Raw genomic sequence first — 288,358 nt, 5'->3', positions numbered from 1 at the left:
TTTGCTAAATTTAGTCAAAGCTTCTGGTGTTCGGACCTTTAGATTCCAAGACTTACACCAGCTGCTCCCTCTTTTTGGGGCTTGGACTGAATTACATCACTGGTTTTCCTGGGTCTGCAGCTCTCAAACCCAGGAAACTTGGAACTTCTTGGCCTCCATAATCATGTGAACCAATTATCGTGATAAATCTCCTCTTACATCTATCTGTCTCTCTCTATATATCCCTTTGGTTCTGTTTTTCTGGAGAACCCTGACTAACACGACATGGTAGAGAACTCAGAAGTTTCTTTTTGCTCCTTTAAGCTATTTTGGCCTTCAAGAATACTCCATGAAAAAGAACATGAAGCCTCTGTAAAATTACATTAGACCATAGCAATATCTACAGATGCTTATTAAGGTAAGTAGCTGAACCTTCACTACTTAACCACTGAACATAAAAAACATCAGTATGTTCCATTTCTTGATAACTTCTTACAGTGTAAACCATTATGATCACCAGAACACCAAAAATCAGAAAATAACTTTACACTTTTGATACACACTTTGACAGCAAGTGAGGAACAGAACAAATAACTTTTGTGATGGGATCAGAAATAACTCACTATTTATCAAAGTATGACCCTTTGGAATTTGCATACCTTTTAAAATATTACTTTATACAATTTGAAAACCAAGAAGAATTTCTCACGTTCAGGCGTATTGTAACAAAACTCAATATATTATGCACATAAAACTTAACAAATGATATTTTGACATATTTTCAATTTAAAAAGAATGAATGATTCAGTGTAATGTTGGAAATAGTAAACATTATAAAGTAACACTAATCAGAGTTCAAATCGTGAAATTGAGCTGTATGACCTTGAGAAAGTTTTAAGAGTATTGGAACCTTCATAAGTTTATCTTGACTGGAATATAAAAAGTCCTGCTTTAAGGATTAAATTAGATACCCCCATTTGCAAATTGTCTAACTTAAAACAGCTATAGATATTACAAAAATTATTTTTATAAATGACAAGATTTAAAATTGCTATTCTTTTATTATTAGAACTAAAGATCAGAAGATGACCTACCTTGATTGAGATACCATTTGAACACTCCAATTTCTGATTTCTCAAGACGAGTTAGCCATATGATAAGAGATATTCCAAGGAAAGGAGACACACTCTAAAGACTCATTCAGGCACTACTGTATTAATTATTACTTGTCAATCTAGTACTATATCTAGTAATCATATGATGCCTCTAAATGTGCCTTTCTTTTCCATAATCAATAAGAAAGGAAAAGCACATTGAGAGGTAGCATGAGTGGTGTTATGCCATCATTGTATTCCATATAAAAATTTATTTATTTTCTCTTGAAAGAAATGTACATGTAACATTTGAAAGAAGGCATTCAAAATAACAATGTCAACATCATGGATTCTGTCTCAGAAGAGCAAAATGTTGTTTGGCGATATTCTAAACACAAAAAAGAAATAACACTGCAGTGTCTTCATTTATTTATGAGACTTAAAGATTTTTTAAATGGCTCTCAAAAATATCTGAGGAAATTACTCTTAATAATTTGCTAGTTAGCAAAGAGAAAATATCCCATTGTCTTTCTTTAACAGTTTACTTTGTGAAATAAAGTTTTTAACTTTCTGGATAAAAGATGAAAAACAATTTGAAAAGGACAACAATCTAAAACTTATGATTACTGAAGAAGGCATCAAGACACTTATGAAAATATGATGTTCCAATGTAATTATTGAGAAAATAAAAAATGTCATTGAAGATAACAGGTGCCATATCCTGGGGCACACTAGTAGGTAATAGATGCTGTGAGTCTGTTACTGATGGATAAAAAAAGCATTTTAGTAAGCCATATAATGGAATTCAACCCAAGGATCCAAATACAATTAAATAAAGTAATTTATAAGTAATTTATTTTTATACTACACTCCCAATAGTTTCTTAAAATAAAATTTTACAAGATATTTTCTCAAGACTATATATGAACTATACTAATAAATGTCTTCTGATGTTGATTATTTATCTTTTTAAATTCTAAAATCACATTGCTATTCTTACTGTAATATTCTTATACAGGGTTAGCAACATGGCATTAGTCTGCCATAAAAATTATTCAGTAGAGCATAATTTCAACATCATTTCAGAAATACAAATGTTCCGAATTAGAGACCTAAAAAGTATTAAAAGTTCTTAATCTAGTATTTATAAAGTGTTTTGGATTTGGAGAAATAATAAAGACACTAGAAGGTAACATTATTGTGTAAAATTTAATGAGACAATCACTTTTGATTTGAAGCAGAAAATCCATATTCTTGTGTTTCCCATTTGGAGGAAAAAAAAACATTCAAATTTATTTATTTAGTTTTGCATTCCAAATAGTTTAATGCTGTATCAAGTGTTCATGTCTTCAGATTATCTTTGGGCAGTGTATACCTTGAGTCTGGACACATTTATATTATCATAGGCATTTTTCATTTGACGAGTAGTCTATGCTTTTAATAAGCGTGTAGGTTGCATTTTGATTGAAACAATTAATATACGATAACAAACCACCCAAACACATTAAGGGCTAGATCAGGAACAATGACTGAAAATTTACATATCAGAAAGATGTGAAGTTTTTGCTAAAATTGTGAGTAGTTTCGATTTCTATACCTTAATGAGGTAATTTCTAGCTTTAAGCGTTTACAGTAACTTGTGTTTTTTGTCTTATTTTTCTCTGTAGAAGCTTTTAATTTTTACATTTTCAGCTTCACTAGCATATGATTCATAAATAAAAATTATCTATATTCGAGGTATATAACATGCTTTGATATATATACTTTGTAAAATGATTAGCACAGTCAAGCTAATTAACATATTCCTCACCTCACGTAGTTATCTGTGGTTATTTTTTTTTTAATGCGGTTGCTGTCAAAGTGAAAATAAAATTATTTTGCCATATATGCCATCGTCCACATAAAAGTTTGGCTAAAATGATATTAATATGAGAGTACAATGATCTACAATGTTCTCTTCTTGAAAGTAAAATATATAATTTAAAGTGCATTCTCTAAAACTTGAAGCACTTCAGATGATTGCATTTATCAGATATTTATATATTTGCTGCAAATGATTTTCATTACTTTATAATGATTTAATATTTTAAAAATATACTTTCCATTAGAAATAGAGGAAACAATGTAATAATATGTTTCACAATAAAAGACTGTTTTTCTTTAGACGCTGTTACTCTGACATTAAATTTGCCGGTGTTTTGGTCTGGCTACCTTATTATAAAACAATTAGCATTGATCTATTACTGGCAAGAACATTCATGTAACAGAGAAAGACTTTTAAAAAAAGAGAGAAAATATTTCTCTTTCAGTCATGTATTCGTTCAAATATATGTATCGGGTTCTCTTTTTGTGCCGTGAAAACTATAATACACTTGAGATGTAGTAGTGAGCGAATAAAGAAAAATCTATCCTAATTAGGAAGAATGTAATTTCAAAAATAGCGTTTTAAATTCTATATTTATAAAGAAAATAAATCAGAATTTTAAAAGTACTAAAATAAAGGGTTACTATTTTAAGAGAATGATCAGGGAGGTCCTTTAAAATAAGCTAACATGTGATAAGACACCTGAAGGATATGAGAACCTGAACTATGGGGGTATCAAGGAGAAGAATGTTTAAGGCTCAGGAATAATAGCAAGTCCAAAAAACTGCAGCTGTCATGTATTTGCCACGTTAGAAGAATACAAAGAAGGTTCAGGGGAGTAGATCAGAGCGGGCAAAGGAAGAAGTAGTAGAAAATAAAGTCAGATTCTTGGGAAGGAGAACAGAGTACCTGAAAACATTTTGTGAGGATTTTAACTTTAAACATTTCAATATGAAAAAAAAAAAAAGGAAGCCATTTGAGAGTTGAGAACAGAAGCATGACTCAATCCAATCTCTCTATCATGTTTGGAGTGGATTGGTCCAATCTCTCTATCATGTTTGGAGTGGATTGGTCCAATCTCTCTATCATGTTTGGAGTGGATTGGGAAGAGGAATCAAAAGCAGATGCATAAATAACAGCTTGCTGGCTATGAGATAATCTAGTAGAAAATATGTTGGCTTGACTGGGATTGATGGGATTGAAACTGATGTGTTGAGAGGCATTGGATTCCGGCATGTTCTGCAGGTAAAATAAACAAAATTTGCTATAGAATCTACTATGAGGCGTGTCTGAAGGAAAGCATTAAAAATTGACTTTAAGATGGTTGGTCCAAGAAACTTGGAAACAGTGGAATTGCTAATTCCTCAGGTAGAAAAGAAGGCAAGACAGTCAGTTTGGAACGGGTTAATTTTGAATTGCTAAATTTGATACACCCATTAGAAATCCAAGAAAATGTATAATTCATGTTTAGAAATATGAATCTGTACTCTGGTAGATAGACCTGCATTGTGTGTGTGTGTGTGTGTGTGTGTGTGTGTGTGTATGTATGTGTACACATACACACACATATTAGAGAAGCATAGCTTGATGGTATTTACATGTTATGGAAGCTATGAAACTAGAAGAGAAAAATGTAAGAAACGGGTCCAAATAATAAAAGAATCCTGAGGCTTGAGCCCTGAGGCAATTGAAATTTAAAATTTGAATAGATAAGGAGGAAATACTAATGAATTTTTTTTTTTTTAAAAAAAAGCTCATAGATAATAAAATTTCAAATCTATTAAGTTACAAAAAAAAATGTAGCCAGGATGCTTTGGGGAGAGAAATGGGAAGGTAGTTACTAGGAATGTGGGGTGCTTGAAACTGAGAATAAGCTATGGGTAAAATTCTTGGTAATAATAAAGTCACTGCAGAGGTGGTGTAGAGGAAAACTCCCTGAAAAGACTGAGGAACTCAGAGGCTTTGATATCCTCCCATTGTCAACATGAATATAAACATTACCAAATATTATGACAGGAATATTTTAACAAAAAGGTTAAATAACCTTGACATCTGTGGTTGATTGTAACCAACAAAGGTAATGAGAGGTGATAATCTGTTTGAAAAAGACTGAAACCTGGGCGTTTATAGTAAAAAACAAGTGAGAATGGAGAAAGTGAGACACCTATACCCCTCCAGAGAGGTGCTGATATTTGGAATGAAAAGCAAAATGCACATTCGGAGCACAACCAAGAGATGACAGAGCACTGTTACTTCGCGGATGTGATCGCTTTAGTGTCCTCAAGAGGATGGGACGCATGTAAATCTTAACAGAGACAACTGTATACGTAAATCAATACGTTTGCACTAAGAATCATTATTTTCAAGTGTTCTAGATACTTCAATAGGCTGAGATATTAGGAAAATAAAGCATTTTCTTAATATGTTGCATTCAAATCCTGTATTTTCAAAGGTTGAGAGTACTGTCAGACACCACAGTGATTTGTTTATTTGTGTGCTTATTTATTTGAACGATGATAGTTTCAAGTACGTATGTTGTCTGCTGAGACCTCAGAACTTTGAGAATCAAATGTTTTAAGCATGTTCTTATTTTTTTCCTGGTTTGCTTAGCCATATCTGAATAAATATGTTCCATATTTCTGACAATACATCCAGTTATGTCACGAGATCTTTGGGGTGTCACCTCACCAGCCGGAAACCTCTGAGGCTGGTGGTGCCTCCGCCCAAGTTTTTGCTCAGGCCCGCTGGGCTTGTTCTGTCTATCCGGTCAGGCAGGCTGCACTTGGCTTTTGCTACTGGCCCGGATCCCGCACCTGCCAAAAGCAAGCCAGGCACGACGTGGTGAAAAACACGTGGGCGAGCAAGTGCTGGGTCCATCCGCTGCACACAGCCAGGCTCGCCAGCTGCTGTGGCGGGTGGGCAGCTCCAGGAGCCAGCGCAGGTGCCAGCTCCGTGAAAGAATGAGGCTGGACCAGATGTACTGCATGCAGGCTGCGGGTACCGTGTCTGGACAAGGCGAACACGGTGGTGCCTGGAAGTCTGGTGATGCCAGGAGCCACAGAGCCCCAAAGAGGGAGTCACAAACCTGGCTCAGGGAGCCCCGAGATCTGGGCTCCCCAAAAGGCCGCAGCTCTTCTTTCTCTTCGCATAAACGTGGCAAGCAGGGGCGTGTATTTCAGCCCTGTTTGTGGTTACAGCTCTTTTAGTCCCACCATTTGCCAGGTCCCGAGTTCTTGTCCTGCATCCAGGAAGAACGAAGTACGTGGACAACTGGAGAGTGAGTGAGGCAGAGAGGAGCTCCACTGAGCAAGAGAACAGCTATCAGGAGACCTGCAGCGGGTAGCTCCTTTCCACAGGCAGGTCGGCCCAACAAGTCAGGAAGCTCTGAAGTGGGTAGCTTCTTACCGCAGCCGGCGGCCCCCACGGCTCTCTGAGGCTGACGGTGTCCAGGGATTTTAGGGGCTCAGACGAGAGAAAGTGCATGCTGATTGGTCCATGGGTGGCCATAGGCAGGTCTGGAGAAAGCGCCTTAAGTTGTCACTCCTGGCCTGGGCTGTAGCCAGAACTGGCAGCCCGGGCCCAGGGCCTGGGGCCATCCCTGGCTTGAAGTTGAGGTTTCACCAGGGACCCGCCCCTTTCCGCCCAGGAGCCTGTCTGCCTCCTGCTACCATGATATGCCATCCACAATGACAAGGCTGCTCCTGATGAGGAGCGCCTGCAGGCCCCTGCTGAGCCAACCTCAGCACCCCCTTGGCCTCCCTCCCATGCTCTTGAGTGCCCCAAGTCTGGAATGGGCCAACGCGGCAGGGGGCCGGCATGTCAGTGCCACTCCTAGGGCACACACATCAAACCAGGTTGCAACAGCACCCAGTCTGGGTCACAACTTCGCTCTGCCTCAAGCAGGCTTCAGGAGTGGGGAAACGCCAGGGAGTGGAGCAGGCACTTCTGAGCCGCAGGGCAGGGAGGCTTCCCAGGACCCTGAGAGCACAGGGACTCCCTGGTCTGGAGCCACGGCTGGATGGCTGCAGCTGTGTCCTGGAGAGTGGGGCTCCTGCCGGTTCCCTCTCTGGCTGACTCTGCAGAGCGCAGAGACGCAGCGGCACCTGCCCCCTGCTGTAGCCCGAGTCTTTGTAGCTGCTGCTCCAGATGGGCTGCTGCTGCCATCAGTTATATAAGAAAACTAAATTTTTCCGACTAAGGAGAAAACTATATTCTACAGAATATAGTTTTAATACATAATTAAAATTACACAATATAATTGGATATAGCTATAATATTTTGACTATTTTTACGCTTTAAAATAAAATCAAATATAACTATTTATGTATCATTTAATTTCTTAAGTTATATTTCACCAATACAAACCAATATTTGTACATTGATGCAGTATACATAATCTTTTCAGTTAAATAAATTGACCTGAAAATTCATGATAGCTATTCCTTATTGTGTTAGGTACCATGAAAACGGTTTTACATACGCAAACTCTATAAAGGTATTTAGTACTAAAAAAAAAACCACACACATATGACAGATATTTCGATTACTCCCCTCCCTTTTTTTTTTTTTTTTTTTTTTTTTTTTTTTGAGACAGTCTTGCTCTGTCATCTAGGCTGGAGTGAAGTGATGTGATCTTAGCTCACTGAAAACTGGGTTCAAGCGATTTTCGTGTCTCTGCATCCTGAGGATCTGGGCTACAGGGGCACCACCATACCGGGCTAATTTTTTTTTGTATTTTTTAGTAGAGATGGGGTTTGCCATGTTGCCCAGGGTGGTCTCAAACTCCTGAACTCAGACAATCCGCCCACCTCAGCCTCCCAAGGTGCTAGGATTGCAGGCGTGAGTCACCGTGCCTGGTCTGCATTTTTAAAAGGAGGGAACTGAGGCACAGAAAGTTTAAGCTACATGTCCAATGTTAGCAACTAAATAACAGAGCTGAGATTTGAACCTGAGCAATTTAGTTCCAGATGCTCTGCCGCTAATCATTACATTAATTTGTTTTTTAGGTTATCTATATGCTCCAAGTGAGATATATTAAAGTAATAACAAAGGAGAAATTGCTTCTCTGTCATCTAAAGCTTTTTGTTGTTGTTGTCGTTGAATCTTAATGATTTTGTGCTTAATTATTTTAGTGAATTATTTTCTTTTCTAACGCATAGACTATTGGAGAAAAGTAAAACAGAATTCAGCTTATCAGTAAGTTATATTCCTGTTAGTGTATTTCTGAGATTTTTTTTTGAATAATATACATGAAGATGCATGTCACTAATTTCGTTTCTGAGCATAAGCAACAACAATTATAAATAAAAATAAAACGTAGAAATAAAATCAATGACAAAAGTGACTTGAAAATCTGTTTCCACCAATATCTGGGAACATGGAAATAACTTGCAATTTAATAGCATAAATATCACTGTTCGAATTGTAGTTATTCCCATGTATTAGCTTTATAACACAGTCTGGGAAAGTGACTTATTTTCTGGACCACTATTTTCTCACTTGCTCAATGAAAATAATACTTCTTTGTAGTGTTATTTTGAAAGTTGGTATTTGGAATACTAACCCAGAGACTGATACATTCTGAACATTTAATAAATGTCAGCGACATTATGCTTCAATCTCATCTTTTAATAAAAAACCTTTCCTGGGGGTGAGGCAAAACCCTTGAATTTATGTTACACTAAGAGACTCTCCAAAAAAATCAGTCTATTGTTTTAATATTTGCACAAAATATTTAGAAACAGAACTACTCTGTTATGCTATCATCTGATACAGATATTTCAAAATAAAATATCATTCTAAGTGGTATAATCAATAAACATAGTACAGATAGAAACCTAAAATAAATTCCTAATCCTGGTTGTTACTCGTGTGTTAGTCCATTAATACTTAAATTATATTTAGAAAAGCCTTCCAAAAACTAAAAATCTTAGAATATCTACATTTTAATGTAAGTTAATTACATCATAAATGTAAGATATCATTAAAATTTAGAAAGAAAAACATAAAGACTACTAAGCAATGTGGCTTAGAATTCTCTCTAGCACTGCAAAATAAAAATAAAATGGGCTAAAGGAGTTTCTTTGATGTGAAGTGGCTTTCTTTGGAGAACATAAATTTGATAGCAGATCCCCAATTATATTATTATGGTCCACATTCATGCACAGGGCAGAAAATTATCACTAGTTTTCAAACAAACAGACAACAGGATCAAAATATTAGAAAGAAAACAGATCTTTAATGTTGCTTTCATAAATCTTTTATAACGCCAAAATCAGTAATGTTTGTTTAGTATCCAATTTTAAGGTGAATGAAAAAAATCCAAGCAGATTATTCTTTCATTGTTCAATAATTTGAAATGCTGCCATCCTATTCTAGACGTTTGGAAATCAATAGTAGAAATCAATCAAGTTGCAAGGGATTCATCTACTGTAAGCTCCTTCTGAATCTGGGCAAAATAAGAAGAGTTATGTTATATAGCACTGGAAAAGTGTCATGTAGCATTGATTTACTATGTTAGTGACAGCACTAAAAAAAAAAAACAAATCAAACTACCTCAGAAATAGCAAAAAGTGCAGTCTACAAATGTTTTCTTTTGGATAACATCATTAGCCCTGGGTTCAACCTGAAGCACAGACTTAGACTTGTATTGAAAGACAGCCATGAACCCCACTGAGTTCATGTGACCTCTTGTCTTTTAAAAGTATCTGTGAAAATTTCAGTTTACTTTAATATGCTTATCATGTTTATGTCACTATGGAATATAATGCTCTCTGTTATCTTTATTTTTTAAAAAAATGGTTGAATCAATGAATGTAACACAAACTAGTAGAAAGTGTATTATTTTGAAATAATGCAGCTCATTAATTTGAGCATCCAATTCTTTTTTTGTTAACTTTCATTTTAGGTTCAGGGATACATGTGCAGGTTTGTTATATAAATAAACTCTTGTCACAGGAGTTTTGTGTACATATTATTTTATCACCTAGATATTAAGCATAGTACCTAACAGTTATTTTTCCAGTTCTTCAGCAATATTTTGGGAGGTCAGAGGCAAGTTCTCTTTATCTAAGCAACAAATAAGATATTAAATACATATGATATTTTCATTTTATTTAATATTGAACAAATAATGATTTTTATATTAAAAGGTAAGATTTTTTTTTCACTTACCAATTAGAACAATGGCAGCACAGGTGTTTCACCAATGCCAGTCTAGCAGACATCCAATTATTCATGTTCCCTACTGCCATGTATCCATTTTAGATTAGTATTGCATTATCATTTAACGACACTCTTCTTCAAATAGTCATAGTAACTTTAATTTCATTCTATGATGATATTGAGGTTTCATATAATAGAGAACTTTCAGCTACCCATAAATTCAAAATACATAGTATAGTTAAAATTTAATTGGACTGTAGCCTAAGGGCATTTAATTCAAATAATGTAATACTATCTTATTTTATTTACAAATGAGGTAAAGTGGCCCACATGAATAAAAAATTGTATTTAATTAAATTATTTTAGTACGAAGGATATTTTCTATTATCATTGAAGAATTCATATGTAAGCCTAAGAAATTAATAATCAATTAAAAAATTAAAATTAAAAATCAGAAAGGCTCTTTTTAACTGCATTTGATAAATTTATCATCTCACCCAAGCATCAAATATTTATGACTAGAGGATGCTACCTCAGATTCAGGACTGTTATCATTTCTGAGGGAAGAGTCACAACTCCTGAAGAGTTACTGCTTAGGTTAACAATAGTTTGCTTCATGGAACATCAATTTCTAAGCTTTTGAAAGAGCAATTTCACAAGCCTGCATGAGAAGGCATGAATATTGGCCCCCTTACAGGGACTAGGACCATGTGAGCAGGTATGGTGCCCAGAGGAAACTGTGATTTATCATGCTACTGTCAATAAACTACAGAAGAGTTTGGGCCAAACAAATGGGAAGCCATGGTGGAGGGCTATGGTGCAAGGAAGCCAAGCGACAGGGGAGCCAAACGTGTGCTGGGCTAATTTAATTTTTTAAAGCTGTAACTCAGCCCACACCTTAGGGACACAATTTCTCTCTGGCAACATTTTCTGTGAAGCTAAAACAGCTGCTTCACCTATCTCAAATCAGATACTGTGCTGTTTCTGGCAAATGTTTACCAAAAATAACAATTGCTAGGCATGCTTTTCCAGAAAATGTAGATGGAACAAAATAGATTATCATGCCTCTAAAGTAAGGGTTGATACAAATAATGTTTGCTAAGAAAATTTTAATTTTGGTATTTCTAGTAACCCATAGAAAAATTATACAAATTACTAAAATGCTATGTAATAATATACAACCACATATTTTAACAATATATTTTCAAAATGATATGTCATGAAGGGGAACAGATTTAAGACATAAAAATACCATATAATTCTGAGCATTTTTAACTTTTTATAAGTAGAGAAAATTTCTCAAGTATTTAAAACAGTGACTAATATTAATTTAATTATTATATTTTATCTAACTCTCATTCACTTAATAAAAATGCAATTTCACAGGAATACTAGTCATAAAATCTTAAACATTCAGTGTATTTTCTATTTTCTTTTGGATTTTTTAGCACGTTGATTGCAATTGAAGAGACTGCTAACAAATTAGCATCATTTGAAAATAAACTTTCCCTTTAAGACACTGAAACCACATTTGTTTTCCATTCACTACAGGTTGTAGAATTCAAGACTATTCAGCTTAGTAGCCGAAGTAGTTGTTTTGTTTCTCAACTTTAAGTGCCTTATCTTTCGTAATCTGAGCTTTTGATCTCACAAATAGAGAATGAACATATTAACAGGATAAAGAATCTATGACTTATTATATTTCTGTATGTGTCATTTGGAATCAAAATTACTGAAGCACAAAGCAAATTCAACAGCACGATGTTAGGTGACCCTTACATGCCTCAGGAATAGAAAGTCTACAAGACCTCGGTAGTGAAGGTCACAATGTGAAGAAACCTATATCCAGGTCCAGGAGGTACATAAAAAATGCGAGAAAGCAATTTTTCTAGCTTCTGGCTAAATTCAGTGAGATGTCACAGTCCAGATGAATCAAGTTTCAGGAAGCAGGATGAATGTCAAATGGCTTATGCCAAAGAGCAGCTTGTTCTTGGAGGATGCCTAAGGCCATTTTGTTCAGAGATTTCATAGAGGAAAACAGTCTGCAATTGTAACTCTGAAAAGCCCGCTAAAAATCACATAAAAAATATTTCAGATACATTGAATTATAGGAAATGACTCACTAGGTCTGCAGCGTCCTGAAAAACTTTTTCGTTGTTAGTCGCAAATTGTTTCAAGAGTAGAATGACTAAGAATAAGTGCATGTAGCATTCCAAGCCAAAGTTAGCAGATGTTCTCTTATCTGAAATGCTACATGAACACCAAGGCAAACAGAATAAAACATTTGGACTTGAGAAAATTCAGAGTTGGGTCGAAATAGAAATATAGAGTGTCCAGTTTTAAAGTTTTGAATACACTTCTCTTTTGAATAATGGTATAACTGACAGTTATGTGCTTAGTCAGTCATAGCTGTAGATATGTGGGGAGTTATCATAGCACCTCTAGTCCTGCCATGATGACTTCTATAGTTTCAAACACCAATGCCACAGCTAGCACACTAGTGTCATGCTTGCAGTGCTCATATTACCCAGCATTAGCCACACCGATGTTCCATCTGTCAGAGACATATCTGACACCTAAATAGCAAATGATGCTGTATTAGCTTGAATTAACAGAACAACAATTAAAGCCCCATCTGTTTATCAAAAAAAAATTGTCTAAACCTTGGCAAAATCTTGCTATGCAAATAAATATTTTTGTTGGTGAGTTGTGTAAAAATATTACATCAAATTCTGCTTAAAGCCTTTTAGAACAAAATATACTTTAGCAAATAAGATGTTGCTTTACATTTTTAAAATGAAAATGTAAATAACTTTTAATTTTATTTAATGGGGAATTGCAAATGCACTTACATAGTAGGAAGACAAATGGCGACTGTAGACACAAAACTAGTTACACATTATGTAAACACGGGATATATACATTGAATATTTCACTAAAAAATGGTAAGAAATTGGAATTCCTTTGGGGCATAAAATATAATATTCCAATGGAAAATTAAAGAGCTTAAGTGAGCATAAAGATAACTTCCACCAAAACTGATTTCCCTAACACAACTATAACTCCCATTGTCATCCTTTTACCAAATTATTAATGTAAGAAAACACTGAAGGAAACCACAGTTCACAGGTGAATTAATGAGGTAAATGGAGATGGGAGGAAGTCAGATTTCTATGTGTACACAATTTAATAAACTAAACTTTTCACCATGCTTTTATGTATAGTATATGTAAAGGAAGTGTTCTGATTTATAAATACTATTATAAATTATCTACATATTTAGTTGCTATGTAATGTGACTGAAATGTCATTCCGCAGTAATGTAAAGGGGAAAAATTAACCTCTTCAATGATAGAAGGATTTTATATAGCTTTCATTCCACTTAAAGTTTGTTTTATAATTTCCACTTTTCAGAATGTAGGAACTTATTTTATTATTCTTGTTACCATTATTAAAATTATTAGATAAATTTAACACAAAATCAGGTTTCCAAGATTAATAATATTTGATTACCACATGAGGACATTTATAGCTTTCTCAACAAACCAGTTAGCTTTATATTTAATCTTCTCGATTTCAAATTTCATAAATAAGATACACCATGATATTAATACAATTTCCATTTATTAAACATACACTAAGTACAAAGGAATAGCTTATTTTTTGTATTATTCAGTTGAGCTTAATTCCCACAGCAGTCTCTTGAGATTAGCACTATTATTAGTTTAATTTTGTATATGGGGATCTCAGTGACAAAATCCCCAAAATGGTCTAGTGTCAAGCAGCTGTGAAGTAGCAAGGCTGAGTTCCAACCCCTGGCTGCAGAGCATAGGCTTTCTCTCTTAATGAGTACATATATTTTACCTGTTACATATTAAATACTGCCATAGATATAATCTAATAAATCACAATTATACTGGGATTATTCCCACTCAGCCAATAGCCCACCTACAGATTCCTACTTCCCGCAATCATGGGAAATGCACCAAGATTTGGATTCACTAAAATTCAGTAGAATTTTGTATTAATAATTCTTAAATCATGTCATTCAGTAGTGAGCTTAGGCTCAAGTAGGAGTCGCAGGCATATGCGATACAAGTCTTTTTCCAAACTGTTCTTCAGTTTGATAGTAATTGAAATAAATTTTAAACTTAAATGTTATAACCTATGTGTACTTTTAATACTCATCTTGAATGAGTATTTGTACTCATTGAATGAGTATAATTGTCTTTTCATAACTTAAAAATAAATTGAAATTCTAATTTTAGCAAATAACATATTAACTACTAGAGTGGACCTTTTATTCACTGTAAATTAAATAACCACACTTTCTTTATATTCTGCCAATATATTAAGAAGATGCTAAATGGTATAAAATCAATAATGAAATCCAGTGCCACAAACTCATGATACTCTCTGCAGGTTCATAGCAATCAACGTATTAACAGTAGGTACAATAATTTGATCAACAACTACTACTCATAAATTATCTATCACATTCCCTGGAATAAAATAATATTATGAAATGCTTAATCTAATTAACATGTAAATGAAATAAAGTCATCTTTACATTTTGTGAACTTAAATGTTGCTATTCAGCTTCTTTTTTCTTTTTTTTTTGAGACAGAGTCTCACCCTGTTGCCCAGGCTGGAGTGAGTAGCGCGATCTCGGCTCACTGCAAGCTCCGCCTCCCGGGTTCCCGCCATTCTCCTGCCTCAGCCTCCTGAGTAGCTGGGACTACAGGCGCCGCCACCACACCCTGTTAATTTTTTGAATTTTTGGTAGAGAGGGGGTTTCACCGTGTTAGCCAGGATGGTCTCGATCTCCTGACCTCGTGATCTGCCCGCCTCTGCCTCCCAAAGTGCTGGGATTACAGGTGTGAGCCACCGTGCCCGGCCTCAGCTTCTTAATGTTATCATTTTCCTTCCAAAGTGCTACCAGATAACCTATTATATTAGCTGTTCTAAAATTTTCTTAACAGTAAACACATAGATGATAAATCTGGAGGTTTTAACCTTTCCAACCTTTTTGCATACCATATATCATCTGTTGTGGTTTAGCTATTTTCCTTCAGCCTAAGCATAGTTGTCATGTAGCATTCAGTGGTCACTTTTAATTAACATCACAGAAAAATAATGACAGAAAACATCCATTCAATAGGAGTGACTCAAGAAATCTTTCCAGTATTTTATTTGGATTATAGGTGGGGATAAACATCTTTATCCAGGTCTTTATACAAATGCACAAACATAACTGCACAAGCCATCATCTTTCCCCACCTCTTGGAAATGATACAAATTTAAAATTGATGGGTAAAAAAACACAAATCACATATTCAGAACAGCAAGTTGTCAAATATTATTTAGGTTTTATATTTCAGGTAGCTTTTGCAAAACCAAATTGGACAGAATTACTTTTGAACTGAAATTGGGCAGAAGCTATGGAGAAAGATGAGGAAAAAAAAAAAAAAGCCAATATCAAGAAAGATCAGCCATCAACGTTCCCAGAAAACAACAACCAACATACTTGTGAATAGGAGCAATGGCTATTATGAAGTGCAAAATTATCTTTCATTTGCAAAAACACTTTACTGGAACAAAGGTTGGGAAGGTTGATGATTGAAGTCCTCTGGAATCATTTTCAATCAAAGAAGCAGAGTAGCTAGGGCTCCACAAACAAACCAACAGGAAAACAGTGTTTTCAGAAACAAAGATCCTTCTAAAAATATTTGACAATGAACCCTGACTCCATTTGAAGGGCACAAAAATCATACAGAACTGGCAGAAAAATTAATACTAAGGATAATAAATCATATTGAAAATAAAGGCAAATTTAAAAATTGGTGAAGATATTTATCAGAAAAATATTTGCACAGGTTTAGTAAGAAATTGTGCCTCACATACTGAATCAGGTTTTACTTCTATGTAGGACAGACACATGGTGGAAATCGAAGAGTACAGGAAGAAACACGAAGATAATAAAACGAGATGTGTCATTAACTGGAAGATTCAGGAAAGTAGTAGGAAAAAAATAATGAAAATAAAGACAAAATTAGAAAGTCATTGGGGAAATTAGCAACGGTAGGAAATAAAGCATGTAGGAGGAGTAAGGACAGAACAAGTAAAGCACGCAAAATGAAATGGAAACTAAAAAGGAGTTAATAAAGTTTGAGATCCAAAAGAAGAATATAGAATCAAAGAAAATATTTAAAGATGTAATGCAAGAAAACTTTCTAGAATCTACAAGGCTGAAATGCTGATGATAATAAATATCTGATTTATGATTAAGTAAAATAAAAGAAGGATTCAAGATTTATGTAAACTGTGAAGTATTTTTACAAAATTAATGGGATTTAAATACAAAGAAAAAAATTGGGATACTGACTGAAAATGATCATGCAAAACATTGAGCTACAGAATACTGGAAATGCTGTCACAAAATTTCAAGGAAATAAAATCTACTTGAAAATATTTTACTCAGTCATAGTAAACTTTAATTATTAAAAGTTACATAAAAGAGTTTTTAAAAAGAAAAACTCAGAAAATAATGTTCTTCAGGCCCTTTTATAGAAATTATTAAAAGATAAACTAACAAAATAAGAAGCTTTGAGAAAATTATAATAAATGATTGATATGCAACACTGAATGTATAATCATAGAATTAATAAAAACAACAACAACAAATGTGAGATGTAGAATGCAAGAACACAGCCTAAATATTTCAGCCCTACAATATAAAAATAATACCTGTAAGAAAAACAGTAGCTTAGGCCGGGCGCGGTGGCTCAGGCTTGTAATCCCAGCACTTTGGGAGGCTGAGGCGGGGGAATCACAATGTCAGGAGATCCAGACCATCCTGGCTAACACGATGAAACCCCGTCTCTACTAAAAATACAAAAAATTAGTCAGGCGTGGTGGCGGCGCCTGTAGTCCCAGCTCCTTGGGAGGCTGAGGCAGGAGAATGGCGGGAACCCGGGAGGTGGAGCTTGCAGTGAGCTGAGATCGCCCACTGCACTCCAGCCTGGGTGACAGAGCAAGATTCCATCTCAAAAAAAAAAAAAAAAAAGAAAGAAAAAGAAAAACAGTAGCTTATACTTTCATGAAGTTTAAAGATAAAAAAAATTGCTGATTATATACTTCTATGTAAAATATGTCTATAGGAATATTATTTTCAGCTGAAAAAAAATCTAACAAAAATTTTGATAGTATAAAAGTTAATAGACTTAACTATTGTTATTTGATAGAGAATTTTGCTGTGAGAAGAAGAGGAACACATTACTTTTTCTTCTTCATTTTCTCTTTGGTTGTCTTTTACTTTTGTGAAGAAATAGATATTATCTAAATAGATTAGTAAGGATATTTATATATAAATTTGTAATTTTTATAAAAGGTAAACAGTAGAAAATAGAAATTTTTCTAATATGAAAAATCTACACACAAAATTTTGAAGAAAATTTGTCACACTGAAGTTTTTTAATATTAAAATAGGAAAAATATAATATTACATAAATTGAAAAATAATATCCAAACATGTCACATCAATATATTAGTTATGTATGAATCACATAAAACAGCAAACGTTAAAAACAGAAGATACATAAATACAGTAAGAATACAATATCTTTTTGTTAACACCTTTACTGAGATATAACTGACATGCTATTCAATTGACCTATTTAGAATATACAGTTCCAGGCAGGCACAGTGGGTCACTTCTGTAATCCCAGTGATGAAAGCTGAGATTGGAGGATTGCTTCAGGCCAGAGTTTGAGACCAGCTTTAGCTGCTCTCTCTATATGGACATAATCATTATATATACAATACCACATGCCATGATGAATTGCATATGTGTTCAAAGATTTAAATTTAAAAACAAAACTATCCAAAAATATGTAAAAGATTGGGACATTTCCTTGAAAACACGAATAAAGAAAATATTTTTAAATTCTTATTTAAATACAAAATTAAATATAATATAATAACAGATTGATGAATTGACTTATTAAAAAGAAACTTCCTATATTAAAACATATATGCATGCAAGTACACACATATTCACACTTACACATGCCCCTTAATCAGTCAGAATATAAAAGACAAGCCAGGAAATTAATATTGTATCTCATACTTCAGATTAAGCGCTATACTTCCAAATATGTAAAGAATCCCCAAAAACAAAACTCAACAAAAAATGAGAATATATAAAAACAAAGAATTTATTTAAAAGGAAAAATAAATTAAACATGATCATTTAAATGCATGAAAAGATGCTTAACCTCACTCATAAAAAAGCACATTTTCATTGGTTTGGTTGGTAAGTGTGAGTACCTTTGATAACACTTTCTCTTGCAAAGCTGTGGAGAAGGAGCAACTCTTAGTTTTGCTCATAGATGTTATAATCTGGTACAAATCCTATCGGAAGCATTGTAGCAATATTTCATATAAACTTTGACCTACCAACTCCACTCTGGGTTTTTTTTCAAATGACATATTTGCAGATATACATAGAAATATGTTTATAATAGTATTTTACATTACTGATTTTAAAGCTAGTGATTATAGATGGTCTAAATATTAATTAAAATTTAGACAGTACCTCCATATACAAATACTACACAGCTCTGAGGAAGATTTTTATACTGTTATGGAATGCTCTCTAAGATGCATCTTTACAGTAAAAATGTATAGGGTAGAACAGTACGCCTGGTAACTTTTTTAATAGAAGGAAAGTAGAAAATATATCTGCATTTATTTAAACATGCATGAAAACTGTGCAGGGTAGAACAGTGTGCGTGGTAGCTTTTTAAATAGAAGGAAAGCAGAAAAATATGTTTGCATTTACTTAAACATGCATGAAAACTGTGCTGATACCCTAGAAATGTAAAAGTGTTTTCTCGTGCATGGTAACATGACAAGAGCAATCAGGATTGGGAGGCATATTTTTATTGTATCTTTTTATGTTCTCAGATTTCTAAGCTTTAGGAGTAATCTCTATTTATATATATTGCCTGCAGTTCTTTGCTTCCAGAAAGGACATAATTAAAAAAACTAAGAAAGACAAATAAAGTATGTTACAACAAATTTCATGGTTCAATTTGGATTTTTTTTTTTTTTAATCTCTATTTATATATCATCCTCCAGTCTGCTGCAGTTCTTTGCTTCCAGAAAGGACATAATTATCTTTTTTATTTCCCAAGACTCTACTAAGAAAGACAAATACAAGTGTTGAAATAAAAAGTTACAACAAATTTAGTTTATAACATATGTAATTGGCTTTTATCTTGTGATGGACATTTGGGTTGAATTTTCTTTGCTAGCATACGTGTGCATGTGTCTTTATAGCAGCATAATTTATAATCCTTTGGGTATATACCCAGTAATGGGATGGCTGGGTCATATGGTACCAAAACAGCATGGTACTGGTACCAAAAAAGAGATATAGACCAATGGAACAGAACAGAGTCCTCAGAAATAATATACCACACAAATATGCCATAAAATCTTTGACAAACCTGAGAGAAACAAAAAATGGGGAAAGGATTCCCTATTTAATAAATGGTGCTGGGAAAATTGGCTAGCCATAAGTAGAAAAAGCTGAAACTGGATCCTTTCCTTACTCCTTATACGAAAATTAATTCAAGATGGATTAGAGACTTAAATGTTAGACCTAATACCATAAAAATCCTAGAGGAAAACCTAGGTAGTACCATTCATTCTATTCATTCTAAAACACCAAAAAGCAACAGCAGCAAAAGCCAAAATTGACAAATGGGATCTAATTAAACTAAAGAGCTTTTGCAAAAAGAAACTACCATCAAGTGAAAGCAAACCTACAGAATGGGAGAAAATTTTTGGCAGCATTTTATTCTATAAAATATTATGAGTGCTCCCTTGGGCTGGGCAAAACAGGGGTTGATGAACATTCAGTTGCTTTTGTTGTAGGAGTTAAAGTAGAGGGGACTTCTTTGCCACAGTGAGTCAGGTTGACTGAGCCCTTTCCAATTAGTCAAGGTGAATTTCCTGTTTTCAGAAAAAAAAAAGAAAAAAAAAAGCGGGTTTGTTTGGAAATTTACCTGCTTCCTTAAAGTTTCAGTTTGATTATGCGGCACTTAGCATAAGGGATTCTATTTTAGTTTGGTCTGTTGGGGCCTAGTATTGGAGTTCAGTCCAAATCAATGGTCTCCCATGCGTTTTATTAAACATGAGTAAAGATCGTGTTTAACTCAAGCTTTAATAAACATGGGAGGGGATAAAGAAGATAGAGGACATCGGTCATGGTGAGAAAGAGGTGCAGTGTGCCTTAAAAGGAAGTAAAGGTGGCATATAAATTTAAAAAATAGGAAAGTAGTATTAGATTCTTAAAATTAGACTATTAGATTAAACAAACTTAGTATTGGGTTTTGGTTTTCTTTAACAGCTTGTACTTTCTGTTTCTTTCTTGTGTTGCAAGACTGATTCCTTATCCAATATCACTTTCTGGACTATCTAGAAGAAGTCCAACTATCACGCGTCAGTCTGATAATCTTATGCCCACCAAAAATACCTTTTTACTTTTTAATGCAAAGCAGCCCAGGTCCCTTTTATCTTAAATGTTTTATTACAGACAATGCCTTTCCTTTAATAACCAAAAGGTGATTAATGCGTTGTACTAAACAAAAGAACAATTTACCTTTAGTCTCTACCTGTAGAAACAGAAAAAAAACTGACGGAAACTTTGAAATAACAGGTTTCCTGTAATTTCTTCCAACACATTGTTTTAGTGCTATGGATTTATTTAGATGACTTACTATATTATACTTTAATAATCCCCTGCCTTTCTTTTCCTTTTGAAAACATTTTAAAAGAAATTCTAGCCAATGAAATATGCATACTTTCTGAACTTTTGTTAAAATTTTCTTTCATGATGTTAACACAGGGGGAAGCAATTTCCTCATTTCACAAGCAATAGTTCAGATGTTTTCTGCTAACATTAATGTATTGTTAATGCATACTTATTATATATCCACAATATGGTCTAGCTTCCCCATTTACTAATTGCATTACCTGGCGGAATTTATTTAATATTTCAGTTTCTCACCTCTTCACCACAAAATGAAGAAAATAATTCAACAGTTGCTATGGGGAGTAAATGTTACCTTATTGGTTCTAACAGCTTTCAGCTTTCACTAAGACATCATCTTGTTGGCTAGTCTGCTGGACCTACTTGACCACTCAGAGACTATCCTAATCTCCATCATGTGATACCTCTGAGAAGCAGCCATTTGACCCAGACACCTTTCTCATTTTGCTCAGGCTCCAACACCACAATCTGCCATGCAACTCTCTCCACAGTCTCCATCGTGGATACCCATCTTTTATTCAAACACTTAATGTATATTCAAACACTTAATTCTGTATGATAAGATTAGAGAGGTGAAAGACGAAGACTCATTCAACAGAATTTGATCTGTTGTGTTTTCACAATTATGCCATACATCATATTTTGTAGTATCTTTGTTACTTCTTTTTTTGACTCAGTTACATATAAATATTTTGCTTCATTTCCAAATATATGAGGATATTCCATACAATTTTGCTGTTGATTTTTAATCTCATTCCATTGATTTTAAAGATTGTTCTCTTTAAGACTGCAATTGGTTGAATTTGTTAGGGCATTCTATTGCCTAGCATGTGGTCACATTTGGTGAATTTTCAATGTGCTTTTGAGGGTAAAAAAGTGTATTCTAGAGTTGATTCGTTTAATGCAGTGTAAATAACATTATGTTACATGATTTTAATTTTTCTGAATACATAGTGATTTTTAAAAAACCGTCCATACCAAGGAGTATAAAAACTTCCACTAGTAATTTCAAATGTGCCTGTATCTGTTTTTAGTTCTCTCCAATTTTGATTTTTGTATCTTTAGTATGGAAAAATTAGCATTTTTATTTCTTTTTTAAAAAATAATTAATTATTATAAAATATCCCTTTTTATTAATGGCAAATATATTTGTCTTGATGTCTACTTTTGCTGATATTCAAAAAACCATCCTGGCTTCTTTATGCTTAATATTTCAAAATATACCTTTTCTACCCTTTTACTTTCATCCTCCCCGTGTCTTCATATGTAAAGAAATTAAAAAATAAGAAATATATATGTATATACATATAATACATATTTCCACTTATAGCAAACATTTCCTTTTGAAATATTTTCATTGCTTTGTTTTATTATTGTGTTTGTTTCTGCTGACTATATTTTTGTTTTGGTTGTGTGTCTCATTTATCTTCTTTTTTCCATATTTCAATTTTGTTCTTGTATGCTAGCATTAAAGGTTCTAAATTGTTGAGAGTCTGGATTTAATTTTATTTCTTCAGAGAGTTTTGAAATTTGTTCTAGAAGACACACAATTAATTTTAGTGGTGGATTACCTCTGTCTTGTGAAGGTTTATGTTTAGCTCTGACACTGCTGGTCTAAAGCACTGCACTTAAAATGAGACCTTCCTGGGACCACAATTGATTGTCTCGATAATGAGGGAGGTTGTTGTTCTCTGGCTGGTTTTAAGTATGATGCCTCTGATCACCATGAGACTCTAGAATCTTTACGTGCCTCACAACCTTTTAGTAGGCTGTTTGCCGAGCTGGTATCTGTTATCCACCGTATTTTATGGAGTTTCACTTGAATATTTTCAACTTAATAATGGGCCGAAGAGTCAAAAAGACCTGTTCAAACTTTTGGAGATTCTTTTTTTCATAGTTATCTCATCTCTGGTACTCTGCCCTGCAAATTCCAGCTACATCAGCAAATCAGCATGCAGTTCTTTTTTATATTGTTCTGTTTTAAATGTATTTCTCTGTACTGAAGTTTAGAAAATGACTCCACGTGGACAATCAGGGTAATTGTGGCACTCACCTAAAATGTTTCTCTTATTTCAACAACATTGATTTTATAATTTTGTTGTGTAATGTACAAAAAAAAGTTTAATGTCATCTACCATGTTTTATAAATGTATGTGATGTGAGAGTGAGGCCGACACCCTCTACTCCGTCCTTGATGGAGTGGAAGTCAACCATTAAAACTTAATTAAGCCTTTCTCTTCAGCTTCCTTGTCTTGCCTCCTTAGATTATCTCTCTATGCGATGTAATTCATTCAATAAATCACGTCTAAATCTAACTTTAGTCTTAATTACAGCCTTGAGTTATTGAACCCTATATCTAGGTTTTTACTGAAAATTTCTGCTTGCGTTGTCTACCAGAAAATCAAACATAACATGTTGATTCCAAAATTATTGCCTTTTCCACTCATTTCATTGTCCTAATAGTTCATTTTATTATTGCCTTCTCCATCAATCCAACTAAAATCTCTGAGATCAAAATATAATCCATCTCTCATAGTCCCTGATGACAACACATTTTCAAGTATTATTAATTTTTTTCTTTGTGATATATTTGACATTTGCTATTATAGTTGTTAGGAGATTTTAATTATGTGTAACAAACACACTGGCACTAATGTGGTGGAAATTTCCTCAAAGTTATAAGTTGTTTAATGTAATAATATACCAGGAATGCATTCATAGAAAAAGGGATAAAATATTGAAGGAGAATGTAGTCCAAACCCTTTACTTTCACATACACATACACACACACATACACACACACGCACACACACGTAAATATATATACACACAGACATATTTACTTTTCTTTGATTATCTGCTTCATTTCTTTTACTACATATGATCTCTCTTTACTCCACTCTTCAAGTGGAATAAAATGGCTATCCTGAAAACCAAAGTTTACATAGCAACGTTAAAGAGACAGAATTATAAACAAATGTGTTGGCCCAAGTCTAAATTCATCGGAAAGAATGCCACTATCCTAGATTATACAATATTACCTCTACAGGTAAAGGTCTGGAAGAAGGCCAATACTGCTCAGATTGGCTACCAAAAGTCATCTTTGGCAGTACATGCATAGCAGCGTCGGGTAGGATGCCATATTGCAATAGGCAGGAAATTAATAGGTATTTATGACATTTTACCCCTTAAATGCTCACAATATACATACAAACATTTTCCATATAGTCAAATAAATCTTCAACCAATTTTCTCATATAGAAGAAACTTCCATTGTAAAACTTGTTGCAATCTGTCAAGTGTTATAGTGACTGTAATCAAAAGTGATTTAAGAAAAACGAAGCTGAAGTGGAGTAAATTTTCACATGAAACGCCCTTCATTCATTACAGGCGTACTGTGGCAACAGTGTCAATACTGTAGTTTCAGTGCCAGACCACTTCAGTAAGGCGAATATGGAAATAAAATGAGCCAGGCAAATATTTTTATTTCCTAGTGCATATGAAAGTCATGCTTACACTATACTGTGGTTTATTAAGTGTGCAGTAACATGATATCTTAAAAAGTATACATATTAATAAAAACTACTTCATTGGTAAAAGATGCTGACACAGAGACACAAAATAAGCACAGGCTGTTGTAAAAATAATGCCAACAGACTTGCCCAATGCAGGATTGCTATAAACCTTCAATTTGTAAAAAGCACAATGTCAGCAAAATGCAATACAGTGAACCACAATAGAGTGAGGTATACCTATATCTTTGTGACTTCGGGAGAAGTATTTACTATTGCTAAGGTTAACATTTTTTAAAGTCTGGTTTATATAGTACTTATCTCATAAGCTTGTTATTAAAGTATACAATGAAGAAAGTGCTCAATACAATACCTATTATATGGTGTGATTCAAAAAATCTCAGCACTATTATACCTATTTCCTGCACTAGACTTTAAACATTTAGAAGTTAGGGAATAATTCTTAAGAATTTTAATGTTTCCTTACTTTTTTATATTGCCATTACTTATTATCTTAATTTCAAAATGAATTACTGCTTTAAAACAAAATTTTCTGGTGAAAATGCCTTGACATCCTCCTGATACTAAATCCAAAAGCCATTTTTATGCCCTATTATCCTGGTATTTCTTCAGTCTTTGTACTGAAAAAGACTACCACAATTTAAAAAAAAAATCCTCTCTTATTTTCTGTATATCCAGATTTCCAGTTTTTCTCTGAATTTTACAGCTTCTCTGCTTCCGTTGTTCCTATTCTTGTTTTGAAATCTTAAATACTGGTGGGAAGAACCACTTCAGGTTATGGTTCACAGTCTTCATTTCTCTTAGTCATCTGCTGGACCATATCATCAAAACCCCAGTTTATGTATTAACTCTACGCAGATTAATTTCAGATCTTCAGCTCTAGATCCTCTCCTAAGTTCCAGACTTTCAAATTCTATTACCTCCTAGAAATTGCTTTCCAAATACTTTGCTAGTTCTGCAAACCCAACTTTGTGAGACAATTTCAGCTGTTTCCAATATTTTGTCTCAATACTCATGTCTTTCAGCTTTTAGATTTTTATAAATACCACCATCATTCTATCAGCTACATAGGATTGAGCTCTAGCAATATAGTAAACTTTGGGATAGAACTAAACATTTGCAAAAAAAAAAAAGTGAATTAGGTCTATAGTAGAAAGAGGGATGCATCAAAATATAAACAGATATATAAAAATTTATTAGCTTGAAAATTAGACTTTTAAGAATTTATTAGTACACTGAACATACTTTTAGTGAGAAAGCACTAAATGGTAATATTGAGGATATACAACAGACATAGTCAAATATATGAAAATTAACCATAAAGGCTAGGAGAAACAAGCAAACAGGAAATTACAAAGCATATTGTTAAGTGCAAAGAAAATACTCTAGGAACACGTGTGATGGACGCTTAACAGTCTTGGAAACTTGGGCAATGCTTTCCAGATAAACCTAAGATATGCAAAGAACCATGAATTGGGTAGAAAAGAGAGAAAAAGATGCTCCTGGCAGAAGCAACAATATGATAAAAAAAAAGATCCACTAAATTGTGTCTCAGGATCAGAGACAGTTCAGTAAGATCGGTTCATCTTTCTCAAACGAGAGGGAGATATGGCAAGAGAACTCACACAGAGTATTTGCTTTTTATCTTATCTCTATAGTCACTATTATAGGCATTACATTTATCTATGATCCCATTATAATTTCACTCTCTATAACCCATAATTGATAAAATATTGTATTTCTGGTTCCATACATTGGTAAGCATTTTCAAAAATCTGAAGGAGATACAGTCTGATAAAAATATAAGTGACCATGTAACTTTTAGAAAAGTAAGTCTGCATAATTTTCTAAATCTCTTTTGAACTATGCATCTTTTTATAATGCAATTACTTGATGAAAGGAAGGTGACATTTTAAGCTCCTTTTCATAATTCTATGCAGCATTATAGGAAAGGTCTGTGGGGAAGATCAAAGGTGATCTTCAATGTAGGAAACTATTTTGTCATGCTAGAAAGCTTGTTTGTAGTTGTCGTGAAATGCCAATAGTGGCTTAGAATGCTATTTCATGCTCAGCAATTTTAAAGAAAATATTAAATTTGTCTCAGTTAAAAAATTGGGCTTTCACCAAAAGTTACAGCTAGTTCAAAATGAGGAAAATGTATTCTTGCAAACATTTTTTGCTGTATTTCAAGGCAGGCATTATTGTGTTACTACATATTAATTGATTAGATAGAATGAGAGGATGGTGCTTTACCTACAGCTACAAAGGCAAGCGGAGGGAGAGAGAGGGATAGAAGGCAAAAGATTTTTTTTGGGCATAATATTGTGTCAACAACAGCCTTGGGTGTCTCTCAGATTATTCCTAGACATTGTTTATACATGTTGATCATCTGTACCAAGATAAAATAATGATACTGAAATTATTTTCTAAATGGTAAAGGAAACCACAGCTAATGGGTGATAATGTGTTGCTACAAAAAGCAATTTCTTTACCAACTTATTTAGAACATTTTCTAGAAGCATGGTTACAAACAATCCATGAAAGTAACACATAATGATGTTTTAGTGGAAGCCCATGCTTATTAAAACACGAACTCTGCTTCTCTCCAAGCCTTGAAGCATTTTGCATATTTGCTTGGCTGTTACATTTAATTGTGAAACTATAGTTTTCCAATTTAATTACTTAGAAATATAACTGAGAATCACCAAAAAGTCCAGTCTAAACATGAAAATGCATTTATGCCTATAAAATTTTGATTCTGTATTTTAATTAACATAAATAATATAACTTACTAAATTATATTGGTAGATTTCAAGTTCTTACGAGATTAACTTGTTAGTTTTTATTGTGTACAATTCCATAAAGATAACTTAAAGTATGATGCCATTTGGTTAACCTAAACAAGAGCAGAATGACCGAAAGAAATATTATGGATTCAGAGTACTCTTTCAGAGGCTTATCTTTGCATTTAAAATGATATACTTTTGTTTAGCACAATGAACCCTTAAGAAAAAATATTTTAAAAATAGAAATTGCTCTGTCACTAATTTTACTAGAGCATTAGTAAATCTAATAAATTTTTATATGTAATGATTAATGTTCACCTCTCCATGTGCAGATATACCTGCAAAATGAAACTTATTTTAGAGTCATGACTTTAAATTTTATGCAAATAAAAAACAAATTAATTTATCCACAATACTGTAATGGGTTAAAACAATCTTATTATTGATTACTTATATGTACCCTGCACACACTGTAAGAAATTCTTCAAACTGTGTTCTAAAATGCACACTTGCATAGGATGGGTAAGAACTAATATTCTAAGTCTTGTATATTAGTTTAAATAGTAAAACTAAATATAATATATTTTATCTTAAATATAAGTTAAATTAACAATTAAAAACAGGATAAAGTTAAGAAATAGCAATTTGTTAAACTGATTAGCTAGGCTGAAAAATCAAGAAAAAATGAGAATAATTCAACTTGATCACATTATATGTGAATAACTTCTCATTTTCTCTTAAACTGTTACATTTGCTGTTTTACTAATTATAATGTGAAATATTTTATTTACATACTTATATTACTGATATTTAAAAATGATATTCCGCTTAAGTGGTCAAAGTTGCAAGGACAAATACTGAAATATGATTTTGCATTAGAATATGTAATCAGTTCCCTTAGGATAACCTTGATTCTGATTGTTGCATACAGTTGAAAAGGTATGTTGCAGTAGTTGTTGAAAGGTAAAAGTAGTATTGCTAGGTGAAGCTATGCTTAATTTATCGTGTACTCAGGGGGCTCTTTTAGGCTGACTTACTGCTTAGATATGCTCTTGTTTGACTGTATTTATTTTGCAATTAAAATTAATCCTTTTGTATTGGATGACTTTGTGATGGAAGAATGAGGGAATCAACACATTTTTTGGAACATTTGGATACATACGTGTGTATATGTCCACGCATATATAAATATGATGAAATGTTCTATTTGTTTTACTATATCAGAGATCATTTTATCCACCAGATTTCTAATTTCTTTAACATATTTGACTCATGGCTTTTAAATACCTAAACTAACATTACTGTGGAATTTATGCACAGAAAAAATATTAAGATGTGGGTGACTAAATTACCAACTGAACCAAAAAGAATAACAAAAATAAGCCAGCAAAATATCATTTATTGAGTCTTTGATATCAAATCTGCAAATCAATACATTTAGGTAAAGTGAATCAAATAATTGAGGTTTACTACAAAGGACAGCATTGTTTTCTACCACAGGTTAGCAAATATGTTTCCTCCTTGGGACTCCAAATTACACATAGTCATAAAGTGACCCCTTGAGTAACTATTCAGAACATAATGACATAATTAAAGACTTTCTATAATTTTCCATTCGTTTGACATTAAAATTAGTGTGTTCTTTTTTAAGTGTATACATGCACACAAAGAGATGTTACTACAAATTGAACAATTATTTACACTAAAACAATGAAATAAAAAGCATCTATATTTTTTCAGAAGAAAAGAACATTCAAGAGAGTTGCATTGTCTTTCAATGCTGTTTTAAAAATGTACTTTGCTCCTCTGAATATAGTGTTTGGAGTCGTGTCTTTTATACCTGTCAGTCGCTGCAGCTCCCAAATACAACTCCTAGAACCAGAGGTTCAATCACAAACACCTTATACAAGAGCTTCTTCCTGATATTACATATTCTTACTATTTGCATCCTGAGTTCCTTTCTCAAGTAAATTCTTCTCAATGGCATTCAAACATTTTCTCATCTTTAATAAAATGATGTCATTCAAACCAGTTGTCTATATTGCTGTCTCCACTTTTTCACTTCCCATTCTTCTTTTTTTCTGTATTTATATATTCTTGTGATTACTGAGACCATACACAAATTCTTAAAAATCACATAATGGACGTGTCTTTCTTCAGACTACTGTCTACAGACTACACAGTAACAGTGTAATAACATATTTGCTTCTCATCTTTTTCATTATGAAAACAAACTACAAATAAAGTTGAAATTTCATGCAGGTTTCCTTCCCAATTCCAGTGCCCGTGTAGTTCTCCAAAAACAACTACCATCATAAATCAACCATATAAACCATATAAACCAGGAAATATATATATATGTTTATATGTGGGTGAGTGTACGCGCTCACACCTATCCACCTATATATGCATACACATACACATGTGTGCGTACACGCATGCCTGCACGTGTACCCACACACAGAGACATATTTGAAAGATGAGGAAATTTGAACAAATAGAAACAGATTGTTTACAAAGCTTCCTGAAGGTCACAGAACTAGTTATTGATGGCGTCAAGATTCAAATACAGTCTCACTCAGGAGTTCGTGCACTAAACCAATACTTCATGTTAAATTAATATTTGAAACTACTTCTTGTGCATCTCTAATAGAACTTATTAGATGTATGTGATACACCATCAACTTTACCGGGAAATGACAAATATCTTCACTAGGAGATTGTGCTAATTAATATTTGAGAAAGCAATTATATACAAATTTCTCTTTTCCTACCACATTGGTGCACTCAGAATATAGATTTTAGATTTTAACCAATCCAAATGTGTGAAATAATTTTTGTTTTAACTGGACTTTCTTCAATAATTAGAGGTTGACACCTACTAACATTTTCAATTTCCTCTTCTCTGAATTGCATATGTATTACCTTTGATAATTATTTGTTTCTAGTTTTTTTCTAATTTTAGAAATGTATTTTATATGCTCTTACTTTTATTGCACTATTTTATATGCTGAAAATATCTCCATTCACTTTGTACCTTTTCTTTGAAAACAGACTTTATGTTTCCTTGGTCATAGTTTCTTCTATGATTTAATTTAATAAAATTACTATTTTGTTTTATGAATTCTGTCTTTTTATTGTATAAAAGAACACTGATAATTACTCAAATTGTTATTTTAGTTTTTAACTTCACTATTGTTCCTTACTTAATTAGCAAGTTATTTAATTGTAAATTGTAAGAAAGGTATCAATTTCTTTATCCTTTTCAATTTATCAAATATTTATATGTAGTTAGGTCCTAGAACAGATACATAGATTATAAAACAGAATGAATGTAGAGTTTACAATCTGGTCTAATAATATGAAGTAACTGGAAATTGGGGAGGAAGAAGGAGCAGTAATTACATTGCTGACTACAGATCAAGGAATGCACCAACCTTTATTAATTTTCTAAGTTATGTTACCATGCACTGATTTCTGAATTTTATTTTTTTCGACAACCATTTAAATAAACAGATGTTTTCTTTCTTTTCCTTAAATAGGTTAATACAGACAGAGTTTTCATACTGAGGTGTCTTTGCTTACCTGATTAAGTTATTCTTGGTTATTATGTTTTAAATATCTTACTATAGAGGTCAATTTATTTGTCAATACTTTATTTCAGGAGAGTTTAAAATATTTTAAGTGAAATTAATGTATCTCTTTCTTATAATGTACTATGTTATTTTGCTTTTAAGATTTTAATAGCAGGTACTGAGTTGAATGGCTTTCTCTCCTTTCCTATTTTCTGAAATAGTTTGTAGAAAATATGAATTATTTGCATATTCAAGTGTGATAAACTTACCTGCAATATTGTTTGAACTAACATTTCTTAGGGGAAAGACTTTTTAAACCTGTGATTTATCGTATTAACTGTTCTTTTTTTAATCTTTATACTTTTAAGTTCTAGGGCTCATGTGCACAACGTGCAGGTTTGTTACATATGTATACATGTACCATGTTGGTGTGCTGCACCCATTAACTCGTCATTCACATTAGGTATATCTCCTAATGCTATCCCCCCTCCCCACAATAGGCCCAGTGTGTGATGTTCCCCTCCCTGTGTCCAGGTGATCTCATTGTTCAGTTTCCACCTATGAGTGAGAACATGCGGTGTTTGGTTTTCTGTTCTTGTGATAGTTTGCTGAGAATGATGGTTTCCAGCTGCATCCATGTCCCTACAAAGGACACAAACTCATCCTTTTTTATGGCTGCATAGTATTCCATGGTGTATATGTGCCACATTTTCTTAATCCAGTCTGTCAGTGTTCTTAATATTAGTTGGTTTTCCACTTTGATTCTTTGATTTTTTCCTCTAAAATTCACAATTTTTCATCTGTTTTCAAGTATGTTTACATTATTTTCTATTTTTTAACTTAACAAATATTTTCTTAGAGTCTCATATGTGTCTAGCATTCACCTATATGTTCAGAGACTTTTTATGAACTTATGTTGCCCTTTTTCCTTATATTGTTATTATTGTCTCTCTCTACCTCTGAATTAACCAATCTTGCTTTAAGTTTGCCTACTAGTAAATGTTTATATGAATAAACATTTGATGTTCTTTACCATATGATGAATAAGACAAATAACGCACACAGCATGTCTCCAAAAATCAAGGTTTTTATTTAGGAAAGCAATATAGAGTAATAGATAAGTAGGAAGTTAGATGGGTGTATTTATCAATCAACCAACCAATATATAGATGATAGATAATATTAAAAACTCAGCAGAAGTAGTTTAGAAAATGATTCTTGGAGATGAAGAAATATAGGATAAGTTAACAACATAGAAAATATACCTATACTATAAAACTTTAATGACCTAGAGGAAACAAGCAAATTGATGCAAAAGAGATTTAGAGATTTAGAGAAACGCTTTATTTAAAAGAAAAGAGAAAAAGAGGTGCTGATTTCTGTGTATTCAACTTTTTTTTCCAGATTCCTTATATAAGTGAAATCATGTAGTATTTTTCTTTCTGTGTCTGACTTATTTTACTTTTCATAACGTCCTGAATAGAATGGTGGTTCTCAGGGTTGGGGACAGGAGAGGAAATGAGATGTAGATCAAAAGGTACAATCTTGTAGTTATGTAGAATTAAGTAAGTGTAGCAATCCAATGCATAGCAGAAGGGCTACAGTTAATAATATTGTTTTGTATACTGAAAAATTTCTGACAGTGGATGTTTTTAAGTGGATTTTTAAAAATTTTTAAGTGGATTATAAAAAAGAAGTAACTATGGAAGGTGATGAATATGTTAAATTGCTTACCTATGCTCATTATTTCACTATCGAGATATATATGTATATGCATATAAAATACATATATGTATATGCATATATACACACATATATATACATATGCATATGTATATATGCATATGTATAAGTACATATATGTGTATATATACACATATATATATATTACACCACATCATGTTGTACACCTTAAATTTATATAATAATGAAAGAGTTTCTGCTAAAAACAACAGTTTATTTTTCTAAATATTCCATGATTATCTAATGGTATGGAGGAATCATCTCAAAATTTTGTTGCAATAGAAATCTTTGACATTATAATATATTAATGATACACTAACAAGGGAACAAGCTTAGATTGAAACAGAAAAGGACAGTGTTCTCATAAACATATTGTGAAGAAAATAAGTCAGCATTTTCCTGAAATATACATAGATATATTCTTTATCTTTTTTTTAATTATACTTTAAGTTCTGGGGTACATGTGCAGAATGGACAGTTTTGTTGCATAGGTATACACGTACCCTGGTGGTTTGCTGCACCCATCAACCTGTCATCTACATTAGACATTACTCCTAATCTTATCCTTCCCCTAGGCCCTACCTCCCCACAGGCCCCAGTGTATGATGTTCCCCTCCCTGTGTCCATGTGTTCTCATTGTTCAACTCCCACTTATGAGTGAGAACATGCAGTGTTTGGTTTTCTGATCTTGTGATAATTTGCTGAGAATTATGGTTTCCAGCTTCATCCACGTCCCTGCAAAGGGCATGCACTCATCCTTTTTTATGGCTGCATAGTATTCCATGGTGTATATGTGCCACATGTTCTTTATCCATTCTGTCATTGATGGACATTGGGGTTGGTTTGAAGCCTTTGCAATTGTGAACAATGCCATAATAAACATATGTGTGCATGTGTTTTTATTGTAGATTGATTTATAATCCTCTGGGTTTATGCCCAGTAATGGAATTGCTGGGTCAAATGATATTTCTGGTTCTAGGTCCATGAGGAATAGCCACTCTGTCTTCCATTATGGTTGAACCAATTTACACTCCCACCAACAGTGTAAAAGCATTCCTATTATTCCACAACCTCTCCAGAATCCATTGTTTCCTGACTTTTTTTAATGACTGCCATTCTAACTGGCATGAGACGGTATCTCATTTTGGTTTTGATTTGCATTTCTCTAATGACCATTGATGATAAGCATTTTTTCATATGCCTGTTGGCTGCATAAATGCCTTCTTTTGAGAAGTGTCTGTTCATATCCTTTATCAGCTTAAGGAGATTTCAGGCTGAGATGATGGGGTTTTCATAATACACTATCATGTCATCTGCAAACAGAGACAATTTGACTTCATCTCTTCCTAGTTGAATACTCTTTATTGCTTTCTCTTGCCTGATTGCCCTGGCCAGAACTTCGAATACTATGCTGAAGAGGAGTGGTGAGAGAGGGCATCCTTGTCTTGTGCTGGTTTTCAAAGGGAATGCTTCCAGTTTTTGCCCATTCAGCAGGATATTGGCAGTGGGTTTGTTATAAATGGCCCTTATTATTTTGAGATATGTTCTATTGATATCTAGTTTGTTGAGAGTTTCTAACATGAAGGGGTGTTGAACTTTATCAAAGGCCTTTTCTGCATCTATTGAGATAATCATGTGGTTTTTAATATTAGTTCTGTTTATGTGATGGATTATGTTTATTGATTTGTGTATGTTGTACCAACCTTGCATCCCAGGTATGATCGTGGTGGATAAGCTTTTTGACGTGCTGGTGGATTTGGTTTGCCAGTATTTTATGGAGAATTTTCAGATCGATGTTCTTCAGGGATATGGGCCTGAAAATTTCTTTTTTTCTTGTCTCTTTGCCAGGTTTTGGTATCAGGATGATGCTGGCCTCATAAAATGAGTTTGGGAGGATTCCCTCTTTTTCTATTGCTTGCAATAGTTTCAGAAGGAATGGTATCAGCTTCTCTTTGTGCCTCTGGTAGAATTCAGCTGTGAATCCATCTGGTTCTGGACTTTTTTTTGGTTGGTTGCTATTAATTGCTGCCTCAGTTTCAGAACTTGTTATTGGCTTATTCAGAGATTTGACTTCTTATTGGCTTAGACTTGGGCGGGTGTATATGTCCAGGAAGTTATCTATTTCTTCTAGGTTTTCTAGTTTATTTGTGTAGAGGTGTTTACAGCATTCTCTGATGGTAGTTTGTATTTCTGTGGGATCAGTGGTAATATTCCCTATATCCATTTTTTATTGTGTCTATTTGATTCTTCTCTCTTTTCTTCTTTATTAATCTGGCTAGTGGTCTATCAATTTTGTTGATTTTTTCAAAAAAACCAGCTCCTGGTTTCATTGATTTTTTGAAGGGTTTTTTGTGTCCCTGTCTCCTTCAGTTCTGCTCTGATCTTAGTTATTTGACGTCTTCTGCTAGCTTTCGAATTTGTTTTTGTTGCTTCTCTAGTTCTTTTCATTTTGATGTTAGGGTATCAATTTTAGATCTTTCCTGCTTTCTCTTGTGGGCATCCAGTGCTATAAATTTCCCTCTAAACACTGCTTTAAATGTGTCCCAGAGATTCTGGTACATTATGTGTTTGTTCTCATTGGTTTCAAAGAACATCTTTATTTCTGCCTTCGTTTCGTTATTTACACAGTAGTCATTCAGGAGCAGTTGTTCAGTTTTGATATGGTTGTGTGGTTTTGAGTGAGTTTCTTAATCCTGAGTTCTAATTTGATTGCACTGTGGTCTGAGAAGGTGTTTGTTATGATTTCCGTTCTTTTGCATTTGCTGAGGAGTGTTTTACTTCCAATTATATGGTCAATTTAGAATAAGTGCGATGAAGTGCTGAGAAAAACATATATTCTGTTGATTTAGGGTGGAGAGTTCTGTAGAGATACAGAACTGGGCGCAGTGGCTCACGCCTGTAATCCCAGCACTTTGGGAGGCTGAGGTGGTGGGTCACGAGGTCAGGAGATCGAGACCATCCTGGCTAACAAGGTGAAACCCCGTCTCTGTTAAAAATACAAATATGAAATTCTCCCTCTGCAAAGATTCTAGACTTTAAATTATCCAATAGGTAAACACGATTACAGTGGACTAGCTTTCAGTTCAGTGAAAGCTATTGGTGTTGACCTAGATATATCTTTGTCCCAACCTAAGGTACCTGAAATTGAGGGTGTGTCTGGAGCAACTTATAAAGATAAGCACAGAATATATAATGCTGTAGGTAATCATGCTGCATATCTAACATTGCGCATGACAAGGATAATTGATTTTTCTTAAGAACTATTTGCAGGAAGGGTACTTGGGTTTGAACTTCTTAAGTGATAGGGTACATTTTTAAATATTTCACGTTTTAAAAATATTGATAAGGCAATGGTCCAGTAGGAATGGAACTAGCTGATACCTCATACCAATATTTAAGAAGTTAGTTAGTATCCACCCTGAAGCCATGCTGAGGAGGGATGTTTCACAGGGTGGCTTTGAGAGCAATTCTTCGGGAACAGAAGCCGAGACATATTTGACTTTAGTTCACGGGTTAGGCAAGCCTGAGGGTAAGATATGGGATTGTAATTGTATATTAGCTTTAGGTTTTCACTGAGTTGAACTGAACTGCTAAAAAGAAACCACTCTTACAGCTCAGAATAACTGAAAAGCCATGGAGTGTGCTCATAATATCATCAAGCGGAGATGAATGGATACTCAGTGGTGCATTTGTAAAGTCTGTGGAGACAAAAAACTAATTTTCTAATTTGTATTTCCGCGAGTAGAGATTATTTGTAAATTACTGTGTTCATACCTGGAGAAAGAGATTACTGGTTTAATTGCTGCATAGTTTTTCATTACATGATTCACTTGAAACTATAGAGGTTACAAACTGTGTTTTGCCTTTACACATATACAATAGTTTGTCAAGAAGAAGTATCATTGTGTTATTCAGATTTGTTTTATTATAATATAATAACAAATTCCAAATCTCAGTGTCTTTATTTTATTTCTTTTTTCTTTTTTTAGTTTTTGAGACAGTCTCGCTCTGTGGCCCAGACTGGAGTGCAATACTGTGATCTCAGCTCACTGCAACGTTTGCCTCCCAGGCTCAAGCAATTCTGGTGCCTCAGCCCCCTGAACAGCTGGAACTACAGGCCTGCGGCCACCACACCCAGCTAATTTTAGTATTTTTAACAGAGATGGGGTTTCATCATGTTGACCAGGCTTGTCTCAAATTCCTGACCTCAGGTGATCCACCAGCCTAAGCCTCCAAAAGTGCTGAGATTACAGCTGTGAGCCACTGTGCCCAGCCCTCATTGTCTTAAAACAACGTACATTTATACTAAGTCTAGTATGATTTCAGAGAATTCCGCAAGACACTAGAGTCAACATAGCCACTTGTGATTCAAGATGTTCCCATAGCTGAATCTTTGAGCTGGAACATGCAACTTATTTTATTTTATTTTATTTTATTTTTATTTATTTATTTATTTATTTATTTATTTATTTTGAGACGGAGTCTCGCTCTGTTGCCCAGGCTGGAGTGAGCGGCACCATCTTGGCTCACTGCAAGCTCCGCCCCCCCGGGTTCCCGCCATTCTCCTGCCTCAGCCTCCCCAGTAGCTGGGACCACAGGCGCCGCCACCACGCCCGGCTAATTTTTTGTATTTTTAGTAGAGACGGGGTTTCACCGTGTTAGCCAGGATGGTCTCTATCTCCTGACCTCGTGATCCGCCCGTCTTGGCCTCCCAAAGTGCTGGGATTACAGGCGTGAGCCACTGCGCCCGGCCAATGCAGCTTCTTTTGTGTACAGAGCAAGTACAGAGAGCACTGGATTTTCATTTATAAGCCATTAAATGCCATGGATTGAAATAGCACATGACATTTCTACCCACAAACACTTGACCAGAAAGTCATATGGCCCAAATTAAATACAAGGCAGGTAGAGAAGTACCATCCCCATGTGCTGGGAAGAATCTAAAAGTTGGATGAGATTTAGCACTAAAAGTCATTTTGTAGCCAGTTGTGAGCTACGGTAACCCCTTTGGGTCATATATATTTTAAAATGTAATGACATGACCTAATTATTTTTTAAAGTATTGTATCAGTTCATATTTACACCAGAGGCATGTGTTACTGTTAACTCAGTTTCACCAATCCTGTTGGCATTTAAACTTTCTGCTAGTCAGATCCATGTAATACGGTAATGTATCTGTAAGGCATCCTCATTTCCTCTTCTACGAATTTCCTATCCATGTCTTCCACAAATTTTCCAGTGGCATTTCATTTGTTTATGTTGGTATCAAGAACACTCTATACATTCTAACTACTAATGCTTTTTCTGTTGTGTATGTTTAAATGACTTCTATCATTTGGTGTCTTTGCTTTTAATTTTGTTTTAAATCCTATGACTTGTATAGAAATGTTAACTATTTTCTAGGGATATTTATGAAAAATCTCCTGGCTGGGTGCAGTGGCTCATGTCTATAATCCCAGGGTTTTGTGGGGCCGAGGCGAGAGGACTGCTTATGTCCAGGAGCTTGAGACCATCCTGGGTATCACAATGAGACCCTGTCTCTATAAGAAAATAATAAATAAATAAATAAATAATGTGCTGGGCATGGTGGTGCATGCCTGCAGGCTCAGCTACTGAGTGGGGAGTGGGGGAGGTTGGGTCGGGGGAGCATCGTAGGCGTGGGGACAGAGTAGAAGCTGAGGTGGAAGGATTGGTTGAGTCTGGGGTATGGACGCTTCAGCGATCCATCATCTTGCCACTGCACTCCAGCCTGGGCAACACAGCAAGATTGACTCAAAAAGAAAAGAATATCCTTCTTAAAGTGTAAGTTGTCCTGTTACTGACTGATCTGGACAGTTCTGTTACCAGCCATTCCCATGGCTTTTGTCAATCTTAATTGTCTTAACCAGAAACGTTATCAATAATTTCCGCCTTCTCAGACAGTGGAAGTTTAGTAACATTTTAAATGTATTTGAAGAGTTCTTTCGTATTTGAAGAGTTAAATAACCCAAGAAAACACCTTATTAAACAGGACTATACATATATGCCTCTGTTCTGATATCTGAAGAAGTTAGATGCTGGAATGATTTTATATTGTATAGTTCTTCCCACATCAACTTCAAAACTTAAAGTGTAAGAAGAAAGACAGAATTTTAGGAAAAAAAAATCACTAAGTGAAATTGAAGTAAAGTAGATAGAGAAAGTCATTTGGAAAAGTTGAGATACTCCTAAAATAACACTTATTTCAATAAATAATTTCGGTTTAAAATTTATAAAATTAAAACAAAATTTAAAAAAGTTTTAAAATGTATAGTCTAAGAAAGTACATTAGAAAAATTCAAGATATATTGTTCTCTATAAACAAAGTGATGAAATTTTTCAAAATAAAGTTTAAAAATAATCAAGGGTCGATACTTTATAAGAATACTGAGAGAAGAAAATGTTTGAATCATGTTGTTTGCCTAACTGGAATTTAATATTTTCTTTGAAGCACAATCCTTAAAAATATATCATCTTATATTGTAACGTTCAGTGATAAAAACAATTAATTATGATTATATACACAAACACATATTCAGTTATGCATTATATCATTCAAGGTCTCAATTAAATCAAGTAATATGGCCCTGAATCAATTAAATATTAATTCTTATCGTTTTAATTATTGCAGTGTTCATTCTCAAAGAGCACATAGTCTCTAACACACTGTTTATGAATTCTAGAGTTGTAAGAGGATATTTCACCACTGTTATTTTTTAGAATATCTTCTTTTCCTTAGTACACTGAATTAAGTGGTATCTGTGATGACTTCTGAATTTAGGACACTTTTTGCTAATTTACAAACTGAAAATGAATTCTTTTCTTTATTCTATAAAATAGAAACTTTAATTGCACTGTAAGAGCTGAGATTTATCATCACATTTAATTGAGTCATCAGATAATTATTATGTATGGTTTGTTATTTTTGTTTTTTGAAGCAATTTCAGACAAGATGTCAGAGATATGTACGAAAGTACTCTATAATTGAAGTTTCTATTGTTTCCATTAAAAGCAAGACTTCAGTTTCAATGTTCAGTACATGTTCAGGCTTCACTGGAGTTTAATAAACTATGCTTAAACCCAGAATAAAGAAAAATAAAACTTCAGAAAGCTGTCAATTTTGCTCTTTTTCTTTAGTTTCTTATTTTTCCTCATTCTTCATCCTGTCTTACTTCTCAGACTTAATGTATTTAAGTTTACTTCAATAGAAATCATATATAAAATTAAAAAGAAATGATGAGAATAAAATGCCAGTCTGTTAATTAATTATTTTAATCAATACAGATAAATTGATTTATTAGAACCAGTAAAAATGTCAAATGGCAAGAATAATTTTTCTGGTTAAACTTTATTATCAAAGTAGTCTATGGCAAGCATCTACATCATCGAAATATAATTCTTATTAGCCACTAATAAGTCTACTATTAGCATATTTTGGCATTTCAAAGTTCTACATTCCACTGATAATATTAAAACAAAATGCAAAGTAATATTTTATTTTTTCATTAGAATATAGAATTCAGAAATTTTCTAAAAGAAAAATTAAGAAACTACTGATTTGAATGTTAACAGTTGATAGAAATATGTAAAGTTGCTTTATTTAAATACTTCGGGAATGAAATATTTAATATTTAGTGACAAGATAATAAGTTGAAAAATAATGCCTTATCTATTTAAGAACCACCATTCAAACATTGATGACTCAAATGTAGAAAAAGAACTGTAGGCCGGTCGCGATGGCTCACGCCTGTAATCCCAGCACTTTGGGAGGCGGAAGCAGGCGGATCGCGAGGTCAGGAGATCGAGACCATCCTGGCTAACACAGTGAAACCCTGTCTCTACTAAAAAGAGAAATTAAAAATCAGCTGGGCGTGGTGGTGGCCCCTGTAGTCCCAGCTACTGGGGAGGCTGAGGCAGGAGAGTGGCGGGAACCCGGGAGGCGGAGCTTGCAGTGAGCCGAGATCACCCCACTGGGAGAGACAGCGAGACCAAAAACAAAAAACAAACAAACAAAAAAACCCCAGAAAACTATATCAAAGAACATCTTTAAATGACAGGATGGTCAAAAAAGTCACATACTTTTTCCAGTTTCAAAGTTAGGCTATATTTGTGAAAGTGTGTCTTGAAAAGCACCTAAAAACCAGTTGTCTAAAATTGGCCAGGCTAATGATAAGTATAAATAATCTTCATTTTTGAAGTTTTATTAGAAATTAACAATTAATTACAATATCTTAATATTTGCAATGAGTTACTTGTGAGATTTTACACATATTTTCTCTTTTACTATATGGATCTTAATCACACATTGTACTTAAAAATTGAAAGTTTAACTACATATTCATTCATGATGGTCATTTAAAAAATGGTTTTGACACTGAATACGCCTATTTGAAATGGGTTTGACACAGAATAAGCCTATTTGAATGTTTTCTATGATCTTATCTGTAAAAGAGCAAATGCAGTTTTCATCAATACTATTTGCAGTTTTATATAAAGTTAACAATAATGTCCTTTTTTAATCAAAAATAACTAGACATTTAAACTGTCATTCTCACTTCAACAATAAGCCATTTCCTTTCTCTGTGTTGTGTCTTTTTCTAAACTTAGTAAATTAACGACTGCTTTACATAGGAATGATTTGTAATTAAATTAAATTCTCAACAAAAAGTGTGTAAAATGCATTTAATCCGAAACAATAAACAAGTATATGATTAATTGCTTGCAATATGCCTGGCTTTAATGTGTGAAAATGAAGACGATACAGCAGCTCAATGCCTTCAAAACAATTCAATATCCACCTGGTATAGGAGCTCATTATTTACGGAATACTTAGCCAATCTTTTTGAAAGACTTTGCAAGATCTCTTATAGAAATAACATAATAGTCTTTTTTTCTAGTAAAGTTTATAATATTTCATCGTTATGTTTAGCATAATTACACAGAAGACATCCACAAAATATTAAACATTCTAATATATGTGAAAGTGACCATCGAGTAATTCAAAGATGCAACTAGCAATTAGGAAACGCCATTAGCAACCTTTATTGTCCTGGGAGGTATTGGACATAAAATAAAAACAAACTCACTTTATTCCCATTCATGAATATACATCTGAAAGCAGATTTTGTTCTTAAACTTAGTGTAAAAATGAATCCTTTGAAAGTTCTAAAATGTACCTTCTTTAGAAGAAACATGCACATTTTCAAACAATATCTATTTGCATATGGACATTCTGTCAGATTATTTTTCACTAAATGACAACAGCCTGATCTCACATTTTGAGAAGACTCTAAATGGAGTAGAAAAAAATGCTGTTCTTACGTATCCTCAACTCTCTGTGTTCTACGGTTTTTTTCAGATAAAGCAACTGCACAGCTTTCAGACAGGATATTCATTTTCTACATGGCAGTAAAAGCATTATTGTGCATACACAGAAACTTTAGTTTGCTTCCCTAATCTTTGTTTCATAGCATTCCTCTGTCTTTTATAATTTGTCAATAGAAATCTGGTTGTAGGTGGTATTCATATAAGCCAAAATACTGTCAGATCATATAAGCAAAAGAAAAGACTTGAGGAAAAAATTCTAATTTTACAGAGTACTGGGTACATTTATATATTCATATTAAGTCATTGGTGGTTTTTGAAGATATCTACCACTGCAAGGTTTCTGTAAGTTGATATTGATAAATTTTTTAATTGGAAATAATTTTACTTTGTATAAGACATGTTTGTAGATATGATTTACAGCCTTTGTAGCTTAACAATACAATGACAAACTGTTGACTGTTCGTGACATCCTCACTTTATTTCTGATGTTACTGAATTTTAAATTACATAAAACAAATATATCCTTTAATATTGAATAAAGTATCATCAAAAATACATCATGTTTAAAACGTTGTGTAATCCCAAAATGTAGACTCATCTTGCATTTAAAACAAGAGATGAATGAAAATTTGTTATATAATTCATAAAATCACTACTTTTACTATTATTTTGCTTTTACTTGTAACATTTAAAAACTTAAAACATTTTAATCCTCAGATACCTCTAAAAATTAAAGAAAAATCATTGATATATTTGGATATTTGGAAACGTAAAATACCATTTGCTAAATAAATAACCAGATGCTGATTTTGTTTACTATTTACACAAATAGGTTTTGTTACTGCCTCAAGTTTGAATTCGAAATGTTTATAAGGCTCCTGTCAAATATAAAACTCTGTAATACTCTTCCTATGGACTGTCTAAGAAATGTACAACCTACTGTAGTATAAAAAGACAATTGGAATTACTACCTATAATGTATTTTTCTTAAAAATATGCTACCACTTTGTTATGTATCAGAAAACAGTAACAAACATAAACAAATAATCTAAGATGAAAGATATGACTTACGTGTTTGGAAGTGCATCATATCCTAAGACTTGCTGAGGAAGTAAGGTCTCTGAATTTCCTAAGTACATTTCTATGTCCCCAGAGAAGACTGCCCAACTCCACCATTGATGACACCAATTGTACTGTGTTCAAAGTTGGTTTTTATAGATATTATCTTTTCTCCTAAAATATATCTTACACAAGTTATAAGTTTCATGTGGGATTTACACTTTGCAGTAAGAATTTTTAAGGCATGACTATCAAGTTACTCAATAGATCATGCCTAATAAAATGACAAACAATCCTGCCATAAATGAGAAAAAAATAAACAAACAATTAACTGCCATGACCTTGTTATGCATCAGAGAGCATATTGTCCAAGTTGCTGCTCACAGCCTCCTTATAATGGAGAAGAAATGTTCTGAACACATGAACTCTGGGTGGGACATAGACAAGGCAGAAAGAATCTGTGTACTGAACCAGTTGCAAAATGCCCAATCACTCTGGAATATGTAATACGATCTGATAAATCTCCTTCATTGTAAAAGTCAGTTGGAGGTCAGGGCTTTTTTTTTTTTTTTTTTTTTTTTTTTTTTTTTTTAAGCCAAAACCACCTTTATCTTCTTACCTTCTTAGAAATTTGCCCTTCTATGTGCTTGCCCTATGAAAACATCAGTACAAGTGCACAAAGCATGATATAAAAATATATTAATTACAGAAATATTTGTATGAGGAAATGTTAAAAATTGTTCTTATTTTATAGTATAATGTGCTAGTACTATGAAGTAGTTACATATCGGGTAAAAATGATAACATATATCTAAACTACTAATAGTGTAAATTAGTGTAATTAGTAAAATTTACTAACACTGTAAATTTTAGAAAATGATGCAGAAAGTGTTTAGAAAATAATTCCTTTTGTGTCAATTAAAAAAATGTGGCATAAGTATATATATATATATATATATATATATGACTTGAAAGATTTGTAGCTACACTCTTAACAGTGCTAAACTCTAGAGCAAACAATTGGTTGTAGAATACAGTGAGAGATATGAAACATATTTTATTTTAAAATACACTAATCGATTTTTAAGGTGTCCTTTATTTTTAAGTAGTCATGTATCTATGGGCTTTATATGCACCTGGAACAAAATTAAGTGGGTATCAAATCTTAGTAATTCATTGAAAGATAGTGTTATGCGTTGTCACAAAATTTTATTGACAATAGGCTCTGGATTCTAACATTGTTTAATCCTGTAATTCCCAGCAGCCAGATACTAGTAAAAGTTGAGGCATAATGAAAGCTTTCCTATCATGAGTTTGAAAGGTAATTTGCATGACTGTTGTCACAGAGAAGAAATAGTACAGGGGCTAGAAATAACTAGTAAGTGATAGTAGAGTAGATCTTATAAATACTAATATTTACAGAATAGATTTCAATCCCCAAATCCACATTTAGGAGCATTTGCATCCTGGTAAACAGAGATTCTAAATAGTTATTAAGTATCATATTTGCTCTTTGTAAATGAAAATATTTGTTTATAGCATACATATTCATGCATACAAAAAATATATATTTGATATCTACCTACTTTGTGTCAGACCATGTGGTAGGTTTACAAATAATTTACAGCATTATATGAATAGATTTACTATCAATATAAAATTGTATTATATACACAATTAACATGAAAAGAGAAAAAATTAGATATATCCTTTTAGATTAAGACATATTTAATCTTAAGTGTATATGTTAGAATTATTTCACTAGTAATATATGTGAGTTAAAGGATGCCATATCAGTTACAAGTAAAATACATAAGGAAATAGACATAATTGAGCTACATATCAATTTAAATTTAAAGAACATCAAGTATAACTATACTATTTTGTTTTGAGTCATTACTAGTTACTGATGCTATTTTCTTAAATTTTGTGATTTTTAGATTATATATATGATTATATACATTATCATAAATATGTATATCAGAGCACACACACATTTATACATATAAATATATTTGTATACATTTATATATATATATACACACACATCTTCAAAGTTCATTCACATGTCTAATTCGTGTGACTGTTTAAATTCCATACCATATTCTGATTATATTTTTAGAAATTTCTTAAGTATTTTGTAAGCATAGATACTGATTAGTACACCTATGCTAATAATAGTAATTTAGTAATTGTCATTTTTAAAGTCAACAAGAAATTTCCATGCTACATGATTATATACTTGAGAGTAAGTATATGCTTCCATTACCAACATTATAGATATTTCTATACTTCAGAAACTGTAATTAGAAAATCTGGATATTCCATTCCAGGGAATGCCAAGAAAAAGCATTAAAAATTAACATAAATGTAACCACAGCATTTATCTGAAAAATAAATCCCTAATATATAATCCTAACAATTTGAATACAATGAGTAAAAAATATTGCATTGCTAAAAATATAGGGTAAATAACTAAATCATATAAGCATGAGTAGTACAAACCATAATTTTACACTAAAATTAACATTTGGCTTTATTTTCCTCTTACAATGTAACAAATTATATTCAGAGTAGACATTTTTAAATCTTATTAAACTAAAATTCCATTTATTATAACAAACCAATAAAAATTATATATATTTTTTTATTTTGTTAAGTTTTACCTTAAAAATTTTTACTTAAAAAGCTTGCATTATTAGAATGATATATGTTTCTAAATCATGGAAGTCCAGTGTACCACAAAGTAGACTGAATTCAATTGGAACTGAATGGTTCATAAACCTGACTCGTCTCAACTCAAGCTCAAGCGTAACCACATTGGGAAATTGTACAGGATGAATGAATACAGTAAAGTTCACAGGGTTAGCCTAACTGAAATGAATTGTCTTCCACAAAGGTCAACAATTCTCCCAGTGGTTGCTGATAAACCTTCTGAAAAAAAAATAAATTTTCAAATCTATGCCTGTTACAGTTCTCCTCAAATAGTAAGACATACTAGTTACAAAGGTAAATTTAAAATATTTGATTATTGGTGATAACATTGTGATAATCTTATTATAATATCTTACTTTTTATCACACATGTTTTATATCGCTGTATATTTGTATCCATATATGTTCTGTTTATCTTTTCTACTAATCTGTAAATCATCTCAGAACACTCCTCACATTGAAGCATAATTACTGAAAAAAAAGAATACAGGGAATTTTAGCTTAATTTATCATGGTGAACAGATAAATAGTGTTACAAGAAATATACTGGGAAGGCATTGAATATTCATAGATTATTAAAGTGTATATATGTAGACAAAATTTTTTAGAAAGTATATAAAAAATACCTTAGGTTATGCTTAACTCTGAAACAAATAGACAAACAGCAGTTCCGTCTATGGAAACAATTCTTTCTGTTAAGTGATTTAATTTAATTAAAATGTAGAGTTATGGGTTACCGGTCAAATTTCAAAACAGTCTTCCAACAAAACTTTGCTGAAAACAACAGAGGAATATAAAAACAGAGAGAGAAATGCATCCCTAGGAGAAATAAGGGAAAGTCATTTGTCACCTAAGAGACAGTTTGAGATCTGTTGCTAGATATAATTTAAAAGGTAGACAGAAATTCTTCTTCTAGAGAAAAGAACTGATATATCCATGAAGTAAGCAGTAAAACCACGAGTTCTAGAATGAGGAGTGACTCTGAAATTTAACATTCCACTTGACAGCCCATCCACAAGCCTATTCAAAATATTCAGAGATGACTGGTGGGGCCAACCTCTCCATATAGAATAGAGGACATAGGCATGGGTAAAGACTTCATGTCTAAAACACCAAAAGCAACAGCAACAAAAGCCAAAATTGACAAATGGGATCTAATTAAACTAAAGAGCTTCTGCACAGCAAAAGAAACTACCACCAGAGTGAACAGGCAACCTACAGAATGGGAGAAAATTTTTGCAATCTACTTATCTGACAAAGGACTAATATCTAGAACCTACAAAGAACTCAAACAAATTTACAAGAAAAAAACAAACAATCCCATCAAAAAGTGGGTGAAGGATATGAACAGACACTTCTCAAAAGAAGACATTTATGCAGCCAACAGACACATGAAAAAATGTGCATCATCACTAGCCAACAGAGAAATGCAAATCAAAACCACAATGAGATACCATCTCACAGCAGTTAGAATGGCGAACATTAAAAAGTCAGGAAACAAAAGGTGCTGCAGAGGATGTGGAGAAATAGGAACACTTTTACACTGTTGGTGGGGCTGTAAACTAGACCAACCATTGTGGAAAACAGTGTGGTGATTCCTCAAGGATCTAGAACTAGAAATACCATTTGACCCAGCCATCCCATTACTGGGCATATACCCAAAGGATTATAAATCATGCTGCTATAAAGACACATGAACACGTATGTTTATTACGGCACTATTCACAATAGCAAAGACTTGGAACCAACCCAAATGTCCATCAATGGTAGACTGGATTAAGAAAATGTGGCACATATACACCATGGAATACTATGCAGCCATAAGAAGGATAAGTTCATGTCCTTACAGGGACATGGATGAAGCTGGAAACTATCATTCTAGGTAAACTATCACAAGGACAGAAAACCAAACACTGCATGTTCTCGCTCAGAGCTGGGAAGTGAACAATGAGATCACCTGGATACAGGGTGGGGAACATCACACACCGGGGCATGCCGGGGGGTGGGGGTTTGGCGGAAGGATAGCATTAGGAGATATACCTAATGTAAATGACGAGTTAACAGGTGCAGCACACCAACATGGCACATGTATACATATGCAAAAAACCTGCACGTTGTGCATATGCACCCTAGAATTTAAAGTAAAATTAAAAAAAAAAGAAAAAAAAAAGAAGGCACAAATAATTAAAAGCAGAAATAAAAAAGTGGGGCCACTACTACTGATCATAAAGAAGTAAAATAGATTATAACAGAATGCTAGGAGCTATTGTACTCTAACAAATTAGATGACCAAAAGGAATGTACAAACTCCTTGAAATACACAATTCACCTAAACCAACTCAAGAATTAGATAGATCAAATTAGCATTCCAAAACCTTACAACAAATAAAAGTCCAGAACCAGGTGGCTTCGTTGGTGAATTCTGCCAGATATTTAAAGACAAATTAACACTAGTATCTCTCAAACTCTTCAGAAAAAAAAATGAAGAAAGGAAATGCTTCCTAACTCACTCTGTGAGGAAAGACATCACAAGAAACTTATAGATCAACATTCCTTATAAGTGTAGTACAAAAATCCTCAACAAAATACTAGCAAACTGAATGTAAGCACATATAAAAGGCTTTTATACCATAACCAGGTGGAGTTTATTTCAGGAATGCAAGGATGGTTCAACATAAGAAAATCTAGCCATGCAATGCACTACATTAATAGAACAATTTTAAAAAATGGACAATCACCTCAGTTAACCCAGAAGAGCATTTGTCAACATTCAAAACACATTCCCAATAAAAAACACTCAGAAAACTAAGAATGGAAGGGAAATTCCTCAACATAAATAAGCTCATAACTAACATCATACTCAAAGATGAAATTTTCTAAATTGTTATTAAAATGACATTACGACAGTAAAGTCATTATAATTGTATTAGTTTGCCATGGATGCAATAATGGAGTACAACCAACTGGGTTGCTTAAGCAATAGAAATGTATTGCCTTGCATATCTGGCAATAGAATATCAATATTATGGTGTCAGCAGATTTGATTCCTTTTGAGGGTTGTGAAAGATAATCTGTTTCATGCTTCTAGCCCAGCTAATGGTAGTTTTATGGCAATCTTTTTTATTCCATGGCTTGCTGAAGCATCGTTTCCAACTCTGCCTTCATGCTTTTATAGCATTCTACTTGTGTGCATGTCTGTGTTCAGACTTTCCTTCTTATAAGGACACCAGTTATATAGAATTAGGAACTCTTTTGATTCCACTGGGATTCCAAATTAATTAATTGCATAAGTAATAATCCTGTGTTTAAGTAAGTTCACATTTTGAGGCACTGAAGTTAGGACTTCAACATATAGATTTTGAGGGGACACAATTTGTCCTATAAGAGTTTTCCCACTCTCCCCCACCAAATCCATGCCATTCTCCTTATGCAAAATATATTAACCTATGTCAATATCAATAAAAGTCTAACATGCCAGCATCAACTGTAAGTCCAAAATCTAAATATCATCAACCCAATAAAAGGCTCAAATCCCACCATGTAAATTACCCAAATATTTCATAAATTAGACTTGGAGTATGATTTATCCTAGGAGTGGAGTATTCATCCAAATTCGTTGAAATATTCCATCTCAAAACTTGTAAAACCAAAATTAAATGGTGCAACAAGTATAGAACATGCATTCCTATTCCAAAAGGGAGAAATCAGAAGAAAAAAAATCTCACATCCCAAAGAAGTCCAGAACCTATTAGGGTAAATTTTATTACATTTTAAATCTTTTGAAAAAAATACTTTTAGATTGGATTTTATATCCTCTGAGTTCATCTGAGTGGTGGACACACACATACACACACACACACACACACACACACACGTGCCACAGGGCTGCAGGCATACTAGCCCCACATGAGTCCTTGGTCATAGCCCTTCCTTCTGGAACTGAGTTGGTGAATTCACCATCAGGACCAAGGAGGCAGCCACACCCTTGTGGTGGTTCTTCCCTTTTTGTGAAAGATAACACATATTTGCAACCAAAAAGCTCTATGGGCCCAGTTCTTGGCTGTAGAATTACAAAAATCTAACAGATTTATTTCATGTATTTCTGCCTCTATCCCCTGCAGTCCAAGCTGGCAAACTTTCTGCTAAAATGGTTGATCAGATCTATAATTCAAGTGTTTAATCCCCTGTCCAGCAACACACTTAGTCATGTTTCAGGAGTAAACTATCAGGATAGGTTGAGAATCTTTCAATTCAAGTGCTGTTTTCTTTCTGCTGAGCACAATCTTTTTGAGTTTCTCCCTCCTCTCACATTTTATTGAAGGTAGCAAAAAAAAAAAAAAAAAAAAAAAAAAAGCTACTCAAATACTTTGCTTATAAAACATCTTCTCTAAATATCAGGTTCATCACTTACAAGTTCCACTTTCCACTCAACAGAACACAATTCTGCCAAGTCTACCACTTCATGACAAATATCACTGTTAGTTAGCTAGTGCTGCCTGAACAAACTACCACAAATTAAGTGGCTCAGGGGGAAACTTATAGTCTCAAATTTGGAGACTAAAGTCCAAAATAAGAATATTGACAGTGTTGATTTTTCCCTTTGTTTTTAAATTTTATTTTGGATTCAGAGGGTACATGTTTGTTACATGGATACATTGCATGATATTAAAGATCAGGATATAGATCTGTCACCCAGGTAGTGAGCAGAATGCCCAATAGGCAATTTGTCAGCCTATGTTCCTGTCCCTACTTCCCTCCACTGGTAGTCCCCAGTGTCTATTGCTTCTGTCATTAGGTTCATGTGTACTAAATTCTTAGCGCCTACTTATAAATGAGAACATGTGGTATTTTGTTTCCTGTTCTTAGAATACTTTGCTTAGGATAATGGACTCCAGCTGCAAAGGACACGATTTTGTTCTTTTTATGACTGAGTAGTATTCCACACTTTACATGTACTGCATTTTCTTTATCCAGTCCTCCATTGATGGGTACCTAGGTTGATTCCATGCCTTTGCTATTATGAATAGTGCTGCAATGAACATATGAATGTAAGTGCCTTTTTGGTCTAATAATCTTTAATCTCTTTTATATTTTATTTTATTTTACTTTACTTTATTTTATTTTTTGGAGACAGAGTCTTGCTTTGTCGCCCAGGTTGGAGTGCAGTGGCACTATATCAGCTCACTGCAAGCTCCGCCTCCCAGGTTCACGTCATTCTCCTGCCTCAGTCTCCCTAGTAGCTGGGACTACAAGCGTCCACCACCACGTCCGGCTAATTTTTTGTATTTTTAGTACAGACGGGGTTTCACCGTGTTAGCCAGGATGGTCTCGATCTCCTGACCTCGTGATCCACCCGCCTCGGCCTCCCAAAGTGCTGGGATTACAGGCGTGAGCCACCGCGCCGGCCTTGGTATGATCATCTTATTTCCTTTGCATATATACCCAGTTATGGGACGGCTGGGTCGAATGGTAGTACTGTTTTAAGTTCTGTTTTCTCCATTTTGTAGCTCTGTTTTAACTTTTAGAGAAATCTACAAACTGCTTTCCACAGTGGCTGAACTGATTTGCATTTCCACGAACAGTACAGAAGCATTCCCTTCTCTCTGTAGTCTCTGCAGTATCTATTGCTTTCTGACTTTTTAGTAATTGCCATTATGACAGCATAAGACGGCATCTCACTGTGGCTTAATCTGCATTCTCTAATGACTAGTGATGATGAGTATTACTGTGTATGTTTGTTGGCCACTTGTACGTCAGAAGTGTCTGTTCCTGTCTTCTGCCCATTTTAAAATTAGATTGTTTGATTTTTGCCTATTGATTTATTTAAGTCCTTTGTAGATTCTGGATGTTAGACCTTTGCCAGATGGATAGTTTGTGAATATTTTCTCCCATTCTCTAAGTTGTCTGTTTACTCTGTTGACTCTCTCTCTCTCTATATATATATAAATATATATATGTATGTATATATATATTTGCCATGCAGAATTTCTTTAGTTGAATTAGGTCCCAGTTATCAATTTTTGGTTTTGTTGCAATTGCATTGGGGGACATAGCAATAAATTCTTTTTTAAAGCCAATATCAAGAAGAATATTTCCCAGGTTTTTTCTAGGATTTTTATAGTTTGAGGTCTTACATTTAAATCTTTAGTCCATCTTGAGATAATTTTTGAACATAGTGAAAAATAGGGGTCCAGTTTCATTCTTTTGTATCTAACGAGCAAAGTTACCCCAGCACCTTATATTGAATAAAATTATCCTCTATTCATTTTTGTCAACTTTGTCAAAGATCAGGTGGTTGTAGACTTACAGCTTTATTTCCAGGTTCTCTATTCTGTTTCATCAGTCTATGTGCCCACTTTTGTACCAGTATCTTGCTGTTTCGGTTACTGTAGCCTTATAATATAGTTTGATGTTGGGTAACATGATGCATCCAGCTTTGTTCATTTTGCCTAGGATTGTTTTGCCTATTCAGTCTCATTTATGATTCAATAATATTTAAAATAGCTTTTTTCCCCTATTTCTGTGAAAAATGATGCTGGCATTTTCATAGGAATACCATATAATCTGTAAATTGCTTTGGGCAGTATGGTTATTTGAATAATATTGACTTTTCCAACCCACAAGCTTGGAATCTTTTTTTTATTTATTTGTGCCATCTCTGATATATCTCAGCAGTGTTTTCTAGTTCTTTCTTTAGAAATGTTTCGCCTTCTTATATGTATCCCTAGGCATTTCATCTTTTTTTTTTTCTTTTTGGCTATTGTAAATGGAATTGTGTTCTTGATTTGACTGCCAGCTGTAATGTTATTTATGTATAGAAATGTTACTGATGTTTGTACATTGATTGTTAACCTGAGATTTTACTGAAGTAATTTGTCAGTTCTAGGGACATTTTGGTAGAGTCTGTAAGGTTGTTTCTTCTGAGGGCTGTGAGAAAATAATCTAGGCATCTCTTTTCGGCTCAAAGATGACTATTTTCCCCTATATCTCTTCACACTGTCCTCCATTAATTTATATCTGTGTCCAAATTTCCTGTTCTTTCAGGGCCACTAGTCAGATTGAGGCCAATCCCAATGATCACACTTTAATTGATTACCTGTGTAAAGGCTTATCTCCCAATAAAGTCACATTCTGAGGTACTGGGGATTACAAGTTAAACATATAAATGTTAGGGAACACAGCTCAATTTACAACATCAATAAAAAATAGAGACAATAGTCACCGCGATTTTTATTTCTACTAATTTGACATCAACAGTACGTAGTAAGTATAAAGTGTGCCATGAAGCCAGACTGCCTTGGCATATCCCTGTCCCACTATGTCTTGAGATGTGACGTTTGGCAAGTAACTTTGTACTCTAGGAACTGTTCAACATAACAGATAAATAGTTTCTTTAACTGTTTTGTTATGTACCAAATGAAGTAATATTATGAAGTCTGTCAAGAAATGCTTGACACATAGTTAATGACATATATTAGTTTTTCATCATAAGGAGTTAGATAAAGAAATTATTACATATTTCTTTAAAAAACAATGCATGATATCTACCAGGTTTGTCTTTCCCACGGTAGCTCCTCTTTACCGCTGTTGCCTCTTGTTAATTTCAACAGAAAAGCTGACTATAGCACCATTCATTCACTACCAGAAAAAAAAAAATGGGAGATAATAATTTGGATCTTAAAAATTTGAGTCTTAAGACACATAAAATGATAATAGCTAGATTCTTGGGTAACTACAATGGTCATTGAAAATCTGCTGCTAAGAAACAGTGATATTTTCTACTTCTTTTCTTCTTGAAGCAGGTCTTACAAAAATTTCCTTAGTTTGGAGACCTGCCATTTTTAAAAATAAAGATCCAAAAAAGACCTGTAAGTTTAGCAAGCAGAACCCGTTTCAAGTTACATATTTAAGAATCTTTCATTCTTGACTAATTATAATTTGGTCCTTTAAGAAATTACGTTTCAGTACTCTTAAAAATGTATTATGTTGCTATGGTCTGAATATGTCACTTAAAATTGTTGCTGAATTTCTCAGTCTGTAGAACTGTGAGAAATAAATTTCTTTTGTTTGTGAGTCACTCAGTTTGTAGTATTTTGTAATAGCAGCCCAAACAGACTAAAACATATATTGTGACAATGCAAATGGATATAAACATGTCAATGATGTTCCAAGTCTCTCTTGAATGTTATGATCCCAGAGGAAGTTTGACATAACTTGTAATGCATGCTATTTAAGAATTATCTATGATTTCCAAAAAGCTGGATGACTGGGTTCAGGGCCAAAGTGGTAGAGGTGTGAGTGATGAACATTGCAACTGTTGCTAATAAACCACTTTCAAAATGTTAGCTTGGCATTACTGAAAACTCAGAGAATAATGTGAGAGACTGAAGTGGCCATATGGGACTCTTTATCCAGTTATGTTTAAAGACACAAAAGGGGGTTTTATATTTAGCTAAGTTGGTAAACTCTATGAAAAAGAAATATGTATGTTGCAGTAGAATAAGGACATAGAGAATCCTGAATGGAATTGTGGAAATCCCTGAATAGGTTAAATTTTTAGTGGTAAAAAATTCCAAAATTACTTCAATTTTATTTTTGAAAAATACCAGAAACACAAACCCATAAATTATTAATAGGTGGGTCAGTATTCTAGGCAAAAAAAAACCCTAAATGCTTTCTATCTGAAGTGCAAATGACAATAAGGCAATGACAAGATGGTTGATGAAAAACCTAAACAATAGTTACAACCTCTTGATCGGTTAAAAATAAGTGCTGTATATCTCTATAAATTTCCATCATCTTGTCCATATGTCTGTTTATCTAATTATTTATTTTCTCTTCTTTGCTCTAATATAATGTGAAATGTATACCTGTATATGAAAGCTTTTAGTTAAACTTTGCACTTGCTTAAGAATTTGTAGAACATAGGAAAGTTATTGGGACAGAACTAAGTAACATAATGAAATTATTCAGATATTCTAGTGCCCAGGTGTCTGACAGTATTCCCTTTGGATTTAATGGTTAGAAATTTCTAGTCTCCACTGGAAAGGATTATTGCTTCCAATCATATAGCTGTATTTTCTTAAGTAGTTTCTATTAACAGGAATAAATGGGTGCATACACTGAGCAAACAAAGGGAAGGATATAGTTATTGATTAACTTTGGCTATCTAATATCCTTTCCCTTGATGATTTGTGTGTTTTTTTGTTTTTGTTTTGTTTTGTTTTGTTTTTTGTTTTTTGAGATGGGGTCTTGCTCTGTTGCCCAGGCTGGAGTACAGTGGCCGGATCTCAGCTCACTGCAAGCTCTGCCCCCCGGGTTCACGCCATTCTCCTGCCTCAGCCTCCCGAGTAGCTGGGACCACAGGCACCGCCACCTCGCCCAGCTAGTTTTTTGTATTTTTAGTAGAGAGGGGGTTTCACCGGGTTAGCCAGGATGGTCTCCATCTCCTGACGTCGTGATCCGCCCATATCGGCCTCCCAAAGTGCTGGGATTACAGGCTTGAGCCACCGCGCCCTGCAGGTGATTTGTGTTTTATTCAGTATGTAGCTCTGATGAAACTGCCAATAAAAGGACCAAGCTTAACTGACCACAAGAGGTAATATGGAATCCACACTATCACATTCCAGTTTTCTGAAAACTTAACCGTGAGTTGGGGTTTCAAGGACAGGAGATATCTGACATTGGGTTATCTGATGGCACAACACCAAAGAGACATTCTACACTGGTCTGAGCTGTGAGCAATGGACCTGAGGCCATTCTTGAAACCAGGTGGTATCTGGGTAATCATTTGATTTTTTTTTTTTTTTTTTTTTTTTTTTGCTACTCAATGTCATTTTACTAAATCATTTATTCATGTTTAATTATGTAAGCAAATATTTCTATTGCTTATAATTGAAGAATTCTTAGGCTATAAACCTAAAAAGAAAATAATTTTAAAAAATAAAATATTGACTTTCAGAAAATTAAAAAACATAAAGATTTACAATTATATATTTATTTATCAATAAGAAAGAATGAACCATAATCATAGTAAAAGCTCAGAGATAATGGCTAATTTCTATAAGTAAGAGTTATTAACTAAAAATACAGGTGTATTTTATTGTAATTCACAATAAAATTAGATGTTTTTATTAATATATAATACTATATAACTGATTTCAAATTAAGCTCATAGTTCAAAAAGTGGCTAATGATTAATAAGCCATGATATGTATTATCAATATGCTATAATAATGTCAAAATATTGGTATAGCCTTAATCAAATATGTAAAGATTGTCTCATGAAATCAAATTTCTCAAATAATTTTAGTGTAGAATGCTTAATAAGAACATTGAAGATGATTTACAACTTGAATAGTTTCAATTTTTTTAACAGTTAGGTTTCTTAGCAAACATGGAAAGCGGAATGCATGAGTACGTAATATTGAGAATACATTTCAGACATAGAAACCCATTCTGAAGCAAGGAGCACTTTGTTGATCACAGGACAATTTATGTCAGATACAATGTTTGGAACGATGGCCATCATGACAGTGTTGAAATTACTACACATTTTTACAAGGTGCCTGGGCCTCTACTAAGTCATTGTATTAGTCTCTGTTTTCATGCTGCTGACAGGGACTTCCTTGAGACTGGGGAGGCGGGAAACGAGGTTTAGTTGGACTTACATTTCCACATGGCCGGAGAGCCCTCAGAATCGCCGCAGGAGATGAAAGGTACTTCTTTCATGGCGGCAGCAAGAGAACAATGAGGAAGAAAAAGCAGAAACCCCCGATAAACCCATCAGATCTTGTGGGACTTACTCACTTTCACGAGAATAACATGGGAAAGATCAACCCTCTGATTCAATTACCTCCCCCTGGGTGCCTCCCACAACACGTGGGAATTCTGGGGGATACAATTCAAGTTGAGATTTGAGTTGGGACACAGCAAAACAATACCAGCCATTTATGAGTTTACTCTTATTTAATTTTATTAAAACTCCTACTAGATGAGGATATATTTTTGGAGAACGTGTGTACAGAACAGAAAATCAGAAAGTATTTGCAAGACTTATTTTAACAGTACAGGGTAAAGATTTTCATTTTCATTCCCTAAAATTATGCTGCACGCCTTGGAAATTGGTCTTAGTTACATAGACAGAGCCATGAAGACTAACAATATTTATGGGCAAATAAACAAATCTGAATTTTATAGTTTTGCTTTAGTCAGATCCTTAAAGTTAAATGTGATTTTTTTTTTTTTTTTTTTTTTGAGGCAGAGTTTCACTCCTGTTGCCCAGGTTGGAGTGCAATGGTGCGATCTTGGCTCAACACAACCTCCACCACCTGGGTTCAAGCAATTCTCCTGCCTCAGCCTCCTGAGTAGCTGGGATTACAGGCATGCACCACCACGCTTGACTAATTTTGTATTTTTAGTAGAGATGAGGTTTCTCCATGTTGGTCAGGTTGGTCTCGAACTCCCGACCTCAGGTGATCCACCCGCCTTGGCCTCCCAAAGTGCTGGGATTACAGGCATGAGCCACCATGCCAGGCCAAGATTAATGATTTTCACTTGACTCAGAAATGTAACACAGTAGGCAAGCCGTTGAATTTTGCATAAATTAAAGCATATTTTTGCTCTTCTAAGCCATACCTGTGCATATAGTTAAGTTTTTCAGGTAATTACTTCCAGGTGCTTGCCTATAGGAATTCACTGCAATGCAATGAAATCACAGTAATAAACTCATCAGCAAAAATTAACCCATCGGCATGTTACATAGACACGTACATTTAAATGACATCAGTATTATAATTTGTGGATTTTAGATGTTTATGTTCATGATGAAGACAGTCTCCTCCTAGGTAATTAAGAAGATCTACATACAATTAGGTATATTTGACTTTATCCTAAGCTCATTGGACTATTTCATATGACCAATTTTTAAATGGGGCTTTTAGATTTTTACCATTAAACATACAGAAATCTTTATGATTTGATTGTCCCATCATTCTAGTTAAGTAAAATATAATGCAACTTCCTTTTTACTATCTGTTCATTTTGGTTTCAGGCTCTGTGAAGAAAATTTACATTGAATATTAAACATTAGCTTTGGTGAAAAGAATTGAAATATTTACTATTTTAGCATTTTATTTTTAAAAAGTATTGTCTTAAATTGCTGGGTTTACTTTAAATCGCATATAAGAATAATAAATTTCCGTCCATTTCAAGTTCTTATGTATGGTACTTAGAGTTGTTGCATAATATTTTGATGATTTTAAGAGTTGACAGAGACTCTATATTGCTATTTATGTTAGAACAAATACAAACATTTTATTTGAAGCAGCACACATTTCATTGAGTACCTATTGATATTTATTAAATTCCTATGGTATAAGTATTGTTAGTTGCAGGGAACACCACTCATAAAAACATGTAAGGTCTATGTAAATAAGTATAGAAATATAAGTAAATAAGACTAAAATTATATAACTATATATATTTACATATATATAGCCATTTAAAAAATATACTTTTTGCCATATATTTTGGGCTTGTGTTTTATTTTTGCTCAAATCATTATGTTATTCTTATAAAACAGTACTACTGAGCAACATTCAGGTAGAAAGTCAACTTTAGCAAGATTATTTATCTTCATTTTTTTTCAGCTCCTCTATTTTCACTTACATGTAGTTAGGAGCATTACAAGATATAAGGAATGCTTAGCTGAACAAAATCCCTCTAGAAAACTTGAAAATTGCAAATACATCCTAGAAACACAAATGATTCTTAAATTTATTCTATGTCAAAAAAAACTCTAAATTTAGATTTTAAAAATCCCAGAATAAAAGTAGAGTTTTTTAAATTTCAAAGACATGAGAAATTAGATGAAGTTACATATTGAATTACAGTAGATTTGGAGGGAATATTTAGATTCTACCTGTTATAGCATTAATGTATTTTAAGAAAAGCATGTGTTTAAAAGTTACTTACCAATGCAACAGTGTCGGAAGGTGGAGGCTAATCAGTTTTTCGATTCGACTATGAGGGCTCCACACTCATGCATGAATTGATCTCAGTTATAAAAGTGCTTGAGTCTATGAGTCCAACCCCTTTCTCTCACTCACTCTTTCTTCGCACTGACACCATCTGGTGAAACAGCAAGAAGGCACTCACCAGATGTGGGCCCATGATCTTGTACTTCCCAACATTCAGAACTGGGAGCCAAAGAAATTTCTGTTGATTTTTAAAGTCTGTGCTACTCTGTTAGAGCTGCATGAAACAGACTAAGACATCATCAGTGCATCACATATCAATGACCCTTACATGTAAATTTAGTGGATATTATTTTTGAAAAAAATGTTGAGATCACTATAGAGACAATATCAATTAGGTATTATGAATAATTAGACAATCTGAGAGACCCATCAATTCATAATCAACCCTTACATAAGGCAGCCTTTTTTAAGCATTATGGTATCACAAATATACGGAAATACTCTTGAAAGGACTCTCTGATAGAGAGTATTGGGAGTTGTTTTGTAGGAAGCTAACAACAACAATAAAAATCCAAAAGCAAATGGGACTGCAGTCCTGAGCACCTGGGAATGCGGTGGCCAAAAACTTGGATTTGTGCGTACTGTAATAGAAGAGGTAATACAAAAAACACAGAGGCATGGAATCAGGAAGCCAGTTTCAGAGAAGTAGGAAATGACAAGTGCAAGAAGACAGAGTAACAGCTCGATCTAAACTTGCAATTACAAGGGTTTGGTAGATGCTTTGAGCACAGATCTTTATAGCAACACTGAAGTTAATAATATCAATTATTGGTACATCAGCAAATGATTGAGCTGGCCTAAAATTGCTAAAAACTAAAATGTGTGAAGAGCAGTTTACAATTTCCTAGCTTAGTAGGGATTTCCACTACTTGGCTACAAGCAGCAAAATGTTTGGAAAAAAAATCTTCCACAAGTTAGGCTCTTTGACACTTATAGGTTAAAATAAACCATAATTTATCAGTTGCTAATCATGTAAAACAAAAGCAATCCAGAACTCAGCATAAAAATAGGTATTTGTTATGCTCACTGGAAAATACACCAACTGGGAAAGCTGTGTTTCATATTTTAGATTTACAGGTGCAATGACCTGGTTCTACTTTAAGCATCAGTTCTAAGAATAAGTTGGGGCATTGTTCTGGGTGACTTTTACTCTAGAATGAGGGCGCTACATGAGGAATGTTCTTATCACAGCAATGATAAACACAAGAAGGCAAATAGAAACATACGCTTCAAAAAGAATTAGAATAGATACACTCTCAGGTCATCTGTAAACAACTGGGCAAAACTAGTCAAAGGCCAAGGTATCTATAAAAGTAATGGGAATATATAGTATGTCTCTTATTAGTATCACTTCAGTTATGTAAGAAATGACCTACATATAGGCAAAGATTTAGAACAAAAATTCAATCAACCACCTACCACTTCCCAAATATTAACAAATTTTGTGACAATCAAGACATTGTAAGAAAATATCAGAAACTAATTCAAATAAAGTTAAACTTAAAAACTACAGAAGTTACGTTATAGTCAGAATGTTTTATCTCCCCAGATTCATATGTTGAAACTTAATATCCAATGTGGTAGCATTAAGAGGGACTTTGGGAGATTAGGTCATGTGGACAGAGACCTCATGAATGGGATTAGATTCCTTATAAAGGAGGCCCACAGGTGCTCATTCACTCCTTGCTCCATGTGAGGAAACATAGAAGGCACCACCATTGAGCAAAAAGCCTTCAGCAGATCTTGAGTCTTTTGGTGGCTTTTTCTTAAAAGTGCCAGCCTCTAGAATTGTAAGAAATAAATTTCTATTGTTTATAAACTGTCCAGTTCATGTCATTTTTGTTGCAGCAGCAAAAATAGACTAACATATGCTGTATTTGTTAAGTTCAGAAAACGAAATTATTCTGTATAAACATGTTTAAAGAAATTACAGATAAAATTACAAAGGCAAGTAAATGCTAAGAAACTGTCAGCAACGATGAGTTAGACTTTAAAAAATTAATAAAATATCTAGAAATACACCACATAACTTTTGCCAAAAGTCAATGGAGGAGTGAAAAACTAAAGAAAGAATTAATATGGAAGAAATATATAAGAAATGTATTTATAAGGCATTATTAAGAGATACGAATATGAAAAACAAAAAAAGAGAGGCTAATTATTAAAAGGAAAGAATCAGAAGTGTCATCACTTATCTGAAAGAAGAAAGTGAGAAAAGGAAGTGAAAAACTAAAGAGAAAATGCTTATGTATTATCCAAAATTGGTTAAAAATGTAAATTTACAGATCTAGTAAAAATATTGCCTCAAAGGTAGGATAAGATAAATAATAATCACTAATATCTGTATTATAAGTCTTCTGAAAATTAAAATAATTTGAGACAGAGATGATTTTGAAATCAGTCACAGGAAAAGACATAATTAAAAAAATTATAGTTACAATGTCATCATGTTTGGCAACAAAAACAACTAATGAGAGCCAAAAGGTAGTAAAATAATGTTTCAAAAGTGAAGGTAAAAGTAACTTTTATAATTGTATATACAGTAATATCATTCTTCAAAATTAAATGATATGAAAGTATTTTTAGATACATCAAGTTAGTCACTGAAATATTTATTCTAAATGAACTGCTAAAGGACAAGCATCAAGAAAAGAAGATATGACTAAAATTGTCTAATATAGAAGAACATATAATTTTTAAAAAGTTTTTGTTTTGTCGGGTTTTTTAATGTTTAATTTTTATTTTTAAGTTTGTATTAAGAAGGTTTAACTGTTGAAGGTGTAAAAAAAGAGATCAGAATCAAAAGATTCTACCAATATGTTTATATATGTCTCTGTGTATATGTTTAAAGGAAGGAAATCTTCTCATATGATACAATAACTAGAAATCTGTAGTTTTAATGTTTCCTTAACATGCATACACACAGACACATATAAACATATATGTGTTTAATTTGTCAATATTTTCTTTTATTTAAAGTATCACATGGGACGCTTCAAGTAAAATAAAATTTCTCAACAAATTAAATTAAACAGAATTAATAGGAGCAAAGAACAATTCATGAATTGTGAGAGCACTCACAACCGGAAGAGGTACAGAGAACTCTTCCCAGCCGTGTGAGTGGTGAGCTTTGATAGTTCAACACTGCAGCAAAGTGGAGAAACCATTGGATTGTCTGCAGCTAGGAATGTGGTTTATTTGGGCAGGATGTGATGAAGCATTTGTCTTATTTGGCCATCATGTGATCAGTTGGCTTCCTAGTATTGGTGGAAGCTCCATTGTTAATGACTGTATGAAAAGTGGGCTGTGTATTAGTGCATTTTGATGATGCTGGTAGAGACATACACGAGACTGGGAGGAAGAAAATATTTAATTGGACTTACACTTCCACGTGGCTGGGGAGGCCTCAGAATCATGGCAGGAGGCAAAAGGCACTTCTTATATGGAGGCAGCAAAAGAAAATGAGGAAGATGAAAACGTGGAAACCCCTGATAAACCCATCAGACCTCGTGAGACTTATTCACTACCACTAGAATAGTATGGGGGAAACTGCCTCCATAATTCAAATTATCTCCCACCGAGTCCCTCCCACAGCATGTGGGAATTATGGGAGTACTATTTAAGATGAGATTTGGGTGGGGAAACAGCTAAAATATATCGTTCCATCCCTGGCCCCTCCAAATCTCACGTCCTCACATTTCAAAATTAATCATGCCTTTCCAGCAGTCCCCCAAAGTCGTAACTCATTTCAGCATTAACCCAAAAGTCTATGGTTCAAAGTCTTGCCTGAGACAAGGCAAGTCCCTTCCGCCTATAAGCCTGTAAAATCAAAAACAAGCTAGTTACTTCCTAGATACAATGGGGGTACAGGTATTGGGTTCCAAATGGGAGAAATTGGCCAAAACAAAGTGGTTACAGGGCCCATGCAAGTTTGAAATCCAGTGGGGCAGGCAAATTTTAAAGCTCCAGAATGATCTCCTTTGACTCCAGGTCTCACATCCAGGTCACACTGATGCAAGATGCAGGTTCCCATGATCTTCAGCAGCTCCTCCTTCGTGGGTTTTTAGGGCATAATCTCCCTCCTGGATGCTTTCATGGGCTGTCATTGAGTGTCTATGACTTCCAGGTGAACGGTGTCCACTCTTGGTGGATCTAGCCACTAGTTGGTGCCCCAGTAGGGATTCTATTTGGGGACTCCAAACCCATATTTCTCTTCTGCACTGCCTTATCAAAGGTTCTCCATGAGGGCTCTGCCCCTACAGCAAACTTCTTCCTGGGCATAGAGGCATTTCCATACATCTTCTGAAATCTAGGAAGAGGTTCCTGAACCCCAACTCTTGACTTCTGTGCACGTGCATGCTCAACACCACGTGGGAGTTGCCAAGGCTTGGGGCTTCCACCCTCTGAAGCTATGGCCCCAGCTCTATGTTGTCCCCTTTCAGCCGCAGCTGAGGTGGATGGACGCAGGAAACCAAGTACCTAGGTTGCACACACACGGTGACCCTGTACCTGGTCCAAAAAACCATTTTCTCCTGGGCCTCCAGGCCTGTGGTGGAACGGGCTGCCATGAAGACCTCTGACATGTCCTGGAGACACTTTTCCCATTGTCAAGAGGATTAACATTAGGATCCTTGCAACTTATGCAGATTTATGCAGCTGGCTTGAATTTTTCCTCAGAAAATAGGTTTTTCTTTTCTATCACCTTGTCAGCCTACAAATTTTCCAAACTTTTATGTTCTGCTTCCCTTATAAAACTGAATGCCTTTAACATCACCCAAGCCACATCTTGAATGTTTTGCTGCTTAGAAATTTCTTTGACCAGATACCCTAAATCATCTCTCTCAAATTCAAAGTTCCACAAATTGCTAGGGCAGGGGTAAAATACTGCCAGTCTCTTTGAGTAACCTTTGCTCCAGTTCCCAACAAATTCCTCATCTCCATCCGAAACCATCTTGACCTGGAGTTTATTGTCCGTATTGCTATCAGACTTTTGGGCAGAGTCCATTCAACAAGTCTTCAGGAAGTTCCAAACTTTCCCACATTTTCCTGTCTTTTTCTGAGCCCTCCAAACTATCCCAACCTCTGCCAGTTATACAGTTCCAAAGTCCTTCCATATTTTCGTGTATATTTTCACAATGCACCAATCTACTGGTACCAATTTACTGCATTAGTCCATTTTCATGCTGCTGGTAAAGACATACCTGAGACTGGGAAGAAAAGGAGGTTTAATTGGACTTATAGTTCCATGTGGCTGGGGAGGCCTCAGAATCATGGTAGGAGGCAAAAGGCACTTCTTACATGGTGGCAGCAAGAGAAAATGAGAAAGATGTAAAAGTGGAAACCCTTGATAAAATCATCAGATCTCACGAGATTTATTTTGATTAACATAATGATTTCCAGTTCTATCCATTTTGATGCAAATTACAGAGTTTCATTCTTCTTTACGACTAAATAACATTTCATTGTGCATATATACTACATTTTTAAATCTGCTATCTATTGATAGGCACCTAGGTTGATTCCCTATTTTTGCTACCGCAAATAGTGCTGCAAAAAACATGGGAGTATAGATATCTCTTAGATATACTGGTTTCCTTTCTTGTGGATATATACTCAGTAGTGGAATTCCTGGATCATATGAGAGATCTATTTTTAGTTTTCTGAGGAACCTTCATACTGTTCTCCATAGTGTCTTTAGTTTTCTGAGGAACCTTCATGCTGTTCTCCATAGTGTCTTTCCCAGACACTCCATACTGTCTTTCCCAGACACTCCATACTGTCTTTTCCTAGACAGTAAATGTACCAGTAACAGTGTATGAGGGTACCCCTTTCTCCACATCTTTGCTGGCATTTATTATTGCCTATTTTTTGATATCAGCCATTTTAACTGGTGTGAGATAATATTGCATTGTGGTTTTGATTTGCATTTCTCTGATGTTTAGTGATGCTGAACATTTTTTTAAATACTTGATGGCCATTAGTGTGTTCGCTTTTGAGAAATTTCTGTTCAGACCTTTTGCCCATTCTTAAATTGGATTATTTATTTCTTGCTATTGAGTTGTCTAAGCTTCCTATATTTCCTGGTTATTAATCCCTGGTTAGATGTTTGTAAATATTTGCTCCCATTCTGTGGGTTGTCTATTCATTTTGTTGATTGCTTCCTTTTCAGTGCAGAAGAATTTCAGTTTTATATAATCTCAACTGTCTATTTTTTGTTTTGCTTGCCTGTGTCTTTGAGGTATGACACAAAAAAATTTTTGCCCAAAATATTGGAGCATTGTCTCCATTATTTTCTTCTAATAGTTTCATAGTTTCAGGTCTTAGATTCAAGACTTTAATTCATTTTAATTTGATAGTTGTGTATGATGAGAGGTAGCAGAGTAGTTCAATCTTCTGCACATAGTTGTCCAGTTTTCCCATCACCATTTATTGAAAAGACTGTCTTTTCTTCATTGTAACTTCTTGGTTCCATTGAAGACTATGAGTTGGTTGTAAATTTGTGGATTTATATCTGAGTTTTCTATTCTGTTATTTTGAACTATATATCTGCTTTTATGAGAATACCATACTGTTTTGTTTAGCATAGCTTTGTAATAAAATTTTTTCTTTTTGCTCAGGATTGCTTTCGCTATCTGGAGTCTTTTGTAGTTCCACATAAATTGTAGAAAAAATTTTTTTTCTATTTCTGTGAATATCACTTGTATTTTGGTAGGAATTGTATTGAATCTGTAGTTGGTTTTGGTTACTATTGTTATCAATATAAATTCATATCTTTTCTATGTTTTACTTCTATTTTTTTCATCACAGTTCTATGAAATTTTTTATATAGATCTTTCATTTATTTGATTGGATTGATTTCTAGGTATTTTATAACATATTTATTGCAGCTATTGTAAATGAGATTGTTTTCTTGATTTTTTTCGGATTGTTCACTGCTGGCATGTATAAAGGCGACTGATTTTTGTATGTTGATTTTTTATCCTGCAATTTTACTGAATTTGTTTAACAGTTCAAATAGTTTTTCTGGTGGAGTCTACTAAATTTCTTTACCTATTTATCCATTGATGGACATATATATTTATATTTTTGCTGCAGATAAAAGTGCAGTTTTTTAACATAATGATTTTTTTTTTTTTTTTTTTTGATAAATACCCAGCGGTGAAATTGCTGGATCATGTGATAATTTTATTTTTATTTTTTTGAAGAACCTTCATACTATTGGTACAACTATAATGGATGTACCAATTTATATTCCCAACAATAACATATAAGGGTTTCCTTTTCTCTACATTTGTTATTGCTCTGTACTTTGATAATAACCATCCTAATTGGGGTGAGACAATATTTCCTTGTGCTACCTCACCGTGATCTCATTTTATTTTGGTTTGCGTATACCTAATGATTAGTGATATATAAATTATTTAGCCACTAAAGCCTTTAGGGTAGAGTCAGCTCTAGCAGCTAATATTTGAGATAGGGTTCTAATTATAGTCTCATTTATATTTATGCTAAGCAACAGAAGGAACATTAAAACAAAGATGTCCTTTTAGAGGAGTTTATGCCTGCTGACAAATTACTCTTTATTCTATAGTTCAAATTATAAGGTATTGACCAATGTTGAGGTTCTATTTGAATGTGGAATAATCTAATTCAAATCTACATTGAGCTCTAAAATAAGAAAATACCACTGACTGAGACAGGATTTGCTTATCTGTATGTTACCATCCATAGATAGAAGAATATCGTGGAGGGCTATATCAGACAGTACCTGTGGGATGCTTTCTTGTATTTGGGGTCACGAATAGGGAAGTGGAAAGGCTGTATGATTATATCATTGTATGGTTAGAGGCTACTGACAGTTAAGGGATTAAGGTAATACATTTGTCCACAAATCGTCAAATTATCTTTCACTTTGGTTTACTTACTCAATTTATGGAATAATTTACCTGAAAAACTCTCACTATAGGTTTTTCCTACTGTTAGATTTAAAAAAGGAATCTTCATACATGGATCTAAAAGTCAAACCCTATAGAAAGGACTAGATGTTCAATTTGAACAAGCAGTTGCCCTTGGAGGATGAATTAAATTTGTTACAGGTGAACCAGAGGATCTTTAACTTATTGTAGGAATTTAGGTTTAGTTTGACATATTCAACATTCAGGTGAGTTTTCTGCACAAGCTACCAAACATGAAATCCTAATCATAGTATTATTTTGCCACACTAAACAAAAAGAAGGCATGGGGAAAAGAGGAGAAGGGAATACGGTTTTAGTATTGTTAGTGAAGTCTTGATCCATAATCTTGGGGAAGTTGTTTGTGTCTAGTATGGCATCTGCTTCTGGGAAGAAACCTCTCTTGCTGTCAATTTTACCTTGAGTTATCCAACAGGCACACAGTTGGTCTTAATCCCTTTGTGATGCTCTAACAAAATACCTTAAACTGGGTAATTTATAAAGAGCAGAAATATATTTTTTATAGTTATGGAAAATATAAAGTTCAAGGTCAATGTGCCAGCATTGGTGTTTTATAAGGACTGCTTTTTGATTCCAAGATGTTGCCTTGTTGTGTCTTCATGTGGCAGAAAGACAAGAGAGCTCTCCCTTTAACCACGAGCCTTTTTCAAAGGATGCTAATCCCATTTACAAGAGTAGAATCCTCATGAATCAATCACCTCATGAAGGCTACACCTCAATACTGTAGCACTGAGGATTAAGTTTCAACATGAATTTTAGAGGAGCACAATTATTGAAACTATTGCAGGTCTCAAAAGTATGGAGGGGCCCTATTGACTTAAGAAATGTGGACCCAAGACTTGAGGCCCTGCAGTTTTGTTGCAATATGGGTGCTGAGAAAAACTATATATGGTGCCTTCCAGTGTGGCTCAAGGGCAGCTTTTCTCTGGTATTATTTTGAGAAGCCCCAATTTCCAGGTTTGAGATTATTAAAGTCCTGGTTCTCTTCAATTGGTGGGTCATAAAAGGGCACACTTTACCTGGAAAAATATGCGTTGGCATAATGCCAGTAAAGCCCTGCAATACTGAGTCATATTAAACTTTATAAGAGCAGAACATCTGTAAGATTCTAATGTAAGTGGCACAGATTTTCCTATATTTAAAATCTATATAGGACCCATTTAACTATTTCATAATGGATCAAAGTGTGTTTTTCAGTGTGGGTAGACCTGATTGAGATAAAGTCCAATGGTAATGTCTTTGGCCAAGGAAGTTCCATCAATTCAGTGAACTTTGTCAATTTCAGTTTAAAAATATCATTTTCTCTATCGACCCTCTCAGAAGATTAAAGATGATAAAAACAATGATATTGCCACTGTTTGCATAATACTTTATTTAACTCTTTTATAACTTGTCCAGAGAAATGAGTGTCTTCATTATTGGAGATTTCTCCGAGAATATCTTATACAGAAAACATTTTTCTAATAACCTTTTAGCTACTGTTATAGCATTAGCCTTCCTGCAAGGGAAAGGTTTTGTCTAAGAACAAACAGAGTACTATGGGAACATTTTGATATGTCACTGAGGGTGCCAATTGAATAAAATGTATTTGTAGGTGTTCAAATGATCTAGCAGGTGGTGGTAATGTACCTCCTGCAGTCTTTATTATCATGCCAGGATTATGGGTTTGACAAATGGTTGTAGATTACTGTAGCAATTTTTAGAACAGTCACCATATCATTTAAAAAATATTTGCTATTCTATCTACACAATGATGAGTCATGGAGTGCAGAGCTTTTTAAAAAAATAATTGAAGCTATATGAGAACACAGAAAAGGCAAGACCATTTTCTGGGCCCTCCATGAGTCCATGCTTAATATTAAATTTCCATGCATTTGAATACTAGTTTTGTTTTTCAAATTAGGTATATAGCATTGTTTATTAAATAGGTTATCATCAGTGATTTGACTTAAATAAATCTTATGGATTTTGTTTCAATTACATATATTTAAAGTTTCAGTAGTAGCCAACTCAGCAGGTAAATGTGTCAGGAAATTTCCATGGAATTAAATTTTGTTCTGATTGATCCTCGGTTAGCAATTTTTTGACCCAATCAGTTTCTTCATAAGAGTTCTGGGAATTTTTACACAGTTCAATGATATTATCTTAAAGTTATCAGCAACTTGTATTTGTCAGTCTTTTCCATGAATCTCCTTTAATATGAAATACTTTGGTTTTATAGTTGTTTGAAATAGCTTTCAGGGAAGTACCAGAGTAAAACAATGAGTTAATTGTAGTTAATTATCTGTAGAAGAAAAGACTTAAAATGACTATGGTAAAAGATCAAATTAGAGTTTTAGAGTTCATTATAATGCAATTAAGAAGGAAATTTTGTTATTTCTATGGCACAAAATATTTCAGAGAAATGATTAAGATTGTGACTGCCAGAGTTATATCAGGACTATCAGATTTTTAGAAATTACATACGGTTTCTAAAACTCATATTAATAACATACTCATAGAATATGACTTTAGAAATTACATACGGTTTCTAAAACTCATATTAATAACATACTCATAGAATAGGACTTTAGAAATTACATACGGTTTCTAAAACTCATATTAATAACATACTCATAGAATAGGACTTTAGAAATTACATACGGTTTCTAAAACTCATATTAATAACATACTCATAGAATAGGACTTTAGAAATTACATACGGTTTCTAAAACTCATATTAATAACATACTCATAGAATAGGACTTTAGAAATTACATACGGTTTCTAAAACTCATATTAATAACATACTCATAGAATATGACTTTAGAAATTACATACGGTTTCTAAAACTCATATTAATAACATACTCATAGAATAGGACTTTGGAAAGTTTCAGCATTACTTATTATCTGACAGTCCTTCCCATGTGATTTAGCATATCAAATACACCTAATTACTTTAACATCTCTCTTTTCATAAAGAGAAAAAACAACTTCATTTGAGATACTCCAGGGGCCCATCTGTATATTCCCTAAGTTAGTTCAAGGTCAAAAGGTCTTAATTTAGAATTTTATTTTGGAAAGTTGTCAAAAATGTCAAAAGGTTTAAAACACTTGATTTCAATAGGATCACATGGCTCTGTGAAAGCATATGTATTCAATTAACTACAGTGGCAATTAAAAGACTTCAAAGGAAAATACAGAAAGTTTCATAGCTGTAGGAAATTCTTAGTTCTTTTAACAGAAAAAACTCAGTTTTCTTAAGTAAACAAAAACCTACTAAATACAAATGATGCAAAGAAAATTATCTCTATGAAACACAGAATCTTTCTTCCCTAGACCAATAATCTATAAAGTAAAAATAAAACTTTCACAATTTCCTATTAAGGGCAGAAAATTACTTCAACAAAACCTTGTTCTTTTAACAGAGTTGACCAAATTTTGTTTCGCATCTATGTACTTTTGATATTAATTTTCAATTTTGAAAGAAAAAAACAAATAAATAATTATTTTTATATCTTAACCAGCTTAATCACACATAAAATTACTTTTCCAAAATTTCTTCTAGTGAACAGAGAGGGGTGACTTGGAGTAGAATGGGAGGCAGGTTGGCCCTAAGCAGTTTCCAGCTTGACTTCTTCCTTTACTTATTTGGGGGTCCCAAGATTTATTTCTCTTTCACAGAGGCTTGCAGAGGAGAAATGTTGGATAAGTAATTTTATGTGTAATTAAGCTGGTTAAGATATAAAATAAATGCATATCAGATTGCCTCTTTTGGCGAGGCTAATAAGAAACTCAAAAGAATGCAAACATTTGTCTCTAATCTATCCATGACCTAGAAAGCCACTCCCCGCTTGGGTCTTTCCGCCTTTGCTTCAAGTTGTCCTGCCTTTCTAGACCAAACCAATGTTCATTTTACTTATGTTGATTGATGCCTTATGCCTCCCTAAAACGTATAAAACCAAACTGTTCTCTGACCACCTTGGTAGCATGTCATCAAAACCTCCTGAGTTCGCATCACCGGTAGGCATCCTCAACCTTGGGAAAATAAATGTTCTAAATTAACTGAGACCTGTCTCAGATTTTTTGGGTTCACATTTTGGTAACCACAAAGGTATTCTGAGGGGAAATGCCCCTGACCTTTGACAAATCTCCTATCAGTCTTTGTACCAGCATGAAACAACTTTATGGCTCAAATGAATAGGATGCTTTGCTGAGGTCTGGGAGCACCTCCTCCAGAAAATCCTTGAACTCTTAAAATTTTGTCAAGATCTAAAGTTTATTTTGCTGTCCAACTCCACTTCTACATCATTTTTATAACCACTCGATTTTCGTCTTACACTTTTTTACTTTTTCTTTGTACAGTAACCAGTCATTCCATTTAAAAACAAAGTTATTCTATTTTTTCTTTAAAAGGGGAAAAAACGTGATCTTGGTGGATAAGCTTTTTGATGTACTGCTAGATTCAGTTTGCCAGTATTTTATTGAGGATTTTCACATCGATGTTCATCAGGGATATTGGTCTAAAATTGTATTTTTGTTGTGTCTCTTCCAGGCTTTGGTATCAGGATGATCCTGGCCTCATAAAATGAGTTAGGGAAGATTCCCACTTTTTCTGTTGATTGGAATAGTTTCAGAAGGAATGGTACCAGCTCCTCTTTCCACCACTGGTAGAATTCGGCTGTGAATTCATCTGGTCCTGGGCTTTTTTTTTGGTTGGTAGACTATTAATTATTGCCTCAATTTCAGAGCCTGTTATTGGTCTATTCAGGGATTCAACTTCTTCCTGGTTTAGTCTTGGGAGGGTGTATGTGTCCAGGAATTTATCAGTTTCTACCAGATTTTCTAGTTTATTTGCGTAGAGGTGTTTACAGTATTCTCTAATGGTAGTTTCTATTTCTGTGGGATCTTTATCATTTTTTATTGCATCAGTTTAATTCTTCTCTTTTTGCTTATTAGTCTTGCTACCGGTCTATCAATTTTGTTGATCTTTTCAAAAATCCAGCTGCTGGATTCATTGATTTTTGAAGGGTTTTTTTGTGTCTCTATCTCCTTCAGTTCTGCTCTGATCTTAGTTATTTCTTGCCTTCTGCTAGCTTTTGAATGTGTTTGCTCTTGCTTCTCTAGTTTTATAAATTGTGATGTTCGTGTGTCAATTTTAGATCTTTCCTGCTTTCTCTTGTGGGCATTTAGTGCTATAAATTTCCCTCTACCCATTGCTTTAAATGTGTCCCAGATATTCTGGTATGTTGTGTTTTTGTTCTCATTGGTTTCAAAGAACATATTTTATTCCTGCCTTCATTTCATTATGTACCCAGTAGTCTTTCAGGAGCAGGTTGTTCAGTTTCCATGTAGTTGTGCGGTTTTGAATTAGTTTCTTAATCCTGAATTCTAATTTGATCGCACTGTGGGCTGAGAGACAGTTTGTTGTGATTTCTATTCTTTTACATTTGTTGAGGAGTGCTTTACTTCCAAATATGTGGTCAGTTTTGGAATAAGTGTGATGTGGTGATGAGAAAAATGTATATTCTGTTGATTTGGGGTGGAAGTTTCTGTAGACGTTTATTAGGTCTGCTTGGTGCAGAGCTGAGTTCAAGTCCTGGATATCCTTGTTAACCTTCTGTCTCATTGATCTGTCTAATATTGACAGTGGGATGTTAAAGTCTCCCATTATTATTGTGTGAGAGTCTAAGGGATGCAAGCCTGGTTCAACATATGCAAATCAATAAACATAATCCATCACATAAACAGAATCAAAGACAAAATCCCCATGGTTATCTCGACAGATGCAGAAAAAGCCTTCAACAAAATTCAACATCCCTTCATGCTAAAAACTCTCAACAAACTAGGTATTGATGGGACATATCTCAAAATAATAAGAGCTATGTATGACAGACCCACAGCCAATATCATACTGAATGGGCAAAAACTGGAAGCATTCCCTTTGAAAAGTGGCACAAGACAGGGATGCCCACTCTCATCACTCCTATTGAACAGTGTTGGAAGTTCCGGGCAGGGCAATCAGGCAACAGAAATAAAGCATATTCAATTGGGAAAAGAGGAAGTCAAATTGTCCCCATTTACAGATGACAAGATTGTATGTTTAGAAAACCCCATCATCTCAGCCCAAAATCTCTTTAAGTTGATAAGCAATTTCAGCAAAGTCTCAGGATACAAAATCAATGTGCAAAAATCACAAGCATTCTTATACACCAATAACAGACAAACAGAGAGCCAACTCATGAGTGAACTCACATTCACAATTACTACAAAGAGAATAAAATACTTAGGAATCCAACTTATAAGGGATGTGAAGGACCTTTTCAAGGAGAACTACAAACCACTGCTCAATGAAATAAAAGAGGACACAAACGAATGTAAGAACATCCCATGCTCATGGATAGAAAGAATCAATATTGTGAAAGTAGCCATACTGCCCAAAGTGATTTATAGATTCAATGCCATCCCCATCAAGGAGCAGTCTCGGCTCACTGCAACCTCCGCCTCCTGGGTTCACGCCATTCTCCTGCCTCAGCCTCCTGAGTAGCTGGGACTACAGGCGCCCACCACGCCTGGCTAATTTTTTGTATTTTTAGTAGAGACGGGGTTTCACCATGTTAACCAGAATGGTCTCGATCTCCTGACCTCGTGATCTGCCCACCTCGACATCCCAAAGTGTTGGGATTACAGGTGTGAGCCACCACACCCAGCCACAATTTCATTCTTTTTATGGCTGCATAGTATTCTGCGGTAGATATATACTACACCGTCTTTATACAACTCACCATTAATGAACACTTTGATTGATTTTATGTCTTTGTATTGTGAATAGTACTACAATAAACATGACTGCACGTGTCTTTTGGATATAATTGTTTCTTTGGGTAGATGCTCAGTAGTGGGATTGCTGGGTCTAATGATCATTCTATTTTTAGTTCCTTGAGAAATCTTCATACTGTTTTCCATAGATGTTATACTAATTTACATTCCCATCAACATTGTATAAAGGGTACCCTTTCCTCTGCATCTATGCTAATATCTGATGTTTACTGACTTTGTAATAATATTCTTTCTGACTGATGTAAGATGATATTGTGGCTTTAATTTACATTTCTCTGATGATTAGTGATATTGAGCATTTTTTTTTTCATTTTAATTGACCACTTGTGTGTCTTCTTTTGAAAAATGCCTGTTCATGTCCTTTGCCCAGTTTTTAATGGGATTGTTTTTTCTTGTTGAGTTTTTTTTAGTTCATTTAGTATTCTGTAGATTAATTTGTTGTCAGAGGCATAATTTGCAAATACTTTCTTTCATTATGTAGGTTGTCTATTTACTTTGTTGATTTTTTCTTTATTTGGCTGCAGAAAAATTTTTAAGTTTAACTCCCATTTGTCTGTTTATTTATTTATTTATTTTTGAGATGGCGTCTCACTTTGTTGTCCAGGCTGGAGTGCAGTGGCGTGATCTTGGCTCACTGCAACCTCCACCTCCTGTGTTCAAGCAATTCTCCTGCTTCAGCCTCCTGAGTAGCTGGGATTACAGGTGCGCACCACATGCACCACCACGCCCGACTAAGTTTTGTATTTTTAGTAGAGACGGGATTTCACCATGTTGGCCAGGCTGGTCTCGAAATCCTGACCTCGTGATCCGCCTGCCTCGGCCTCCCAAAGTCCTGGGATTACAGGCTTGAGCCACCACACCCAGCCCATTTTTGCTTTTGTTGTATTTGCTTTTGGGATCTTAGTCATAAATTTTTTCCTAGGCCAATAATAAGAGATTTTCCTGGGTTTTCTTCAGGGACTTACACAGTTTCAGGTCTTACACTGATGTCTTTAATCCTTTAATCCATATTGAGTTAGTTTTTGTATATGGCAAAAAATAGAGGCCCAGTGTCACTCTTCTCCTTATGGCTAGCCAATTTTCTCAGCACCTTTTATTGAATTTAGTATCTTTTTGCATTGTTTATTTATGTCAACTTTGCAAAAGATCAGTTGGTTGTACATAGGTGTCTTTATTTCTGAGTTCTCTAATCTTCCGTTCTTCCATGTGTTTATTTTTGTACCAGTACAATACTGTTTTAGTTACTATAGCTATAGTATAATTTGCAGTCAGAAAATGTGATGCTTTCAGCTTTGTTCTTTTTGCTTAGAATTGCTTTGGATATGTGGGCTCTTCATATCAACTTTAGAATTGTTTTCTCCAATTATCTGAATAATAACGTCGGTAATTTTTAATTCTTAGGGATCGTGTTTAATCTGCAGATCGATTTAGGAGGTGGGGTCATTTAAATGACATTGATTTTTACAATTCATGCACACAATTATTGTTTTCATTTGTCTGCACCATCTATATTTTTTTTTCATCAATGTTTTGTAGTTCTCCTTATAAAGACATTTTACCTCCTTTGTCAGATTTATTTCTAGATTTTTTTTGTGGCTGTTATAAATGGGATTGAGTACTTGATTTGATTCTCACCATGAATGTTTTTGGCATACAAAAATGCCACTGAATTTTGTATGTCGATTTTGTATTCTGGAACCGTTTTGAAGTAGTTTACCAAGTCTAGGACTTTCGGGAGACTCTTTAAGGTTTATAGGTATGAGATTATGTCATTAGTGAACAAAGATCATTTGACTTTCTCTTTTTCAATTTGAATGTTTTTTATTTCTTTCTCTTGCTAAAATGGTCTGGCTAGGACTTCTAGTACTATGTTGAATAGGAGTAGTGAGAGTGGGACATCCTTTTTTTGTTCCAGTTCTTAGGTGGGATGCTTTCAACCTTTCCCTACTCAGTATGAAGTTAGCTGTGGATTTGCCATAAATGGCTCTTATAATCTTCAGGTATGTTCCTTCTATGTCTACTTTGTTGAGGGTTTTTATCATAAAGGATTTTTAAAATTTATTAAGTATTTTTCTGCATCTAATGTGATCATATAGTTCTAATTTTTATTCTGTTTATTGAATCGCATTTAGTGATATGCTAATGTTGAACAATCTTTGCATCCCTGGAATAAAACCTAATTGATCTTAGTGAATTAAGTTTTTGATGTGCTGCTGGATTCAGTTTGCTAGTATTTTGTTGGGGATTTTCATCTATGTTGATCAGGGATACTCACCTATAGTTTGCTTTTATGTTACTGTGCTTTACCTGATTTTGGTAGCAGAATGATCCTAGTTTTATAGAATGAGTTAGAGAGGAATCCCTCCTCTTCTATTTTTTTAGAATAGTTTCAGTAAGATTGTTACTAGCTTGTTTTTGTATGTCTGGTAACATTTGGCTGTGAATCTGTTGATCTTCAAGGAGTATACGAGCAGGTGGGGTGAAAGATTTTTTATGACTGATTCAATTTCATACTCACCCGTCCAGAGTTTCTGTCTCTGTCCGGTTCAGTCAGAAGGTTGCATGTTTTCATGAATGTATGTATTTTCACTAGGTTGTACAGTTTATGCACATAGAAATATTCATAGATAATTACTTATGATCTTTTGTATTTCTGGGGTATCAGTTGTGATGTCATCTTTATCATTTTGATTGTACTTATTTGAATATCCTCTCTTGTTTCCTTGGTTAAAGTAGCTAATGGTCTATCAATTTGGTTATCCTTTCAAATAACTGGTTTTTCATTTTGTTAATTCTTTATATCATTTTTTTCTCAATGTCATTTAGTTCTACTCAATACCATTAGGTATTAGGAAGTTGCATATTAAATTCATGATAAAATATATTTCTTTACATATTGGAATGTTTAAAATGGAAAAGAGTAACTATTGTCAAGGAATTCAGAGTAATTATAACCCTCACTCACTGTTGCTATAAAGTGGTATAAACACTTAGCAAAACGGTTTTGTAATTTCTTAAAAAGTTAAACATGTATCTAGAGTATAATCTAGTTGTTACATAACCAGTTATTTACCCAGGAGAAATGGAAACAGATCTCTATAAATACTTCACATAAATATGCACAGCAGCTTTACTGACAGTAGGCAAAAATGATGGATAAGGGAAATGTTCAGTTACAGGTGAATAATAAACAAACCTGTATATCAACCCAATAGAATACTGCCTAACCATAAAACTGGATGCACTATTGACATACTCTACAGCATGAAAGTCACACAATAATTACGCTGAGTAAAAGAAATTAGGCTTAAGAAACAAGCAAGACAACAACAAAAAAGTACTGTATAATTCCTTTGATATAAAATTCTAGAAAATTCAAATTAATGTATATTAACAGAAAGCAGGCTAATGTTTGCCTGGGGGAAACTGGGAACATGGAGAGATGTAGTAAGGAATAATTGTATGGCCAGTGGGAAAATGTGTAAAATATTAGAAATGGTCTTTTTGATTTTGGTGATAGTTTCACAACTATCAAATTTATTTCAAAGTTATCAATTATGTGTATTTGTTATATCTCAATTATATTTGAATAAAACTGTTTAAAACATAGCCAGTATAGAAATTAAAATGGAATTCTATAAAAAATATAATTTAAAAAGCTGAAAGTAAGGAAAAAGAAAAGTAAGATAAGGCAACAAATAACCCACAAAATTAACTTAAAGCAAATAACATTTGATATTAATGGATTAAAATCCAATTAAGAGGCAGAGAATTGCATAATAAATAAAAAGTAAGACTCATCTTCATCCTGTTTCAAAGCGATGTTATTTTGTCTAATATATTTACATATTTACATTTGACGGAAGTAAGCTAAAATTAAAGGATTGAAAGATGCATTCAAACATTGATGTATTCATAAAGTTCAGAAAACATTTCAAATGTATGTTGTACAGTAACCAGTAAAGACCATAAGCTATAGGACAAGCCTCAAAAATTGTATGAAAATGGAATGTTTTCTTATGATGATGTAATATAAATAAATTAAAATCAATAAATATATCTAACAAAATCTCAAATGAACTTTATATTTAATAATTCATGGTTCAAATATAAAATAACAAGAAAATAAAAACATATCTAGAACTGAGTAATATTTAAAGCACACCATATCAAAACTTGTAAAAAGCACCTAAGTCAGTGAATAAAAGGAAGCATAATTACATATATTTAAATGGAGAATAATCTGAAATCTATTATCTTTGTTTTCCCCTAAGAATCTAGAAAATATTGAGCCTTAACATAAGTAGAAAAAAAATAAGATTAATTAATGAAACAGAGAATTTTAAAACAATAGAGAGACAAATTAGTTAAGTCAAATAGTTGTTTAGTTTAAAAGTACAGTGAAACTTATGTTTTTATTTGTTCTTTGACCACTGTAAAAATTCACCACTCAACTCCCCTTGTGCAGTAACATAATTTATCAATAACTCTACCTGCTGCGCACTGCAAAGATCACTGTTTTGCCCAGAAGTCACAGGCTGGCTCCAGTGAATGACAGCAGAGCAGGGATCCTGAAGGAAATTACAAGCTCAAGCACACTATTGTGAATATATAAGCAGTAATTGTCCAATATTAAAATGAAACGAATACAGTCAAATTAATTTTACTCAAAAACAAAAACACAGTTTAAAGCTAGGAAAGTTTTAAATATGTTTATTACATTAATTAAGGCAAAAACACATATGTTAATTACAGTTGTTATAGAAAGCACATATGATAAAATTCAGTATCTAGTCATAGTTTTAAAAACATATCATTTGGAATGAAAGATGCTGTCAAATGGAATGAAATAATAATCACTGGACATTAAAGAGATCCTAGAGGTAAAACCTTACCTCTAGGTAAGATTTTAGTAACATGATTATCTAGCCAATAATAAATATCAGGTTGATGTGAAGGAGTTTCTATTCAATAAATGGAGTTGTAAAAATTCAGTATTGACATGATACAAATGAAATAAAATCTCCTGATCTGATTTACTTCAGACAAAAAATGCAGCTGCAGATGAATAGAAACTCAAATGTCAAAAGGAAAAGGAAAAATAAAATGTACAAGAAAATCTAAGAGAGTATTTTTTAAACTTTGAAGTTAAGTAGATATTTTTAAATCACAAAAATTATTTCTTATAAAAGATTAATAAACATGGTTATATGTGAATGAAAAATCTCTGTTTAATTATTAGGCATCATAAAAGATGTGAAAAGACAAGCCACATTGCAAAACTAAACATACTCTTGCCATATGATCCAGCAATTGTGCTCCTTGGTATCTAGAGCAGTTGAGAACCCACATCCACACAAAAACCTGCACACAAAGGTTTATATTAGCTTTATGCATAATTGCCAAAACTTGTAATCCATGGAGACATACAGTGACAACTAACTGGATAAATAAACTGTGGTACATCAAAAAATGGAATATTATTTACTACTAAAAAATGAACTTTCAAACCATGAAAACACAGGACGAAACTTAAATCCATATTATTAAGTGATAGAAGCCAATCTGAAATGGCTACATACTGTATGATTCCAACACTACGACATTGTGGAAAAGACAAAATTATGGAACTAGTAAATACAACAGTGGTTTCCACAGGGTAGGTTGAGGGAAGGGTGAGTAGGTCAAACACAGAGGATATTTAGGGCAGTGAAAATGTTCTGTATGACACTGTAATGATACATGCCATCGTAGCTGGGTAATGGATACATGATATCGCATATCTGTCCAAACCTAATGTATAAGCCCAAGGGTGAACCTCAATTTAAACTATAAACTTTGATTGATAATGATATAGCAATGTGGGGTCATCAATTGCAAAAAGAGTGACTCTGGTGGGGGAAGTTGAAAATGGAAATGGCTATGCATGTGTGGGGGCAGAGAGTATTTGGGAAATATTTGTACCTTCCTTGATTTGACTGCTCTAAAAGAATAAAGTCTTTGAAAAAAGACAAGTCATGAATTGAAAAATTATATATATTAAATATATCTACGATAAAGGATTAGTCTCAAATACATAGAGACATCTATGTATTAATTGTAATCTAATTGAAACAACTAGCTATTTAATAAAATGAACAAAAGGCAAGACGAGACATACCATAAAAGAGAAAAAACAGCAATAGATTTATGATGAGAAGCTCAGCCATACTAGTCATCATGGAAGTGTGAAATCAAAACCAAACCGAAGTGTCATTTTTCAGCCACTTCCATTCATGCAATTATGATGTCTCACAACATGAAGTATTGAAGAGAATGTTGCTCAACATAATTCTTTTTGTATTATTAGTAATATAGTAAAAACCCGCTTTGGAAGACAATTTGCTATATCTAGACAACTTCAAGGTTTACATACCTTGAAACCCAGTTATTCTACTCCCAGTTAGATACCTGATACAAACTTGAATATCTAGATTCTTGGAAACAGACAAATTAATGTGCATGGCATTACTGTTCACAAACAACTCAAATGTTTATATGCATATCAGATAACTATACAACGTTCTGTCTTTATCTCTCTCTTTCCAAACACACATACACACACACACACACAGACGCGTATTACAAAGCAACACAAATGAATGCTTTATAGATGTGTACACTGGCTTATTGCTCTAATTTTTAATAACAATCAGTAATTATAATGTAAGGCATTATAGAATTATAATTATTTGGAAACAATTATAATTAAAATGTAAGGCACTATATGGCCACTAGAGTGGGTTTCTAGATTAGATTTCCAATCAAACTCAGTAGACACAATAGGCAAACTTAGCACTAAATTGCCTTTAGGAAAGGATATAGCATCATTCACCGCAGCAGGACTGCGGAAGTTTTAATCACCCAGATGTAACACCTAATGTACCCAAACATTGTATGGAATAAATTTGTTTTCGTGGATGATGACAAGAACTGACATATAAGTCTAGGTCTCTACTGATAAAGGGAACTGAAAATTTTAGGTTGACTAAGCTTAATTTACTCGAGTCACTATCACTTGGAGAGGCATATGCTGTGCTGCCATTTGTTAGTGCACTCAAAGTCCACAATTCCATAATAAATAATCCCAATAACAGCACTTCTAGAGGCATTCCAGTAAAGTCGTCCCCTTACCTGTGGGAAATACTTTTGAAGACCCCCTAGTAAATACCTGGTACTGCAGACAGTACAGAACTTTACCATATACCATGATTTATCCTATACCTATTTGTGATACCAATACCTCGTTCTGCGGACAGTACAGAACCCTATCATATACTGTGATTTTTCCTATACATACTTATGATAAAGTTTAATTTATAAATTAAATTAATTTAAAAGTTATGATGAAGTTTACTTTATAAGTTAATTTATAAATTAGACAAGGAAGAACTTACTTGCTTGCCTAACAATAAAAACTAATAGCAAAATAGCCATTACATATTATTAGGAATTATTTGTCTGATAATAATAACTAATAATAAAATAGAACAATTATGACAATATGCTATAAAATGTTATTTGAATGTGATCTCTCTCTTTCTCCCTCTTTCAAAACAGCTTATTGTACTGTAAAGTGGGTAGCTAAAACCATGGAAAGCAAAACTGTGGATAAGGGGGGACTACCGTATTCATTAATTAGTACATAGGTCACAGGTAGAGCCTCCTAATGAATATATACCTTTAGATGATTTTATAAAAACTGTGACTAAAGGTTAACTTTATTCAAGCATCCCTGAGGGGAAGAAAACAATTACAACATAATTAACTCTTTAAAAATAATTAAAAAAAAACAAATAAAAAATATAGCTTTAGAATCATGGGAAAAACAAACAAACAAACAAACAAAAAACATATCTAGTCCATAGTAGTTGTTAGCTTGGAAGAAAGGCAGTAGGATAAGATGGAGGGGGACATAGGAATGGGGAGCTGAGGAGTTTTAGTGATGTTCTAGATCTTTACAAGTGGTAAAGTTTATATGCGTAAGTTGCATTAAAAAATACAGAATTAATGGAAACAGAATAAATGTATATAAATGTGTTTAGGTCCAGGCACGTTGCTCATGCCTGTAATTCCAGCACATTGAGAGGCTAAGGCGGGTGGATCACTTGAGGTCAGGAGTTCGAGAACAGCCTGGCCAACATGGTGAAACCCCACCTCTACTAAAAATACAAAAATTAGCCAGGCATGGTGGTGGGCGCCTGTAATCCCAGCTACTCAGGAGGCTGAGGCAGGAGAATTGCTTGAACCCTGGAGTTAGAGGTTGCAGTGAGCTGAGATCATGCCACTGTACTCCAGCCTTGGCAACAGAGCCAGAATCTGTCTCAAAAAAATAAAAGAAAGAAAGAAAAAAAAAGTTTGTAAAGATTTAGACATAAATTAATGCTTAAGATGAATGAAAATTTGTATGCCTGAAAGTTTTAATATTTGGAAGCAGTCTTGTGTTTTTCCTTATGAAGCAAAATGTTTCAGGAAAAAGAAAAAAAAAAAAAAAACAAAAAACTAAAGACATTGCCCTACGTGAATATTACTTTGAAGACAGAGAAAGAGAGACGGAGACAGGAGACAGGGGAGGATATTTTATCACGTCAGCAAAATTCTGTTATAAATACTTGGAAAATTTGTTTTTTCCTTAGTTTTTTGTTCTCCCTAATGACTCAATTAGCTGAATTTTTAAATAATTGGTATATTTATTTATAGCAACTGTAAGATTTTTTCTTTTTTAGCCAAACTTTTAAATAATTCATGATTATAATACTACCATTATTATTTAATGAGTGATCACTTTACGCTAGGCACCATACTTTACATGGCTTATATTATCGTCACAATATACTAGATGGGTATGTAAATACACATTCTACTCATGAAAAAATCAAGGTTAAGTTGGGTAAATACTAAACTAAATATTTCAGGAAAACTCTCAAGCTGTGTTTCTTTGTTCTCACACCACTACAACAATCATTAACACAGAGGAAGACTTCTGTGACCAAATGGGTGGGACATTTTCCCCACACATCAAGCAGCGGACCCCAGCTGGGTTTCCTCCAATTGAATTCCAACAATATCTACCTGGAGATAGTGTTAGATCCCATGGGTTGAGGTCTCAGTCTTCAAGACTGCTCCCTACCCCGCCCACAGATAACAGTAGCAAGTCCAGGCCTCTGAAAATTCTAACTTCAATATGAATTCTCATGACCACCTCTTTATTTCACAGAAACGCTTACTTATATTTATCAGTTTGTTATAAAGGATGTTGCAAATGGTACTCATGAAGAGATGTGTAGAGTGAGGTATTGGCAAAGGGGCACTCAGCTTTCATGCTCTCCCTTGGTGATCCAGCCTTCAGGAACCTCCATGTGTTTATTTACCCAGAAGATCTCTCAACCCCGTCTTCTTGGGTTTTTATGGAAGTGTCATAAGGTCAACATTTCTTCCCCCAAGGTATAGAACGGGGACCCTCTCTGAGGAGGATCTATGACCCACAATCAGAAAGGCAAGGGAAGGTTAGAGTCCTGCCTTGGGGCAGGCAAGAGGCCAGGGGAAAATTGGAGATTCTGTTTCCTGAGCTCTGCTCTTGAGGCCTTCTACACCCAACATTATAAATGAGCCTCTCATTCAGACAGTGAGTTCCAAATCTGAAAACTCTTTAGGGTCCTAAAATTACACAAGTGGTAATAGCTAATTAATTGTGGTAATTGCCTTCAGCCTTCTGATATTCTACCCTTCATTAATTAATTATGCAAAGGACTTGCTGTCCATCAATATTGTTTCTTAAAACCCCATGTTTTGTTAATTGTCTGTGAAGATCTCAGAGTTACAGCCTTTTGACTACTATTTTGACTTTGCAGTTTGTTATAATAATTGCCTTATTTCTGACGGTTAAGTATTCCTGTTGGTTTTTATTATATTGGGGTCCTGTTATCTCCATTGATTAAGGGAAGTCCAGTTCTGTAACATTATCTTCTGTCAGCCCTAACCACTGCTAATTTTTTAACTGATACTGATATCTATTTTATTTATTATCATCTCTTTTATCAAGTTGTAAAGTGGAGGGCTTTTGAGGTCCTCTCACAGATTATAGTCAGGTGGTAGGTGTTTACCTGTTGAATTAAGTCCCCTTAAGATTCATATGTTGAAATCTTCACTCCCTGTACATACAAAAGTAATATTATTCAAAAATTACCACACACACACAATTTTTAAAAATAGGGTCATTTTCACATGTAGTTAGATAAGATGAGGTCATACTGGAATAGGGTGATCCTGTAATCAATATAAATGTTGCTCTTAAAAATAAGGAACATTTGAAAATAGACGTGCACACAGAGAGAAAGCTACGTGAAGATGAAGGCAGAGATCAGAGTGGTACTAAATTTTACAAGCCAAGAAATGTCAGATTTCCAGCAGACTACCCGAAACTTAGGTGAGATGGTGCAACAGATGCTCTCAGAGCCCTTAGGAGGAAACAAACCTGCTGATCTCTTATTATTGGACTTCAAATGCAAGAATCATGAGAACATCAATGTCTGCTGTGTAGGAAAACCAGTTTGTGGTTCTTTGTTACGGCAGTTCTGGAAAATGAATAGAGTCGATTTTCCGCATGGTATTTCAAGACTGACATGTTCATTTCTCTAAGTCTTTTGATCCCCTCCTCAATTGTCTGCAATGAAAGGTCTGGTCTTTCTACATACCTTCTTTGGACCATTATGTACTCAACTTTCTAAGAACCATTTCAGCAACATCTTAGCACTATTTCTGGGGTCCTTTTTAGGGTGTTATATCCTGTTTCACATATCAATGAACTCTCTCTTTGCAAATATTATTTTCTGCTCTTTTTTTCATACCACTCTGAGGACGCAGGCCCATTTTCTCTTCCGGATCTTCCGGTTGGGACCATTAGACGTTTTGGCTCCTTTGAGGAGTACTTCCTTTCCTCCTGTGACAGATCCAGGCTATGTGTGACCAGATTGCATTCTCAATTTACTCTGAGTATTGGTTTAGTGACCAGGAAAGAAGTTGGGATAGCTGTTGAGAAGCATGTTTTGTTTGGCAGTATGAAGGTGTTTTCATTATCTTCCAGCAATGAGGTAGTGCAATGACTGAGTCTCTGTTATGTTAGCAGGCACAGAATCTTCAGGGAATCTAAGGATTTAACATTTTTAAGAAGATGATAGCAATGTCCAGGGAAGGAGAGGTTCTTCCCTAACAATGTAGCATACTCGCTGAGCTTTAGAATTCAACTTTCTCTAGAGCTATGCTTCAATTCAAATTAAAAGTCATGAGCCTGATACTAGCATTATCACTCCTCCATCAGCTGGAGGTAAATCATTCTTTATATGCTACTAAGAAAATATTCTGTAGAGACGAGACCTTGCTATGTTAAAAGAAAAAAAAAAAAAACAGAAGAAGAAAGAAAGAAAAAAAAACATGGCAGTCATAACTAGAGTCTATTCTTCCATTCTCCTTCCTAAAAGTAACCAGTTATCACACAGATGTTATAACTCAGAGAAGGAAGGGTGGAAAGTGGGTGAGGAATAAAAAAACTACATATTGAGTACAGTGTACACTACTCAGGAGATGGGTGCACTAAAATCTCAGAATTCACCACTATAAAATTCATCCACGTAACCAAAATCCTCTAGTACCTTGAAAGTTACTAAAATTAAAAAAAAAAAAAAAAAAAAGTTATACATCAAAAAAAAAAAAGAAAATATTCTGGTTTCATTCTTTCCTGAAAATAAGTGTTAAATCTCCCTCAGCCTTTCGTTGTCTTTCTCCAATGGCTTGATAACCTTCAGAAATAGCTATTTAATTTCTTACTATTATGATTACTCCTTCCCCTAAACATCTCAAATGCCTGAGATATGGTACCTACCAGAGCATTCTGTTTCCTCAGTATGCTGCCCCATTTTACCACCAGCTAAACTACAGTTTAGCATTTGCACCATTAGAGCTTGCTATAGATTATTTGTGGTCCACCTTCTACCAATTATGAAGTCCTTCTCCATTGCTAGGCAGACAATAGGTAGTAAAGTTCCTGCATCCCATTTTTAGAACCTGCATCATAGGCACACTTTTGTTCCAACTGTCTTAGGTTAGGTTCCCTAGGAAACAGACTTACATCTAGATTTACATGCAAGAGTTTACTAGGAAATGCTTTGGGGAATAATATCTTTAAGGAGGTCAGAGTAGTAGGATTTGGCAGATGGAGAAGTTAAACTGCCATGAGTGGGTTGTAAATTTGATTAAGATAACACCCTTTAGCAGAGGGCAATTCTAGGAGAGTTGAATGTGAGTAGCCCACAACTAGAGAAATTAGTTCTTTAGTTTGACTTGAGTGGCATCTCACTGTGTCCGCTATGCATTATATCTGCTCCAGAGTTTATTGAAAAAGGAATTTACAGGAGAATTTTCATTTCATTGATTTATTTTCATTTTCCCAGTTGCTTTTTTTTTTATCTTTCTAAGGAAAAAGCATGGAAAAGATTGGTTATAAAACTATATTATCAGAAATATCCGTGACTTTCGAAAATTACATGTATACCTGCAAAAGATGAAGTTGTCCCTCATCTTCTCCTGTAAATCTTGTCAGTGTCTCATTACTAGGCAATGTGTGTTGAATTCATTTGGATGTTGAAATATTAATCAATTACTTCAAACTACATATGTTACATATATTGACCTATAAATAAGATCATTTTGAATAGAAACCTTAGAAAAAGATATGCAATAAGTTATTCCCTAATGATTTATGTAGAAAATTTTAAAACATCAAGTCAGTGTGAATTAAAAGAATCCTTTGTTCTATAAAGTGTTACACTGAAGTGGTTCTCAACCTTTTCAATAAATAAATAAATAAAAGAGAATGTTTGCACATCTATTGGAGATTTAACCTGTCCTAAAATGATCATTACATAACTCAAAACATCTTAGAAATCTCGTTTCAGATAAAACAATATTTATGACATTTTAAATTATACTTTATAAAGTAGCCTCATTTGTTCTAATATAAAAATGTGTAAAGATATGTAAGGACTCATCCTGTAGCCATCAGTCTTTTGTCCTAATTCACTTAGGCCAAAGTCCTTAGATTTACCCTAGCCACTTATCTTTCCCTTATACCCAGTCCACTTCCGGCCTACCATTAAATCCTGTTTTTCTGACTGTGAAACATATCTAAGCTCAAAATGTATCCAAACCACCCAGACCACGATGGCTTTGGTTTCATAGAGTTTTTCTAATCCCTCTCTCAGAACTGCTTATACTACTACTAAATTGTGGCCATCAAGTTGATACTATGTTACAGTACATAATCAAGGCATATTGGCCATTGATTCATTACTCTTCTACTTCATAAACTCCCCTGTTAGTAGAGAAGATACATATCTTCAATAAACTCAATAGAGGAAATGAAATGTTTCTCTTTTATCTTCGCACGTTATGAAACACCTAATAAGGAGCTCACATGTACTAAAAAGCAGGAAGAGTGAGCTAATGTTTGCCTCCTTTGGTCAGGTTTTCCCTGCTTTGCAGTTACCTACACACAAAGAGAGGGTGCAGATCTCTCTGCACATGTGGATTCGGATAACAGCTCACTGTACCTCAATATTATGCACATCCTAACTGAACATATTTTGTTCTGAATTACCAAAAAAAGTCCCTAAAGTAAATCAACTGCACTTTCCAGGCACTCCTGAAGCACAGCCCTCAGCGATATTATTTAATTATCCAGCCATATTGATGTCAAAAATTCTATCCAAGAAAGAAAATATAGAGTTTAAGAATCTTGGCCGGGCACGGTGGTTCACGCCTGTAATCCCAGCACTTTAGGAGGCCGAGACGGGCGGATCACGAGGTCAGGAGATCGAGACCATCCTGGCTAACACGGTGAAACCCCGTCTCTACTAAAATACAAAAAAACTAGCCGGGCGAGGTGGCGGCGCCTGTAGTCCCAGCTACTCGGGAGGCTGAGGCAGGAGAATGGCGGGAACCCGGGGGGCGGAGCTTGCAGTGAGCCAAGATGGCGCCGCTCACTCCAGCCTGGGCGACAGAGAGAGACTCCACCTCAAAAAAAAAAAAATTCTTATAATATGCCTGCAGGTTTTTGGAAGTGTATGATGATCATATATTATCATAAAAATCTACTAAAACCAAATATTAAAATACAGATTTTAATCTACATATATACAATATAAATAAGTATACATCATAGTTACGTGAGCACAGGCAAATCCTTTTCTAGGATAAGCGGGAGATATATGCCTTAATAAAGAAAGACTGCTTATCTGTTAATTTGTGTATATTTATATTAATACATTTATTATAGAACTAATATCCCAATTGGATATTTAAACAATGATAAACTATATGTGCATCAAAAATAAAGAATCTTTCAAAAACATCAATTGAAACAATCATGTCTTTGTTCTATGAAAGGTGAATAACTTTATATATTTTACCTAAAAATAATTTTTCACAATTCTAATTTGTAACCGAAGTTTTTATGCAAACCTTATTATGGCAGATGGATTTTCTTGATTCTATTTGTTTCTGTTGGAATTTTACCATAAGATCACTCTTTGATTGCAAAGTTTTCTCTTAGACTAGTCTAAGAGAACAAAAAAGACAATTCAATGATTATATATTTCATATTTATTTTAAAATACTGTAATTCAAAAATATTATTGCCTGTGTCCATTATATTGTCCTAGATTTCTGAAATATTATTCCTGCTGATCCATGTCATTCTGTTTTCTTACTGCAAGCTTCCCAAAGCAGCCTTTCTCTGTTTTTATCATACTTCTCTGAGATCTCTGGTTTTATGTTCTTTATCTTTTCCCTACTCTTTAAAGAAATAAAATAAAAAACCTTTTATTTTACTCAGTCAAATTTAATTAGTTTAATAAGCATAAAACTCAAATGTAGTTTTGTTTCATCACGTCGGTAACTAACAATGTAGAGCATTTTAATCATATATATATTTAAATCTATTTAGTAACTCACATTCTTTGTGCAAACTGCCTTTTCATCCCCTTCTTCTATTTTCTAAAGGGTATTTGTTTTCATTATATAGATTATTTATCCCTTCTGGATCTTATTTTTTATTTTATTATGCAAAACTTTAATTTATATTGCAAAAACTTGTATTATCAGTAACTTGTAAATGATATGCATGGAATCATATTACATCTTAGTTTACATTTTGATATAAATTTAAAAGCACTTTTCTTCATTTAGTGTGTCATTACATATCTTATATGGATTTCCATCTATAATATATTAAAGATATAAAGAGTGAAGTGATATATTTGTTTTACTTTTGTATATGCAAAAAGGACATTAAGAAGAGTCAATTGTTTTTCTATTTAAATTTAAGGCAACTCATTACGTTTGGCTCTATTTCTAAGTTACCACTCCAGATCAATAGTTTTACTTGTTTATCTCAGTTAATTTGTAATATTATGTTAAAACTTTCAAATAATTGTCATCAAGCATATTATAGATATCTTACAATAATCATAAATGAGACAGTTCATACTATATCATTAATGCTGCTATTGCCTGGGGCAAGAAAATGCTATTGAGTTTTATATAGGGATTTGTAGCCAGCTACTCTTTAGTTTAGTAGTTTGTCTAAAGAAGCTTATATGGTCATCAAGTAAAATTTTGTTTCTTAGTTTTCAATCATCCTGATGATTATTTATGTTACCTGTCTTTATGTATTGACTTGTAGTAATATGTTGATAAATAGTAGGAAAAATGAGGCAATATTTCTTTGTAATTCAATAAAAATGTTTCTATATTTTAAAATATGATATTTGCTGCTAGCTTGATAGATTTTCAAATTTAAAAAGAGTCTTGTCTCTTCTTACTTTGGCAAATAATAATTTTTAAATAAAATGAATGAATATCAAATTTTGTTAAAATTTTTTTGCCTTTATTGATTACATAATGACATGATGTTGAGCAGTTTCTAATGGCATTATCTGGATATCATACATCTTTTATGCTGAAGTGTTTACCCAAAATAATCCCCATATTCGAATTTTTCTAAATGAGTTTTTAGAGTTCTTTTAAGTTTATGGATGTATACCCTTAAACAGGTATATCATTTTAAAATACTTTCTCTCAGTCTGTGGATTGTTTTAATAATGTCTTTCATAGAGCAGTTCTTATATTTTGAAGTTCAATTTATCATTTTTAAAATTTTAAGGATTATGCCTTTAGTGTTTTATTTAAGCAATTTTTATTCCAGGACCATATGTCAAAAAGATAAGTTTTTCTCCAATAAAGTACTTTGCATATTTGTTGAAAATCAGGCAAGTATGTGTTTATATATTTATATGTATACTTATCTTCTATCCATCTATCTATCAATCATCTGTCTAGAGACCAATCTCTGAACTTTCTATTCTTTCTTAATACCAGATTACTTTTAAAATAAAATTTAAGACCATATGGTGAAAGTCTTCCAATTTTTATCAAAACTGTCTATTGAACTCTTTTTAATTTGCTAACTAATTTAATGGAAAAAAATTTGAGTTTGCATTAAATCTATATCTCAGCTATAAATACTTGAAATCCTAACAATTTTGGGGTCTCCAGTCCATGATTATGGTATGTTTTTCTATTTGTTTAAGCCTTCTTAATTTTCAGTAATTTCTTTTTGCAATTTTTAGTGTACAAGTCTTAAACATCTTTATGAGAGTTATCCTTAGTAGTTAATATTTTTGATAACATTGGAAATAGTATTGTTCGATTTCAATTTACAATATTTCATTGTAAGTGTATAAAAATAATTAATATGTGTATATTATATTGCATCTTGACTAAACTTATTTTCTAATAACAGAATCTTATAGATTCGGTAGAATTTTCTAATTAGATTATGTGGCTTATGAATAAGAAAAGGTTTATATCTTTCTTACCACTTTATATGACAAATGTTTTACTTGCCTGATTGCAGTGACTAAAACTTCTGTTACAATGCTCAATACAAGTAATGAGAAGGGACATAATTGCCTTCTGATTTTAGGATTTTCTTAGATGTTCTTTATATTACTGAAGAGTTTGCCTTTAATTTCTAATTTGTTGAAAATTTTTTTTATTTAAATCGGAAATCAATGTTGGATTTGTCGAATGATTTTTATGCATTTGTGGATAAAATTATATATTTATTAAAGACTGTTAATTTGGTAAATTATAGTAATTGCACCTTTAATGTGAAATCCACATCATGCCCTTGGGATAAATCCACTTACAATGGCATATTCTCTATTTTATATGTAGTTGAATCCAATATGCTATTAAAAAATAATTGGTCTGTATTTTACTTTTCTTGTAATAAGTTTATCTGGTCATGTTTTCAGACAATTCTGATCTCATGTAATGAGTACAAATTCTTATCTTCAATTTTTTAAAGTACTTTTGTTAACTTGATATTATTTCATTTTAAAATATTTAAGGGAATATATCAGTGAAGCTATCTGGGCCTAGATTTTCTTTATGAGATGGTTTTTACCTACAAATTCAATAAATGGAAATCAAAAGCAGGGCTATTCAGGTTATCTCTTTTTTATTTAATAAGCTCTATAATCTCGTGTCTTTGAAAGAATTTATGTCATCTGAATAGTCAAATTTATAATACAAGTAGTTTTTAATATGTTCAGATTTTTTAATTTTTAAAATATTCTTTTAATAACAATTTGTGCCCTACTTTTTCTTTTTGACTAGTCTTGCTAACAGCTTAATCAATTATATTGATCTATCCAAAAAATTAACTTTGTCTTTATTGACTTTTTTCTGTTGTGTTTTAGTTCCCAATTGAAACAATTTGTGAAATACCTCTAGTAATATACTTCACAATTGATGTTTGAAATATTTACTTTTAATCAGTTTCAAACATAATTTCCCATGGTTTTCCCTTATGAATATTATTTTATTTCAAAATATTTGAGAGTTTTTCAGATATCTTTGGAATTGATTTTTATGTTAATACTAATACAGTCAGAGGATATATTTTCATTACTTGAATATTTTTAATTTATGAAATCTTGTTTTAGGCCTCAGAATAATGTATACACGCTGGCAAATGTTAAATGTACACTTAAAATAATGTGAGAATGTGTATTCTGCTGTTGTCGGGGGAAACTTTACATAAAGGTCAATTAGGTCATTTTAGTTAATAGTATTGTCTTCCATATTCTTATTGATTTTATGTGCACCTATCCTGTAAATTATTATGAGGACAAAAATTAAAATCTCTGATAATAATTGTGGATTTTTCTATTTCTCTTTGAATTTTTATCAAGTTTGGCCATATATTTTTAAACAACTGTTGTTAGCTGCCTACATGTTTAGGATTATTATTTCTTTTCCTTTTTTTAAAAGAAAACAAAATTGAGAGATTTATTTCTCTCCCAGATTATGATATTGGAGATATTCCAAGATGGTAGGATGCCAGGGTAGTGGAAATTCAGTCTTCTATCTTGTTCCACCATCTATTATTTCTATTGCCAAAGTAATATCATTGTACATGATAGCTATTAAAACTCCAATCATTTTTCCCATGTTTCACCAAGAAGGAAGGAAGGAGGGACCAGGGAAGAAAGAGCTGTCTTAATGAAAAGATATTACCAAGGGGTTGCACACAGCTTTTCCACCATACCCCATTGGCAAAAATGTGTTTTATTTTTGGTGGCTCAGGTCTATATTAAAGAATAAAAGAATGGATACTAGATGGCAACTCTGCCATGGCAGCTATGTTTTCAAGAAGTTTTATTGTGAAAGAGAGATGAAACATATGAAAATAGCTGGATGGAAAGTGGAAAAGGAAAATAAACTATTTGTTTTTGAACGTCAAAGAGAAATGAGCATGCTTAAATATTAAGACTGATCCATTAGTGAAAAAGCTAAAAATGCAGAAAGAATATGCCTTTGGAAATCTTTGCTTAGATATTTAGAAATGAGGGAAAAATACATGCTTTTAAATGTGGTAAACTTGTAGTTACTTTTACAGGAAGTTGAGTAATTATTCTTGTGATAATAGGAGATAAAATCATGTGCTGAGGTTGATTTCAAGAATGGCAAGGTAAAGAACGTTTATATTCTCTGAGAAAAAGATGTCCATTTTGTGCAAGTCTACCTAAATGCAAATCAAAACCACAATGCAATGCCACCTTCCTCCTGCGAGAATGTCCATAACCAAAAATCAAAAAACGGTAGATGTTGGTGTGGATGCGGTGATCAGGGAACACTTCTACACGGCTGGTGGGGATCTAAACTAGTTTAGCCAGTGTGGAGATTCCTTAAAGAACTAAAAGTGGAACTACTATTTGATCCAGCGATCCCACTATGGGGTAACTACCCAGAGGAAGAGAAGTCGTTATACGAAAAACATACTTGCATACACATGTTTATCGCAGCAGAATTCACAACTGCAAAATCATGAAACCAACCCAAATGCCCATCAATCAATGAGTGGTTAAAGAAGCTGTGAGATATATATATATACACACACACACATATATACACACACATATGATGAATATATATGATGATATATATGATTATTATATATGATGAATATATATATATGAATGATGAAATACTACTCTGTCATAAAAAAGAATGAATTAACATCATTTGCGGTGACCTGGATGAGATTGGAGACTATTATTCTAAGTGAAGTAACTCAGGAATTGAATACCAAACATTGTATGTTCTCACGTGGAGCTAAGCTATAAGAATGCAAAGGCATAAGAATGATACAATGGAATTTGGGGACCTGGGGGGAAGAGTGGGAGTGGAGTGAGGGATAAAAGACTACAAATATGGTGCAGTGTATACTGCTCAGGTGATGGACGCACCAAAATCTCAAAAATCACCACTAAACAACTTATTCATGTAACCAAATACCACCTGTACCCCAATAACTTATGGAAAAATGATTAAAAACAGAAAAGAAATTAACAATTATTATTTCTTTTGGGAAACTGAGCCATTTAACATTATACAGTGTCTCTTTTTATTCCTGGTAATTGTTTTTTTGTGTGTGTGGAATTTTGACTTTAATATTAATTTAGCCACTCCAACTTTCTTAAGTTTCGTGTTTGCATGGTATAGCATTTTCTGTATCTTTTTAAAATTTTATTTTTATTTAACAAGTAATACTTTTATATATTTATAGGGTGCAATGCAATGTTTTAATACATGTATGCATTTTCATCTATTTTTAACTGATATTTGTCTTTATATTTAAGATGATTTTCTTGTATCCAATGTATAATTGTCTTTTTATTGAATTCGAAAATTTATGTTCTTTGAGTATTTAGACATTTACATTTAACATGATTGTTGATATGTTTAGCTATAAATATATTTTCTTGATATTTGTTTTGTATATAAGCCATCTGTCATTTTTACCTTTTACTAATTTGGGGGAGGGCTTTCTTTAAATATTGAGTTATCATAATTTAATTTTATCTACGTTGTTGGATCCTATGGTTTGAATGTGTCCCCAAAGTTTAAATCTTAACCTCCAATGCAGTGATGTTGAAAGGTGGAATCTTAATAAAGGTCATAAGAGCTGTGCCCTCAGGAATGGACTAATATCATTATCAAGGAAGGGGGTCCATTATCAAGAAAAAGTTTGTTAAGTAAAAGAAAGTTCAGCTCTTTCTGTCACTCTCACCCTTTCTTGCTCTTTCAGTTTCCACAGTGGGCTTATGCTATATGAAGGTCCTTGTCAGATGTCAGCATCATGGTTTTGGACTTCCTATTAATAATAATAAGCCAAATAAATTTACTTTCCTTATAAATTTCCCAGTATAAGGAATTCTGTTATAGCAACACAAACCAACTAAGACATTGATTTATATGATTCAACCCTTTGTTATTTTAGTAGTTGCTTTATGGTTTATACAAAGTAAATTAAAACTTTCACTGCCTACCATCATGTGATATTGTAGTAATTTACATGTACCATGAAATATTGACATAGTACGTTTTCATTTCTTTCCTTCTAGTCCTAGTGCTATCACCTTGTTGCACTCTTTTTAATACAGCTGACTTTTATTAGCTTTGTTGAGTTGTAAAATACACCAGAAAAAAATGGTACTTTGTTAGTGTACTGTTTAATGAGTTTTAACAAACTCATACAATCATGTAACCATCACCATAATACAGATGTATGTGTTTTATTACTCAAATGCTCATTTGCAGACAATAAATACCCTTCTCAACTCACATCTCATGTTAATAAAGGATCTGTATTCTTTCCATGCAGTTAATGTTCTTACGAAGTAATGTAAAAGGAAAACTATAAAATGTAATTGCCTGCATTTGACATTTTTTACTCAGGATAATGCATGTAAGAATTATTTATAGAGGCCGGACGTGGTGGCTCACGCCTGTAATCCCAGCACTTTGGGAGTCCGAGGCAGGCAGATCACGAGGTCAGGAGATGGAGACTATTCTGGCTAACACGATGAAACTCCGTCTCTACTAAAAATACAAACAATTAGCCGGGCGTGGTGGCGGGCATCTGTAGTGCCAGCTACTTGGGAGGCTGAGGCAGGAGAATGGCATGAACTTGGGAGGCGGAGGTTGCAGTGAGCCGAGACCATGCCACTGCACTCCAGTCCAGCATGGGCAACAGAGTGAGACTCCGTTTCAAAAAGAAAAAAAAAAAAAAAAAAAAAAGAACTATTTATAGAGTTGTATATATTATTAACTCTTTTATTTATTTATTTTTATTTATTTATTTTTTGTCTAGTAGCATTGCACTGTATGGATTGGCACTATAGAACATTTATTTATTTACCAGGAAAATAATATGTATTTTTCCAAATTTTGTTAATTATAAAAAGACCACTACAAATATTTACATACAGGTTTTGACTGTGAGCATGCATTTTCATTCCTGTTGATAAATATTTAGAAATGGAATTGCTGGGTCATATGGTAAGCATAGGCATAAACTCACAAGAAATTGGCAAACTATTGTGAAATGTGACTCTTCAAAACGTTTATTCCCACCAGAAATGTATGTATGTGAGTGTCATCTACATACTCACTGGCTTCTAGTTAGGTTTCTTTTATTTCTTGGCCCTATCCCTTTTAATTCAGGCATTCTAAAAGTTTTCAGTAATATTGCATAGTGGTTTTAATTTGTATTTTTTTTTTACAACTACCCACTTATTTTGTTGTTAAGCTCATAAAAATATGCATTTAAAGTATATATATTTTTAAATTTCAACTTTTATTTTAGATACATAAGATACATGTGCAAATATGTTACATGAGAATATTGTGTGGTATTGACTTTTGTAATGTGGATCTCATTACCCTGATAGTGAGCATAGTACCCAATAGGTAGTTTTTAAACACACTCCCCCTCCCTCCACTCTCTAGTCACCCAAGTGTCTATTGTTCCCAAATTTATATCAATGGGCAAGCAATGTTTAGCTCCCACTTATAAAAGAGAACATGAAGTATTATGTTTTCTGTTCCTGAAAGCTACAGAATAAGAGAAGTTATGCATCCAAGAAAGGCCCAACATCCAGAATGTATAGGAAGCTTAAACAAATCAACAAGCAAAAAACCCATGAAAATTGGGCAAAGGTCACAAAGGACATGAACAGACGCATCTCAAAAAAAGACATATGAATGGCCAGCAAACATGACAAAATGCTCAGCATCACTAGTCATCAGATGAATACAAATCAAACACAATGAGATACCATCTCACACCAGTCAGAATGGCTATTATTAAAAACCAAAAAACAATAGATCCTGATGAGGCTGCAGAGAAAAAGGAATGTTTACACAGTGTTGGCGGAAATGTAAATTAATACAGCCACTGTGGAAAAACATCAGGAAATTTATTGAAGAATTCGAGACAGAGCTACCATTCAACCTGGCAATTCCGTTACTGGGGATATATCCAGAAGAAAAATAAATAAATCATTCTACCACTCATGATCATTGCTGTGTTACTCAAAATAGTAAAGACATGATTCTAACTCAGGTGCTCATCAATGGTAGATTGGATAAGGAAAATATTGTACATATACACAAAAGGATACTATGCAGTCATTAAAAAGAATAAAATTATGTCCTTTGCAGCAAAACGGATGGAGCTGGAGGCCTTAGTTTGCATTTTCTAGTGACTAGTGGTTGGGTATATTTTGATTTCTTTATTTATCATGCTTATATCTTCTTTAATGATGCGTATGTTCAATCTTTCTCCACTTTTTAATAGGTTTAAAAACGGATAATTTTAATTTTGATTAGGAAAAAACTATGAATGTTTTCTGTGCTTTTTGCATGACATAAAGAAATCTTTGCCTAATCCAAGAACACAAATATTTAACATTTATTTGTTTTCTTTTATAATTTTTATGTTTTCTAAGTTTTATATTTATCTCATACACACACACACATACAGACACATATATGTTGTGACATGCATACACATATTTGAATATATTTGGACATATATTTGCATATATGATTTGCATATAAACATGTTCAAATGTGCACAATTTATTGAGTATCACAAAATCTCACAGTATTGTCCCAGAAACTTTTAGAAAATCAGTTCACCATATATGAGTGGGTTTATTTATGGGTGCTCTATTGTGTTTCACTGATTTGTCATTCTACTTTTACCAACAGCACATCGTTTGATTCTGTAGCTTGAGAGTACATCTTGAAATCAATTCATACAAGTCTCAAACTTTGTTATGTAAAAATCATTTTAAAAATTGTTTTCATTATTCTATTTTCTTTGTTTTCTTTGCATATTTTATAAACAACTTTTGGGTTTCTACAAAATATTTCTGCAAAGTTCTTTCTGGAGTTTTGACTGGGAGTATGTTAAATTTGTAAATCAATTTGGAGAGAATTGACATCTTAAAATGTGTACGTTTTGCAAAACATGAACATGGTCTTTTTCCATTAATTTATATCTTCTTTGATCTCTCATATCAGTTTTTTAGTTGATAGCACACTGATATTGCATATGTTTGTTAAAATTATACCTAGCTTGTAAATGATCTGAGGTGCTGAATCAGTGCTACTTCTCAAAATTTTAATTTCAATTATTTATTTTTAGTGTTGAGAAATAGAATTAATTTTCGTATAGTAGTCTTATATTATGTGACCTTACTAAATTAACCTATTAAACTTAGTTGCTTGCGGTGCAGATTTGTTCGAAAATCTACATATAGATATTTATTGTAATTTCTTTTTTTCTTTGTCTTTTTATTTTTTATTTTTAGATAGTGTCTCACTCCGTCGCCTAGGCTAGAGTACAGTGGTGCGATCTCAGCTCACTGCAAGCTCTGTCTCCCAGGTTCACGCCTTTCTCCTGCCTCACCTTCCCGAGTAGCAGGGACTACAGGTGCCCGCTACCACGCCCAGCTAATTTTTTTGTATTTTTTTAGTATTGACAGGGTTTCACCGTGTTAGCCAGGATGGTCTCCATCTCCTGACCTCGTGATGCACCCGCCTCGGCCTCCTAAAGTGCTGGGATTACAGGCGTGAGCCACCGCACAGGCCTGCAATTTCTATTGTTATGGTTTTTCTAATTTGGTCTTGAGGTCTCTCTGTCCAGAGTGAACATAAATTCTAGCCCTGCTCTGACAGGGCTCCAGAAGAGCTGGTCTTGAATGTTTACTTTGTTCCTTTCACTGAATACATCTTTGTCTTGGCGGACTGCCTAATGCTTAAGTGTCCAACCAGTGACCAGATGTCCCTCTCATAGGAAACTTTATACTGGTAGATGCCTTTGTGATTTCTGTCTCACCTGTGTCTATTCCTACAAAGACAGCCACTGTCTAAAAAGCCCTGAACAGGCGGAGAGTTTAGTTTGAGTGTGTTTTTCAGGTGGGACCCAGAAGAGTCAGCAAAACAAAACATAAAGTGACAGAAGCATTTTATTACCCACAGATCCACAAGAAAAGAGGGATACCCATTAGGGCCAGTGAGAAGTCTCGAGACAACAAGATGCTCAACCAGTAGGTGAGTATGAGGAGGAAGTGGATAGAAGAGAGAGAGCAAAAGAGAGATCACCTGTGAGTCTATGGATATACTTAGGTCTATGAGTGTTATCCCTTAGGCATTCCTGCTGAGATTGTGGATTGTCTTCTTTAAAGAAAACACCATTAGTCACTAGAAAATGCAACATGAAAGGGAGAGTTTGTTTGCATGACTCTCAGATTGACCATTATGTTTTATTATGGTCAGTAGCTGTGGTATGTGTTGGGATTTGTCTTAGCAGGATAAGAAGCAAGCAGGCTGTATTACAAACCAACACATAGGGAGAAGTTTCAACTAGGCCAAAGGAGGCAAGAAACAACTGGATTTCAGACACTATAGGCCAGGCTTAAAAACGAATGCTGAAGAAGCAGCCATATTAAACAAGTTTATGACAACAACAAGTATGTTGTTTCTATTTAAGCTTTATTTGTTCTTTCCTCATCTCTATGTCTTTTTTTTTAATTTTACTTATTGCACTGATAAGGATCTAGAATTGTTTAATTACAAGAATTGAGAGCAGATATTCTGATATGCTCCTAACTGTGGGAGCAAAGAATCAGTCTTTCACCATTAAGTGTAATGTTACCTGTAGACATGTTTTATTTGTTTGTAAATGCCTATTGTGTTAAAGAAGTTCTACTTAATTCTGAATTATCTGTGCCTTTTTAAAGATCTTGAATGAATGCTTAACCTTACAAGTACTTTTTCTGAATCTATTAGTTCTTTACATATATATCCCCAATTTTATTTTTTCATTATCATTTAATTGAATATGCATTCTCATTTCTCTTATAACTTTTTATTTAATCCATGGGATATTTAGAAGCATGGTGATTAATTTTCAACTAATTAAGATTATTGAGATATCTTTTTAGTGTTTTTCTAGTTTAATTCTACATGGTTAAAGAATGTTCTTTGTATAATTTCAAGTCTTTACTTTTTTGGCTTGTGTTTATGGCATAAAATATAATCTATCTTGGTGAATCATGCACACTTGAAAGGAATGTGTATTCTGCTATCATTGTGAGGACCAACCTCTGACTTTTTTTTTTCTTATCTTGCCCACATTCCTATCTAAGGGGTCTGGGGAGTCATGCCCTACAAACCATAAAGTCTCATCAGAGAGGCTTTATTTAACCCTCTGTAAAGTGGCCTGCTTTCCAACCTGGTTCTGTCATAACATCGCCTTACAAATAAGAAAAAAAATCAAAACACTTTTAACTCCAAATATATTTCCTTGTCTCTTATTAGAAAAAAAAATCTGCATTCTGTAGAGAAACCCCTTTCCCTTTTTATGTTTTTCTTCCTTTCCAGATCCAGGAGAAGATTAGCTAAGAGTCAGGCACCCTTTTAAGTACAATAAGAAAACATTTTACAACCTCTTCTCTCTGTAGCCTGCTTGCTAAAAGCTTCCTCTGAACAATAAAACTTTGGTCTCCACAATCCTTTATCTTAACCCAAACATATCTTTTCTATTGATCCTATGTCCTTAGACAAACCCAACCAATTGTCAACCAGAAAATTTTAAAATTTACCTATAGCCTGGAACCTCCACTTCGAGTTGCCCTGCCTTTCTGAGGCAAACCAATGTACATCTAAGTGCATTTGATTGATGTCTCATGTCTCCCAAAGTTGTATAATACCAGCCTGTGCTCTAACCACCTCAGGAACATGTTCTCAGGATCTCCTGAGGGCTGTGTCATGGGCCATGGTCATTCATATTTAGCTCAGAATAAATCTCTTGAAAATATTTTAAAGAGTTTGACTACAATTGTGTAGTGTTCTATAAAAGACAATTAAGTCTACTGATGAGCTTTTCTAAGGCATTATTTTCATTCCCCTGTTTTTATTTATTCTCCTAGCAATTCCATTTGAGTCTTTCTTATAGTTTATATTTCTTGTGTTAAATTCTTAAATTCTGGCAATTTATCTTCCTTACCTTTTCTGTTACGGCATTTAGTTGACTGGATTAATCACAGTCATGTTCCATCCCATGTTGGTAAAATCAGTAATCAACATCAGAGACATCACTGAGCCAGGTTAAAGGTCTGAGTATGATGATTGCTTTTACTCAGCATAAGGTTGTTGTGACTATGTCACAGAGATAATTGCACTATACACCCTTATTCCTCCTCTATCGTTGACCTGGTTTTGCAGTTACTTGGCACGTTCTAGGCTATTGATGAGGAGCAGGGACAGTTCTCTGTACTCCTGGTCCAATCTTCTAACCTGATCTTAAGACAGGGACATTCTCAGTGATCTTGCCTCTTTCCCCCATGGCAGGTAAAATTCAGTTTGTATCTTTGGTAGGCCTTATAAAGGAAAGCGTTTTCTGATTTCCCCTCAGTGGCAGGAGACTTGTAATGATACTGGTATAAAGTATCCAGTCCCACGTTTTCTCTTACCATACCTTAATGAGTAGAGGTTTATTTTCCTTTATCCTTCTCCCGGCTATAATTGCTCTACCTTTTTTTGCCTGGCAGTAACATCATTTCTCCATTTCTCCTGCTGACTCAACGGAAAAGGGTCTGTGTGAGGCTCCAGACGTTGATTCATTCTTTATGAACGTATCATGTAGTAAATCCTCCGCAGTCTGTATCCAGTCCTTTGTGTGATCACTTGTAGAGGTTTACAGAGAAGATGGATAACTTTATGCCTATGGTTCCAAGGGCTTCTGTATGCTTATGCTAGCCCACAACTAACCTTTAGCAAATGATAACAATTTTAGCTGGTGTCTTTGTGCCCACTTTTATGGAACACTTTTTTTTTCTATGCTACGCCATAGGTGAATAATTGCTTGGGTCCTGTCTCCTGCAGAGAGAACTGACATTCCTTAGATTTCAGACTACTTGGTTGCCTTGCATCCTTGGTGGGCTCAATAAAAATATACATAATTTAAATTATCCATATTTTTCTTATTATTATAGTAAGAATATTACTATTTTGAGTTTTATATATCCTACACAATAAAATAAACTCTGTAGGTGATTTTAAGATTTTCCCTCTGTCTTTAAGTATCAATTCATTACTATGATTTGCCTATGACTAATTTTCCTTGTATTTATTCCAGCTAGATAATATTGACATCCCTGAATTTGTGGCTTCACGTCTTTTACTATTTTTTATAAGATCTTGGATCTCAAATCCCTCTATATTGTGGTAGTTATAAACTTCAATTAATCTTTCTCCAGGCCATTGTAATTGCCCAAAATTCTAGACTGCTATTTTCTATTTAGTCATTGTGGCTTACACTACTAATCAGAGAAACCTTTAAAAAAATCAGCAGAAGCTAAAATTAACTAAGTGTTCTTTATAAATCAGCTTCTCAAGTTCTGTCTAACTTGATTGTTTTCCAATAACTCACAGAGGAATTTTTTTTTTTTTTTGGCAAATCATCATTGTTATCTAACTTTTAAGGTGTTCTAAGTAAAATATTTTTTTGATATGAAGTACCCTGTAATAGCCAAAAGTAGAAATCTGTAAATAAGTAAATAAAAAGTAGAAATCTGTAAATAAGTAAATAATTTATCTACTTGGAAATCACCATTTTTTTCTGTTGTTTTTACTAAACAACTCATGTCTTTCTTCAATTCTGGAAACTTGTGAATAATTATTATTTCCAGTATTTCTTATTTGCCATGTCATGTATTTTATTCCATTAGAACTATATCTACTTTGTAAGGCCAAAGCAGGAGGATTGCTTAGGGCAAGAGTTTCAGATGATCCTGGATAACATAGTGAGACCTTGTCTCCACAAAATAAAATAAATAAAATAAAATATGTTAGTCAGGCATGGTGGTACATGCTTATGGTCCTAGTCACTAGAGAGGCTGAGGCAAGAGGATAGCTAGAGCTCAGAAGTTTGAGGTTATTGTGTGTTCTGATCACACCACTGTACTCCAACCTGGCTGACAGAGTGAAACCCCAACTCAAAAAGAAAAAAGAAAGAAAAAACTCTATGTGGACCTACTCTAAAGTTTTTCTATCTTTTCATGCTTTTTATGTTATAATTAATAATTCTTATATAAAACACTACTGCCAATTGTGGATAAGAGTCTTCAAGACAGTGGTGTGTTTCTATTAAATATTTAAATATGTTGGCTAAAATGATTTTGTGTTCAATATATTAAAGTATGTAATATGCGTGCATATGTGTATGAACATAGACTATAATATTTAGCAGGAGAGTAAAACACTTTTAGCAAAGGAATGCAACTGATAGAAGTGCTTGCCATGTTTGGATACCACAAAAGAGACAAAGACAGTATCTACATAAAGACAACAGAAAAGTTTGGCAAGAAATGGAAAACCACAGATGGTTGTAGGTGGCAGTTTCTTAGCAGCAGAAACAGATTTTCCTGAGAAAACATTTCATCAAAACTTTGCTTTGAACAAGTCTGTTCTACCATATTGAGGACAATATTCAGAAAATTAAAAAAAATCTTTGCTAACATACAGGCAGCAAATGTTGAGACTATATATATGGTGGTTATACTCTAAGAAGGACAAATGTAAAGAAGTAATCTCATTTCCATGATTTGCTCTTGCACAGGGTCAAGTCCGACCAAAATAGTACACTAGGTAGAGTGACCTAGTGTACTCAAAGACTTCAGCTAGTCTCTCTTCCAGTGTCTAACATTTCTTCCATTGTTCCCACTTGTTTAGTCCCAGAAGAATTCAGTGTCTGCAAACCCTCATGAAAGATGAATAGCTTTCAAACAAGGAAATTTACATTGACAAGGTTTGATGTCTACTTCCTTCCTGAGGCCTTGCGTTTAAAACAAAATAAACACATGCTACTTAACTGAACCCCAGCAATGCACTTTCAAAAATCAGAAATAAGCCAAAAGAAATGTCTGTTCATATCCTTTGCCCACTTTTTGATGGGGTTGTTTGTTTTTTTCTTGTAAATTTGTTTGAGTTCTTTGTAGGTTCTGGATATTAGCCCTTTGTCAGATGAGTAGATTGCAAAAATTTTCTCCCATTCTGTAGGTTGCCTGTTCACTCTGATGGTAGTTTCTTTTGCTGTGCAGAAGCTCATTCATACAGCCAACAGACACATGAAAAAATGCTCATCATCACTGGCCATCAGAGAAATGCAAATCAAAACCACAATGAGATACCATCTCACACCAGTTAGAATGGCGATCATTAAAAAGTCAGGAAACAACAGGTGCTGGAGAGGATATGGAGAAATAGGAACACTTTTACACTGTTGGTGGGATTGTAAACTAGTTCAACCATTATGGAAAACAGTGTGGCGATTCCTCAAGGATCTAGAACTAGATGTACCATACGACCCAGCCATCCCATTACTGGGTATATACCCAAAGGATTGTAAATTATGCTGCTATAAAGACACATGCACACGTATGTTTATTGCAGCACTATTCACAGTAGCAAAGACTTGGAATCAACCCATATGTCCATCAGTGACAGATTGGATTAAGAAAATGTGGCACATATACACCATGGAATACTATGCAGCCATCAAAAAGGATGAGTTTGTGTCCTTTGTAGGGACATGGATGCAGCTGGAAACCATCATTCTTAGCAAACTATCACAAGAACAGAAAACCAAACACCGCATGTTCTCACTCATAGGTGGGAACTGAACAATGAGATCATTGGACTCAGGAAGGGGAACATCACACACAGGGGCCTATCATGGGGAGGGGGGAGGGGGGAGGGATTGCATTGGGAGTTATACCTGATGTAAATGACGAGTTGATGGGTGCAGCACACCAACATGGCACAAGTATACATATGTAACAAACCTGCACGTTATGCACATGTACCCTACAACTTAAAATATAATAATAATAAATAAATTTAAAAAAAAAAAAAGAAATAAGCCAAAAGAATTATTTATCTTAGAAATGCTGTATTTTTTATAATGTTTTATTATTTTTACTTCAGCACGTTAAATATGTCATGCCACTCTCTCCTGGTCTGTAAGGTTTCCAGTGAAAAGTCTGCTGCCAGATGTATTAGAGCTCCTTTATATGTTATTTATTCCTTTTCTCTTGCTGCTTTGAAGATCCTTTCTTTATCCTTGACCTTTGGGGGTTTGATTATGAAATTCCCTGAGCTAGTCTTGTTTGGGTTAAATCTGCTTTGTATTTTATGATCTTCTTGTACTGAATATTCTTTCTCTAGAGTAGAGAAATTCTTTGTTATTATTTCTTTGAATAAACTTTCTACACCAGTTTCTCTACCTCCTCTTTAAGGTCAGTAAGTGTTAGATTTGCCCCCTCAAGGCTATTTTCTGTATCTTATAAGCATGTTTCTTCTTTGTAATCTTTTTCCTTTCTTCTCTTCTACTGGATATTTTCAAATAGCCTGTCTTCAAGTTCACCAATTCTTTCTTCTGCTTGATCAGTTATGCTATTGAGAGACTCTGCTGCATTTTTCAGTTTGTCAATTGAATGTTTCAGCTCTAGAATGTCTGCTTGATTTTTTAAATTATTATTTCAGTCTCTTTGCTAAATTTCTCTACTAGAATTCTGAATTCCTTCTCCGTGTTTTATTGAAGCTTGTAGAGTTTTCTCAAAACAGTTATTTTTAATTATCTGTCTGAAAGGTCACAAATCTCTGTCACTGTGCGATTGATTACTGGTGCCTTATTTAGTTCGCTGGGTGAGGTCATGGTTTTTGGTATGTTCTTGGTGTTTGTGGATGTTTGTTGATGTCTGGGCATTGAAGAGTTAAGTATTTATTCTAATCTTTGCAGTCTTGGCCTATTTGTACCTGTCCTTCTTGAGAAGACATTCTACCATATTCGAAGAAATTTGAGTGTTGTCATCTAAGTCTTTGGTCCTGCAGACATCTCTACAATAGGGGATGCCCCAATCCCAGTGATGCGACAACTCTTGCAGATTCCCACTGCCTTGGTGGGTTTGAGTAAGACACAGAATTCCCTGAATTACCAGACAGAGTTTCTCTCTCTCTTCCCTCATTTCCAAAAACAAATGAGGCCTCTCTCTCTGTGCTGGGTTGACTGGAGTTGGAGGAGAGATGGCGCAAGCACCCCCATGGCCACCACATTTGGACTGTGCTGGGTCACACCTGAAGCCAGCGCAGTACTGGGTCTGGCCCAAGGCTCATGGTAACTACAGCCTGGCTACTACTGATGTTTATTCAAGGCCCACGGGCCTTTTTGTCAGTAGGTGGTCAATCATGTCGGGACTGGGTTCTTCTCTACCAAGCTCAGTTGGTTCCTTTCTGGCCCAAAGTAGGTCTAGAAATGCCCAGGAGCTAGGGCCTGGAATCAGCGGTATTGGCAATCTAATGCTTTCTTTTACTGTGGCTGAGCTGGTACCCAGGCTGCCAGACAAAGTCCTCTTTACTCTTCCTTCTTCTTTCCACAAGCGGAAGTTTCTCAGAGCTGCACTGCCTGGGGTTGGGGGAGGGTTGACTCTAGCACTCCCTTGCTTGCCCAAGCAGTGTCTTCCTGAGCTGTACGCACTCTACTGGATCTGAGCCCAGCAGAGCACTAGGTCTTGCCCAAGGACTGCAGTTCTTGTGGCCTAAGTTTCTTGCACATTTATTCAGAGCCCTAGGGTCCTTTAGTTGCCGGTGGTGGAGCTAGCCAGAATTTAGGTACCTGCTGTTAGGGTGGAGGATTCCCGTCTAGCCAGGGCTAGTTAAAATGCTCCTTCCGTGAACAACTGAAAGAATTATGCCCTAATTGTGTTCCCCTATGACAGGCAGCACTGAGTTCCAACGGAAAGCCCCACAGTCACCTCGCTCTCCTTCCCCCAAGCACACATATTCTCTCTCCGCATGCCGCTGGGGTGGATGGGAAGAAGTGGTGGAGGCAATGAATGACCATCTTTTCTACCCTCTTCACTGACCCTTTCCTTGAAATAATGTTAAAATCAGGTACTGTGATTGCTCATCTGATTTTTGGCTCTTATGAAGGTACTTGGTTGTGTGGATAGTTGTTCAATTTGCTGTCTAGGGAGACAACTGCTAGGGAGTTCTCTTCAGCCATCTTGTTCTGCTTCTGTTCTGCCAATGCTTGTTTTGACTCTAGACATGCTTTATGATTTATTTTTTAGCCATTATAGGAAACTGTGCAAAACATTATCAACAGTTGGTATATAAGAGTACAGTGATTGCTGCTCAGTACTACTTAGAATATTTACCACATCCATTAAGTGTGTGCTTTAATTAACAGAAGATTACTTCTAGCACTCTATCTAGCTTTGAACCTTACCTGATTTGGAGTATCCTATTTTCTGTTTAATTAAAGTAAAGGATCAGTGTAATGTAGCAGTTACGAGTCCATATTTCTTTCAAGGTGAACCTAGACGAGAAAATAAATCACAATTTCCTCATCTGTAAGATAAATACATATTTTTCATCTCATAAAATTTTATAAATTTTGGAAATATATAAAAACATTTAAAACAACTTCCAACCCTAATTAAATACTAAATATTAGCTATCATAGCCAATATTCTTAAATAAATGGACAAAATATTTTTAAATTTTTATATGTAGAATGATGGTATCACCAAACTCACATATTAAACTTGAATGTTTCAACAATTACTTTTATGATGAACTCTTAATTAGTGTTTTTAACATACATAAAACAGATAAGTTTTTTGCTTAATAAATTCTATTTATAAAGTGCATTTGTAATATTTTTATCTTGGAAGAAATTAATTTTCTTTTTCAAATATATTACTTAATATTAGACCAATTTAAAATGTTGTGTTTAAAGAAATCAGTCCTCATTTTGAAAAACTATGTCATGAAAAATTTGCATTTTCATTAAAATCTTAGGAAACAGCATACAACTTAAGTGAAATATGCCAATCATAATTCAAAAGCTATTAAAATGCATGTATATTTATCAAGTTGTTTTACATATGTTTGATAAATGTGGGATGTATAAAGAGCTACAAATTGATATTTATAGTCAGAGACTTTAGAATGATCAAAAACATTTGCTTTATACTGAATATTATAACTTTAAAACTATAACAACTTCAAATTATCGTCAACAACCAAATTTAACAACATCGAAAACAAAAAAAGCTTCAGACAACAGTTCTTAATAACTGAAAAAAGTGAGTCATGAAAAAGCACCAGCAAAGCCAGGTTAGTGGGCTTCAAGTAGAAGAGAGCTTTCACCAAGGGGAAGAATAGACAGAGACACTGGAAACAGCACTTCCCTTGGATATTAAGCTGACAAAGAGTAAGGCTGAATAGGCTGAGAGAAGGCAGTTCATAAACAGAAATTATGGGAGAGAAAACTAAGAAAGATTTTATTAGTTCTACTGTTACAAGGCAGTGTTATGAGAAAGCACTGAAAAAAGCATGCTACTTGAATGCTTTTGGATACAATTCTTTAAGTGGCAATGGGCAGATCACGTGAGGTCAGGAGTTCGAGATCAGCCTGGCCAACATGGTGAAACCCCACCTCTACTAAAAATACAAAATTTTTAAATATTATTAAATATTTATATTTATATTAAATATTACAGGCATATGCCTGTAATCCCAGCTACTTGGGAGGCTGAGACAAGAGAATGGCTTGAACTCCATAGGCAGAGGTTGCAGTAAGCCAAGGTCACGCCACTGAACTTCAGCCTGGGTGACAGAACAAGACTCCATCTCAAAAAGCAACACAACAAAGAAAACTAATTTTAAACAAGTTTTCACTTCAAAGAATTTAGATAGATATCATTTAAAAAATAAAAAATGATAATTTAGCTCAGAAAGTTTTAAGTGAACACTAAATATGTATATTTTATATATATATGTTTATCTTCCAACTCCTATTAAAAAAATTTTCATTCAGCACATACTATCTCAACAAAGTATGTTTTGTTTCATTTTCTTAGAAAAAGAAAGATTGGCTGCTCATATTGTACTTATATATAAACAGTTTTAAAATTATATTTTTATGTAGTTCTACTACCTTAGCATACTTTCAATATATTCTTGTAATATTGAAACTAGATTTTTCAACAGATGCTGTCAAGGCTGTGGAGAAATAGGAACCTTTTACACTGTTGGTGGGAGTGTAAATTAGTTCAACCATTGTGGAAGACATTGTGGCAATTCCTCAAGGATCTAGAATCTGAAATACCATTTGACCCAGCAATCCCATTACTGGGTATATACCCAAAGGATTATAAATCATGCTGCTATAAAGACACATGCACACATATGTTTATTGCGGCACTATTTACAATAGCAAAGACTTGGAACCAACACAAATGTCCATCAATGACAGACTGGATACAGAAAATGTGGCACATATACACCATGGAATACAATGCAGCCATAAAAAAGAATGAGTTCATGTCCTTTGTAGGGACATGGATGAAGCTGGAAACCATCATTCTCAGCAAACTAACACAGGGACACAAAACCAAACATTGCACGTTCTCACTCATAGGTGGGAGTTGAACAATGAGAACACATGGACACAGGGAGGGGAACATCACACACCGGGGCCTGTCGGGAGGGTGGGGTGCAGGGGGAGGGAGGGCATTAGGACAAACACCTAATGCACGCGGGACTTAAAACCTAGATGATGGGTTGATAGGTATACCTATGTAACAAACCTGCACGTTCTGCACATGTATCCCAGAACTTAAAGTAAAATAAAATAAAATAAAACTCTTTTTGTCTTTTTTAATAATATTCTTACAGGTTAAGTATAATTTTTTTCTAGTTGACTACTATAATGAGTAGCTAAAACACTAAACAAATAAAATATTTTAAACAATAATTCACATAACTAGGTGGCTTGAGAAGGGAATGAGATAAATAGGAAAACAAACATCAAACAAACTGTCCTAATAACAGTCACCCCAAGAAAGATAATTATGCTCAATTAGAGAATATATTAGTTTAAAATACGCTGGAGAACAGAGAGTTTATGGCTCCCTATAGAGATAGAATGAGCACCCAACTTCTGACACAAAACACCTAGTGGCAGCAATATACCAGAAGAATCTACTAAGAAATGGATGCACGATTACCACAGGTAGAAGGAACTCTGGGGAGCCAGTCACCAAACCCAAAGTTTTACAATGATTTAAGGCATTGTCAAGTTTCAAAGATTATCTGAGAGTAAGAAACTCCTTTTCCCCCAAACTTTCACATTACATGAATTTCGTGTATCCTTCTTATTATCCTGGGTATGGTATGAAATCACAAGTGAGGTTCAAGTTTAGGTTTTGCACCAGCTCAAAGGAATGGCAGCTCAAAATAAAAGTTTTAATAAAATGTTGAATTCTATCAAGTTATATTTCTGCCAGTCTAATGCATACAATAAGATTAATAATTACTAGAGGAAGACACAATATCTTAATTGATTCCCAGGTAATGAGGTGGAAGGCAGAATTTTCGGGGATTCTGCTTTTACATTTTTTGTCCTTGAAAACATCTGTGTTTAAACAGTGAGGGTAAAAAGGTATCTCGAATGCATGAATTCCAGTGCTGCTTCTCACACGGTATTGGACATCAGGTATGCATCTTAATCCTGCTGCTTATATGGAATTACCACATATATTTCTTGATTTATATATAATATTAAGTCCTATGTAAGCCTTTTTCTTTTTTGAAATGTGCACCGTCTAGCATGCTACAGTAGTAGTGTCACCATTATAAACTATTTTGATTAACATTTCACTCATCTATTAGGGAATATTCCATTAGGAAATATTTCCAGATTTTGTTAGAGATATGAAATGAATTATGATATTAATTTATATACAGCTTCCCTTTTTAGTCTAATTTTCTGTTAAGAATGTTTTTTATGTGAACTACACAGTAACTATCAGTCATTCTGAATTTCTGGAATTTATACATCAATCAGATAGTACCAACAATAACAAAGGTTAGTAGAAGCAGGGGAAAGAACAAAATAAAAATTTTCAGTGTTCCCTAGACCTAGGTACTATGTTGTACATTAAAACAAAAAAAGTATTCCATACTTTCTTGCACATTTAAACTCATATCCTCATAGAGAATTTGTACTTTACATTTTATCATTATGTTAAATATCTGTATGCCTACACATATTGTACTATAGATTTATATATCTTTACACATGCTATATACATGTTATAATTCTAATATATTGTCTTTTTATAAAAATAGGCCACTTTTGTCCATATTATCTTCATATATTAAAACGTCAAGTTAGGAGTTATGAAAAGTCTGGGGTTTTACCATAATTTTAAGCTTGCAAGTCAGTTAGTCCATCAAAATCTCATAGATTCTGGCAGACGACACAAAGGCTTGGAGTCAGAGACAACAGGGAAATAGCAACAGCCAAGCTCGGAAAGATCGTGTCTCAATTCCTTATGCTCCAGTTCTCCCAAGGTGACACACCGAAGACAATGAGATTTCTGTGTCATATGGTGGGCTGCATTACAAGAGGTGAACCCTGAGAGTAAGAAACCCTGATTTTATATGGAGACTGACCATGAACTTGCTTATTCTCCCCATCTGGAGAAGGACATTATCTTAATACCTTGGAATACAATTTAATCTTCTCTGAGAAAAGAGGGATATATGTACTTATAGAGAAATGTAAGTAAATTTACTTCAGTTGGGTCCACTGCCTCTATTTTCCCAAGGCCATGCCCTTAATACAAGGTCAAACATAAGAAAAGATATCTGAAGATAAATGGCTGGTAATACCAAATCACATAGAAACAACACACACACACACACACACACACACACACACACAGAGTTATACATATATCACACATATGTTTGACATAAATATTGACAAAATATAAGAGTACAAAAAAAAGCAAAGTAAATTCTCATTGTGCTCAAGGAGTTAAAATTGAAATTATTTTAAAATGGAAATCAAAGCCAAGAATATAGAGCACACATAAAGAGTAGTGTATTAAATAACTTTTAACACATGTTAATTATAAAATGCATTCATTAAGAAAAAATTTAAAACAATAATTGTTCTAATGGTTAGGAAAAACATATACACTCAATTATACTTTATATTTATATAAATAAGCTACCAAACTATGGGTACAAATAAACAATATATTTTATAAAGCAACCTTAGTTTTGATATTATAATTATGATAGAATATTTTGTTACATACATAACTTTATTAATATTTTAAGTGCAGATGAACAATTTTTAGTTTTATTATTGATTAGCAAACATTCTGATGCTTGTGGGTTGAATGTTTAGATTATAAATCTCAAATAAAAATAGCTGCTTTGAATGTGAAATTTGGAATTCTATGTATTGACAATTGTTTTCTTGGCCTCGTGCAATGGCTCACATCTGTAATCCCAGCACTTTGGGAGGCCAAAGCTAGCTGATCAATAAGCCTAGGAGTTCAAGACCAGCCGGGGCAACATAGCGAAACTCCATCTGTAAAAAAAAAAATACAAAAAAATTCTCTGGGCGTGATGGCGCAAGTGTGTAGTTCTAGCTACTTGGAAGGCTGAGGTGGGAGAATCATCTGAGCCTGGGAGAGGCTACAGTGAGCCAGGATTTTGCCACTTCATTCCAGTCTGAATGACAGATCAAGACACTGTCAAAAAAAATAAATTAAAAAATAAATAAAATGAGAATTGTTTTATTGTTGACATTGTTTTATCCCAGAAAAACAGATGCTTTCTTATTAAATATGAGCTTAATTCAGCATTGGTCTTGCTACTTATTCCTTACTGAGTATGTGGTCTACATAGTGTATTTTGGGGAAATTTAGAAATGCTAGTATAAAGAAGAAGTAAAATATTTATGAATAGGATGGAGAACAGATCTCAATTTAGTTAACTTTCGGCCTTGTTCTGAAGCTTTTCATCCTAATTGTTTTAGGAATAAGAAGAAAACAATATTAATGTTTGAGTGTATAATGATTATTTTCTAAGCAGACTAATTATTATATTAGAGATAGCGTAATAAAGATAATTTGTTGTACTTTAATATTTGACAATGGGAAATGCTCTTAATGAATTTATGTACTGTAATCAGATGGATTTAATCCTGTTTTATTCTTAAAGCTTGTGATCGGCAGGGATTCCATGCTATGCAAAGGACCCTCCTATAATATTCCTGAGAAATGAATGCCATTGTATTTGCCTGATTGAGCGATTCCAGTGGTAGAGATCGCTTTCATCCAGGAGTACAAATTCTTCACATTCTGCATAATTGTAAAATGATATATTTCTGTTGTTATATTTGGCATAATATAATATTTGGTACTAGTGTATTACTTCTAAAAAGAATTTTAATAACAGTAATATACTCCATTCTTTGCAAATAAGTAAGAAAGTATTCTAACATTATCTAGTTAGTTACAGTCCCAGACCAGAATTCGTATTTTTTGGTTTCAGTGATCATTTTCTTCAGTGTGTCAGCCAGTTAGACAAAAAATTCTAGTCTTATATCCCTTACTACTTTGCCATAGGACTGGCTAATACAGAATATCCAGGATAGATGTTGATTTAAAATATAAAGAAGAAACCTCTATAAAGTGAAGTGATGGATAAATCAAACTTTTATTTACCTTGAACTTGATTTACCAACTGAGGAACAAATTGAATATTTATTTAATTTGAACTTGATTTATTACTTAAAATAGAGGTGGGGAGCAATGTTTTTGAATCTATAATTGAAATATTTATGATGTGAAAACTTTACTGTTTGAAGATAAATAATGGTTTGGTACAATATAAAAGGGTGTTCCCGCTGGGCACAGTGGCCCACGCCTGTAATCCCAGCACTTTGGGACGCCAAGAAGGGTGAATCACTTGAGGCCAGGAACTCAAGACCAGCCTGGGCAACATGATGAAATCATATCTCTACTAAAAATACAAAAAATTAGTTGGGCATGGTGGTGCATCCCTGCAATCCTGGCTACTAGGGAGGCAGAGCAGGAGAATCACTTGAACCCAGGAGGCAGAGGTTGCAGTGAGTGGAGATTGTGCCATTGCACTCCAGCCTGGGTGGCACAGTGAAACTCCATCTCAAAAAAAAAAAAAAAAATTGTTCCAAAAGTTTAATACTGTCATCTTTCTCATAAATATTTTTTGAAAAGTCCAAAGATTAAAGTTAATATTAATATTTATTTTATTCTCATGTTCATTAACTGTCCATTTGTTTCAAATAAGTAATCACAATGTCTTCAAAACAGGCTACCATTAATCTATGAGATTAATTATATATATTCTTGATTCTCCACTGTTTCTTGCTCCAGTCAGAATTAACAGTATAAATTGCAATAACCTCAAGTGAGAATTTACATCTGAGAGCCTTTGATTGCACCTGAGCAGTGTAAACAGGCAGACTGGTTAGATGCTTTCTGTAGACCTGCTGTTCTCCATATGCTTCTTTGCTAGGATCTAATTCCTATTGCGGGGATTATCATCTGTTGCCAGGATATCATGAACGAGTAGATGATTCTAATCAACCCCCAAAACCACATAGTTACAACCTTGTCCACATCAGTAAAACTGATCAGAAAAAAAAAAAAAAAAAAAAGGTTTTATTGTAAAGCAGTGTTTAAAAAGTAAAATGTGTTTAAATGTATTTTGTGAATTCCTGTCAAAGGTCGCTCATGCCATTTGCTTAGAACTTACATAACTGTGGTGTTCAACTAAATCTTAATTATTTGTCATACTCTTAAAGAGTAGCACACAATTGCTTATTCCATCCAACATTATACTGCTAAATCTAAATTATTGGTTGTATAGATTATCAAGGTAATTGTAAACATTAATTTTGTACATTTGTCATAAGTCTATTTTAATGAATACATTTGTCCCTTTAAAATCCAGTGGTCTAAACCATTTTACAGGTCAGTTTAAGCACCTTACACAAAAACTACTCAAGAATAACTTTAAATCATGCCTTTAGTGTAAATGCACAAACTTGGAAAGGTCAAGGAACAGAGCTAAGCTTGGAAAGTGCTAAAATAAAGTGAGCTGGGAAAGCATTGGAGCAGAACAAGTTGATGCTGAGACAGAGTGAGTAAAGCTCATCTAGGTTAGAAATCCAGCCAAGCTAACGGAGAACGGTGTTGTGCTCAAAAGAAGAGTAGGAACTCTAGGGAAACTTAGAATCTGTTAACAAAATTCATTGTCAGTTCCTGTACCTATAAATGAACCCTAGCTATTTCAAACTCATTGGTGAACTCTCTGGATATTAAGAGAACCATTGCTGAAATATAAGAGTGATGGGTTAATTAGGAGAAAAAATCAGTGTGCTAGTTTTATCAGGCTATTGTTTTCCCCTTTCTTTTTTCAAAACTATGTTATGTAAATCTCCACTTCCAGCTGTAAAACATTAGAAATGACTTGTTCAGCCCTACTAATGTAAACAACACTTAAAATAGACAACACATATGAGGCAGGTCTTTTCAGGCATTGGGCAACAGGTAGTTTAAGTTTATAATCCATGATAGCAAGAAAATTCATGTGGTTAGCCAAATGATCAGCCTTGCTCCATGCTGCATTCAATTAGAATTCAAAAAAAAAAACCCATGGTGGTCCCCTGGGTAAAAGATCAGAAGTTAGATGCAGAGAAGCAGAAGCATCTGGAAACTTCAGGGTTGTCCTAGGGAGAGGGTAGCTTTGCAAGTGGGAAACCTCACAAATTATTTGGAGAGTTCCCCCATAAATCCAGGGATGACAGTTATATTGCATATGCACAAGGGAAATCTTAAGGTTTATCACAGAGGGTATCAATTTATCAAACCTACTAGAGGTTTGAGAGACAAGCAAATGTACTAGAGGTCAAACAGTGCTGACAGATTCTATGTTTTTTGGTTCATCCAGAATGAAATAGTATGTGTATGACAAAAGTCATCTAAGACCTGGTTTATATGTAAGGATCAAATAACCACAAGTAAAAATGCATCTATACCTGCTCTAAAAGGGCCTAACGCCGAAGCCTCACAAGATGTTCACCAAAGACAGAGATTGGAGTTTGAATCACATCAAGTTAGAAGGGCTTTGAAAATACTTTGGACTTTTTGTACAACTTCCCTAGCAAATCCTCAATTTAAGCACACAAAACATCAACATCATTAGCCAGTAATTCAACTACCTACGAGAACTAAAATCAACATAGGTCACAGGAAATTAGCACACTGCAGTTTCTACAATAGGTAATCGGTAACATAAAGCAGAGAATAAAAATCATTAAAACTACAAAGAAAGCTGAAAATGTGATTCAGACACAAAAACTAAAGCAGTAAAAAAAAAAGTTTCTGAAATGACATGGATTTTGAACCTAGCAGACAATGATTTAAAATCAGCTATTGATAAATATGTTCACAAACTTTAAAAATATAATCTTAATGAATAAACAGAAAAAGCAGTTCAGCATAGAAACAGACACTATAAATAAACAGCCAAAGAGAAATTCTTCAATTGAAGGATATCATAACTGAAATGAACAATTAACTGTGTGAGCATTGACAGAGTACAGACTCCGCGAACTTCAAAAGTCATCAGTGTGAAAGATTTTGTCTGAACATAAACAAAATTGAAGAAAATTAACAGAGACTCAAGGAATCTATGATATAAAGCCCAAAGCTTAACATACCTGTAACTGAAAGCCTAAAAGGAGAATAAAATGGGATTAGGGCAGAAAAAAGATTTGAAGATATACTAGCTGAAGTATTCCAAAATGTGAAGTAAAAACAAACAAACAAACAAACAAAAACCTTTTACAGAGTAAGGAAGCTTAGTGATCTCTTAGAAGAATACAGAGAACACCATACCTAGTTACATCTCAGTCAAATCCATAAAAACCAAAGACAAAAAGAAAAGACCAAATTGGCTTCAATTTGTTATATTAAAATTAAACATACAAGTAAAAAAGAGTAGCCTCTTCATCAGAAAAGGCTATCCATCAGTATTTAAATTATACTGAAAGTGGAAAAAAAAAAAAAACTTTTTTCCATCAACTCAAAAACAAACTCCGTACTGATTTTATCATATATTTAATTGGCTATTCCAGTACATTCTTCATGTTATAGCCAAGTGATGTTCTAATATGTGAATGAATTCATTTACATTTCTGCTACTAATTCTACATTAGCTGCCATTTGTCTTGGTGATAAAATCTAAACGTACCATTGCTTAGCATAGGAATGCAAAACACTCCAGTCTGAATTCTTAATCCCACCTTCATATTTTCTACTTAAGCCATAGTCAACTTCTCCCTTTCCCAGCCAAATGCCATTTGATTTCTCCTCCCTAACATTTAAAAACAAAGTTTTATTTTACACCAGTCTCCTCTGCACACTAGCCCTCACATTATGTTTGCCTCGTATATTATTCAGGGCATGCTAGGTTATACTCTAAGAAAAAGCCCCAAGTTAGAGTGGTTTAAATCACTGAAGGTTTAAATTTTGTACAAATTATGCTGCTGACTCAGAAAACTACCCAGTGTAGCCAACCTGCCTGTGATGATGGAGCCTTTACATCAAAAGGGGGAGAAAAGCATGCAGAGTTGAGTCCTAGCATTTGTATACTTGTATCAGAAAAATAAAATAAAATAAAATAAAATTTAAAAAAAGCAAAAGGTATAGTTATTTCACTCAAAATTCACTGGCCAAAAGACAGAAAAGTTTCGTCCTGCTATATGCCAGAAAAGAAGCCAATCAAATTACGAGATGCTGTAACATCCACCTCTAAATAACTCCTAATGATCCTACCACCTTTAATCTGAAATGTCAGTTTTTGGAAGTCTTTCTTATCTGCAACTCATTCACATTCCAGTTTTGATATCCCTCTTCTACATATATATTCTTTTCTTGGAGCATACCTTAGATCTCTCATGTCAACAATGATGCCATTGTCCTAGTCTGTGTTTAATTATATATTTCTCTCTGCTATAAGGAAAATTGCAGAAGGTCATTTTTGCAACAGACTGACTAGGTGTGATGGGCAAATGGTATGCTATTTATTAGTATCTCTTGAATGTACAAATAAAGGAGTGAATGAATTACACATAAAGCAAAAATGATCAACAGATTTTTAGAGAGAATTTAATATATTATCTATATTATCTTCATGGTACTGTATCTAAAATGAAAAGTTTAAAATACCTTACATTTTACAAAACTATTATGCAACAAATTCTTAAAGATAAATAAAATATCACCCAACAGAGTACAGGAATAATAATAGGCTAAAACCTATTGATTAAGTTGGAAAATTTAAAGAAAAATATGAAATAAATAAAAAATGTTGATGGTGTTGATCTGATTTTTGGATACTTAGTATGTCATTTGCAACTATTTTAAATCTGAAATTCTTAAAGATACTGCATGTACCTGATATTTTTTAACTTCACAGTTTTGAATTTCTGACATCTCTATCAAGCAAATTGTAAACCTAAAAAGATAGAAAAATTCCATAAAATGCATTCCAAGAAAACATGTAACATCATGAATGCTGGCTGGTAAATGTGACTTTAGTGTTCTCTTCCATTACCATTACTATCTCAACATTATGTTTGACCTGCTTATTTCAGATTCACTCTACTCATGTTATCAAAATATATAAAAAAGACAAGATAAATTGGAAACATCACGTATAATGCTTGGAAATCTCTTTTGTATATTCACATTCTGATAATATCCATCATGAAGTTTTTATTCATGTTTAAATATGTAAAAACCTGTTTATTCTCTTAGTTGAAAGACATAATTTGCACTAATGCTTATATAATTGAGGCATAGAGTTCTAACATAGTAAGCATAGAAATTCATATGAACCAAGAGAACTATCTGAATTCTTGATAGTAAATAATATTACTGTCAATGGCAAAAAATGCGATTACTTTTGCACCAATAGTTTGCAGAAACATTTATGACACAAATAAGAGAGAATTGCAAAGATGGTACTGCCAAACTACCTTTTACATCTATTCATGTATTTATTTATTTGACATAGAAAATAAAAATCTGGTATCAATATATAAATTTTAATGTATTTTTTAAAGTATACGTGCAGTATATAGACAATGTAGTATATGTCTATCCCTATACAACAGTATGTTCTGTATTTAATAAAGTTATATTGTTGAATAAGACTAGTAGAACTTTTCAAAACATAGTAAGTAAAATATTCATATAAAAGTCTATTTGAGGTATAATATGGTGGCTCATGCCTGTAATCCCAACATTTGGGGATGCTGAGGCAGGAGGATCTCTTGAGGCCGGAAGTTTGAGATCAGACTTGGCAACATAACAAAATCCCATCTTGACAAAAATACAGAAGGTAGCTGGGCATGGTGGTGGGCGCCTGTGGTCCCAGTAGCTTGGGAAGCTGAGGCGAGAATATCACTTTAACCCAGGAGTTCAAGGTTATAGTGAGCAATGATTCTGCCACTGCACCCTAGACTGGGTGACAGAGCGAGATCTTGTCTCAAAAAGACAAAAGCGGGTTCGAAATTTGTTTCAAATTTTATAAAAAATATTTACTCATGGTTAATAATGAAAATTACATAACTAATATTTGTTAAAATAATTTAAGTCAGCCACTTAGCTAAGTGATTATGCTATTTCATTTAAAAAGAATAAGATGCAAAATAAAATTAAATGAAAAAAGACATTTAATATTTAGTGTTTTATAAAGAAAAAATTACTTAAATCCTATTATGAATGAGTCATAGCGTTTAATTCTTAAAATTTCTTTATAATGTCTATTTTTCAAAACTGCACCAATAAATTATTATTAATTCTACAATAAAAAGAATAAATACCATGAACATTTAGTTTTTCTAAAGTTCTTTAAAATTATCAAAACATTAACATTAAAGACTATGTTTTAAAAAAGTGAAATTAGCAAAATCCATAAATTAAGAGTAAAATAGAACTCATATTAACCAGCAATCATATTAACAAAAAGAAATCTTTAATTTTAGATTATTCACAAACAAGGTAAATTTTGACTTCCTAGTAACAAAATATTTCTTCTTTCAGGAAAATGCACTTAACATATAGAACTATAAAATATGTTTTTCTTTGTACTGTCTTTCATCTGCGTAATCATGGAGGCATTTGCCATATGTATACTGTATGTAGGATAATTAAGTCAGTCATTAGAAAACAGTTAAGTTTTATAGTATTACAGTCACATATGGATTTAAAATCATTTTAACTTCTTTAGTAGATACTGTGAAGTAGGAAAACTAAGAGTTCAAATATTAGAAAAGATTCGGACTCAGTCTTTTCCTGGGTCTGGAAAGGATTATGAATGTCAGCATCCTTTTCCCTAGGGACCCTTGGAAATGTGCCAGGCAAGAACATGCTTTTACACAGAATATTTATTTAATTTTGTTCATCTTCATAAATACAGCCATTATATATTTGTTTATTTTTTAACAGAAGAAAATAGTGCTATAGAGGGGAAGTCCAAAGGGAAGTCTAATTCCAAATTGATAATCATAATCTTTTGTTTTTTCTTTCTTTTTTTTTTTTTTTGGAGACACAGTCTTGCTCTGTTGCCCAGGCTGGAGAGCAGTGGCATGATCTCTGCTCACTGCAACCTCCATACCCCAGGTTTGAGAGATTCTCTTGCCTCTGCCTCCTGAGTAGCTAGGATTACAGACGTGTGCCATCACACGCGGATAAATTTTTTGTATTTTTAGTAGAGATGGGGTTTTGCCGTGCTGGCCAGGCTGGTCTAGAACTTGGCCTCAAGAGATCTGCCTGTCTCACCTTCCCAAAGTGCTGGGATTACAAGTGTGAGCCACTGCACCCAGTCAGATAATCATAATCTTATTACTACCCAGGTCCTTTTCTCCTCATAAGGTAGTTTAGAAAACACCTATCCCTACTATAATTTGATGGAAAGAGTAGACAAGGAACGTGTGTGCCATGTAGACTTTGTACTTATATTAATACTACCATTTCAAATAGTTTTCAATGTATATCTTCATCTTCCTAAGTAGTTTTAGGTACATACACATTTTTTCACCTTGTCATGTTTGAAACGTTTGGCCTCGAGACATAGTAACCCTCATTACAGATAAGTACTGGACACTTGCTGTGATACCAATTTCCCTTAAGCCAACTGCAGTTTATGTGAGAGCAAACTCTAGAAAAGGAGAAAACCACTAATGCTAATGCAGATGCAGAAGAGCTACATCTAGGAGAAGAATTAGGGCTATGCTTCAAGGCAAACCTGTCAGGCACGAAGGGCAAAGCAGTTATTCCTAGATTCTCTGGGAGTCCAGAGTAGGTACGGAATGACCAAAATAGCAAGTGAGGCAAATGGAGAATATAGTCACCCAAGATATCTCTTTTTATCTAGAGAAACTTAGGAACAAGTATACTTAGCCGTATTGGCTGTGTTAACTAAATGTTAATACAGTTAATTAGCTGTTAACTAAATGTTTTACTGTAGCCTTCAGGTATACATATGTCTTCTAAATTTAGCAGGTTCCAAGCAATTTGCAAAATAAGGTAATCTGAAAATATTTCATAAAAGTAATTACCTGTAAAAATGTGCTGTAAAATGAGTTTAGTGTTATACTTACGTATTCACATTTGTATTTTTGTTAAATTGAATTAAAACCATTTCTTGACTGAAAACGCTTCAGAGTTCTAAATGGAGGAGTATAGAAACATGTTTTAGTTCTTTTGAGAATTTGTTCTTTTTTTAATTCTAACAAAGACACACAATTGCCTATTAAAAATAACTTTTAATTCAAAAAGAAGGAGAAGAAATGCTCTAATTAGCTGGTAGAGAGTGTATTTAGTTTCAGGTTGCTTAGAAGGGTTAATAAGAGACTGTAAAAAACATTTCATTACTATCCAATGTGAGACAACTCAAGTCACTATTTCCAGTAAAATTATACATGTTTCATATACCTCTATGTATGTGTATGTGAACACAAAGATGTACATATACACAAACACATTGCTAAAATATGTATGAGTGTTTATATGTTGTATATATAATCATGTTTTATATGAAATATTCACTATGTTAAAATTTGAAAGCAAGTTGACATAGTTATTAAAATTATGAAAATAAAAATTTAAAATAAGAAAAGACTTGGTAATGTTTGTCTTATTGTTTAAATAGGGCAAAAAATGATAAGCCAATTTAGTGGATAAACATTAAAAAAATTAAAGCTGCATCTATACAGCTTATATATTTACATATTTACATATATGTATGCAGAGTTTCACAAAGGATGGTGACTTCAGCAGAAGTTTTATCATAAAATGAAATGTCATAAAAGAAAGATAGAAAGATACCCATTTCCCAAAATAAAAAATGAAAATATGTCCTTTATGTTTTCAACATAAAAAATAAGCCTCAGTTTCTCACATCAAAACCTATAAATGCTGTAGTACATTGAAGCTGCTTGGGAATCTGTAAAAAAATAAAATAAAATAAAATAGATTACAGCCATTTTTAATGAAATGAGTTGCCAGACAGTCATGACACTTGATGGTGCTTACAAGGAAGAGATTTTCTTTACTATTTAAGCATAAAAAGGAAGGCAGGCAGGCTTAATGGCTTTTTAGGGTTGATAGTTTGTTTCAAATCTGCTCCACAAAATGTTGGCTTTGAAGATGATTTTTTTTTATCAGTCTCGGACTGAGATTTTGGAATTCTTATTTTTAGTACTATTTTTGCACAATCAAATAATTGCATAATAAAATTTGTAAAGAAATAAAGAAAAATTCCATTTGAAAACCAAAGTCTTAATAAAACAATACAAAACAAATATGATATCTTTGTTTAAAACATTATCTAGTACTAGCAGTATAAAGAATAAATGAAGTCAAATATTCAAAACTTTCTCTCGATCTACTGGATTTTAAATTTAAAACAGATATTTGCAATGCACAATGGTAGGATCTCAGAGTTATAAGAAACCTATCTTTGTCAGAGTTCTTTTTATACTCTTTGTGAATTTCCTTAAAGACAAAAAGCTTTAGCATTTTCCAAGAGCTTTAAGGAAAATAAAGTATCAGAATAAAGCAATTAACTGTGGACAACAAGACAAATGATCATGATTAACAAAATGATCATGGCTAAAAACACAATTGACAAGGAAATATGACTGTTTATGTGGCATACAACTATTTAACATAATTAGCCATAATTATGACTTATAACCTATATCAAGACATATTAGAATTTTAGGAATTTCATATAGTTCTGGAACACATATTAATAACATTCATGCAATTATACTACAAATAAAGTTTAAACATCATTTCTTATTTGATAATACTTCCTATATAATTTAACATATCAAATAAGTCTGTTCATTATTTCTTTTTCAGATATTTCAAGGACTTGGGACATCCCAAAGTTAGTTTCAGATTAAAAAGTCTAAATATAGAATTTGAAATTTGATTTTAAGAAGTCTCTCAAATATGTCAAGAGTTTAAAACACTTGTGTTAGCGGCAGCAAATCCACACGGGTCTGCAGCAACTCAATTCTTGGCTCCTCAAAGGAAATAATTTGCCCAAGGAGCATAAGGCAGAGTGAGAGATCAAGGAAAGTTTTTGAGCAGGAATGAAAGTTTATTAAAAAGTTATTAGGGCAGGAATGAAGGGAAGTAAAGTATACTTGGAAAAGGGCCGAGCAGGCAACTTGAGTGTTCCAAGTGTGTTATTTGACTTTTCACTTGTGTTTTTATGTATTGCCATGATACTGGGATTTCCTAGTTTCTTGTTCCCTGATTCTTCCCTTGGAGTGGGCTTTTTGAATGTGCCGTGATCTGCCTGCACTTGGGAGGGCCCACATGCACAGTGTGTTTACGTTTAAGTTGTAGATACACTCAAATGCATGCTCATTTGAGGTGATTTTCCCTTACCAGTCGAGTGTTCCTAGAGGATGATGATAAAGGAAAACTTCAGCCTAATTAAATTTAAAGGAGTTTAATTGAGAAAAGAATGATTCACCCATCAGGCTATCTTCCGAGCCAGAGTAGGCTCAGAGACTGCAGCACTGCCATGTGGTAGAAGAAAATGTATGGGCAGAAAAAGGAAAGTGACATATAAAAATCAGAAGTGAGGTACAGAAATATCTAGATTGGTTACAGCTCGGTGTTTGCCTTATTTGAACACAGTTCAAACAGTTGACTGCATACAATTGGCCTAAACTTGGTGATTGGCACATATGTAGGCAGTCTGTTTACACCTCCACTTGTTATAGTTCACAATGTGCAGAAAAACATTTAGGTCAAACTTAAAATATGTAAGGAGACAGCTTTGGGCTGAGCTTGATTTAACAATGGTCATATACCAGTTAAACTCCACCATTTTGCCTCTTAGTGCTCATGCTTCAGCCTGCTCACCCAACTCCTGAGATCTTATCAAGAAGCAGTTGATCACCAGCTTCACGTGTTTTCTATTGGAAGACGGCTGTACCCTGGTGCCACTTGGAACAGCTGTATTTATCCAATACTTGTACCCCCTTGTATCTAGGAAACAACTAGCTTGCTTTTGATTCTACAGGCTCAAAGGGACTTCTTTTTCTCCCCAGTCTTGAGTATGTCTTTATCAGCAGCATGAAAGTGGACTAATACATTCTTTGATACAGAGGAGAGTCAGTTTTCAAATAATTAAAAGATCTTAAAAAGACAGCATAAGGCACACTATTTTTTCTCTCTCTCCTCTTTTTTAGTTTACTCGAAAAATGAACAATAATTTCGTATTCTTTATTATCAGTATTACACAGAGATTTTATGCAAAAGAGAGAAACAAATATTACTTTTGTGTCAGTATACTATCGATTCTAAAGTTAATTTTGATAAAATCTAATAATTCCAACCTCAGTCAGATTTGGACACACAAGATATACATAGATTTTTTATAACCTCTAATAATTTTTTATTCTCATTTTACTACAACTCTTGAATAATCATTTAGTTTAATCTGTATCATTTTTTCTTCATTTATTTTGAAACATCCTTTAAATTATTTTTATCTAGACAAAACTATGTATTTTTTCAACACAATCATGTTCTCGTACCTTATAACATCATACTTTTCTTGTACACACTATAAAAATTGTCTCTTTTATATCTAATAGTTTTAACTACATATACTAATTCTAATTTTTATTGCTAGTAATCGTAATTTCTAGTCAAAAACCTAGGGAGTAAGCAATTTTCAATGCTATGTACCAAAACATTGTATGAATTCATATGTAATAATTTCTAGAAACTCAGGCTTTTTTAATAGAACAATTTATGAATATGGAACAGGATGTGTTTACTAACAAACCCAAATATCTTTTGTTTCTGTGAAATAAAAAGCCAAAAGCATATCAGCTTAAATTTATATTTAATAATTAATGTTTTAACATTATATCTTATTTGGTTATTATCTAGATTTTTTTAATGAATAGCCGTTATTGAATTTGACTTAGACATAGTGACCGAAGTGATTTGGACTAAAGTTACATAAACTTAAAAGGCATTTGGGCTTATTTGTTTAATTCATAAGTGCTCATTATTTTAATTTAATTTGGTACCATGAAGACAATATAAAAACATCAACATGTACAAATGTGTACATAAAAGGACAACCGATATAAATAAACAATTAATAGCTCTGATTTTAAAATTTTACCCATGAAACAAATAAAATTCACTAGCTTAAAAGGACAATTAAATTCAAATTACGTCTCTGTAAATGAAACAAGTAAGAGTTTATCTGTCTTACATGGCTAAAACCATCTGTCAAGTTCAATTTACATCTTAAAAGCACAGAGAAATAATGCAACTTTTTTTTTTCCTTAATAGAGAGTTAAGGGTGTGTCACTTAGATGAGACATAGAGGAAGATTAAAAATGGATAACAAGGTAACATAAAATCATAGTAATTTATTGCAGGATTATACACATGAGCCTCGGAAAAACAATTTCAGAAGCCCTTTCAAAATAACTGACTAAATGTCCAAAGGTTATATTTTGGAGACCAATTTTGTTATACAAGTTGCTTTTGAATTTAGTTTCTATTATACTTATTAACTGGATTACTGAGCGAAGGGTGAACTCACAAATGAATTGAGCATTTGCAGGTCACAAAGCCTAGCATTTATACATATGAAAGGCAGACACAGCTGGAAAGTGGAGCACCTAGAACTTGAGAAATAAAGAATCACATTCGTATACTAAATCCCAGGTCTCTCAGAACCAAGGTGAAAGCCCAAGATGGAAATGCTATGAGACTACTGAGCTGCACAACGCCCTCACAGTGCACCTCACTGTCAGGATATCCCCTTGGCTGGTGGAAGATCCAATACCAGCCTGCCCACTGTGTTACCAGCCTGTCCCACATGGGAGTTGAACGTTTTGGTGGTGAGTTCTCCCACAGCCTCCGAGTGTCCAAATTGTACCCAGTGTCAGCTCATGGTCCGAGCTCCGAGATTCCCCTGACCAACCTAGAAAACAACTTTTCTGTTACCAGTTTGCCATTTACTGTCATTTTTTGTTTGACTAAGTCAGAAATCTTAGGCTTTTCTTATCCTGATGTATGAAGAAATGAGTAGCCCCCTGCAATGATAACTCTTCACTGAAAGTTTTGTCACTTTTAAAGTTGCAGCCAGTAACTCATTAGTTATCACATGCCCAAAAGTTAATTAAGTGTTCTCTCACAATATGAAGTTACTCTTGGTACCCCAAATGTCAAAGAGATCAGGGTACCCAACGCAAAAAGAAAGCAGAGTTTCAGACTTAAGAGGAACTTGCCCACAACCCTTGGTATTCCATGAGGAAGACAGATGATCCCAAAAAAGGGAGATTAGTTGTGCCTTTTCAATGTTCTTCAAGGAGTCCCATGGCCACTAAAAGTCTCCTTCAGACCTGTTTATATGGCAGCTAGAACTCTTATGTTTCCTCTTACATTGAAAGGGTACATATCAAGGGAACTGGATAAAGGATTAATGGTGGTAAATGAAGGAGGAGAAAGAACGAGTTTCAGAGGATCTAGTTTCAGGAGATGTTAAGTTTTCTTAAAAACGCCAGTCAAGATCTTGAGGAAAAGCGATTCTGTAGACTGAGAAGTTTCTATAGAAAAAAGCAAAATCCAACAGAGAAAAATAGAGACATCTTAAATATACACGTACACATATAGAGCTTGAATATGACTTATGAACTAAGCCAACTTTTGATTATAGTGTTCTTTGAATAAATTATTTTTGCTTTAGCCAAGGGAACAGTGATGGCAGGAGCACCACTCTACCCGCTGCTGCCTTGGAAGGGCCCACTGTGCTTGCTCCCAGATCCCAAAAGCAGCAGGAAGCATATCTCTCCATCCCAGTAGAGAAAGCAAGATAAATAATAGAAAAAAAAAAAAAAGAAAAGAAAAAAATTTCTAGCATGCTTTAAATATAAACCTAAATTTTAACCAAAGGCATATCTTTAAATGCCTGAAAACCAAAACAAAAAAGCATGCATAAGAGCAAAACCAAGAAGCCATTGATTAACAAAAGCCTCAAAAAATAAAGCAAAAAGCTGCAACCCTTTCAAGATCCAGAAAACTCCCAATGACAGCTTAAAGAAAGGAAAGTTTCACGAGATGCAAATGGAGTGGAACCCACGTCTCTGCATGGCTGTATTCTGTATGGCCCTCACCTCTCAACTAGCCATCTGCACGCAAAAGCCCAACAATAACCTGTGTTGGCCCCAAATCCTAGCCACTAGATCATAGGCTGAAGTGCTTTTTTTGGTAAACCCCATAGCAGGCAGTTTGAGTGCTCAAAGGATTTGGACTTCGTTTTAAATAATGCTTTTAACTTCTTGCTGAGGGAGTTTCTAATTCTATGTTATTTTCATATCCTTTATAGGTATCAATTAGCTGTTTAAGACAGGGGCACTCTAAACACTTTTTTTGTTCTTTTTAACATAATCAATTTATGTATTTTAAAAGCAATTCCAGCCAATAAGCCTTTTTTTTTTTTCCAATGGAAAGCCCCAGAGGTAACTTTCTAGGTTTAGAATACATGGACATTTTAAAAATGAGTTCAGAAGATGCATCCACCATGATAAAAGCACACCAGAATCACTAAGCCTAAGACCTAGTCCTTACAAATGCTTTCATCCATTCATTTGAATTTAGAAAGGAAAAAAACATTGAACAATGATTCTTACCATCTGTTCTTCCAGATTTACAGACAGACACCTAGGAACTCTGGTAATTTTTTAAAAGAAACCTAAATAGGGTTTCCTTGACTGTGGCTTCCTAAAGATCAGAGAGATTTTGAGTTTTCCTGCTCACAACACAAAATTTGTAGGGGCCAAGGGAAAGCTTTACTCTAAAGGTTCCCTGAAAATAAGCTGATAATAAACAAATGAATACCAGTAAAGACATACAGATTTATTCAATACTCAAAGCACAAGGGAATCACAGAAGAATGGTTAGCTAATAATCCAGTGAAGTGTAGATCCCTATATACCCTTTTTTTACAGGGGAAGGGCAGATGAGGGTTGGAGGAGTCAATGATTTTCAGTAGAAATGAATGAACCCAAAGAATAATGACTTGGAATAAATTTTATCTGAGCTCTGGAAGAGGTGATGAAAAGATAAAGGGCAGACATTTACTGTGAATAACGATGGTGTTATTATGCAGATAAAGTCCCCCAGGTAATCTCTTGGGGCTGCCCTCAGAAGAATGAATAAAATGTCTATCTGGGTATACTGAGAACTCCCAGTCTCTTCTCTTTTTCAGTGGCTAATCTTTCCTGATTATTTGATGAAACTCATAAGAAAGAGGTCGTAAGACAATTGCGTTTCTTTTGGAAAGAAGTTTTCTTAGATAAGAAAATTCCAGAGAAAATCCCTACTGGTGTTTTGGGTAACACTATCAGGGAGACAGGGAAATCTGAATAGATCAAAGAGAGAGCTTGAGGCTGCATCTTTAGTACAATATGTCAAAGCATCCTATTCTAGGGTATTGTTTCCTGAATCCTAACAGTAAGAAAGATTTTGGTGAGTGTTAGAACCTGGTGACAGTGGTTCCTGCTTTAGCAAATGGATGCAAAAGCAAAAATAAATGTAAGCTGATGTCCCTGATAAAGTTTTCATAAAGCATAATATGGACATTTTTTAATGATTCAGAAGATAACATCAAATTGTCTAAAGTTTTCTTAAACTTTCTCTTTGTAATCCCCCAAAAAGTTACTATTCTAGATAGTGTGAGGAAAATATTGAAAGACATTTATATAAACCAGAACATCAGAGCTATAATTTATTGACTGTTGTAAAAAGAAATAAATGTATTGGCAAATGTTTAGATGACTGATTTCAAAATAATCCTGAGTTTTAAAATAATAAGAAATGACTAATGTAATTACTAAAATATTTTATTAATTAAAAATACAGCCAATAGTAGCTTTTATTTACTCTAAAGTGTACAACCTCGATAAGAAAAAGACACCATATTAAAATTATTGAGAAAAAGAGATAAAATAAATTTTCATCATCAAACTTTAATCCAAATCAAACTAATAATCTTTGTACTGCTTTATCCAGGTATTTAAAATCTATTTGCAACTTCCAAAAAGTAGAGCTCAGGAAATAGAACCTGAGAACCATGACCCAGTTCTCTGACATCTTTCTTTGTAAAATTCTCAGACATTAAGAAAGAAAGAGGGTCTTTAGAATGGTAGCACTTCCTCTTGATGTTATAGCTCTTGCCTTGCACCTCCTTGCATAGTACACACCTTTTAAAAGTAGTTAAATATTTAATAATTTGATTGTAGCAGCAAATTATTTGGTTAATTTGACATATATGTTGCTTTCTTCTCATCACTTTCTCTACTAGTGATCCACTCTATGTGTCTTTCTACACATCAAAAAACAAACTTTATTAACCCAGGCATTAAATACAGGCATCATTTCATTCTACACCACCAAATATATAATCACCTGTTCTGATGTGCATCTGTTATTGTGAACCTTTTTATTAAACTCCAGAAATAAGTAAATACTCAAAATATTGCCTTAGCATCATAAAAACATGAAACAAAACAAAAAACAAGAAAAAATAAATAGACTTCATGTTTTAGCTCAGAAGTGAAGACAGATGGAAGAAAATAATTCTCATTTATACAGGCAAAAGGAAGTAAAAGGGTACAAATTAATAACTGCTTATAGTCTAGGCATGGCGGCTCATGCCTGTAAGCCCAGCACTTTGGGAGGCTGGCCAGGAGGATTTATTGAAGCCAGAAGTTCAAGACAAGCCTAGCCAACATAGTGAGACCCTGTCTCTACAAAAACACAAAATAAAAAAATCATCCTGGCATGGTGGCACACACCTGTAGTCTTAGATACTTGGGAGGCTGAGGTGGGAGGATCCCCTAAACCCTGGAGGTGGAGGCTGCAGTGAGCTATGAGTACAAAGCAAGATACTGTCTCTAAGAATATAAAAATATTCTTTCCTAAATTCATTAGAAAATTCAGGTTCAAAGAAAAGCATAATACTGAAATATGGAGACATAGAATGTTAGCATTTACTTAACTTAAGCAAAGTCACCAGACAAGATACAATCTGATAGAACATTAGACCATTCACAGATTGAAAGTTTTTTCCACCCTAAATTCAAACGCTGAAATATAATTCTCAATATGATGGTATTTGGAGGTGGGTCTTTGAGAGGTTAGGTCATGATAATGTAGTCCTCATGAATGACATTAGTGCTCTTTCTGTCACATGTGTCCGTGTGAAGAGACCACAAAACAGGCTTTGTGTGAGCAACAGGCTGTTTATTTCACATGGGTACAGGCAGGCTGAGTCCGAAAAGAGAGTCAGTGAAGGGAGATAGGGGTGGGACCATTTTATAGGATTTGGGTAGGTAGTGGAACATTACAGTCAAAGGGTGTTGTTCTCTTGCAGGCAGAGGCAGGGGTAACAAGGTGCTCATGGGGGAGGTTCTGAGCCAGGAGAACAGATTTCACAAGGTTAATTGTTCAATTAAGGTGGGGCAGGAACAAATCACAATGGTGGAATGTCATCAGTTAAGGCAGGAACCAGCCATTTTCATTCTTTTGTGATTCTTCACTTGCATCAGGCCATCTGGATGTATACGTGCAAGTCACAGGGGATATGACGGCTTAGCTTGGACTCAGAGACCTGACATTCCTGTCTTCTTATATTAAGAAAAATAACATAAAATAGTGTTGAAGTGTTGGGGCAGTGAAAATTTTGGGGAGGTGCTATGGAGAGATAATGGGCAGTGTTTCTCAGGGCTGCTTTGAATGGGATTAGGTGCAGTGTGGGAAGCTAGAGTGGGAGAGATTACACTGAAGGAAAATTTTGTGGTAAGGGGTGATATTGTGGGGTTGTTAGAAGAAACACTTGTTGTAACAATGATTGGTGATGGCCTGGATGTGGTTTTGTATGAATTGAAAAACTAAACAGAAGACACAATGTCTGAATAAGAGAAAAAGAAAAACAGGTATTAAATGACTAAGAATTGGGAGGACCCAGGACATCCAATTAGAGAGTGCCCAAGGAGGTTCAGTATAGCCCTGCCAGGAAAGATTATTTATTTACTTTAAGTGGGAGTTAAGAGTGGCAGTTTGGGGATAGCACCAGGAGATATCAGCAGTGATGGCTTGGAGAAACAGTGTAAACCGGCAGTGTAAACAAGAGCAGGGCATTTATGAGTAGTTGAAAATGGTGAATAGGAGTATGACTAGACAGAAGATAGTAGGGATGACTAGCTTTTGGGGGTCAGTCCAAGTTGTTCTGGTGTCTGGAATAAGACTGGGGCCTAATAAAAAGGAAAGTCCATACAGGAGCTCAAATGGGCTGTACCCCGTAGCATTCCAAGGACAGGCCGGAATTCTGAGAAGGGCAAGGGGTAAAAGTATTGTCCAGTAATTTTTAAGTTGGTGGCTGAGCTTGGTGAGGTGTGTTTTTAAAAGACCGTTAGTCCATTCTACCTTTTCTGAAGATTGAGGATGGTAAGGGGTATGAAGGTTCCACTGAATATCAAGAGCCTGAATAACTGTTTGGTGATTTGACTAGTAAAGGCCAGTCCATTATAAAATTGTATAGAGGTGGGAAGGCCAAGCCAAGGAATTATACCTGACAGAATGGAAGAAATGACTGTGGTAGCCTTCTCAGACCCTGTGAGAGAGGCCTCTACCTGCCCAGTGAAAGTGTCTATCCAGAACAAGAGGTATTCTAGTTTCCTGACTCAGGGCATGTGAGTAAAGTCAATATGCCAGTCCTGGGCAGGGGCAAATCCCCAAGCTTCATGTGTAGGGAAGTGAGGGGGCCTGAACAATCCCTGAGGGGTAGTAGAATCACAGATGGAACACTGAGAAGTGATTTCCTTGAGGATAGATTTCCACAAAGGAAAGGAAATGAGAGGTCCTAAGAGGTGGGCTAGAGGCTTGTAACCTACATGGAAGAGGTTATGAAATGACGACAGAATAGAAGGGGCCTGTGAGGCTGGAAGGAGGTATCTTCCTTGGTCTAAGAACAATTTGCCTTGTGTGGGAAGAGATTGATAGGTGGAAGTTTCAGTGGGGGAGTAGGTGGGAGTGACCGATGAGAAGGAGGAAACCTCGTCAAGAGGAACAGAAGTTGGAAAGCTAGCTGCTTCTTTGGCTACCTTATCAGCACAAGCATTGTTCTGAGCCTTTTGATGGCTTTTGCAGCAAATGACTCCAGCTTCCTTTGGAAGTAAAGTGGCCTTGAGAAGAGTTTTTATTAAAGAAACATTAATGATGGAGGACCTTTGTGTAGTGAAGAAACCTCTTTCTGCCCACATAACAGCATGGTGGTGTAGGATGTGGAACACATATTTAGAATCAGTCTAAATATTGACACGTAGTCCCTTTGCAAGAGTGAGGGCTTGAGTTAAGGCAATGAGTTCAGCTGGCTGAGAGGTAGTGGAGGGGGACAGAAAGTATATGCATCAGGTGTGAGGAAGAAAATAGATTTTGGAATTTACAAGAACTGTAGAGAGTGAGTTGAGCACAGTTTGTGATTTTGAGGGCCTCTAAAAGTATTAAAGCAGTGGCAGCCAATGCATGCAGACACGAGGGCTGGGCTAAAACAGTAAGGTCAAGTTGTTTGGATAGAAAGGCTACAGGGTGCAGTAGCACCTCTTGTGTGAGAACTCTGACTGCACAGCCCTGCACTTCTTCTGTATGTAATGAAAAGGGAGTGATGAGTTAGGGAGAGCTAGTATAGGAGCTGTTTTTTAAGGAATGGAAAGGGGAGTGGGGAAAGGACTTAGGATCTATGGGGTCAGCTAGGTTTATCTAGAACAGAATAATGGGTTGTGGAGGGAGGTATTGAGGATCAGAGAGTATATGAGTTTGGCACCATGGGATGGATAGGAAAACAATTTGGTTAATAAGGTGCAGATCCTGAACTAACCTGTAAGGCTTGTCTGGCTTTTGGATAGGGAAAATGGGGGAATTGTAAGGAGAGTTTATAGGCTTTAAAAGGCCACGCTGTAACAGGCAAGTGATAACAGGCTTTAAGCCTTTTAACGTGTGCTGTGGGATGGGATATTGGCATTGAGTGGGGGTAAAGGTGATTAGGTTTTAATGGGATAGTAATGGGCATGTGATAGGTTGCCAGGGAGGGAGTAGAGGTAATGCCTGTAGATGAAGGTGGGAGATATAAGGGGAGGATGCAAGGGAGGCTTTGAACTGGGGAAAAGGGTGGCAATGAGATGTGTCTGTAGCCTAGGAATAGTCAGGGAAGCAGATAATTTAGTTAAAATATCTCAACCTAATAAGGGAACTGGGCAAGTGGGGATAACTAAAAAGGAGTGCAGAAAAGAATATTGTACAAGTTGGCACCAGAGTTGGGGAGTTTTAAGAGATTTAGAAGAATGGCTGTCAATACTCACAACAGTTATGGGGACAAGGGAAACAGGCCGTTGAAAAGAAGGTAATGTGGAGTGGATAGCCTCCATATTAATTAAGAAGGGGACTGACTTACGCTCCACTGTAAGAGATACCCAAAGCATCTGTGATGGTCCAGGCGGCTTCTGAGGTGATCAGGCAGTGTCAGTCTTCAGCTGCTAAGCCAAGAAGATCTGGGAAGGAATCAGTCAGAGCCTTGGGCCAGGGGGACAGTCTGATTTTGAGTGGGGTCCCACACAGATGGTACATGGCTCAGGAGGAATCCTGGGCTGCGGGTATTTCTTGGCCCAGTGGCCAGATTCCTGGCACTTGAAGCAAGATCCTGGTGGAGGAGGTCCTGAAGGAATGCCTGACCACTGTGGCTTAGGCATTTTGAAGTTCTTCTGTGCTGGAGATGTGGCTAGGGTTTCTCTCACAGCAGAGAAGTAATTGAAGCTCTTCTTTATTGTTGTACAACTTGAAGGCAAGGTTAAGTCCTATTGTGGGGTTTGAGGGCCAGAATTTAACTTTTGGAACTTTATTTAATATTGGGAGCGGACTGGGTAATAAAATGTATATTGAGAATGAGACAACCCTTCTGGCTCTACAGGGTCTAGGGCTGTAAAGAGTAGAAGGGTTGTTGCCAAATGGGCCATGAACTGAGCTGGGTTTTTATATTTGATGAAAAAGAGCCTAAACACTAACAGATTTGAGAGAGGTCAGATAAAGGAAAACATTAACCTTGACTATACCTTTAGCTCCAGTCATCTCTTTAAGAGGAAATTGTTGGGCAGGTGGGGGAGGGCTAGTCATGGAATGAAACTGTTAAGCCAGACTGGGTGTGGTGAGAGGAGGTGATAGAAAGATTATAGGGTGGAGGAGCAGAAGCTGAGGAAGAACTGGAGCCTGATTGAGCCTGGAGGGGAGTGACCTGGGGAGCAGTCGGGGGATGAGGAGAGAGGTCAGATGGGTCGGTAGGAAAGGAAGATTGAAAAGACTCAGCGATGTTTGGGGTTGGGACTGAGGGGACAGGCAGGAGGGAAAGAAGGAGGATTTGGGATGAGTCACATTGGGAACAGAGACTAGGGAGGGACCGATGTGTAAAAGAATTCCTGGACGTCAGGCACCTCAGACCTTTTGCCCATTTTACGACAAGAATTAGATGTGTAGGATGGAAAAATTGAAAGTGCCATTTTCTGGCTATTTGGAACCACTGTCAAGCTTGTATTGGAGTCAAGTGGCATTGTAGAAGAAAATTAGAAATTTAGGTTTTAGGTCACGTGTGAGTTGAAGAGGTTTTAAGTTCTTGAGAACACAGGCTAAGAGAAAAGAAGGAGGAACAGAGGGTGGAAGTTTGCCTATAGTGAAAGAGGCAAGCCCAGAGAAAAGAGAAGATAGAGACATGGAGAGAAGGGGTGGGGGGGTGCTTGTCCCCCAGGAAAGTGGTGTTTGCCACTAAGGGTGAAGGATCAAGGCAGGCATATGCGTGGAGATCAGACACCTCTGAAACATGGGTGAATAATCAAGCAAGCATCCCCGTAGTGATTAAACACCAAGGGAAGACTGTTTTCCAAAGTTCATGACCCACACCGGAGTTTCGGGTTCACGGATAAAACACGTCTCCTCTGTCTCTACCAGAAAAGGAAAGGAACTGAAATTAAGAGAAGGGAGAGATTGAAAGATGGCACCAAGATTGAAAGGAGAAAGAGGTTGAGGGATAGTCAGATAAGTTGGAGAAGACAGTAAAAAGAGGCCGCTTACCCGATATAAAATTGGTGAGATATTTCTTGTGTTCCTTGGGCTGGTTGGTCTGAGGACGAGAGTTCATAGGTCGAACTTTCTCATGGAGCAAAGAGCAGGACAGGGGATTGATCTCCCAAGGGAGGTACCCTGATCTGAGTCATGTTCATCTATGTGAAGAGACCACCAAACAGACTTTGTGTGAGCAATAAAGCTTTTTAATCACCTGGGTGCAGACAGGTGAGTCTGAAAAGACAGTCAGAGAAGGGAGATAGGGGTGGAGCCATTTTATAGGATTTGAGTAGGTAGTGGAACATTACAGTCAAAGGGGGTTGTTCTCTTGTGGGCAGAGGTGGGGATCACAAGGTGCTCAGTGGGGGGCCTTCTGAGCCAGGAGAAGGAATTTCACAAGGTTAATTGCTCAGTTAAGGTGTGGCAGAAACAAATCACAATGGTGGAAAGTCATCAGTTAAGACAGGAACTGGCCATTTTCACTTATTTTGTGATTCTTCACTTGCTTCAAGCCATCTGGATGTATACATGGAGGTCACAGGGGGATATGATGGCTTAGCTTGGGCTCAGAGGCCTCTTATCAGAAGATTCCAGAGAGCTAGCTCACTCTCTCTCTCTCTCTGTCATGTGAGGACAGACAGCTGTCTGCAACCAGGAAGCAGACCCTCACCAAACACTGTCCACTAGCTTTTTGGTCTTATACTTCCCAGCCTCCAGAACTGAGAAATGAAATTTTGTTTGTTTATAAGCCACCTAGTTCATGGTACTTTGCTATGGTTGCCCCATCAGACAAAGATAGGACAGCAATGTTGACAAATTGCCCAGCTCTCATGAGAACATGAAGCTCCTGAATATTGTCATAAAGAAATTTTCAACATATATAGACTTTCTCTAGGAACTCGATGACGCTTCTGCCAGAATTATTAGGGGGAATGTGAAGAAGGAACCTAATTTAGTGCAGAGTACTGGTAGAGTAAAGTAGCCATTGTGAACTCTTTCCAGAGTATTTGTTTTTCAGAACAAGAGTTAATCTGCAGGATAAAGGACACCAAGGCTTACACCTCACTACATTGTTGGCAGAGGGGCAGGAAGGATGCTACTGATACATCAGACCTACTTCCCTAAGTAGCAAAATACTTAAAATACACACAGAAGGCCATCACTATTGCAGCATAAAGATCCTTATGTTTATTTGTTGCACATAGTGGAAATAAATAAAGTGGAGGAGAGCTCCATAGTTGGATAAGAGTCAGGAACACTTGCAAAGGTGAAAAGTGATTTACAAATATATGGAAGCTTCCAAACATTAAGCTCAATCATAACAGGAGGAAAGTTCTGATCCACATCACCAGGCAAACAATCCTTGAGTAAAAATAATGGCAATGTATAATTATAAGAGATACCAGAAAATGGTTCTCTGGGAGCAGTCCCAGGCGAAGACCCCAAGTGAAGCAAGGAGAAAAAAATAAGATAGTCTCAGATGAATTTGAAGACACTTGTATAGATAGGAACAATAAATTTTAACTCTGATAAAAATATGTAAAATTGATGTTTCAACAATGGGGAATTTTGCCCTTTAGGGAAAATTTGACAATGTCTGAAGACACTTTTGGTCATCACAACTGGATTGTGTTACTGGAATAGTTGGTAGCTACAAATGCTAGATACCAAGGATGGTAAACAACTTACAATACACAGTACAGCCCAAAGACAGAGACTTATCTAATTCTAAATGTTAATAGTGTGAAAGATGATGTATTAGTCTTTTTTCATACATCTGTAAAGAACTGCCTGAGACTGGGTAATTTATATTTTTATAAAAAGGTTTAACTGACTCACAGTTCAGCATGGCTGGGGAGGCCTTGTAGAATTTACAATCATGGTAGAAGGCAAAGGGAAAGCAGGTACCTTCTTCACAAGGCAGCAAAAAGAAGAACAAGCAGGGGAAATGTCAGACACCTTTAAAACAATCAGATCTCTTGAGAAGTCACTCACTATCACAAGAACAGAATTAGAGAAACTGCCCCCCTGATCAAATTACCTCCACCTGGTCCCATCCTTGAGATATGGGGGTTATGGAGATTACAAGATGAGATTACTTTGTGGGGAAGACAGCCAAACTATAACATTGCAGCCCTGCCCCTCTCAAATCTCATGTCCTCACTTTTAATATGCAATCATGCCTTTCCAACAGTCCCCCAAAGTCTTACAACATTCCAGCATTAATGCAAAAGTCCAAGTCCAAAGTTGTATCTAAGACAAGGCATGTCCCTTGTCTTAGATACAAGGCCTATGAGCCTGTAAAATCCAAAACAAGTTAGTTGTTACCTAGATACCGTGGAGGTACAGGCATTGAGTAAATACACACATATCAAGTGGGAGAAATTGTCCAAAACAAAGGGGCTACAGGTCCTATGCAAGTCTGAAATCCAACGGGGCAGTAAAATCTTAAAGCTCCAAAATGATCTCCTTTGAGTCCATGTCTCATATCCAGGACACCCTGATGCAACAGATGGGTTCCCATGACCTTGGGAAGCTCCACCACTGTGGCGTTGCAGGATATAGCCCCCCTCCCAGCTGTTTCACAGGCTGGTGTTTAATGTCTGTGACTTTTCTGGGTGTGCAGTACAAGCTGTTGGTTGATCTACCATTGTGGTGTTTGGAGGATGGTGGCCCTCATCTCACAGCTTTACTAGGCAGCACCCCAGTGGTATATTTCCACATTTCTCTTTCACAGTACCCTAGTAGAGTTTATCCATGAGGGCTCCACCCTTGCAGCAAAATTCTGCCTGTACATCTAGGAATTTCCTTTGAAATCTTGGCAGATGTTCCCAAGCCCCAATTCTTGACTCCTGTGCACGTGCAGTCCCAACATCACGTGTAAGCCATGAAAGTTTGGGGCTTGCACCACGTGAAGCAAGCCTGAGCTGTATGGTGACCCCTTTTAGTCATTGCTGGAATATAGCACACCAAGTTCTGAGACTGAAAAAAAGCAGCAAGGCCTTGGATTCAGTCCATAAAACCATTTTTTCCTTATACTCCTTCAGGCCTCTAATGGGAGGGACTGCCATGAAAACCTCTGACATGCACTGGAAACACTTTCCCCCGTTGTTTTGGCAATTAACATTTGTCCCCTTGTTACTTATGCAAATCTCTGAAGCCAGCTTTCTCCCCAGAAAATGGGTTTTTCTTTTCTATCTCATTGTGAGGCTGCAAATTTTCTGAACTTTTATGCTCCACTTCCGTTTTGAACATAAGTTGCAATTCCAAATCATCTCTTTGTGAATGCATAAAACTGTATGATTTTAAGAGCACCCAAGTCACTTCTTGAATGTTTTGTTTCTTAGAAATTTCTTCCACCAGATACCCTAAATCATTTTTCTCAAGTTCAAAGTTTCACAGATCTCTAGGGCAGGGTAAAATGCCACAGGTCTCTTTGCTAAAGCATAGCAAGTGTCACCTTTATTCCAGTTCCCAACAAATTCCTCATCTCTATGTGAGACCACCTCGCCCTGGACTTCATTGTCAATATCACTACGAGCATTTTGGTCAAAGCCATCCAACAAGTCTCTAGGGAGTTCCAAACTTTTCCACGTTTTCCTGTCTTCTTCTGACCCCTCCAACCTGTTCCATCCTCTGCCTATAACCAGTTCCAAGTCAGTTCTACATTTTTGGGTATCTAAAGCAGCACCCCACTCTCTGTGGTACCAGTTTAATGTATTAGCTTGTTTTCATATTGCTCTAAAGAACTGCAGTATTTATAAAGGGAGGAAGTTTAATTGACTCACAGTTCAACATGACTGGGGGGGCATCAGGAAACTTATAATCATGGTGGAAGGCAAAGGGAAAGCAAGGCACCTTCTTCATAAGGTGGCAAAAAGGAGAACAATAAGCAGGAGAAATGCCACAGGTTTATAAAGACATCAGATTTCATGAGAACTCACTCACTATCATGAGAAAAGCATGAGGAAAACTACCTCCATGATCCAATTTTTTCCACCTGGTCCCACCTTTGACATTTGGGGACTATGGGAATTATGGAGATTAAAATTCAAGATGAGATTTGGAGTGGGGACACAGCCAAACCATATCAGATTAGAAACTCTAATTTAACAAAAGCCTAAATAATATACACAATATTCCTGGAACCACTAAGGAAATTTAGCAAGATTGTATGGTGTAAGGACAATATAGAAAAGCCCACTGTGTTTCTAAATACCAGCAATAAGCCATTGTAATCTTAAATGTAAGGAAATTACCAAGTAAAATGAAATCAAAATCAAAATATATAGTTACCAATCTTGGAAAACATATGCAGGATGTGTACATAGACAAATACAAAACACAAGTAAAACAACTCAAAGAAGATACAGATAAAGAATGAAATGACTAATGTGGTGTGATTTCAAAGGGCAATAATTCTTTTCTTCTAGATATTGGCAAGTGCATTCTAAAGTTTATGTAAAAAAAATGAATGGAAAAGAACAGTGACACCAGAAATAAACCTACAGAAACTTAATTATTGGACTTTTGACAAAAGAATAAAGGCAATTCAATGTAGAAAGTCTTGTTAACAAATGATATTAAAAAATTGAATGTCAATATACAAAAACAAAAATAAAAACATAAAGTTCAACAATACCTTACACAATATTATCAAACTGAACTCAAAATGTACCCTATACTTAAATGTGAGATGTTGAATTCTAAAATTTATAGGAGAAAATTCATATGGGCTTCGGTTTAACTGTGAGGTTTTAGGCATAACGACAATACTACTACCTATAAAAGGAAAATAATAAATTGAATGTTATTAAAAATTAATACTTTTGTATTACAAAGACACAGTTATGAGAATGAGAAGTCAAAAATGAGGAGAAAATAGTGAAAACTTTCATGTCTGATAAATAATTTATATCGAGGAAAAAGCACTTAAATCTTAATGCTGACCCTATAACAGCTAAAAATAAAGAAAAATAACCCAGTAAAAAATTTGATTAGGCTGGGCATGGTGACTCATGCCTGTGATCCCAGCACTTTGGGAGGCCGAAGCAGGCAGATCACCTGAGGTCAGGAGTTCAAGACCAGTGTCACCAACGTGGAGAAACCCCATCTCTACTAAGAACACAAAATTAGCCGGGCATGGTGGCACATGCCTATAAATAATCCCAACTACTCGGGACGCTGAGGCAGGAGAACCGCTTGAACCCAGGAGGCAGAGGTTGCGGTGAGCCAAGATTGCACCACTGCACTCCAGCCTGGGCAACAAAAGCAAAACTCTACCTTAAAAAAAAATAGATTAATGATTTGAACCAACAGAACATATAAAGATGGCTAATAAACACTTATAAATACGTCCAACATTATTTCTCATTAGAACAATGCAAATTAAAACCACAGTGAGTTTACACCATTACTCATTTTTTTTTAATTGGCTAAATTGCAAAACCTGAGAATACAAAATGCTAGGGAGGTTGCAAAGCAACACTAATTTTTACTGGTGGCATTGATAAATGTTGCAGACACTTTGGAAAACAGTTACCAGTTCCTTATAAAGTTAAACACAAACAGTACATGGCCCAGAAATAGCATTCCTAGGTATGTTCACACTAAATCCCATAACTGAATTATCATATAAGCTTTAATGACAACTGTGAAGAACTGTAAGCTACCAAGATGTATTTCAACAAGTGAACAGGCAAATCAACTGTGGTACAACTATAAAATGGAAAGCTGTTCAGCTAAAAGAGGATCATGATATTGATTCATGCAACAGCATGAGTGAAATTTCAGTACATATTGCTAAATGAATGAAGTTAGATCCCAAACTTCACATATCATAGGATTTCTTACATATTATATGTTGAAAAAGAAAGAAAAAGAAACTATAGGAACTGGAAACATAGTAACTGCCAAGGGTTGAAGAAAGAAAAGTATTTACTGTGAAGAGTAAACACTGGGGAAGCTTTAGGATGATGGAACTATTCTGGATGATACCGAGCTTGTGGAGGAATGATTTTATGCATTTATAAAACCCCTGAGAACTGAACATCACAAACAGTAAATTTTAATGTTTGTGAACTCCAGGAGATATCAGCTATGATGTTGAGCCATTTGTTTTGGAGTACAAACTGTAATGCAATTTCAATTATAACTTTTATTCTTCTATTTTTCTACAACTGAAATTTTTGAAAAGGTAGACCAATACTTCACATTGGGAGCAAACTTTCAGGCAAATAGAAAAATTAGACATGGAAATATGACTTGCTTAAACCAATAAAATGTGAGATGTAGGGGAATGTAGCACTTTTAAGTGAAAGCATTTAAGAATTGCTTTGTGATTTTCGTATCTATTCCTGCCATTATGATGTTGGAATTGAAGGCTGGTAGGAGGGTGCCATAACATCAAACCAGCCTGAAATGATTGACAATGTATTGATGAATGCCTTAAAAAATATTTGGATCTATAGAAGACTGTGAGTATACAAAGAAAAAAGTCATGTTACAAAGTCACTAATAACTCAAGGTTGTTTATTATTACAGCATAATCCAGTGTACTTTTACTGATATAAAAATTTGTATTTAATTTTGTAAATATCCAAGACCTGACATGAATTGGTTCTATTTTCAGCCCTCTATTAAAAATAGCATCTTGAATATTCTTATTAATATATTTCCTAGTGTCTTTTCCTGGTAGCATTTTTAATACCATTTTACATTGATAAACACTTTTATTTAAAATATTTCCAATATAATGCTTTCATCAGTATCTAAAATAGTAATAAAAATAATTATGAGGAATATAAAATAGTAAAGATTACAAAATACATACTAAACATAAATATGCTATATTCTCAAACCATTTGGAGATAGATTTACATGTTGCAAATTTTGGTATCTTTTCTTAAATGTAGTTTATAAACAGTTTATAAACAGTTGACCCTTGAACAATCCAAGTTTGAACTGCACATGTCCATTTATACTTGAGTTTTCTTCTACATGTACCACTCCTGAGACAGCAAGACCAGCTCCTCCTCTTCCTCTTTCCCCTCAGTCTAATTAACATGAAGGCAATGATTTACTCCACTTAATGCAGTGGATCCATATCATGATCCACTTTCACTTAAAAAATAGTAAATATACTTTATCTTTTTAATGATTTTCTTAACATCATTTTTGTTCCAGCTTAGTTTAATGTAAGTAAAATACATATACAAGATATGTGTTCATCTGCTATTTATGTTACTGATAAGGCTTTCAGACAACAATAGGCTATTAATAGTTAACTTTTGGGGGAGTCAAAATTGTATGTGGATTTTTCATTGTGCAGAGAGGGGGTGTCAGTGCCCCTAAACCCCATGTTATTCAAAGGTCAACTGTACATTCAATTTTTAAAAATGGGCTAATTTTTATACATATTATTTTGAAATATAGGGGTATGTGCACGTTTACCAAAACTAGATCATGAGAAATGAGAATTTTCTACACATTTCAACAGAACTTGCTTTTATTCAATATTATACTTCTTGTAAATGTAACAAATCTAAACATCAAATTCCTACAGGCCTTGCTTTTGACAGCTTTTCTTAATCGTCTAGGAAATAAATAATATATGTTAATAAAATAAATATCATTTTTTCTATCATCATATTCTTCCTCTATTTGCCATAGCATTACTGCACAGTCTCCTATTTAAGAGGATTCAACTTACAATTTTTCAACTTTATAATGGTACAAAAGCAATACACGTTCTGTAGACATTGTATTTCCATTTATTAATTTTGATCTTTTCAACACTTTATTATAAGATAAAGACTGTGTTAGGTTTTTTTTCCCCCAACTATAGGCTAATATAAGTGTTCTGAGCACATTTAAGGTGGGAGAGGCTAACTATGTACAGTAGCTTATTATAAAGTAGGTATATTAAATATATAGTAGGAATATTAAATACATTTTCAACTTACAATATTTTTACGTTATGATGAATTTATCAGGACATAACCCCACTGTAAAGCAAGCAGCATCTGCACCAAGTTTATTGTTTTTGCAAATAGTCCCAGAAAACAAATTCTTGATGGTCCAATTTCAATAATGCCCTTCCTTGACTACTTCTCTAATATATAACTCAGAATTAATCATGTATGATTCTATGTTTACAACCAATAAAACAAAGCAAAACCAACTAGAAAGTATTTATGGATTTTTATGACTTCTTAAATATATAACTAAAAAGAAAGCAGGGGGTCTCTTTACTTTCCAACTTTGCATCCAGTGTTTTCATTTTATATATCTTTAATAAAGATCTGGTTTACAAATTAATAACTGTTATTACTTTTACTTGGAATCAAATAAAAAGGAAAGTAACTTTCAAGACATTAGCAAATGTTTGGAAATTGATCTGCTTTGCTAATGCTTTTAGTCTAAATTAATTTTTCAGAAAAATAATGAGCTTCATATCTATTATAATTGAGAACAATTAAATAAAATATCATGCAAAGAGACTTTTAGCTACAATCCTTACAAGTACATCCGTTTAGCTCCTAGCCTTTTGCACTAGTCAGTTTGGGCTGACATAACAAAATACCATTGACCAGTAGACTAAACAACAGATGCAGGTGTGGAAGCTGGAAGTTCAAGTCAGGGTGCAATCGTGATTGGTTTCTTTCTGAGGCCTCGTCTTTTGACTTGTAGTCAGCTACCATCTCACCATGTGATCACATAATATCTTCTTTTTGTTCACACTGGGAGCAAGAAAGCAAGCTCTCCAGTGAATTTGTTTTTTTTTTTTTTTTTAATAAGGACACTAATTCCATCAAAAGGGCTCACCTTCATGACCTTACCTAATTCTAATTACCTTCCAAAAGTCCCATCTCCAAATATCATAAAATTGGAAGTTAAGGCTGCAATATATAAATTGTATGGGGGATATCAATTTTCAGCCCACATGCCTTTTTATAGTTGTACTTTAAATTATATGAGATGAAATATAAATGAAAGAAATTTGTATCTACAGTATTGTTGCTTTCTTGCTTGCTTGCTTTACTGCTTTTTTCTGGACAAAGTCTCACTCTTTTGCTCAGGCTGGAGTGCAGTGGTAGGCTCTTGGTTCACTGCAACCTCTGCCTCCCAGATTCAAGCCATTCTCCTGCCTCAGCCTCCCAAGTAGCTGGAATTACGGGTCATGTCATCATGCCTGGCTAATTTTTTGTATTTTTAGTGTATACAGGGTTTCACCACTATGGCCAGGCTGTTCTCAAACTCCTGACCTCAAGTGATCTGCCAGCTTCGGCCTCCCATGTTGTGGGAAGTCAGAGACCCTGAACAGAGAGACCAGCTGAAGTCATGACAGAAGAACATAAATTGTGAAGATTTCATGGACACTTATCACTTCCCCAATCAATCATCTTATGATTTCCTCTGCCTGTCTTTACTTTAATCTCTTAATCCCGTCATCTTCATAAGCCGAGGATGAATGTTGCTTCAGGCAGGACCCTGTGATGATTGTGTTAACTGCACAGATTGTTTAAACAATATGAAATCTGGGCACCTTGAAAAAAGAACAGGAGCAAGGGAGATAACCATTAGGTCTGGTTGCCTGAGAGCCATGTGGAAAAGAACCATATTTCTCTTCTTTCAAAAGCAAATAGGAGAAATATCGCTGAATTCTTTTTCTCAGCAAGGAACATTCCTGTGAAAGAGAATGTGTTCCCAACCGGAGGTCTCTAAAACGGCCGCACTGGGGACGTCTGTCTTTTACTGTTGTAGATAAGGGATGAAATAAGCCCTGGTCTCCTGTAGCACTCCCAGGCTTATTAGGACAAGGAAATTCCTGCCTAATAAATTTTGGTCAGACAGGTTGTATGCTCTCAAACCCTGTCTCCTGATAAGATGTTATCACTGTGTGCCCAAAACTTCATTAGCAATTTTAATTTCACCTTGGTCCTGTGATCTCGCCCTGCCTCCATTTGCCTTGTGATATTTTATTACCTTGTGAAGCTTGTGATCTCTGTGACACACGCCCTATTCATACACTCCCTCCCCTTTGAAAATCACTAATGAAAACTTGTTGGTTTTGCGGCTTGGGGGGCATCACAGAACCTACTGATACATGATGTCTCCCCTGGACACCCAACTTTAAAATTTCTCTCTTTTGTACTCTTTCCCTTTATTTCTCAGACCAGCCGACACCAGAGAAATAGAAAAGAACCTACATGAAATAACGCTGAATTATTGGGGGTTGGTTTCCCCCAATACTCCTAAAGTGCTCAGATTATAGTCATGAGCCACCATGCCCAGCCTGTTTCATATTTTTTTTTAAACTCCTGCCCCAAGTACTGACTTTCACAGTTTGCTCTTTTTATTTTCATTAGTCTCTCAACTTTATATATTTAAAATGTGAGTAGGTTTCAAATAAGTTATGACAAATATATTCAATATAAATATTTATATTTCATTTTAAAAGTTTGCAATTGCATCCCATTGTTTATGAATAATTGCTAGGCAAATATGGCTTCAGATATTATTTAGGCAATATGTCTTCACAGAAATACTGGAGTTAAGAGGCAATTAGAACAGCAAAACTAATGTATTAATTTAGTTTATTTAAAATGTACACATTGCCCAAAGCCACTGGAACAATGTACTTCCGGAATGTAAGTTACAATACTTAAACTAAATCTTCCACCAGAGTGGGAAAAAAAAGAATACCTACAAGATTAGCATATATGGAAATAGTAGACCAAAAATAAAAGTAAAAATCTATCCTGATATAATGTTCACTTTATCATAAAAGTGGTTGAATTTTAGAGATATTTTATATGCAAAAGATTATTATTAAAAGATGGATGTAGATTTTCAGCAAAAGACGTACAGGTAATCTTAATTTTTATTTATTTTACTTAAATATGGTAAAACATAAAATACTCATCTGTCAAATTATAAACTAACTGAAACTATTAATCCTCTCGAATGTACTAGAAATTAATTTAAGCAACTGATTAAATACAATTTAATAAATCACTTAGGCCGGGCGCGGTGGCTCAAGCCTGTAATCCCAGCACTTTGGGAGGCCGAGACGGGCGGATCATGAGGTCAGGAGATCGAGACCATCCTGGCTGACACGGTGAAACCCTGTCTCTACTAAAAATACAAAAAACTAGCCGGGCATGGTGGCGGCGCCTGTAGTCCCAGCTACTCAGGAGGCTGAGGTAGGTGAATGGCATAAACCCAGGAGACGGAGCTTGCAGTGAGCTGAGATCTGGCCACTGCATTCCAGCCTGGGCGACAGAGTGAGACTCTGTCTCAAAAAAAAAAAAAAAAAAAAAATTAATAAATCACTTAACCCCAAACAGGCCGGGCATTGTGCCTCATGTCTGTAATCCGAGCACTTTGGGTGGTTGAGGCAGGTTGATCACTGGAGGTCAGGAGTTTGAGACCAGCTTGGCCAACATGGTGAAACCCCCTTTCTACTAAAAAAAAAAAAAATGTATAAAAAATTAGCTGGGCATTGTGGTGGATGCCTCTAATCCCAACTACTTGGGAGTCTGAAGCAGGAGAATTGCTTGAACCTGAGAGGTGGAGTTTGCAGTGAACTGAGATCATGCCATTGCACACCAGCCTGGGCAACAAGAGTGAAACTCCATCCCCCCAAAAAACAAAAAACAAACAAAAAACAGATGGACTAATTTTAGAAAGAGAATGTCATAGAAAAATTGTCACTTTGTATTTCCCAGGGGATCTTTTTGTAACATTTCTGACTAGAGTTTAATCTACTTCATACTTCTGTGTAACTACTTCAGAAACGTTGCTTTTAAATTTCCTCTAACAGCAGGCTCTATGGCTTAATTAAAGAACATATCTAATAAATTTTCAATAATACAGTGACATAGAACGTTTTTTGACAAAAATAATGTTTTAATGAGTTTATGAAATAACTTTGTAATAGTTTGAATGATAAAAATACATACCAGTAGTAATGCGTGGGCCCAGTGCATGTTACCTTATTTGGAAAAAAGAGACTTTGTGTATGTAATTCATTAAGAATTCTAAGATAATGAGATGACTCTAGATTATCTGGGTGAGCCCTAACTTCAACAACATTTTTTTTATTAAGAGTGAATCAGAGGTAGACATACACACGAAAATGAAGACACATTCACAGAGCAGGAGCTAATATGAAACCAGAGACAAAGATCGGAGTGATGCAGTTCCCAGCAGAGAACCATCACTCACTGCCTATAGCAGCCAGAAGCTAGGAGAGAGACATAGAACAGATTCTCCTCCCAAGCCTCTGATGACAGCGTGGCTCTGCCGACACCTCGATTTTGAACTTCTCACACCTAGGATTTTGAGAGCATATTTCTATTGCTTTAAACCATCACATCTGTGGGGAGTTCATTTACAGCAGCCATCAACTCTTTTTACTTATCTAAGTTCTTCATGTGGATCAAACATTGGAAAGTGTTGCAATTTATTCTTAATTATATTCTGAAATCAGTAGAATGCTGATTACAAGTTTTAATTCATTAATTTGTATATTCCTGCTATCAATTCACACTCCCAGTGCTTATTAGAATGTTGCAACAAAATTAAATAGCATTCATTTTTATTTGGAGACATCTTCTCGTAGTAGATAAAAACAAAAAGGATTGAATGTAAAGAGATAAAAGTAAATTTTGGGGAATCAACAATAAAAACAAGTTTTAATCTATGTTAACATAATAAAAAGTAGATTGTAAGGCCAAAACGCTTTAATAATGATAAAGAAGTTAAAAATATAACAACAAAAAAGAAGAAGACTGAACTTGAATGCACCTAGAACAATATCCAAAAAATTATATTGATCAGAATTTCCAAAAAAAGACAGTAATACTCATATATTTTAGAATATTTCACTAAAAAATGTGACATGTAGCTTCTTCATCAAGTAGAAAATTGAAATGAACAGATTTGATAGAAAAGATTTGAACAGCATCATTAACAACCTAGACACAGTTGGGTACCAATATATCAACAATCTAAAACTTCAAGGATATAAGTTCTCTGAATACAATGCAATAATAATGAAATCAGTGTAAAAGTATTTTTTAAATAATTTATGATATAAATTAACAAGTATCTAGAACTGAGATGCAATGACAAATCAGTCATGCTACATAAAAATGCTCATACCCTATCACCTGAAAATTTTGCTTCTGGCTATACATCTGATATATCTTCTTCCATATGTCCATTGAGAAAGTGATATAAAGTAATTTCTACTTTAAAAATTGTTTTTGTTTAAAACATAAACTTCTGGTTCCACATGAAAGAAGTTTGGAAATCACCACTGTTCTAACAAAAAGTAAAAAGCTGAAAAAACTGAAAAATCAACAGCTTTCCTTAGCTGTATCAGAGAAATGAGGTCCCAGGGAAAAGCACTGCCCCTAACATTAGAGAGACAGGCAAGCAGATACAGAGACTCACAGTGCAACAGAGTAAAAACCTATGAGCATAAATATTTGTGGGAACCAGTGCCAGGGTAGAAATACCTGAACTATAATAGATTAATTGCTTGAGACTCAGTGTGGACAAATCTAAGTGTTAAAAATTCAACGGGACGAAATTATTAGAAGGGGCCCAGATATTTGTGAGATTTACCTCCAGGATGATGATCCAGTTCTCACAATAAATATCAAAGAAAATTGTCTCATGCTTCCAGCGGGGGAATGGAAAAGGAATCATTTCGAAATATGCCACAGCATTTTCTTATTTTTAGTAAGGTAACCAGAGCTTAACCCGATGGATTTTTACTTATTTGTTTGTTAGGGTATAATTGGCATGGGGAAAGAGAAACACTAAACTCTAGTCAGGTCTAGCCTTTCAAGTGGAGTGTAGACATATCCAACTTTAACCCACTTTAGCCATCCTATTTTAGCTAAGAGGGAGCAGAGACTGAGGGTCTCGGCCTAGAGCTGTAGTCTTCCTAAAACACTAAGATCTAATCACAGGACTGTAGAATGGTTCCTCCTCCCACACCTTACCAACACTTCACTAAAGGTCTATTTATAGCAATTCCTTTTGTTGAGCACATCATATCCAGTTATCAAAGAAAAGTACAAGGCATACTAAAAAGGGGAAAAATAAAGTTTGAAAAGACAGAAAGAGTATCAGAACTGGACATGGCAGGGAGTTTGGGATTACCAGACAGTAAATTTAAGACAAGCATGATGAATATTATAGGGCACTAATGAATAAAGTAGATCTTGAAGAACACACGAGAAATATGCGTGGAGATACAGAATTCCCAAAAAAGAACCAAAAAATGTTAATTATAAAAAATAACTATAACAGAAATGAAGAATGCCTTTGGTGAACTTACTAGTAGACTGAATATGGCTGCAGAAAGAATCCCTGACCAGGTGGCTACATCGTTAGAAATCTGAAACGTAGAAAAGTTAAAAAGAATAAAGACTGAAACAAAGAGAACAGATTATCAAAAAATATATATATATAGAACATTTACAAAAAGTGTAAACAATGTGTAATGGAAATACCAGAAGGAGAAGAGAGAAAAGAAGAAAATAAAAAATAATAAAACAGAATTTCTGCAATTTAATATCAGACATCAAATTACAGACCCACTTTTCTCAGTGAACATCAAGTAGGATAAATGCAAAAACCCCATATGTCTATGCATATAATATTCAAATGACAGAAGTGAAGATAAAGAAAAAATTCTGAAAGATAGAGGAAAATCGCCTTACCTATGGAGGAACAAAAATAATAATTACAGCTCTCTTCTCAGAAACCATGCAAGCAAGAAGAGAGTACAGTAAAGTAATTAAAGTGTTGAGACAAAAAAAAAAAAAAAAAAAAAAAAAAAACTACTAACCTAGAATTCTATATACTGAAAAAATATCTTCAAAAGTTAAATTGAAATAAAGATTTGCAAAAGTTGACAAACAAAACAAAACAAAAATTAAGATAATTTGTTGTAAGTAGACATGTGTTGCAAGAAATGTTAAAAGAAGTATTTTAGAGAGAAGGAAAAATAGTATATATCAGAAAATTTGATATACATAGAGAAAAAAGATCATGAAATAAGTAATAAGTGAAAGTAAAATAAAAATTTTACTTATTTAATTGATATAAAAGAGAACAGTTTATTCAATATATAATAGCAATGTATTGTATATGCTTTTGTATCTCTCATATACATGTCTACATAAGCATATATATAAATGAGGTAAATGACAGCAATGATACAAATGATGAAAAGAAGATATTCAAATTATTTTATTATAAGATACTCACAATTCCCATGATGTAGTATAGTATTATTTGAAAACACATTTGAAATAGTTTTAAATGTAAATTGCAAATTCTAGGGCAAAAATGTGAAATAAGTATAGCATAGACTAAGGTGAAAGAAAGGAAGATTATACAATTCTCAAAACAAAAGGCAGGTCAGGTGTGGTGGCTCATGCCTGTAATCCCAGCAGTTTGGGAGGCCAATATGGGCAAATTGCCTGAGGTTGGGAGTTTGAGAATAGCCTGGCTAACATGGTGAAAAACCATCTCTACTAAAAATATGAAAATCAGCTGGACATGGTGGTGCATGTCTGTAGTCCCAGCTGCTTGGGAGGCTGAGGCAGGAGAATAGCTTGAACCCAGGAGGCGGAGGTTGTAGTGAGCTGAGATTGTGCTACTGCACTCCAGCCTGGGTGGTGACAGAGCAAGACTTCATCTTAAAAAAAGGCAGAGAAAAAGTGGAAAAATAAAAATATGAACAATGAAAATAGACAACTAATAGAAACAGTAACAAATACAGAAGGTACTAAACCAATTATATCAATAATTACTTTTAATACCAATGGCCTGCATGCATCAATTACAAGACAGATTGTCACCATGGATAAAAAAGTAAGACTCAACTATATTGTCAATAAAAATACTCAATTAGACATATATTAAAAGCACGTCGACATAGACAAATATGCCATGCTAACATTTAAAACTAAAGTGGAAACAACTGTATTCATTTCAGACAGAGAAGACATAAAGCAAGAAAAGTTATCAGGAAGAAAAAGTGGCATTATTTAATGATAAAGGAATCAATTCTTCAAGAAGATAGAACCATCCTCAACATAGATGTAACTAACAACAGAGCATCAAAAAATACGAGACAAAAACTGATAGCAGAGCAAGGAGCTCTTAATAAATCAAATATTACAGTTGGATATTTCAGTGGTTCTCTCTGAGAAACAGAGAGGCCTAGCAGGCAGAAAATTAGTGAGTATTTTAACACAGTTGAACTCAACAGCACCATAAATTAGATATAATGGACATCTACAGACAACTTTATCCAACAGCAGTCAAATATGCATTCTTCTCAAGCTCACATGAAACATTCACCAACATAGATCACATTCTGAGGCATAAAATACTCTCTAATATAGCTAAAATAGTAGTCATTCAAGACCTTTTCTAAGACCACAATGGAATTTAACTAGAAATCAATAGTATAAAGATAACTCAAAAGTCCTCAAATGCATGGAGATTAAGCAACACATTTCTATATAACACATACATCAAAGAAAAAATTGAAAGAGAAATTAGAAAGTATTTTTAACTAAATAAAAAATATCAAAATTTGTGGGAGGAAGCAAAAGTAGTGCTTAGAGGGAAACATGATCTAAATTACCACCTTAGGAAACTAGAAAAAGACAAGCAAAGTAAATCTAAAATAAGCAGAAGAAAATAAATAAAAGTAGAGATATCAATTAAATGGAAAAGAGAAAGCCAATAAAGAAAATCAATGAAACTGACAGCTGCTTTTTTGAAAGGATCAATAAAATTGATAAGCTTCTTACAAGGTGAATTTAGGGGAAAAAGAGAGAGGACACAAATTACTAATATCAGAAATGAAAGAGTATACATCACTACAGATGCCATGAGTATTAAAAAAATAATTAAGCAATAGTATGGACAATTTTATGCCCACAAATGTGATAGCCTAGATGAAATGTATCAATTCCTTGAAAGGCACAATTTGCCAAAACTCACACTAGAGGAAATAAACAATCTGAACATATTTTACTACTATTGAAGAAATTTAATCAATAATTAATATTTCAGAACAGGAGACACAAGGCCCAGATGAGTTCACTGGTGAATTCTACAATACATTTAATATACAAATTTTACTCATCCTCTACAATGTATTTCAGAAGATAGAAGTGGGAGAAATAGCTCCTAATTCTATGAAGGCAGCATAACCCTAATACCAAAATAAGACATTAATAAGAAAATAAAATTAGGAATAAATATCTCTTATGAACACAGAAGCATAAATTCTCAACAAAATATTAGCAAATTTAATTGAACAATTTATAAAAATAATTATATGCCACGAACAAGGAAGAATTATGTCACATATACAAAGCTGGGTCAACATCCAAAGATCAATTGATGTAATCTATCACATCAAAAGGGTAATAAGAAAAATCACATGATTATGTCAATAGATACAGAAAAAGCATTTGAAAAAATTCAACAGGCATTCATAATTTAAAAAAAAAAAAACTCCCTGTAAACCAGGAATAGAAGTGAACTTTCTCAACTTGATAAGAAATATCTATGCCCCAAAATAGATACATATAGTTATTACATATAAATATATATTAAAAATGCATCCCTCATTATCAATGTTGTAGTGAAAGTCATAGCTAGATGCAAAAAGAAAAAAAAAGAAATTAAAAATATAGGGATTATTAGGGAAGAAATAAAACTTTCTTTGCAGATAACACCATTATCTATGAATAAAACCTGAAAAAATCATCAGAAAAATGCCTGGAATTAATGAGCAAGTACAGCAAGGAATCAAGTTACCGATTAATATGCACATCAATCTTGTTTCTATACACCAACAATGAATGAGTGTAATTTGAAAATTAAAACATACTACCATTTACATTACCTTCCCCCAATGTGAAAATTTTTGGTAAAAATCTAATAAGAAGATCTATATGAAGAAAACTACAAAACTCTGATAAAGTAAATTAAAGATAAACTAAACAGAGAGAAATTTCATATTTATGAATAGGAATGCTCAGTATTATCAAGATGTGAGTTTTTTCCACCTTAAACTATAGACTCAATGTAATTCCAATCAAATCCCAGCAAGTTATTTTGTGTATTTTGTCAAACTAATTTAATAGTTTTTATTAAGAAGCCAAAGAACCCCAGTAGCTAGAAGCTAAAACAATATTAAAGGAGAAGAACAAAGTCATGGGACTAATACTTCCTGAATTTAGTACTTATTGTAAAACTACAATAATCAAGACAGTGTGGTGTTTTTGAAAGAACAGACAAATTGATAAAGAGAATGGAAGGGAGAATCCAGAAATTGACCCACATACATATAGCTAACTGATCTTGTATTTAGGAGCAAAAGCAATACAATGGAACAAAGAAAAATAAAACACTGTTGGAACGGCTGGACATCCACAGACAAAAGAAATGAATCTAAGCAAAAACATTACACCATTCACAAAAATTAACTCAAAGTTGAGTCACTAACCTAAGTGTAAAGTGCAAAATTGTAAAATTTTTAGTAGATAATGTAGGAGAAAATTTAGACGACCTTGGGTTTGACAGCGACTTTTTGAATATAACCCCAAACAACAATTGGTGAAAGGAAAAAATTAATAAACTGGACTTCATCACAATTAAAATTTCTGCTCTGTGAAAGACAATGTCAAGAGAATGAGCTAGAAATTGAAGAAAAATATTTGCACAATACACATCTGATAAACGACTGTTATTTAATATATACAAAGAACTCTTAAAACTCAACAATAAGAAAGCAAACAACCTGACTAAAAAATAGGCCAAAGACCTTAACAGATACTTCACCAAAGAGTATATACACGTGGCAAATTGTTATGTAAAAAGATGCTCTACATTATATGTCATTAAATCCAAGTTAAATCAACAGTAAAATGCTGTTTCACCTATATCAGAATAACCCCAAACCAAAACACTAACATGAAATGCTGAGTGAGATGTGGTACAATAGAAATTATCATTCATTGCAAAAGGGAATAAAAAATGCTACAACCACCTTGGAAGCATTTATAAAACTAAACATACTCTTATTATAAAATACAGTAATCACCTTCCTTGATATTTATCTAAATGATTTCCACACAGAAACCTTTATGTCATACATATTTATGTCAGCTTTATTCAAAATTGCTAAACCTTGGAAACAACAAAATCATCTGTCAGTGGGTGAATAAAATAAACTGTGGTAGACCTAGATGATAGAATATTATTTGGTGCTAACAAGAAATGAGCTATGAATTCAAGAATAGAAATGGAGAACACTTAAATGCCTATCACTCGGCAGAAGAAGCCAATCTTAAAGGCTATGTACTATATAATGGTAACTACATGACACTGGAAAACTATGCAGACAATAAAAAGATCAATGGTTGTCAGTGATTAGGGGAGGGAGGGATAAATAGGTGGAACTTTGATGAGTTTTAAGGCAGTCAAAATACTTCTTATGGTACCATAATGGTGGATATTTTTTATTTTATACATTTCTGCAAAGACATAGATTGTACAATATCAAGAGTGAATCCTAATATAAACTATGAACTCTGGGTAATGATGTGTCAACGTAGGTTCATCGGTTGTAACAAATGTACCACTCTGGTGGGGATGTTGATAATGGCAGATGCTATGTATATGTGGGAACAGGGGATATTTAGGAAATATCTGTACTTTTTTGTTCAGTTTCTCTATGAACTGAAACTTCTCTCCAAAAATAAAATTGGACACAAAGCAAAGCAAAACAAAAAAATGTAAAAAGTTAAATTGCCCTTTCATAGAAAATGGATTAATCCCATGTTATACAGAATTAAAATTAACAAAATAGTTCTACATAATTAATCATAAACCTCAAAATGTGAAAAATATTCAAAGTTATGGAAATTGATAGGTGTCACATAAAATTTAAAAACATGCAAAACTTATTACTTAAATATTACATATAAGTTCAGTAGAATAACACAAAATAGGAGTGGTTTATATTTCTGGACAGTCAAGTTAGCTGAAAAATAGATTTGATGTTAGAATTTTAAATTGATTTCACAGTTTTTGTTCATATATATATATGCTAAGTGTCTAATGTCTGTTTTAAATAAAAAATGATTATTTCAATGTTTATACTATGGTTTTAAAATTTTTTGAATGTTAAATATTTATGTTAATTGATTTAAAATAAAAAACCAAAAATATTGACTTGTGATTTGTAAGTTCTTAATTTTTAAATTTTTAAAACTTTGAACAGGTCTGCCTTTCTTTCACATATAAAAACTGATAACTTGGCGTGGTCAAAATAATTGTTGCTTTTGGCTGGACATGGTAGCTCATACCTGTAATCCCAGCACTTTGGGATGTCAAGCTGGGCTGATCACCTGGGGTCAGGAGTTTAAGACCAGCCTGACCAACATGTTGAAAACCCATCTCTACTAAAAATACAAAAATTAGTCAGGTATGATGGTGAGCACCTATAATCCAAGCTATGTGGGAGGCTGAGGCATGACAATTGCTTAAACCCAGGAGGCAGAGGTTGCAGTGAGCCGAGATAGTGCCTTTGCACTCCAGCCTAGAGACAGAGCGAGACTCCATCTCAGGAAAAAAAAACAAAAAAAAAAAAAAGAAGAAAAAAATAATAATAATTGTCACTTTTTTTCCCTTCTCTAGACTCCGTATTGCTCAATTATATTAGTCACTTTTAGATTATAAAAATATGTGGACTCTCTTTGTGTCATGCACAGATCATCACCTATTTTATTGCCCCAATGAGTACAAAATTTATCATTTAAATTTAAATTTTACACACTTCACCTTGATATACATCAATGTCGATCACTCTTGCATGTTGCCTGGAACTTGGTGGGCCTTTTTCTTTTTCTTTTGAGACAGGGTCTCACTTTGTCACACAAGCTGGAATGCAGTGTCATGATCGTGGCTCATTGTAACCTCAACCTCCCTGGGCTCAGGTGATCCTCCCACCTCAGCCTCCCAAGTAGCTGGAAGTACAGCTGTGCGCCACCACACCCAGATAATTTTTCTATTTTTTGTAGAGATGGGGTTTCTCCATGTTGCTCAGGTGGGTCTTGAACTCCTGAGCTCAAGCAATACACTCACCTTAGTTTCCCAAAGTTCTGGGATTACAAAAATGAACCACCATGCTTAGACTGATGAGAACTTTTTATAAGCTGATTTAGATCTTTTTGGGTTTTTTTTTTCCTTCTCTTTTTCTTTTTTTTTTTTTGCCAGAAGATTTACATTAACTAACTCTTTTCCTGTTGCTGTTTTTCAGAGCCTCATTTTTCATTTTTTAACCAGAGTTTGTGTTGCTCTGAATGTTATTAATTGAAAAGTATTTATTTCTATAAATTTTTCATTTGTAAACTTCCTTAATTTCAACTACATTTTTTCTTAGCATCCATAGTATTATGATTATTATCTTTTGCACTAAAAAATGTCTGTATAACTGCCTTATGGTGATTTTTTTCATGTTTATTCATCTTTAATTAGAATATTAAACAATCCATTTCCTTTAAATGGGAGCTAGATGTAATTTAGATTGTTTTTGTTTTTATGGACTGGGCTCCTAATAGCTACCAGATTTCTATTTATTTTAAATCAAAAGTCTCACTGCTTTTTATTGCTTCTATATGTTCATTTGGTATATTTGCAGTTCTAACTTTTAAAGTCTATTGACTTAAAAGAGAATATCCTGGACACATTATCTATGAATATATTTATGAGAGTAAGAGTTTATGTATGAATACTCTGAGAATATTTAAAGCAATACTTTGTAAGGAACTTTGAATTAAAATTTATAGCCAGCAAGTCCTACCTATGACTTCTTGAGGTTTAACATTTTCTCCTTCAAACCTCTTTTCCTTGGAAATAAAAGCTTTCCTTAAATCATTTTTGTTATAATATTCATCGAATAGGTTGAAATACAGCCTAAAATTGTTTAAGTACAAATATATTAGTGGGTCTTATTCAGGAGTAAAATTCTTTACTGACTTGGAAAGCAGTTAGGAAGCTGGTTTCTTTTTCAGGTTTATCCTTTCTGAGGAGAGATATATGAATCAATCAAAATTGCATACTGATTTTTCCCCAATGACTTCACACATATTTCTATTTTTGATTCTAAAAATTTTTCATCTTGACATGCAGTTTATTAGACATTTGTTTTTTAATTTTTAGGGCATTGAAAGTTTGCATCACTAATATTCTTTTCCTCAATCCTTCAATGGGAAGATTTTGTAGAGTACATCATAACTTTTAGTCAATTTTACTTCAAATTGTAGAGATAACACTTAGTTTCACATTTATGTATCAACTTGTTCTTATATTTTAAACTATTCAAACCAGGGACCATTTCCTCTCACATTTGTTGCTTGGATTTTAGTACTTAGTGCAGTGCTTGCACATGGTAAACTCTCAATAATTTTTGTTTCTGAAAGTAAATATTAATTTCATGTTATCATAATCAGAATAAAACCAATAGGTAATTGAAATACGAAAAACAATTGACATTAAGTTTACATATCTGGTTAGTTCCCAGATCTCTGTCAGTATAATTGACCTCTATCTGACTGACAATCATGTAAAACAATAGTAGTATAATTCTATTTATTTATTATCTATAAATAGAATATGAAATATATTTAAAATAGGATATAAAATAGATTACATTCTAAAAAGAAACAAAATGTTACAATGCTTTAAGCCAACAAAACATATACAATTGTAATGATGTGTTATTCCATTTAGGACACCAATTCATTATCTAAGTTCTGTAATATTTTTATCAATCTTATAAAAACTGCAAAGGAGAGATTAGAAAAACAATTAATTTCACCTTCAAATTATCTAAAATGATAAAGACTAGAAATTCCGCTTTTATGATGTCCTAGAACAATCTAATAAAAATGGTCAAAGTTATTAGTCTGTATAACAATAAACCAAAAGAGTATGTGTACACTTGTGTATATTGAAAAATTCAGTGAAGGCAACTGAGGTGAATTTTCAGCAAAATAATATTGAAATCAAATTATAAATCAAGAAATGGTTTTGTACAGTGTAATACATCCTGTTAAAGTGGGATGATAAAACTGCTGAGAGAAAACACGGAGAAGCAGAATATACCTGTTTCTCACCAGTGCTGATCTGCAAGACAGTTGCACAAAGATTTTTAATATTTTCAGCAGCTCTCTGTAAATTGGAGATGGTTACATAAAGCTATTATAATTGTATACAACTAGACATTAATATTCAACTTATTTATCTTGATTTGATTATACATTTATTAACAAACCTCCTGTATTTGTCTGTTTTAATGCTGCTAATAAAACATATGTGAAAATGGGTTATTTATAAAGACGTTTAATTAACTCACAGTTCCACATGGCTGGAGAGGCCTCATAATCATGGCAGAAGGCAAATAAGAAGCAAAGGCATGTCTTACATGGTGGCAGGCAAGAGGGGAACTCCCATTTCTAAAACAATCAGATCTTGTTAGACTTATTTACTACCATGAGAAAAGTATGGAGGAAATCACTCCTATGATTAAATTGTCTCCACCTGGCCCCGCCCTTGACATGTGAGGATTATTACAATTCAAGGTGAGATTTGGGTGGGGACACAGCCAAACTATATCATTTCTCCCCTGGCCAGTACCAAATCTCATATCCTCACATTTCAAAACCAATGATGCCTTCCCAACAGTCCCCCAAAGTCTTAACTCATTTCGGCATTAACTCATAAATCCACAGTCCAAATTCTCATCAGAGACAAAGGAAGTCCCTTCTGCCTATGAACCTGCAAAATCAAAAGCAAGTTAGTTACTTCCTAGATACAATGGGGGTACAGGCATTGGTAAAAACACCCATTACAAATGGGAGAAACTGGCCAAAACAAAGAGTCTACAGGCCCCATGGAAGTCCAAGATCCAGAGGCGCAGTCATATAGTAAAGCTCCAAAATGATCTTCTTTGACTCCGTGTCTCACATCCAGATCACACTGATGAAAGAGGTGGGCTCCCATGACCTTTGGCAGCTCCGCCCCTGTGGCTTTGCAGGGTACAGGTTCCCTTCCAGCTGCTTTCATGGGCTGGCGCCAACTGTCTGTGGCTTTTACAGGTGCACAGTGCAAGCTGTTGATGAATCTACCATTCTGGGGTCTGGAGGATGGTGGCCCTCTCCTCCCTGCTCCACTAGGCAGTGCTCCAGTTGGGACTCTGTGTGGGGGCTCCAACCTCACATTTCCCTTCTGCACTGTCCCTTTTCTATTCATTTACTTATTAATGTTCCCATGCCAAATTTCAGAAGTTTCAAATTCTTCTTTCTTTCATCAAATCTTGTTTTAAATACATTTGTATGATTTTCTCCTGTTATCTGTCTTATGTAAATTTAATTCTCAGGCCTAGCCAAAAAAAACCTAGCCAAAAAACCTAGAGATAAAATATTTTCTCCCTGCAATATATAACAAAGAAAAACTCATTTTAAATTTTCAGTCCTAGAACGCCATGTTTTCTGTACTATACACTTAACAGTAACAAAGTTCTCTTCAATGCAGTAACAAAATCAAAGTCTTTATTGTTTAAAGAGCTAATATGATTTACAAGTATTATTACTTGTAGTCACTGTTTGTCCATGGAGGTGGGATCTCGTCCTGAGGCATTACTTTTGTGTGGAAACAGTTTCTGGTTCAGCTTTTTATAAATAAAAGAATCAGCATTGTGAGAAAAAAAATAGAAATAGTCATTTTTATACCTTTACCCATACTGAATAAAGTGATACTTATGCTGAAATGCTATCTATTCGTGTCTTGTAAAAGAGACATATTTAAAGCAAAGAAAATAGTCTTCACTCTGTCACATTTTTCCCTTCAATGAAATAATTGTAAATAATATAAATTTATACTTGGGAGGTGGTATGGTTTGGCTCTGTCCCCACTAAAATCTCACCTTCAATTGTAATAACCCCCATGCGTCAAGGGCAGGACCAGGTGGAAATAATTGAATCATAGGGTTGGATTCCCCCATACCATTCTCATGGTAGTGAATAAGTCTCACAAGATCTGATGGTTTTATATATGGAAGTTCCCCTGCATAAGCTCTCTTGCCCGCCACCATGTAAGACTTGTCTTTGCTTCTCCTTCACCTTCTGCCATAATTGTGAGGCCTCTACAGCCATGTGGAATTGCAAGTCTATTAAACCTGTTTTCTTTATAAAGTACCCAGTCTCGTGTATGTCTTGGTTAAGAACCAATATGAAGGTTAAGAACAGACTAACACAATAAATTGGTACTGCAGAGAGTGGAGTGCTCCTGTAAAGATACCCAAAAACATGGAAGCAACTTTGGAACTGGGTAACAGGCAGGGGTTGGAACAGTTTGGAGGGCTCAGAAGAAGACAGGAATATGTGGGAAAGTTTGGAACTTCCTAGAGACTTGTTCAATGACTTTGACCAAAATACTGGTAGTGATATGGACAACAAGGTCGAGGTTGAGGTGGTCTTAGATGAAGATGAGGAACTTGTTGGGAACTGGAGTAAAGGTCACTCTTGCTATGCAAAGGGACTGGTGACATTTTGCCCCTGTTCTAGACACCTGTGGAACTTTGCACTTAAGAGAGATGATTTCGGGTATCTGGCAGAAGTTTCCAAGCAGTAAAGAATTCAAGACGAAACAGACCATGAAAACTTGAAAAATTTGCAGCCTGACTATGTGATAGAAAAGAAACCCCATTTTCTTGGGAGAAATCCAAAGACAGATAGATTTGAGCACTTATATACACTTATATAGCAAATTGGACAAACAGTAGCAAATTTTGGAAAAAAGTCAACGGAGCTTGGGCTACCCTAGTTACATGGATAGAGAAACAATTACAAAGAGAAGAGTGAGTTCAACAAGTTTGGTTTGTACAGATTTCCCTCAGCCTCACCTTTCCAGCTTTTATAATAAGAATGATACTGATAATTTTCTATTGGTTTAGGGAGAACATCTTTCATATGGGAATTTCATTTCTTGCTTTTAAGAAGAAAGGTCAGAGTGATCTTGAAACTGCTGTTTGCCAACTACCTTTAACTTAAAATAGTCAGTATTCCAGAAAAGCATATCTTAGTGTAGTGTGTTCTAAATTCCTTCAATATCATGAAGTAAATTTAAGCGTATCTTCTGTCTGCTCTCTAATCTCTATGTCAATAATATCTTTTTAATTTATTTCAAAGTGATGTCAAGATATGCCAATTAAAAAAACAAATCTAACAAATTTTGAAATGTGCTAATGAAGTGAAGAAAACCAATGCATGAAAGTCCTAATGAATGGGCTTAATTCATTATTATTATTTTTTTAGATGGAGTCTCTTTCTGTTGCCCAGGCTGGAGTGCAGTAGCACGATCTTGGCTGACTGCAGCCTTGACCTCCCGGGCTCAAGCAATCCTACTGCCTATACTTCCCAAATAGACGGGACCACAGGTGGGCGCCACCACGCCCAGCTAATTTTTGTATTTTTAGTAGAGACAGGATTTCATCATGTTGCCCAGGCAGGTCTTGAACTCCTGACCTCAAGTGATCTGCCTGTCGTGGCCTCCCACAGTGCTGGGATTATAGGTGTGAGCCACTGTGTCTGGCATGGTTTAATCCATTTGATAAAAATTTATCCTCTCATTGTTTAAGATAGTCACCAATAATCTCCTCTTTAACTACTTTATTGAAGAATCATAAAATTAATAGAGCATACAAATTTTATTCAAGTCATTTAGTTTTCCTTTTTTATTTTTCTTACTACAGCGTTAAAACAGTTAACCAGAATACCATTAAGCACTAAGTTACTTTTATTGGTGATGAGACCAAAAGGAAATTTTATATATATATAAAATGTGTATATATATATATAAATATCTATATCTATAGATATAGATAGATAATATATATATCTCTCCGTTGATAGTGTCCAAATGACTTAAGAAAAATCTCGTAAAAACTTGGGTGAATGGTTGCTGGTGATTAGAAAGCAATTCTGATAGGTGTAGAGAAATAAATCCAGAACTCAGTAATCAATACTCAGGAACAGCCAGTTTCCATCCATAATTACGTTTGAGCAATTGTCAAAATGTAAACATGTTAAGTAATTAGAGCTTTTCTAAAACCTACAGTGTTTCTACGTATAGGCAGAGCACGTTGACATTTCTCCCTCTGATCTAATTAGCACCATGAAAATAAATTAAAAATATAATGGAACAAAGAAGAATTTGGAAATTCTGTTACTTTTTGAATGTACTTGGTCATTTAGAGGTGAGTTTATATTAAGACAAATTATTTTACAATAACAAAGGAACAAAGAAACAGAACTGGCTAAGGTAAAACATTTATAGTTAAGGGTATCTCAAAAAATGGAAGGTAAGAACTGCTTTTATTGAGAAACAAGATTTATTGGGCCATATAATAAATTAAAGGAATAAGTCTAACTTTATTTCATTATGAAATGTCATTGTGAGAATCAAATTCTATTTTTTATTCAAACTATAAATAATTAACATGTGTTGCTTTGCTTATTTAAAACATTAGTGAGTGAATTTTTGTGTTCTTTAACATTTTTATGTTACTGAACATTTTTATACAACTGAAACTTTAAAATGTATTGTGTCTAACTATATTTATCTACTTTCCACCGAAATTTTTCAGACATGTTTCTATTTAAGCAAACCATTCTAATGACACTGCAACTAAAAATCAAAGCAACATAGATGTTGTTCTGACATTTGTTCCTCCACATATATTTATCACTTCAGTAAAGATCTTCCCAATGTAAAAATCCTCACTTAATCAAATTCAACTAAACTATTAGAATCATATTTTAATCAATGATGCTTATCAAGAATGAAACTTACACATTTTGATCAAGGAAGTTAGAATATATTGGGAACCATACAGATAGTACATGTTAACACGAAAACCTGATGTAATATTCGTTTTAAAACACACACACATACACACACACAAACACACACGTACACACACACCCTTACCCCAAAGGTAAGAATTTGCCTTTTATTTTAGACTCGTAAAAATTAATTTTTAAGGATATTTTAAAATAAATGGAGATTTAGTACATAACTCTGCATTTTAAAATCTGTCTTCACATTCAGTAATCAGCCCACTTGCTTTTCAATTAGTTGAGGTTACACAGTTTCATTTAATATTTGAATTATTCAGTTTAATTAAAGTAACAAATTCAGACTTAAATGTGCTCAAAGGGGTAGAAAAATTAATTGCAATTTAGAACGTAACATTTATAAAAATATGTCCTCCAGCGGCCTGGAACTTAAAAATATTTGGGTTAAAATTTGAAAAGTTATTCATTTGAAGCTCCAAAAGTATGCCAAGTTTACAAATATTAAATAAACAATATTACTCATACATTACTTGATAATTTCCTAATTTTTATTTATTTACAAAGTGAGTGGCACAGGGACATAATAGGCATAACTTAAAAATATGTAATAATATTACAGCACTGTAAACCATTTTTATGAAAGCAATAATAAAATACTATTTGTATTTAGAAATGTATTTACAGATCAGCAGTCCAGTACATGAAAGTATTCAGCACTGAAAATCACAACAATAGTGCAAGCTTACATGTTTTAGAGTACTTACTATATGAGCCACTGTAATAGAAATTTTGCAATGTGCTAGAAAGAGGTACTGCCTCCTTTTTATGTTCAATAATGTGATGAAGTATGTACTTTTTTTTTTTTTAAATGGGTGGATGTTGATATCATAAATCATTGTTTGGATAAAAAATTATACATTGTAAAACATGCATGCCATTTATTATTTAAAATTGACAACAAACTCAGATACATTGCACAGACAGCATCAGACCACATTTGGAAATCAGGTAGATAAGAATTAAAAAATAAAAATGACTTCCTTATGTACACATATCAAACTCTCTAAAATTAAAAATTTAGCTTTATAATTTACATCCTGCTGTTATTACTGTCTAGAGCACATTTAGAATAGTATTTAGTGTTGATTAATACTAATAACAATAATTAATTGTGAAAAATATAACCAATAGTATTTACTAAAGGGAAACATGATTATTAATGTATCTATATGATCAATTCATATTTAATATATTGTTAAGTTTATACAAATATCTCCTTCAGTATTTTTCAATGAGAGATGGATTTTAAAAAATTATTATGCTGTGCCTTTACCTTTAGTTTACGGTAATACATTGCCTTTGATGCACTATTTTTTTCACCTATTAATCTCTGAAAAATTAGAAGACATTGTACAATCAATGTGTTTATTTAGTGATTTGTTGTGAGAGTGTAATGACCCCATACACCATTTTAATAGAGATAACAAAAAGTTATTATGAGATTACTAATAATACTCTGGTCTGTGGCATTTTAAAATTATAAAAATATAGCAATTCATGTAAGTAGTGTTTTGCTTGTTCTTTGTTCGTTTTCTATTGGTTGAATTTACACACTCTAGAAAATTATTTAAATAATCTACCAATTTATGACAATATCTGTTTTCTTTTTTTAATAAAATATGATATTAGTTTATACTAACATAATGACTCTGTTTCCCTTCAATTGACAGTGAGAATATAATTTATATTAGTAAAAGCTGTTCTTCCTATGCCCCCATATAATTATTCTTGGAACACTCTTGGCATGTATAAACGTCTCCAGAATTTGCCTTGACTAATGCACAACTCTAGAAAAAAATTATTTAAGGTAAGATGTGAATTTGTGTTTAACAATGCAAGTAGAGGAATTTAGAGGAACTATTCAGGTTGCAGATGGGAGCATAATTAGTTTGCCAAGTATGTTATAAACTATTGAGAACAATTGTCAATGGCTCTTATTGAGAGTGGCAGGAAAGCTAAAGTAGAGAAGTTTGATACAACTCTATCCCACTTTCGGTAATCTGTTGGGATTGCCTTATTACAGATAATGGTCTATCTAGGTACTTGTAATGCTGTGATACTATTTTCAAATAAGCAGAAATAATCTGTTTCTTACAAATATAAAAATCTAACAAATATGAGAATAATCTAATAGAAAGCACATTGCAAAAGTCTAGGATAAAGTTTCATGCTGCAAAAAACATATGTGTGCCTGTGTCTTTATATCTGCATGACTTATAATCCTTTGGATATATACCCAGTAACGGATGGCTGGATCAAATGGTATTTCTAGTTCTAGATCTTTGAGGAATCACCATGCTGTCTTCCACAATGGTTGAACTAGTTTACAGTCCCACCAATAGTGTAAAAGCGTTCCTATTTCTCCACATCTTCTCTAGCACCTGATGTTTCCTGATTTTTTAATGATTGCCATTCTAACTGGTGTGATATGGTATCTCACTGTGATTTTGATTTGCGTTTCTCTGATGGTGAGTGATGATGAGCATTTTTTCATGTGTCTGTTGGCTGCATAAATGTCTTCTTTTGAGAAGAGTCTGTTCATATCCTTTGCCCACTTTTTGATGGGATTGTTTTTTTCTTGTAAATTTGTTTGAGTTCTTTGTGGGTTCTGGATATTAGCCCTTTGTCAGATGAGTAGATTGCAAAAATTTTCTCACATTCTGTAGGCTGCCTGTTCACTCTGATGGTAGTTTCTTTTTTTGTGCAGAAGCTCTTTAGTTTAATTAGATCACATTTGTCAATTTTAGCTTTTGTTGTCATTGCTTTTGGTGTTTTAGACATGAAGTCCTTGCCCATGCCTATGTCCTGAATGATATTGCCTAGGTTTTCTTCTAGGGTTTTTATGGTTTTAGGTCTAACATTTAAATCTCTAATCCATCTTGAATTAATTTTCATATAAGGTGTAAGGAAAGAATCCAGTTTCAGCTTTCTACTTCTGGCTAGCCAGTTTTCCCAGAACCATTTATTGAATAGGGAATCCTTTCCCTCTTCTTCTTTTTGTCAGGTTTGTCAAAGACAAGATGGTTGTAGACGTGTGGTATTATTTCTGAGGACTCTGTTCTGTTCCATTGGTCTGTATCTCTGTTTTGGTACAAGTACCATGCTGTTTTGGTTACTATAGCCTTGTAGTACAGTTTGAAGTCAGGTAGTGTGATGCCTCCAGCTTTGTTCTTTTGACTTAGGATTGTCTTGGCAATTCAGGCTCTTTTTTGGTTCCATATGAACTTTAAAGTAGTTTTTTCCAATTCTGTGAAGAAAGTCATTGGTAGCTTAATGAGGATGGCATTGAATCTATAAGTTACCTTGGGCAGTATGGCCATTTTCACGATATTGATTCTTCCTATCCATGAGGATGGTATGTTCTTCCATTTGTTTATGTCCTCTTTTATTTTACTGAGCAGTGGTTTGTAGTTCTCCTTGAAGAGGTCCTTTACATCCCTTGTAATTTGGATTCCTAGGTATTCTATTCTCTTTGAAGCAATTGTGACTGGGAGTTCATCATTTGACTTGCTCTTTGTCTGTTATGGGTTTACAAGAATGCTTGTGATTTTTGCACTTTGATTTTGTATCCTGAGACTTTGCTGAAGTTGCTTATCAGCTTAAGGAGATTTTGGCCTGAGATGATGGGGTTTTCTTAATATACAATCATGTCATCTGCAAACAGGGACAATTTGACTTCTTCTTTTCCTAACTGAATACCCTTTATTTCTTTCTCTTGCCTGATTGCCCTGCCCAAAACTTCCACCACTGTGTTGAATAGGAGTGGTGAGAGAGGGCATCCCTGTCTTGTGCCAGTTTTCAAGGGGAATGCTTCCAGTTTTGGCCCATTCTGTATGATATTGGCTGTAGGTTTGTCATAAATAACTCTTATTATTTTTAGATACGTTCCATCAATACCGAATTTATTGAGAGTTTTTAGAATGAAGGGCTGTTGAATTTTGTCAAAGGCCTTTTCTTTAAAAAATCTGGTTTTGTAATCTCCACATTTTTATCGGAGTTTTTAATGCATTTATATTTATGTTATGATCAATGTGGGGCTTGTCTGCCACACTGTTATTTTCCATATGTCTCAGGTGTTTTTCCCTTTGTTTCTCCATTCTTTTGTGTTAAATATTTTCCAGAGCTCTTAAAAAAAAAAAAAAAAAAAAAAAAAAAAAAAAAAAAAAGCTTCATGCATTGCTACCTTAATTGTTAACATTCCAAGCATACTAATAAAAAAATTCTTCAGAAAATGTTCTTCGCTTTACATATAAAAATGTACAGAAGTTACATAATTTTATCCTTCTCTATTTCTCATTATTTTAGTGTCTTTTGGAATTAAATGCAAGCTAAAATACATATAACTAGAGCTTATTAAAACTACATCTTCAGAGTAATCCTGTTATCTAAAGTTTAAATTTAAGGGAGGCAGAATTTTACTTCTATTCATTTTAAATTTTCAGCTGGGGCTCTTTAACAAAAAGATTGATTAACAAGACAGAAATACGCACCATGCAGGAGAAATCTCAATGAATAGTAACTAAAAAAAGATGGCTTAGAACCCTAACTTGTACAACTACTTTAACAAAGAAGAATAAAGTTGTAGAGAAATGACAGGACAGAGAGAAACAGTTTTAGGCTTCCATAGCTGGAAACTTAAAACTCACCCATGTTTTCACATTGTTCTTTTTCCCCAGAGACTTTAGCAAGGATCTCTTTATTTCTGTTGTCTCTGAGTTACAGACCTGTGAAGGCAAATTTTAGGTGTCAACTTGTCTGGATGAAGGAATACCTAGAAAACTGGTAAAGTATTATTTCTGGCTGTAACTGTGAGGTTGTTTCCAGAGGACACTGGTGAACTGAGTGGGGGGGATCTGCCCTCAATGTGGTGTGGCAATATCCAATCGGCTGAGTCCAGATACAACAAATAAGGTAATGGAAAGGTAATCTTCTCTCTCTCTCTCCTCAAGCTGGGCAATATAGATTGGCTGTGTTCCCTTCCAAATATCATCTTGAATTCCCATAATCCCCACACGTCATGGGAGGGACCTGATGGGAGGTAATTGAATCACGGGGGTGGTTACCTCCATGCTGTTCTCCTGATGGTAAGTTCTCAAAAGGCCTGCTGGTTTTATAAGGGGCTTTTCCCCCTTTGCTTAGCACTTCTCCTTGCTGCCGCCAGGTGAAGAAGGACGTGCTTGCTTCCCTTTCTGCCATGATTGTTTCCTGAGGTCTCCCCAGCCCTGTGGAACTGTGAGTCAATTAAACTTTTTTCCTTTATAAACAACCCAGTCTGGGATATGACTTTATTAGCAGTGTGGAAATGGACTAATACAGTGGAAACTTCACAGCTGCAGGTTGTCTGTCCTTTGGGCTTCAGGACTTCTATCAGTGGTCCTCCAGATTCCCAGGCCTTCAGTATCAGACTGAGAGTCACACCACCAACTTCCCTGGTTCTGAGACTTTCAAAAATGGACTGCTGGATGACAGCAGCATCACTGGGTCTCCTGCTTGCTGATGACCTGTCATGGAAATTCTCAGTTTACATGAGCCAATTTCCCTAATATATATTACATATGTATATCCACATCTATATCCATATTTATATCCTATTGATTTTGTGAATGTGGAGAATTCTAATACAGTACCCATGCTAAACTTACAATATTGGAAAAGTTTTGGGATCTTTATAATTTAGGTTTCCCCACCCCCAGCTAGTTATTCCCAGAATCTTGCATACTTCTATGTATTTTGACTTTCCAAGAAGAGCATTTGTTACTCCCACTCAGAAAATTACTTTACCAGACCCCTCTAGTTTTTTCAGAAGAAGGTATGAACTTCTCAAGAATTTGGCAAAAGCAGTTTTCGTTAAAAAAAAAAAAAAAGGCCTGGACTGTGCATTTAGGGTGAAATATTGGCGTTTTCAGCAGGGAATAGATTTAAGAATATCTGTTTTTTAGGGGCAATAAGGTTGTGTGTGTGTGTGTGTGTGTGTGTGTGCGCGCGTGTGTAGTTTGGGAATAAACAAGTGGGGGATTATGAAATTGAGCAAGAGATGAATAAATACAAGGAGGAGAGAAGCGTTTTGTGAAGAAATGTTCCAGAATAGGTTGTCCGAGCATCCCAGGCTTTGATTTATCAGGCATACAACAATAAGGTTGTTGCTGTTGTCGTTCTAAGCCAATAGAAGAAGGACATATAAAGCTATGCTTTCAATACACTGTTGAATTTAAATAACAAATATATAATGCATGGTATGTTCATTAGAGAAATTAAACTATAATTTGCATGTCTATCTCTATATTTTTATTGGAATATTTGGATTTGAAATATTTAAAATTTTTCAAGTGATCAACAAGAATTCAGATAAAATGAGAATGTACTGCTGTGTAAAATGTTAAATAAGAATCTCAACACAGTCAATTAGAAACCTATGTATATTTATATATTTTTTAATCTACAGGTTAGTTCTACTTTAGGGGATACATTGTATAACTTATTTTACAAATATGTATGTTGTCCACTTAGAAAATGCATTGCTATAAAATCTTCATTTACATAAGATTTTAAAACAAAGGAACACTCTACCATATCTGGGCTTACCTTTTGGTGTTTCTACCTTAGCTCCTATTTCTATTCTGTCATCCAAAATAAGGTTGATCCATTGACACTAAAATTACTTTTCTTGATTTGGGTTTCTTTGTCTTACAAGGGCCAACATACCTTGCAACTCTTATCCCTCCAGATTAACGGGTTTTCTGGTTTTGCCAGGATGCCTTTTAAATTTATTTCTCTAGAAGGGAATTATTTCTGGATGATTCAATCTTACAAGTTTTTCCAAGTTGCTGCCATGACTTTGGCTCCCTCCCATAATTTTAGGGCTGATGTATGTGTGTTATTTTGCCCATCATTTGTATTTATCTTTATCCATTTTGTCAAATGTTTGAAAAAGATATTGGAAGTTTGTATTCATACTGCAAAAGTTTTTGGATAAATTTTAATGATAATTTAAAGAACAATGTTGAATATGTTATACATATATTCAGTAAGTTACAACGCAGCTGATTTATGAACAAAAAACTTGAAGGGGCTATTTTTTATGTCTTATATAATTAAATATTTCCAAACCATTTAAATTGTTTTTCTTTTGGTATGAGTTTTTCTTAATTTTATTTTCAGGTATGGAATTCTCTAAAATGTTATGTTAAAAGAATCTGAGATACAATGTATTGATTGAATATTTTATTTACATAGTTTTTCATAACATTTAAACACATAATATTGTCTAGATTTTATGAATGATGATTATTCTTTCCATATGCAGTCTATGCCATTTTCAGTTGTGAAATATTGTAATTTTCTCTCTACTGGAAATTCCTTTTACATGATTCTAGTATTGTATACGCAGTTCTGTTTATCACTTAAAGTGCTATTTTCATTCAACACTATTTGCAGACAACAACAGTCAAGTGTTCTTATTCTACTAACTAGATAATTATTACTTAACACTGACCTTTTTTTCATTAAACACCTACTCATTTCGTTAATGTAAATAGCATCGTGAAAATTAAAGATGCAAGTTTCTTCAAGAAACAGCTCAATGAATTAAGACTAAGACAACATAGTATGTACCATCGAATTATTAAAGTTAATATCTTCAAATTCATAAAATTTAGTATAAATATATTTTTTCAAATGTCACTTTTCCTTTTATTAACATATTATTTGTTTTTCTTACATATTAGTGAAGGTACGATTAAATAACAAGTCAAATCTCATTTGAGAAAGTAACAATTATTTTTTAATGTATGAATTTCCCAGTTTTTCACAATGGAGCAATTATATATAATGAAAAAGAGTTTAACTATTAATCCCCCATTTTTAAGTTGGTAGCTTTTTTTTTTTTCTTTTGAGACAGAGTCTCGCGGCTCTGTTGCCCAGGCTGTTGTGCATTGGTGCTATCTCGGCTCATTGCAAGCTCCGTCTCCTGTGTTCACGCCATTCTCCTGCCTTAGTCTCCCGAGTAGCTGGGACTACAGGCACCTGCCACCACGCCTGGCTAACTTTTTGTGTTTTTAGTAGAGACGGGGTTTCACCCTGTTCGCCAGGATGATCTCGATCTCCTGACCTCGTGATCTGCCTGCCTTGGTCTCCCAAAGTGCTGGGATTACAGGCGTGAGCCACCGCTCCCTGCCGGTTAGTTTTTAGCATATTGATTTATCTATCAATGACATGTTGTTTTCTGCACCAAAACATTTTGAACCAGATAATTTCTCCTGTTCTATTTTAATGATTACATACTTTAAAAGTCCTTAGATTCAGATAGTTTATATCCTGACAATGCTAGGTTTTATAAAACTTATGTATTATAATCAATTCCCATGTGTTAAATGATTTCTAATTTACATTTCTTGTAGTATGAATATTGAAAGAAAATGCATATGGACTTAAAGTTCACATTCAGTTTTCAAATGTAGTATCACAATTTCTTGTTAATCCCTTCTTTTGAATTTTTCAAGTAAGTGTATGTATGTATATACATCCACAGTATACCTATATGTGTACATACACACATACACACAGATAATATACATACACATACATACATAAATACATAACACACAGTTCTGGGTTGTTGTTTTTGTTTTTTTAGATCCATACTCTAGCTGCCACTAGCGACTTGCAAGCTGGTTTGTACTTCACAAAGCTTCTCACCCGGCAATCATTAAACCCCAATCACATTGGACAAGCTTCTATATTTGTTAGCATGGCAAGAAGATGTATCTGAACTTGTTTTTAAAGTGATCAGTATATTTTCTGGACAATTTCCATCTTCCTCAACATTTGTAGCTTGATTACAAATATTACTAGAATGATACAGAAATATTTTATGCTTAAACACAAGCAGTATTAAAAAGTTGCAATATTTCCCTTATTATAAAAAGGAATATAGGGGCATGCCCAAGATGGCCAAATAGGAACAGCTCCAGCCTCCAGCTCCCAGCGTGAGCGACACAGAAGACCGGTGATTTCTGCATTTTCAACTGAGGTACCGGGTTCATCTCACTGGGGTGTGTTGGACAGTTGGTGCTGGTCCAACCAGCAAGAGCTGAAGTAGGGTGAGGCATTGCCTCACCTGGGAAGGGCAAGAGGAAAGGGAATTCCTTTTCCTAGCCAAAGGAAATTGAGACACACAATACCTGGAAAATCGGGTAACTCCCACCCTAATGCTGCGCTTTACCAAGGGTCTTAGCAAATAGCACACCAGGAGATTATATCGCATCCCTGGCCCAGAGGGTCTCATGCCGACAGAGCCTCCCTCATTGCTAGCACAGCAGTCTGAAATCTAACTGCAAGGCAGCAGCGAGGCTGGGGGAGGGGCGCCTGCTATTGCTGAGGCTTAAGTAGGTAAACAAAGCCGCTGGGAAGCTCGAATTGGGTGGAGCCCACCACAGCTCAGGGAGGCCCGCCTGCCTCTGTAGACTTCACCTCTAGGGACAGGGCATAGCTAAACAAAAAACAGCAGAAACCTTGGCAGAGGTAAATGTCCCTGTCTGACAGTTTTGAAGAGAGCAGTGGATCTCCCAGCATGGAGGTTGCGATCTGAGAACGGACACACTGCCTGCTCAAGTGGGTCTCTGACCCCTGAGTAGCCTAACTGGGAGACATCCCCCACTAGGTGCAGACTGACACCTCACACCTCACACAGCTGGGTACACCCCTGAGACGAAGCTTCCAGAGCAAGAATCAGACAGCAACACTTGCTGCTCAGCAATATTCTATCTTCTGCAGCCTCTGCTGCAGATACCCAGGCAAACAGGGTCTGGAGTGGAACTCAAGCAAACTCCAACAGACCTGCAACTGAGGGTCCTGACTGTTACAAGGAAAACTAACAAACAGAAAGGACACCCACAACAAAACCCCATCAGTACGTCACCATCATCAAAGACCAAAGACAGATAAAACCACAAAGATGGGGAAAAAGCAGTGCAGAAAAGGTGGAAATTCAAAAAATCAGAACGCATCTCCCCCTCCAAAGGAACACAGCTCATTGCCAGCAATGGAACAAAGTTGGACGGAGAATGACTTTGATGAGCCAAGAGAAGAAGGCTTCAGTCGATCAAACTTCTCAGAGATAAAGGAGGAATTATGTAACGAGTGCAAAGAAACTAAAAACCTTGAAAAAAGATTTGACGAATGGCTAACTAGAATAACCAATGTAGAGAAGTCCTTAAAAGAACGGATAGAGATGAAAATCATAACACGAGAACTATGTGACAAATGCACAAGCTTCAGTAACTGACTCGATCCACTATAAAAAAGAGTATCAGTGATTGAAGATCAAATGAATGAAGTGAAGCAATAAGTGTAGAGAAAAAGGAGTAAAGAGAAATGAACAAAGCCTCCAAGAAATATGGGATTACGTGAAAAGACAAATCTACGTCTGACTGGTGTGCCTGAAAGTGACAGGGAGAATGGAACTAAGTTGGAAAACACTCTGCAGGATATCATCCAGGAGAACTTCCCCAACCTAGTAAGGCAGGCCAACATTCAAATTCAGGAAATACAGAGAATACCACAAAGATACTCCTCGAGAAGAGCAACTCCAAGACACATAATTGTCAGATTCACCAAAGTTGAAATGAAGGAAAAAATGTTAAGGGCAGCCAGAGAGAAAGGTCAGGTTACCCACAAAGGGAAGCCCATCAGACTTACAGCAGATCTCTCAGCAGAAACTCTCCAAGCCAGAAGAGAGTGGGGGCCAATATTCAACATTCTTAAAGAAAAGAATTTTCAACCCAGAATTTCATATCCAGCCAAACTAAGTTTCATAAGTGAAGGAGAAATAAAATCCTTTACAGACAAGCAAATGCTTAGACATTTTGTCACCACCAGGCCTGCCTTATAACAGATCCTGAAGGAAGCACTAAACATGGAAAGGAACAATGGGTATCAGCCATTGCAAAAACACGCCAAAATGTAAAGTCCATCGATGCTTGGAAGAAACTGCATCAACTAATGAGCAAAATAACCAGCTAATATCAGAATGACAGGATCAGGTTCACACATAACAATATTAACCTTAAATGTAAATGGACTAAATGGTCCAATTAAAAGATACAGACTGGCAAATGGGATAAAGAGTCAAGACCCATCAGTTTGCTGTATTCAGGAGACCCATCTCATATGCAGAGACACACATAGGCTCAAAATAAAGGGATGGAGGAAGATCTACCAAGCAAATGGAGAACAAAAAAAAAGAAGGGGTTGCAATCCTAGTCTCTGATAAAACAGACTTTAAACCATCAAAGATCAAAAGAGACAAAGAAGGCCATTACATAATGGTAAAGGAATCAATTCAACAGGAAGAGCTAACTATTCTAAATATCAATGAACCCAATACAGGAACACCCAGATTCATAAAGCATGTCCTTAGAGAATTACAAAGAGACTTAGACTCCCATACAATAATAATGGGAGACTTTAACACCCCACTGTCAACATTAGACAGATCAACAAGACAGAAAGTTAACAAGGATATCCAGGAATTGAACTCAACTCTGCACCAAGCGGACCTAATAGACATCTACAGAACTCTCCACCCCAAAGCAACAGAATATACATTCTTCTCAGCACTACATCACACTATTCAAAAATTGACCACATAGTTGGAAGTAAAACACTCCTCAGCAAATGTGAAAGAACAGAAATTTTAACAAACTGTCTCTCAGACCACAGTGCTATCAAACTAGAACTCAGGACTAAGAAACTCAATCAAAACTGCTCAACTACATGGAAACTGAACAACCTGCTCCTGAATGACTACTGGGTACATAACGAAATGAAGGCAGAAATAAAAATGTTTTTTGAAACCAATGAAAACAAAGATACAACATACCAGAATCTCTGGGACACATTTAAAGCAGTGTGTAGAGGCAAATTTATAGCACTAAATGCCCACAAGCGAAAGCAGGAAAGATCTAAAAGTGACACCCTAACATCACAATTAAAAGAACTACAGAAGCGAGAGCAAATACATTCAAAAGCTAGCAGAAGACAAGAAATAACTAAGATCAGAGCAGAACTGAAGGAGATAGAGACACAAAAACCCTCCAAAAAAATCGATGAATACAGGAGCTGGTTTTTTGAAAAGATCAACAAAATTGATAGACCGCTAGCAAGACTAATAAAGAAGAAAAGAGAGAAGAATCAAATAGATGTAATAAAAAATGATAAAGGGGATATCACCACTGACCCCACAGAAATACAAACTACCATCAGAGAATACTATAAACACCTCTATGCAAATAAACTAGAAAACCTAGAAGAAATGGATAATTTCCTGGACACTTACACTCTCCCAAGACTAAATCAGGAAGAAGTTGAATCCCTGAATAGACCAATAGCAGGCTCTGAAATTGAGGCAATAATTAATAGCCTACCAACCAAAAAAAGTCCAGGACCAGACAGATTCACAGTCGAATTCTACCAGAGGTACAAGGAGTTGGTGCCATTCCTTCTGAAACTATTCCAATCAACAGAAAAAGAAGGAATCCTTTCTAACTCATTTTACAAGGCCAACATCATCCTGATACCACAGCCTGGCAGAGACATAACCAAAAAAAGAGGATTTTAGACCAATATCCCTGATGAACATCAATGCAAAAATCCTCAATAAAATACTGGCCATCCGAATCCAGCAGCACATCAAAAAGCTTATCCACCATGATCAAGTGGGCTTCATCCCTGGGATGCAAGGCTGGTTCAACATACACAAATCAATAAACGTAATCCAGCATATAAACAGAACCAAAGACAAAAACTACATGATTACGTCAATAGATGCAGAAAAGGCCTTTGACAAAATTCAACAGCCCTTCATGCTAAAAACTCTCTGTGCTGAGAGAAATGCTGTGGTGAGAGAAACTATCTCACATAGTTCATATTATTCCCTTGCCACCCCCATCAGAGCAGGAGATGGTACATACTTCTGTGAGCCTTGAGGATAAGTCACATGACTGGCTCCCTTACAGACATTCCCCAGCATCAGCCTGCAGCTGAACCCAGAGGAGCAACAGCATTCACAGTCTGGTTTTCAGGAACTACTACTTTCAGGGGAAGAGGGAGTGTACTATATCAAGGGAACATCCCACTGGTGGGAAGTTTCTTTCAGCAGAAGCACAGTAGCAGTGCTGGATTCAATAAATAAATAAAGCCTGCAGCTTTATCTCAACACAGAGGCAGACCTGGTGCTTATCAAGGGTCTTGGAGAAGGGTACTCCTTTCCCCCCTCATTCCCCACTGCAAAAACAGCTGGGGCCTCTCCCATGGAAACTCAGTGTGGATGCACCTATAGACAGCCTTTCAGAAACACTTCAGGGTAACTACATCCTCATAGGTGGAGCAACCTGCAGGTTCAGGTTGGCACAAGAAGTAGAGTCATGGCTGGGCATGGTGGCTCATGCCTGTAATTCCAGCACTTAGGGAAGCCAAGGCAGGTGGACTGTCTGATGACAGGAGTTGGAGACCAGCCTGGCCAACATGGCAAAATCCTGCCTCTACTAAAAAAATATAAAAATTAGCCAGGTGTAGTGGTGGGTGCCTGTAGTCCCAGCTACTTGGGAGGTTGTGGCAGGAGAATTTCTTGAACCCAGGAGGCAGAGGTTGCAGTGAGCTGAGATCACACCAGTGCACACCAGCCTAGGTGACAGAGTAAGACACCATCTTAAAAAAAAAAAAAAAAAAGGTAGAATCACATTTCCTGTCTACTTGGAAGATCAACATTCCTGCAAGTGAATAAAGAAAACAAAAAGGGTCTCCATGATCTGAATAGCCAGAACGCTGTGTCAGGAATGCCATCTGAGAGGTAAACCATCTTCCTGCTAGCCTGACAGAGGAGCAGAGGTGGCTTTTACTCTTCCCCTGATAAGACCTCAGTGTGTTTCACCGAACGCTTCCAGCCGCCTCTGCTTTGTCAAGGCTGTGACCTCTGCCCACCAGTGGGCATTGCATTTACCTACCTACTTTAGCCACAACTGGTTTCTACCCCAGGACATTGTCCCTGCCGGCCTGAAGTCTGAAATATCCAACTCAGTCAATAAAAGGCTGAATAAATAAATAAATAAATAAATAAATAAATAAACAAACAAATAGCCCAACATGGGGGAATGAGGTAAGCTTCAGGAGACCTCTGCCATTCCAACCCCATAGGAGATAGTAAACTTCCTGACACACAGAGCACATTGCTACTACAACCAGTATCTGACAAAGTCATCATACAAAGACTCTCTATAACCAAAGACATCATATGAAGACTTCATCCTTGAAAGCACCAAGAGCTGAATTAGGCTACCATAAACTGTAAACTTTAAAGTCACATATTTAATGGGAAGAAGAAGAAATCTTTTAAAAAGTCAAATAAAAAATAAATTCAAGAATAATTAGAAGAAATAGTCTACCAAATGAGAAAAAACTGGAAAAATAATTTTGGTAATATGACAAAACAAGGTTATATAACACCCCCAAAAGATCAGATTAATCCTCTAGCAATGGATTCAAACCAAGATAAAACACTCAAAATACCAGATAAAAATTCAAAAGGTTGACTATTAAGCTACCAAATGAGATATCAGAGAAAGGGGAAAACCAAATAAATACATTTAAAAAACAATTCTCGATATGAATGAAAACACTTTTGAAAGACATAAATATTTTAAAGAAAAGCCACTAAGAACTTCTTAAATGAAAGACACATTTAGGAAATTACAAAATGCCATGAAAAGGTTTAACAGTAGACTAGAAAAAGTACAAGGAAGAATTTCTGAGCTCAGAGACAAGGCTTTTGAATCAACCCAATTAGACAAAAATAAAGAATAAAAAGAAACAAAGAAAGTCTACAAGAAACAAAGGATTATGTAAAGTGGCCAAACCTAAGAATAATTGATGTTCCTGAGGGAGAAGAAAAAGCAAAACGTTTTGAAAACTTATTTGAGGGAATAATTAAGTAAAACTTCCCTGGCCTTGCTAGACATTTACATATACAAATATAAGAAGCTCAATGTACTCCCGGGAGATTAATCACAAAAAAAATACTTTAGCAAGGAATATAGTCATCAGACTATCTAAAGTCAATGTGAAAAAAAGAATACTGAGAGGAGTGAGAAAAAAGCACCAGGTAATCTATAAAGGAAGACCTGTCAGACTAACAGCAGACTTGTTCAGTATTAATGCTGAATGTGAATGGCCTAAATGTTCCCGGTTAAAAGATAATTGGCAGAAATAAAAAAAAAAAAATACATCCTTCCCATCAGCATATGGAACATTCTCCAAGATAGACCATATGAAAGGCCACAATACAAGTCTCAATAAATCTAAAAATATCAAAATCATATCAAGTATCTTCTCAGACCACAGTGGAATGAAATGGGAATCAACTACAAAAGGAACCCTCAAACCTATAGAAGTACATGGAAATTAAGCAACTTGCTCCTGAATGATTTTTGGGTCAATGATAAATTCAGGATCGAAATTTAAAAATTCATTGAAATGAATAACAATAGAGATATAAGCTATCACAAATTTACAACTTAATGTCACATCTGAAGAAACTTGAGAAACAAGAACAAACTAAACCCAAAGCTAGCAGAAGGAAATTAATAACAAAGAGCAGAAATAAATGAAATTGAAACAAAAAAGTACAAAAACAATGAAACAAAAGTTGATTCTTTGAAAAGATAGACAAAATTGATAAACAATTAGCTAGATTAACCAAGAAAAGAAGGGAATATTGAAATAAATTCAATTATAAATGAAATTAGAGACATTACAATTTATGATACAGGAATGCAAAAGATCATTTGAGACTACTATGAACACCTCTATGCAAACAAATTAGAAAATCTAGAGGAAACGGATAAATTCCTGCAAACATGCAACCCTCCTGGATGAAGTCAGAAAGAAATAGAAACTATGAACAAATGAATAACACGCAGTGAGACTGAATCAGTAATTTAAAAATTGCCAAGGAAAACAAAAAGCCTAGGGCCAGATGGATTCAGAGGTGAATTCCACCCAAGATTAAAAGAAGAATTTGTGCTGTTTCTACTGAAACTATTTGAGAAGATTCAGAAAAAGGGAATCCTTCCCAACTCATTTGATAAAGCCAGTTTCACCCTGATACTAAAACCAGGAAAGGACATCATAACAACAACAAAAAACTACAGACCAATATCCCTGATGAACATAGATGCAAAATTCCTCAACAAAATTCTAGCAGCAGCTCAAAAAGATAATATATCATGATCAAGTGGGTTTTATCCAAGGACTGCAGGGATGGCTTAACATACGCAAATAAATAAATGTGTTAGATCACATAAAAAGTATTTAAAACAAAATCCATAGGAACACCTCAATAGATGCAGAAAAACATTCAATAAAATCCAGCATCCATGTATGATAAAAACACTCAATAAACTAGGAACAGAAAGGACTTACCTCAAAATAATAAAAGCCATATATGACAAACCCAAAGCCAAATTTTCCTCATATTACTGAATGGGAAAAAGTTCAAAGCATGTCCCCTTTAGAAACAGAACAAGACAAAGGAGAACTGAAAAACACTGCTGAAAGAAATCACAGATGACACAGACCATTGGAAACACATCCTATGCTCATGAATTGGAAGAATTAATATTATGAAAATTATTGTACTGCCCATAGCAATTTACAGATTCAATGCAATTCCTTTCAAGATACCAATATCATTTTTCACAAATAGCAAAAACAATTTTAAAATTCACATAGAAACAAAAGAGAGCCTGAATAGCCAAAGACATTCTACAAACAAACAAACAAACAAAAAACAAATCTGGAGGCATCACATTACTGGACTTCAAATTATAGTACAAAGATATAGTTATCCAAACAGCATGGTACTGGTATAAAAGCAGGGGCATAGACAAATGGAACAGAATAGAGAATCCAGAAATAAAGCCAAATACTCAAAACCAACTGACCTTTGATAAAGCATAGACAAACATAAATTGGGGAAATGACACCCTATTTAATAAAGGATGCTGGGAAAATTGACTAGTCACATGTAAAAGAATTAAACCAGATCCTTGCCTCTAACCATACATAAAAATCAGCTCAAGATGGATCAAATACTTAAATCTAAGACAGAAAACCATTGAAATTCTAGAAGATAACCTAAGAAAACTCTTCTAGATACTGCGCTAGGCAAAGAATTCATGACTAAGAACCCTTAAGCAAATGCAACAAATAGCAAAATAAATAAATAGGACCTAATTTAACTAGTATAGTAAAAGTAACAATCATCTGAGTAAACAGATAACCCACAAAATGGGAGAAAATATTCACAAACTATGCATCTAACAAAGAACTAATATCCAGAATCTAAAAGAAACTCAAACAAATTACAAAACAATTAATAATCTTATCTAAAGGTGGTCAATGATATGAACAAACAGTTCTCAAAAGATATACAAATGGCCAACAAATATGAAAAAATGCTCAACATCACTAATCACTGGGGAAATACAAATTTAAACTACAAAATGATATCATTTTACTTTTGCAAGAATGACCGTTATCAAAAAGTCAAAAAAGAATAGTTGTTGACATGGATGTGGTGAAACGGGATCACTTGTACACTGCTGGTGATAATGTCAGTTTGTACAACCTGTATGGAAAACAGTATAGAGACTTAAAAAAATTTTTTTTCCGAAACAGAGTCTTGCTCCATTGCCCAGGCTGGAGTGCAGTGATGATTACAGCTTACTGTAGCTTCAACCTCCTGGGGTCAAGCATTTCTCCTGCCTCAGTCTCCCAAGTAGCTGGGGCTAGAGACACATGCCACCACACCCAGCTAATTTGTTTGTGTGTTTTTAGAGATGTGGTTTCCCATGTTGTCCAGACTGGTCTAGAACTCCTGGGCTCAAGCAATCCAACCACCTTGGCCTCCCAAAGTGTTTGGATTACAGGCTTGAGCCACCATACCCAGCTGAGATTTCTTAAAAAATGAAAAGTAGATCTACCATTCAATGTAACTATCCCACTACTGAGTATATGGGGAAAAGAAAAATTAATCCAACTCCAGATGAGCATTCTATTCCTTGTGAAGAAGATAATTTTTACAAAAGATAAAACTTCACATTTTGAAAAAAAAATTTCGTATTTCTATTACATTATCAATAGAATATTATTTTTGCTTAAAAACCCTGATTTTTTTTTTCTGTTCTGTGGTAATATCTTTCATTATATAATTATATTATTAAATAGTTCAATATTTATCACAGGAGTACACTGCCTAACTTAACATGTAACATTTTCACTTTACAACTCTTCAGGTATTTATTTTAGGGGTATTAGGTACTTCCTTTTGTATACAACAGGGTACAAGGTAAAAATATTATTTTTGAAATGCTAATTTCCAAAAATAAATTAATTTGAAGTAAATTTATGATTTAGAATACTTTGGTACCATGATGGCTAACTTTTCTCCGATTTTCACATGGAACATACTTGTCTTAAATTCTAATTTTAGTACAAATAATTGAGACATCAACAGTAGGATGATTTTTAATCTAACTTCATATATATTCAAATACACAAAAATCCATTGATTATTTTAAAACATATTTTTGTCATATAAGCATTTTAGTGCTTAATATTCTGAAATGACACCAAAACTTTCAAAGTTTATGATGATAATTATATATTATAAAAATATTAAATTTACTATTTGAGCTTTTAAAATAAGATTTTTAATCTGACAGTGGTAAATTTCAAACTTAGATCTTACTGGTTATCTAATTTAGAAACATACACAGAAAATGACAGCTATGTGAGGTTACTGACATGTTAATTAGTTTCATTTGAATAATAATTTCACAATGTATACATATATCAAAATATCATGTTATAATCATTAATATATATAATTTTGTATATTATACTTTATTTATTTATTTATTATTTTTTTGAAACGGAGTCTCACTCTGTCTCCCAGGCTGGAGTGCAGTGGCATGATCTCGGCTCACTGCAAGCTACACCTCCTGGGTTCATGCCGTTCTCCTTCCTCAGCCTCCCCAGCAGCTGGGACTACAGGTGCCCGCCACCACACCCCGCTAATTTTTGTGTATTTTTAGTAGAGACAGGGTTTCACCGGTTAGCCAGGATGGTTTCGATCTCCTGACCTGTGATCCGCCCACCTCGGCCTCCCAAAGTGCTGGGATTACAGGCGTGAGCCATGGCACCTGGCCTATTATACTTCGTTAAGCTGAGAGAGAGTAAGAAGAAAATTAAGAGCTACAAAAATAAATAAATAAATAAATATAAAGTAAAATAGCCAAACAATGAACAAAGATATGCAGGATACATATTTAAGTTAAAACATAAGTAAACAACCCAACAAATATTAACAAATCATCTGTTATATTCCACATATGATACTCAGCACTTACATCATGCCTAATAATTGGGAAATATAATTTCTCTCATAAGTATCTTAAAATAAAGTTTCAAAAACATAGCTGGATACATAACACAGCAACATAAAGTGCTAAGGATTTTCAAAAGAAATTTTTCGGTAGAATAATACCAAACAAATAAGAGAAATGAGTTTATCTAATTATAGTTGATGGTTCATAATGAAGTGGAGACTGAGACATTAAAGATTTGTGATTTGTGTTTAACAAAAAATGAAAATAAGTAAAGCCAACAGATACAATTATTTTGGTTAACTTCATTATTATACATGCATGCAAATTTTTTTATGAAATGACACAAAGAAATTCTCTAAAATATTTTGTGTTACTATTGCTGGATTTTTATTGTCTGGTTCATTCATATTGCACAATGTGCAAATGCCCATGCTTCCTAAAGATTAAAGAAAGGAATGAACATTATAAGCTTACGGATATCACCAACTTGACTAGAGGAAGTTAGATCTGGTATCCATTATCCTTGAAATCAGCAATGGCAATAAAACTCCATTCAGTGGCCCATCAGGGTGCATAAACTGCAGGTTTGATTTGAATGTAATAGCTGAATGCTGCCACTCATGACTGGTTAGCTGAGAAAGTTTTCCCCAATTATTTTCAATAACCTGAAAGTAATGTCATCCTGCAATTTAAGTGAATGGATACTCTGTTTCTTACTTACCAAGTTATGGTAAAGTTTTATCTTATTGTGACATCTCCTCAGTACATCACTTGCAATTTCCCAGGGAATGAAACACTATTTTCTTTTAAGTAAAATGACTAAAATAATCTCAAAAATTTTAGGAGTTTAGCAATGTGAGAAAAAATATTGTCTGAAAATCATTTCATAGTAAAGCTTCTCCTACATTTGCAGATAACTTTATGTATATTAAATCAATAACATGCTTCTGAACACCAAGTGTTAAAATTATCACATATTTGATCAAACTGACTTCAAAATGTTCAAATTCTGTTAAGTCTAATCTTAGAAAAGTATTTTTATTTGTAAATGTTTTAAACAATCAGCACAAGATTCTACCTATTTTAAATTTAATTTGATGGAGGATTACTTTCTCTTTTATCTTCCTTTATAAAAATCACTTTCTAAAGTGACTATCGCCATGGTCACAGTTATATTCTGCAATATGAGCAAAAACATGTTTTAACTTAGAAGTATGTGTCCAGTACTATCTGTAAAGTAATTAAATATAGACAATCTTACTAGTAACTTGTTTGTACTCCCCAGGTTTTTCTCTAATGATGAACAACAGGGTGTGATTTCACTGGAATATGTTGATTTCAATATTCTCTTACCTGATAAACATGACATGCTATAAATTTAATTGTGTAAAGTTGGAATGGTTCTACACTTTGTCTCATTATTTCTTTTTCCTGTAGCTACTCTACTGAAATAAAACCTTCAGTTTTTATATGCCCAACTTTTCCATCACTCAAAATCAACTTAAAACTATAAATCTCCTATTTACCTTTGCAAGTTTGTGGAAGAGTCAGAAGCTGTTTACAACTAAGATAACCTTGAGTTAAACGTTTTTAAACATTTATCAAATTATTAAATTTTTACACAAAATTCCACACATATATACCTACACATACTGGACCTTTAGTAATTATTTAAATAGTTATTTGAAATAAAATATTAGAAAATGGATTATTCAAGTATACAAGTAAATTCCACAGAAGTTAATCATCTATGCATCAGGGTTATTACATAACTATAATTATGATTTTCCTAGAAAAAGTTTCAGGGTTAAAATAGCCAATATTTTGAAAAACATAATTTTTAAAAATCCTCAGAGTAATAAAACATCTATTGATCTTCTTTCTCTAAAAATTGAAATGCACTTAAATTACAGAATCTCATAATTCATGTACAAAAAATATTCTTAACTATGAAGATTAAATGTTTGTTAAGGGGAAGAATTGTTGGTGGTGGAATAACCACAATAATCTACTTACCTTAAATTACAGGCTTGAGAAGAGATGAAACAGCATCTCGTAAAAGGTAATTCATGTTCAAATATCCATTCTGGGCAAGCCCAGTGCTCATCTACTTTCCCAGCTGTGATTGTGATGTCACTGGCTGCTGCCATTGCGCTGACTGCTGCAGGGAGACGCGGTTGGGGCTGCACACTCCGTGGAGCCAGTGGAAGTCCCATCCCTTCTGAGCTGGGGCAGGAGCTCTCTGGATGCCTCTGAAGCCATCCAAACTATGGATATCGACCCAGGTCTCCTCCGCTATGGAGCAGGCAGGAGCCCCACCTTCCTGGACGGGGTTGCAGTTGCCCAAACTGTGCTTGTGTATCGGCGCCTCCCTAAGCTCTCAGTGGGGCGCCAGGAGAGGGCAGGGTCTGCCCTCCCAGGTGCAGCTGCAGCTGCCTCTCCTGGCTGTAGACCTGGGCCTCCAGCTCTAAGGAGCAGGCAGGAGCCCCGCCCAAACTGCTGCTGCGGATCTGAGCCTCCCTGTGCTCTTCAGGGGGGCTAAGAGCAGGCAGGATATTCCCTCTAGGGTGCAGCTGCAGACGGGGGCCTCCCACTCCACGGAGCAGGAAGGAGCCAGGGACAAACTGGAGACCCGTCCCTTCCAAGCTGACAGTGAGAGGTGACAATATGCTAGCAGCCCTCGCTCTCCGTGCCTCCTTGGCCTCGGCGTCCACTCTGGTGGGGTTTGAGGAGCCCTTCAGCCCACCACGGCACTGTGGGGGCCCCTCTCTGGGCTGGCTGAGGCCAGAGCCAGCTCCCTCTGCTTGCAGGGAGGTGTGGAGGGAGAGGCCCTGCACTGGGAGCGCCTGGCGGGTGCCACTGACCCCGGGCAGTGAGGAGCTTAGTATCCGGGCCAGCAGCTGCCGAGGTTGCGCCTGGTGCCGCAGCACTGCCGGCCCCCATGGAATTCTCTCCGGGCCTCAGCCGCCTCCCGGCGGGGCAGGGTTCCGGACCTGCAGCCCGCCATGTCCCAGCCCCGTCTCAGCGGTGGGCTCCTGCCCAGCGGAGCCTCCCTTATGAGCGCCACCCCCTGCTCCAGGGCGCTCATTCCCATCAACCGCCCACGGAGTGAGGAGTGCGGGTGCGGCGCTGGACTGGCAGGCAGCTCTGCCCTCTGCCCTGGGGCAGGATCCACTACGTGAAGCCGGCTGGGTTCCTGAGTCTAGTGGCGATTTGAAGAACTTTTATGTCTAGCTAAGGGATTGTAAATACACCAATCAGCACCCTGTGTCTAGCTCAGGGTTTGTAAATACACCAATCACTACTCTGTATCTAGCTAACCTAGTGGAGACTTGGAGAACTTTTCTGTCCCGCACTGTGTCTAGCTAAAGAATTGTAAACTCACCAATCAGCATTCTGAGTCTAGCTCAGGGATTGTAAACGCCCAATCAGCATGCTGTCAAAATGGACCAGTCACTGCTCTGTAAAACGGACCCATCAGCTCTCTGTAAAACGGACCAATCAGCAGGATGTGTGTAGGGTCAGATAAAGGTATAAAAGCAGACTGCCCCTGCCAGCCAAAGGGGACCCCTCCAGTTCTCCATCCACGCTGTGGAAGCTTTGTACTTTTGTGCTTTGCAGTGAGTTTTGCTGCTGTTCAGTCTTTGGGTCCAGGCAAACTTTATGAGCTGTAACACTTCCCGTGGAGGTCCGCAGCTTCACTCCTGAGGCCAGCAAGACTACGAACCCACCAGGAGGAATGAAGGACTACGGACTGGAAAGAAAAGCTCCAGACGCGCCGGCTTAATAGGGTAACACTCACTGCGAAGGTCAGTAGCTTCACTCCTGAGGCCAGCGAGACCATAAATCCACCAGAAGAAAGAAACTCCGAACACCAGAAGGAACAAATTTGAGACACACTATCTTTAAGAACTGGAACACTCACTGTGAGGGTCTGCGAGTTCATTCTTGAAGTCAGAAGGACCAAGAACCCACTGATTCCGGATGAAACAGGTGGGGAGCATCCCAGGTGCAGCTGCTCCTGCCCTACCAGGTGCAGGACCTGGGCGTCTCTGTAGCCTCCACTCTCAGGGTCGTGGAAGGCCCGGCTCCCTGCAGGCTTGAGGATGTCTGCTGTCCCTGCGTTGTCTCTCTCCGCTCCAGGAACCTGCTCCAACCTCAAAGTGGGATAGAGGCTGAGCTGCGGAGCCATGAATGGCAGCTAAAGGCAAACAGATTCCTGGGCAGAAGTGTGCAGGTTCCCAAGAAGTCCTCACTTTCAGGGCAGGGAGAACCTGGAGGCTGGGGACTCGGCTGCCTGTCGCCCAGACTGGAGTGGGGATTTGAGGGTGCCGCCTCTGGGCCCACACATGGCCGTCCATGGACCAATGGATGTACACTTCCTCCCCTTGAGGTTTATAAAATGCTGGGCTCAGGCAGAGCAGGGCAGAGGACAGCCAGAAGATGAAGACAGGAGCACCAGCTGCAGAGAGGAGCTACTCCCTCTACTGATAGCTGGAGATGACGGAACAACCAGCTAAAGAGAGGAGCGCAAAGACCACCTGTTGACAGAGAGGAGCCACCCTCTCATGGCCTCCTTTCTGCTGAGAAGTTGGGACAACCAGTTGCAGAGAGAAGCTACTCTCTCCGGGGTCTCCTCTCTGCTGAGAAATGAATACTTGATGGATGACCTACAGAGAGGAGCACTATGGGTCTCCTCTGAGTTGTTGTAACACTTGATAAACCTCATCTTCATTTTGTTCTCCCTTCACTTGTCTGCCTACTTCATTCTTCCTGGGTGTAGGTCAAGAATTGTGCAAAGGCACTGCGGCCACAGAAGTTTCTGGACAGGAAATTAATACCCCAAACATCCCATAAGAATTCCAGGAGCCAGACCTGTGCGCTGGAATAAAATAGGGGTAAGTAACTCATGGGCGGCAAACTGAGGAGCCGTTATAAACAGTAAACAGTCTGAAATGGAGATTTACATGCAGGAAGTTATTGGCAGGAGTGCTGTCTGAGAAAATAAAAATGTAAGGGGATTAGGATTAGGCAGAGGCAAAAATTTAAGTGAATACACTAAAAATGGAGGCCTCAGAAAATTCTTCAGGGAGTTTTGCTGAGTTATTTCAATTAGAGAGTCAGGTATGGGTCTTTGAGTTCCACATACATTGCCCTTTGGACACAGTCTGCCCTGCTTAGGAATGCAAGGTTAAGTGAGACGCAGTTTTCTTCAATGTGCAATATAAACTTCTACAGGTCTCTAATGTTTCTGTGAGTCTGTGAGTGAGACACTGATTTTAATTTGTTTTGGACTATCTTTCCAAGGATGTTACCATAGTAAACAACATTTTTGGAAGATAGAGATCGTATCTCCCTCTGGAGTAAAGAGCAAATATACTTACTGCCTAGTATAGTAAAGAGAATACTTCCAGCTAGAGCCAAAACCAAGCATGCTAATGGCTATTATAAAAGATTCAATTGTTAAGAGTCCTTTTATGCAATGTAACTCAATATATGGACATATATTATCTGTACTGCTTTATGTCACACTTTAAAAGTTGCTGTTGATACTTTGATTCCTGCTGTTACAATGAGTAATAATGTATCCTTTGTGTCTGAACGTCTGAACCAGGAATCTTATTCCTTCTATCATCAACTATGAAATTGTGGCAGGTTAACTTGCTAACTTGAAAATAGAGTACAATTTCATATTTTTCAGGGTTCTTGACGGTAGTTAGCAGCAAGGATATTTTTAGTAATTGAATGAAGAAGTGTGTTGATCCTGGAAGGAAGACCCATGCGGTGCACCTTGGAATCCATCAAAACAGCCATGAGAAAATCTAGTAGTAAAGATTCAGGAAAGAATCAAAATTTGTAATCGAGACTGATGGTATAAAGAAAACACCGATACAGAGAAATTCACCTCCATGATCCAGTCACTTCCCACCAGGCCCCTCCTCCAACACTGAACATTACAATTGGACATGAGATTTGACTGGGGACACAAATTCAAACCATATTACTTACACATAATCAAATACTCATTCGAGTGCTAAGAAGAGAATAATATCTTCTGAAAGCCTGAGCGATAGGTTTTTTCACCACAAAAGTATAACATATCAAAAATAATTATATAGATAAAAAGGAATCTCAGAAAAAGAATGAGGTGTGGAAAAATATATTGACACTTTTATAGAACTATTTTATAATCTATTTTTCTATTTGGAGTAACTGATTTGGGTTGGGTGGGTTTTTTAAATAAATACTGTAAAAAGTTAAGATATTACTTAGTGGCCGGGCACAGTGGCTCACGCCTGTAATCCCAGCACTTTGAGAGGCCGAGGCAGACAGATCACCTGAGGTCAGGAGTTCAAGACCAGCCTGATCAACATGGAGAAACCCTGTCTCTACCAAAAATACGAAATTAGGCATGGTGGCGCAGGCCTGTAATCCCAGCTACTCAGGGAGGCTGAGGCAGGAGAATCCCTTGAACCCTGGAGTCAGAGGTTGCGTTGAGCCAAGTTCGTGCCATGCACTCCAGCCTGGGCAACAAGAGTGAAACTCTGTCAAAAAAAAAAAAAAAATTACTTAGTATTTGTACATATAAAGAGAAGGGTTATATGCATTAATATTTCCCAAATAATAAAAAAAAGTATTTAAATGAACTTTGAACTTAAATTGTGGAAAAAAATAGATAATCTGAGAAATAGGATATTGAACCTAAGAAAAGCTAATTATCATTTCTGTAGTGAAAATAAGTTTGTAATTACCCAACCAAAATTGTAAGGGAAATATTTTATTTCTAAAATCCTGTGGTGGTTAATTTTTGCTGTGAACTGGACTGGGTCACACGATGTTCAGACTTTTCATCAAATATTCTAGTGTTATGAGGATGTTTCTGGATGAAATTAACATTTGAGTTGGTAGAAGAAGATTGTCCTTCCTAATGTGGGTGAACCTTATGCCATCAGTTGAACAGCTGAGTAGAACAAAAAGGCTGAGTAAGAGAGAACTCTTTCTATCTGACTCTCTAATCTGAGAAAGCAGTGTTCTGCCCTTAAGTGGAACTTACATCATCCACTCTTGTTGTCCTCAGGTCTTTGTATTCAAACTGGAATTGCACCGCTGATTCTCCTGGGGCTCCCATTTGCTGATGGCGTATCTGGGGATTTCGTAGACTCAGGAATTATGTAAGTAATCCATCTCTTTATAATAAATTATATGTGTGTATCTATATGTAAGTATATATACAAATTATATCATGTTATGTAATGTGTAAATTAAATTATATTCATATATAATAAAATACATAATATATATTATATATCTTAATAGGCTATAATACTATATATACATGTATATGTATATATAGCATATGTATGTATATGTGTGTATATATATGCATATGTGTGTGTATATATGCATATATATCTTTATTATTGATTTCATTTCTTTGGAAAACCCTAACAGGCATACCTCAGAGGTATTGCAAGTTTGGTTCCAGACTCCCACAATACAACTAATGTAGTAATAAAGGAAATCACACACATTTTTTGGTTTTCCAATGCATATATGTTAGGTTGACATACTGCAGTCTGTTAAGTTTGCAATAGCATTATGTCTACAAAAACAATGTACATACTTTAATTAAAAATACTTCATTGCCAAAAATACTAATGTTCATCTTATACCTTCACCAAGTCAAAATCTTTTTGGTGGTGGAGGGTCTTGCCTCTGTGTTGACAGCTGCTGACTGATCAAGGTGATATTTGCTGAAGACTGGGGTGTCTGTTGCAATTTTTGACGAGACAACAATGAAGTGTGTTGCTTCAATTGGCTCTTTCTTTCTTGAAAGATTTCTCTGTAGAATGTGATGCTGTTTGATGGCATTTTATCCATATTTTGAGACTGGGGTCAATCCGCTCAAACCCTACTGCTCTCTTATCAAATAAGTTTCTGTTATATTCTAAATATTTTATTGCCATTGCAACAATGTTTCTAGTATCTTCATCAGGAGTATATTCCATCTCAAGAAACCACTTTCTTTGGTCATCCACAAAAAGCAATTCCTCATCCATTAAAACTTTATTAGGAAATTGAAGCAATTCAGTCACATCTTCACGTTTCACTTCTAATTCTAGCTCTATTGCTATTTCCACCACATCTTCATGACTTCTTGTAGTGAAATCTTGAACCTCTCAAGGTCATCCATGAGAGGTGAAAGCAACTTCTTTCAAATTCTCGTGTATGTTGCTATTTTGACCTCCCCCCATGAATCATGAATGTCCTTAATGTCAATCTGTTCCAGAAGGTCAATCTGTTCCAGAAGGTTTTCAATTTAGTTTCCCATCAGAGGAATCACTATCTATGGCAGCTATATTCTAAAAAAATGTATTTGTTAAATAACAGAACTTGAAAGTTGAAATTACTCCTTGAGCCATGGGCTGCAGAATAAATGCTGTGTTAGAAGGCATAAAAATGAGAATGAAAAAATGTATAAATACTTTTTATCTGAGGAATGTTTGACTTTTACATTTTAAGGCCCAAAGAGGCATTAAAATCAGACAACCACCATGTCCTACTTCGCTTTTTGAAACTGCTTGTTAATGCTCCAAGTAACTACAAATTAAGCTAAGAATGCCACATGCCAGATACTGCAACCCACACTTTACAGCTCAACAATGTTTGGCCAATCATGAATCAATGTTATTTCTGTAAACCAATGAGAATTCCTGACAAACAAATTTATATCAGCCTACTCTATATTTCTTCTTTTACCTTTAGTTATATTTTATTTATTTATTCTTTGGGGGACATAGTATTGCCTTGTTTCCCAATCTGGAGTGCATGAACATGGCTCACTATAGCCTCAGCCTCCCTGTTTGAAATGAACCTCCTGCCTCAGCCTCCCAAATAGCTTTGACTGCAGGCATACACCCCCACACCCAGCTAATTTTTAATTTTTTTATAGAGATGGAGTCTCATCATGCCCAGGCTGGTCTCAAACATCTGGGCTCAAGTAATCCTCTCACGTTGGCCTCCCAAAGTGCTGAGATTAATGGCATGATTCTCCATGCCTTGCCTCTTTTGCCTTTAAAAACCTGGTTGTAACGAAAGACAAATGGAACACTCTCCACGACAACCTGCAAGTATGTCCAGGTAACTGTCCTCAACCTTGGCCCTTATAAACTCTCTATATTAATTTTTACCCCAGCTTCTTCCCTTAGATGTGTAAAGACAATATTAATCTCTCTGTACATCTCCACCAGCGTTCTTGTGTGATCAGGTGCCTTGTCACTGAGCAGTAATATTTGGAAAGGAACTTTTGTTTTTTTCTGAAAATTGGAATTTAAAAGTTAGCTTAACATTCAGTAAACCATTATGTAACAGATGTGCTGTCATCCAGGCTGTGTTGTCTCATAGGCAGAGTAGATTTGGCATATATTCTTAAGGACTCTAAGATTTTCACAATTGAGCATTTAGCTTTAACTTAATATGACAAGTTTCATTAGCTCTAATAAGAGAGTCAGCCTGTTCTTTGAAGCTTTGAAGCCAGGCATTGACTTTTCCTCTTTAACTATGAAAGCTCTAGATGACATCTACTTCCAATATAAAGCTGGTTAATCTCCATTGAAAATCTGTTGTTTAGTGGAAAGACCTTCAATAGTAATCTTCTTAGCTCGACCTTCTGAATAATTTGTTGAAGATTCTACACCAGCACTCGCTCCTTCACCTTGCACTTTTATGTTATGGAAGTTTCTTTCCTTAAACCTCATGGACCAACCTCTGTTAGTTTCTACCCATTCTTCTGCAGTATTCTCAGTTCTCAGCCTTCCCAGAATTGAAGAGAGTCGGGGATTTGCTCTGAACTTGACTTGGCTTAAGGGAATGTTGTAGTTGGTTTGATCTTCTATTCAGACCAGTAACATTTTCTCCACATGAATAAAAATCTGTTTTATATAAAGGTTCTACATAACTTAAAGTCACAATGAGATTAAACTAAATGCTTTTATTTAATATTTGATACTTTCATATCATTCATGTTTTCACTGAGCAGTACTTTTATTTTCCTTGAATAACTTTTCCTTTGTATTTACAACTTTTCTGTTTAATGCAAGAGACCTAACTTTCAGTTCATCTTGGCTTTTTACATGCTTTCTGTACTAAGCTTAATTGTTTATAGCTTTTGATTTAAATTGGGAGATGTGAAACTCTTCGTTTCACTTGAACACTTTGAGGCAATGGTAGTGATATTCATTGGCCTAATTTCAACATTGCTGTGTCTCAGGGATTACGGAGGAATGATGAGAGCACGAGAAATGGGGGAATGGCCAAACAGTGGAGCAGTCAGAATACACACAATATTTATTGAATAAGTTCACCATCTTATATGGGCCTGGTTCATGGCTTCCCAGAGCAATTGCAAGAGTGACATTTAAGATCACTGATCAAAGATCGCTATAACAGATACAATAATAATGAAAAGTTTGAAAGATTGTGAGAATTACCAAAATAGGACACAAGGGCACTAAGTGAGCACATGTTACTAGAAAAATGGGGCCAATATACTTACTTCATGCACGGTTTACACAAATCCTCAATTTGTGAAGAGTGCACTATCTGCAAAGCATGACAACGTGAAGCACAATAAAAGAGGTATATTAGTTAGCTTGATATAGAACTGAATACAAGAATTGTTATTTGGGGATGAATTGAAATGGTCTGTGTTATATAACCTTCCATTTACCTGAATGAGATTTTCAAAGAATCTCTTCTTACAAATTGAAACATATTTTTCAATATTATTAATTTATTGTCCACTAAATCATTAGTTGCTTGCCAAATTGTCCATTCAAAACTATTTATAATTTTTTATGTACCTCGTTCACTGCATTCCCAGTTCCTAACTACATATAACTTTCTAATAAATATAATATTGTCTCCTCAAAAAGGTAAGCAAAAAACATTTTCCATCTCTATGGTTATGCCTTACATCTTTTGATACTGAAATAGGATTTATATGATAAACTACCAGATAATAATTTTTTAAATCTCTTTGTGACTTTAAGCTATGTAGAACCTTGCTATTTTTACAATTACTTACAGAATTATATGTCACACAAAATTTTATACCCATTATTCTGTAATAAAATATATTTATTTTATTTATAGTTAACATATAGTGTTACTATAATAGCATTTAATGTAGTCACAAAGGAAAAAAGTGTTTAATATTTGTTGCTGATAAAGCACATTTTAATCTCTCTTTCCATATTACTCTAGGCTTCTTTGTTATCACTTTCCTGTAAAAAGAAGTTTGACCTATTTTCAAAGATCCACTACAGACTGCGTATGCAAATGCCATATTTGCTGTATTATTTTCATAATCTTCAGATGCTAACACATAGGTTCTTTCACACTGTGCTGAATAAGTTGTACTATGCATAGTGCTTTAATACAATTATTTTTCATCTCATACTTACATAGCCTAAGATGAAGTTGAGAAAACCCAGGTACCACCAAAAAAAAAAAAAAAAATTAATTATATGATCTTCTCTCGCAGTACAACTTTTACATTATGTGTAGGCATACGTTTAGTTCCTGTGAGAAACATATGCCTTCTCCTGATCTTGGATAAAGGAGAATGTTCTAAGAATGTCATAATTGATAAACAGTGGTCTTTGAAATGCTGGTTTTCTTTTCAAAATGGATGGAAGCCTTGATTTTAGTTAAGGATCTCACAGTTTCCTGGGATGCTGAAGAAATTAACAAGAGTTCAAAAGCAAATACGCTTAATTATAAAGGGAGAATTGATAATAAATAATTTGGAATTAAATAGCAATCCTAATTTCAAATTCTAAAGCCCTGTACTTTGGAGATAAGTGGGGCTTTGAGTAAATTTGGTCTTGAGATGATTTCTGTTACAGATATTTTGCGCCTTGCTCTAGAACATTCTGAACAGATAATAGTAGTTACTCTATAAATCTCTTTTCACTTACATTGAAAGTTTGAATTTAAGCCATGTTCTCTGAGGTAAAGGGTCAAAGGTTTTATCTGCTAAGCCACCAAACACCTCATTTCAAGTATTTTTGAGTCCAGGTATTTCTCTGTGACAGAAGACACTCATGAGGAATTATATGCTGTGCCTGAGGGTGAGGAAGGACAAGGAAGACAGTCTTATTAAGAGTACATGTGCTGCAGACTGACAGATTTTGACCTTCACAATGACACAAAGCCAAAGATGAATGCAAAAGAGCCCGACTGCTGTTAAACGTTGTAACAAGACAATCTTCAGGACCTAAAAAAATATAAAAAAAGAGAAGGAAAACTGTTTATCAATATAGAGAGAATGAAAACAAGTGTAATATTGGTTTGAGAGAAATAGAAACCCAAAGATAGAAAACTTTAAACACTGTTGGTCAAACAAGTTACTAAGGATAGAAAAAGCAAAATGGTTGATATTGTCTAGTATTGTTTGGCAAATTATTATTTCAACTGCTTTTCTCCTTCTGTAAGTAGAAATGATTATTATTCTTCAAGAAGAAATCTACTAACAGCATCCTTTTCAGGTAACTTTTTAAACTTTTAAACATTATATTATCATTGGAAATAAATATACCAAGGCTTAACCACCAAAGTGAAATCAGCAAATATAGATAATAATCAGTTAATTGTATTTTAATTTTAATTAATTGTATTAGTCTTTTTATTGTAATTTGTATCCTAAATTAGTGCAACAGAGTTATGAAAACAAGTTAGAGAGAACTCACCTGATACCATACACTCTCTAGTGAGCAAACAGCATTGTGCAGTAGAATTACAATCACAATAACGCAAACGTTTAGTTTTAAGTAAAAAGTATTGTCACATGTGTCTTTTAATTTTTACTAATGAGTTGCAATAGCCTCCAGATCCTCATTAGCAGAAAGTTGTCTCCTTTTTCCTGTCTTCTCAACATTTTGCCCAAAGCATCTTGTCTTGGGTTTTGTGTACAGTCTCATGTAAAGTGGTTTAATTCTCCTTTCAAATGCCAGAGAAGAGACAACACCAGAAAGCCCACTGGCACCCATTGCTTTTCAACTTGCCAGAGTCCTCATTAGCAGCAACCAATTACAATTACTTATAGTTATCTCTCAAAGATCTCTTTTCGTTTCAAAATTGAAAAAGTAAAAAATAAATGAAAATCACCAATATAAACTAGATAAATCTAACACATAACTAAGCTTAATTCAAAATACATATTTTCAAAATCCATATTTATATTATGCAATTTCTCAACAATGGGTTTTTTATTTTTCCATTTTTTATTTTCAATAATTTCAATAACATTAAACAGAATAATATTAAATTATACTCTTTTAAAATTTGTTAATAAAATGTTAATTATTGAAAATCTTACTAGTTGGAAGTGAGAATTAATTCTGTATACCTGTATAGAAAAATGTATGATCATTTTTATTGGCTAAATATGTATCAATTATCCTGTCATAAAGCAACTATCTGTAAATTTAAAAGATATTGAAGGGTTTTAGAACTGGCCATGCCAAAATATGCCACTTCAGTATATTAATTATTTTTCATTGAAGGCAATCTCTCAGTGTTATTATCAAAGATGATACTCACTTATTTGGAAAGAGCTTGCAGGAAGAAAGAGGACTTAAATTCCACACTCACCTTGCAAATCGAGTTTTTAAAAAAACAAAGTTATGACTCTGAGAGTACCTCAATGTCCACCCATTTTTCTTGCCAACCACAAACACTTCCCTATTTGTCTCCAAATGTTTGTAAATAGTATAAAAAGCCAGGACATAGGAAAAGCAATTGTCTTGCACTTAAATGAAAAACAAAACAACAAAAAAAGAAACCTTAAATAATCCCCTTCTCTCAGATAATTCCCCATTGATTGAGATGGTCATCTAATCTTTCACTGGATACCCAGTACCCACCATTAAACTTAAAATGGAGGATCGCGAATTGGACTTCTTAATTGACAATGATACAACTTTTCCTCCCATCAGTTTAGAAATTTTCTCTCTACCTGTAACTTCTAATTTTATTCAAGCTGTGGAATTCTCTAGGCAAGCATCTTATTGCCTATATCTCAGGCTACCCCAATATCCTCAGGACCTCTCCACATCCATGCTGCCTTTTTAGCTTCAGACTCCTCACCAGCAAATATTTTAAGCAGAGATTTGTTATGTAAATGTGATGCCACTATACAGTATAATGAGGAACATATTTTTATTTCTCTGCCCTCCGACCAAACCTCAAACTTCCTACTTTTCCTAATAGAGAACCACCTCAATTTAAAATTATCTAAAAATCATGCAACCTTATGAGATGTTCCAGTGATTTCTTGGCCTCACATGCAAATGAGGTTGGATAGCTACTGAGTGCAGAACCCATGCCCATTGTTTAGAAATGGAAAACATACATTAGTAGCTTGTCTCCAATATTAAAATTCACAAAATAGTTAGAGTAAGCAGTGATACTGTCAATTTCTTCAAATTCTTGTATAATATGTGAATTAATGTCAATTTGATCATATTAATCCCAGATGACAATCCTTAATAGAGTACTTGTTACATGCTTAATGATATGCTAAATTCTTTAAATGGATAATCTAATTTTACTCACACAACAACTATATGAATTGATACTACAATTAGCCTACTTTACAGATAAATTGAAATGTAGACGTAATTTATACAGTGTACCTTGACCAAATTCACTGTCAATAAATTAAATAATCATTCTTATCACAAAATACTCTGACTACTCTGCCTAAGCACTTAACTAACAGGCTGCATCTTTACTGGTAAAAATAGAGGTGTGTGGATCTACAATTTCATACGGTTATTAAGAATTAATGTGTGTCATGTAACATATTATATTTAATTCTACCATTTTACAAAGTCACTTAAAAATTTTAATGGTATGTAAATTTAGAAATGTATTCTGCAACAATCTGGAATAAATATTTAATAATGTTTTAGGTTATTAGCATAAATAATCACAGAACATTTGGTATTGATAATACTTAGAAAGTCCTTCTAAACAAAGACAAAAGAAAGAAAAAAGTAACTGCAGTATTTCATCCATAACCAGATGGTCAGGCATAACAAATCAGGAGTATGTAAATAACAGCATTGCAAGAACACATGAAAAATGACTAGTTACTCGACATCTACTTATACATAGATGATCCCCATGTAGACAAGACAAAAATATGTACTTTTTATTGAGACTAATGCGGTCCCCAGAGTTGCCAGTATCATTTTAAAGTTCATTTATATAAAGGTATGTAAACAGAGGAACATCTGGGTCTTGTGCTAAAATCAACTATAAAATATAGTACATATGCAATTCAAAATGAACATAAAATAAAATGAGAAAATATAGTCAACTGTAAGTTACTGAACTCAGCACCATTATTCTCCATCTTGATGCCTACAGCAAGTATTTTTTTCCATATATTAGCAAACATTCAATAAAAAGTAATGAGCAGGCTCCAAGTCAACCAATGCCTTTATAACAACAAAGTAATAATTTTAGAAAGAATACATGAGTGCATTTTATATGGAGATAAGTTTAGTAGAGATAGCTATATTCATCCCAACAGAAATTTTATCAAAATATTTTCTTCAACATAAGCATTTTTGATGTATTGAGGAGAGATTTCCAGCCAAAACAGGTCACCCACAGCTAATTATATGGCTTTTGTCTTTATGCATATATTATGATTGGCAAGCTGCCAGTGGACATGTGTAAATAATGAACGAAGCAATGAATTTAAAAATTGTAAACCACTGGACCAAGCTTCTGTCTTAATGGCAGAATATTAACTTCCACACCTGATCCCCATTCTGATAATCCTGAAGTATCTTTATCAGATTTATTTACATTGTTCTTTCTTAATATTTAACACTAGTCATATAAAAGAGAATTATAATACTTTAATAAAAAATAAAAAGATTAGTTTGGCTGAAGACTCACCTGCTTCAGTAAAATTCCACTCTATACAAATAACTTCAACTCTTGTTCTACTTTAACTGTTTTCGTTAAATCATTTTCTCTCAGCCTTAACCATACTACCTACATCTAGTTTATTTCTGCTGGCTTATCCTATCGTAACATGAACATATTTTAAGTCAGAAGCCATATCGTCTCTTCCTTTATGTCACCTCTAAAAGTAGTATGTACACACTGAGCATTCAGATTTCTCCTTTAGTTCACCTGGTTATGTCATAACTTTAGTTATGAAAAACCAGTGGTTCAATGTTCTCTGTAATACCTTCCATGTACTTTTAAACCTTAATCCGTTTTTGTAGAGTTGTCTTTTCTAAGACAAATTATTCTACCCAATGTAATTGTACTTTTAAAAATTAATTTTAAAACAGGTATAACTGCATTTTGCCAATATTTATTAAATCTAGGAGTTACGGCTTTGCCATAAAATTACATTTCTTCCTGTTTTCTATTAAAAAATCTAAATATTAAATAAGTTTAATTTTCATAGTTTTTTGTATTATTTTAAAAATATCTCCCATCATTTAACCTTTATTATATTCTTGACCTTTTCCCTCTTATGTATAATAAAACTTTAGGTACATTTGACATTTTAGACTATTTGGTTTAGCTTTTGCTATAAATGTTCACAATAGATTTAAACTTTTTATTTACTTTTAAGTAAACTTAAAGGACAAATCAGTTTTAATTAGAGAGGCATATTGCAGATATTAATTTTATCCATCTCCTTCTTTTAACTTGTAACAAGAATGCCCCACATATGCCATAGCTGCTGTCACTATAACTTTCTATGCCCGTGTTCAGTGTTGCTGACCATCCATCATAATTTCAGATTAGGGCCAAATTTGACCTTAAAATATTTTCTGTAATGTGACTGAAAAGAGATAATCAATGAATTTTATTTTTTTATTTTAAATTGATGTTTATAAAACAGTTTTCTAAGGGATCATCTGGAAAGTTTAGTCATAAAATACATTTCTTGTCAGCTCCCTATAAATTTTGATTGAATATGAATGGGAATCTATATTTTAATAAAAATCTCCAATTTATTGAAGAAGTCAGATCAACAGTTATTTAAGGTTCACACTTAGGAATAGGTGGTCTGAAACATTCAAATTAATGATCATGTCATTTTATTTTACTTATGTGTTGATATATTTATACACTTATTTGGTTTATTATTTGGGTTTATTTGCTCAAGTAATGTTACAGACTAAATGTTTATGTCACTCCAAAATTCTCATGTTGAAACTCTAACGCCAGTGTGACTGTATTTGGAGATGGGGCCTCAAAGGAGGTAATTAATGTTACATGAGGTCATAAGGGTGGGACCCTCATCCTACAGGGTTAGTTTCCTTATAGAAAGAGACAATAAAGAGCTTGCTCACTCCGTCTCTTCTCACTCACCCACACTGGACGAAGGGCCACATGAGAACAAAGTGAGAAGGTGACCTTTGGCTACCCAGAAAGAGAACATTCACCAGAAACCAACTATGCTGGCAAACTGATCTTGAACTTCTAGCCTCCAAACTGTGAGAAAATACCTTTCTGTTGCTTTAAGCCACTCAGTCAGATGTATACCACATTTTGTTAGCATGGCCTGAGCAAAGTAATACAAGTAACACATTCAATAGTGATTTCTTTCTATTATTCGTTTAAAAAAAATTACCCTGTTTGTAGTAAAGCTTCTTATTCCCCTCTGCCTCCCCCTAAAAAATTAGTTTTTTCCTTCATTTGGTGGTCCGGAAAGGTGAAACATACAAAATAAAACAATATAAGATAAAATAAAATGAAAAAAATGTGTCAGTCAGATGTTAGCCAAGAAAATGGAATCATTAATCACAATGGGAATTACAGATTTGTTATATGAATTAGGCCTTATTCGTATGTAGGGAGAGTTGGAAAGAAAATTGAAATGGGAACATCAACAAATAAGAGAAATACTCACTAACCAGTTTTTGTATAATATTGGTGCATGAATAAGACCTCAGAGGAGGGTATGAGAATTCATTAAATCTGCTAGTGAAGAGCAATCCGTAAGTGGGGATTCAGAAAGAGAGCTACAGAAATTTCCAGGTCCTGGAAATCTTTTGCCCCTTTGTAACTACTTCTTCTAAGGGTCTCCAGCCAAGCACTGGGTGGTTGACCTGGGACCACAGGGGCCAGCACGATTAGCAGTCAAGTCGGGTTCCATATCTAAGTGGAGTTTAGATATGGTGACCACCCAAAGAGGCACCCCTTCAAATGTTCATGGCCAGGTTCCACTGTGAGAACCTCTCAACCTTACAGGCTGCTGCCTTTCAAACCTCAGGTAAATTTCACTGTTAGCTAACTATAATCCAAAGCCTAGGGAAAGGGATTCTGAGAAACATTTCTAATAGCCTTAGTGAAGGTGACATAAAGCAAACCAGCATGGAACAAAGAAAACTGCAATTCAGCATTCTCTCCAGTTAAAGGTTAATTTTCTCCTCTGATTCTTCACAGTAAAATAGAATGTAATAATAAAGTACTAGTTTTGGAATCATAAAAATTGGGGATAATGCTATTTATTCTTCTGATAAATATATACCATAATGCAAGTCTGTCAACATTTTCAGGTTAAATAATTTTTGTAAATGAAAAGAGCCTATTAAAATAATCATGGCTGAGGTTCTTTCCTGGACAAAAACTCTGTTATACTCTTTATTATTGTACTTTGCTTCTTTGTTGTCCATAAGCAAAGAAAATCTAAAAGCGTGGTAAGCTGTTGGAGTCTTTAATATATTAAAGAGGTCTGAGTCAATCAAATACAATATGCATTGTTTATCCTTGCATCTTGTATAATACATGCTACTTAAAGCCTTACATTATCCAGCTTTATCCCAGAGAAGATTTGCTCTACTAACTCCTTCAGGCTTCTGCTCCTCTGCAATACCTAGATCATCTCTGATTATGATATTTCATTAATATACACCCAATTTTTGAAGCTGTATTTGCAGAAGGCATTACAATGTAGCTGAATTTAGAAAGTGAGATTTTTAATTTTCAAAACTGATGGTAGAATAAAATGAAGAATCACATACTTTCTCTTAAAATGTCACATTGTGTCAAGAAATTTTTTTAATTAAAGATATTATTGTTACAAGAAATAATAGGCAAATGTCTTTTACAGATGAATCCCCCTAACTTGGGTGAAGATAATCTCCCCTCAAAAAGGTGGAACCATTCCACTGTCTCTTGAATATGTGTTCTGGCTAGTGACTTGCTTTGAAAGAGTAGAGTACAGAAAGGGGATGGGGTAAAAGGTTACCATGGTTGCCAGGGGAGAAAGCTGACAAACACTGCCCTAGGCAGGTAATTGTTAACATCATTAATGATGAGCCCTGTTGATAATATGTATTTCCGTATAATGTGCTAAGTTTAGTACTTGACCCCATGGTCTTCCTCCCAAACCACATAACCCATATCTAATTACAAGAAAAAAATCAGAAAAATCCCAACTGAGTGACATCGTGCAGAATACCTGACCAGTACAAATTAAAACTGTCAAGGTCATCAAGAAGAAGGAAATTCTGAGAGACTGGTATAACCAAGAGGAGCCTAAGGAGATATGATGATGAAAAATAATGTGTCCTAGATGGAATTCTGGAACATAATGAAAACATAAGGAAGAACTAGCAAAACTTTTTTAGAAAATCACATATAGTTAATAGCAATATATTAAATTTGCCTCCTTAGTTGTGACATATGTACCAGAAAAGTATAAGATGTTGAAAAAACTGAGAAACTGGTTAGGAAAATATGGGAACTTTGTACTGTCTTTGCAACTTTTCTATAAATTTAAACCTATTCTTAAAAGGTTATGAAAATCATAGATTAGTAGGTTAAGATTGTAATTATTTTATAGATTCATTCACTCAGCAAATATTGAATACTTACATTTACACACACACATATAAATTTGATTCTTCTCTTAAAACCCATTGCTTACTAATATTAAACCTGTATTTTTATAGTAGTAATTAATTGGATATAATAATGTTTTTTTAGATAGGACAAGGGCCGTCTTGTTCACCAGAGTTCCCCCCAACCCATTTATCTCATTTTTTTCCTAGTCCTTGCAGGCATTTTCATTTGTAACCCATAATCTTGAGTAAAGAGACAATATGTTAAAATAAAAGTTGGAATAAAAAATAAATACAGCAAACTGTCATAAAAACCATAAAAGAGTGATGCCATGTGAAGAAATAAATATTAACTTCTTCAAATTTCAATATTCTGATTGTGTTGAATTTATTCTTCAAAGAAAGTTCATTCTCTGATACGAATAAAAAGGTGGCAGGAAGATACATGGGAATAGAGCAGGATAGACTAAGATGATAACAACTAGAAGAGCTTGGGAATTAGGAAGTTAGCTACAGCTAAGTCATAATAATACTTTTGAATCTTGGCATATCACCAGAATCATCTGAGAATGCATAAAAAACAAACAAACAAAAAACATAGATTCTCTAGGTCATTGTTTCTTAAAGTTAAGTCCCATCACTAGCAGTATTGGCATCACTGGGGATGTTTGAGAAATGCAAATTCTTGACCCCAATTTCAGGCCAACTGAATCAAAAACTGTGGAGATGAAACCCAGAAATGTGTGTTATGACAGGTCCTTTATGTAATTCTTATTTCAGGCTAAAATAGGAAAACCACTTTCCAATAGATTTGTTTTAGTTATCTTAAACAACATTACATTTACCACTCAGGGCAAATATCATGAGTATTGTGGGAAACACTGCCTATGTAAAGATGAAAATACTATGGAGATATATGTGCACCCAGTGTCTTACTGGTAAACCCAGAAAATGTAACAATTTTACCTTTGATTATTGAACAAGTTTACTTTTGATTATGATTAAAGAACAAGAAAGCATACCTACCTACAGTGTTAATCACTTGATGTTGATTCTGGAATACTCTGGTCAATGACTACCTCTATCTACTTCTGCTTTTAAAAATTATCTTATGTTTTTGGCATTGTGCTAATATTTTGTTTAATTCGTAGTGACATTTACAGGGCAAGCATTATTATATCCATTCGAGAACTAAGAAAACTAGGAATGAGAGAATTTAAATGGCCTGATGAACTGTGGTTTAGAAATAAGCTTATTGTCTTCTTCCACTCTACAACCTTGGCTCTTTCAGTCATTCAATCCAGCTCTGTTTTAACACGTCGAATATATGCTAGTCACTGGAAAATGTGTTTGGGCTGCAGGATAAGACAAAAAAACTGAATAAATCAAGGATATTTTTACTATAACTCAAATTATAATCTGCTGTTGTATTATAATAGTTTTAATAATCATATATGCTGGGAATTTCTTTACCACATTAATTTCCAAATTCAGGTATGGTAGAAATCGCAATCTACTTTTAAATCCAAGACAGGATCAGACCATCTTTTCTGTGGTTGCTTCTCCTTTAGCATACAAATCTGGGTTCGTTGGCCTGTGATTGATCAGAGATAATTGAGAAATTATCGTAATGATTTTTTTCAGTCATGTAAAGAAATCACCATTTTGTAGTAAGTGTGAACTGGCATCCTTTCATTTCTTATGTCATCTAATGTATGAACAAAAAGATAATCTATTTGGGCACATGTAAATACTAGTTTTGGAAAATATGTATTGAAACTACAACCTGGCAACAATTTGTACTGTGGGAGAGGAAAAACTTCTCATTATCCTCTTAAGTTCTATAGCTGGGTCTAAAAACTAAACTAACATAAGACATATTAAGAAAAGAAAATAATACACATTTTATGGAATATTTTTAAGTGCTCACCAGAGTCATAATAAGAAAAATGAAAAACCAAAGAAGCAGGTAAGACTGATAACATATATTTTTTTAACAACAACAAGAAAAAGAATGGTAACTTTGTGTGGAGGTGTGAAAAGACACATGGATTTGGTCTAGAAGCAGTAAATTCTGAGAAAGAAACCAGAAAATATATGGAAAAACTAATGAAAGATAAAGGTTGTTTTAGTAGATTTGTTGTACAGATACATTTGTGTATTTATTCCCAGTGTCTGGTGATGAGAATGTACTCTTCCTGACAGAGGGGAGCATCTTTCTAGTGAGAAATTTTATGACCTGCTTTTGGCTAGAGAGGTCAGAGACCCCTTTCCTGCATCAGCTATGTTTCAAATGACTTCTGCTCAAAAGAATCAATGTTCCTAAGTATCATATTGTTGTGGGTCATGTTCTGAACTCCTTCACTTCCCCTGTCTGAAACTTCCCAAGAAATTTTACGAATTAAAAAGCTGAGTTGGTGGATGTGGAGAGGAGAATTAGGTTGGTAGCAGAGTAGTTAAAGATCTGCAAAGGGACAAGAGAACACAGATTAGTATAAGAATAAATTAGCAGAAAAAGACCACATCTGAGCACACTTCTCCAAATCCCACTAAAACAGACTCCCAAACTTGAGAGTGGATAAATTCAGTAAATTGGTTGAACGCCATTAATCTGAGAGACTGTTTATCTTCTTTTTAAAAAAGTGTACATTAGACACTCTGTCCTGTCCAATTCACTTGGAAGCAGCTTTTTTGTTGTTGTTGACAATAATTGCACAATTTTCCCTCGTGCTTGAGGGGCAGACAGTGTACCAAGGACACGACATTTTTGAAGTACAACAGCATTCAACTTAAATTCGGATTAAAATGCTGCCAATGTTTTCATAGTGGTATGAAATCTTGTTCTGTTATCATGGAAATATTTGGGATTTTTTTTCACACCATAAATTCTAAAAGTTAGGAGTAAAGAAATAACATCCTCAACACTGAACATTACTTAGGATGGAGAGAGACTTAAAAAGAGGGAAATTTCTTGATCTGTGATCTTGGGAATAGCAGTCTACTTTTTTATTTTTCTGACTTCAGAGACGGAATTGCTATGAGTAGTAGGCCGTTCTTGCATCGCTGTAAAGAAATATTCGCATCTGGGCTTAATCTGGTTCACATTTCTGCACGCTGTACAGGAAGTGTGGTGCTAGCATCTGCTTCTGGTGAGGGCCCTCAGGAAGCTTACGTTCATGACAGAAGGTGAAGGAGGAGCAGGTGTGTCACATGGCAAGAGAAGGAGAAAGAGAGAAGGGGGAGGAAGTGCCATATTCTTTTAAATAACTGGATCTTACATGAACTACCAGAACAAGAACTCATGTATTACTAAAGAGATGGCACTAAGCCATTCATGCGGGATCCACCCTCATGATCCAAATACCTCCCACCAGGCCCCACAAACAGCATTGGGAATTGCACTTCAAGATGAGATTTGGAGAGGACAAATAGCCAAACAACCATATAACTGTGGAAATTCCTGTTTTGCGCTCACCTAAAAGGGTGGTCTTCCAGTTGCCCTGGGAGTAATTACCTTGGTCTAGGTTAATGTGGCTTTTATGAAACCAGGAGAATTTTTCTTTTATTTTGATGGCAGCGTTGGGGTCAGCAGTCCTTTGCAAAGCCCTTTTCAGTGTTTTCGGTACTGTGCAAGGTGACAATGTATGCTTTCTTCTAAAACCCTTTAGGCACGGCCAATCTCCTGCCTTAAAAGAATGCCAAGTTGATGGAGGCCACACTTTTTTTTTCACCTGTTGATAATATGTTTCAAATATACCTGTTAACTCTTGTATATAGCTAGCCATAGCATCAAATTATTCACTTAAATCCCCATCATGTTCTCTCAATTCAGGAATGGAGATTTAGAGATGCTAATAGGCATAGGGAGACCCAAAATTATTTTACAAGGGTTTATCTGTGTGTCCTATTTGGAATATTACAGAATTTTATGAAGGCCAGGAGTACAGCTTCTGGCTATTTAAGTGTAGTTGAGTCAAGAATTTTATATTCCATTTGCCATGGTGTTTGAGGATAGTACAGAATGCCCAATGTTAATGAGAACCCGAAAGTTATTGTAAGAAAGTAGTTTATTTGTGCCATAAAATTAAATCTCTCACCTGATTCATTCCATGAAGGAGTGCCCAAATGAGGAATAATGTAAGTTAATTTTCTTTACTATTGTAGTAGAATTAGTATATATAATCACCAAACAGTGAGAGAAACCTACATATGGCGGTAAATCTATAAAATCCATCTGGAGCAGTGCTAGGAGCAGTGTAGACCTTGGAAGATTCTCTGAAGTTGGCTAATTTCCTTGAGAAATGTGAGATTTATAAGTAGTGCTTCGGAAATAACTTGGGCATGAATGCCATGATTTTGTGGATGTCAGGGCAGAACAAATTGTCTTTTAATGCTTTGTATCCGTTTGTCTTTTTCATACTGGTACAGTTGTTTGATAATAAGATTAGCCAGGGTTAAAGGCAGGTTTATAACTTTGGTGGAGAAAGTTTAAGGAAGTCTGTTTTCAATTTCACATTTAGTAGCTTTGTTGGCTCTACTGCTCCTTAGAGATACAGTATTAAGTCTTCTTAGTATAGGCAGGTCAGTGAACAATATACCAATTTTAGTAGGAAGGTGAATCACATGCAATCAGGCAGCAATTGTATGCCCTTGGGCAATAAGAGTACCTTCAGTGGTTAAGAATTTGTGCTATTTCCAGATTGTGGCAACCATATGACAGACTCCCACAGCATATCTGGAGTCATTGTAAATAGTTGCAGGTTTCCCCTTTGTCAGTGTGCAATCTTTAATAAGAGATATGAGGTCAGCAGCTCTGGCTGATTTTACAGTGAGCAAAGAGTATGCCTAAAGTGTTTCATGGTAGGAAACTATGCTATAGGCAGTTATTACGTTCCCCTACAAATTCCATTTACAGGAGCCAGCACAAAATAGAAATACGTCTGGGTTGTCTAAGTAGATATTTAAGAGATCCTCTGGCGGCTTTAAAACCATTTCTATAGATGCAAAGTAATCATGTAGAATGAAGTGTAGCTAACCATCATCAGAGAAAGATAGCAGAGTAACTGCATTTAAAGAGCTACAGTGACATAAGATGATGGAGATATTGGCTAATAGGGCCTATTCATCAGTGGTCTGCTGCCATGTAGAGAGTTACTATGTCTTATGAACTTAGAAGAGAGCAAACACAGCATGGAGAATATAGAGGTGAATGGAAGTGTCTCATATAAGAATACTGGCTTTGTCAATTAGGACAGCACCTGCTGCTATCACACACAGGCATGGGGCATGCCTGATGCCACGGGTCTAATTCACATGAGAAATATACAGGACATGTGTGAGGGGCAAAATTTGTCCTGCAGCAATTACGTGATTTTTATGACAATATAGCTGAAAAGGTTTGTCAAAATTAAGTAAACCACGATGCGGGAAATGCTAATTTTAAGAGTTCAATGGATGTAATATGTCCCCAAAGGCCAGAGAATGAGGTGTCAAATAAAATCTAGGTGGAAGGCATATAGGCATTTAGCAAAGGCTGAAAAATTACTAATCCATTGGCAACAATAGATGGGTGCTCCTAGAAATTTTTGTAACTGCTTTTTTTGTTTGTTTTGGAGAGACAGATGGACAAAATGACTCAAAGTATTTTGTGGGGAGGTTTTGAGTGCTGGCAGATATCTCATACTCTAAGTAGGTTATAATCATTTGTACACGTTGAAATTTATATTAGGAGATTTTATGGCTTGTTTCAGCTAGAACCTTTGGGAGAATGAGGGAGCCTAAAAGAGCACCCTGCTTAGTTTGGTTATAAAATAAGAGGTCAATAATATGCTGAAAAAGAATGGAGCTTTGGGTAAAGGTTACAGAGTCTAGGTTAGCTTTAAAGATGTGGAGAAATATTGAAAGGGACTTGCAATATCCCTGGAGTATCCAAGTCCATGTTTATTGTCTTTTCCTAAACATAAATGCAAAGAGGAATCACTAGTCAGGTGCAATAGAATTGAAAAGACACCTGAGCAGAGGTCAATTACTGTAAAGCAGACTGTGTTCACAGAAATTGAGGTAAGAATTGTGGTTGGATTAGTCTCTATGAGAAATTACAAAAGGGTTTATGATTCTTGGATGTTGTGCAATCAATTGATTTGGTTTTCTTCCAAATAAAACCTTTTTTTTTTTTTCTACTGACAAGATTAGGGTATTGCAAAGTGAGTAAGTAAAGAACAGCCTACATTAAGACAGTCTATTCACTTCCTCATTATGTGTCTCAAGAAAGGGAGTACTGCGCTATTAGTGAGAAAGGTTTATTGCATATTCTTACTGTGACCCACTTATAAAATATCACAAGAAATTTGTGAAGTCATGTTCTCAATTTTTAAAATGTCACTTAAAACTCTCTTAATGAAATGTCTGAAGCCTTATTTATAACAAAGTGTTTTCTAAATTTTGAAGGGATACTTAATAATATTTTGAATTATAAAGTGAGGTCCAGGTCGGGCGCGGTGGCTCACGCCTGTAATCCCAGCACTTTGCAATGCCGAGGCGGGCGGATCACAAGGTCAGGAGATCGAGACCATCCTGGCTAACACGGTGCAACCCCGTCTCTACTAAAAATGCAAAAAAATAGCAGGGCATGGTGGAGGGCGGCTGTAGTCCCAGCTCCTGGGGAGGCTGAGGCAGGAGAATGGCGGGAACCCGGGGGGCGGAGCTTGCAGTGAGCCGAGTTCGTGCCACTCACTCCAGCCTGGGCGACAGAGTGAGATTCCATCTCAAATAATAATAATAATCATAATAGTAATAATAAAAATAAAGTGAGATCCAAATTATAGGCACTCTCATTCATAGGAAATTTACAAATGGTAAATCATTATCTATACCACCAGTCTATTTAATCAATATTCTTATATACATTTCTATGGGCATGTACTGTACTTTTTTTTTGAGACGGAGTCTGGCTCTGTCGCCCCGGCTGGAGTGAGCGGCGCCATCTTGGCTCACTGCAAGCTCCGCCCCCCGGGTTCCTGCCATTCTCCTGCCTCAGCCCCCCGAGGAGCTGGGACCACAATTTTTTGTATTTTTAGTACAGATGGGGTTTCACCGTGTTAGCCAGGATGGTCTCGATCTTCTGACCTCGTGATCTGCCCGCCTCGGCCTCCCAAAGTGCTGGGATTACAGGCGTGAGCCACCACGCCCGGCCGGGGATGTATGTTTAATATAAACTACTTGATACTTCCAAGTTGTTTATCATAGTGGTTATGCCAATGCGGAAGTTTTTGTTTCTCAACATCCTTGCCAGTGTTTGCTTTTTAATAGTTTGCTAATTTATGTACATAAAGTGACAATTCGTTTCAATATGAATTATCCTGATGGTTTATAAGCTTGAGCAGCTTTCCCCACATTTATTGACCGTGCATGTATCATATTCTCAGGATTGTCATTCTATTGGTTAATAGTAGTAATTCTGTAGTCATACAGACAAGGTATAGACCCCAGTGGCACATTATTAGTTAATGCCTAAGTCAATAAAACATTCTTAGTTATAGAAAGTGCAAATATTTTGTCATATTTTGCGGACTTTATACTTACACATTATATAGTTTCTATTCTGTAGAAAAATTTTCTAATTTAGTCATATACCGGCTTTTATGCTTAATTTTAGAATTGTTTTTTCCAAAATTTCAGGATATAATGAGAATTTCATGTTTTTCTTCTAAAAGTAAAAAAAAAAAAATTGATTTATTTTTTGTCCAGATTATGTAAATGAGATAAGGCATTTACAAATAAATGGCAAAGTATTGTTGAATTATTATAAAAACTCGAACTTTCTCAAAATTTTGCAATGTATTTTCTGAAATATAGGTAATTTATATGTATAAGCACGGGTATGTGTTCAGCCCATTCTGTCCACTGGTCAATGTATCTCTTCCTTTGCCATGACCATTTTATTGACTTGATAATTATTATCTAGTTAAGAGCCACTCACTCTGATCACATCATTCCTTTTTTTCTTCAAAACTATCTTCAGTATTATTGGAACTTTGATGTTCCATGTCAGTTTTAAAATTGGCTTCCAATTCCTACTGCCAAATTTACATAGTATTACTAATTTCATTAGTGTAGATGTTATAGATTTTAAGAGAAAAAAGACACCATTATGATATTATCTTCCCTTCCATAATCAAATAATTTTCTCCTTGTATTCAGTTCTTTATTCTCCAATAATATTTAGTAATCCCCCATAGAATTTATGTGCAGTATTTTTTGGTTAAATTTACCCATAGTTTATTTCTAATTTTGTTGGTAATACGCATGGATTTTTAAAATGTTGTTCTTGCACCTGATAGCTTTTTGTTTGTTTGTTTGTTTGTTTGTTTGAATTTGATTTTTTTATTTACTTTTTAAATAATTAGTTATCCATTCCTAAAAGTTAATGGAAATTTTTTTTAAATTATTATTATTATACTTTAAGTTCTAGGGTACATGTGCATAATGTGCAGGTTTGTTACATATGTATACTTGTGCCATGTTGGTGTGCTGCACCCATCAACTCGTCAGCACCCATCAACTCGTCATTTACATCAGGTATAACTCCCAATGCAATCCCTCCCCCCCCTCCCCCCTCCCCATGATAGGCCCCGGTGTGTGATGTTCCCCTTCCCGAGTCCAAGTGATCTCAATGTTCAGTTCCCACCTATGAGTGAGAACATGCGGTGTTTGGTTTTCTGTTCTTGTGATAGTTTGCTAAGAATGATGGTTTCCAGCTGCATCCATGTCCCTACAAAGGACACAAACTCATCCTTTTTCATGGCTGCATAGTATTCCATGGTGTATATGTGCCACATTTTCTTAATCCAATCTGTCACTGATGGACATTTGGGTTGATTCCAAGTCTTTGCTATTGTGAATAGTGCCGCAATAAACATACGTGTGCATGTGTCTTTATAGCAGCATAATTTATAATCCTTTGGGTATATACCCAGTAATGGGATGGCTGGGTCATATGGTACATCTAGTTCTAGATCCTTGAGGAATCGCCATACTGTTTTCCATAATGGTTGAACTAGTTTACAATCCCACCAACAGTGTAAAAGTGTTCCTATTTCTCCACATCCTCTCCAGCACTGGTTTCTCTTAAGATCGAATAAATCTTTCACCTTTTACCTGATAGCTTTATGTAAAACTGCAGACTGAAGAAATCATATTATGTGTAAGAAAATAATTTTCACTTTTTTCCCACATGTTATGCCCTTTCCCCCTCATTTTCTTGATATGTTACAATGCACAATAAGCCTAGTATAATTTTAGGTAGAGATGGTGATAAAAGCCAAAGGTCTGGTCTGAAAAGCATAAAATACTCCAGATAGAATTTAATATATGTACTTTGTGATGGTTTAAAAATAATCTGTTGAGTACAGTGTTCACTTCTTGGGCGACGGGTACATTAAAAGTCCAGATTTTACCACTAAATAATATACATATGTAAGAAATCTGCACATACACCACATAAATCAATTAAAAAAATAAGAATAGTACAGTTTTTTAAAAACATATTGGAAATTCTCAAGTAAAGAAGGAAAAAGGAGCCTGTCTGAAAGGTTCAAAAAATAATTAGATAATACCTAGACATCAGAAACTTCTACTGGTCCAGGATTGAAATTCAAGAGGCTGTACCTGCAGTTGCTCTGTTGGAGACAGTTATAGTCTGTTCAGGATTTACTGTAAAATTGTTTTCTTAACTAGGGGTTGAATTGATACCTATGCTTGGAATGCTAGGGTCTGAAATAACATTCCCCTTGCTGTCATAACTACCACAAACAATTGCTAGTAGCCATCAGGAGGAGAAAGCTCCTCTTTTCTTCCTGCCTTCTGATCTCCAGCGACCATTTCCATTAGGCAGAACTTAGGAAGTTTATTGGCAAGAGATTCTGGGAACTGTAATTTGTAGGTTTGAAACCCAGTAATACAAAGAAAAGAATATAGATAAGCTCTTTAAACTGAATGACCAATGATAATTTATTTATGACTTTGTTTTCAGGGTAAGGATATTCTCTTCTCTTCTGAGTTTATTATAAACCTCTTTAAGTCATGGATACATGGTGAATTGTAATAAACAGACTTTTTTTCTATAAATCTTCAGATAATCAATTTTATTCTAAATTAATGTCCATATGATACATTACTTGAACAGATATTCTGATGTTGCAATATCTTTTAACTCCTTAAATAAATTCAGTTGGTAATTATGTATCTTTTTTTACAATGGTTTATTTGATTTGTCAATATTTTAATTCATAATTGTGCATATAGTTTACAAGTGAGACTAGTCTGTAAGTTATTTTTCCTTCACCAATTTTCTCCCACGTGTGGATTAACAACTTGCTAGCATGCTAAAATATATTAGGAATCTTCCCCTATTTTATTATTCTCTGAAGTAGTTTTATCATACAGAAATATATATTTATTAAATTTTATGAATGGTATTTAAATTCTATGATCTCCATTATAATCAGTGAAATATTTGATGACCAATTTAATTTATTTAATCTTTTTGTTGTTTTACATATATATTATATGTGAGTTTATATATATTTGATATGTGTGTATATATACATGTGATATGTAATGACATACCATATATATACACACACACATACTATGCATGTGCACATAGAGTTATATAATTTCCCCTTTAAAATGTCTTCTAATGCCTTCTCTATCATATTTCTCAAAGAAAGAGATTTTGTTTATTGATCCAATCTGTTCCTTCTGTGATGCATTCTGTATTATGTATTTATGCTATATTTTTATTATGACTGACATCTACTATATTTAGTTTTACTTTGTTGTCTTTGTTACCATTTTTGGTATATTCTAAGTTTATTATTTTTATTTCTTGTGTGTCCATGTGTGCTATTTAGAGCATTTAAGGCTCCAAGTTCTCTGCTTAATACTGATTTAGCTACATCCCACGATTTTTGATATGTAGCATATCCACTGTCTTCCATCTAAACCCAGAAATAATGCAGCATTACATTTTAATCTTTTAAGTATAGGGTTGCCATCCCATACTATATATGTTGTTTAATTAATTTAAATGCAATATAGAAAATGTATCCTGTATTATATATTCTCTTTAATATTTTATTTTATGATCATTTGAAAATATATTTCTTGTGCTTATTTAAAATACCTCGTGTGTTGCTTGTTTACATATGTATATATACTTATCTATGGTGAATGTATGTTTCAGTTTTCTTTCAATAATGACTTATTGAGTAAACTCTTGTATTCAAAATGTTTAGGTTCCTTTTGAAGGGATATTTTGTATCCTATGTTATTATATTTTAAGGTTGGTTTCCAGTCTCCCTCTGTCTCTTCTCTCATCCTTGCCTCTCTATGATTTTGCATCTTCCCCCAAACCCCAGTTTTCATCTCTTCCATGTACCCTGGACATTACATCTTCCAGTTGGAGATCCATAGCGGAGGATAGTATGGCTCAGCTTCTGGTCAGGAGCCTGTTTCTGTGTCTCCTCATTTGGCCCAGCAGTTTGCTAGAGGCTGTAGCTCTGCCTCTTTCAGTAAGCTGCTAAGAGCTGACCATTAATCAGACTCTGAGACTCAAGCTTGGCTTCAGGTCACCCATCTTGAATGAAACACATTTTGGTCCATCGCTTACCTCTGATCCTAGAGTCCCCTCCTAGTTCTAATGCTGTTGTCCCCATGGTATGTCTGTCTGTTTTGTTCTATTTGTTCATGTTTGCGTTTTCGTTTGCTTTTTTTTTTCTAGTCCACATTGATATTTGAATTATTTGTTCATCTAACCACGCATTGTTATTTATGTAGGTATCGACCAAACAGGTGATTAGGGTTTGAACTTACTGGATTTTTGCACCAGAATTTTTTTGTATTATTTTTATAGTATTGTTTTTCTGCCACATTTTAGTATACTGGATATTGTGAGTCATGATAATGTCATTTTGGAGAGCTTCGTCTACATATAAAACAAGTTTTGATTTAGTTAAAGTTTGAATGATTAACCTGGAATTAAAATAATGGCATGATCAAAATCTAAATTCTTTTTTTTTTTGAGATAGGATCTCCAGTTGCCCAGTAATTCTCTCACCTCAGCCTCCCCAGTAGGTGGAACTACAGGTGTTCACTACCACAGCCAGCTAGTCTTCTGTGATTTTCTTTAGTAGAGACGGAGTTTCACCATGTTTCCCAGGCTGGTCTTGAACTCCTGAACTCAAGCAACCTGCCTGCCTTGGCCTCCTAAAGTGCTGGGATTGCAGGTGTAAGCCACCTTTCCTGGCCCTAAAGCCCAAATTCTAAGATATTATGTTATTTCAGATAGCCTTGAATATAGGATTTCTTTGTTATAATTCTCAACTTACATCTTAGAGAGATCCTTACATAAATATCTAAACTGTATTTTTGCCCTGCTGATTTTCATATTCTGGAAGATGTCTGTATTACTTTCTTCTTATCAACCATATGTAATTTTGAAATGTATCATAAGGTCCTAGAAAAATTTAGTGAGAATGTGAGGAATTCACTCGAATCTAAAGAATATATATATATAGTACTTTCTTATGTCTCTAATTGTCCAAATATAATGACACCACACTCTCTCATACATAATAATTTTAATCCTGAAGATTATAGTAGTTATCTTAATTCTCATATTAAATATCATAGTTGTAAAAGCCATAGTCATGAGGTTTATAGTGACTTGAGACCTGTTTGAAGATCCTTAGATAAGAAATGATGCTGAATGTGAACTTGGCTCATTGATCACAAGGGATATGAAAAATGTGAATTTAAACATAAGGTCTTAAAGACAAATGTGGAATTTTGAACTTTCTTAAGTTAAAGCATCAATTTACCGTATAATTCATTGCACAAAAATTAATATACTGCTTTTGAAGTTCTGCTTTGATTACCTTGGATAGTACCCTACAACTTATATTGTCAGCTTATTTCTTGCTATGTATCTAAAATGGACAGAATGTTACAAATTCTATTATATTTTTGAAAATGAAAAAAAAAGCTTTGAATTGAAAATGAAAAATATTAATGATACAGCTTTAAACTTATTTTTTTGTTTCAGTAATTCAGCATTTCCTTTAATAAACAAGAATAAATTCCTGTTCTGCAAATCTTAATGAATATGTATTTTAATTAGATTTAAAATCCTGAGTATGTAAACAAAAGATGTTATCATTACATAAATGGTTACACAAGTAGTGTTGATTATTCTGGGTTAGCATCATAAATTCTTCCTTTCACTTTGCTTGTATGTGAATATGTGACAAGTTTCAGAGAGTACCAGATCAGACAGAAGGACTTTAAGATCTTCATTTTTACCCAGAATTAACAAGCAGTGTGAACTAGATCAAGTCTCTATTTTCACATCTAAGAAACGAACAACTACATTAAATAGTACTTGTCTCTTTCTGCTTTATATGTTCTATGTGTCCCTAAGCCAATTTAGCACTTCTGAATAAGAACAAAACACAACAAATAAAAATATTCAAAACAATGACATATTGGTGAATCCAGCATATTTTCATGAAAGCCCAGCGTAGAGAAGTATGAACTGATGAGATAAAGAGGGGAATGGATTTTTAATTATCTCAAATTAGCAGTAAGACTCTAGATATAACAATGGTTTTAGAACTCAGAATATAATATTGCAGAATGCAGTTCTGACTGGAAGTCACATGACAGCAACAGTCGTGAATAAAATTCCCACACAATCTACTACATTACAAAAGAATAACAGAAAATATTGCTAGAATGGTAAGCAAAATCTGTCTGCTCTAGTTAGAATTACAACCTAATTTAAATGAGTCCATTGAACCCTTCTATAGAAGAAAGAATCCATTTTCATCAAAGTGGATTCAGCTTGTGGAATGCTGTGTGTGGCTGTGGCCCGAGCCAGAGCCCACTGGGACTGGCAGCCCCTGCCATCAGTGTCTGTCATGGAGCAGACATTTCTCTTTGTATTATCAACCAGCTCCAGGCTGCTGGGCTGGTCAGACCACAGTGAAACGCTGACAGTGAACCGTTGCACAGAGAGACCTGTAAGAGGTTCTCACTCTGGATTTAAAGGGCCTGGGAGCTGCGGGAAGACAGTGTTCCTGCCTCTTCTAAGTGGCAGGTGTGAAGAGACACCTGATTTAGCAGCTCTGACAGCCCACAGGAAACTTGACCCAGACAGAAACAGAATGGGAAATAACAGGAGCTCTCATCCTTGAATTTTAAAAAGAGGAGTGGGGGACGAAGAATTCTGAGTGTCCCTGGTAGCAAGGCATTGTCTGGTGAGTTAAATGCACACTTTCATTTAATTTACCAAAACACCATGTATACTTATAGAATTTAAATCATGTATCATTAATCACGTAGTAAATAGGTAGTTGTGGAGATAAAAAAAATCTTTTATCATAGGAATTGGAGCAGCAGTTAAAACACAGCAATTAAAACTGGACCCTAGAATTCTGCGACTTGGTTTCAAAATTTGTTTTGACCACCTGGCAGTGATGACAACTTTGACAAGTTTTTAAAATTTTCTGTTCCTCTGTTTTCTTCATCTGAAAACATGCAGACAATGCTCATATTTTGTTGTAAGATTCAAATAAGATTGTCTGAAATTGCTTAGTCAAGTATCTAATGTTTAGTAATGGCTCAAAAATATTTAATGTTATTTTCCATTTGTCATGAAAATCTATGCTCATTCTAAAATGTCATTTGCCCTCCTGTATTTGAGTGTGCTGGTCATAATATCCATTGAAATATGCTTTCCAATGCTTCTATAATCTGCATATTTATATATTTGTGGAAACCCAGCTTTACCTCTATTAAGAGGTACTATGTGATGAGTTTTAAGTAATTCATTATTAAAAATGGAAAAGTTAATATGTAGCTTTATAGTATCAGGAATTGTGACTAAAGAGCAACAAAGACACAGAAACATATTTTGTAAAAGCAAGAAAGATATGAGCTTTAAAAATACACAGAAACAGATTAAATGCTTCAAACAAAGATATATTCGTGTGCCAATAACTGGAATGACTCACAAGTACCTTGAGCTTAATGTATTGGAAAAAAAAAAAAAAGAAGCGGTATACTTCCCCATGTATACTGCAACTTGGCTCTTCAGTCTATTTTGTAATGGATTAATAGCCTATTAATATTAATCCATCTGCTCTTATTGGAACCAAATCTTTGTAAATTACACAGCATTAGAAAAATATGTTTGAAAATGTTTGACAAATATATTTAAATGTATTCATACATTAAAAGTTTTTGTTCAACAATATTTAATGCTTACCATGAGCATTCACTTTTCTTAGCTTTACAAATAACGTTGAACAAAAAGCCATTATGCTTCCCACAAGGAGTTTACAGTCATTGCAGAAAAAAGTCAGATCTACACGTAATACAATAAAAAATTCTAAACACAGTAACAATACGAAATAAAGCCAAAATGAAGCAGTGGAGATAACTGGAGATTCAAGGATAACATCCGAGCATTATTTCTGCAGTCTGTAATACAGCTTCTCAAGATAATTACATTGAGATCATTCCCATCTCCCCCAGTTCTTCAGACCTCTGTTCCAATGTTGCCTTCTCAAGTAATCCACGTAAAATTTTAACACTGCTCCAATGAGAAAAGTTGGGCCTACCTTATTAACTTTTAACACTAATGAAATATTTTTTACTAATTATTAATTATAAATATGCATTATATTACATGGTATAAATTTTAATAACCTGGTTATTATTACTTATAAATAATTAGATTTATTATTAATACATATCAACAGCTGGTCTACTGCATGTTAACATATACATTTTTTTTCTATCATACACTAGAATGAAGATCTGAAAAGGCAGAGATTATCTTCTCTTTAATGCTGTATCCCAAAGCCTAGAAGAACCAGAGACTTACTGGCTATTCAGTAACTATCGTTGAGTAAATAAATGACAGACATTTGCATGTAGGCCTCAAAAATAATTAGCAACTGAAGTGTTAGAGGTAGAATGAGGCAATAAGTTATTAGCAAAGAGAGTGCAGTATTTACAGGCAGCGATATACTAATGAAACTGAACATTTGGAGAATATTTGGAAAAATAAAAGAGCTTGCATCCCTGGAATGCAATGAAAAGAAAAGTGATCAAAAGGTGATAATATACACAGGGTCAATTTGTTCAGGGTATTTTTGGAATGTTTGAAATTTGTTGTAAGCAGATCATTTATCCATTAGAGTGACTAAGTATTTTAAGAATATCATTCTATAATCCCATTCACTTAGCTTTTGTTTAATGGGTTCCTTCTGGTGGTGGACATTTGAGTTGTTTACAGTTATTAAGAATAAAACTACTATAAACATGTATCAGCAAGTCTATGTGTATACCTATGTTGCATTACTCTGGGATAATGAGGTTGTAGAATAGTTGAGTCATACAATAAATGTACTATATTTCTAAAGTTACAAGAAATTTTCAGAAAGTTCTCTAGAATAATCTCATTCCACACTTCTACCAACATTATGTTAGGATTCCACTTTTTTCACATGCTCAGCAAACTTGGTAATTTGAGAATTTCTAGTTAGTGTGTAGTTACACATCATTATGGTTTTAATATGCATTTTCTTAATGAGTAATGATGTGTTTATGCTTATTGGTTATTCATATCTCTTGTGAACAGTCTAAACAATTTTTTCCATATTTTAAGAGAAACATGCATCTTCTGTTATTGAGTTTTAACTGTTCTTCATACTTCCTAAACAGTGGTTTCTTTCCATCTTTGGCAATAAATCTGTGTGTGAATTAGAGAGAGTATTTGAAGTTTGGGCATTTTTATCTCTTGCTTCACAATTAATTCCCCGGGCTCTTTAGATTCTGCCTTGCACATGTACATAGTTTTCCTGACAGTCAGGGATGCATGAGGAGTTATATAGCTTTCTATGCCTCCCTAATTTCAAAGATCCCACTAATTTTTTGGCAGAATTATCACTGACTCAACCAAGATGCTAATTCCAGGCCAGCACAGTCATGGGTTTCCTCATTGTTTCTTACAGACTGTTTTATTTTCTGACAATGTGACCAGGCATGGGTATTTACCTTCTGCTGAGAATCAGATCTGCCCTCTTAGCAGTGAAGCTGCTTTTTATCCTTTTCCAGCCCCACTATAGTAATATTAGCAAATCAAACTTGGCAGGGCAGAGGTTTTGGGTTAAGGGAAGGGTAAATGGAATGGCTCCAGGCAAGAAGCCTACAGATTCCTACTGTTTTTCCCATTATTCAAGAGTTTTTCTTGAATAAACGCTTACCAATTTGTAACTTTGTACAATTCCAGGGATGAAAAATTGTGGACTTTTTCTTGGCAATATTTTCCAGTTTTTAACTTGTATTCTTTGATTTGGGGAAGACAATTTGCCAATATCTGCTGTCCACTATAGCTAGAAATTAAGTCTATTTGATGTGTTTGATGCTATTTTAAATGCTATTTTAAATGTTCTTTTTTTGTTGTTGTCACTTTTATTAATGCTATTTAGAAATGCCATTAATTTTTAATAATCTACTTTCAAGTAAAGTTGTTTAATTTAGTTTTTCATTCTAATATTTCTTTGGTAGGCTTTTCTAGATTGTGTACATGCACAATCATATGACAATGAGTAATGACAAGTTTATTTCACTTTATTCAATCTCATTCATTTCCTTTTCTTGCATTTTAGACCACTTAATTTCTCAAGTATGACTTTGAATTGAATTAGTGATAACAAGTATCTTTGTCACATTTTTGTTCTTAGAGGGAAATAATTATATACATTATATCAAATTAAGGATGCCTTATTAGGGGACTCTGAGGAAGATGGTGGATAGGAGACAGGGCTAATATACAGCTTCCACTTGAACAGAAAGAACAATGTGTGGAGACTCACACCATGAACTTTACTTGAAGAATCACTGCAGGAATGTACAGAAAAAAAAAAAACAAAATAATTCACAAAGCCTTTGAAAAAAGTGGCATACTGCTGCAAGTTCCATGAGACAGGAGAAAAATGTGAATTCTAAAAGTGTGAGGGGGGAGCCTACCTTTGAACACACATCCTCACCGGGGAATGTAAAAATCCACATCACTGGAGAAAGATTTAACCTGTAATAGAGCTGAAGTGAATGTAAGGAGCTGCACAAAATATAAAAGTAGAAGCAGCGGTGGGAAGAGTCTTGTAGGCATTCCCAGGTTCCAGCTTGATACTAGGAAAGCCATCTCTGACTATACCTCACATGGACCCTCAGGGAAGGCAGCCAGCAGAATCAAAAAAGGGTTCCAGGATAAAAGAAGTTTCCAACTGAAATTTGTAACAATTTCAACTGGGCACAAATTTTCTGGAGAAGAATCTGGAGCATGAATGAGAATTGCTTCAGATATGAATACAGGAGCCTCTGATATCAAATCTGCATTCTTGCTTTCTTAGTGGTGAAGCTTAAGGCCTGGGGCAAGGTCTGAGCAGGGGACTGCAGGAGCAAGACCAGCCTCGCCAACTGCATGGGAACTGGGTGAGGACTTTTGCTCCTGGCTATCCCCCAGTTCTCTGGAAAACTATATGACACAGCAGAGACAGCCATAATCCCATCTGGAACATACCCCATTGACCTGAGAACCACCCTAACAACAGTGGCTGCAACAAGCCCCACCCAAGCAGAGTCTGAACCCAAACCCACCCAACCCAGCTGCCATCTGATAGCCCTGGTAGCCAAACACAAAAGACATAAACTCTTTGGAGCTTTATGGCCCTGCCCATTACCTGAGAAACCAGATTACTTACCCTAGCAAACCTAGTGCAAGCTTACATCCCTCTAATACTTTTACAGCTGGTGCTCTCTTGAAGGCACCACCTCCTGGCAGGAGACCAACCAACTCAGGCCATCACTGCAATGCATGGCAGGAAAGTTTCTCTTTCCTGCCCCCAGGAAAGAGAAAACAACAGCTGGTCCCACTGCCTGCAAAATCGTGGCTAACCAGAGGTCCCAAGTTTGTACATGTGACAACTTCATTGCTAGCATAACCAGCTTTTGAGAAAGCCAGCACGCTAAACATTTCTACAACCAAGAATTCTCACAGAGTCTACTTCCCTGTCCTGTCACTCCCACCAGAGCAGGTGCTGATAACCACAGCTGGGAGACCTGAAAATGGATTCCATCACAGGACTCTGCAGACATTCCGCAGCACCAGCCCCGAGTCTGCTAACCATGCTGGGTGGTCAGACCCAGAAAAGCAGTAACAATCACCGCAGTCTGTCTCTCAGGAAGCCCCTTTCCTAGGGGAAGGGTAGAGCAACATACCAAGGGATCTCCCCATGGGACAAAAGACTCTGAAGAGCAGGACTTGAGTTCCAGATCTTTCTGCTGAAATAGTCTGCCTAAATGAGAAGAAAAAAGAAAAGTAATTCTGGTAATGTGACGAAACAGGTACTATAACACCCCCAAAAGATCACATTAGCTCCCCTGCAATGGATCCAAACCAAGAAGAAATCTCTGAATTGCCAGATATATATAGAAGGTTATTAAGCTACTCAAGCAGATATCAGAGAAAGGTAAAAAAAAAAAAAAAAAAAAAAAAAAAAAAAAAAAAAAAAAATTAAGAAAAAATACAGGATATGTATGAAAAATCCTCCAGAGAAACAGATATCCTAAAGAGAAAACAATCACAACTTCTGGAAATAAATGACACACTTAGAGAAATGTAAAGCAGACTGGAAAGTTTCGATAATAAACTAGAACAACAAGAAGAAAGATCTTCAGAACTCAAAGACAAAGCTTCAGATGAAGACAAAGAAAAAAGAATAATAATAAAAAAGAACAAAGCCCACAAGAAATTTGGGATTCTGTTAAATGGCCACCCCTAAGAAGAATTGGTTTTCCTGAAAAAGAAGAGAAATCTAAGAGTTTGGAAAATTTACTTGAAGGAATAATAGAGGCAAACTTTCCTGGTCTTGCTAGAGATATACAGTCTAAATACAAGAAACTCTGAGAACACCTGGGGAATTTATCACAAAAAGATCATCACCTTATCACATAGTCCTCAGGTTATCTAATGTCAAAACGAAGGAAAGAATTTTGAGAGCCCTGAGACAAAAGCATCAGGTTACCTGATTAACAACGGATTTCTCAATAGAAAACTTACAAGCCAGAAGGGATTGGGGTCCTACCTTTAGCCTCCTGAAACAAAATAATTGCCAATTAAGAGTATATCTAGCAAAATTAAGCTTTATAAATGAAGGAGAAATAGTCGTTTTAAGACAAACAAATGTGAGAAAATTTGCCACTATCAAGCCAGCACTATAAGAACTGCTAAAATGAGTTCTAAATCTTAAAACAAAACCATAAAAGACACCAAAATAGAACCTTTTTAACCATAAATCTCACAGATTCTATAAAACAATAACACAATGAAAAAAATAAGAAAACAAGATATTAAAGCAACAACTCACATGATGAACAGAACAGCGCCTCATATCTCAATACTAACATTAAATGTAAATGGCCTAAATGCTCCATTTAAAAAATACAGAATGGTAGAATGGATAAAAATCCACCAACCAAGTATCTGCTATCTTCCAGAAACTCATTTAACACATAAGGACTCACATAAATTTAAGGTAAAGGCGTGGTAAAAGATATTCCACATAAATGGAAACCTAGAGTAAGCAGGAGTAACTATTCTTATATCAGTCAAAACAGACTTTAAAGCAACAACAGTAAAAAGGACAAAGAGAGTCATTATAAAATATCACAATTCTAAATATGTATGCATGTAACACTGGAGCCCATAAATTTTAAAACAATCACTAGTAAAGAAATGAAATAGATAGCAACACAATAGTAGTGTGGGACTTTAATACTCCGCTGACAGCACTAGACATGTCGTCAAGGCAAATTTAACAAAAAACAATGGACTTAAACTACATCCTAGAAAAAAATGGACTCAACAGATATTTACAGAACATTCTACCCAACAGCTGAAGACTACACATTCTTTTCATCAGCACATAGAACATTCTCCAAGATAGGCCATATGATAGGTCACAAAACAAGTCTCAAAATTTAAGAAAATTGAAAATATATCAAGTATCCTCTCAGACTATAGTGGAATAAAACTGGAAATTTACTCCAAACGAAACCCTGAAAGCTATACAAATACATAAATATTAAACAATCTGCTCTTGAATGATCTTTGGATCAAAAATAAAATCAAGATGAAAATGTAAAAAATTCTTTAAACTGAATAATAGTGACACAACTTATAAAAACCTCTGGGATACAGAAAAAGCAGTGCTAGCCTACATCAAATAATCTAAAAGAGCACAAATAGACAACCTAAAGTCACACTTCAAGGAACTAGAGAAGCAAGAACAAACCAAACCCAAACCCAGCAGAAGAAAAGAAATAACAAAATTCAGAGTAGAGCTAAATAAAACTGAAATAAAATAATACAAAATATAAATGAAACAAAAAGCTGGTTCTTCAAAACGATAAAGAAAATTTATAAACGGCATATAACAAAGATAGTATGCCAGCATCAAGTGAGTTTCATATCAAGGATGCAGGGATGGTTTACCATATGCAAGTGAATAAATGTAATACATTAGATAAACAGAATTAAAAATAAAAACCATATAATTATCTCAATAGATGCAGAAAAAGCATTTAGTGAAATCCAGTATTCCTTTATGACTAAAATCGCCCGCAAAATTGATATTGAAGGAACATACCTCAAGTAGTAAAAGCCATTCATGACAAACCCATAGCCAACATTATGCTGAATGAAGACAAGTTGAAAGCATTCCACCTGAAAACTGGAACAAAACAAGGATGTCCTGTTTCACCACACTAAGACCTGGAAGGCCTAGCCAGAGCAATCAGACAAGAGAAAGAAATAAAGGGCATCCAAATTGGTAAAGAAGAAGTTAAATTCTCACTGTTTTCCAGTGATAGGATCACACTGAGAAAAATCCTAAAGACTCATCCAAAAGGCTCCTAAATCTGATAAATAAATTCAGTAAAGTTTGAGCATACAAAATCAATGTAAACAAATCAATAGCGCTGCCAAACATCAACAAAAATCACACTGGGAATCAAATCAGTAACTCAATCTCTTTATGACAGCTGCAAAAATAAAATAAAATAAAATAAAATACTTAGGAATATACCCAAGCAAGGAAGTACAAGATCTCTACAAAGAAAACTGCAAACATTGCTGAAAGAACTAATCAATGACACAAACAAGTAGAAACACATCCCATGCTCATGGATGGGTAGAATCAATATCGTGAAAATGACCATACTGCCAACAACAATCTAAAGATTAAATGCAATTCCCATAAAAATACCATCATCATTCTTCATAGACATAGAAAAAAAAAGTCCTAAAATTCATATGGAACCAAAAAAAAAAAGAAAAAAGAAAAAAGAGCCCTTGTAGCCAAAGTCAGACTAAGCCAGAACAAATCTGGAGGAATTGCGTTACCCAACTTCAAACTATACTGCAAGGTTATAGTTACCAAAACAGGATGGTACTGCTAAATAAATTGACACATAGACCAATGGAACAGAATGGAGAACCCAGAAATAAAGCCAAATTTAACCAATGGATCTTCATCAAAGGAAACAATACATTTAAATGTATTGTTTAAGACAAACAAATGCTGAGAAAATTTGCCACTATCAAGCCAATACTACAAAAACTGCTAAAAGGAGTTCTACAGTGGGTGCTGGAATAATTGGCAAGCCACATGTAGAAGAATGAAACTGGATCCTCATCTCTCACCTTACCAAAAATCTACTCAAGATGTATCAAAGACTTAAATCTAAGATCTAAAACCATAAAAATTCTAGAAGATAACATTAGAAAAACCCTTCTAGATATTGGCTTAGGCAGAGACTGTATGACCAAGAACCCAAAAGCAAGTACCACAAAAGCAAAAATAGTCTACATCCTCATTGTCTTCATGTTAAATAGGCTGAGCAGAAGAGGAACAGAAGGAGGTTGGTCCTCCTATCTCAAGCGTGGCAGAGGTGGAAAAAAACTTATGTATAATGGGACTTGTGCAGTTCAAGCTTGTATTCTTCAAGGATCAACTAAATATTATTTTGGTAATTAAATTTATGTTGAGCTTTATAGAATGATTTTCTTATATCAGATAGTCATGTTTTTTCTTTGATTGTATTAATGTTTAGATTTATTTGATTGCTTTAATTGAAATAAGATTGCATTACTCAATTAAGTCCTACTTGTTTATGAAGTATTGAACATCTTATAATTTTATGTATTTGTTTTTTTTTTTTTAATTTCAGATTCTGTGTTTGTGAGAGAAATGGTCCTATAATCATGCTTTTATTGTGTACCTTTATTAGAGTTTCGTTATCAAGATTATATGGGTCTCATAAAATAGTTGAAAAATTGTAATACATGGAAGATTTATTAAAAACTACAATTTCTTTTTCTTAATTGAATGGTTGTATTCAACCAACAAAACCATGTGGGCCTAGAGATTTTTTTGTGGGAAAATTTTCAACTGAAAATTTGTTTTGCTTATTGGGTATAGGACTACAGAGGATTTGTGTTTATTCTTGTGTTCATTTGGTAAGTTCTGTTTTATTATGAATTTTTATCTTTTTCATCCAAGTGTATTTGATAAGCTTTTTCATAGTATCTTCATGATCTGTTTAACATTTGACACATAGTTGATACTTCAGTGTCTACTTTACTCAGGAAGTTATTGATATACATTAATCTGAGTATATCATTTCAGATTAATAACAAGTTCTTAAAAATAAATGAAAAGCAAAAAAATATTGAAAAGTTTTGCTATTCTGAGATATAATCACATTTGTAACTAGATCTTCAATTTTTCATATTTTCCTATAAAATTTTACATGTTTTAATTTCTAAGATAATTGAGGCAGTTTGGCTTTTGGCATCTTAAATCAAAGTTTATATGAAAAAAGAATGGTTTCTAAAAGATATTATTTATCTTTAGAATATTTTGATTCTAGCTTTAGTAAAATAACTATTAAATAACTATCTTATTTGATAGTTAATAATAATTGTAGTTTATTAATAACTTATTTGATTTAATTTAATTTTCCACCTTTTATTGTTACTTTATAAGAACATTTTAATTAGAATTTTTTTTTATTGCTTGGAATCAACAGTTGTTTACAGTTTGTTAAAAACTTGAAAATATGAGTACATTTTGCATTGAATCACTGATGAGTTATTATAATTATAATACTTCTAAATCATAGTATTATTGCAGGAATTTGTAAAGCAATTAGACATTATGGGTATTTCATATATATATATATATAATCTTTTCCACCTCAAATGAGTATTCTTAAATTAGATCTTATTAATATTCAGATTTTTTTTACACAGGAAACTGAGTCTCAGCAGATTCTAACAGAATGGAGGGGCTATTAACCAAGTTATGTTATTAAAACCTTTGAGAATATCCAAGCTCATTAGCCCCATGTAATGTATACTTCAGAGTTAATAGAGGCCAAAAGAGTGGTTTGAGATGGTGATACACCTTGTAGAATAGGCTCATTCTCTTCCTATGTGGTTTTCTCTTGTACACCAGCTTTGAAACACAAGCAATTAATTTTTTTTACTTCACTTCAGCAAAGTCACAAACTAGTATGAAGAGTCAGAAATTTTCTGTGTTACCTAAAGATAGCCAAAACTGCAATTGTGCAATCTTTGAATGACAACACTACATTCCAAATCCTATTTTATTTTGAGTATAATATGGAAAGAAAAATCTAATTTTATTAATAATTATTTGCATCTCAATGTATTCATGAATAAGCAGACTACTCCATATTAATATAATCTTATTAACAACTTTATTGTATTTCATACAAAAATAACAAATACATCAAAATTTTCAAACATACAAAATTTGTATATCTGTATGTGTATTCATGTATTAATATTTTGGATGTTTCTCTGGAAAGAAGCATTAATCATTGTCTTACCCTGAATTTAAATCTTCCCTCTTTATGGTGACCAGAAGTCAAATTACATTAACAGGATAAGAAAAAAATAAATAAAACTGGTGTGCATAGCTCTTCAAGAGTATCACATCAAATTACCCAGGCTGTACTTTCAGTTGCCTATCAAATATGTAATGTTTTTTACAGTGAACTTGATATACCCTCTTGTGTACTAGAACGCATAATTGCTTTTATAAATTGAAAAGAAATTTCTAACTTCAAACCTCAATCAAAAATCTTTATGTGTACTTGAAACAGTCCCCCCTCTCCTGATCCTGCTATCAGTTTCTTTAAATGTTAATATTAAGAATATAGTTAGCATCTGGCAGTTAACTAGAAACAAGTATAAATATCTGCTACTGTGTGTATTACCATTTATCCTAGAATAGTTCACATTGATGTTTTATACTCATTTTAATTGCATCTTCACAGAAATTTTATGTAGCTGGCTCTGACTTATGAAAACTTGATTTGCTTAATGCCCCCACCCATAAAGCATTGCTGCTGCTGCTGCTGTTCTTTCTACTCACTCCTCGAGACCATAGTACCTTTTATCACAACTACGGAGGCCATATAAAAGCTAGTCAAACAAACAAGCAAAAAGAAAAAAAAGCTGAACACCCACAAAAAAATAAAAAAGATACATAAAATGCCTTTAAAGAATCAGTGGTAAGAAGTGGGAAAAAAAGAAAACAATAAATGAGGAGAGAACGTTGACAATATTTCTTAAATTGTGGTCACTAGTTTCACTTTTATCAGAATTCTCTCTTTCGATTGTTAAAATGCAGATTCCAGGTTTTACGTCAGTTGTATTGAGTCAGATTCTCTAAGCTACACTACCAGAATGTATTAACATTTAAGTTAAAACTCCATTGATATTGATTTAGAAAATGTAATAACTCAACTTGATAGACTCAGGTGGGAGAGCCCATGAACCTGCATTTTAAACAATAATTTATTTTAATGAAGTTATTTACTCTGCAAACATTTTTTCCAATACTTCTCAGTAAAATCAGAGGACTGACAGACTCAGAATCTTAATATTTGAAATAAAAAAGTAATTTTAGGAAAATAGCATTTAGGGGATGATAATGCTAGCCTGGCTGAAATATTATGTGTGACGTTTACCTGAAGTTACTTTGTCACTAAAAAGATGAATATTCAGACTTGGAATACTTACATTAACCAGGGGTTGATGCATGAACAGTTTTGATCTTCTTAACTTTGGCTTGATGAGAAAATTAAAAATTCCTGTAGTATTCTGATAAAAAATAGCCTCTCTTCCCAAGATGCTAGAATATTGTTTTTCACAAAAATGGAAAATTATTGTATTCCAAACATAAAAACAGAACTTTGCAAGTGCTCATTTCTAGGAGTTATTGATCATGGGAATGACATTTTTAAAGCCCATGCAGAGATAGGGCTTGAGAATATAGGCTTTATGTGAGGGAAGGAGCTAGAGGTGGTTATTTGCACAAAAGAGAGAGATGAAATACAACACTCTATCATCCATAAATGGAAATCCGTCTTTGGGTGGACAACCTTAAGAGTGCTATGAATAAGATTAGAACCTGTCTTATTTTCTACAGCTATATACTAAATTACTCAAAACATTATTGGCTTAAAACAGCGGCAATAAACATCTCAGTTTCTAAGGGTCAGGGCCACACAAGTGTCTTAGCTGAATGGTCTTGGGCTTTGGTTTCTTAAGTGGTAACAAGTCAGAGTACACTCATCTGATGGCTTGCCTGGAGTGATAAATTCAATCCTTCCTTCCTTCCTTCCTTCCTTCCTTCCTTCCTTCCTTCCTTCGTTCCCCCTTCCCTTCCCTTCCCTTCCCTTCCGTTCCCTTCCCTTCCCTTCCCTTCCCTTCCCTTCCCTTCCCTTCCCTTCCCTTCCTTCCTTTCTTCCTTTCTCCTTTCCTTTCCTTTCCTTCTTTCTTTTTCCTTCTGACACAGAATCTTGCAACATTGCCCAGGTTGGAATACAATGACACCATCTTGGCTCACTGCAGCCTCTGTCCCCAGGGCTCAAGCAATTCTGCCTCAAGCCTCCCGAATAGCTGAGACTACAGACGTGTGTCCCCACGCTTGGCTAATTTTTGTATTTTTTAGTAGAGGTGGAGTTTCACCATGTTGGCCAGGCTGGTCTTGAACTCCTGACCTCAACTGATCCAGCCATCTTAACCTACCACAGTGCTGGGATTCAGGCATGAGCCACTGCCCCCAGCCAGAAATTCACTTCTAATCCACACATGCCCGGCAAGTTGAGCTGCTTATTGGTAAGAAGCCTCAGTTCCTCCCTATGTCAATGTCTCAGTGATGGGCCTGTTGACATAGTGGCTTGTTTCCCCTGGAGCAAGTGATCCAAGAGATAACAAAGTGGAAGCTGCAGTGTCTTATGACCTATCGTTGGAAGTCAAATACAATCATTTGCATGATAGCCTTTTGGGTTATATTTACTGTAAACCCTATTCTGGGTTAGAAGAATGCATAGGATGTCAAGTTAATACAAGGAGGCAATGATTATCAGGGATTATTTTAGGAGCTGATCAGTCCAGAAGCCAAACTGTTTCACTATTCTTGGCAGATGTGAGGCCTAAATGTAGTTAGTTATGTGGTACAGAAATTTCAGCCCACAGACTTGACTTATGGAAATACTAGTTCTAAGTCATTCACCTTGAGGTAGTCAAACATTCCATTTTTATAGTACAGCAAAAATACAGCTAGCAAAGGGAATGAGCACATCCTATGGGTTCTAGCCAAATAGGAGCCGTTTTGTTTGTTAGTTTCCTACTAATCCTTTAAAATTTATTCAATAGAAAGTGCATGGACCTTCCTGTGGCTAAACATTTGGTCACTTTCCATGAGATTTCTGATAAATCATAAATAACAGAAAATTTTGCATTAGCCTTAAGTAACAAACATAATATTTCCCCTTTTCTAATAGCCAAAGCAGTTGACCAGCTTTTGGCATTTGAGATGGGGGCACAGGGGAGACACACATGGAAAGACAGGCTTTCTTCCCTGGCCTTGTTTTTAACTGCTGTTACTCATTTATCGAAACACAGTAAGGATAAACGGTCCACGGAAAGGGATACCTTTCCTCGGCCAACATTCTTGAAATCTGGGGAAATGTTTAAATCTCACCCTTACTCTTATTCAAACTTGTATGATCTCTTCACAGTGGCCCAATTACCTCTTGGATTGGATTTCACAGAGCTCAGACCAACTCCCTGTTTTATGTGGTCCAGATCTGTTCTACATTAAAAACTCACACATTCTCCAGCCCATTATCTTGTAATATGAAGGTAGTTATTTCCTTAATGGAAGGCAATTCAAGTTTTCTGTGCTGCCCCCGAGACATCACGGATTGAATTTAGACTCCAGAGAACACTTCTGAAGTCCTCTGAGTAAGCTTCTGGAAGCACCCTTCACCAGACGAGAGGTAAGGAGTAGAGAACTGTCCCCACCCCTTTGGGAACTGAACCATATTTAGATTCATAGCAAAGTCTCCTCTAAATGTCCTCTCCAATGTCACATTCTAGATTATTTTACAGCCTCAATCTATTGTGGTATACATAGACCAACAGTTATAAAGTCGTATGTTAAAGCTTAAGCGTGCAACATCTGTTTAATTTCAAAACTCAGATCAAAAGGCCCATGTTAAGGACTTTATCGTAATATATTTGTCTGGCCTGGATGCCATCAAATGCCTTACTATCATGATGTAAGAGATATCCAAAATATCCAAAATGTCTCTCTCTCCTTTTTTTTTTTAATTCCAAGTTAGAATCTAGATTCCAAAGATAAGCCTTATTTGACTACAAGCCAGTGATCTCTGGTTACCGACTTCACTTCTGTTCTGGTTATTTCTGTCACTCTCTTTTTTTTTCTTTTTCTTTTAACTTCTAATATCATCTTTTTAGGATAATGAATGATTCCAAGTATAACTAATTGTGAAAAATACGTAAAAGAGAGTGAGTTCAAGATAATAGGGGAGAGGCACTGTAATTATTTCAAATATATTGTAAACATCAAGTATCAGCCCATATTAAGGGCTTAACATTAACTATTCAATATGCTTAGGGTTATCTTTCCTCAGATCTTTGCTTGGTTAATTTTTTCATCCTTTTCAAGTTTTTACTTAAATCTCCCCTTGTAAATGAATTTGCTCTTAACAATTTAATACTGTAATCTTTTTCACGCCTTTCCCATTTTGTACTCTGAGTATTTTATATGTTATTCTAGAATTTCCATGCAATATTTATCACCTTCTTATATACTATGCAGTTTACTTCTTTATCACATTGTATATTATCTATATTGGGAGACTGAATATACAAATAAACAATGGCCAGACCAAATATAAAAATAGAACGCTGACTGACACCTGGCAGCAACCTGTCTAGGAAAACATCTCCTTATAATAAACACCCCAGGAGGCCAGTCTGCTGTAAGTCAGACTTGTAACAATTCAGACTCCTATCTCTAGTAATGATCTAGGAAACAAAACAATAACTTTCATAACAGACAGCCCAAAATGGTCACTACTTAATAACTGACAGTTTATGTAATTTTTATTCTGCTTCCAACTTAAGACCAACAAGAAAAGCCAAACATGCATCCTAACCAGTGGCACAGAATGCCTGCTTTGCATTAACCTGCCTAGACTTCCCGTGCCAACGGCCTCCAATCAGGTAATGCTTGAAGCGTTGCATTTTTCACACTGTAAATCTTTCCCGTCTTCTGTCTGCCTTTGATTCTTTGCCAAAACGTAAGAGACAGAGGCTCTTTTACTATAGAAAGGTGTGAATAAATAACATTGAAATATTCTGATTTAGTTGGTTGGTCATCATTTATATTTATAGTATCCTTACCGTAAATCTCCTCACTTTCAGAATATGATAGTCAATTTTATATGCCAATTAGTCTGGGTCATAGTGCCCAGATATTTATTTAGTGAAACATTATTCTAGATGTTTCTGTAAGAGTTTTTTGTTGTTGTTGTGTTGTGTTTTGTTTTGCTTTGTTTTGTTTGTTTGTTTGTAGATTAACTTTAAATCAGTGGATTTAAAGTAAAGTAGTTTGTCCTCCATAATGTTGCTGAAACTCATCCAATTAGTTAAAGGCCTTAATAGGACCATTGACTGCCCTATCCCAGAGTAAGAAAGAATTCAGGCTTGAATTAAACATCAGCTCTTCCCTGAGTCTCCAGCCTGTCAACCTATCTGGCCAATTTTGGACTTGTCAACCTCCAGAAGCCTCCTTTCTTTGTTTTAAATAACCAGTTCCTTAAAATACATTTCTCTCTCTCTCTCTCTCTTTCTCTCTCACACCACACACACACACACACACACACACACACACACACACAATCTGTTAGTCCTGTTTCTTTGAAGAACCATGATTAATATACCAAATACCACAAACCCACCACCTCCCCGATCTGCCGTGTGGGAATATAAGCTCCAGGAAGGAAGGCTTTGGGTCACTTTTGTCCATCGAGTGTATTAGTCTATTTGAGCTGTTCTAACAAACTGTCGTAAACTACATAGCTTCTCAACAACAAAAATGTTGTCTCTAACAGTTTTTGAGGCTAAGAAGTCCAGTATTAAGGCACATGGCAAATGTGGTGTCTGGTGAGGGCCCGCTTTCTTGTAAATGGCTCCTTCTCCCTGTGTCCTCACAGGATTGAAGAGGCAAACAAGCTCCCTCAGGCCCACTTTATAAAAACACTAATCCCATTCATGAGAGTGAAGCCCTCATCATATGATCACCCCCAAAAACCTCACCTCTCAATACCCCAGGTGTTAGGATTTCAACATATACATTTTGAGGGGACGCATTCAGACCATGGCACTAATATATCCCAAGTGGCAAATACTGTGTCTAGTATATCATAGATAGATAATGCATAATGGTTGAATAACTATGTAACAATCTTTCTGGAATACACAGTTTGGTGTTTTAGGTTTGCATATGTCAAAGACGTTGAAGGAGAAAAAGAAAAAGAGAGAGACAAAAGAAAGAGAGAGATTACACCAGACAGCCTCTAAACTGTCTTTGATAACCAAGGTCTCATGAGTCCAGGAAATAAGCAAATAAAAGCCACTGAATATTGCCTAGGCTTACCTCTGCTTTCTATTAAGCTACAAGCAAAATAAAAAGGAAACCAACATCATACTTCTTATTAATGGAATTTCATGAGCACATTTCATCTCAATTTATATTTCATGGCATCCAGGTGCTAAGTGCAGTTTCAAGCATAATCTACTCCCCCATAAATTATACAGTAAATCATCACTTGGTAATGGGCACTTTATTTTTCATGCTGATTTCCTTAAGTGCTCCACTCTGAGGTCTCTCAGTCATGGCCACATGCTTTTCTTTACCTTCACATATTTGAATATAGAGCCATAGTGATAGCTCCAAGATTTTTTTTTCACCCTTTTCTATGAACCCTGGGTTACTCAAAATTGTTCTTTCAGATTAAGAACAGAGTAGAAATCTTTTGCAGCAAACTAACGTGAAACAAACATTTTTTTTTATTGTTTTATCACCCCTGCTGAGATTCATTTGAATAAGATTTTCCTGAAAAAGATGAAAAGAAAGTATGACAACTTTTGATTCAAAAATGCCTTGAAAAGTAGAAACGTAGTTCAGGAAAAATGTATTTCAATTTCTAAGAACTTTGACACATTAAAATATGTGTTATTTTATTTGTTTGTTTTGCTTGGCTTGGCTTTTGTTTTCAGTCACTCTTCTGAGTGTAGACAGATTTGATGTCAGTAGATACGGGATGAATGGTAAATTATGGTTGAAAATGCACATTATTTAAAATTTCAGTGCTATGGACTAAAAAACTATTATGTTCCCTCAACTTCTTTACAAATATTAATCAAAATTAGTTCATTTCATTGTCACAACCAATTCCCTAGGTAATCCTGGGCTGCTGTCTGGGCAGATGTTTCTCCATGCTGCTAATTCCTTCTATCGTTTTTTGGCCTATTCCCAACTATTCAATTGTCCTTGCCTCAAACTTTTAGTTGTACTCATTTGTTTTCTACCATTCTTCAAAACTACTTTGGAATAAAATATATTTTCCCCTTTAAAATTTTGTTACATAATTTTCAAATCTCACACGTACCCATTATGTCTAGTTATGGATTGTCAGGACTTAAACTGTGAGAAGATAGAATGAAGGAATTTTTACAACTCATGCTCTCTGGCCTTCTATAAAATATGATTTATTCCTGTATTTTCTTTTTAATATAATTTTAATATTAAGCCAAAAATTAAAACAATTCTTAACAGTAATGAATAAGAATTTGTAAGAAATGTTACTCTGTGCCCTTGGAGATGAAAATTATAAGAGCAGGTTCTTAGGCAACCAGTGAAGAATGAAAGAAAAGCATCTTTATTAGAAAAGTTTACACTTTCACAAGAGATGTATTCATTTGCTCACATGACAGAGGCTTGAGCAAATATGTGGAAGAGATGTTAATCAACATGTTTGAGCTTTGTGGCATAACGTTTTGTTTTTGTTTTCTTTTGTTTTGTTTTGTTTCATTTGAGAGAGGATCTCACTCTGTCGCCCAGGCTGGAGTGCAGTGGTGCAGTCTCAGCTCACTGCAGCCTTGATTTCCTGGGCTCAGGTGATCCTCCCACCTCAGTCATCCAAGTAGCTGGGACCACAGGCATATACCACCACACCTGGCTCATTTTTTTAATTTTTATTTTTGTGTGGACAGGGTTTCATCACATTGCCCAGGATGGTCTTCAAACTCTTGGGCTCAGCATAATGTTTTAAAATAAAATGCAAATGTGTTTTTTTAAAAATTTTAAAGCATATTCTTGTCAACCAAATTGAAAATTAATAGTGACATCGCATCATTTTTAAGCACATAGATTTCATAATGTTTTACAAGTAAGACAATTTTGAATATTTGACATGTTATATAAAGCAGAGCAATTTATGGGACATTTTTGGGAAAGAGGGCCTTTTACCAAAGTATGTCTTACAGGTAATTCTTCAAACTTTCAAAACAATTTTATCTGCTGATTTTATGGAAATGTTTCTCAAATATAATGTGCAATACATTGCCTCCTTAATCAGAATATTTGTATACTGTATTTCTCTGCCTAGCTGGATTCTTAGGTCATTTTGAGCATTCTTTTGACAAAACATGAAGAATTAATGACATCAAAAATAAGCAGTGTTCTAAACTGCTTGGTGGTACTTTGATAGTCCCAATTAGGTTTTGTTTTTCTCCTTATTCAGTGTTAGAGGAGTATGCTTTAATGTCTGTAATATCCTCTCATTCCATCAATGCCTTTGAAGGTCCCCAAATGTTGCTGATCATCAAATCACCATGCAAGCTTTAAAAGCTGATTATGCATGTACCCCATAATCAAAATGTGTCATTACTAAGATTGGTTTGGGCTAGTTAATCTTTAAAATTTTTTTCCAAGTCACTCAGAAGATTGTCTTGTTTAGTCAGCTTGGGAACAATTATTCTTGTTACCCTCTTCTCTTTAGATGTGGATTTGGAATTAGGATGAATTTATATCATATATGTTGGTCACCAATAGCCTGAAAAGAGACTTGTTAGTGGTATTCCAGAACAAATATATTTCTCCTGAACATATAAATTGGAATAAACTTCCTTTTTTTTTAACCTTTCTTTGATTATGTTAGGCAAAACCCATAATCTCTTCTTATCTTAAAGCTTGGAGATAGTATGCTACTTGACATACATATCTCAGAATGTAATTCTCTGTTCTACAATTTTTGTTGACAGCATCATTCTAGCTCCTTTTTTCCTGGTCAATGCTGCTTCTGCTCCTTTGTTAAGTACTGTCAACCCCACTGGTCATTTTCATTAGGACCTTCATCAGCAAAGCCACAAACATGATATGAGAACATGGACTATTAGCTCAGCATTCCACATGGCACAAGGCAGTTTATGTTATTTTCAAGGATGCAGCACTATGGTCTGATTCTCCCCTCCAGCCCTGTGCTTTCTTATCTAGCAGACACAGCATAATGTTATAATGATTATAGATTAAACAATCCAACAGGTCTCTAAATTAGTCTAAAATATAGGTAAGTTAGAGGGTGGAGTTTGGTAGAATTATTCATCTGTCTCAAATACCTTGACTTTTTTTTTTTTTTTTTAGAATGTTAACTATACTGCAGGTTTAGTTGGTTAGAATCCAACTTTAACATACATTAAAATACTACAGATTATTAGCAGAAACTTATTTCACCACTGTTCCTACTATAAAATTGCATATAACTTTTTTTTACTGTGTATGCTATAATTTCTTTCTATATATTTGTATTTATGAGATCCTAAATTATCTGATGAAGTCTACTTTGCATGAGTCTTCATAATACACAGTTTTGTTTCAGAATATACGGTTACTATTTGGTTGTTGGATAAATCCATTACATTCATTTATTTCCACTTATACATTTAATATATGATACATTGTTATGAAAATACAGAATTAAGATGTCCTTTTAATGTAAAAACAAATATTATAACGTTGTTGCATCATGTATTATTGCTCATAATATTTTATTGAATAACTTTATTTTCTTATAGAGCTTGCGTTCAATGAGGAGAAATAAAATTAATATATTATCAAATAAAGAATATATCATTTCAGATAGTTATTCTTTGATAAAAAATAGAGAACAGGATAAAGGGATCAAGATTTTCCTGTGGGCAAGTAATAAGGATCCTCTTTTAAACCTGAAGAGAGAGAGAGAAAATATTAATGTAAAAATATATGAAGGAAGAATATTACAGGAAAGGAAACAGGAAAAGCAGTCCAAAAAGGGAGGCAGGGAGGGGCCAAACAAAAAAAATAACAATTAAAAAAGACTATAACAGAAATGAGCACTAGGTAAAGGCGGAACATGGGATTAGAGAATGAACAATGAGAAATGATCACATATAACTTTACAGGTCGTTTAAATGTATTGGATATTCTAAGAAATAGGATTGTATCTGGAAAAATACATGTAGATAAATGAGGTTTTCGCATTTTATTTTTTAACATAAGAAACATATTAAATATGTTTAGGAAAGAGCTGACAAAAAGAGTCACTTACAAAAAGAGACTTAAGAAAACTTGGAAGTACTAAATTGGTGAAAAAAGTACTTAGCCTAGGAAAGGAGATCTCTCCTAGGTAATGAGAAGAAACAGAAGATTGATACGTATGTAAGTGTATGTTTGTAACTATACTCACTAAATTATACTACTCAGATTACCCTTCAAGATAGCATTAATTGCCACAGCTGCCCTCTAGTTCAGCATTGGCCTCAGCTATTGACAGCCACTTTGCTCAAAGGAATGGCCTTCTTCCCAGGACATCACACATCAACGGCTGATTGAGGCTTGGGTATATTTTAACTCAACACTGGACAACTCTGATGGGGCATGTATGTTCCAAAGTTCTCCATGGGGTTTTCCAGGGCCACAGTTCTTCTTCTCTCTCTGCCTAACACTGCTTCCTTCCCTCTCCTTCAACAGAAGTTGTTCTGGAATAAATACCCAGCAAGGCAAACTCTGTTACAGAGAACCTAATCAGCCACAGTTAGGAAACTGAAAAATGTTTCTTCCAATAGAGTTTTTATTTTTGTGTGTGTAAATTAGAAAACAAAGCCTTCTCTGAGAATGAGTTATGAGATGCATGTGGGTTTAGGCATGGTGAGTTCAAAGTAAATGTAAATGTTTGAAATAGTTGCTAGGAAAACTGGAGCTAAGAATAGTTTAAGGAAACAGAAGCACTGCTGGGCTGTCTTGGTAGCCAAATTGAAGTCATAGACCAAGATAACTGTGAACACTCCTTCCGTTTTAAAAAATATCTTCTCTCGGCTATTTTGAAGAGACATATTTATGGCTTTCCTTCTATAAGTCTTCCACTTTTTCTCAACTTCCTCTAATTTTTTTTCTTTACTTATCCTGTTAAATTTAATGTTTGTCAGGGTCTGCCCTGGACTCACTTCACACATTTTTCTGAAAAGACTCATTCATTCCTTTGCTTCAGTTTCTCTCCATATACTGATGAATCCACAAACTCTTTTCGCAGCCCGCGTCCCTTTCTTAACTATATGGCCATATAGCCACCAGTCTGTTGATCATCACTAACTGATCATCAATCACTGATCAAGGTGGAAATCTCACAGGTGCCACAAAAAACACATATATAAAATTTAACTAATTTTTTTCCCCAAAAAATCCGTTCTTCTCATCCTTAATATTGCATTCCATGGGTTAAATCTTTAAAAAAAAAAGATAAATATCTGTAGGTTTTTTATTAATCACCACATATGGTCAACATTGTAGCTTAAATAACATGTACATCTATCTAATATATTCCTCATTATGGCCTCCATGCAGTATGTGACTCCTGTATCCTGCAAATTGGTCTGCCCACTTCAGTCTTTTTTCTCCAATCCGTTTTATTTTCCCTGAAATAAAATGTAGCATTTTTTTTAGATCTTCACAAAACTGTTGGAATTGAGAACCAGACATACATTTTTAAAATCTGCAAAAATAAATTATGAAAGGTCTTTTTGTTTAGGGCAAGCAGTCGTGGAATAAGCATGTAAACTAGTTGGCTTCTCAAGTATACACAGTGACTTCTCTGTTTAACATTACGAGAGTACCAAGTGCCTGTTTTTCTAGAGCTAGTAGTTGGTGAGTTTTGTCTAGTATTGAGTCCAATCAGAGTTTTAGAAGGATATCTGTGAAAATGTCTCTTCTGCTTCAAATGCCTCAATATTTTCCCATTGCTATAGTAATCATTACAGATTGTAAATGCATTAATATGGCTCAAATAGCCCTTCAACACCTAATTCCTGCTTACTTCCCTGTGTTATCTTTTGCCAATCCTGACAGTTCTGTTCCCATCCCTATCGTATAAATTCTAGGTTTACTGTATTTGTTATACTGAATTTCTTCAGGTTACCGAAATTATTCAATCATACTGAATTTCTTGAAATTCCTAATAATTATAATAATTTCTTCAAATTATACTGAATTTCTTCAAGTTCCTAGCACATAATGTGTTCTTGCTAAGTTTGAAGTCTTTTCTTGTATATCTAATATCAATATCCATAGTAATGCTGTACCACACTAAACATTTCTTGAGTGCTTGAGGCTGTGGTTCTGTAACATAGGTGGTCTCAGCTGGATGCACTTACTTATCTATAGTGGCCTTGGCTGGGAAGATTATATATGGGAGACTGAAAGAAAGTTCCCCAAGGATATTCGATTCTAATCTCTGGAACCTATAAATCGCCTTATTTGGAAACAGTCTTTGCAGGTATAATTAAGGATCTTGAGATGGATGAATAGCTCTGAAATTACTAGGTAGGCCTTTAATGTCATTATATATGTCCTCAAAAAAAGAGAAGCCCTAGCTTTGGACCCAGAGGGCAGAGCCATGAGCCCAGAGGCTGAAGGATCATTCCTAGACCTTGAAACTTAATAAAATTTGCTCTGTTGGATTTTGAAATAGCTTGGAATTGGTGATCTTTTTCTTTCTTTCGTTTCTACCTTTTGAAATAATGTCTACAGCTTTTCCTGCACTTGTCCCACTCTTCTATTTTGGAAGCAGATAACCAGTCTTCTATTTTCAGAAGTCCACAGAAAGGAAAGGAATTTTGGAAAGGATTTTTTCCCCCAGATGAATCAGACATAGCTGCACACACATCTTATTTACATGATTTAGATCAAGATATTTATAACTTTTGAACTGGTGAAATTTTGGACTTGAGTTGGTGCTGTAATTGATTAAGACATTTGGGAATATTGCAATGGGGTGAATGTATTTTTCATGTGTTATGAATGTGAACCTTTTGAGCCAAAGGAAGACTGTGGTAAACTAAAAAAATTTCACTGCAGAGATATCAGGTACTAATCCAGAGAACTCGTAAATGTTGCCTTATTTGGAAAGTGGGTCTTTTCAAATATGATTAAGTTGAATACTTTAAGATGGAAAGATTATTCTAGATATCTGAGTTGGCCCTAAATGCAATCACAAGTGTCCTTATAAGAGAGAGACAGAGGGAGATTATAGATAGCAGAAGGGAAGAGAGTATGACTGTGGAACTGGAAATTGAAGTAACATGGAAACAAGCCAAGGAATGCTGTCAGCCACAAAAAACTGGAAGAGGCAAGGAATAGACTGTCCTCTAGAGGCTTCACAGGGAGTACGGCCCTGCCAACCCCTAGATTTTGGTCCAGTGATACTGATTTCACATTTCTGACTCCAAGAGCTGTGAAAGAATACATTTTTTTCTGTTTTAAAAGACTCAGTTTGTGGTAATTTATTACAGCATTAACCAGAAACTACATTAATATCCTGAAATGAATATTCCGTATCCTACATTTTTTGCTTGTTTTCATGGCCATTTCAGAAGCAAAACCGGAATCAGAAATGATCAGGGCCTTAAAAAATCTGTGTTTGCATCTAGTTTACTGATAGCCTGCTGTAAAAATAAGTTACCTGGCTGGCTGGCCCGGAGTCAGAATGAGAGAGAATTGCATTCGCACAACAAAAGATGTGGATACAGGGTAAAATCAAGAATCAGGGCCACTTTTTTGCAACCTACCATTCATTCTTAGGTTTAATTTTTTTTTAATTATCTATATCCCTAGAAAAATAACATTCATGTTCAGATTTTGCCCTTTCTTAACGGCTTAGGTATTATGTTATAACATAAGTCAAAGTTAATTAATTTTAACTACCATTTAAAAAACCTTCAGTAAGATAGCACTAATTACCATATAATTATATTCTAACTTGCTGGACAAAGATCATTAATGTTTTTTTCAGCTTATATTTTCTATAATTCTCCTACTTACTTTCCCAAGAAGCTTTGGGGAACAGATTGAAATACTGAAGAAGGTGTTTTTGCCCCCCACACCCATTTAAACATTTGCCTAGTGTTGAAAGGACATGTTTAAAATACCTGATGTTCCAGTTTGTGAATTATTAATGTTTTGTAACTACTTTATATTTTCAACTTTTCAAATAAATGTGGAATGCTGAGTAAAGAATAGACATTATGTTGTCCATTTTTTTCCTTTGGTTTCATTTACAGTGATTAGAAATATTCTAAGCATGAACTTGATTTGAGTCAGAAACATGAGATAAAAAAACGAAGGCTAAAAAATTTAAAGTATCCAACATACACAAAAATACATGTTTCTATTTATTTTACACTATTTTATTGATATTGCTATTTATCCTTTTTTGCTACTGATAGTTATAATGTTATTTTAAAATTGTAATGATAATGATATATTACCATTTCCAACAATATCACTTTCTCTATATTTGGTGTTTATTTTTCATTTGATAAATATTCATGAAAAAGAAAAAGTAGTGCTTAATATTGGCTGGAAAAATATTTTAGACACATGCTCCATCAGGTCCCCCAAACAGCTGTGCCACTACACCTTCATCCAAAAGCACTTGTCAAGTTCTGGGCCTTTGCAGAGCAAAAGGTGCCAACTCTTGGAGCTTGTGCCAAACTGTGCGGAAGTTGCCTGATGCTGATTCAGATCCAGTTGGAATTATGTTTAAAACTCTAAATTCAGTACATTTTTATTTTGGAAATAAAACCACACATTCCTTTCCTCTTTTTCTGCATAATATTGCTTTTGAAAGGATATTAACTATATAGAATAAAAATCACAAAATGATTGTTCTTATTGAGATCATGTTGGCCATTTTGCAGCTTCCAGACCACAAAAATCTCATCATCTTTAGAAAATTGGATCTCATTCTTTCTAACATAATTATCTATCAAACTTTTTCTGGCAAAAGATATAGTACATAGTAGCTTAATTTGCGCACATGCAAGCAGTACAAACGTTTGAGCTATTGGACAATTTTTAGCTCAGTGGTAATAAGGGAATGTAGTCATACTGGTCAAACTAGTGGTCTAGATAGATGCAGTTTCTATGGGACTAACAGGAAGTGTCAGAATTAAGTAAGTTTAATAAATTAAAGCACGTGCTATAATAGGTCTTTTGTTTTACTAAATAAATTTTGAAAGATCACAGCAAAAGTAAAAAAAAAAAAACATGCTGTTGATGCCTTATAAAATATGACAAAATGTAACTTAAGTCATTGTCAGCCAAGCCATCTTAGCTATCTTAGGAAAATAAGCAAATTATAAAAATAGAACTGCCATTTATTACAAAAAGTGTACTAAATGTAGCTTGCTCTTATCACATAGAAAAAAATTAAATAGAAAACATTAATCGAATTGATAATATATCAAAAATTTAAAACACTGATTATGAAGAAAATGGAAAATCAAAATATTGATTTGTTTCTCTAGTAAGCATGACATATTTCAGAACTGAAAAATGCAAATTATTATACTCATTACATTAGGCCTTTTGGCTACCTGTGTGCTGTTATAATAAAATAAATAAATTCTTATAGAAAAGAATGCATCCACTTCCATTGCCCTCAGTGGAGACCTAATTGTGGTATTTTCCCCTTTCTGAAGTTTCTACAGAACTTTTCAGGTAAACTTTATGGTATTTTAAAAAATATTTCTGTACATAAAAATCGTGTACAATATTCATAGGAATATGTAAAGAAAATGTATATATTATATTACAGTATAAATGAATAAATGCTAATTATTGTTTATTATTTTAAAAGTTACCACTGAATTTCACTAAAAATAATTATTTTATTAGTCAAATTGGTTGCAGCGAGATACTAATTTTTGATAGTGAATACAGGAACACTGGCGTAGAACCTAATCCAGTTCACTTTAACCATCTTAAAATTCAAAAATAAAATGATAATAAGAGATTCACTGTATGTTACATGGAAATTGAAAATTATACATAAATATCTGTATAAAATATTTGATGATTCTCTAGCTTTATATCCCATAAGCATATACTCCTTTTGGTTTTCCATTTGCTAGTGTTGTGATAATCGGTGACATGGTGGTTTGCGATGAATAAAATTTCATTATTAACTGAACATTTGGAAGACAATTTTAGAGCCAATATTTTTAGTAATTAGATATAAATTGTTTAGTACTCCTTTTAGACATTCAGTTGATGGAATTTAATACTGATTGATGATAAGCATAGGACCCATATGTTGACCCTTTTTCTTAATTAATATTGGAAAGATAAAAAGCATTATCTTCTTTCAATAAATGTAATAATTTATAAAATATTCACAAATAATTATATAAATAACTATGTATGTACAATATGCAAAGTTATTTGTTTGCAAAGAGATGTATTTATCTCTTTTCAAGAAGATATATTAATGTCTTTGTAAACAAATATCTTTTTATATTCTCTGGTATTTTATAATAAATATATACATGTAAAGTTAATTAAGAAAAAGGCAAGTTGTAAAAATCTTACAGCATCTCTTTTTAAATTATCATGGCCAATTGAAAAATAATGTAAACTCATGTTTAGATAACATATGAGATTAAAGGAAAATTACAATTACAAATTGAACAAATTTATAAGTAGGTATTTTATGAGTCTACGTTTTCTTTTTTAACAATGTTTCAACATGATGGATCCTTCTACAATAAGGAGTGAAAGTGCATTGATGTCGCTCTACTTCTTTACTGACCACATTGCAAATGGCCCTTAGATGTTTCTGAGATTGCCAGTAGATTCTACTAATATTAAAAAGGAACTAAGTTTTCTATACATCAAACATTTTACAAAATTTAGAGCCGGCTAGGGGGCCTATAAAGTCATCATTTTGTAGCTAGTAACATACTCAAAATTAAATGCTAACTAAGGGGAAAATTGCATAATATAAATATATAATAGGCAGAGTAAGAGAAGCATGCAGAGAATCACTCTAAAATCTTAGTATGATTTTGTGTCTCCAGAGACACTTTACATTCTCAATGGTCCTAAAGGAGAGATCCTTCAACTCTTGCTATAGTTCTCCCTCAGCTCAAAATGTAAAGTTGAATTATGATGTGCAATGGCACTTATCTATGAGTATCCTAAATCAGAAGGTAAAGAACAGAGAAAAAGAAAATTACTAATCCTCTCATCTTCAGGAAGAAGTAAAGAATTGTTTAAATGCAACTGGCAAGAATAAAACCCAAGTCACCTTCTAAGAAAGAAAGTTCACCATCGTGAGTGTTTGCTATGTTACTGAAATAGAGAAGGATGGTAGAAATAAAACTAGAGGAATTTTCTACTCAACAGAACATCTGCTGTCATCCTTACAAATCAAACTATTTGGGGACATGGAATAGTTTAGCAGTTACTCAAATGAATTAATACCAAATTAAAAAAAAAAAAAAAAAACACCAAAAGATTGATTGCTGGTAATTGAGAGAGATATTGGAAAAAAAGAAATTTGTTTTTTTAGTTCAAAAGGGAAATTTCTTTATAATCACAAAGATGCTGGGAGTAGTTCTTAAAACTGGGATCTCTGACAACACAAAATATTGTTGGACAATAGAAAGAACTCCACTAACAATAAATTATGTATTATTTGCATATTAACTTATTTAGCAATCGTAACTGCAGTTATAAAATACACTATCTTAAATATAGTGACATTCATATGTTTGTAGAAAAAATCATGCTTGTGTGGCTTGATATTTTATAATAATTAAACTCTATCTCTTCTCAGTAACAGATATACAATGCAACCAAACAAATACACATTCAAATTTAGTTTTAGAAATTGGGAGAAATTCAAAATTTATAATTAATAATTAAATAAACTAATACTGATATTTAATATATTTAATAGTGTTCAAGTATGGAGTTTTCATAATGCCCATATGTTTCGGTGTGCCGTTGCCTATTTTTCTGACAGTCTTTAAAAAGACAGTTATCCTGCCATGTTGAATCACAGTATTTCATTCATATTAGCTAATCCTAACAGACACTATCTAATTAGAATCGCAAAAGAGTTTTAAAAAATCATATCACTGTTGATGTTTTATTGGTATGAAATGGTTTTACTGTTTAATTAATTGACATGCAAATATTGATATGAAAGGCTCTGTTGCTAGTGTTTGTTACTTAGTTCCTATATCTTTATGGAGGAAACCAATATTTTTGCTTTATCTTCTTCTAGGCACATAGGATGATTATACTTCTCTGCCACCTCGAAGTTAAGCATAGCTATATAACTTACTTTTGTGATGGAAAATAATCCAATAAAAAGTGAATCAATTGCTCACAGAAATACATACAAATTAATAGGAGATTCTCCATTCTCTCTTGTCATGTTGACTGTGAAAACAAAGAATTCTACATAGTGGAGACTCTATCAATATGGATTGCTGATATGTCAAATAGAGGAGAATTGCCCTGAAAAGGCACTCATATTCACAGCTTATGTGGTGAATGAAAAGTAAACATTCATTATCCAGCTACAGAGTTGGGGGCATGAGAGGTTATTTGTCAGCAAAGTGCAACATAGCTTATCCTGATAAGGGAAGTTTCTTTTCCTTAATTCCCACAACTGGATGATATGACTTTCTGCCCACCCCACTGACTAATGTCACACATTTGAAATAATTCTATGTATGTAGAGAGGAGGTATCGGGGGAACTACTTGTAAAACTTTCAGAAATATCCAACAGTACTTACTACTTTGATGAACATCACTCAAGTGACAGATGTAATGCTATTTATTGACAGTAATTATAAGATCAGTCCTTATTCTCAAGGAACATATGATTTAGAGGCAAAACCAACAAAAATACAAATGAATTGGTTTATTAAAATGCAATCATCCCTTCAATGGAAATATATACAGAAAGAGTGAAAACAAACTGAAAGAAATGGAGTCTCTGCCTGAGGTAGTTAAGAAAACCTTTGCAGAGAAAGAGTATATTTAGTGGCTGAAAACAAAAGTCTGAGCATATTCTAAGTAAGGAGAGTAGCATATACAAAGGCTGGATGATACATGAGCTCAGGACAAGTTTGTCAAATATTTCTAAGTATAACGTAGAGAAGGTATTGGAATAGATAAAATTGAACAGCTCAACCTTGTCTTATAGGAATAAGTCACACAGTCTATGTGAACGCTTTATATACTTATATTTTTAAAAAGCTTTGGAAGAACATTGAGCAAAAATTGAAATGATCAACTTACATTTTAGAAAAAAACACTGTACAATTTAGCATTGATTAGAATAAAGTTAACTAAAAGAATATATCAGGAAACAACTAGAAAATACAGTTACAGAAATGCAAAACATTAGAGACACAGAAAAAGGAATAAATTGAATAATGTTTTAAATAGGAAAAATCGATATTGGTGACTAGATTTGGGAATGAGGAAGCTCAAGAAAACTAGAGAGTCTCCAAGGTTTCAAGTTGGCGGAATAACATGTGGAACTATTGAGAGAGATGAGGGATTAAAAAGAAAACCTGTTTTGAGACATAATGAGTTCAGTTTGGGACAGACTGAAAATCTATTTATGTTGCATTTGGGTATAGATGTCTAGCAAGAGCTCAAAATAGAATTTTAGATCACTGACTTATTCTACTTTGATACAACTGTATGAATCAAATTAGTTAAAGAAAATGTATATAGATTGTTTAAAGACAAGTGAGGATTAAATAGAAGGTAGTAAATGTGATAGGTAAGAATAACTCTAAAATCTTATGCGTTTTTTCTCCTCTGTGCTTGAATCCCTGGCTTGTTTCCCTAGTTTCACTGTAAAGAATGCCTGTTTTATCATTCACTAGTGCCTAAATTTTGTAAAATCAAGGACATCTCTTTATTTATATTTTACAATCTACAGAAGTTATAATAATGTTTATAGTTAGGAATATCAATAAATTTTGGCCCAGAAATTAGCCTTTAGTGGAGCTAGCTAAATGTGTTGGCACCAGGATTGTTAGCATAACAATTTAACTTAACCAGCCACTGAGTACTTAAATTTCTTAACTGTTGAATGTACAAACATGAGACTTAGTCATGTGATCACGATCATGTAGGAAGGACGCATACTTCCTACATAATGAAAGAGGCTGACCATTGTCCTACTTCGTTCTGATACGCTTTTCTATCATCTTTGCAAAGCTGAGACAATCTGAAAAAGAAAGTGTACCTGTCAGTATTCCCTTTTGGAACAGAATTTCTGAGTCTGTAACAGCTTGGTTTAACAATACGTTTGGCCTCGCAAACAAGAAAGATAATTTGTTTGTTTTCTCTGTGGTGATAAGATCAAAGAAACTAACTTATCAAGAGATCAATGCCCATAGCCAAGCTTCAGAACCTTTAGAATCTGTCACATCTCAGTCAGCAAAGTACTCCAGAAGGACTCTGTGAAGTAAAATCACATATGTTCATGGAGACACAAGCCTATTCATTCATATTTCTGAGTAATAAACGAATGTATTGTAAGTCAGATTGTAACTGAGTTCTGTATTTGCACTCATATCCTGATAAATATTTATTTGTCCTTAAGTTGTACTGTTTAGGATTCTCCGTTGAAGCTCCATTCTTACTTCATCTATACCACCTTATCAACTACATGATTTCAGTGATGCTAGCTGCCAATCTAGAATCACTACTCAATCTTTTGGACTTTTCCTGCTTGCCTTCCATGCCCTTGGTCATATGGGTACTGAATTTTGATTAGCAACTTTCACTTATGCTAATAATGACAAGTCTCATATTTATACCTGTAAACCAGTTTTTAGTCTCAAAGCTCTATTTGGAAGCATACCCCTCTGTTCTGCCTCTAAAGCCTTGACTTTATTCTCAAATCAGACCCCTGGATATGTTCGCATTCTAGTTTTAATCCATTTGCCGACTGCCATAAAACATTATGCTGTACATTCAGGAGGATCTGGCATATAGTTTCCTGATGTTTATTAATTCAAGATGCTTGTTCCAAGTAAAGAAACAAGGATTTTTTGAAAAATCAAGAATCTGTAGGAAACTAGGCAAGTAAATGAGTTAATATGACTTTGTTTCAGAGGAAGTTTGTTGAGAGAACTATTTACTCACGTATGAAATAATCATAGCACCACAAACAAAATAACATGAAACTGACGAGGAATTTTTTTAATTGACCAATAAGTTTGTATTGTAAAGATTACCAGATGACTAAAATGACTTTTGTAATCTAAAGAAAGGACAACTAGAAACATGACTGGTGTAATTTAATATGATGTAGGATGACATTTATTTATAAATATTCTGAACCCCAGCACGCTTACTATTTCCAACTGAAGACCTCAAGTATACATAGCTAATTTGGATTCATTCCTGTTGGTTCTTTTCAATTTGGCTTTAAGCACTTCTCATTTAGTCTTGATTGTATTTATGTTTAAGCAGTTTGTCATTTGCATGATTTACTAGGAAATTTATATTTTATTGGAATACAGCATGAATTAGGTTTTATCTTATATAATCACTTTTAAAATGAATTGCACTTTATTTGTTTTCTACTATGTGCTTATTCTCATAATATTATAAATCAAAGGAAACCTGTACCTGTTTTACAAAATATACATTCAAATATATATTTTACCTATTTAGAGACTTTCAGTGATATTCTGATGTAAAGATTTTAGAATAACTGCAGAGTTAGTTCGAAATGCACAGGAATCTTGAGATGTGATCAAATATAAAATATTTACTGAATGCCAATATGTTAGCTTCTTCATAAGTGTCACACTTATGAAATAGAAATTTACAAAGTTTACAATAATGTTATATCAATAATAAATAATATAACCAAATAATAATGTTAAACCAATAATACATAATAGAATAGGAAACTAGAAAACATTTTTAGGATGCCAACCATGTATGCATATATTAGGTGCAACTTACTAATTCACAGTAGTGCATTTGACACAAGGATGGAGGAAAAATAGTAAAATGGGAAAGCCCTTGAAATGGATGTGCAGGGATAGGGGTTCTGTGCTGATCTCTGTCACTAACAATCTCAATTAACTTGAGCAAGTCACTTAATCTCATAGGCTTTTTAGTGTAAAGATAAGTTAAATCATTTCTTGGACAGTTTTCCTCTTGTTATAGGTTGAATTGTGCCTTCCCGTTCAATTTATTATTGAAGCCCTAAACCCCAGGACCTCAGAATGTGATGGTAGCTTGAGGATTGCTTGAGGCCAGGAGTGGCAGCACAGACCAGTCTAGACAATATAGACTTCATCTCTAAGAAATTTTTTAAATAATTAATCCAGCACAACAGGATGCATCTGTAGCTCCAACTAATCAGGAGGCTGAATTGGGAGAATTTCTTGAGCTGGGAAGTTCAGGGTAGCAGTGAGCTATGATCATTCCACTGCATTCTGGGCAACAGAGTAAGACCTCATCTCTTAAAAACTGCAAAACAAACAAATAAACAAAAACAACAGGACATAAATGAGAGAAGAGAAGAGTAGAGGAGAGGAGAGGAGACAAGAGGAGCGGAGAGGAGAGGAAAGGAGAGGAGAAGAGAGCAGAGGAGTGGGGGAGAGGGAGAGGGGGGAGAAAGGAGAGGGACAAGAGAGGAGATGAGGGGAGAGAAAAGAGAAGAGGAGAGGAGAGGAGAGGGGAAGACCGGAGGGGAAAGGAGGGGAGAAGAGGGGAGGGGAGGGGAGAATGGGGCTGTATTTGGAAATAGGGTATTTAAAGTGATAATGACATTAAAATGGGGCAATGAGAGTGAGCCTTATTCTGATATAATGTGGCTCATTTATAAGAAGAAGAGTTTAGGACAGTGTGTGTGTGTGCGCGCGAGAGAGAGAGAGAGCGAGAGAGAGAAAACACATGAATGTACTGAGAGACAACCATGTGAACCCAAGGCAAGAAGGTAGCCATCTGAAGGCCAAGGAGAGATAATTCAGGAAAAAACAAAAACAAAAACAAAAACAAAACACTCTGCCAAAACCTTGATCTTGCACTTCTAGCCTTACAGAACTGTGAAAAAAAATATATATATATATATATTTTATATATATTTTTTCAAGCCACCCAGACTGTGGTAATTTTCATGGCAGTCCTAGCACCCTAATATACCTGTTTTCAGCCTTAGAAATATGTAATCAAATATCCTTTGAACTATATCTATTAATTAGGTTTGGTAATAGGAAATGACTAGTGGAGATTCAATGTATTGCTATAAATGCAAACGACTTACAGAAAAACAAACTAAAGAAATTTAATTTGGTCCACAGTTAACAAAACCCAGCAGTATATATGCCTCCCTAATCTTACACTCTAGTCCTATAGAATATAGAGATGATCAAAATCTACAAGACCTCTTTTCTTTCAATAGAAAAAAATAATATGTATGGAAATCTTCACAAACTATAATCATAATGAAATTCTAATGTCTATTGTAATAAATAATCATATGTCACTATGATTCTGTTATTCTTTTTTGGAGACAAAGCCTTGCTGTTGTCACCTAATCTGGAGTGCAGTGGTGCAGTCTCAGCTCATTGTAACCTCCTGGGTTCAAACAATTCTTCTGCCTCAGCCTCCCCAAGTGGCTTGGATTACAGGGGCCCACCACCATGCCCAGCAAATTTTTGTATTTTTAGCAGAGATGGGATTTTGCCGTGTTGGCCAGGTTGGTCTCAAACTCCTGACCTCACGTGATCTACCCACCATAGCCTTACGCTATAATTTAAATAATGATAAGACATACGACCTCTATTGTGATTATTTCATCATCAACAGTTATCTCTTCTGTGTGACATGACTGCTTGAGATGTTTTCTCTGATATGTTTATGTTAAAAATGTAGAATACTCTTTTAGCAATGTTTCTTTAATTTACTACTAAATATCTCAGAAAAATGAACAAATGAAGAATATAATTTAAAACACATTGACTATATTAGCGTTACTCAGGAAAACAGAAGCTATATTGGTTATTTTAGCTGAGGGGATTTCATTGTAGAGAATGGTTAAATTCCTTAAATTTTCTGTGCGAGGAGACTAACAATATCAGCGGACCCTGAAGTAACATAAAGATAATAACTGCAGGAAACAGCTAGCCATTCTAGGTCTACATGAACAAAGAGAAAAAGTTAGAGTATCAGAACCTACCTACAAGTTTAAGGAAACAGCTGAATGGAACTAACTGTGATCCAGATTTCTCATAAGGGGGATGTTACTGGTATCAATGGCTACAGGTCTCAACAGGCTAGATGCTACTGGTGTCAGTGGGGTGGAGACAGGGTGCCCTGAAGCTGGTCCTATAAGTAAGAATAGAGGCTAAGTTTGTAACTGAAGTAATAGTCTAAAAACTAATACATAAATCCAATTTTAACAGCTGTTTGAATGTTGTCCTATTTCCTTCAGATTATTAGGTTTACTTGTTTTTCTGAGTTTTTAAAAATATATATATTTATAGAAAATAAAATGAGAAAACAACTATTTCACACTTTTAATTATGTTGTCTCTGTATAGAAATATATATATACATTTATATTTGTTATTTTGGGTATGCAATTCAACATAATAAATAGTTTATATAACCAAGTATTTAAAATAGCCCCAATATATTGTTACAATTATTTTTGTATCACCCATCTATGAAACTAAAGCATGTCTGCAAAATATGCCTAGAAGTTTGGAGAATGACGAGTAGAAAAAGATTCAAATTTATTTCTGGAAAAGCTTACTAACTCCAGGTGTGTAAGAGTTCATTCACTGATGTTAGCAGCAGCAGCCTAGGTGATTTAATTTCACATAGAAGTATAAGGTGCTTATCTCACCTTAACATAAGCAATCTGGCCCAGATACAGGTAAAATTGTATGAGGATTGTTCAACTGTAATTTCACCTAAAAAGAAAGAAAAAGAAAAAAAAAAAACACAAGCAAAAAACCAGAATCCAGCCATGAGATTGTACTAATTTGACAGAACTACTATATCATACAACAATCTAACTTCTACGTATAATCCAAAATAAATGAAATCAGTGTGTTGAAGAATTATCTGTATCCCCATGTTTATTGCACCACTATTTAGAATAGTCAAACTATGAAATCAACCTAAGTATGCATCAACAGATGAATGGATAAAGAAAAAGTGGTACATATACACTGTGATGGTTAACACTGAGCGTCAACTTGATTGGACTGAGGATGCAAGTATTGATCCTGGGTGTGTCTGTGAGGGTGTTTCCAAAGGAGATTAACATTTGAGTCAGTGGGCTAGGGAAAGCAGACCCACCCTTAATCTGGTGTGCACAATCTAATCGGCTGCCTGTGAATATAAGGCAGGCAGAAAAACGAGAAAACACAGGACTGGCCTAGCCTCCCAGCCTACATGTTTCTCCCATGATGCTTCCTGCCCTCTAACTTTGGACTCCAAATTCTTTAGTTTGGAGACCGAAACTGGCTCCTCCTGCCTCTCAAGCTTGCAGAATGCCTATTGTGGCAGCTTGTGATCTTGTAAGTTAATACTTAATAAACTCATTTGTATCTATCCTATTAATTCTGTCCCTCTGGAGAACCCTAATGCATACACAATTGAATATTATTCAGACTTCTAAAAGAAATTCTACCCATTTTTAAAGCTAGGTTTGCCTTTCATTACTTAGATTTAAGACTTCTTTATATATTGTGGCTAGCAGATACAAGTCTTTTCTAAGACCTATAGTTTTCAGATATGTTCTCCAATCCTGTGGTTGTTTATTTGACTTTGATGATGATATCTTTTTGGAGCATAAAAGTTTTTAATTTTGATAAGTCCAATTTACCTATTTTCTCTTTTGTTGCTTATTCTGTAGGCATAATAGTTAAGAATTCACTAACAATCCAAGGTCATGAAAATTTACTCCTGTGTTTAATTATGAAAGTTTTTAATAGTGTCCTTCAAAAATTCATGTCCCCCTGCAGTTGGCGAATATGCCCTCATTGGGAAATAGGGTCTTTTCAGATAGAATCAAATTAATATAAAGTCATACAGGATTTGGGTGGCCCTAAATGCAATATTACTGTTCTCTTATAGAAAGAGACAAATTGGACAAAAATACACATGGAGGGTAAGTGGGCATGTGATAATGAAGGCATAAATTAGAGTCAGGCTGCCACAAACCAAGAAATGCTGAGGATTTCCAGCAACCATTGAAAGCTCTGAAGAGGCAAGGGAGAATTCTATTCTCTCTCCTCCCAGTCTCCTGGTCTTCTTATTGCTGCTTGCTTTTTTATTTGTTTAGTGATTATCTGGATTATATTAATAAAAGTAAACCACCAATACAAACACAATATTCACTCTCTGCTTCTGCTTGTGAGTAAGCAGTGCTTTGGATATTCCCACAGTCACTCTAAACTCTGGGGCAATAGCACTGAGCTCTTTTTTCTTTTTCTTTTTCTTTTTTTATTATACTTTAAGTTCTAGGGTACATGTGCACAATGTGCAGGTTTGTTGCATATGTATACATGTGCCATGTTGGTGTGCTGAACCCATTAACTTGTCATTTACATTAAGTATATCTCCTAATGCTATCACTCTCCCATCCCTCTGCCCACAATAGGCCCCAGTGTGTGATGTTCCCCTTCCTGTGTCCAAGTGATCTCATTGTTCAATTCCCACCTATGAATGAGAACATGCGGTGTTTGGTTTTCTGTTCTTGCAATAGTTTGCTGAGAATGATGGTTTCCGGCTGCATCCATGTCCCTACAAGGGACACAAACTCATCCTTTTTTATGGCTGCATAGTATTCCATGGTGTATATGTACCACTTAATCTGGTCTGTCACTGATGGACATTTGGGTTGATTCCTAGTCTTTGCTATTGTGAATAGTGCCGCAATAAACATACGTGTGCATTTGTCTTTGTAGCAGCATGATTTATAATCCTTTGGGTATATACCCAGTAATAGGATGGCTGGGTCAAATGGTACTTCTAATTCTAGATCCTTGAGGCATCACCACACTGTTTTCCACAATGGTTGAACTAGTTTACAGTCCCACCAACAGTGTAAAAGTGTTCCTATTTCTCCACATCCTCTCCAGCACCTGTTGTTTCCTGACTTTTTAATGATTGCCATTCTAACTGGTGTGAGATGGTATCTCATTGTGGTTTTGATTTTCATTTCTCTGATGGCGAGTGATGATGAACATTTTTTCAAGTGTCTGTTGGCTGTATAAATGTCTTCCTTTGAGAAGTGTCTGTTCATATCCTTTGCCCACTTTTTGATGGGGTTGTTTGTTTTTTTCTTGTAAATTTGTTTGAGTTCTTTGTAGGTTCTGGATATTAGCCCTTTGTCAGATGAGTAGATTGCAAAAATTTTCTCCCATTCTGTAGGTTGCCTGTTCACTCTGATAGTAGTTTCTTTTGCTGTGCAGAAGCTCTTTAGTTTAATTCGATCCCATTTGTCAATTTTGGCTTTTGTTGCCATTGCTTTTGGTGTTTTAGACATGAAGTCCTTGCCCATGCCTATGTCCTGAATGGTATTACCTAGGTTTTCTTCTAGGGTTTTTATGGTTTTCGGTCTAATATTTAAGTCTCTATTCCATCTTGAATTAATTTTCATATTAGGAGTAAGGAAAGGATCCAGTTTCAGCTTTCTACTTATGGCTAGCCAATTTTCCCAGCACCATTTATTAAATAGTGGGCATGTGATAATGCCCACCATTTCTTGTTTTTGTCAGGTTTGTCAAAGATCAGATGACTATAGATGTGTGGTATTATTTCTGAGGGCTCTGTTTTGTTCCATTGGTCTATATCTCTGTTTTGGTACAAGTACCATGCTGTTTTGGTTACCCTAGCCTTGTAGTATAGTTTGAAGTCAGGTAGCGTGATGCCTCCAGCTTTGTTCTTTTGGCTTAGGATTGTCTTGGCAATGCAGGGTCTTTTTTGGTTCTGTATGAACTTTAAAGCAGTTTTTCCCATTTCTGTGAAGAAAGTCATTGGTAGCTTAAAGGGGATGGCATTGAATCTATAAATTACCTTGGGCAGTATGGCCATTTTCACAATATTGATTCTTCCTATCCATGAGCATGGTATGTTCTTCCATTTGTTTGTGTCCTCTTTTATTTCACTGAGCAGTGGTTTGTAGTTCTCCTTGAAGAGGTCCTTCACATCTCTTGTAAGCTGGATTCCTAGGTATTTTATTCTCTTTGAAGCAATTGTGAATGGGAGTTCATTCATGATTTGACTCTCTTTTTGACTGTTATTAGTATATAAGAATGCTTGTGATTTTTGCACATTGATTTTGTATCCTGAGACTTTGCTGAAGTTGCTTATCAGCTTAAGGAGATTTTGGGCTGAGACGATGGGGTTTTCTAAATATACAATCGTGTCATCTGCAAACAGGGACAATTTCACTTCCTCTTTTCCTAATTGAATACCTTTTATTTCTTTCTCTTACCTGATTGCCCTGACCAGACCTTCCATCACTATGTTGAATAGGAGTGGTGAGAGAGGGCATCCCTGTCTTGTGCCAGTTTTCAAAAGCAATGCTTCCAGTTTTTGCCCATTCAGTATGAAATTGGCTGTGGGTTTGTCATAAATAGCTCTGATTATTTTGAGATACATTCCATCAATACCGAATTTATTGAGAGTTTTTAGCATGAAGGACTTTAATTTTGTCAAAGGACTTTTGTGCATCTATTGAGATAATCATGTGGTTTTTGTCTTTGGTTCTGTTCATATGCTGGATTACATTTATTGATTTGCATATGTTGAACCAGCCTTGCATCCCAGGGATGAAGCCCACTTGATCATGGTGGATAAGCTTTTTGATGTGCTGCTGAATCCGGTTTGCCAGTGTTTTATTGAGGATTTTTGCATCTGTGTTCATCAGGGATATTAGTCTAAAATTCTCTTATTTTGGTGTGTCTCTGCCAGGCTTTGGTATCAGGATGATGTTGGCCTCATAAAAAGAGTTAGGGAGGATTCCCTCTTTTTCTATTGATTGGAATAGTTTCAGAAGGAATGGTACCAGCTCCTCCTTGTACCTCTGGTAGAATTCAGCTGTGAATCCGTCTGGTCCTGGATTTTTTATGATTGGTAGGCTATTAATTATTGCCTCAATTTCAGAGCCTACTATTGGTCTATTCAGGGATTCAACTTCTTCCTGGTTTAGCCCTGGGAGAGTGTAAGTGTCCAGGAAATTATCCATTTCTTCTAGATTTTCTAGTTTATTTGCATAGAGGTGTTTGTAGTATCCTCTGACGGTAGTTTGTATTTCTGTGGGGTTGGTGGTGATATCCCTTTTATCATTGTTTATTGCATCTATTTGATTCTTCTCTCTTTTCTTCTTTATTAGTTTTGTTAGCTGTCTATCAATTTTGTAAATCTTTTCAAAAATCCAGCTGCTGGATTCATTGATTTTTTGAAGGGTTTTTTGTTTCTCTTTTCCTGTCTGAGAAGTTCGATAGACTGAAGCCTTCTTCTCTCAGCTCATCAAAGTCATTCTCCATCCAGCTTTGTTCCGTTGCTGGCGATGAGCTGCATTCCTTTGGAGGGAGAGATGCGCTCTGATTTTTTGAATTTCCAGCTTTTCTGCACTGCTTTTTCCCCAACTTTGTGGCTTTATCTGCCTTTGGTCTTTGATGGTGGTGACTTACTGATGGAGTTTTGGTGTGGGTGTCCTTTCTGTTCATTAGTTTTCCTTCTAACAGTCACGACCCTCAGCTGCAGGTCAGTTGGAATTTATTTGAGGTCCACTCCAGACCCTGTTTGCCTGGGTATCAGTAGCGGAGGCTGCAGAAGATAGAATATTGCTGAACAGTGAGTGTCGCTGTCTGATTCTTGCTCTGGAAGCTTCATCTCAGTGGTGTGCCCAGCTGTGTGAGGTGTGAGGTGTCAGTCTGCACCTAGTGGGGGATGTCTCCCAGTTAGGCTACTCAGTGGTCAGGGACCCACTTGAGCAGGCAGTCTGTCCGTTCTCAGATCTCAACCTCCATGCTGGGAGAACCACTGCTCTCTTCAAAGCTCTCCGACAGGGACATTTTCATCTGCAGAGGTTTCCGCTGTTTTTGTTTAGCTATGCTCTGTCATCAGAGGTGGAGTCTAAAGAGGCAGGCAGGCCTCCTTGAGCTGTGGTGGGCTCCACCCAATTCCAGCTTCCTGGTGGTTTTGTTTACCTACTTAAGCCCCAGCAATGGCGGGCGCCCCTCCCCCAGTCTCGCTGCAGCCTTGCAGTTAGATCTCAGACTGCTGTACTACAGGCACCCGCCACCACGCCCGACTAATTTTTTGTATTTTTAGTAGAGACGGGGTTTCACCATGTTTGCCTCTCCTAGCTGTTTTATTCCAAGTTTTTCTACTGTAAACTAGATGGACTGCAGTTTAACCTCTGTCTTTTATCTACCCACAAAAGCCTCTCACCACTCAGGTACTGTTCTTGAGAGCATTGTTAGTTTTGAACTTATCTGTTGCAAATAAAGTCAGGTGTTCTGGGTAGAAATTGGAAGCTGGTTTTATAGTCTGTTTCTTCCCTCAGGGAAAATTTCTGATCCAGGGCTCATGAGCTCTAGGTGGGGACAATGGCATGCTTCTCTCTGAGTAACACCCCAGATTTAAAAGCTGAGTATTCAGTGAGCAGAAGTGGGCAGGAGGCATTTTTCTGCTTGCTTGTCCTGCAGTGGAACTACTACCTCATGCACTGGCAAGGGCGATCAGCACCGTAGCATTATCAACACACTGGGAACAATGTACAGCACCTATTCCACGGGAGGACTTATCAAAAGAAGGAAGTCCCCACCATTCAACTACATTCAGCTGTAATTTAACTTCATTGGGGCAAGATATTAAACACTCACTTCCTCTTTCCAAAAGGAAAGGCTTTAGTTGAAAGCTCAAGAAGGGAGGAATACTGTATTCTTAGCTGTGTTAAAAGATAAACTGAGTCATTGCACTAGCAAAGACAGAGAGTCAACCCAGGTGCCTATCAAGAGTGGACTGGATTAAGAAAATGCAGTACATATATACCACAGAATACTACACAGTCATAACAAAGAATGAAATCATATCCTTGCAGCAACGTGGATGCAGCTGGAAACCATTATTCTAGGCAAATGAATGCAGAAATAGAAAACTAAATATTCCATGTTCTCATCTGTAAATGAGAGCTAAACCTTGGGTACACATGATCGTAAACATGGAAGCAATATACTCTGGGGAATACAAGAAGGCAAGGGAGGGAAAGTAGAAGGTTGGAAAAAGCATATCCCTTGGGTACTATGCTTACTGAGTAACAAATTGATTCATACTACAAACCTCAATATCATGCAATATATCTTTGTAACAAATCTACACATGTAGCCTCTGATTCTAAAAGTCATAAAAAGAAAACAGAAAAAAAAAGAAAAAAGATAAACTGAGTCACTTTAAAATAGTAAATACTTTGAATATTCAGTGATTCACAATTCAGGCAGCTCCAGAGCTGAAGTGGCTGACAGAGCACTAGGGGGAAGCTTTTTCAGGGTGAGTGCAGAAGGAAGGGAAAGAAAAGATGTGATTGGCCAAAGTGAAGCAGCAGCCTTATTGGGATCATTCTAATGAATGGTCTCTAGTTGGAGGTAATTTGGCAGTTTCTGATTGGTCAGGCTTAAGTTTCCTTTTACCACCTACACGGAATTCGGTGTGGTTTGCTAGGGAAAATTGATTTTACCGAATTTTAAACTAGAGAAAGGAAAGTTACTTTTCGTTGAGTTAGGATGCCAGGAACTTCCATATGAACTTCTAATTTCAGGCCTGGTCTATGAAAAGCAAAAGAACAAAGAACACTGCAAACAACAGTTTCAAAATTTACAACATAAGTCTTTAGAAATCTTCTGGTAGAAAAGCAATTATCTATAAAAGTGTACTAAATAGGGTATACCACACTATTTCCGTCTTAAAATAGATCGCATCTCTTGATTCTTGTGAAGGTCTACTTTCAACTTAATCTCACCATTGCAAGTGTTTTTATTTCAATGTCCTTGCAGAAGAAATTTCTGAAAAGAACTAAAGAAGGTATTTGATTTTCCACTTTTATTTGGAAAAACGTCTACTGGATGAATTAAATCAACGTTTTTACATGACAACTATTTATAGTATATGGTTATTCCCTCTCTTTCTCTCTGTTTCTCCTTCTCTCTTTCTTAAAATTTTGTTTGTTGAGTATAAGGACCAATATTGAAATCAAACAACAAAAACAATTCTATTCCTAGTCAGGTAGAAAAACATATTTGCTTTATCATTTCTTCACTGAAAACACCCCCTGGACTGTAACTAGTATTCTTTTCAAAGAAAGAGATTAGTAAAATAGTTCTTTCAGAGTATATTATCTGAAACTCAACACATTTACTAGAAACACAGCACTATATTACAGACAAAATGTGTTTTTTAGCATATGATAACAATAAAGTATTATCAGGAAGTATGTGTATCACTATATTAACTGATTGAAATAAATGTTCCATAGTTTATTTAATATATATTTGCATTGAATATCTGTAAACTATGAATAAAAAATAAGCACTCTGGGTGTCAAAGCTTAGAATGTCAACAATACCATCTTTTGTACTTTTGGGGGTGCATCCAAAATGTTGTGTTCTAAGAGTCAATTCAGAGACTAGCATGTGAGAGAATGTAATACAGGCTAGGTATACTTCATGATCAAAAATCACTGGTATTTTGGTCTTTTTGCAGGGTAGAACTACACATGAGAAAAAAAAAAAGAAAATAAATTGTAAAGGCAGAGACTGCGTGTGTGTGTGTGCGCGTGCACACATGTGCATGTGTATGTGCGTATTTTGATATATTTTTTTCTTTTCTCATTTTCCATATAGCATCTAGTAGATTATCTTGTTAAATGTAGTTCATAGCCAGGTGCGGTGGCTCACACCTGTAATCCCAGAACTTTGGGAGGCAGATGCGGGTGGACCACTTGAGGTCAGGAGTTTGAGACCAGCCTGGCCAACATGGTGAACCCTGTTCCTAGTAATAATACAAAAATTAGCCAGGCATGATGGCAGGCGACTGTAATCACAGCTACTCAGAAGGCTGAGGCAGGAGACTTGCGATTATGCCACTGCACTCTAGTCCGGACAACAGAGTGAGAATTCATCTCAGGAAAAAAAAAAAAAAAAAAGAAAAAGTAGATCATAACCAGACTTCTTACTAAATCATGAAAAACAGCAAGAGGAAATGTTTGGCCACTTATATGCCATAGAGGTATGTAAGGAAAAAGATAAATGAAATAGGGAGGAAAAAAAAGAAAAAGAAAAAAATAGAATTAAAAAAAAAGCAAAGGAGATGAAGGGAAGAAAGGGATGGGAAGAGTTAAAAAGGGAGGAAGAGAGAATAATAAAGTGAAATAGTAAAATGGCTGAACATTTTTCTCTCTTTTTATTTCTTTATTTATTTTTGACTTTCAAGTCAAATTGCGACAGTGGATATCTACGTAATGGACTCTCGTGGCTCCGAAGTAGAGTGGATTCCTAGACATGAGGGTAATCCTAGAGACTATGTCCCTCTGGGGTAATAATGATCCATAGCTATTTCTCTAGAGAAAATTTGCTCAAGGATATTCTCACAATAACACCATTCACTTTTGTTACCACTGAGCTAGGAGGTAATAATGTAAATCATTTCTTTACACATTATTTTGGAGAAAAGTGAGGTGGGGGATGGGACATATATAATCTATAACTAACTAATGTTGAAATAATTTATTTATTTATTTATTTATTTTTGCCAGTGGCTACTATTCTTACTTTGGAAGTATTTGAGTTTAAGAAAAAATGATTAAATAATTATATTGGCTAGGAACACATCAATGAAGTTTCAGTCATCAAAAACAGCACAAGAATTACCAAAAAGAGGTTGACCATTCTATATTGAGCCATATGTGCTTATCAATAAACTTGAAGTCTGATAGAAGAGTACATCTGAGTTTAAACATTTAATAATGAGTTTTTCCAGTAAATATTTATTTGGATTTATTTTTTATTTGTTCTAGAAAATATAAAAATGTCTTTAAGATAATAAATAGCCATAAGAATTTTCCTTTAACTTTTTATCACAATCAGGTGTGGAACCTTATCTGCAGTATATTTTAAAAAAACTTCCAAAAACACATGTCCCATTTTAAACCATTACTGAAAATTAAGGTCTTAGAAATTTAATATTTCTATTTTTCTATATCACAATGTTGATTGATTTTATCTTGAACTAAGTCGTTTTTGTTTTTCTAATAGGACTTATCATTTGCCTTTGCATTTTAACATTTTATATTGAAAAAAAATATAGAGTAAACCATATTACTGATAATTAGCTTAAAAATGTAGTCTACTTTATACATGCTATGAAAAATAAAATGGGAAGCTTTGTTATTTAAGAAGCTTTGTTAGTTAAGATAGTGCTAAAGGAAAATATTTATGCATCCATTTTTATATTCCGTTTTGAAAAACTCCAAACATTTTATAATTCTATCAGGAGACACAGTTTGGTTTAATGGTTAAGAGGACAGAGAAACTTGGATCTGAATCCTGACTCAACTATCTGGTTTTATTGCCTTTTACATAATATCCCTGAACCTCAGTATAATCATAATTTTAACCCAGTTAGAGAACACTAATAAGAGTGAAACAAATAGACAATGGTTAATGAATAATTATTAGATCCATTTGGCGTTTTAAGCAATGTATTTACTATTTTAAATACAATTTTTATTTTAGAATAATTTTAAGTTTACAGAAATTTTGCAAAGATAGTGCAAAATTTCTAGTATATGCCACACCTAATGTCTTATTATTACACATTAGTATAGTATGCCATTAATATCACACATTAGTATGATACAATTAATGAACCAATATTGATACATGGTTATTTACTAACATTCATACTTTACTCGTGTTTTTTAACCTATCCTTTTCTCTTCCAGAATCCCATCCAGGACAACACATTACATATAGTAAAATTGTCTCCTTCGCTGTGAAGATTACTCAGAGTCTTTCCTTTTTGATCACCCTAACAGTTTTGAGGGTTACCAGTCAGGCATTTGTAGATATCCTCAACTGGAATCTGTCTGATACTTTTCTCATGACTAGATGAGGCTTATGGATTGAAGGGAGGAAGACCACAGAGTGGGACACCCGTCACATCTTATCAGGGGTGCCTATATCAACATGACTAATCTCTGTTTATGTTAACCTTAATCATGTGGCCGTGGTAGTGTCTGTCAGTTTTCTCCAATGTAAAGTGACTTCCCCAACTTTTTCATGCTTCATTTACCCCTGCTTTGGAGGAAAGTCACTATATGCAGCTTGCTCTTCTGGAGTGAGGAGTTGTGGTTCACCTCCTTAAAGACAGACTATCCATGTAAATTACTTGGAGTTTTGCGTGTGTATTTATTCTTACCATTTGTTTATTTATTTAATAATATATTTATATCAGTGTAAATTCATGGGGTTTTTTTCTTTACACTTTGCCATCTAATTCAAAATTATTTACATTGTTGCTCAGTCTTTTAGCTATGGTTATTAGAAATTCTTTACATAAGCTTCTGTGTCCCTTTGACATAACCTGCTCATCACAGGTTATTCATTTATTTATTTTCAGCACTTTCTTACTTTCTGCACTAGTAGATGCTCCAGATTCATCATGTATATTTCTTGTTTCAGTAGAATTAGTCCTTTCTCCAAGGAGCACTTGTTTCTTTATTGCAGAATAATATTAGAAGCGAAGAACTGAGTATGTTTACATAAAATTTAATGAGAGTTACTTTTAATAAATTTTTGAAATGTAAGGAATCATATATGTAAAGAATATCATTCAACTTTGTATCTTTATGGCATACTGTAAATTTTAGTCAATTACAAAAGAAAAAATGTATATATTCCCCCAAATATGTATTTGTGTATCCCAATTGTGTGTACAGTATATAATTTTAAAAACATACATATATGATACATTTATAATTTTACATGTAATACTAATATATTATAAATTATATTAATTATATATAAGTATTATATCATGTGATTACACACATGTACAAAATGGACAATTTTAATATACTTAAATATAATATAACTATCTGCATTAATTTATTAAGCAGACAAATTTAGAAAAAATATAATAAACATAAGATATGGTCTGAATGTTTGTGTCCCTCCAAAATTCTTCTGTTTAAACCTAACCTCTAAAGCAATGCTATTAAGAGGTGATGCTTTAAGATTTGATTAGGCATTGAGTGAACTATCCTTATAAATGGGATTAGTGGCCTTATAAGAGAAACCTGTGCTGGGTGCAGTGGCTCATGCCTGTAATCCCAGCATCTTGGGAGGCCAAGGCAGGCAGATCACTTGAGGTCAGGAGTTCAAGATCAGCCTGGACAACATGGAGAAACCATGTCTCTATTAAAAATACAAAAATTAGCTGGGAATGGTGGCAGGTGCCTGTAATCCCAGATACTAGGGAGGCTGAGGCAGGAGAATTGCTTGAACCCAGGAGGTGGAGATTGCAGTTAGCCGAGATTGTGCCACTGGACTATAGCCTGGGCCATAGAGCAAGACTCCATCAAAAAAAAAAAAAAAAAAAAGAGGCCCGAGGGAGTTTATTAGCTTATTCACCTCTTCTACCATGTGAGGCACATAGAAGACACCATCCATGAGGTATAGACCCTCACCAGACATAAAATCTGCTGCGTTCTTGATCTTGGACTTCCCAGCCTCCAGGACTGTGAGCAATAAATTTGTGTTGTGCATAGATTACCCAATCTATAGTGTTTTGTTATAGCAGCCAGAACAGACTAAGACAACATATAGTATATTGTTAAAAACAAACTTCCTTAAATGAAAGTATCCTTTGCCATGTTTAATCAAATATGGCTAAACAAATACATACATCAAGTTGATTGATAGAAGTTATCTTACTAGAGAAAAGTTAGAATCCCAGGTCCTCTTTAGGGATAAATGCTATGCTTTTATTCCTTTCTTATGATCTATTTTTCAAAGTGCTTAGGTATTGTGAATGATATGAAATAGCAGAAAGACAATAAATGCAAGGGAAAAATAGTTCAAATAAACATCTGTATTGATATAATCACAAAACTGAAGGGATTCAAAAAATATTGCCTTGTCATCCCAAGTTAACCATTACTTATAACAGTCAGAATACTTGACTATCACGTATGCAGAGGATATCTGAAAAGTAAATTTAAAAATTAATTATTTCGGTTGGTCCCCTCTAACTTCAATATTTTTCCTGGGCTACTTTCAAGATTTGAAAAGCAGTAACTGAGAAGGAAGCACTACAATCTTGCCTCGGGCTGGTCCCACACACAAAATTACCATAACCATTTTCACTTTTTTTTTTTAACTAGCCATTTCGAGAAAAGAACAGATAGGCAAAATTTCCATCAGTCTAAAGATTTATTGAGTTGTATGAAGACATCCTCTCTTCATGCCTCCACTCAACCCCAAACTTAAAGCATAAACATATTTTATTTTACTCTATATACTTTATTCCATCATAGTTACTTTACAAAAAAAAAGCCATTACATATTTGTCCCAGAGTAGAACAAATTTAGTTATGTTTTTAAGATGTTAAAAATTATCTAATGTATTCCACTACTTATAAAAATGTAAAATGCATCATTTCTGTGATGAAATTTCTGTGTTTGAAATTTGTCACTAATTCAGACAGTGAAAGTCACAGTACTCTTGAGGTAGGAGGTGGTCAAGGGAGTAACTATGTCCTCAGGACACGACAGCCTTGGGACTATGCAGTCAACACAATAAGCCCCAGTATTTGCACTGTCGTCGAGGTTATTCAAGCAAAGCTATCTCCAGTAGAGAATTTCCCCTATAGAGAGCATGTACATTTTGATTTTACCTGTGTTCAGACTGACTCTTTGCTCATTATAATAGTAACATCACAACCTTAGGTGGAGATTTAAGATGCTAATGAGAAATGTGATATATGAACAAGCATGCACAGTTACTTCACATGTGTGCCCAGAGGACCACCCAGAACATCCCTACTATAAGAACTCTCCCCACACCTTCATGAATAATCATGTAGGACTCCCGTAAAGGGAGTTTCCCTCGTGTTAGTTTTTCCTGTCTCATTCTAACGAACAGCCTACGCTAAATTCTCTCTCTCTCAGTGTGCACTGTCTATTCTGTTCTTAACTTTCAAAATATTCTTTTTCCTCTGCAATAAATTGCTCAGTGCTGCACCTCCTTTGTTGTGTATCTATTGTTTAAATTCTTTTAAACTAAGAAGTCAAGAACCAAGGTCTACCAACAGGTGTCAACACTCTGAGATATTGATATTCCTGATTGCAAGACCCACAAAATGTCTCTGAAATTGAAATAAAAATATTCATATAATTACTGGTAGCTACATGATATGGTTTTGCTCTGTGTCCCCACACAAATTTCATCTTTTAGCTCCCATAATTCCTACATTGTGTGGGAGGGTCTTGGTGGGAGATGACTGAATCATGGGAGTGGGTCTTTCCCATGCTGTTCTCATGATAGTGAATGGGCCTCAGTAGATCTGATTTTTTTTTTTTTTTTAAATGGGAGTTTCTCTGCACAAGCTCTCTTTTTGCCTGCTGCCATCCACGTAAGATGTAACTTGCGCCTCCTCGCCTTCCACCTTGATTGTGAGACCTCTCCTGTAATGTTGAACTGTAAGTCCAATTAAACCTCTTTCTTTTATAAATTGCCCAGTCTCAGGTATGTCTTTATCAGGAGCATGAAAACAGGCTAATACACTACATAATGTGGTACAGGTATCCACACATGTAGAGGAAAGTACATTTTTCATAATTTATTTAAATTGGTTGTATAAGCACAGTAAAATTTGCTACCGTTTTAAATAATGGCCAAAATTTAACCATAGGATTATAAATTTTATTATCTAATATTGTTTAGAAAGTAAATGTACAACTTACTTTTTTGTTTTGTCTAGATTGCTTTTTTAACTGATGCATATTTACATAGTCTCAGGGTACATGTGGTAATTTAATGCATTAATGTAATTTGTAATGATCAAATCAGTTTACTTGAGATATTCATCACTTTAAATATTTCTCATATCTTTATGCTAGAACCATTCTAATTCTTCCTCTCCAGCTATTTTGCATTGTACAATAGTTTATCATAAACAACATTAGGTCTTATTTCTTCTAGCAAGCTATACACCTGTACCCATTAATCAACTTCTCTTCATCCCCCTCTCCTTACCCTGCTTAGCCTCTGGTAATGACCACTCTACTTTCTATCTTCATGAGATCCACATTTTTAGTTCCCACATGTAAGAGACAAGAAACAATGCCTTTCTGTGACCAGTTTATTTCACTTAACATAATGTCCTCCAATTCCATATATAGTTGCAGATGACAGGATTTGTTTTTTTAATGGCTGAATAATGACCCCATTATATATATGTACCATATTCTCTTTATTCATTCATCCATTGATAGAAGCTTGGTTGATTGAATTTTCTTTTTCTGTACAAATTCATATTTTTTTAGATTCTACTTAAGCAAAAATGTTTTGATCCTGAATAAAATTTAAATATTAAAAATGCATCTCCTAAAATATGTGTATTAAGCTTTTTTAAAAAAATTAAACTTAAGTATTTTATGTGATTTGATTATATAATAAAATATTTTCTAGATTCATAAATTTATTATTCATAGTTTAAATTTCATTGGTTTCTAGGCCCTGACAAATTTCCAAACCTGTCCAAGGACTGCTTTAACCACCAAAGATTATGCTTTTGTGTGTGTGAGATTTGCTTTTTTGTATGTATGAGATTAGAAGATATTTTCGTGTAACATTAAAAATCATTATGAATGTTGATGTTAATGCATTACTAATAAGTATTACAAAGTAATTAATGAGATATTATTATGTAATGGCTTTCATACTATCATCTAATAAATATCTTCTAAACTTTATAAAGTTTGGAAGTAGAAAATTATATTTTATTTTGCCACACACATTTTTCACTATCAATTTGTCATTCTTTTAATTTGAATTGCTTTGGGCCAAAAGTAAAAATCTCATTTTTCTTATCCACCTCCAATTCTCTGAGTGTGCACTTTTTGGTTAAAATCAAAACTGGATTAAAAGCACAGCTATCATAAGAGGCAGAGTCTTGACCCATTTCCTTCTGTTCTTAAATCTATGCTTTTTTGTCTAACTCTTTCTGGATGGAGAATAATGTGTTTTTTATTTCCTCATTGCCATGTTTTGGATTGCCTTCAGTATAGCACCAACAAACTGACAGTTTTAAGTTAGTGAAGTGCTCATGAAAGGGAAAAAGTAACATAGGGACCTTTAAAGCATCTTTCTCCACAATCTTGTCTTTCTTTAGCGAAATGGAGTAGCAGCAATCACACCTTTTTATGTTAGTGCTGACATAAAGACTATATGCAGCACATTATTAATCATTTTTATAGTGATATTTTAGATTAAATTAATATTTTATGTTATTTTATAATTACATTTTATCTGCAAATCTATTTTTCATTGATTATTGTTATGCTATATTATGTACAAATAATGAATATAGGGACATTGGCTGTAAATTTCTGTATGACAGCTAGAGTGTTAAAATATCAAGTTAGGTATACCTTTGTTCACTACCAGTTAACATATTAATAAGAGTTATTTTAGTGGTAAGCATGGCATAGTTCCTTCCCAAAGAAGCATAACATACTTTTTTAAAGGTAAAACAACAAGTTAGTGGGAAATTACTCAAAGTGTTAAGTACCTGGGAAGTAGAAATCATATAGGAGAGTCATGTAATAGAGTCCTCTTGACTTATGTATGGAAGGGAGCCAGTCAGCAGAGAACTAAAGGGATTCACGAAATCAATTACAGATAAACTGAACCATTAAGATCAAAGTTAGCCAGTCGAGAAGGTAAAGGATAGAAAACAGTATGCTCAAGCTTTCAGTGGCTAGGGAAAGAGTACCACAATTAAGCAACGAAAAGACATTTTAGTGGGGCTATGGGGAGAAGCAATTACAAGAAAAGATGGTAAACAGTCAAGCGGAAACCAAGCATAACTTACTTTGGAAGTCATGTAAATAAAGTTTGAATTTTATTATCAGATCGCTAGTTTAAAGGACTTTTCTTATTTAGAAAAAAGCAATGAATGACGCTAATTGGTAATGGAGATTAGGTTTTGAATATCCTAAATCAGTCAAGAAAGAAATTACACATGTACCAGATGTGTTGTTTTCAGATAAACATAGATAACTGGTATTTATTAATAAATTATTAGGTTAAATTTATAATTTATGTTGCTAGGAAATTTGGTAAATAATGCCTAGATTTTAGAAGAAGAATGAAATAAACAGTTTCTAGCATAAAAAAAAGAAAAGTTCCTTGAGACCTTAATATATCTCTGGAACTAGTGTCAAGAAAAAAGAAGAGCCTGGCAAGGCCATAGTCACTGGGGAATATCTATCCTGACATCCATGGTTGACTCTTTCAGGTAGAGGACATTAAGTGGTCAGTTATTTACAAAGGGAGTATAATAAAGTAGAATATTGTCTGCATGGACTTACTAGCATATTGCCTGGGATCAAACCCTAGTTTTGCAAATAACTATGTATATAACCTAAGATATTTCAATTCTCAGTGTCCTTTTCTATAGAATAAAAATAACAATAGCATGTATTTTATCAAAGGATTATTGTGAGAAGTAAGTTAGTTAGCATCTGTAAGGACAAACAATATGTGGAGAACAGAGATCACCGATTCGGCTTGAATTTTAGCTGCTACTATTATTTCTGAATCTGGAGGTGGACAAGGGTAGAATAGGTTGATTTACTTTGAAATGATAATTTACCATCCATAGCTAATAAATTTAAGTTTAAATTTCTTGTATAGATGTATATTAAACCTTTTTGCAATGAACAATTGAGTATATAAATAAGGTCACCGTATACTTTATTACACAAACAGGAAAATTTTGAGATTGAAAATGGGCGTTATTAAGAATTATGGCTGAAAAATAGGTGACACTGGGACTATCTTCAGTCAACAGAGAACTTGTGGCCTCAGTACCAGGTTTGATGTTACAATTTGTGCTCTCAGAAATAAAAATTCTTTGATCATATCTTTTTAAGCAAACTTGTATTTGGAGTTTTCAATAAGGCCAATAACTTTTGACATCATTTATGTAGGTCTTTAATGCTTTCAAACATATTACATGTTTTTATTTCCCACAGTACAGACATAAAGCAGGTAATATGTTTAATTATCACAGTTTCGCAGGTGAGGGAATTGATATGTAGTAAACATAAACATATTTCTTGAAGGTAAAGTTAACTCAGCTAATTAGCATTAAAGGCAAGATCCAGTGCAGGCATTTTGTTGTCATATCAATATTCTTAAATATTACACCAAAAGCTCTTGCAGAATCTTCTCAGGAGGGCGACATAATCATATTTCTATTTTAGAGAGTTAATATAGTTCTAATGTTGGAAAAACTTCAGGGGTAAAATACTGATACAGAGAGAGCAGTTCCAAAAATGTTGAAGTACATAAAGTCTAGAGTGAAGGGAGAAATACTGAACATATAGAGTTCATAGGGATGAAGATTTTGATTAGACATTGGTGGAGGGGCAGAGAGAAGAAAGTGGATGTGACCTCTCAAATCCTTTGGGAAACTATGTGCATAATTATACCCTTTATTCATTTTCAGTCAGTCAGTGTTTTCTCTGTTTCTCACAAAATATGTGAACTTTGATTTAGTAAGGTATAAGCTAGATAAGTGGATGTCCTGATTATCATACTTATTGTAGAAGGAGACATTTTAGAGTAATCAATTTCAAAGTTTTAGATTAAAATAATATGCTAGAATATTATAAAGACTGAAATTTTAGTAATTATATAACAATTGCTTTGCATTTGCTTGATTATATGTTCTTTTACATACATAGACAAAGATATATTTTAAGGATAAATTAAGAGATGTTTTTACAAGGTCTTATAATAATCATTTTCTTAGTATGTTTTAGACAGGAGTGAAAGGTATTTATATCAAAAATATTTTCATGATTCCAATTTACTTTAGCAGTCACTGATAGCAATTTCAAATTTTTAAGGGCAATACTGGTCCTCTTTTTTCTTATTGTGAATTAAATACTGGTAGTGTTACATATTAAATTGTGTCCTTCCCCAAAATTCATTTGTTGAAGTCCTTACCCCCAGCACTGAAAAATGTGACCCTATTTGAAAATAGGTGCAGATGTAATTAGTTAAGTGAAGATGAGGTCATTAGCATGGGCCCTAATCCTATATGAGTGGTGTTCACATCATAGAGGGGAATTTGAGACACACGCATTCATAAAATGCCACGTGAAGATGAAGGTAGAGATCAGAGCAACGTTCTACAAGCCAAGGAACAATACAGATTGCCAGCAAGCCACCAGATTCAAGGTGAGAGGCACAAAACAGATTTTTTTTTCCTCATAGCCCTCAGAAAGAACCAACCCTGCTGGCACCTGCTGCTGGTCCCTGGACTACAACGCTGTAACAAAGGTTTTTAACTACCACGTTGTTTTCAGATTAAAACAGTCTTCACCTTTAAACAGACTGTTTTGTTAATGACATGAATATCAGGATTTCCACATTTTGAAATCACAGAATAAGAATTATTTAGTCTAATTCTTTATTATTATACAGACAATGAAATCATGATACTAAAAGAAGCAAAAAGGTTTAATCATGTATTGACTATTTCTCATGATCTAAGCAGATTAAGCTGAATGAGGTTAGAACTACTGTTGCTTAAAATTCTTGTGCTGGGGTTAAAACCCATTCTAACTCTAGATCTCACTCCATTAAATTACTACATTGACACCACCCTACAGTTGTGTATTAGTGTACATGTGTGTGTATGTATGCATAGATCCATGAATGCACATAGGTATATATGCATGTATAAATGTTTGTATGCTTCCTTTGAGACCATTTTGATACCATGGCTAATTTCAAATTTTAGAAACTATTTTTTTTCTCAGTTTCCCATCTCTAGTTTCAATTATTTTACTATGTGCATTCCTCACTTTTTCATTTATTCCATTATGACTTCCACCTCCTGACTGCTTCGTGCTTTCTAGTTATCTTGTAATTTCAGATTTATCAACCAAGATTCATAGTCATTTAAATTCTACCTATTCTAGCAATCTTAAATTGCTAAATCCCTAGCCTCTTCCATGGCTAATTCATGATTTGTAGTACATCTTCCATAATCCCCCATCTATTGTGTTCATTCTTTTATAGAAACTATTTTTTAAAAATGTCATAAAAGGTTTATTGGATCTATTTCAGATACAAGTATTTTACTCATAAAAGTATACTAATTATTTTGTTTACCTCTTATTTACTTTCAAATTTTACTGTTTCTTGCTTATTGTAAAAATTTGCACTCTTTGAGTAAAAGATATAGCAGAAATCAATCACATAGAACATAAGGGTTACATGAAATATAAAGGGATAGATCTAGAATCTTATATGTGATTTTTAAAATGAGTTACATATATGTTTCTGGGTAACATTTGAACTATGCTTTTCCTTTATTGAACCATATCTGGGGTACCAGATACAGTTATTTTTACTACAGTTGTAGAAATTTAAACAAGACAATATAATTTTAACACAGCAATGAAAATGACTAAACTCTTGAAATGCTCAATAACAATGGTGACTGTTTCAAATATAATTTTCAGTTAAGCAAGCCAGAATTTGCTTATGAATATTGAATAGATTGTTTATGAATGTTAAATAAATATAACTATAAAATATAATTATGTATTTTATAAAATATAGACAATTATCTAATTTATAGTTTCATTTATTTAACATTCATAAGCAATTCAAACTAACCTGGGTTTTTAAAAGTTGGGGGAGTTCTCATCTTTGGAAGCGTAGTGGATGGAAGCGGGTATAGATGCTATTCAAGTTTGTAAAATTGTATTGAGCAGCATTCTTATGTCTTATGTATTTTAAGAATACAATATTTAAATCAAAAGTGCATGAAAAAAGTAAAGATTGATGTATTACAAAATGTTAGTATTTGGTAAGTTTGAGTATTAGCACATTTTCTATAACTTTTTATATACTTCACATTATACACTAACATACTAAATAGAATCGTATAACATTTGCTTCATTTTGTCTTATGCTTAATTTGGCAGCATAATATTAAGGTAGATGGAGATAATGTGTATTATAGGATTGAATAATCCGCTGGTCATTGTGGTAATTTGCATGGGAAATTATTCCTAATCTCCTGGCTGAACATGACTGGACAAAGTCCATCCCCAGGATAGGCTTGTACTCCTTCTGAATGATAAGGATGCAGTAATTGTTGCTGCCTATTTCATCCCTCTCCTCCTCAGATTGAGAGGATGAGTTCTGGGTGATTTGAGAATGCAGTACTGTGTCCTTATCCTCAGGCTGAGAAACTGTTGGATTCTTGTCTCATCATCCTGAACTATCTTCTATTTTGCCATTGTGTCTGCTCTTTCCCATCTATAGTCAATGTAACAATCATTGCTGCTATCAGTACCACGCTACTTTTTATTTTTTCTTATTTTTTCTTCCTGTCTTGTTCATTATCTGCATCTTTCCTCTTGCTTTATGCAAAAAGTCGGTTCCAATACTCTTCCTCCTGTTCTTTCTCTGTCTTTGCCCCTGATACTTTGTTTCTTGGCTTTGGTTTGATGCCATTCATCTAAGTTAAATGATTAGGTACAACATATAGGGTATATGCTTCATCACAACTAATTATTTTGCCATTTTTTCTCCTAGAGTTATAGTTAATATGTTACATTTTCTCTTTCCTTATTTTTCTTTTTTGGTTTTTGATTCTAGGTATAAGTTTTTCTTCTCCACATGAAGACTGAATAAAATTTTGAACGTTGTGTATGTGTGTATGAGTATTCATGTTAACTAAAGTTACCAATAGTAGTTCATCTTTTAAAAAATATAAAAGATATACAGGAAAATGGAATAATTTCATTGATGAAGTGATGATGATTTAGTTAGGGTGTGTTATGTAGACCTACAAAGGGAAAAACACATGCAGATATTTGGTGTAAGTGAACATTTTTCCAATATCAACCTTTAATTGACTTTGAGCCTCAAATGAATCAGCTTCTCCAATCCTGTAAAGATATACAACTAATGTACACTTTTGAATTTATTTTTAAAAGAGTATTTAAAATAGAAACATGTAATTGCTAACTTGAGCTTTTCTTAAAGTGGTAGGAATGTCAGAAACTCTGCTCAGTAAATATTGTGATATTTCTTCATTATTTAGCTTGGTAATTTTTTTCAACCAGTTCCTGAGCTCCTTTTTTGATCTACTTCCTTGCTTGTCTTGAGATTTAAATGTGATATGTTTTAAAAACAATTTTCAGAGGCCAGGCACGGTGACTCACTCCTGTAATTCAGCACTTTGGGAGGCCAAAGCGGACAGATCACTGGATGTCAGAAGTTTGAGACCAGCCTGGCCAACATGGTGAAATCCTCTCTCTAATAGAAATACAAAAATTAGTCGGGTGTGGTGATGCATGCCTGTAATCCCAGCTATTTGGGAAGCTGAGGCATGAGAATTGCTTGAACCTGGGAGGCGGAGGTGGCAATGAGAACAATTCAGATAGTACATAATACAAAAGAACTCGAAGAAGAAATATAATGTGTATATATTTCTTTTGTCTATGACTATTATTATTATTTAAATTGTCAAGCATTAATTTGCTCTTAGTATGAGCTAGGAATACAGTAATTCAAAAAACAATTGTACCATGTGAATTTGGATACTGCTAAAGCTAATCTTTGAAGAGTATTTTTATAACTCGAGGCATAAATGAAATTAGATGTATCTGGGACATTTTGTTGTATGCTTGCAAGAACTTCAAGATACTAAATGACTGAAAGCATACTTAAATATATCTACATATTTTAGTCTTTGCAAGCAGAGAAGAGAAATAGTGTAAAACATGAGTAAACCTAGCAATCTCTTTAATAAAAATATGCTAAGACCTGCAGTGTTTATTGGCCTTGGTGGCCACATATTATTATCCAGGTAGAAAGAGGTTAATAGTGACAATAGCCATAAAATAACACAATAAAGGGTCCAATATTTATTTCAAAAAATGATGAAATAAATCAAACACCTGGGAGAAAGCTAACTCTACTCCCTAGGAGAGCCTAGATGTCACTTCTAATTATATCAAAGAATAAAAAAGGAACAGATCAGTTCAATAAATCATAAATACAGCACACTAGGTCAGGCACTGTTCTGGGAAAGACTCATGTTTCAGAAATTAAACTCCATAATAAATTCTGCGATATCATAGCCCCACTCTATATAATTGAAACTATATTACAAAAAACGGTCTAATGATTAGACTTGGCCAAAAATTAACTCGTAATATTAATGCATTCACCAATAAAAAATGTAAAAATAATTATGAGCATACCATCTCATGCACAAAAGCCGTTTAACTATGTAATAATCTATTAATAATGTAGCCAGGTTAGTCAGAAAAGTCAGCTTTGCAAGGGAGTGTTATTATTTTTCAGTTGTTTTCTTCCTACTCATGAAAAAATTCTTCCCTGCTCTACTCTCAAACAATAATTCATAGAATAGCGTTGAACAACAAGAAAAATTCTAGATTTGAATATTATTCATTATTAAAATTTGTTGAGTACATTGTTAATTACCAACCTGGTATGATGTTCAATTATTGCATTACAAATTTCAGTCACTCGCCTCCACTGGTACAGACCCACTCATGGGCACTATCACACCTGCAAACCTGCTGTGCAGGGAAGCTTAAGAAACTCTATCTTCTATCCAGCTCTTCTTCCCCTTTGGCCGTTGTTTATTGGTTTAAAAGTGGAAAAAAATGAATTTAAGTGAAGCTGTAAATTTTGTAGAAGTTACTGTGGTATAGGATTAAAAGAATTAAAAATACGGAAGGAATGACAGTGATCAACTTAAATTGTGATGAAAATTGGAAAAATAAAACATTTTATGTCAAAGGAACCTATATTTGAGCTAAGAATAAGCTCAATTTATATGCAGATGATTATGGTGGTAGAAGTAGATATTGGATTCTCAAAATTTTGATAATTAAAGAGAAAATAATATTGTGCAGGGGATAATTGCTGATGCAGAAAAAAAGGAAGGCATAATTGTAAGTACAAGATTTTTAATGCAGAAGTTCAGAATAGAATGAAGAGTATGGAGGTAGGTTTCTTATTCAGGAGGGTAATTGCCACTTTGTAGACAGAGTTTTTGAAAGAAGAGTGACAGGGAGAATACACAGAATGTTTTCATGCATTTATCTGAATTTAAAGTTTCAATATTTTCTTCTAATAGTGATGTAATCTACTTTTTAATACTTAGCAAACTTAGATATCTGATTCTGTTAGTTCCACCTTTTAGATTGTAACATTTTTCCAAATTTTTTTCTTATATACATTATTTGCAGCCAATATTAAATAACATTATATTAATGAATGTTTATGAAAACCCAGGCTGTCCATCTTCATTACATACTATTATTTACAGCTTTTGAAGAGTATTCTAAAACATAAGCTTATTAAAAATTGTTTTTATCATGTTGAATCTAATACTTCAAATCAAAAATGTATACTTTATATGTATTTTGTTTTTTTGTTCTCATTCAATGATCAAATAAATGATTAAATGATAAAATATTTGTTAAAATTAAGTTGGCTATAGCAGTAATTAAAATTACATACCTACCTAGATTACCATTTTAACAAAACTCAATGTGAATTTGTTTAAAGATGAAATTAGTTATTGAAAAGCAAATATACACAAATTTTCTGGGAAACATTCATATTGCCAATATAAGTAGTCTATAATTGATTCTGCATGGTTACAACGAAAGCACTCTACTAAAGAGAAATAAATAAAGGGCATCCATATTGTTAAACAGAAAGTAAAACTGTCACTGTTTGCTGACAATATGATCGTTTACCTCAAAAACCCTGAAAACTCTTCCAGAAAGCTCCTAGAACTGATAAAAGAATTCAGCAAAGTTTCTAGATACACGATTAACGTACTAAAATCAGTAGCTCTTCTGTACACCAACAGCAACCAAGTGAAGAACCAAATCAAGAACTCAAACCCTTTTACAATAGCTACAAAAAAATAAAGTATACTTAGGTATATACTAAGCGAGAAGTCTAAAGACTTCTACATGGAAAACTACAAAATACTACTGAAATAAATCATAGATGACACAAACAAATGAAAAACATTCCATGCTCATGAAAGGGTAGAACAAATATTGTGAAAATGAGCATACTGCCAAAATCAATCTACAAATTCAACACAATCCTTATCAAAATACCACCATAATTCTTCACAGAATTAGAAAAAAAAAATTTTAAATTCATATGGAACCAAAAAAGGTCCCGCATAGCCAAAACAAAACTAAACAAAAAGAACAAATCTGGAGGCATCACATTACCTGATTTCAAATTATACTATAAGGCCATAGTCACCAAAACAGCATGGTACTGGTATAAAAATAGGCACATGGACCAATGGAATACAAGAGAGAACCCAGAAATAAACCCAAATACTTAACAGCCAACTGATCTTCAACAAAGCAATCAAAAGCGTAAAATGGGGAAAGTATACCATTTTCAACAAATGATGCTGGGGTAATTGGCTAGCCACATGTGGGAGAATGAAACTGGATCGTCATCTCTCACCTTTTACAAAAATGGACTCAAGATGGATTAAGGACTTAAATCTAAGACCTGAAACTATAAAAATTCTGTAAGATAACATTGGGAATACCCTTCTGGACATTGGCTTAGGCAAGAGTTTCATGACCAAGAACACAAAAGCAAATGAAATAAAAACAAAGATAAATAGCTGGGACTTAAAATCAAAACAATTTTTAAAAAGTAGATGTTGGCATGGATGCAGTGATCGTGGAACACTTCTACACTGCTGGTGGGAATGTAAACGAGTACAGCCACTCTTGAAAACAGCGTGGAGATTCCTTAAATAACTAAAAGTAGAACTACCGTTTGATCCAGCAATCCCACTACGGGGTACCCACTTGGAGGAAAATAAGTCGTTATACAAAACAGATGCTTGCACACGCATGTTTATAGAGGCACGATTTGTAATTGCAAAATCGTGGTACCAATCCAAATGCCCATCGATCAACGAGTGGGTAAAGAAACTGTGATATATATACTATTTATTTATATATGTAGTATATATACTATTTATATATAGTAGTATATGTATAATATTTATATAGTATTTATGTATACTATATATAGTAGTAATCTATCATATAAATATATATAAAATATATATGTATTTACATTTTTATAAAATTTAAAAATATAAAATATATAAAAATATAAATATAAAATACGTATTTTTATATTTATATAAACATATAAAAATATATATTTATATGTTAAATTACTACTCAGCCATAGAAAGGAATGAATTAATGGCATTTGCAGTGTCCTGGATGAGATTGGAGACTATTATTCTAAATGAAGTAACTCAAGAAAGGAAAACCAAACATCATGTGTTCTCACTGATACGTGGGAGCTAAACAATGAGGATGCAAAGGCATAAGAATGATACAATGAACTTTAGGGACTTGTGGGGAAGGGTGTGATGGAGTCGAGGAATAAAAGACTACAAATAAGATGCAGTGTACACTGCCCAGGTGATGGGTGAACCAAAATCTCACAAATCACCACTAAAGAACTTACTCATGTAATCAAACACCACCTCTACCTATGGAAATAAACTATGTACTTGTACCTATGGAAGCACCATAAACATCACCTGTACCTATGGAAATAACCTATGGGAAAAAAAGCACACTACTAAAATTAGATTTAAGATAAAAATAGGTACCTGTACCTATGGAAACATCAATAAACACCACCTGTACCTATGGAAATAACCTATGGAAAAAAACTCTACTAAAATTAGATTTAAGATTAAAAAATTGAATAAATTTACTTATTAATAAAGGCTATGTAATTTTTTAATGATGATGTTTTTTTGAATGTTTCATTATAAGCAGTGATATCTGCCCATTTTTTAAAAAGTCTAGTAATGTTGATTCAACTTGTCTGATGTGTAAAACAAATATATTTATGCATTTATTTATTTTCTATATATGTTGTATGATATATGTGTGGAGATATTTATTCATGTGTGTTTGCTAGAAACTGAAAGCAACTCCCAGCCAATGACCAGCATGGAAACAGGACCTCAGTCCTACAGTGTGGAGCTGAATCTGGCAGCAACCTGCCTTACCCTGAAAGTGTATTCTCCCCACCAGAGCCTCCAGAAGCAAACTCAGCCTAGCAGATACCTTGATTTTGCCTTGGGAGACTGTAAGCCATGTCCTAGCTGAAACCCCTTAACGTCTGACCTGTAAAACTGTGCGAAACAAAATGGATGTTGTTTTAAGCCCTAAGTATGAGGTAACTGGTTATTATGCAATAGAAAACTAATACGATACATTTTAGAGTTAGATCTAAATATTTGTAAAGTGTTTAAAGTATAGTTTTGATATCCCTCATCTCTATTTTCTTATCATAAATTTTAAACTTCACGGCCTGCAGCCAGATATCTTTGACCACCTTGAGGCAGCAGACCTGATTGTAGGCTTTGAAAAATGGCACAAATTTATTTTAAATGTGGAAACTGTGAATCTAAACAGAAGTATTAGAAAGCTCTGACAGGATTGTGGAACATTATATCAAAACGCTGATCATTTGGAATTTTAGTTTACAGATTGTCTAAGAATATTAATATAGTTGCTCTTGGCTAAACGGCTAAATTGTGGGCTAAAGTAACACATATTGTAGAACGAAATGTGTATTCTTTTTATCAAGATTACTTTTTTATCTTATTATTCCTCCATGTTCTTTCTCAGTACACGTTTTCTTCATATTAATTTTCTGAAATTTGTCTTTCATTTGTTGTGTTAGTTTGTGCATTTTTGAAAAATATATAAAATTATAAATATTTAAATTTATGTATCATGTATATAAATAAGAATATATAATTGATACTTAAACATTTAGAGTTATGTATATAAATATTTAAATGTTTAAATTTTTCCTGGGAAAGTAGCATCAAAATAAATAATGCATACAGTGGGCTTTTCAAAAAGAATGCTTTTATTGCACGATGAGATCAGAAAATGTTCAATAAATGCTGACTTCTGCTGTTTCAGCATATTTTGAGATCAAGTCAGGAAAAACCATATACTTCAGACTAAGCTGAGTGTAAAAGAAAAGAGAATTATTTAAGGCACAGCTGTTGGAACAGCTACTCTTTCTAGTATAGAAAGACAGTAAATAGTAGCTAGTCAATGGGTTTTCTAAAATGAATACATTGTTCAGAAAAATAGGATTTGTCAGTGTTGGTATTTTCAGGTCACAATTGTCAATGAATTTTGTTAACATTTATCATTCTCCACAGTTGGTATACTACTATTGTGAAAAAAAAGTATCCCAAATTAAATTTGACAATGTAATCCTGGGAAAATAGTACATGATTGAAGAATATTTGTGAAATGAAGGAGAGGTGAATTTTCAAATACTTTTTAAAAAAAGAAAAACACAAATCTCCTAGAAAAGATACTGCATTGAATCATTGTATCTGCAACTGTCTAAAAATGATACATTTTTAAGGATGCAAATTTACTGTGCTAGAAGTAAACCAAACTATTGTAATATGTGTTTTATATTTCTTTGAGTTTAATATTCTTGGCATATATTAAAACTACTGTAAATATTTTGAATGATTTATATAAGAGCTTCTTTTTTTCTGGAGACATGCCTATATTGATTGCCACATTAAATGGATTGTGAAACGTTCATATATTTGAATAGACATCAGAACTCATTGTAAGTCTGTGTCTTCTAAATCTCCCAGTGATTTTAGATGTACTTTTCACTTTTTAAAAGCAATCTCCCTGTTATTATTTGGTACCTAATAATTAATTAATATTTAGCCAATATAATAAATCATACTTGGATACTTAGTTTCTTCAAAACCCTTGCCTCTGTTTTTGTTTTCCAGCTTCTCCACTGACTTTCTCACCCTCTGTGATATGTGACAAGACACAAATTTTACAGAGCAAAATATCATATAGGGATACCATAGAGATATATGATGTAATAAGAGTTAAAATAAGGGATTTGCCCCAGTCCTAGATATCATAAAAAGTATCTATGAGAAAGGAATGATTGGTTATAAACTTAAAAAATGAGTAAAAGTTTATTAGGCAAACTGTAGAGAACCAAATTCCAGATGTTACAAATGAGAAATCTCATGCAGAGGTGAGTACGGTTTCTTTTATCACACTTGAAAGCAGGGGAACTAAAACACAAAAGGTGATTGACAAAGTAAGGTGAAGTTTCCATGCAGGGTTTCATTAAATTTTCTAATGTTTTGTAGAAACCAAATGAAGACCATTTAGGCATTTGAAGGACATAACTGGGTTTATATTGATGAGATATTGCTGACCTGGGCATACCACTGGCCTCAAGAGTAGAACTTTCTTGATTCTCACTAAGACTCATTCTTTACATTTCAGATCACAGTGAATGAAATGGGTCTTGTGTATTATTTCCTTTCTCTGCTTTTTTTTTTTTTTTTCATTTAATGCTGTGAAAACTCAGAGATCATCACACATGTAGTATTCATTTTCTATACCGTGTAATATATCACCACACAATTAGCAGACTAAAATTGCCTAAGTCTGCTACCTTCCACTTCCCGTGAGCCAGAAGTTCAGGTATGGCTTAGCTGTATTCCTGCAGAAGGTCTGACAAGGCTGCAATCCAGGTGTTGGCAATAACTGGTCTCTCATCTGCAAGTTGGCTTGGAAAACATCTGCTCTCCCCATTTTGTGGCTGTTGGCAGCATTCAATCATTGTAATAGTAGAATTCACAGCAGCTGGCTTTTTGACAACAAGTAAAGACAGGGAGACTAGAAAGAGTCTGCTAGCAAGATGAAATCTGATATAAGGTAACTTCATCATAGAAGTTGCATCTCATCACTTTTGTCATATTACTGGTTAGAAGTAAGTCACATTTCTGACCACATTCAGGAGAGGGAAACAGCATGGAGTTGGCGATTATACAAAAACATTCTAAACATCAAAAACACAGAGATTAAAACTCCATTTTCCATATTCTTGCTTTCTGCCTTTGTCTTTTAGATGGTTTTTTTTTTTCCCCTCTTCCACCAGGCAACTTTTGTGTCTGGATTTACAGTCCTGGCTGCACACTCGATACACAAATGCATTTTCATTGCCACCTGATGTCTTCTGGTTTCATTCTCCTGGCTCATGATAGTATGAAATAATTTCATGATTCATAGTAGTAAGATCAGAAACTTAGATTAGAACATTTGGTAAGGAGGCATTGAAAATATAGAACTCCTCTATTGCAGTATTAGATGATTTTTCCTATAAATCACATAATAAAGTATTTGTTTTATTAATAAATTAACAAAACCAAACAAGGTTTTTCTTAAAGCAGGAACAAAAGGATTGCATTTTGTTTATTTTTGTTCACCAATTTATTTCCACATCTACACCAGTGCCCAAATCATAGTCAGTCATATGCAAACAATTGTTGGACAAATGCTTGAATACATGCATGCATAAATAATGAAAGAATAAGTGGATGAATCAATCTGGTTAATATGCTTCCCAGTGAGAGAGCATAATATCAACATCCTTTTGCTCAAAAGAGTGATCATTTCAGGTTCCCAGGCTAAAGGTCATGCCATTTGAAGTATAACACCCTTGAAAGATAATCAATGTTTTTTCTCAAACATGTATTGCACTAAGAAATTACTAAATGCATTTTCTTTTCAGAAACAAATGCAGATGTTACATCTCTTTCGTTCTTTTCAAACAGAGCTTTGTAAAAATTAGAAATTATTTCTTAGCATAAAGTTGGAAATACCTTAGTTTGAGGATACTACACAAGACCACTGCTATCAAGATTTCTGTTAATTTTCTAAGCCTTTAATATACTTCTGCTTTTCCATAGTGTTACAAATTACTTTGGGCACCATTTTAGAAATCTAGTTCCTATAGCCATTCAAATTCCATTCACTTGTTAAAAAATAGATTTAATAATTGTACTTCAAAATAAAACTAAATATTTAGAAATCACAACAATTCATGCTCAGGCATAGTAAATAGCCCCGTATTCATTATAAATACCTTTCAAGTGGACCCAATAATTCTTTCTTGAGCTTTTCTTTCTCATTAATAATGATGTGACAGAATAGATATAAAAGTAATTTCACGTTTACATTTTTTATATTGTAGGAAAAAAAATCAAACAGCAAAAGAGGAGTGTTACTGGGATAATCTACAGCCCTCTTGATACTGCTCAAACTATAACTGACATTTCTTATCTTTTTCCTAAGCAACCCACTCGAGATCCCCAGCTTGAATTTCTGCTGGTTTAAGTAGTTTGCCTGTTGGGCTGACCAAAACTTTTATTGATGAAATATCAAGGACTCTGTATCACATATTAAGTTCTTCAGAAAAGAAGTTAAAATATTTGAGGTCCAGGATTTATATTAAGGATCAATACTGGTGAAGAGGAGGCAGGATTAGGCAGAAGAATATGATATGGGCCTGATAATGCCATGGCCAACCCAGCAGTGAGTTCTGGAGCTAACATTATCTGTCGGAGTTGCTTATTGCCAGGACAAAATGGCCAGTCCTCTATACGTGTGGCTCAGTCATAACATGAAGTCTTCCTAGAAAGAGTATGACCTCAGGAGAAGCAAATCTATGCAGCTGAGGTCAACACTTTGGTAATAATTGACAGCTAGAGGCTGTCTACTGACTATACTTCCTACGGCTGGACAGAATACCCTTAAAGGGGGACCTGGGTGACACATCTCCATGTGTGCCTGGCAGGTTCTCACTGAGGTCCAAGGGGAGTTGGCGGGTGAGTGGCAGGTAGCTGCAAAAACACTCGAGGAATCGTCGACAGTTTCAGCATGGCTTTACTCTCTCTCTGGGCATAGAGTGAGCCATGTACAGCACTAGCAGGCTAATTATACCTTTACAGACAATAGTGACTCTGAGCCAAGCACAAGCTCATGTGGGTGATCACCTAGTGCACCTCACATGGCATGGTTACATAATATGCGGGATTGTGTGCCTGCCCTCCAAACCTGCTGAGTCATGTTGTGCTGGAATTGCTCCTCAGCCGACTCCAGACTAAAGTGCAGGTATTTCCCTTACACTCCATCCCCTAGGCTGAGGGCCTCCACCAGGCAGCAACTCATGTCCATAGAGCAGAGCCCTGATTCCATAACCCATAACAACTAACTATGCAGAGAGCAGCAGCTTACTCCTAAGATCCCAGCTATACTACTTGGTGACTGTAGGGCTCAGCATAGTCCAGAGTCTAGGGATGCCCACCATCTCTGCAGGGGGTTGTCAATAAGGCTCTCAACCACCTTAATCTCCAGTGAGACACCTTGCAGCACTGCTGTTATGTTCTGCTGATTGTCAGGGATAAAGGTACAATATTGTGTTCCTAAAAGGACACAGGGGCCTCCTTGGGCAGCAGTTATTATGCCTAAGGCCATTGGTTTTGCAGCACTACCTTTCTGATCTGATCAACCTCATCCAGTAACAGGAGGAGGGCCAGTCAGGTGTAATTCAGAGCCCGAGCAGTGTGCTCGACAAGAGCAGTAACTTGTGCTTCTGCAGTGATGACACCTACTCCAGGGATAGTCATTGCCAAGGGGTAGAACCACCAAAGTGCTCATTGTATTAGCAAAAACTGAGAGTGTAGCACCTCCGTTATGTGAGTGTCTGGGCAATGTGGGAGAACAGTGGCAAGTATGGAAGGCCACCCCAAGATACAATGTACAGTACAGTCTGCTGATAGGGAAGGCCACCCTGTGTCCCCACAGACCCATAAACTCCGAGGAAGGGGCACAAAATTCACTGGGGCACGATCTTGGTGGGGACACTTGTTCTACTATACCTTCAGTGTGGTGACGTGTTATATTTACACAGGCCATGATGGGAATGCATCCCACAGTGGTGTTACCCCAGTGTTGCTCTATGCACTATGGCACCTGGTCTGGGCATACTGCATGTTTTCCCACTAGCCAGCCCCACCTGTCATAAATGCTATGAGCCAGCCAGGGGGAAAAGGTGCCATGGGTCTTGAGGCATCTTTTTTCCAGAGCTTGCCATGTTACATTCCAGGCATTGGCTATGGGACCCCAAGTTTCCAGTCATGTCCAGTATTCTGCAGGTGCTGAATGTATGTGCCAAGGCAAGACATTCAGAGCTGCTGCTGGAAGGCGGGCGCAGATACAACAGTTGAAAATATTGATCACCTCAGCGTAGGTGTGGGTCCAGTCCACAATATGGTTAGAGCATGTTAACCTACGGTTGAAGTGACAGCAGGCACAGGTACTAACACATGAGGGTAAATCACATCCCTCAAAAATCATTCAGGCTAACTGTTCATCCTTGGATAATAATGCACCCCTTGGAGATGGTACCACACCTTTTCACCTCCCCATGGTTTTTGGCTTCTGTATCCCTGCCAAAGTCCCAGAGGAACTCATAATACACCACACAGACAGTAAATATGTCCCCCGGAGGAGGGATCCTTCTCTGGCCTACAGTTAACTGCAGAAGCCATGTATTGAACACCCAAGGAATGACGTGCAAGTCCTACTGTAGGCCCTCCCCACAGGGAGCTATGATGGCCAGCCACCAGCAGTGGGGGCCTGGAGGGTCCATGCCCACAGCCAGGTTTTCTGCTCCCCTGACTCCAGGGGTGTTGGGGCAGGCAACAGCATGTTACCATTTGTCCACATACCTGGTCGAAGGAGGTCATCCTTACAGTGTATCTGCAACTGAATGGGGTTGGTGGCCTAGTGTAACAGGGACTCCACCAGGGCCAGGCTGCCTTTCTGTGGCCATTTATTCAAGGTTTGGAGCATCAGATCAAGCCTGGAACTCCAGTCTTGCAAAGATGGGGGTGTGACATGCAAGCATAACTCATTCTTACAAAGCCCATTCTATTGCTCAATCATACCCACAGCTTGCAGGCAGTTTGGCAAATGGAATCCCGACTTTATGTAATTTGTTGTGCCCACTGTTGTATCTGTTGTCTGGTGAAACATGTTCCCCTGTCACTCTCAACAAGCAGTGGGCGACCATACAGGATACATAGGTGTGCAGTGCCTGGATGGTGTGCTGGTGGGGGGCAACCCTGCAAGGGAGGGTGAACAACAGGCCTGTGACCATGTCCATAGCTGTTAGCACATTCATATACCCTTGTGACTTAGGCAGCAGCCGAATGTATTCTATTTTCCATCTAGTCAAAGGCACACACCTTATAGTTACTTGTTGTGTAACACCGGGCAGCTGCCTCCATTTACGGTATGCCTGAACACATGCCGAGCATTTCTGATAATCCTCCCAGATGTCCTGCATAGGCAGGGGCAGTCCCCAATGGTTACTGACCTGTTGCATCAGTTTAGCCTCCACATGTCCCAGTTTTTGTTGTAGCCACAAGGCCACATCTCATGTAGGTGCCAACTCTAACCATCAGACCTTGACCAAGTCATTTGCCTCATCATTGCCGGGAGTGGTCAAAGGAATATGGCATGACATATGATATATAGTTACTTCTTTCTGATAACCCATTTCCCAGAGGTCTTGCCACATGGCTTGGCCCCAAATGGGTTGGTGGTTGAGTAACTACTTCTTTATTTTCCAAGTAGTTAACTACAAGGTTAAGCCCTGAAAGGTTACCCAGCTATCGGTAGAGATTACCATAGGTGTCACCTCCTTGGTGACCACCATCCATACTGCTCTGAAGTCAGCCCATTGGCTACTTTGTCCACACTCAGTACTGACACACGGTGTCAGTACCAGGTTGAACTGCGACAGTGGTCCAGGCCGCAGTAGTACCTTGACTAGACCCATCTGTGTACCATGCCCCATCAGGAATGGGGAGATGCCCTTCCTTAAACAGTAAAGGCTCAGGTTCTAGAGATGCCTCAGGCCCCACGGCCTTATCTTGCATTAGGACTACAGGTTTCAAGACCTCTTGCAACTTGGCTGCTAAGCGGCTTGTACTCAGCATACTACACTTGTTCGAGTAGGTGCCCCACTTTGCCAAAGTCAATGTCTGCACCATGCCTATGGGGGGCGAAGATCGTTACCCATGGACGCACCCATCCTGCTCTCAAATAAGTGACCGCAGCCCATCCTCTTACACTCTCACAAACCTGAAGGGTAACATATACAGCTGCTAGCTGTTTTTCTATCCAGGACTGCCAGAGCTCAGCTCCCTTCCATAGTTTGGACCAAAAGCCTACTGGCATTCTCAAGTGCTCCGTGCACTGCCACAGGCCCCAACCAAAACCATCCGTGGTCACATGCACACCTAGCTCAAATAAGTGCCCCTGGTCGACTACTCATAGGGCTTGTGCCTGCTGAACAGCCTGCTTGGCTGCCAGGAAGGTGGTCTCAGCCTCATCATCCCAATCCCAGGCAGCTCCCTTCTTTATTAATCAGTGCAACGGTTTTATCATTTGAGCTAAATGGGGCACAAATGCCTGCCAATATTCCAAGAGGCCCACAAAAGTTTGCAGCTGCTTCACCATGGTGGGTGGGGGACATACCTGAATCTTACCAATGATAGCCTCTGGGATGGCCTTTGTCTTAACCAACCAGATAACTCCCAAGAATTTGGCAGATAATCCAAGCCCTTAGAACTTGGATTCACTGATGACCCAATATTGCCACAAGAGGTGCACGGATGCTTCTAAATCCACAAGAGAATCAGAGGTTAATGTAATATTATGTATACAGTGGAATAGGTGGACCTCTTGGGGACATTGCCAGGTGACTAAATCTGTGACAACTGGACTATGACATATGGCGGGGCTACACACACCGCCCTGCGGCAACACTTTAAAAGTCCATCCTGTTGGACATTGCCGCCCATCCTATGTGAAGGTGAACTGTTTCTGGCCCTCTGGAGCCATGTCTATGGAGAAAAATGCATTGGCCAAGTCCACTACATAATGGGACTCTCCTAGTTTTGTTGTCAAATGGTCCATCAAATCCATGATTAATGGTACAGTTGCATGCAAATGGGGTGTTACTTTATTCAGTTCCTGAGAGTCCACCATCATCTCCCAAGTTCCATCGGGCTTTCTAACTGGTCACACTGGAGAATTGTAGGGGTTCTGGGTGCCACACACTATACGCACCTCCCCCAGCCTTTTAATTATCTCAGTTATCTCCATATGTCCACCTGACAAACACTATTGATGGGTGGAAGTGACCTGTTCATTGGGTTGTCGCAGGACCTGAGCTCAATTTTTCATTTTTGTTTTTTTGTTTTGTTTTGTTTTGTTTTTGTATTGTTTTGTTTTTAACACATTTAATGACTTCAGTAAGGTTTCCAGATTTAGAACTAGAGGCAGATTTTACCATTTTTAAAATATTTAATTAAAAAAATATATATCCAAATCCAGGAACAGAAGAATTGCAACAAAGAGCTGTGTGTGTGTGTGTGTGTGTGTGTGTGTAAACATGTATAAATATATTAGCAAAATTCAGGAAATATATGTAGGAATAAATACTAACTCTATTAGCCCAGAA

General features: G+C 34.8%; 1 long non-coding RNA gene across 2 annotated transcripts; it reads right to left on the bottom strand.

Moving 5' to 3' along the window:
- Window positions 1–58,677: 58,677 nt before the first annotated feature.
- LOC126947907 (uncharacterized) lies at window positions 58,678–185,073 on the bottom strand. 2 transcript variants are annotated; one of them, XR_007723249.1, is made up of 3 exons: window positions 184,696–185,073; window positions 106,838–106,927; window positions 58,678–58,827 (listed from the first exon to the last, which is right to left on the bottom strand). It is a non-coding gene; the product is annotated as an uncharacterized LOC126947907 (long non-coding RNA). The 2 variants fall into 2 exon arrangements; XR_007723248.1 differs by lacking the exon at window positions 58,678–58,827 and adding an exon at window positions 100,189–101,234.
- Between the last annotated feature and the right edge of the window lie 103,285 nt (window positions 185,074–288,358).

The sequence above is a fragment of the Macaca thibetana genome, chromosome 2, assembly GCF_024542745.1.
Source record: "Macaca thibetana thibetana isolate TM-01 chromosome 2, ASM2454274v1, whole genome shotgun sequence".
NCBI lineage: Eukaryota > Metazoa > Chordata > Mammalia > Primates > Cercopithecidae > Macaca > Macaca thibetana.
The sequence above is the reverse complement of the archived record's forward strand: the minus strand, read 5'-3'. Positions and strand labels throughout refer to the sequence as shown.